This window comes from Mobula hypostoma, chromosome 20 (genome assembly GCF_963921235.1).
Source record: "Mobula hypostoma chromosome 20, sMobHyp1.1, whole genome shotgun sequence".
NCBI classification, from domain to species: Eukaryota; Metazoa; Chordata; class Chondrichthyes; order Myliobatiformes; family Myliobatidae; genus Mobula; species Mobula hypostoma.
In genome coordinates this window covers 716169-1002530 of record NC_086116.1, presented here as the reverse complement: position 1 = coordinate 1002530, position 286362 = coordinate 716169, and the positions used below count along the sequence as shown (strand labels likewise).

Genomic DNA, 286362 nt, shown 5'->3' with positions numbered 1-286362 from the left:
ATCCAGCGCTCAAGCCACGCTGCCCCAGCAAACCCACAACCCCGATTAACACGGAACAGTTTACAATGACCAATTAATCTACCTGGTACATCTTTGGACTGTGGGAGGAAACCAGAAATCGGAGCAGAATTAGAATTAGGCCATTCAGCCCAACAAGTCTGTTCCACTATTTCATCATGGCTGATGTATTTTCCCTCTCAGCCCCATTCTCCTGCCTTCCCCCACCCATAACCTTTCACTATTCAAGAACCTATCATACCTCCACCTTAAATACACCCATTGACCTGGACTCCTCAGTGGAATTCCACAGATTCACCATTGTCTGTCTGAAGAAATTCCTCATCTCCATTCTAAATGAACATCCCTCTATTCTGAGGCTGTGCCGTCTGGTCTCAGACTCCCCCACTATAGGAAACATCCTCTCCACATCCCCTCTAGGACTTTCAACGTTTAACAGATTGCAGTGAGATTCCCCCTTGTTCTAGTGATTCCCCCTCGCCCAGAGCCTTCAATCGCTACTCATGAGATAACCTTTTCATTCCTGGAATCATTTCTGTGAACCTCCTTTGAATCCTCTCCAATGTCGGCACATTCTTTCTTAGATATGGGGGCCAAAATACTCCATGAGGTCTCACCAAAGCGATATAAAGCCTCAGCATTCCATCCATGCTTTTATACTCTAGTCCTTTTAAAAGGTAGGCATCTGACATCCTCACCACCAGCTCAACCTGCAAGTTAACCTTTAGGGAGTCCAGATCCCTTTACACCTCTGATTGAATTTTCTGCCTGTTTGTTCCATCTACCAAAGTGCATGACAAAACACTTCCCAACACTCTATTCCATTTGTCACTTCTTTGTCCATTTTCCTAATCGGTCTAAGTCATTCTGCAGCCTCTCCAGTGCAATCACATTGTTTGGAAATGCACACAGTACTCCAGCTGTATTCTGATCAATCAACTCTCTGCTCTTATATTCCATCCCAAGCCAATGAAGACAAGTGTCTATATACCCTCTTCAACAAGTTATATAACCATGTTACTTCTTCTGGTTCTTTGCATTGTGCACCGAGGTCTCTACATTCCTCTAACCATTTATGGTGTATGTCCCACTCTTAATAAACCCCCAAAGTGCATCAACTCATATTCAATTCCATCTGTCATCCCCAACTTCTCACATGTTCTAAGCCTAGCTAACCACCTCGTTATCAACAATGGGATGTTTCTGGGTCATCTGAAGACTTACTAAATTTGTCTCCTGCACTGCACACCACATGAGTGGTATGCCTCATTAAGAGTTTGAGATTTTCCAAAGACTAACAAATTTCTGCTGATGTACTATAGAGGGCATCCTGTCTGGCTGCATCACCATCACCATCTGGTATGGAGGCTCCAATGAACAGGACTGAAAGAGGCTGCACGGGATTGTAGACTCAATGAACTCCACCTGTTATGAACCCATAGGTTTCGTTTACTGTGGACTGTCGCTTTAAGCACCTGAGTGAGGCGGGACGATGACGTCAGTCACAGGGCTGCTGTGAACTTAAATGCATATACAGAGAGTGACCTTCAGTTGAAAGAGACAGAGAGAGAGAGACTGGGTAAGCCTATAGCTGAGGCTTGGATCTCTCCTATGCCCACAAGGGTGGATTAAACATCGGCACACGGTGCACAACAAACGTCTGACTGTCACTTCGTACAATCCATAGGAGTGGAGTTTTTGGGGTATCTTGTGGGACCACTTTTGTAGCACTTGCCTGGGTATGTTGTGTGGTAACCACTGGAAGACGATATTCCCGTGACAGGTCATTTTCGGTGATAATTCGTATGTGCATTTGGAACGGCACGTCGGACAAGACCTACGGCGACTGTTACCTCATTTTGCCAGCGTGGAACCTGTGGAATACTTTGTACTTACCTTTTCTCTACGTTTCACCTTGGATTACAAATATCTCTCTCCCGTCATTTATTTCGTTTATTACTAATAAAGATAGCGGTTTTAACATTTAAACCAGACTCCATGTGTAATCTATTGCTGCTGGTTCTTTTCTAAAACGTTACATTTCATAACACACCATAAGCACTATCCTCAAGGACATCTTCAAAAGGCAGTACCTCAACATCATTAACACAAGAGATTCTGCATTTACTGGAAAACCGGAATACCGCACACAAAATGGTGGGGCGGAACTCAGCAGGTCAGGCAGCATCTATTGAAAGTTTTGGGCCAAGAACCTTCAGCATCCATTATTAAGGACCCTCACCATCAAGGACATCTCTTTTTCTCATTACTATTATCAAGGAGGAGGCACCCACACTTAACATTTTAGCAACAGCATTTTCCCCTCAGCCATCAGATTTCTGAACTGTCCATGAAGCCATGAACACCACCTCCCTATTCCTCTTTTGCAGCACTGTTTTGCACCTTACAGTATTTCTTTATGCCTGCAATCTGCTGCTGTCACAAAACAGCAAATTTTACAAGATATTATCAGTAATAATAACCCTAATTCTAAGTCTGACATCTAAATCATTAATGTATATAAGAAACAATGGGACATTGGACTCACAAGCTGTCCGTTCCTATCTTTATTCCTGCTGCCCTACCTGAAGGAAAACTAAACAACATTTGCCACCTTCCAGTGTAGATCCACCCACTTTCCAGTGTAGATCCACCCTCTTTCCAGTGTAGATCCACCCACTTTCCAGTGTAGATCCACCCTCCTTCCAGTGTAGATCCACCCACCTTCCAGTGTAGATCCACCCACTTTCCAGTGTAGATCCACCCTCCTTCCAGTGTAGATCCACCCACCTTCCAGTGTAGATCCACCCTTGCCTCCCTCCCACTGCATCTCATCAGGCCCTGGGGATTTCATCATCTTTATATCAATGAAGAAACCAAGAAAGCTAATACCTCCTCTATTCTTAATCTTAACCTGCTCTAGAATTTCACACTCCAAATTAATTCTCCAATGACAATGTGCTTGTGAGTGTATCTGAGAGGTGTTTATTTTCGATCACGTCCTCTGGCTCGACACATTGATTGTCTATTTGATCCTTTGTGCCCACTCTTTCCATAGTTAATCTCCTGATTTTAAAAAAGTGCTTTGGGATTTTCTTTAATCTTACCTGCCTTAATCTAATCATATTTGATGTTTCCCTTTCTGCCCCGCTAATTTTGTTTTATGTATCCCTTACCTCTATACTCCAGTGTTCCATTCCTTCTATATGTTTATTTCAATCCCATAATAATCCCATAATGTCCCATTATCCCGTGACCGTCTGTGCTTCACTGCACTTGTTGAGAGGGGTCTCCATGAATGTGCAACTAACCAAACGATGCTTTAAGCGGCAGGGTTACACCTTTAACAAATGTACTAATAGCAGCAACATTCGTCTAGTGTCTTTCTCTGTGTGGTTTCAATGGGACATAGTCAGAATGTCCCACACCCATTGATTGGTCTCACTAGCCATAACCTTTCATTTGGAAGTTAAATTGTGAACAGGTTTTTTTCATGAAGACTTGGTCTCATTTTAGTTAACCCATAATTATTTACTTAGAGATGCCTCATGAGCCACACCACAGGGTAATTTACAATGACTAATTAATATACATCTTTGGACTGTTGGAGGAAGCCAGAGCACTTGGGGGAAAACCTACAGGGTCACGGGAAGAACACACAAACTCTTCATGGACGTGTAGAATTGAACTCTGAACTGTTGATACCCTGCTAACCAGTACACTACCACAGCGCCCATAAATGATGTTATCTATAATGTCAAACCTCCAGACTAATCCCTTACACTTGCCCACTGATACTTCATCGACCTACCAGATCATTACCTAGAATTTGCTTTACTACTTTCCAGTCCCTGGTAGCACCATCTGTGTACTGGCATTAAAAGATAACTCTTCCGTATGCACCTCAAAACTTTCACCCATCTAAACTTTTCACACTAGTGCAATCACACTTAATCTTTGGAAAGTTGAAATTTCTACTATAACTTTCTTAGACATCTTTCTTCATTATTGTAGTGATAGTCTCCTTGATCAATATTGCAATGCCTGTTGGACCTGAAACCTCTATACCCTGAATTTCTGAGCTGCCCCTCACTCAGCCAGGAATCAGGATCATATTCCCACCTGCTAATAATTCATCCATTTTTACCGAGTATCAAAGTCAATGTAGTTTAGCCTCCTGTGAGCTTTATCATATCCCTGCTTTCTCTGTGACTCTCCTGCACTGTTAAAACAATAAATTTCACAACATATGTGAAAGAGAGTTGTAAAAGAGCACCTGAAGGCTTTGTGTGTCAATGCAAGGAGCATTCGTAACAAGGTGGATGAATTGAAAGTGCAGATTGTTATTAATGATTATGATATAGTTGGGATCACAGAGCCATGGCTCCAGGGTGACCAAGGATGGGAGCTCAACGTTCAGGGATATTCAATATTCAGGAGGGATAGACATGAAGGAAGGGGAGGTGGGGTGGCGTTGCTGGTTAAAGAGGAGATTAACGCAATAGAAAGGAAAGACATAAGCCGGGAAGATGTGGAATCGATATGGGTAGAGCTGCGTAACACTAAGGGGCAGAAAACGCTGGTAGGAGTTGTGTACAGGCCACCTAACAGTAGTAGTGAGGTCGGAGATGGTATTAAACAGGAAATTAGAAATGTGTGCAATAAAAGAACAGCAGTTATAATGGGTGACTTCAATCTACATGTAGATTGGGTGAACCAAATTGGTAAAGGTGCTGAGGAAGAGAGATTTCTTGGAACGTATGCGGGATGGTTTTTTGAACCAACATGTCGAGGAACCAACTAGAGAGCAGGCTATTCTGGACTGGGTTTTGAGCAATGAGGAAGGGTTAATTAGCAATCTTGTCGTGAGAGGCCCCTTAGGTAAGAGTGACCATAATATGGTGGAATTCTTCATTAAGATGGAGAGTGACATAGTTAATACAGAAACAAAGGTTCTGAACTTAAAGAGGGGTAACTTTGAAGGTATGAGACGTGAATTAGCTAAGATAGACTGGCAAATGACACTTAAAGGATTGACGGTGGATATGCAATGGCAAGCATTTAAAGATTGCATGGATGAACTACAACAATTGTTCATCCCAGCTTGGCAAAAGAATAAATCAGGGAAGGTAGTGCACCCATGGCTGACAAGAGAAATTAGGGATAGTATCAATTCCAAAGAAGAAGCATACAAATTAGCCAGAAAAAGTGGCTCACCTGAGGACTGGGAGAAATTCAGAGTTCAGCAGAGGAGGACAAAGGGCTTAATTAGGAAGGGGAAAAAAGATTATGAGAGAAAACTGGCAGGGAACATAAAAACTGACTGTAAAAGCTTTTATAGATATGTAAAAAGGAAAAGACTGGTAAAGACAAATGTAGGTCCCCTACAGACAGAAACAGGTGAATTCATTATGGGGAGCAAGGACATGGCAGACCAATTGAATAACTATTTTGGTTCTGTCTTCACTAAGGAGGACATAAATAATCTTCCAGAAATAGTAGGGGACAGAGGGTCCACTGAGATGGAGGAACTGAGCAAAATACATGTTAGTAGGGAAGTGGTGTTAGGTAAATTGAAGGGATTAAAGGCAGATAAATCCCCAGGGCCAGATGGTCTGCATCCCAGAGTGCTTAAGGAAGTAACCCAAGAAATAGTGGATGCATTAGTGATAATTTTTCAAAACTCGTTAGATTCTGGACTAGTTCCTGAGGATTGGAGGGTGGCTAATGTAACCCCACTTTTTAAAAAAGGAGGGAGAGAGAAACCGGGGAATTATAGACCAGTTAGCCTAACGTCGGTGGTGGGGAAACTGCTGGAGTCAGTTATCAAAGATATGATAACAGCACATTTGGAAAGCGGTGAAATCATCAGACAAAGTCAGCATGGATTTGTGAAAGGAAAATCATGTCTGACGAATCTCATAGAATTTTTTGAGGATGTAACTAGTAGAGTGGATAGGGGAGAACCAGTGGATGTGGTATATTTGGATTTTCAAAAGGATTTTGACAAGGTCCCACACAGGAGATTAGTGGGCAAACTTAAAGCACACGGTATTGGGGGTAAGGTATTGATGTGGATAGAGAATTGGTTAGCAGGCAGGAAGCAAAGAGTGGGAATAAACGGGACCTTTTCAGAATGGCAGACAGTGACTAGTGGGGTACCGCAAGGCTCAGTGCTGGGACCCCAGTTGTTTACAATATATATTAATGACTTGGATGAGGGAATTAAATGCAGCATCTCCAAGTTTGCGGATGACACGAAGCTGGGCGGCAGTGTTAGCTGTGAGGAGGATGCTGAGAGGATGCAGGGTGACTTGGATAGGTTGGGTGAGTGGGCAAATTCATGGCAGATGCAATTTAATGTGGATAAATGTGAAGTTATCCACCTTGGTGGCAAAAATAGGAAAACAGATTATTATCTGAATGGTGGCCGATTAGGAAAAGGGGAGGTACAATGAGACCTGGGTGTCATTATACACCAGTCATTGAAAGTGGGCATGAAGGTACAGCAGGCGGTGAAAAAGGCGAATGGTATGCTGGCATTTATAGCGAGAGGATTCGAGTACAGGAGCAGGGAGGTACTACTGCAGTTGTACAAGGCCTTGGTGAGACCACACCTGGAGTATTGTGTGCAGTTTTGGTCCCCTAATCTGAGGAAAGACATCCTTGCCATAGAGGGAGTACAAAGAAGATTCACCAGATTGATTCCTGGGATGGCAGGTCTTTCATATGAAGAAAGACTGGATGAACTGGGCTTGTACTCGTTGGAATTTAGAAGATTGAGGGGGGATCTGATTGAAACGTATAAAATCCTAAAGGGATTGGACAGGCTAGATACAGGAAGATCGTTCCCGATGTTGGGGAAGTCCAGAATGAGGGGTCACAGTTTGAGGATAAAGGGGAAGCCTTTTAGGACCGAGATTAGGAAAAACTTCTTCACACAGAGAGTGGTGAATCTGTGGAATTCTCTGCCACAGGAAACAGTTGAGGCCAGTTCATTGGCTATATTTAAGAGGGAGTTAGATATGGCCCTTGTGGCTACGGGGATCGGGGGTATGGCGGGAAGGCTGGGGCAGGGTTCTGAGTTGGATGATCAGCCATGATCATAATAAATGTCGGTGCAGGCTCGAAGGGCCGAATGGCCTACTCCTGCACCTTTTTCTATGTTTCTATGTTTCTATATGTCAGTAACAATAAACCTGGTGACCAGGTTTGCCCCTCTGAACTCCATTCGTACATCTGATCTCTGACCCATCCTTATGCATAATTTGATTCAAGCCCCCCAACAGCAAGAACAACCTCCCAGCAAAGATACTGGATGCATTCTGGTTCAGGTACAACCCATGCTGTTTGTACATATCCCTCCTATCCCAGAAGTACTCCCAGTAATCCAAAAATCTAAAGCCCTTTCACTTCACCATCCCTTCAGCCACATCACATCTAACCTATCTTCCCATTCCTACACTGAGGGTATATGGCACTGGAAGTACCATTTCTGTGCTGTAGAGTACATGGCACTGAGGGCATACAACACTGGAAGCACCATTCCTGCACTAGAAGGTACATGGCACTGGAAGTGCCATCTTACACTGGAGGGCACATGACACATTCCTGCACTAGAAGGTGCACAACACTGGAAGTAATCCAGAGATCACAACTCCAGAGGTTCTGTTCTTTAATCTGCCTGTTAACTCTCTAAACTTATGTAGCCGAACCTCACCCTCCATCCTCCCATATCATTGTACCACATCCTCTGGCTGTTCACACTCTCCTTTTAGAATGTAAAAGTAGATTGGAGCAATGTTTGCCAGTAAAGCAACGTCTCTACCTGCCTACCTGTTACACCACTTTCAGGGAAACATGCACTTGTACTCCAAGATACAAGACTCCCCAGGGCCCCACTGTGAAATTCCAAACTCAATTTATCTTTCCAAAATATAACACCCTATACTTAACCAAATTGTGTGTTAATTAATCTGATTTGCTATTCCTTGGCCCATTTACTCAGTTCATTGACATCCCCCTGTAATTTTTGATAATTAACTTCATTGTCCACTGTACCACCCTCTTTAGTGCCATCCAGAATCTCATTTCATTTCATTTTTAAATTTTTTTATTAATATAATCTTCTACATCTATAAAATACAGAGATTCAGCAAATTAGTATATATATAATTAATAAAGCTGAAGAAAAAACATATATATGCCAATGAAAAAATGTTATAAAAGAAAAAGAAGGAAAAAGGAGAACCCCAGCTAACTAAAAAAAAACCCACTAACTATAAAACAAAAAAAAGAGGAAAAAAAAACCATTAGGAACCAACTCCTGGAGCGATACATCTTACAATCATTTATATATAAAAAGAAAAAGAAAACAACAACCACCAAATCACATTTATATAATATAAAATTGGAAGGAAACCATGTAAATTGATTCAAATTAAATGATAATATTTAGCAAAAGAGCCCCACCTTCTCTCAAAATCAAATCGGGGGTCAAAAGTTCTACTTCTAATTTTTTCCAAACTAAGACATAACATTACTTGGGAAAACCATTGAGTTAGTGTAGGAGCAGAGGTATCTTTCCACTTCAATAAAATAGCCCTTCTTGCCAACAATGTAACAAATGCAATTACATGTTGGTTTGAAAATGAAATACCCTGAATATGATGCAGAACTATTCCAAATAGAACAGTCAATGTATTAGGTTGTAAATTAATTTTCAAAGCTTTAGAAATTGTAGAAAATAAAGATTTCCAAAAAGATTTCAATGAGGGACATGACCAGAACATATGTGACAAAGTAGCTACTTCATTTTTGCACGTATCACAGTAATTATCTATATTAGGAAATATTTTGGATTGCCTCTCCTTTGTTAAGTAATAGCGGAGAACAATTTTAAACTGAATTAAACAATGATTGGCACATATCGAAGAAGAATTAACCATTTTCAAAACTCACGACCAGTCTTCATTAACAAAAGTCCTATTAAGTTCTCTCTCCAAATCTTGTTTAATCTTTAGTGAGAGGTTATCTTTTTGTAGTAAAAATAAATTATAAATTCTACCAACGGAACCTCTCACTAAGGGATTCATATTCAAAATAGTGTCCAACAAATCAGATTCTTGCATATATGGAAACACAGAAACATATTTTTGTAAAAAATGTCTGACCTGTAAATATTGCAATAAATATGTGTGAGAGAGAGAATATTTACTAATTAACTCTTCAAAAGACATCAATCGACCATCAGTAAATAAATAAAAGAACAAATCCCCTTATTTCTCCCTAAAAGAAAAATGGAATCGGTAATTGAAGGTTTAAATAGCAAATTTCGAAATACAGGACTAGACAATTTAAATTGTTTGAAATTTTAAAAGTTGCGAAACTGAAACCAAATCCGTAAGGACTGTTTAATAAAAGGGTAGAAATTTAAGTTAGAGATTTTAGCAAGTTGTAAAGGTAGTGGAGCTCCTAATAGTGAAGTTAAATAAAATTGATTAATAGCTTTAAATTCTAAATCATTCCAAGCTGGTTTTTGGTTCTTATCGAGCCAATATAACCAAAAACATAATTGTCGAATATTAACAGCCCAATAATACAATCTTAAATTAGGTAGCGCAAGTCCACCCTCTTTTTTAGATTTTTGTAAATGAAATTTATTAACTCTTGGGTTTTTATTATTCCAAATAAAGGACAAAATAGTAGAATTAATTTGATCAAAAAAGTTTTTGGTTGGAAAAATAGGTATATTTTGAAAAATATATAAAAATCTAGGTAAAATCATCATTTTCATGGCATGAATACGACCTATTAAAGAAAGTGTAAGAGGATTCCATCTAGAAAATAATTGTTTCATAGAGTCCAATAAAGGAACTACATTAGCTTTATAAAGATCTTTATATTTTTTTGTAATGATAATACCCAAATATTTAAAAGAATTCACTATTCTAAATGGAATATCCTTATATATAAAAACAGGAACATTTAAAGGGAACAATTCACTTTTATTTAAATTAAGTTTATATCCTGAAAATTTTCCAAAATCATTCAATAATTCCAAAAGATTAGGAATAGATTCTTCAGGTTTTGAGATATAAACCAAAAGATCATCTGCATAAAAAGAAATCTTATGTATGGCCCCATTTATAGAAATACCATGAATATTTTTAGCTTTGCGAATTGTTATAGCCAAAGGCTCCAGTACAAGATTAAATAATAAAAGACTTAAAGGACACCCTTGTCGAGTACCTCATGAAAGTAAAAAAAAGGGAGACCTAAGATTATTAGTAATGACGGTAGCAATAGGATTCTTATAGATCATTTGAATCCACTTATTAAAATTATTACCAAAGCCAAATCTCTCTAATACATTAAACAAGTAAGTCCATTCAACTCTATCAAATGCCTTTTCTGCATCCAGAGAAATAACACACTGGGGGGGTTTTGGATAATGGTGAATATATAATGTTCATCAATCTCCGAACATTAGAAAAAGAATAACGGCCTCTAATAAAGCCTGTTTGATCTATAGAGATAATTTTAGGTAAAATGTTTTCCAAACGGTTAGCCATTATCTTAGAAAGAATTTTAGCATTCACATTTAATAACAAAATAGGTCTATAAGATGAGCATTCAGTAGGATCTTTATCTTTCTTAAGGATTAAAGAAACAGAAGCTTCATAAAAAGAAGGTAAATTACCTTTCTCAAAAGATTCATGAAATATTTCCAAAAGATATGGAGGAAGTAATTTTTCAAATTTTTTGTAAAATCCTACTGAATAACCATCGAGTCCAGGAGCTTTACCTGATTGCATTGACCATATAGTTTTCTGAATTTCATGCTCAACAATTGGAGCATCAAAGGTCGGTTGATCTTCAGCAGTAATTTGAGGAAACTTAATCTTATATTAAAAAAAAGCTTTCATTTTAGAGGGATCTGCTGGAGACTGAGATTTATAGAGATCGGAATAAAAATCCTGAAAGATATTATTAATATCATCATAATCATTTACTCTATCGCTATTATTTTTATGAATCTTTAAAATTTGTCTTTTAACTTTAGCAGCCCTTAATTGGGAAGCTAATAGCCTATTATTTTTATCCCCCAAAATTTAAAACTGACTTTTTAATTTAAGCAAATATTCTTCAATAGGATAAGTTAATAATAAATTCTATTGTGATTGTAGTTCTTTTAAACAATTCAACGTTTGGAAAGATGGCGTTGAGTTTATCTAATTCTTTAATTTGTTTAGCAAGTTTATCTAATTCTATTTTTGTCTGTTTCTTCAACTTAGCTAAACAAATAATTTGGCCACGTAAATAAGCTTTTAACGTATCCCAAGTTATTAACTTTGAGACGTTTCCTGTATTATTAAAGAGAAAAAACTCTTTTATCTGAGTTTCAATAAACTCAACAAAATCTGAACTTTGTAACAAATGTTCTGGAAAACGCCAAGGTGGTCTTGTAGAAACAACATCTTTCAAATTAAATATTAAGTTTAAAGGAGCATGATCAGAAATAACAATTGCATCATATCCACATTTCTGAACATTAAATAAAAGTCGAGGGTCAGCTATAAAATAGTCGATTCTCGAATATTTATTATGAACATGTGAAAAAAAGGAATATTCTCTATCAGCAGGATGCATATGTCTCCAGACTTTGATTAAACCATAATCAATTAAAAAGGAATTAATAAGTGATGCAGAATGATTAAGGAGTTGATGTCTAGATAATAATTTATCTAACAGGGGATTTAAGCAAATATTAAAATCTCCACCCATTAATAACATATATTCATTTAAATCAGGTAATAGAGCAAAAATATTTTTTAAAAATGAAGGATCATCAGTATTAGGTCCATATATATTAACCAAAACCATTTTCTTATTGTAAATGGTTCCTTTAACAATCAAAAATCTACCATTAATATCAGATATAATATCCTCCTGATTAAAGGGAATATTGGAATCAATAAAGATGGAAACACCCCTAAACTTACTTTGAGAGTTTGCGTGAATCTGAGGGTCCTTCCAAAATTTAAAAAATCGATTGTTGTCACATAACCTGATATGTCTCTTGTACAAAAATTATATCAGGTTGGAATCGATTAATAATTTTAAATATTTTCTTACGTTTAATAGGATGATTTTAACCACGGACATTCCAACTTAAAACATTTAACTGTTTAACTAACATCATGAAACTTTATATCTAAAGAAAACAGTTAAAGGCATGTCAGGATAAAAAAATTTTTAATGGTGGTAATAAACACAATAATAATAATTTGTATACGCTCCGGAATTCCATAATGGGAATAAAAAATAGAAATGAGAAAAAAGAAAAAAACCCACCCAACCTACAAAGCCCAGAAATAAGTCGATATTAATCGACGCAAGCCCCAAGAAATGCATAGAAGCCATTCTGAACTCCACCTGCCTAAGTAAAAGGTACAAATAAAAAAAAGTAATCTGTCTCCCTCTCCCGGATATATGACTCATTACAGTCGACATACAATTAAGTTTGAAAAAACAGTTAACAGAAACGACCTTCAATTTGGAAAGTAACTTTCATAACATTAGATAAGAAAAAAAGCACTTCCAAAATAAATTCTTGAAATATTTGCACAGAAAAGAAAACGTCGCCATCTTTAAATTTTTACATCTAACTATAAAAGGTAAAAAAAAACCCGAATAGGAGTTAAAAGTTCTTAACAAAACCATAGAAGGCAAAAAGAAACAATTAAATCGTATATATAGCAAACAGAAAGAAATTCTAAATGGTTTAAGATTTCTACAATCTTCCAATAGATCCCATAAAATATCTTCTAAAGTTAAAACCGTCCAAACCAGTCTATCTCAAAGGTAAAGGTTCTTTTTAATACCAAGACTTTCTGTACTTCTCAGTTCTTCCGATCTCATCATTTCTTATATCGCAAAACAATCGAATAATTGAAGTCTTTTAAACTTCAGGCTTCGGACTCATCCGAGAGAGAATTAATAAAACGCAGTGCATCGGCTGGATCTTCAAAGATACGAACCCCAGAGTCTTTAGCGAAAAGCCTTAATTTAGAGAAGGAAGGGACACTTCCGCTTTGGAAAGGCCACTCACATTACGGTCGCGAATCCAGATCGTTGTCAAACAACTTCGCGTGGAAAATCTTGAAAGAAATGAATCTCAGAGCCTTGAAATTTTGACAGTCTTTGTTTTCTTGCCAGTTTAATAATACGGTCTTTGTCTCGAATACGGTGGAAATGCACAATAACATGCCTGTCTTTACCTTCTTTTGGAGTTTCAACCCTATGAGCTACCTCAATTTCAGACAATTGTGAAAATGCCTCAGGAAATAGAGATTGAAACATTTAGCGGAATAGGCCAGTATGTCGGCAGATTCTGATTGCTCTTTCAATCCAATAATTCGAATGTTATAACGACGAGAACGAGAATTCCAAATCAACAATCCGACATTGTGCTTTTTCCAAACGAGAAGAAATGTCAGCCGCATTACGGGTTACTTCTTTAAGATCCGAGCTCAAAGAATTAATTTTTCCCTCCAAAGGAAGAAGATTTTCTTTTAGTTGAGTTAATTCAGCGACAATAGAGCTCATTTAACTCTCTAATCTGTAAACCCAGGCTGGCTGTTCAGGAGCTTCGTCAGTTTTTTAAGATTTACCATTACCAGCATCGGGAATTTTTTTAGTGCTTCTCAAGGTAGCCATAGTTATAATTAACACTTTGAAAGATTCGACTGAATAAAGTTAAAATTTCAAAGTTTAAATCGGGAAAGGAAGAAATTAAAGGCAGACAGAAAGACACTGTGTCTTACATGTCCTGACGAAGGGTCTCGGCCCGAAACGTCGACTGCACCTCTTCCTAGAGATGCTGCCTGGCCTGCTGCGTTCACCAGCAACTTTGATGTGTGTTGCTTGAATTTCCAGCATCTGCAGAATTCCTGTTGTTTGTGTCTTACATGTCCACAGGCAGAAGGCGGAGTCCATCCAGAATCTCACTAACCATGCCCTGTACATTCCTATCCAAATTGCTGATATAAATGGTAAACAAGATGGGCCTGGCACCCAATAGGTAGCTGAGGCCCACCGGTAGTCACAGGCCTCCAGTCCAAGAAACTAACTTCCACCATCACCCTCCACTTCCTACCATCAAGCCAATTGTTTTTCCAGTTAGCCTACTTGCTCTGTGACCTAGCCTACCAGGTGTCACCTTATCAAAGACCTTTCTGAAATCCATCATCAAAAGTCTCAATCAGTTCTGTAAGACATAATCTCCCATGCATGAAGCCATGCTGACTACCCCTAATCAATCCCCGTATTCTAGGCACACAATTATCTTATCCCTCAGAATACTCTCCAATAACTTACCAACTACAGATGTTAGAGTTAGGGTTCCATAGTTCTCAGGTTTTTCTTAAATAAAGGCACAACATTTGCTAAGCTTTGGTCTTTTGGCACCTCACCCATGGCTAGCAATGATCTCAGCCAGGACTCCTGCAATTTCTTCTCTGGGTTCCCATAGCATTTTTGGAGCACTACCTGGTCAAGTCTGGAAATTTATATACCTTCATACCTCTGGGATTATTTTTGAAAGGGAACTAGCAAGAGTTCAGGGCCAGTGTGTTCTAGTAAGGGTAAGAGGCGAAGGTGACAAGTTTAAGGAACCTTGGATAGCAAAGGTTATTGAAGATTTGATTAGACAAAAAAGGAAGGATATAGGCAACTACAGATAAGAACGTCCCTTGAGTATTTAGGTGGTGAAGGAGAATAATTCAAGTTAGAAAGGAACCCAGAGGCTATGAAATATATTCTTGGTAGGTAAAATTAAGGAGAATCTGAAGAGCATAGCCAGGGAAACTTGAGTCCCCTTAGCACAAGCATGCAATATATCTGTGGAGCCAGCAGATGTGCATGAGGTCTTCAACGAATGCTTCTTGTCTGTGTTCAACAAGGGGAAGGCATGCAGAACGGTGAGTTCACCATTAAGCTGATTGGCTGAAACAGGTAGGTGGCTACTATTCCCGGCAGCCCGGAACGTGCATTACCGCCCTGCTCAGGAGACGGACCAGCCCTGAGTAGATGTAAGCCAGAGTTTTTATGCTGCTGGTTTGGATGAAAATCAGGTGCCCTCATCAATGAACCATAAGACCATAAGACAAAGGAGCAGAAGTCCCTTTCAGTCCCATTCCCCCGCCTTCTCACCATAACCTTTGATGCCCTGGCTACTCAGATACCTATCAATCTCTGCCTTAAATACACCCAATGACTTGGCCTCCACTGCCGCACGTGGCAACAAATTCCATAGATTCACCACCCTCTGGCTAAAAAAATAACCATATAACCATATAACAATTACAGCACGGAAACAGGCCATCTTGGCCCTTCTAGTCCGTGCCGAACTCTTACTCTCATCTAGTCCCACCGAACTGCACTCAGCCCATAACGCTCCTTTCCTTTCCTGTCCATATATCTATCCAATTTAACTTTAAACGACAACATCGAACCTGCCTCAACCACTTCTGCTGGAAGCTTGTTCCACACAGCTACCACTCTCTGAGTAAAGAAGTTCCCCCTCATGTTACCCCTAAACTTTTGCCCTTTAACTCTCAACTCATGTCCTCTTGTTTGAACCTCCCCCATTCTCAATGGAAAAAGCCTATCCACGTCAACTCTATCTATCCCCCTCATAATTTTAAACACTTCTATCAAGTCCCCCCTCAACCTTCTATGCCCCAAAGAATAAAGGCCTAACTTGTTCAACCTTTCTCTGTAATTTAGGAGATGAAACCCAGGCAACATTTTAGTAAATCTCCTCTGTACCCGCTCAATTTTATTGACATCTTTCCTATAATTTGGTGACCAGAACTGTACACAATACTCCAAATTTGGCCTTACCAATGCCTTGTACAATTTCAACATTACATCCCAACTCCTATACTCAAAGCTCTGATTAATAAAGGCCAGCATACCAAAAGCTTTCTTCACTACCCTATCCATGTGAGATTCCACCTTCAGGGAACTATGCAACATTATTCCTAGATCCCTCTGTTCTACTGCATTCTTCAATGCCCTATCAGTTACCATGTATGTCCTATTTTGATTAGTCCTACCAAAATGTAGCACCTCACATTTTTCAACATTAAACTCCATCTGCCATCTTTCAGCCCACTCTTCTAACTGGCCTAAATCTCTCTGCAAGCTTTGAAAACCTACTTCATTATCCACAACGCCACTTATGTTAGAATCATCTCCCTACTTACTAATCCAACTTACCACCCCATCATCCACATCATTAATATATATGACAAACAACATTGGACCCAGTACAGATCCCTGAGGCACACCGCTACACACCGTCCTCCAATCTGACACACAGTTATCCACCTCTACTCTCTCGCGTCTCCCACCCAGCCACTGCTGAATACATTTTACTACTTCGATATTAATGCCTAACGATTGAACCTTCCTAACTAACCTTCTGTGTGGAACCTTGTCAAAGGCCTTACTGAAGCCCATATAGACAACATCCACTGCTTTACCCTCGTCAACTTTCCTGGTAACCTCATCAAAAAATTCAATAAGATTTGTCAAACATGACCTTCCATGCACAAATCCATGTTGACTGTTCCTAATCAGACCCTGTCTATCCAGATAATTATATATACCATCTCTAAGAATACTTTCCATCAACTTACCCACCACTGACGTCAAACTCACAGGCTGATAATTGCTAGGTTTACTTTTAGAACCCTTTTTAAACAATGGAACCACATGAGCAATACGCCAACCCTCCAGCACCATCCCCGTTTCTAATGACATTTGAAATATCTCTGTCAGAGCCCCTGCTATTTCCACACTATCTTCCTTCAAGGTCCTAGGGAATATCCTGTCAGGACCCGGAGACTTATCCACTTTTATATTCCTTAAAAGCGCCAGTACTTCCTCTTCTTTAATCGTCATACTTTCCATAACTACCCTACTTGTTTCCTTTACCTTACACAATTCAATATCCTTCTCCTTAGTGAATACTGAAGAAAAGAAATTGCTCAAAATCTCCCCCATCTCTTTTGGCTCCGTGACACAGTGTGGTGTGGGGGACAGTGACACAGTGTGGTGTGGGGGACAGTGACACAGTGTGGTGTGGACAGTGACACAGTGTGGTGTTGAGGACAGTGACACAGTGTGGTGTTGTGGACAGTGACACAGTGTGGTGTGGACAGTGACACAGTGTGGTGTGGGGGACAGTGACACAGTGTGGTGTGGAGGACAGTGACACGGTGTGGTGTGGGGGACAGTGACACAGTGTGGTGTGGGGGACAGTGACACAGTGTGGTGTGGACAGTGACACAGTGTGGTGTGGGGGACAGTGACACAGTGTGGTGTGGAGGACAGTGACACGGTGTGGTGTGGGGGACAGTGACACTGTGAGGTGTGGGGGACAGTGACACAGTGTGGTGTTGAGGACAGTGACACCGTGAGGTGTGGGGGACAGTGACACAGTGTGGTGTGGGGGACAGTGACACAGTGTGGTGTGGAGGACAGTGACACCGTGAGGTGTGGGGGACAGTGACACAGTGTGGTGTGGACAGTGACACAGTGTGGTGTGGGGGACAGTGACACAGTGTGGTGTGGAGGACAGTGACACGGTGTGGTGTGGGGGACAGTGACACAGTGTGGTGTGGGGGACAGTGACACAGTGTGGTGTGGACAGTGACACAGTGTGGTGTGGGGGACAGTGACACAGTGTGGTGTTGAGGACAGTGACACCGTGAGGTGTGGGGGACAGTGACACAGTGTGGTGTGGGGGACAGTGACACGGTGTGGTGTGGACAGTGACACAGTGTGGTGTGGGGGACAGTGACACAGTGTAGTGTGGGGGACAGTGACACAGTGTGGTGTGGAGGACAGTGACACGGTGTGGTGTGGGGGACAGTGACACAGTGTAGTGTGGGGGACAGTGACACAGTGTGGTGTTGAGGACAGTGACACCGTGAGGTGTGGGGGACAGTGACACAGTGTGGTGTGGGGGACAGTGACACGGTGTGGTGTGGGGGACAGTGACACAGTGTGGTGTTGAGGACAGTGACACAGTGTGGTGTTGTGGACAGTGACACAGTGTGGTGTGGGGGACAGTGACACAGTGTGGTGTGGGGGACAGTGACACAGTGTGGTGTGGACAGTGACACAGTGTGGTGTGGAGGACAGTGACACTGTCTGGTGTTGAAGACAGTGACACAGTGCGGTGTGGAGGACAGTGACACCGTGAGGTGTGGGGGACAGTGACACAGTGTGGTGTGGACAGTGACACAGTGTGGTGTGGGGGACAGTGACACGGTGTGGTGTGGAGGACAGTGACACGGTGTGGTGTGGGGGACAGTGACACAGTGTGGTGTGGGGGACAGTGACACAGTGTGGTGTGGACAGTGACACAGTGTGGTGTGGGGGACAGTGACACAGTGTGGTGTGGAGGACAGTGACACGGTGTGGTGTGGGGGACAGTGACACCGTGAGGTGTGGGGGACAGTGACACAGTGTGGTGTTGAGGACAGTGACACCGTGAGGTGTGGGGGACAGTGACACAGTGTGGTGTGGGGGACAGTGACACAGTGTGGTGTGGAGGACAGTGACACCGTGAGGTGTGGGGGACAGTGACACAGTGTGGTGTGGACAGTGACACAGTGTGGTGTGGGGGACAGTGACACAGTGTGGTGTGGAGGACAGTGACACGGTGTGGTGTGGGGGACAGTGACACAGTGTGGTGTGGACAGTGACACAGTGTGGTGTGGGGGACAGTGACACAGTGTGGTGTTGAGGACAGTGACACCGTGAGGTGTGGGGGACAGTGACACAGTGTGGTGTGGGGGACAGTGACACAGTGTGGTGTGGACAGTGACACAGTGTGGTGTGGGGGACAGTGACACAGTGTAGTGTGGGGGACAGTGACACAGTGTGGTGTGGAGGACAGTGACACGGTGTGGTGTGGGGGACAGTGACACAGTGTAGTGTGGGGGACAGTGACACAGTGTAGTGTGGGGGACAGTGACACAGTGTGGTGTTGAGGACAGTGACACCGTGAGGTGTGGGGGACAGTGACACAGTGTGGTGTGGGGGACAGTGACACGGTGTGGTGTGGGGGACAGTGACACAGTGTGGTGTGGAGGACAGTGACACGGTGTGGTGTGGGGGACAGTGACACAGTGTAGTGTGGGGGACAGTGACACAGTGTGGTGTTGAGGACAGTGACACCGTGAGGTGTGGGGGACAGTGACACAGTGTGGTGTTGAGGACAGTGACACAGTGTGGTGTGGGGGACAGTGACACAGTGTGGTGTGGGGGACAGTGACACAGTGTGGTGTTGAGGACAGTGACACAGTGTGGTGTTGGGGACAGTGACACAGTGTGGTGTTGAGGACAGTGACACCGTGTGGTGTGGGGGACAGTGACACAGTGTAGTGTTGAGGACAGTGACACAGTGTGGTGTGGGGGACAGTGACACAGTGAGGTGTGGGGGACAGTGACACAGTGTGGTGTTGAGGACAGTGACACAGTGTGGTGTGGAGGACAGTGACACAGTGTGGTGTGGGGGACAGTGACACAGTGTGGTGTTGAGGACAGTGACACAGTGTGGTGTTGGGGACAGTGACACAGTGTGGTGTTGAGGACAGTGACACAGTGTGCTGTGGACAGTGACACAGTGTAGTGTTGAGGACAGTGACACAGTGTGGTGTGGGGGACAGTGACACAGTGTGGTGTTGAGGACAGTGACACAGTGTAGTGTGGGGGACAGTGACACAGTGTAGTGTGGAGGACAGTGACACGGTGTGGTGTGGGGGACAGTGACACAGTGTAGTGTTGAGAACAGTGACACTGTGTGTGTGGAGGACAGTGACACAGTGTGGTGTGGAGGACAGTGACACAGTGTGGTGTGGGGGACAGTGACACAGTGTGGTGTGGAGGACAGTGACACAGTGTGGTGTGGGGGACAGTGACACAGTGTGGTGTCGACAGTGACACAGTGTGATGTGGAGGACAGTGACACAGTGTGGTGTGGACAGTGACACAGTGTGGTGTGGGGGACAGTGACACAGTGTGGTGTGGAGGACAGTGACACAGTGTGGTGTGGAGGACAGTGACACAGTGTGGTGTTGAGGACAGTGACACAGTGTGGTGTGGAGGACAGTGACACAGTGTGGTGTGGGGGACAGTGACACAGTGTGGTGTCGACAGTGACACAGTGTGATGTGGAGGACAGTGACACAGTGTGGTGTTGAGGACAGTGACACAGTGTGGTGTGGGGGACAGTGACACAGTGTGGTGTGGGGGACAGTGACACAGTCTGGTGTTGGGGACAGTGACACAGTGTGGTGTTGAGGACAGTGACACAGTGTGGTGTGGGGGACAGTGACACAGTGTGGTGTCGACAGTGACACAGTGTGGTGTGTGGAAAGTGACACAGTGTGATGTGGACAGTGACACAGTGTGGTGTGGGGGACAGTGACACAGTGTGGTGTGGGGGACAGTGACACAGTGTGGTGTGGGGGACAGTGACACAGTGCGGTGTCGACAGTGACACAGTGCGGTGTGGGGGACAGTGACACAGTGTGGTGTGGGGGACAGTGACACAGTGCGGTGTCGACAGTGACACAGTGCGGTGTGGGGGACAGTGACACAGTGTGGTGTGGGGGGACAGTGATCCAGTGTGGTGGGGACAGTGACACAGTGTGGTGTGGGGGACAGTGACACAGTGTAGTCTTGAGGACAGTGACACAGTGTGGTGTGGGAGACAGTGACACAGTGTGGTGTGGAGGACAGTGACACTGTGGTGTGGGGGACAGTGACACAGTGTGGTGTGGAGGACAGTGACACTGTGGTGTGGAGGACAGTGACACTGTGGTGTGGGGGACAGTGACACAGTGTGGTGTGGGGGACAGTGACACAGTGTGGTGTGGAGGACAGTGACACAGTGTGGTGTGTGGAAAGTGACACAGTGTGGTGTGGACAGTGACACAGTGAGGTGTGGGGGACAGTGACCCAGTGTGGTGTGGACAGTGACACAGTGAGGTGTGGGGGACAGTGACGCATTGTGGTGTGGGGGACAGTGAGACAGTGTGGTGTTGGGGACAGTGACACAGTGTGGTGTGGGGTCAGTGACACAGTGTGGTGTGGACAGTGATACAGTGAGGTGTGGGGGACAGTGACACAGTGTGGTGTGGGGGACAGTGACCCAGTGTGGTGTGGACAGTGAGACAGTGAGGTGTGGGGGACAGTGACACATTGTGGTGTTGGGGACAGTGACACAGTGAGGTGTGGAGGACAGTGACACAGTGTTTTGTGGACAGTGAGACTGTCTGGTGTGGACAGTGACACAGTGTGGTGTGGGGGACAGTGACAGAGTCAAATGGCCTTACTTATTTAAGGTGCTTGAAATGTTTAATTTCAACCCGAAATTTATATCCTGGATCAAACTGTTATATCATTCTCCTATGGCCTCAGTTCGTGCTAACTCTTTAAACTCACCTCTTTTCCCTCTTTTTCGAGGTACCAGACAAGGTTGTCCTCTTAGTACTATTTGATATTGCATTAGAACCTCTTGCAATTGCTATTCGAGAATCTCCAAATATTATTGGGATAACTCGGGGTTTAAAATCCCATAAAGTATCACTATGCTGATGACTTAGTTTTATATATTTCTAAACCTCAAAAATCTATCCCTGCTGCTTTAGATTTATTAACACAATTTAGTCTTTTTTCAGGTTATAAGTTAAATCTCAGTAAGAGTGAACTTTTCCCGATTAATAAGCAAGTTCCCTTATATCAGAACCTTCCGTTTAAATTGGTTAATAATCATTTTTCATATCTTGGGATTAAAATTACCTGTAAACATAAAGATTTATTTAAGACTAATTTCCTACCCTTAACTGATCACATTACTCAACTTTCATTTAAATGGTCTCCATTTTATTTAACTTTGATTGGTCGTATTAATGCTGTTAAGATGTTTATTCTTTCAAAATTTTTATATGTATTTCAGGCACTACCGATTTTTGTTCCCAAATCCTTTTTTGATAAAGTTGACTCTAAAATTTCTTCATTTATTTGGCAAAATAAAAACCCGAGATTGGGTAAAATACATCTACAGAAAGCTAAGAGAGAAGGAGGTTTGGCATTACCTAACTTTAGATTTTATTATTGGGCAATTAATATTCGACACATGAAATTTTGGTTACCTGATCAAGATACACTATCCATTCCTCAATGGGTAGTATTGGAATTACAATCTGCTCAAGGTTATGCACTGGCTTCATTTTAGGTTCTTCTCTTCCTTTTGATTTGAAACGCTGTAAACTGGTTTGTAACCCGATAGTTAAATATACCTTACGTATTTGGTTTCAATTCGGAAAATTTTTCGATCGTAATCAATTTGGGCTTGCGATTCCTATTTTAGGCAACATATTCTTTCCCCCCTCTTCCACGGACCATGCCTTTCAAATTTGGAAGACTAATGGTATTTCACGGTTTTTGGATTTATTTCTAGCTGGTTCCCTTATGTCTTTTGAACAATAATCTAACAAATATAACTTACCAAGAATACATTTTTTTAGTTTTCTTCAAGTTAGAAATATCCTAAGTACTATACTCTCTTCCTTTCCGATGTTACCTCCTACGTATATTTTAGATAGTGGTGTCCTACAAGGATCTGTTCTGGGACCTCTACTTTTTGTGGTTCTTATTAACGACCTGGATGTGGGGGTAGAAGGGTGGGTTGGCAAGTTTGCAGATGACACAAAGGTTGGTGGTGTTGTAGATAGTGTAGAGGATTGTCAAAGATTGCAGAGAGACATTGATTGGTTGCAGAAGTGGGCTGAGAAGTGGCAGATGGAGTTCAACCCGGAGAAGTGTGAGGTGCTACGCTTTGGAAGGACAAACTCCAAGGCAGAGTACAAAGTAAATGGCAGGATACTTGGTAGTGTGGAGGAGCAGAGGGATCTCGGGGTACATGTCCACAGATCCCTGAAAGTTGCCTCACAGGTGGATAGGGTAGTTAAGAAAGCTTATGGGGTGTTAGCTTTCATAAATCGAGGGATAGAGTTTAAGAGTCGCGAGGTAATGATGCAGCTCTATAAAACTCTAGTTAGGCCACACTTGGAGTACTGTGTCCAGTTCTGGTCACCTCACTATAGGAAGGATGTGGAAGCATTGGAAAGGTTACAGAGGAGATCTACCAGGATGCTGCCTGGTTTGGAGAGTATGCATTATGATCAGAGATTAAGGGAGCTAGGGCTTTACTCTTTGGAGAGAAGGAGGATGAGAGGAGACATGATAGAGGTGTACAAGATAATAAGAAGAATAGATAGAGTGGATAGCCAGCGCCTCTTCCGAAGGGCACCACTGCTCAATACAAGAGGATATGGCTTTAAGGTAAGGGGTGGGAAGTTCAAGGGGGATATTAGAGGAAGGTTTTTTACTCAGAGAGTGGTTGGTGCGTGGAATGCACTGCCTGAGTCAGTGGTGGAGGCAGATACACTAGTGAAGTTTAAGAGACTACTAGACAGGTATATGGAGGAATCCAAGGTGGGGGCTTATATGGGAGGTAGGGTTTGAGGGTCGGCACAACATTGTGGGCCGAAGGGCCTGTACTGTGCTGTACTATTCTATGTTCTATGTTCTATACTATAATTAACCTTAATCCATGTCAGAAAGGTGTAACGGCTATTATTTATAATATTATTATGAAACAGGAAAACTCCATTCGATAAGATTAGGTCAAATTGGGAAAAGGAATTGGGCTTTATTATTTCAGTGGATGACTGGGCACATATTTTACAACTAGTCAATACTTCCTCTATTTGTTCTAAACACTCCCTAATTCAATTTAAAGTCATCCATAGAGCACATATGTCTAAAGATAAATTAGCTCGTTTTTACTGTCATATTAACCCTCTTTGTGACAGATGTCATGGGGAGATACCTTCCTTAATTCATATGTTTTGGTCCTGTCCTACTTTGGAAACTTTTTGGAAAGACATTTTTAATATTATTTCAAAGGTATTGAATATAGATATTTCTCCCCATCCTATTACTGCTATCTTTGGATTACCTAAAATTCCCAGTAATCTTACCCCTTCAGCTTGTAGAATGATTGCATTTCTTACTTTTATGGCGAAAAAATGTATTTTACAACATTGGAAGGAGATTAATGCTCCAACTACGTTCTTCTGGTTTTCCCAGACGATACTATGTTTAAATTTGGAGAAAATTAGAAGTAATCTTTATGATTCCTCAGTTAAATTTGAACAGACCTGGAGATCATTTATTCAACATTTTCATTTAATGTAACTTTTTTTCTCTCTCTGTCCATATTTACATTCCCTTCTTGCTTTTTAACTGTTATTAATGGAGGTCAGGTTTGAGGACGTGATTGTTTTAAGTTGTTTAACTCTACTTGATACCTAGTTAGCCCATTGCTTTGCTTTGCTTTTTAGATTAGTTGCACAGTGGGTTTTTTTTTGGGGGGGGGGGTTCTTTTCCTTATTGATATGTATGAAAATTAGTATACCATTATTTTACCTTGTTATTTTATAGCTAAACTGCACTGTTTGTACCAACTTCTTTTTATGTATTAATATCTCTTGTAAAGTTATATTGTAACAGTGTATTAGTGCCTACATGGTTTACCTTTTGCGTACTAATTCAATAAAAAAATTTAAAAAGAAAAGAAAGACGGTGAGGTGTCGGGGACAGTGACACTGTGAGGTGTGGGGGACAGTGAGACAGTGTGGTGTGAGGGACACTGACACAGTGTGGTGTGGACAGTGACATAGTGTGGTGTGGGGACAGTGAGACAGTGTGGTGTTGGGGACAGTGACACAGTGTGGTGTTGGGGACAGTGACACAATGTGGTGTGGACAGTGACACTGTGTGGTGTGGACAGTGACATAGTGTGGTGTGGGGACAGTGAGACAGTGTGGTGTTGGGGACAGTGACACAGTGTGGTGTGGAGAGTGACACTGTGTGGTGTGGACAGTGACATAGTGTGGTGTGGGGACAGTGAGACAGTGTGGTGTTGGGGACAGTGACACAGTGTGGTGTGGAGGACAGTGACACAGTGTTTTGTGGACAGTGAGACAGTCTGGTGAGGACAGTGACACAGTGTGGTGTGGAGGACAGTGACACAGTGTTTTGTGGACAGTGAGACAGTCTGGTGAGGACAGTGACACAGTGTGGTGTGGGGGACAGTGACACAGTGTGGTGTTGAGGACAGTGACACAGTGTGGTGTGGAGGACAGTGACACAGTGTGGTGTGGGGGACAGTGACACAGTGTGGTGTTGAGGACAGTGACACAGTGTGGTGTGGGGGACAGTGACACAGTGTGGTGTTGAGGACAGTGACACAGTGTGGTGTGGGGGACAGTGACACAGTGTGGTGTTGAGGACAGTGACACAGTGTGGTGTGGGGGACAGTGACACAGTGTGGTGTGGGGGACTGTGACACAGTGTGGTGTGGGGGACAGTGACACAGTGTGGTGTGGAGGACAGTGACACAGTGTGGTGTGGGGGACAGTGACACAGTGTAGTGTTGAGGACAGTGACACAGTGTGGTGTGGGGGACAGTGACACAGTGTGGTGTTGAGGACAGTGACACAGTGTGGTGTGGGGGACAGTGACACAGTGTGGTGTTGAGGACAGTGACACAGTGGTGTGGGGACAGTGACACAGTCTGGTGTGGACAGTGACACTGTGTGGTGTGGACAGTGACACAGTGTGGTGTGGAGGACAGTGACACATGTGGTGTGGGGGACATTGACACAGTGTGGTCTGGACAGTGAAACAGTGTTGTGTGGACAGTGACACAGTGTGGTGTGGAGGACAGTGACACAGTGTGGTGTGGAGGACAGTGTCACAGTGTGGTGTGGGGGACATTGACACAGTGTGGTGTGGACAGTGAAACAGTGTGGTGTGGGGGACAGTGACACAGTGTGGTGTGGACAGTGAAACAGTGTGGAGGACAGTGACACAGTGTGGTGTTGAGGAAAGTGACACTGTGGTGTTGAGGACAGTGACACAGTCTAGTGTGCACAGTGACACAGTGTAGTGTTGAGGACAGTGACACAGTGTGGTGTGGAGGGCAGTGACACCGTGTGGTGTGGAGGACAGTGACAGTCTGGTGTGGGGGACAGTGAGACAGTGTGGTGTGGATTGTGACACAGTGTGGTGTGGAGGAAAGTGACACTGTGGAGTGGAGGACAGTGACACAGTCTAGTGTGCACAGTGACACAGTGTGGTGTGGAGGGCAGTGACACAGTGTGGTGTGGGGGACAGTGTCACAGTGTGGTGTGGAGGACAGTGACAGTCTGGTGTGGGGGACAGTGAGACAGTGTGGTGTGGACAGTACACAGTGTGGTGTGGACAGTGAGACAGTGTGGTGTGGACAGTGACACAGTGTGGTGTGGACAGTGAAACAGTGTGGAGGACAGTGACACAGTGCGGTGTGGACTGTGACACAGTGTGGTGTGGAGGAAAGTGACACTGTGGTGTTGAGGACAGTGACACAGTCTAGTGTGCACAGTGACACAGTGTAGTGTTGAGGACAGTGACACAGTGTGGTGTGGAGGGCAGTGACACAGTGTGGTGTGGAGGACAGTGACAGTCTGGTGTGGGGGACAGTGAGACAGTGTGGTGTGGACTGTGACACAGTGTGGTGTGGAGGAAAGTGACACTGTAGAGTGGAGGACAGTGACACAGTCTAGTGTGCACAGTGACACAGTGTGGTGTGGAGGACAGTGAGACAGTGTGGTGTGGACTGTGACACAGTGTGGTGTGGAGGAAAGTGACACTGTGGAGTGGAGGACAGTGACACAGTCTAGTGTGCACAGTGACACAGTGTGGTGTGGAGGACAGTGACACAGTGTGGTGTGGAGGGCAGTGACACAGTGTGGTGTGGAGGACAGTGACACAGTGTGGTGTGGGGGACAGTGACACAGTGTGGTGTGGAGGACAGTGACAGTCTGGTGTGGGGGACAGTGAGACAGTGTGGTGTGGACAGTACACAGTGTGGTGTGGACAGTGAGACAGTGTGGTGTGGACAGTGACACAGTGTGGTGTGGACAGTGAGACAGTGTGGTGTGGACAGTGACACAGTGTGGTGTTGAGGAGAGTGACACTGTGGTGTGGTGGACAATGACATAGTCTGGTGTGGAGGACAGTGACACAGTGTTGTGTCGAGGACAGTGAGACAGTGTGGTGTGGACAGTGACACAGTGTGGTGTTGAGGAGAGTGACACTGTGGTGTGGTGGACAGTGACATAGTCTGGTGTGGAGGACAGTGACACAGTGTTGTGTCGAGGACAGTGACACAGTGTGGTGTGGGGGACAGTGAAACAGTGTAGTGTGGGGTATAGTGACACAGTGAGGTTTGGAGGACAGTGACACAGTGTGGTGTGGAGGACAGTGACACAGTGTGGTGTGGACTGTGACACAGTGTGGTGTGGGGTACAGTGACACAGTGTGGTGTGGGGGACAGTGACACAATGTGGAGGACAGTGACACAGTGTGGAGTGGGGGACAGTGAGACAGTGTATTGTGGGGGACAGTGATACAGTATGGTGTGGGGGACAGTGACACAGTGACACAGTGTGGTGTGGGGGACAGTGACACAGTGTGGTGTGGGGGACAGTGAGACAGAGTGGTGTGGACAGTGACACAGTCTGGTGTGGACAGTGACACAGTGTGGTGTTGGGGACAGTGACACAGTGTGGTGTGGACTGTGACACAGTGTGGTGTGGGGTACAGTGACACAGTGTGGTGTGGGGTACAGTGACACAGTGTGGTGTGGGGGACAGTGACACAATGTGGAGGACAGTGACACAGTGTGGAGTGGGGGACAGTGAGACAGTGTATTGTGGGGGACAGTGATACAGTATGGTGTGGGGGACAGTGAGACAGTGTGGTGTGGGGGACAGTGACACAGTGTGGTGTTGGGGACAGTGACACAGTGTGGTGTGGACTGTGACACAGTGTGGTGTGGGGTACAGTGACACAGTGTGGTGTGGGGTACAGTGACACAGTGTGGTTTGGAGGACAGTGACACAGTGTGGTGTTGAGGAGAGTGACACAGTGTGGTGTGGGGGACAGTGAGACAGAGTGGTGTGGAGGGCAGTGACACAGTGTGGTGTTGAGGAGAGTGACACAGTGTGGTGTGGGGGACAGTGAGACAGAGTGGTGTGGACAGTGACACAGTCTGGTGTGGACAGTGACACAGTGTGGTGTTGGGGACAGTGACACAGTGTGGTGTGGACTGTGACACAGTGTGGTGTGGGGTACAGTGACACAGTGTGGTGTGGGGAACAGTGACACAATGTGGAGGACAGTGACACAGTGTGGAGTGGGGGACAGTGACACAGTGTGGTGTTGAGGACAGTGACACAGTGTAGTGTTGAGAACAGTGACACTGTGTGGTGTGGGGGACAGTGACACAGTGTAGTGTTGAGAACAGTGACACAGTGTGGTGTGTACAGTGACACAGTGTAGTGTTGAGAACAGTGACACTGTGTGGTGTGGGGGACAGTGACACTGTGTGGTGTGGAGGACAGTGACACAGTGTGGTGTGGGGGACAGTGACACAGTGTAGTGTTGAGAACAGTGACACAGTGTGGTGTGGAGGACAGTGACACTGTGTGGTGTTGAGAACAGTGACACTGTGTGGTGTGGAGGACAGTGACACAGTGTGGTGTGGGGGACAGTGACACAGTGTAGTGTTGAGGACAGTGACACCGTGAGGTGTGGGGGACAGTGACACAGTGTGGTGTGGGGGACAGTGACACAGTGTGGTGTGGAGGACAGTGACACAGTGTGGTATTGAGGACAGTGACACAGTGTGGTGTGGGGGACAGTGACACAGTGTGGTGTGGGGGACAGTGACACAGTGTGGTGTGGACAGTGACACAGTGTGGTGTGGGGGACAGTGACACAGTGTGGTGTGGAGGACAGTGACACAGTGTGGTGTGGACAGTGACACAGTGTGGTGTGGAGGACAGTGACACAGTGTGGTGTGGAGGACAGTGACACAGTGTGGTATTGAGGACAGTGACACAGTGTGGTGTGGACAGTGACACCATGTGGTGTGGTTGACTGTAACACAGTCTGGTGTGTACAGTGACACAGTGTGGTGTTGAGGACAGTGACACAGTGTAGTCTTGAGGACAGTGACACTGTCTGGGGGTGTGGGGGACAGTGAGACAGTGTGGTGTGGACAGTGACACAGTCTGGTGTGGGAGACAGTGACACAGTGTGCTGTGGACAGTGACACCGTGTAGTGTGGAGGACAGTGACACCGTGTAGTGTGGAGGACAGTGACACAGTGTGCTGTGGACAGTGACACAGTGTGGTGTGGAGGACAGTGACACAGTGTAGTGTGGGGGACAGTGACACAGTGTAGTGTTGAGGACAGTGACACAGTGTGGTGTTGAGGACAGTGACACAGTGTAGTGTTGAGGACAGTGACACAGTGTGGTGTGGGGGACAGTGACACTGTGTGGTGTGGGGGACAGTGACACAGTGTAGTGTTGAGGACAGTGACACAGTGTGGTGTTGAGGACAGTGACACAGTGTGGTGTGGACAGTGACACAGTGTAGTGTTGAGGACAGTGACACAGTGTAGTGTGGGGGACAGTGACACAGTGTGGTGTGGGGGACAGTGACACAGTGTAGTGTGGGGGACAGTGACACAGTGTGGTGTGGGGGACAGTGACACAGTGTGGTGTGGAGGACAGTGACACAGTGTGGTGTGGAGGACAGTGACACAGTGTGGTGTGGGGGACAGTGACACAGTGTGGTGTGGGGTACAGTGACACAGTGTGGTGTGGAGGACAGTGACACGGTGTGGTGTGGAGGACAGTGACACAGTGTGGTGTGTACAGTGACACAGTGTAGTGTTGAGGACAGTGACACAGTATGGTGTGGAGGACAGTGACACAGTGTAGTGTGGGGGACAGTGACACAGTGTGGTGTGGAGGACAGTGACACAGTGTGGTGTGGGGGACAGTGACACAGTGTGGTGTGGGGGACAGTGACACAGTGTGGTGTGGAGGACAGTGACACGGTGTGGTGTGGAGGACAGTGACACAGTGTGGTGTGTACAGTGACACAGTGTAGTGTTGAGGACAGTGACACAGTGTGGTGTGGGGGACAGTGACACAGTGTAGTGTTGAGGACAGTGACACAGTGTAGTGTTGAGGACAGTGACACAGTGTGGTGTGGAGGACAGTGACACAGTGTGGTGTGGAGGACAGTGACACAGTGTGGTGTGGGGGACAGTGACACAGTGTAGTGTTGAGGACAGTGACACAGTGTGGTGTTGAGGACAGTGACACAGTGTGGTGTTGAGGACAGTGACACAGTGTAGTGTGGGGGACAGTGACACAGTGTGGTGTGGGGGATAGTGACACAGTCTGGTGTGGAGGACACTGTCTAAGGCTACAGTGGGTATAAGTCAGGTGGGAAGCTGCGCAGAGCATTAGCAACTGGAATTGAATTCTGTTAAGTGGAAGTCAAATGGGAGTAGCACACGGACAGTGAATGTTGGGGTAGGGTAGAGATTGTGGAATGTTGATGAACAAAGGAACCAGTCCTTCGTTCCACAGATTTGGCAACACAGGTTGGTAGGATGGTGAAGAAGGCAAATGGTATGTTTGCCTTCCTAGGTCAGAACATAGACTATAAGAGTTGGCATATTAAATTAGGCCACACTTAGAGTACTGTGTGCATTTCTGGTCACCACACTAGGAGGAGGAGTGAGTGCAGAGATCTACTTGAATATTACCTGGTCTGGAGGAATTCAGTGATGGGGACCATTTGGATAGGTGGGGCTTGCTTTCCCTGGAGAAAAGGGGGAGGGGTGTGACCTGATGGAGGTGTACAAGGTTATGAAAAAGCTAGTTTAGATGTTCAAAATCATTTTCCTGTGGTAGGGGTATCGAAAACAAGGGGGCATAGACTTATGATGACAGGAACAAGTTTTAAAGGGGCTCTAAGGGAGAAGCTTTTTACACTGAGGTTATTTGACATCTGGAACGTTCTAGCAGAGGGGTAATGGAACCAGATACAACTATTATGATTAAGAGATATGTAGATGGACACTTAAGTAGGCAAGGCATAGAAGGGTACAATAGTGATGCAGGAAAACAGGATTAATGCAGATGGATAAAAGGGCTGTCATGGACCAGATGGGCTGAAGGTCCCGTTTTTGTACTATGCAAATCTGTGACTCTACACATAGTCCTACCTAGCTCATTACAGCCTGGTCAGTCTGCTGCCCATCGTCACGCCAGCAGTGGATGCCATCTGTGACAGCTGGGAACACCAGCGCCTGCAGGTTTCCTTCCGACTCACACAGCATCCTCGCCTAAAGAAGTGTCCCTTCACTGTTACAGGGTCGAAGCCCAGCAGCTTCCCTGGGACTGCAGCTCTTCGGCAAGGAAGCCCAATTGGTGTGGTGCTCCCACTGTCAATGGCGATTCAGGCTGATGGAGCCCTCAGCCATATTTCAGCCATTTCCCACATCTGCTCTCCCCACACCCCACTAAAATACAACAGATGATAGAGTTCACCAGCCCCCTCAGCAAGGTTACAAGGGTAAGTGCCAGGAGGCAGATGGGTGGAGAAGAATGAGCAGACAAAGGAGCTACTGAGGAATAGGTGAGGCTTTCCCTCCAGGAAGACCAGACATAGAACATTACAACACAGTACAGGCACTTTGGCCCACAATGTTTTGCCCACCTTTTAACTTGCTCTAAGATCAAACTAACCCTTCCCTCTTTCAAGGCCCTCCATTTTTCTATCATTCATCTGCCTATCAGTCCCTTAAATGCCCCTGCGGTATCTGCCTCTACCACCACCCCTGGCAGCTCATTCCAAGCACTCACTACTGAGTCCTTTTTTACCCCCAAAATACGAGTCCCTTTCCAATTGGTAGTAATTGCATTTTTCTTGTTCCTACACGTCTGTCCTCATCATATCATTGTCCCCACCTCCGGCATAACAGAACCTGGTCGAAATGTTTACAGCCCCTTGGATCCAAACCTGCTTGGTGATAGGAGGCGGAGGATGATACTGGGCTACTGTTTTTGACCAAGACTGGTGGTGCATCACAGGGTCACATACGTTAACAAACTAGGATGCACAAGACTGTGGATGCCTGTAGGTGGCAGCAGAGAAGATATGTGATGTTTGTAAGACCGTTCATTCACCCGGACACCTCTCTCTTGTTTCTTCATCTCTCTCTGCCTCCATTTCTGGAGACACATTATCTACCCATCTTTCATAAACCCACCGACTCCCACATCTCTTCCCACCTGTCACAGGTAAAAATGCTGTTCCCTTCTCTCAGTTCCTCCTCAGTTTCCACCTCATCTATTCGCAGGATGAGAGGGAGATGTCCTCTTTTTCAGAAGACAGGGCTTCCAATCTACTGCTCTCGATGGCCCACACCCGCATCTCCTCCAGCTCCCACACATTTGCTCTCACTCTGTCCCCCCACCAACATTACCCTTGTCATCACCTACCACCATATGACCCTCCCCCACCCTCCTTTCCCTATCCCTGTGGCCTCTTCACCCCTTTTTCCCCCTCACATCACCTTCACCTTCCTCCCTAAGATTCTCCACTTCCCTCCCTTTATTCTATTTTCTCCTATCATTTCCTTCTCCAGTCCTTTGCCTCATACCTTTCACTCTCCAGCTTCTTACACAATTCCCTTTCTCTCCACATGCTCACCTTCCTACCTTCCTCCCTCACCTGCACTCATCTGCCAGTTGGTGCTCCTCTTCCTACCTTCCCCCCCAACACCACTTTACTGGGTTTTGTCCCCTTTCTTTCCAGTCTTGATATAGTCCAAAATGTCAGTTGTTTTCCTCCACAGATGCTGCCTGACCTGCTGAGTTCCTCCAGCATTTTGTGTGTGTGTGGCTTTGTAGGTTGCTTGCCTTCATTTGGTGAAGCATAGAATAAAAGAGTAGGAAAGTTCTGGAACAGCATCATAAAATATTGGTTAGTTAGGTCATCGCTGCAAAATAGTGTGCAGCCCTGGTAACTGAGGGGCTGGCTGTGGACTTCTGGAGAACACATTGAGGGTCAGCAGTGGAGAGGGTGGTCAGTTTTAAAGTTCTGGGTACCAACATCTCTGTAGATCTGTCCTGGGCCCAACGTACCGTTGTCACATACTCCGTGACGGGTTAGAGAACCAGCAGAGATGGAAAACACTTTGGAGTCCGGTATTGCTATTAACTAATGATATTTATTAGTAACTATGTAAAACAGTAATATAAATATAGATAAATCAAACAGGTTAGCAAATGATTATATACAAGTAAGTGTGGAATATATATGAAAACCAAGCTTCTTCAAGTCTAGGGGTAAATAGATAGTCTTATGATAATGAGTAAAGTTCAATTCAGTTCGTGGTATTGAGTTGAGTGGTGATGGAGAGAGAGAAAGGGAGAGATTTGAGTCTTCAGGTGAGCTGACGCCGTTGATCTTCCCATTGTCCTCCGAAATCCTTTAAAAGTCACCAACTGTGACCACAACAAAGGGAATCGTTCTTCTGTGGTGGAGCTATCAACCCAGGCGAGGGTCGGACGCACAAGTAACTCCCCACCAGTCACACCTTCTCCACACTGCGAGAGCCACTGATCGATCCGCCTGATCGATCCTCCAAAAACCCACTTTTTCTGTGGCACAACAAAGCTCATTCAGTGTCCAAAATCATGTGTCTCAGGTCTATCATCTGACCTTCTATTTATCTCACCGCACTGAGTACAGTACCAACTGTCTCTCAAATAACTCCTTCCTTCTCTGTCTATATAAGAATGTACAAGCGGGCAATGTCCTTGGAGAAAGTATAAACAACCTGTGAGCAGTCTTCATCTCTCTCTCTCTTTTAAACAAGGTGTTTATGTTAAATAACTCTTTCTCTCTCTCTCTCTCTCTCTTTTCAAAAGCACAGTTCATAGGGGTAATCGAGCACAGTTTATAGGGGTAATTCAGGACCCCGTCACACTGTATTGATGCAATTATGAAGAAGGCGTGTCAGCAACTGCATTGCATTAGGAATTTGAGGAAAATTGGTCTCACAAAAGACTTGCAAATTTCTACTTTTATCATTCTTGTGACCGTCCCCAATGCCAGCACCTCTTTTCTTAGATAAGGGGTCCAAGACTGCTTATCATACTGCAAGTGCACACTTGATCAGAGCCTTATAAAGCCTCAGCATCACATCCCTGCTCTTGTATTCTAGTCCTCTTGAAATGAATGCTGACGTTGCACTTGCCTTTCTTACCTGCAAGTTAACCTGCACAAGGACTCCCAAGTCCATTTGTGCTTCTGATTTCTAAATTAGCTCCTCCTTTAGAAAACAGTCTGTGCCTTTATTCCTTGTACCAAAGTGCATGACCATACGTTCCCAATGCTGTATTCCATCTTCCATTTCTTTGCCCATTCTCCTAAACTGTCTAAATCCTTCTGCAGACTCCCTACTTCCTCAGCACTATCTGTCCCTCCACCTACCTTCGTACAGTCCACAAACTTGGCCGCAAAGCCATCAAGTCTCTCATCCAAATCACTGGCATATAATATGAAAAGAAGTAACCCCAACACTGAGTCCTGCAGAACATGACTAGTCACCAGCAGCCAAGCAGAAAAGGAGCATTAGCAAGACACTTAAAGGGAATGGGATGAGCAAAGGACAGAGCCATGACAATGGGAAAGGATGCGAGAACAATTCCTGAAGTTGGAAAACAATACAATAATTATTCTAGAGGGTTGCATAGTTCCTGGATAGAGATGTTGTACTTCCAGTTTATGTTGGAGCTCACTATGGCAGAGGAGGGATTGGTTAGAGTCATACAGCCCCTGAGGAGCATTTTTTTCATGGAATCAGCTGGCAGAGGAAGTGGTTCAGAAGCAGAATTAAATCTACTATCGGTGACTTAAACGACATGAAATTTGCTATTTTGTGGCAGTGGCAAATTCCAAAGACATATAAGTTACAGAATTAAATAATGCAATAGAGAAGAATAGTAAGGTAGAGGTCTTGGGTTCATGGACCCTTCAGAAATCAGATGGAGGATGGGAAGAAACTGTTTCTGAATCCTTGAGTGTGGGTCTTCAGGCTCTTGTACCTCCCCCGTGATGGTAGTAACATAAACAGGACATATCCCGGATGGTGAAGGCCCTTGATAATGGACGCTGCCTACATCCTGAAGATGTCCCCTGAAGAGGAAGGGAGGGGGAGGGAATTACCGGAAGTTGGAGAATTCTATGTTCATACCAAGGGGCTGGAGACTACGTAGACGGTATATGAGGTGTTGCTCCTCCAACCTGAGTTTAGCCTCATCATGGCAGTAGAGGAGGCCATGTATGGACATATCTGAATGGGAATGGGAAGCAGAGTTGAAGTGGCTTCCTCCCTTCCTCTATCCCTATTTCACTCTGCCCACACCCCCCCCAGCTTCCTCATGGTGCCGCCTCCTTCTTCTACCACCCATTGTTTTCAGGGCTATGACGTCAATGCTCCCCCTCCCCCACCCCTTTGTCTTTCAAATTACTGGTCTTTCAACTGAAGCTACAAGCATTCTTCAAATCCTTCCCCATCTTTCATTCTTCAGTCCTGACGAAGGGTTCCGGCCCGAAACGTCGACTCATCGTTTCTAACTGATGCTGCCCGACCTGCTGAGTTTATCCAGTGTACTGAAAGAATTGTATCATAAACCCTTGCCCCACTGTTATAGACAATAGACAATAGGTGCAGGAGTAGGCCATTCAGCCCTTCGAGCCAGTACCGCCATTCACTGTGATCATGGCTGATCGTCCACAATCAGTTCCTGGCTTCTCCCCTTATCCCTTGACTCTGCTATCTTTAAGAGCTCTATCTAACCCTTCCTTGAAAGAATCCAGAGAATTGGCCTCCACTGCCTTCTTAGGCAGAGCATTCCTCAGATCCACAGCCCTCTGTGTGAAAATGTTTTTCCTCAACTCCGTTCTAAATGGTCTACCCCTTATTCTTAAACTATGGCCTCTGGTTCTGGACTCCCCCAACATCGGGAACATGTTTCCTGCCTCCAGCGTGTCCACCAGCACTTTGTGTGTGTCCCTTAATAATCTTATATGTTTCAATAAGATCCCCTCTCATCCTTCTAAATTCCAGTGTATACAAGCCCAGTCACTCCAATCTTTCAACATATGACATTCCCACCATCCCTGGAATTAACCCAGTGAACCAACACAGCACTCCCTCCATAGCAAGAATGTCCTTCCTCAAATTTGGAGACCAAAACTGCACACAATACTACAGGTGGGGTCTCACCAGGGCCTTATACAACTGCAGAAGGACCTCTTTGCTCCTATATCAACTCCCCTTGTTAAGAAGGCCAACATGCCATTAGCTTTCTTCACTGTCTGCTGTACCTGTATGCTTACTTTCGGAGACTAATGAACAAGGACACCCAGATCTCATTGTACTTCTCCTTTTCCTAATTTGACACCATTCAGATAGTAATCTGCCTTCCTGTTCTTACCACCAAAGTGGATAACCTCACATTTATCCACATTAAACTGCATCTGCCCACTCACTCAACCTGTCCAAGTCACCCTGTATTCTCATAACATCCTCCTTACATTTCACACTGTCACCCAGCTTTGTATCATCTGCAAATTTGCTAATGTTACTTTTAATCCCTTCATCTAAATCATTAATGTATATTGTAAACAGCTGTGGTCCCAGCAAAAAAAAGTCTCAAAGTCCCGATTGCCTCATCATCTCACGCAGACGGTAGAAGGGAGAAACTCTCCCTGCCATGAACCTCCAAGCGCCGCAAGCTTGCCGATGCAGCACTATTGGAAGCACCCGACCGCAGCAGACTCTGAATCTGTCTGAAAACTTCGAGCCTCCGACCAGCCCTCCGACACCGAGCACCATCCTCTGCAGAGTGCTTTGACCCCACCCCGGCCGCCAAGCAACAAGCAAAGCCGAGGACTCGGGGCCTTCCCCTCCGGAGATTCTGGATCACACAGTAGCAGCAGCAGTGAAACAGGCATTTCAGAAATTTCACCAGATGTTCCTTCATGCTCTCACGTCTGTCTCCATCAAATCAGGATTGTGCACGGCACCCCACTTAACAGATAACAGACATCACCACAGGAGTGGTCACTGCGAGCTGTGTCACGCCGCCATCTTCTCCTCCCTATCTTTTTCTCCTATGTAACTTCATAGTTACATCCTCAAAAAATTCCAGAAGATCAGTCAAGCATAATTTCCCCTTCGTAAATCCATGCTGACTCGGACCTATCCTGCTACTGCTATCCAAATATGCCGCTATTTCATCTTTTATAATTGACTCCAGCATCTTCCCCACCACTGATGTCAGACTAACTGGTCTGTAATTGCCTGTTTTCTCTCTCCCTCTTTTCTTCAAAAGAGGGATAACATTAGCTACCCTCCAATCCACAGGAACTGATCCTGAATCTATAGAACATTGGAAAATGATTACCAATGCATGCACGATTTCTAGAGCCACCTCCTTAAGTACCCTGGGGATTTATCACCCTTCAGTCCCATCAGTTTACCCAACACCATTTCCTGCCTAATGTGAATTTCCTTCAGTTCCTCCGTTACGCTAGGTCCTCTGGCCACTATTACATCTGGGAGATTGTTTGTGTCTTCCCTAGTGAAGACAGATCCAAAGTATCTGTTCAGCTCGTCTGCCATTTCCTTGTTCCCCATAATAATTTCACCCGTTTCTGTCTTCAAGGGCCTAACTTTGGTCTCAACTAATTTTTTTCCTCTTCACATACCTAAAGAAGCTTTTACTACCCTCCTTTATATTCTTGGCTAGCTTACCTTTGCACCTCATCTTTCCCCCCGTATTGCCTTTTTAGTTACCTTCTGTTGCTCCTTAAAAGTCTCCCAATCCTCTGGCTTCCCACTCATCCTTGCTATGTTATACTTCCTCTCTTCTATTTTTATACTGTCCTTTACTTCCCTTGTCATCCACAGTCGCCCCTTACTCCCCTTAGAATCTTTATTCCTCTTTGGAATGAACTGATCCTGCACATTCTGTATTATTCCCAGAAATACCTGCCACTGTTGTTCCACTGTCATCCCTGCTGGGGTATCTTTCCAGTCAACTTTGGCCAGCTCCTCCCTCATGGGACCATAGTCCCCTTTGTTCAACTGTAATACTGACACTTCCGATTTTCCCTTCTCTCTCTCAGATTGTAGATCAAAACTTATCATGTTATGGTCACTACCACCTAATGGCTCCTTTACCTCGAGTTCCCTTATCAAATCTGGCTCACTACACAACACTAAATCTAGAATTGCCTTCTCCCTGGTAGGCTCTAATACAAACTGCTCTAAAAATCCATCTCTGAGGCATTCTACAAACTCCCTTTCTTGGGGTCCAGTACCAACCTGATTTTCACAGTCTACCTGCATATTGAAATCCCCCATAACAACTGTAGAATTACCTTTGCCGCATGCCAATTTTAACTCTTGATTTAACTTGCACCCTATATCCAGGCTACTGTTTGGGGGCCTATAGATAACTCCCATCAGGGTCTTCTTGCCCTTACAGTTTCTCAGTTCAATCCACACTGACTCTACATCTCCTGATTCTATGTCTTCCCCTTGCAAGTGACTGAATTTCATTCCTCACCAACAGAGCCACCCCACCCCCTCTGCCAACCTGTCTGTCCTTTCGATAGGACGTATATCCCTGAATATTCATTTCCCAGCCCTGGTCCTCTTGCAGCCATGTCCCACAATATCATACTTGCCAATTTCCAACTGAGCCTCAAGCTCATCCACTTTATTTCTTACACTTCGTGCATTCATATATAATACTTTTAATCCATTTAAAGTAATACTTTTACTCCCCTCACCTTTCACATTGATTCCTATTGCACTTGGCCATACTCTCCAATCCCTTCCTGAGCTTTCTGTCCCGTTAATTCTGTTGTCTTTCTTAACTTTTCTTATTCTCTCTTTCCCTTTCACTCCATCCTTATACTTCCAGTTTGTCTCCCCCCCAACTACTTAGTTTAAACACACCCGTGTACCAGTGGCAAACCTGCCTGCCAGAACGCTGGTCCCCCGTCTGTTAAGATGCAACCCGTCCCTTCTGTACAATTCATCCTTACCCCAAAACAGATCCCAGTGGTCCAAGAATCTAAATCCCTGCCTCCTGCACCAGCTCCTCAGCCACACATTCAGATCCCCTATCTCCCTGTTCCTGTCCTCTCCAGCACAAGGAACTGGAGAGTTCTCTGAAGTCACGCTGCAGAAATTTTTTCCTCTTCCTCCCAATGTCATTTGTGCCGACATACACCACCACTTCCGGCTGTTCACCTTCACCCTTGAGGATGCCCTGCAATCGGTCTGTGACGTCCTGGATCCTGGCACCAGGGAGGCACCACACCATCCTTAAATCCCGCCTGTTGCCGTAGAAACCCCTTTCTGTACTTCTCACTACGGAGTCCTCTACTACCACGGCTCTGCCTGACTTCTGTCTCCTCGGCTTTGTTTCAGCGCCAATTTTTGACTCGCAGACCTGTCCGCCTCTCAGACTGGCAGTGTCTTCTGTCCCGACAGCTTCCAAGACGGTGAACTTGTTTTCAAGCGGTACATCCCCCGGGGTCTCCTGTACTCCAAGCATCCATCCCTTCCTCATCATCATCCCCCTTCTCTCTTCCGGTATCTTCGGTGGAACAACGTTGCTATAGGTCCTGTTCAGAAAACTCTCGGTTTCCCAGAGGTCATCCAGTTGCTTCTCCAGTGCCTCAACACGGTCCTTCAGGAGCTGAACCTGGACACAATTTCCACATTTGTAGCAGCCAGAGGCACCATCTACGTCCCTGATCTCCCACATCGTGCAAGCATCACACTGAATGCTGCCTGTTTTAGAGAGTATGTATTATGATCAGAGATTAAGGGAGCTAGGGATTTCCTCTTTGGAGAGAAGGAGGATGAGAGGAGACATGATAGAGGTGTACAAGGTAATAAGAGGAATAGATAGAGTGGATAGCCAGCGCCTCTTCCCAGGCACCACTGCTCAATACAAGAGGACATGGCTTTGAGGTAAGGGGTAGGAAGTTCAAGGGGAACATTAGAGGAAGGTTTTTCACTCAGAGAGTGGTTGGTGTGTGGAATGGTGGAGGCAGATACACTAGTGAAGTTTAAGAGACTACTAGACAGGTATATGGAGGAATTTAAGGTGGGAGGGTTATATGGGAGGTAGGGTTTGAGGGTCGGCACAACATTGTGGGCCGAAGGGCCTGAACTGTGCTGTACTATTCTATGTTCTATGAATCAGTTGACCTGTCATTTCTTCACAACTTCTAGCCCGCTCCAACTGTGGCATAGTCTCCTCCCTTAGCCTCCTCGCCGAAGACTCTCGAGACAAAGACTCGCACTTTTCTCACAAGGCACTTCCCTCGACCAGGCTGCTCCCCGAGAGCAAACCTTGATTATATTGGCTGATATTTTGACAATTCGATTCACTTGTCACATCTCGGCCAACCTCGAACGTTTGTGTTGCTGGATGGTCCCGACCGGTTTTTAAATCAACCGCTCCTTCTCAGCCAATCCCCTCACTCACTCCTTCACTTGTTGCACCTCGGCCGACCTCGAACGTGGATGTGGACAGGAGAATTACATCATAGACCCCCCCCCCACTGTTGATGTGGACAGGAGCATTACATCATAGAAGACCCCCCACTGTTGATGTAGACAGGAGCATTACATCATAGACCCCCTCCCACTGTTGATGTGGACAGGAGCATTACATCATAGAACACCCCCCCCCCACTGTTGATGTAGACAGGAGCATTACATCATAAACCCTCGCCCCACTGTTGATGTGGACAGGAGCATTACATCATAGACCCCCCCCACTGTTAATGTGGACAGGAGCATTACATCATAACCCCCCCCTCACACTGTTGATGTGGACAGGAGCATTACATCATAGACCCCCCCCCACTGCTGATGTGGACAGGAGCATTACATCATAGACCCCTCCCCCCATTGTTGAGCATAACATCATAGACCCCCCCCCCCACCGTTGATGTGGACAGGAGCATTACATCATAGACCCCCCCCCCACTGTTGATGTAGACAGGAGCATTACATCATAAACCCCGCCCCCCCACTGTTGATGTGGACAGGAGCATTACATCATAACCCACCCCCACTGTTGATGTAGACAGGAGAATTACATCATAGACCCCCCCCCCACTGTTGATGAGGACAGGAGCATTACATCATAGTAGCCAGGAGCATTACATCATAGACCCCCCCACCACTGTTGATGTGGACAGGAGCATTACATCATAAACCCCCCCCCAACACTGTTGATGTAGACAGGAGCATTACATCATAAACCCTCCCCCTACTGTTCATGTGAACAGGAGCATTACATCATAGACCCCCCCCACTGTTGATGTAGACAGGAGAATTACATCATAGACCTCCCACCGTTGATGTAGCACTGTTGATGTGGACTGGAGCATTACATCATAACCCCCCCATTGTTCATGTGGACAGGAGCATTACATCGTAGACCCCCCCCCCACTGTTGAACCCTCCCCCCACTGTTGACGTAGACAGGAGAATTACATCATAGACCCCCTCCCACATTGTTGATGTAGACAGGAGCATTACATCATAAACCCTCCCCCCCCCCCCGCCACTGTTGAACCCTCCCCCCACTGTTGACTAGACAGGAGAATTACATCATAGACCCCCCCCCCACTGTTGATGTGGACAGGAGCATTACATCATAAACCCTCCCCCACTGTTGATGTAGACAGGAGCATTACATCATAGACCCCCCCACTGTTGATGTGGACAGGAGCATTACATCATAACCCTCCCCGCACTGTTGATGTGGACAAGAGCATTACATCATAAACCCTCCCCCCACTGTTGATGTGGACAGGAGCATTACATCATAACCCTCCCCCCACTGTTGATGTGGACAGGAGCATTACATCATAAACCATCCCCCACTGTTGATGTGGACAGGAGAATTACATCATAGACCCCCCCCCCACTGTTGATGTGGACAGGAGCATTACATCATAAACCACCCCCCCCCACTGTTGAATTGGACAGGAGCATTACATCATAAATCACTCCCCCAACACTGTTGATGTAGACAGGAGCATTACATCATAGACCCCCCCCCCGCACTATTGATGTGGACAGGAGCATTATATGACAGAGTCTCCCCCAAACTTCCTCAAGTTAAGTCTTCGTTTCCTGACATGAAGTGGGAAGATTGCTGCCTTACCAGTGGTCCCCAACCACCGGGCCGCAGAGCATGCGCTACTGGGCCGCGAGGAAGCGATATGATTTGGCGATATGAGTCAGCTGCACCTTTCCTCATTCCCTGTCACGCCCACCGTTGAGCATGCGAGTTCATTACCCGCGCGTCATCCGTTTCAGCGCAGGAAGGAGATCAACTCCTTGAGCTTGCAAATGACGGCGGGCTGAAAAGTATGTTTGACATAACATCCCTGCCAGCATTCTGGATCAAAGTCAAGGCTGAATATCCTGATATAGCCACGAAAGCACTGAAAACGTTGCTTCCGTTTCCAACATATCTCTGCAATGAATGCAACGAAAACTAATTTGCGGAATATACTGGACATAAGGAACCCCCTTCGAGTATCACTGTCTCCCATCAACCCTTGACGGGCCCATCTTGTTGCAGGAAAACAATCCCAGGGCTCCCACTGATTCAGCGATATTGGTGTGTTGCAATGATTTTATATATTCATACAGGGAAAATATGTGCTGTGTGTTTAATATCCAAACGATACTTAAAATGTTATGATGCTATTGACTTATATATCTATATAACAATTACAGCACGGAAACAGGCCATCTCTGCCCTTCTAGTCCGTGCTGAACGCTACTCTCACCTAGTCCCACTGACTTGCACTCAGCCCATAACCCTCCATTTCTTTCCTGTCTGTATACCTATCCAATTTTTCTTTAAAATTGCCTCTACCACTTCTACCGGATGTTCGTTCAACAGTTACTCACGCTCCCCTGTCCTCCCCTGGCACACATGTTTGTTGACAACATTTGAAAGGCACATGGGTAGTAAGGGCTTAAGCAAAAAAATAGGCAAATAGGTTTAAATGGGAATTTTATTCAGTATAGACTGGTTGGGCCAAAGGACCTGTTTCTGTGCTATAAAACACCAGTTTAGGGTGAGGTGTAGGAAAGAGATTCACAGGGAATGTGAGGAGGAATTTGTTTACATCAGAGGGTGGTTGGAGTCTAGAACACACTGTCTGAGGGAGTGGGGGGAGACAGGGCCACTCACTACACTGGAGGGATCCAAAGTTCAAAGTAAATTTACTATTAAGGTACACACATGTCAGCATATACAACCCTGAGATTCATTTTCCTGTGGGCATTCACAGTAAATACAAAGAAACACAACAGAATCCGTGAAAACAACACACAAAGGTGAGAAACAACCAATGTACAAAGCAAATAAAAACAACAGTAATAATACTAACTCATAAAAGGCACCATACCTTACTCTAAATACAAGCCTGACCAGTTTTAGAGTCAGACACCTACAAATTAAATTACAACATATCCATTATTACATACAGGATGATCTATAGTAACTGTCTGGATATAATAACACAGGATAAACAAGCAGGAACAACTTACTTGATAGATACTTTACTAAAATCAGTAAGTGAAAAGCAGAAATAAAAGAGGAAATTGGAAGACTATGGACCATGAACATTGTCCCGATAGTAATATCTGCAACTGGTATCACCCCAAAGTCACTACACAATAGCATTAAACAGTCAGGTCTACACAGTAGTATCTATGTAGATCTCCAGAAAGCCACACTTCTAAACACCACTAGTCTGAAAGCTCCTAACGATTGAGAAGGGAGTCTGCCCGTGCCTCAAGTTTTACCAGCTTGAACTGAGAAAAAATAAAAATACAATGAGAATAAGTATTCAGAACATGAGTTGTAGAGTTCCATTGGTTGTGGCATCAGTTCAGAGTTGAGCTGAGTGAAATATTCATGGCTTTAAACATTAAATTAATTCAAAGGAAGACTCCAGAGTCAAACTGTCTGTCTGTATCTTGTTTTACGGCGGTTGGCATCCAGCTTAATGGTGCATTACCGCCACCCTCTGCTCCAGAATGTGCACTAGACATACATTCTAAATCCCTTCACCCAATCACACACACACACACACAAACCTACACTTCACCCTCCCATCTTTGACCATCCTAGTATCCTATTCCTGTTTATTCGTCATATTCTATAAAAAACCCCTGTACCCCTTAAACACGCTAAAAATACCCGGACTTGTGCTCTCTCACCCATGCCCAGCAACCCTTTTAATGTGAACTCCTGCACCCCCAGAGTCAAACAGTCTGTCTGTATCTTGTTTTACGGCGGTTAGCATCCAGCTTAATGGTGCATCCCCACCACCCTCTGCTCCAGAATGTACATTAGACATAGAGTCAAACTGTAACCTGACCTTTACTTTAAGCGAGACGCCACGTATTTCGTGGCCGCGTGATGACGTAACGCATTCAATTCACGTGTTTATAAATATAACTCGTAATTAATTATTTAAATGGCCAAGAATGCTTAATCCACACAGAAATAAATATATACACACGCTGACAAATAGTAGACATGACGATCCTACTTTACGATTACGGTTGATTCGTGTCAGTGTTGGGGGATATCACGGACACGACGAGCCGAACGGCGTTCTGCCCGTGACTGTGGCGCAGACCGAAGGCAGGAGCGCGGAAGGCGGGAACGAGCGCCCATGTTTGGAGCGCGGGCACGAATCGCGGACACGCGCAGTGTTGGGAGCGGAGAAGATGCCGCCCGTAGACAGGCTGCTGCTGGAGGAGGCGCTGCTGGACAGTCCGCAGGTAGGAGCCGCCTCGGGACCCTGGGCCCGGGGCCGGGTCTGGACCCGCCGCAACCCCGAGCCCGCAACCGCAACACAGCCCAGGCCCGCACTCCGCCGTAGCACACGGACCTGAGCTCCCGGTTCTGGACAGGGGAGGCGGGCCCGGCCGGAGCTCGAACCTCGGCCACAGCGCTCACTCCCTTCCCCTAGTACCGCTCCTTCTTCCACACCCTCCTCTACCCCATCACCTCTCACCCCCCACCCCATCATATCATCATCCCCATCACCTCTCACCCTCACCCCTTAACCCCCCCACCCCATCACTTCTCACCCCTCACCCCATCAACCCCTAATCCATCATCTCCCTCACCTCTCACCCGTCTCACTCCTTAACCCCTCATCCCCATCATCCCCATCACCTCTCACCCTCACCCCTTAACTCCCCACCTCCGTCATCCCCATCACCTCTCACCCCTATCAACCCCTAACCCATCATCCCCTTCACCTCACCCATCTCACCCCTTAACCCCTCACCTGTCACCTCTCACCCCATTATCCCCGTCACCTCACAGCCCCCTCACCTGTCGCCTTTATCTCACCCTTAACCCCTCACCCCATCATAACCATCACCCCCATCAACCCCTCACCCATCACCCCCATCAGTCCTGTCACTTCTCACTCATCACCCTTATCTCACCCCATTATACCTATCAACCCCATCAGCCCTCGGCCCTCACCCCCCCAGCTCCTAACCCATCATCCCCCTCACCTCTCAACCATCACCCCTCATCTCACCCTTCAGCCCCCATCATCCCCATCTCACCCCTCACCCCATCAACCCCTAACCCAACATCTCCCTCACCTCTCACCCATCAGCCCCTCATCTCTCACCCCATTATTCCCCCTCACTGCCATCATTCCCTAACATCATCCCCTTCACCCCTCACCCATCACCCCCATCTCACCCCTTACCCCATCACACCTCATCATCCCCCTCACCCCGTCCTCCCATTGCCATACTCCTGTTATCTCAGCACACTAGCCCATGCTCCTTCACCTCTCTCACACTTTCACATTACTGTCACCCCAACTACCTTCAGCATCCCAGAACCAGCCCAGCCATTGCATTAGATCACTGCTACTGCCTGATTCACCCCTGACCACTAAATGTGTGTTGGGGCAGCAGCGTCCGAGGGGTTGAATAGCCTCTAACCCTCATGAGAAGCCCTTTGCCTATTGGGATTTGGTATCAGAATCCGGATCAGCAGGACTACTGGAGGGCACGCTTCCCCCTCTCCCTTCCGAAGTGAGTGGTCTGCTCCCGAACGGTTAATGGAGGGAGGGTGTGTGGACAGAAGGGAGACTGCGTGAGATGAAGACATGAGAGACTAACATATGCTGGAAACTGGAATGGTAAAGGCCAACCCTGACTCAAAATGTTGAGCTACACCATTTGTCTGCACCAGATGCTGCTTCAGCTGCTGAGGTCTTTGTGCTGGGGTGAAGTAATCTAGTGGGGGGAGAGGGCCAATGATGATGGAGGCAGGTGTAGTGTGTATGTGTGTCAAATATCTGTGTCAAGTGAAAGTTTGTGCTGTGTGTACCACCAACCCGGTTTCCAGCTGTCTTGTCTTGGAACTCCTTAGACCAAAACCTTGTAACAAAAATTGCATACTTTTGAGATTTGCAAATATGCCATACTAGACTCCCAAACCTATTTCATTCTTTCCTCATTCAAATCTACCTGCCCAAGTTCCTACTGTTCACCCACACACGAAGGGCGATTTATGGCAATCAGTTATGGCACCTGCGTGTCTGGATGACGGGAGTAAGGGTGCCCACGCAGTCACAGGAAGAATTTGTGTTGTGACCTTGCAGTCTCTCTGTAGCTGTTACACATGATCGTGCGTTGTTACTATTTTTACCTAGTTCTGCCTCAATGTTCTGTTCGTTATGAACAGTATGCAAGAGAAGCTTTTCACTGTATCTCAGTATGTGTGACAATAATAAACCTGTTCCAGTTCCAACCTTCTCATGGACAGTAGCCGAGCTCAGGATTGCTGGAGAGCTTGTCCACCACATAGGTGACTTAAATGTGGCCCCAGCAAGATTCTCCCAAGATATTAAAATTGAGTAGATTGCGTTCACAAAGTTGAATGTTTTTGACAGCAGTAGTTTTGACACCTTGAAAGCAAAACCATAACGTATTTTTATGCATTTGCAAAAAGTGGTATGCATTTTCTTGTTTCAGACACGTTCCCTGCTGAGTGTGTTTGAGGAGGATGCAGGCACTTTAACTGACTACACAAACAACCTGCTGCAAGCCATGCAGAGGGTCTACGGTGCTCAGGTTAGTTGATTTGCTCATGTCATCGGTTTGAGATAACTAGCTTTACAACCAACTGTGAGGTTAATTCTCTGACTGCCTGGCCTGATGGAAATTTGCTGCATTTCTTATTGCAGGTTTCCAGCAACGTCACAGTTCCATTACAGTCTATTCCTTCTCTCTGCCCTGCCCTCTTTCTTTTCTCAGCTGCCTTTTTATTTACACCTGTTCCAGACAGGTAATGAAGAGACCCCACCCTGCGTCAGGTGGCATCACTTCCTTCTGTTGTCCTTCAGCATTGCTTGGTCTCCACCCTATTGCACACATTCCCTTTGTCCTCTCTAACCCTCCCCTTTCTCTGCACAGATTTCTGTCCTATCACCTACCTGAATAGTTCCTTCTTCCCCATTTTTCTGTTTATATTCCTTGTTGAATTACGTTGTATATAATTAATGTTTGTAGTAACCTAGAAATCCATATCTCACATCTTGGATCTTTCATGACGCATACTTTATAAGTAATTACAGATAACACAAAGACTTTCTGCCCAAAAATAGATTAATGTGCAGTAAATACTTGAGTTTAAGCTTCAGTCAACCACTCCCTTTACCTGCCAAACCAGCCTGGGCCCACTGAGAAAACCGTGGAAGATATGCTTCACAACGCTCAATAATAAAAGAAGCTGGTGAAGAGCCCCTGACTGACTCAGTGCTCACTCAAGTTATCCATCATAAGGCAATGTGCATTTTGGAATTAGATGCTTAACTTGAAGGGAAAAGGGGAAAAATAAATCTTTTCAAACTCCTCCCTGAACCCCCAATTAATGTTGTAGCTTAATGGAAAGATGTTCCACGTTAGAGGGGCGGAGGTTGGCCCCAAAGGGTTGAGCAGATCTAGACAAGCTAGTGATAAACTGTGCCTACAGGAGACATGGTCTTTGTGAGGGGGTCATAGAGACTCTTCAGGCAGGGATTAGTAGAGAGGTCCCTGTGTGGATAGGCATGCCTTCACATCAGCAAGGTCCCTGTGCATGCTTTGCTTGCTCCTGTACATTGAAGGAAAAGTTACCTCTCCTTGAACATGGATTTTAGTTAAGAGATTGGCAGCAGCGATGGAAATGGTCCTGAGACTGGGACATTGAGCAGGTCCCCAACCTCGCTGAGAAAGCTGTGGGAGGCCTTGTCTGAGGTTACAGAAGATCTCATATGTCACTGAGGGGAAAGGATGCAAACTGACAGTTGTCACTTTAAACAGCATGTTTCAGGGGAAATGTTCAGTCAAGCCCACCAGTGAATAACAGGTTTTGTGTTTTAGACTAGCAAGGTTGACAATAGCACTGAAAATTTAATATTGTGCTACTATTGATGCTTTTCAGGGACTTTTGCACTGGGTAAAAAGTGTCAGGGAGAACAGAAATGAGGCATATAAATGAGGGCATGAGTGGCCCAGGAAAGTGCACAAACACTGTTGCAGAAACTTTATAAATCAGAGCATTGAGTATAGGAGTTGGGATGTAATGTTGAAATTGTACAAGGCATTGGTAAGGCCAAATTTGGAGTATTGTGTACAGTTTTGGTCACCAAATTATAGGAAAGATGTCAACAAAATAGAGAGAGTACAGAGAAAATTTACTAGAATGTTACCTGGGTTTCATCACCTAAGTTACAGAGAAAGGTTGAACAAGTTAGGTCTTTATTCTTTGGAGCATAGAAGGTTGAGGGGGGACTTGATAGAGGTATTTAAAATTGTGAGGGGGATAGATAGATTTGATGTGGATAGGCTTTTTCCATTGAGAATGGGGGAGATTCAAACAAGAGGACATGGGTTGAGAGTTAAAGGACAAAAGTTTAGGGGTAACATGAGGGGGAACTTCTTTACTCAGAGAGTGGTAGCTGTGTGGAACGAGCTTCCGGCAGAAGTGGTTGAGGCAGGTTCGATGTTGTCACTTGAAGTTAAATTGGATAGCTATATGGTGTTACGTATACGGCAACAATGAATATCAATCGAGACAGGTTATATAAAAACAACCAAACATTTATTAAACACAGATAAACGATAAAAAAAACAAATTAACCGTTATGCAGCCATTCAACAACTCGTCACTCGGCACTGGTTCTTAAAGCGTTAAATGCAAAGAGTTCTTAAAGTGATAAAGTCAGCTATGGTTCTTAAAATGGTAAATTCGAAAGTCCAACAGATTTATACGTTCAATTGGGAGGGACTTCTCTGGTGAAGGATTTCTTCACAGATGCGACTTTCCTGCTGGTTCTGTCCACAGGATTCACGTGGCAATAAATAAACAGTTTAAACCAAATGACCTTAAATTCTTTTAGAGAGAGCAAACCTTTGCATGAACTCTTTGCTCTTTTTGGCAAGAGTTATCTGGATGCAGGTCGCTATTCCTTCAACGAAGACTCAATAAGGTCGATCCTTTGTTAAACTGCCAAACGATGCCGACTTCCCTCAATCCTTCAATCCTGTACTTCAATAAAGTCTTCACTCTCGCTTCTACTACTGGAATTGAGTAAATCAGCACATCTAGCCAAAATTTTCCAGTCCAATAATATTGTATCTTGCAGTAGAATGCAACACTCTGTTTTAAAAATGAAACTGTGTCACAAAAACAAACACGCAACAGAAACGGAGACACAGCACGTTCTACCTGGAAATCTACAAACTAAAAACTAACTGTGTCATCTGGGGTCGACCCTTATATACCTATGGTGCACATGTCATCACATGACCTCACATCGGCAGGAAAATCACATCAGGTAACCTCCAAAAGACCATTACATCATTCTCACAAAAAAAACAGAGATCTCCTTGAGCATGTAACAATGGACAGGAAAGGAATGGAGGGTTATAGGCTGAGTGCAGGTCAGTGGGACTAGGTGAGAGTAAGAGTTCGGCACGGACTAGAACGGCCGAGATGGCCTGTTTTGTGCTGTAATTGTTATATATGGAAACAGCACTTGTGTTTGGATTTTTGTGAATGATCTTAGAAAGAACAATTGATGCAAATAACAAAGCTTGTCACAAAAATACCTGCAGAATTTAAGTTCTTCTGTAAAGGATTTTGAAAATTCTGGCTTGTATATGTATGTGAATTTGCATTCTGCATACTGATAGATAATGAAGACCATACATAAATGCAGTGTCGTAGAACATGGACATTTACAGCACATTACAGGCTCTTCGGCCCACAATGTTGTGCGGACCATATCACTTGTTATTGTAATGTAGTGACAAATTGTAGTTGCAGAAATAGTATCAAAAGGAATGGCAGATTGGTATTTCTGTTGTTAGCTGTTTTCATGGAGTTTGTTTCGAGCATTTGAAAGATTAAGGACTGCATATTTATTAACACTGAACACTGTTTGTAGAATTCCTGTCATTACATTGCTGCCTTTAGACATATATATCACACTTACCGAATCTGGATTTTTATGTTTTACAGAATGAGATGAGTATTGCCACACAACAGCTATCCAAGCAGCTCCTTGAATATGAGAAGCAGGTGAGAGTACGTCTGGGGTTTAATACCAACCTTTCTTTCCCATTCATTTTCCAAAGTAGTTCGTGTAGGTGATTGTTCATTCTAGACTAAGAAAATGGCCTTAAAGACCTGGTATTTCAAATAATGTAATTCAGTAACATGGCTGGATAATGCACTGAACTGCTGCTGTCTGTTTAACTGTAAATGATTGTGGCATTGACACTGAAGCTGATGATATAGAAATCTTTACTCAGCACAACAAGTGGGCATCATTCCGGAGACACTCTTGGTAGAGGCTCACAAACCCAAAGGTAAGATCAAAAGTAGCAGTAGGCGATTCAACACAATTTCAATAGTTACAATGACATTGTTTACTTCAATACTTTGAGATGCATAGTGGAAACCCATTGTAATTGATAAGGTACCTCTGAAGGTCCAAACACCTTTGGAAGAAACTAATTAACACAAATATTCTAAAACCTTTTGATAACAGAGAGCCATTCGCCCAAAATTAATGTTGTCAGGGCTGTCTCTGAGTACACAAATATGGTAAGTACACAAAAACTATTGATTGCCTTTACCTGTGACCATGTTTGATATGCTAAGTGACAACATCTGTCTGGTTTGCCAGCTTGCTGTCAAGTCACATTGATGCAAGTAACTTAGCAATGTTGCCTGGTTTAATGCAAGCCAATTTACATCCTCATTGTCTTAACATTTGTCTCGTACATTTGCAGTCTCCTAGTCTGTGGAGCAGCCAGTGCTTTTAACTTCAATTTACTGCTTGCAAGTTACAAAATTCAAGGCTAATTGCAAGCTTCTTGAACTTATTTATGTTTACAATAAGAACTGAAGCCTGGTTCTTGTTTGAATTAATATCTGCTATATTTACATATAGTCAAGTCTACCGTATTTCCAGTTGTAGTGTATGGCTGTGAGAGCTGGATTGTTAGTAAGGCAGAATACAAAAGAATCGACACCTTCGAACTTGGATGCTGGAGGGAAGTGTTAAGAGTTCGTTGGACAGCAAGAAGATCTAACAAGTCTATACTTGAAGAGATACAGCCAGACTGCTCACTAGGAGGCTTGATTATGAGACAAAAGCTCAAATATTTCACCACAGCATGAGAAGACAGGATTCCTTGGAGAAGACTCTCATGTTAGGTGAAACAGAAGCTAAAAGAAGGAGAGGACTACAGAGGCTATGATGGATAGATAATATTACTCAGACAATGCGTATCACCTTGGGGGATTTAGAGAGACAGTTTCCAACAAGAAGGCTTGGTGTGCAGGGGTCCATGAGGTCGCGAAGAGTTGGACTCAACTTAACGACTGAACAACAACATATGCACACAGCTCCAGTATACTCCCTAGCAGTGGTGCTTGATGACAGTGGCTCTGCCCCATTCACTACTCAGGCCACACCATTTACTACTGTCAGACTGATACAGAAACTGAAGTCGAAGTATTTAGGCTGCTGCTTAAAAGAATCAGACTGGAAAGCTGGCTGCCTTCCTCCTCCTGATGATAACATTACACCGTCATCACGAAATGGAAAGCAAGCCCACTAATCCAATCACAAACAAGAGAAAGACTCCAGTCCTGCCGAAGGGCTTCGGCCCAAAACTTCGACTGCACTTTCTTCCATAGATGCTGCCTGGCCTGCTGAGTTCCTCCAGCATTTTGTGTGTGTTACTCCGCTAATCCATTCTGAAATGTTTCTCTTGGGCAACAAATTGTCTTCATTCAACTACATTCATTGGCTTTCTGTTCTCCATTAGTCAAACCCAGATCTATCCTGAAAACGTGGGTGGCACAATAGCTCACACTGTTAAAGCACCAGCGGCCCTCTGCTGTCTGTGCGGCATTTGTAAGTTCTCTCAGTGACTGCTTAGCTTTTCTCCAGGTATCCAGTTTCCTTCCACATTCCAAAGACATAATCGGTCACGTGGGTATAATTGAGTGGCATGGGCTCGTTGGGGTGGATGGGCCTGATACTGTGCTGTATCTCTAAATAATTAAGTAAGATCAGTGTCACTATGTTCCAGAGCATTATTGTCAAAGGGTGTGGGCCACTGACATTTTGCAGTGTGCACTGGATCCAGCCTTCTGCTCTGGCAGTTAATTATGTGGTTAAACCTTCCCCAGTGAAGAACACAACTTATACTTTACATCTTATTATCGCCAAACAATTGATACTAGAACATACAATCATCACAGCGATATTTGATTCTGCGTTTTCCACTCCCTGGATTACAAATACTAAATAGTAAAAATTAGTAAATATTAAAAATTTAAATTATAAATCATAAGTAGAAAATAGAAAAATGGAAAGTAAGGTAGTGCAAAAAAACCGAGAGGCAGGTCCGGATATTTGGAGGGTACGGCCCAGATCTGGGTCAGGATCCGTTCAGCAGTCTTGTCACAGTTGGAAAGAAGCTGTTCCCAAATCTGGCCGTATGAGTCTTCAAGCTCCTGAGCCTTCTCCCGAAGGGAAGAGGGACAGAGAGTGTGTTGGCTGGGTGGGTCGTGTCCTTGATTATCCTAGCAACACTGCTGCGACGGCGTGCGGTGTAAAGTGAGTCCAAGGATGGAAGATTGTTTTGTGTGATGTGCTGTGCCTTGTTCACGATCTTCTGCAGCTTCTTTCGGTCTTGGACAGGACAACTTCCATACCAGGTTGTGATGCACCCTAGAAGAATGCTTTCCATGGTGGATCTATAAAAATTAGTGAGGGTTTTAGGGGACAGGCTAAATTTCTTTAGTTTTCTCAGGAAGTAAAGGCGCTGGTGGGCCGCCTTGGCAGTGAACTCTGCTTGGTTGGACGAAGTCAGGTCATTTGTGATATTGACCCCGAGGAACTTAAAGCTTTTGACCTGTTCCACTTGTGCACCACCGATATAAATTGGGTCGTGCGGTCCGCTGCTCCTTCTGAAGTCAACAACCAATTCCTTCGTCTTGCTGACGTTGAGGGATAGGTTATTGTCTTCGCACCATGCCACCAGGTTCTTAATTTCCTCTCTGTACTCAAACTCATCATTACCTGAGATACGGCCTACAATTGTTGTGTCATTAGCAAACTTGTATATCGAGTTTGATGGAAATTTGGCTACACAGTCATGGGTGTACAGTGAGTACAGCAGGGGGCTGAGTACACAACCTTGTGGGGCACTGGTGCTCAGAGTGATTGTAGAGGAGAGCTTGTCCCCTATTTTTACAGCCTGGGTCCTGTCTGTGAGGAAGTTGAAGATCCAGCTGCAGATCTGAGTGCTAAGGCCCAGGTTCCGGAGCTTAGGAATCAGTTTATTTGGAATGATGGTATTAAAGGCAGAGCGGTAGTCAATGCAAAGGAGCCTTACATATGCGTCTTTATTCTCCAGGTGTTCTAAGGAGGGATGTAGGGCCAGAGAGATGGCATCTGCTGTTGACCTGTTGCTCCGGTAGGCGAATTGCAAAGCGTCGAGGTTGACCGGTAGGCTGTGGTTGATGTGTGCCATAACCAATCGCTCGAAGCACTTCATAGCGATTGATGTCAGAGCCACAGGTCGATAGTCATTCAGGCATGCCACCTTGCTCTTCTTCGGCACTGGGATTATCGTTGCCTTCTTAAACACAAGGGGGTCTTAGACTGAAGCAAGGAGCAGTTGAAGATGTCAGCAAACACTCCAGCTAGCTCGCTTGCACAGGCCCGGAGAACCCGTCCTGGGACGCCATCTGGGCCCATCGCCTCCCTTGGATTTACCTTCAGGAAGACCCTTCTAACGTCCTCCTCGGTGACGATGAATCTCGATGCCACCAGATCCGGTTCATCCGGAGGGAGTGGGACGCTCCTCTTCTGTTCGAATCTTGCACAGAATACGTTAAGTTCGTCAGGAAGAGAAGCGCCACAGTTATTGATATTGCCAGCCTTTTCTTTGCGCCCAGTGATCTCATTTAGACCCTGCCATAGTCTACTGGCATCCCTTTGGTTAGCCTGGGCTTCCAACTTGGCTCGATATTGCCTCTTGGCGCCCTTAATGGCTTTCCGGAGTTCATGCCTGGATTCCGTGTAGCGACTAGTATCCCCGGACCTAAAAGCCGCAGCTCTAGCCTTTAAAAAGGACTTGACCTCATAGTTCATCCAAGGTTTCTGGTTAGGAAATACCCAGATCGTCTTGCGAGACACAGAGTCCTCCGTGCATTTCCAAATAAAGTCCGTGACAGCTGACACATACTCATTGAGGTTAGCTGCCGAGTCCTTGAATACTAACCGGTCCACTGATTCAAAGCAGTCACGGAGGATCTCATCCGTTTCCTCTGTCCAACGCGACACTACTTTTGACACTGTGACCTCTCGCTTCAGTTTCTGTTTGTAAGCTGGGAGGAGTATGGCCTGATGGTCCAATTTTCCAAAGTGAGGTCGTGGGACGGAACGGTAGGCATCCTTGACTGCTGTGTAGCAGTGGTCAAGTATATTCAGGCCTCTAATGGGGCAGGAGACATATTGGTATAACTTTGGCAGCGCCTTTCTGAGGTTGGCCTGGTTAAAGTCCCCGGCTGTAATGAGCAAAGCCTCCGGATACCTGGTCTCAAGTTCACTGATGTTGGCATACAGTATGTTCAGAGCACACTCCATGTCCGCCTGGGGGGGAATGTAGACCGCTGTCAGTATGACTGAGGTGAATTCCCTTGGCAGATAGTAGGGACGACACTTCACCGACAGGTGTTCCAGGTCCGGGCTGCAGGAGCTTGTCAGTGCCACTGTGTCCAAGCACCACGCAGTGTAGATCAGTAGGCAGACACCACCTCCCCTCGTCTTGTCCGAAGACGCCGTGTGGTCCGTCCGATGGATCAAAAATCCTCCGGTCGAATGGCACAGTCGGGGGTGGCGGGGAGAGCCAGGTCTCAGTGAAACAGAATACACAGCAGTTCTGCATCTCCCTGCAGTAGGTGAGTCTCCCTGTAAGGTCATCCACCTTGTTCTCTATGGCTTGCACATTAGCTAGTAGGATGGTGGGCATAGGGACCCTGAAGCCCCTCAGCTTCAATCTGACCAGCAGCCCAGTTCTTCTCCCATGCTTCCCTGCATCTTTTCAGGTTTCCATCGATGCAGTGTGTCGTTGTCAGCTCTTTGAGGTTGGTGGATGCGTCCCGCGGGAATCGATCGGCGGGTCATGTCGTCGTGCGCTCCGGGTCAGGCCGAGTAACGGGGGAGGCTCCGCTGCCACTTCCAGCTGCTGGGGGCCCGGGCTGTCGATTGGGTCAGGCCCCAAAGCCGACACTTAATCCTGGATGGCCGGGTCCCTGGCTGAAACAAGTCCTTCAACCGAGTCACGGTTGCGGAGGCCTCCGCTCCAGCTGAGCCTTGGGCTCGATTTCCGTGGTCGGCGGCGGAGGCCTCACTTCCGGCAGCTGTGGATGGCCACCAATGGGGCTTTACAGTGCGCTGTGGGGAAGCGTCTGAGGCACCTTGAAGTCTCCGCTGTCACTTCTGTGTGGTCGTCTGCTCCGGAGAGGTGCTGGTCGGAATGGGCCGTGTCTCCAGCACGGTAGCAGACCGCGGGTCTCCGGGAACGTGGTGGGCCTCGCTGGTCGGGTCCAGGTGCGGTCCGGAGTTTAAGAAGCAATTCTGGTGCGGTGGTCTCCAGCTGGGTCAGTAGCTTCGCCAGGGTGTTGTTGATCTTGATCTTTCTAGATTGGAGGTTTAGAAGGGTTTCTTGGGTATAGGATAGTGGAGGGGGCAGTTTGCTCAGGAGAGCACGCGCAAAGTCGCCAGTTACCAGCGCCATCTTTAAAAATTTTAACTTGGAGCTATTTTTAGTATGTGTTTACTGGATGGCAACTGGTGGCGCAGTGACATCAGCGCCAGACTCCAGAGCGAAGGTTCCCGGGTTCGAATCCAGTCAGGCCGCTCCCGGGCACGCTTTCCATCCGTGCCGGGTTGAGTGTCGAGCTCGCAACTCGGCCTCGTAAAAAAAAACTGTGCTGTGAGAAGGATGTGGGGGAATCCTTCCTCCAAGACAACCACTTGGGAGAAAAAAAGTGGTCGCCGAGGCTCTGGCAGACTATGGCACACACAAAAAAAAAAGTTTACTGGATAGAGTGTTGCTGGAAAGTCCACTCCTCATTGCCCTTTGAAATCAGTAGGCTGCTGTGATGAAGTTGTGCCCAAAGTGCTTCTGAGTGGAGAGTTCTGGAGTTTAGATGCAACAACAAGGAAAGAAGAAATATATTTCCATGTGACGATGATTGTCGGTTCTTGAAGGTTTTCCGTCCCACAGTAGTAGTAGAGGTTATGAGGTGGTGTCAAAATAGTCTCGGTAAGAAACTAGTGAATTCGTAGATAATAAACATTGTGGCCACAGAGCACAGGACAACATGCAAAATGCTGGAGGAACTCAGCAGGTCGGGCAACCTCTATGGAAATGAGTAGATAGGTGACATTTTGGGCCTCAGACCCTTCTTCAGAACTGAGGAGAAAGGAGGACGATGCCAGAATAAAAAGGTTGGGGAGGGAAAGGAGGATAGCTGGGAGATGAAAGGTGAAGCCAGGTGGGTGGGAACAGTAAGGTGCTGGAGAAGAAGGAATGTGATGGGAGAGGAGAGTGGACCATAGGAGGAAGGGACCGAGGGGAAGTAATAGGCAGGTGGGAAGAGGTAAAAGTCAGTGTATGGAATAGTGGAAGGGGGGAAATTTGTTTACCGGAAGGTGAAATCAATATTCATGCCAGCAGGTTGGAGGCTACCCAGATGGAATGTTGCTCCTCCTCCCTGAGGGTGGACTCATCTTGGCACGAGAGGAGACCATGGACCGACATGTCAGAACAGGAGTAGGAAATGGAATTAAAATGGGAAATTAAATGGAAATCCCACTTGTGGTGGATGGAGCGGAGGTGCACGATGAAGTGGTTCCCCCAATAACGACGGGTCTTACCGAGGTAGAGGAAGCTGCATTGGGAGCACCGGACACAATAGACAACCCCAGCAGATTTGCAGGTGAAGTGTTGCCTCACCTGGAAGGACTGAATGGAGGTGAGGGAGGAGGTGTATGGGCAGAACACAAAAAGACCAGAGCAGGAGTAGGAACACCTGCCATTCAATATGATCATGGCTGATCTATACCACCATCTCTTTTGTGCCACTTCCCATTGCCCTCAGTTCTCTGATCTCTCAATCATTCACATTTCCTCTTTGAACTTCTCCAATGATCCAGTCTCCGTGACCCTCCAGGGCTGCACATTGCAAAAATTCACCATCCCCTGAGAGACTAAATTCCAGCGTTTGTTCCTTAGCTCTATGTGACCATGCCCTGATCTTCTAATTATGTTTGAGGCTCTACCACCCTGCAAACAATGCAGCATCTGCTTTGCTATGCCCCCTTGGAATTCTGTATATTTCCATAAGATCACCCTTAAACTCCAAAGGAAACAATCCAACCTCTTTTGCCTGTATGGTAGGATAATTCTGTCATTCCCAGAATTAGCCTTTCAGCACATCTTTCTGATGGAAATATCTGTGAACATGAAGTCTCCCTTGGAGTTAATCTTAAAATCTTGGAAATGTTCAATACAAAATCAGGAAGCTTAGGCTGAACCCCTACATGCCAGTGTTTGGTCACAACTGAATGCCGCTTTTGATTTGGATGGCCACACAGGCTGTGAATGGTCTTTGAGGGACGTAGAGGGGATTTCCCAGAATGGCTGCAGGTTGAGGAGACTTTGGTTACAGATTGGGATTGGTTGCTGGAAAATTTGATAGAGAGAGATAGGGTTGTGATAAGTTTAGATTAGGTAGACACAGGAAAGCTGTATCTATTGGCCGATGTTACTGGGACTAGAAAGTATCGATTTAAGGTTCAGGATTACAGGTATAGGGGAAGGAGAGTCGCAGAATCATACAGCTCTTTGGTCCAATTAGTCATCTATTCAGGTGTTATATACCCATACCCTTGGGTTCCTATAATAACTCTCCCCTCTCACCTTAAACCTCTGCCCGTTAGTTCTTTCTTCCCCAACTTGGGGGGGGGGGGGACTGCTCAAAACACCCTATCTGTGCCCCTCATGATTTTATACACCTCTGTAAAGTCAACCCTTATTCTCCTACGGTGAAAAAACCTGACCAACCTCTCATCACAACTTAGTCCCTCGAGTCCCGACAGCACCCCCTGCACAGAGCATGGACTGAGAAAGGAGGATTTAATGCAGCAAGCGGCATTTCCCTGGCATTTGTAACCTACGCAGGGGCTGGTACTGGGATTGAGCGTAAAGGGAAGTTGGATCAGCAAGAGGGGAGGTAACCTCAGGTAAATGGAGGTATGTCAGGTTAGTGGACTGACTGCTCCACAAACACCTTTCTTCTAAAATAAAAGCAGAAGATACTGGAAGTACTCATCTGTGGGACAAGAGGCAAATCTAATGTTTCAGGTTGAAGACCCTTTGTTAGAACAGGTATGATACTGGATGGTCCAATTGCACCCTCAGATATGTATCTTTTTCCCAGGATTGACATGCCTAAAATTAGAGGGCATGAATTTTAGGTAAGAGGTGGTAGGTTCAAAGGAGATATATAGGGTTTTGCATAGACTGGTAGGTGTCTGGAATGCGCAACGAGGAGTGGTATTGGAGGCAAATACAATCGAGATGTTTAAAAGACTAGATAGGCACAGGAAAAGACAGAGAATGGGAATGGTGCTTAGTTCTAGTTTAATTAGGTTGGCATAACGTGATGGGCTGAAGGGACTGTTCCTGTGCTGTATTGTTCTGTGTTCTACTTGTACAGAACCAACAATATTTCAGAAGCTCGGCACCTTCCTGGACAAAGCAGCTGCATAATTGGCCCCTACCTACTTCTCCGAAACCTTTATTTCCTCCACTGTCAGTGCATTCTCAAAGTTCAAAGTAAATTTATTATCGATTGAACTGAATTGACTTTATTACTTCACATGCATGTGGAATAGGCTGGTCCTGGACTTATTTTCCATCTGGCATAGTTTGCATTTTGTTGCTTGATTGTTTGTGGTTTTTGTATTGCTATATTTATGCCCTATTCTTGGATGGTGTGGCTGTGACCAAACCCAATTTCCCTCGGGATTAATAAAGTATATCTATCTATCTATCTAAAAATCTTTACATTATGTCTCTGTCTAAATGTGCAATTTATAGTAATTTATAATAAACAGTATGTACAACGGGACAGTCAGTATAACATAGAAATATAATTGTATCAGTGTGAATTGATCAGTCTGATGAAGCTGTCCCAGAGCCTGTTGGTCCTGGCTTTTATGCTGCAGTACCATTTCCCGGATGGTAGCTGCTGGAACAGTTTGTGGTTGGGGTGACTTGGGTCCCTAATAATCCTTCAGGCCCTTTTTACACACCTGTTGCTGTAAATGTCCTGAATAGTGAGAAGTTCACATCTACAGATACACTGGGCTGTCTGCACCACTCTCTGCAGAGTCCTGCGATTACGGGAGGTACAGTTCCCATACCAAGCAGTGATGCAACCAGTCAGGATGCTTTCAATTGTGCCCCTGTAGAAAGTTCTTAGGATTTGGGGACCCATACCAAACTTCCTCAACTGTCTGAGGCGGAAGAGGCGCTGTTGTGCTTCTTTCACCACACAACCGGAACATTGAGGGAGAGGTTGTTTTCTTGACACTTCTGTGTCATGGTGATGACTTCCTCTCCGTAGGCTGCCTCATTATTATTAGAGATTAGGCCAATCAATGTAGTATCATCAGCAAATTTAATTAGCAGATTGGAGATGTGAGTGGCGACACAGTCATGGATATGCAGAATGTAAAGGAGGGGGCTTAGGACACAGCCCTGAGGGGCATATGTGTTGAGGGGCAGAGGCGAAGGAGCCCACTCTTACCACCTGCTGGCGATCTGACAGTCCAGGATCCAGCTGCACAAGGCAGGGTCAAGGCCGAGGTCTCTGAGCTTCTTGTCGAGCCCGGAGGGAATTATGGTGTTGAATGCTGAACTGTAGTCCAAGAACAGCATTCTCACGTAAGCATCCTTCTTCTCCAAACGTGTAAGGATGGTATGTAGAGCTGTGGCTATTGCATCACCTGTTGATCGGTTGTGTCAGTAGGCAAATTTTAAGGGGTCCAGTGTGGGTAGTGGCATGCTGTAGATGTAGTCCTTGACCAGCCTCTCAAAGCATTTACTTATTATTGATTACAGATAAGGGGGGTGCTGCTGTAGTCTGGCGTACTGACCTCTACCTTGCCAAGGCACAGCGACAACTCGCGGATACCTCCTTATTTACCCCTCGATCGTGACCCCACTAAGGAGCACCAGGCCATTGTCTCCCACACCATCACCGACTTTATCCGCTTAGGGGATCTCCCATCCACTGCTACCAACTTTATAGTTCCCACATCTCGCACTTCCCGTTTCTACCTCCTACCCAAGATCCACAAACCTGCCTGCCCTGGCCGACCTATTGTCTCAGCTTGCTCCTGCCCCACCGAACTCGTTTTTGCATACCTCGACACGGTTTTATCCCCACTTGTTCAATCCCTTCCTACCTATGTTTGTGACACTTCTCACACTCTGAAACTTTTCCATGATTTTAAGTTCCCTGGCCCCCACCGCTTTATTTTCACCATGGATGTCCAGTCCCTATATATTTCCATCCCCCATCAGGAAGGTCTCAAAGCTCTCCGCTTCTTTTTGGATTCCAGACCTAATCAGTTCCCCTCTACGACCACTCTGCTCCGTCTGGCGGAATTAGTCCTTACTCTTAATAATTTCTCCTTTGGCTCCTCCCACTTCCTCCAAACTAAAGGTGTAGCTATGGGCACCCGTATAGGTCCTAGCTATGCCTGCCTTTTTGTTGGCTTTGTGGAACAATCTATGTTCCATGCCTGTTCTGGTATCTGTCCCCCACTTTTCCTTCGCTACATCGACGACTGCATTGGCACTGCTTCCTGCACGCATGCTGAGCTCATTGATTTTATTAACTTTGCCTCCAACTTTCACCCTGCCTTCAAGTTTACCTGGTCCATTTCCGACACCTCCCTCCCCTTTCTAGATCTTTCTGTCTCTGTCTCTGGAGACAGCTTATCCACTGATGTCTACTATAAGCCTATGACTCTCACAGCTATCTGGACTATTCCTCTTCTCACCCTGTCTCTTGCAAAAATGCCATCCCCTTCTCGCAATTCCTCTGTCTCTGCCGCATCTGCTCTCAGGATGAGGCTTTTCATTCCAGGACAAGGGAGATGTCCTCCTTTTTTAAAGAAAGGGGCTTCCCTTCCTCCACTATCAACAACTCTGCTCTCAAACGCATCTCCCCCATTTCACTTACATCTGCTCTCACTCCATCCTCCCACCACCCCACTAGGAATAGGGTTCCCCTGGTCCTCACCTACCACCCCACCAGCCTCCGGGTCCAACATATTATTCTCCATAACTTCTGCCACCTCCAACGGGATCCCACCACTAAGCACATCTTTCCCTCCCCCCCCCCCCGCTTTCCGCAAGGATCGCTCCCTACGCGACTCCCTTGTCCATTCGTTTCCCCCCCCCCCCATCCCTCCTCACTGATCTCCCTCCTGGCACTTATCTTTGTAAGCGGAACAAGTGCTACACACGCCCTTACACTTCCTCCCTTACCACCATTCAGGGCCCCAAACAGTCCTTCCAGGTGAGGTGACACTTCACCTGTGAGTCAACTGGGGTGATATACTGCGTCCGGTGCTCCCAATGTGGCCTTCTATATATTGGCGAGACCCGACGCAGACTGGGAGACCGCTTTGCTGAACACCTACGCTCTGTCCACCAGAGAAAGCAGGATCTCCCAGTGGCCACACATTTTAATTCCACATCCCATTCCCATTCTGACATGTCTATCCACGGCCTCCTCTACTGTAAAGATGAAGCCGCACTCAGGTTGGAGGAACAACACCTTATATTCCGTCTGGGTAGCCTCCAACCTGATGGCATGAACATCGACTTCTCTAACTTCCGCTAATGCCCCACCTCCCCCTCGTACCCCATCTGTTACTTATTTTTATACACATTCTTTCTCTCACTCTCCTTTTTCTCCCTCTGTCCCTCTGACTATACCCCTTGCCCATCCTGTGCGTTCCTCCCAACCCCCCTGTCTTTCTCCCCGGACCTCCTGTCCCATGATCCTCTCATATCCCCTTTGCCAACCACCTGTCCAGCTCTTGGCTCCATCCCTCCCCCTGCTGTCTTCTCCTATCATTTTGTATCTCCCCCTCCCTCTCCCCCTCCCCCTTTCAAATCTCTTACTAACTCTTCCTTCAGTTAGTCCTGACGAAGGGTCGCGGCCTGAAACGTCGACTGTACCTCTTCCTAGAGATGCTGCCTGGCCTGCTGCGTTCACCAGCAACTTTGATGTGCGTTGCTTGAATTTCCAGCATCTGCAGAATTCCTGTTGTTTGCTTATTACTGAAGTGAGTCTGACAGGACTCCAGTCATTCAGGCATGTTACCTTTGTCTTTTTTGGGTACAGGGACAATGGTGGATGTTTTGAAGCAGGAGGGCACTCTACACTGGGAGAGGGAGAGATTAAAAATATCTGTAAACACACCTGCCAGTTGTGCTGTGCACATCCTGAGTACTCGCCCTGGGATGCCGTCCGGTCCCGCAGCCTTGCGACTTGTTGGAATCACCTGTGTATTCAGCCTCAGAGGGGGCTTAGTGTAGGTGACATCAAACCGAGTGTAAAAAAGATTTGGCTCATCTGGGAGAGAGGCAGCGATGTTGCCGGCACCACTGCGCTTAGGTTTGAAATCCGCGATGGTGTGCAGACCTTGCCATAAGTTGCGTGTATTGTTGGTGGAGAGTTGTGGCTGGATCTTGTCCCTGTATTGTTGTTTCACTGCCTTGATGACTGTGCGCAGATCATAACTGCATTTCTTGAGCTCCTGTTGATTACCGGCAACGTAATTTCTGTGTCGCACGAGAAGTGTTGATCCATGGTTTCTGGTTTAGATAGACCCTGACCAATTTCTGGGGGACAACATCCTCGATGCAGTTCCGGATGAAGTACATATATGTCACCATATACTACCCTGAGATTTGTTTTCTTGTGGGCATTTGCAGTAAATACAAAGAAATAATGGAATCAATAAAAATACATACACAAGACAGACACATAACCAATGTGTAAAAAACAAACTGCAAATATAAATACAGGGGAAAAAAACAATGAAAGTAGTAATAAAAGTTGCAAAAAAGTAATCAATAATTGAACAATAAATATCAAGAACATGAGATGAAAAGTCCTTAAAAGTGAGTTGATAGGTTGTGAGTTCATAGTCCTATGTTGGGGTGAGTGAAGTTGAGTGTTTATCCCCTCTGGTTTAGGTGCCTGATGACTATTGTGTTATAACCCTTCCTGAGACTCCTGTACCTCTCTCCTGATGGCAGTAGCAAGAAGAGAGCTTGGCCTGGACGGTAGGAGTCCAAGATGATGGTTGTTGCTTTTGTGCAACAGTGTCCTTACACATGTGCCTAATGGTGGGGTGGGCTTTACCCATGATGTATCCACTACTTCTTGTTGGCTTTTCCATTCCAGGGCTTTCGTATTTCCATATTGGACCATTAGTCAAATTTGAGATAACATGTTGAATCTTCACAAACTTTTACGAAAGTAGAGGTACTGCTGTGTCTTCTTTGTAATGGCACATACAGCACTGGCTTAGTGTGAACCAACTCAATGCAACATGATTATTTGTCAAGGATATTCTGACCGCAACACTGACACCCGTGGTCATTAAAATAACCACTTGCAGGGTGGCTCCCATGTCACACACCAAACAATTTCACTGGATCTGAATCCTCAGACTCCTTACCAACATTACCAGCAAGACTGCAGTGTTTTAACAAAGCATCTCACTAGTATCTATGCAAGGGCAGTCAGGGATGGGCAATAAATTAGAGAAAGCTAGACAGAATGAGGGCAGCAGATGCAGGGACTGCACTAGGAGTGAGCTCCTTCATTATCGCTGTGTCAGAATCCATAACCAGTAGCACCAGAAAACTGCAGGTCAGAAGGAGGTAGCCCACAATGCTGCCCACACCCCAAAGTGACATAAATAGATGTTTGCATCAGACGTAATAACAGAAAAGAATTATAAGCCTGTTGTATTTTTATTCCATGTACAACTTCACTGCCCTGATGTATAAGTTTTAGTGTTGTTTCATTTAGTCTCATGGTTCTGTGAAGAGAGAGATTTGTCTGTAGGTTTTCCCTGAGTCACTTGAGCTGCAGTTTCAATGCCACGATTATCTTAATGAGCACTGGACTAAGGAGAGGAAAGTTAGCTAATATTCAGAGTCCCACTGAGAATTCCTAACATCCACCTGGAGGAGGGTGGGGTTATACTGTTAAAGGCAGGAATTGTGCTCTGTGGATGAAAGATGTTGATGCTGTCAACAAAGCAGAAAACTCATTTAAAAATATTAAAAATCTGTGCAGATTTAAACCTAAAGCCTTTTGTCACATTCTAGAACTTCGCCTTGAGCAAAGGGGATGATGAAGTGATTTCTACTCTGCACCGCTTTGCCAGAGTTGTGGATGAGGTAATGCACTTAAAATTACATACGTGCCAAACGTTCCTGTACCCATGTGGTCCAAGAACTGGTCTAATAGCTAAAAGCTAAAGTGTTACATATTAAAGCTAAGATACAACTTCAGTTAATCTGCACCTCTTCCACTGTGGATTACAGGCGTGTGAAAGAGGAAACAGAATCAATCTTTGATAATCATAAAAGCAAAAGAGAGGGCATATAATATAGCAAAATTAGGAGGAAGTTATTGGATTGGGAAGCTTTTAAAAACCAGCAGAAGTACCTAAAAATAAAAGCAATAAGGAGAGAAAAGATGATGTATAAAGGTAAGCTAGCTAGTAATATAAAAGATTATATCAAAAGGTTTTTTTTCAGATATACAAGACCATAGACATAAGGGGCAGAATTAGGCCACTCGTCTGATTGAGTCTGTTGTATCATTCCATCATGGCTGATTTATTATCCCTCTCAACCCCATTCTCCTGCCTTCTTCTGATAACCCTGACTAACCAAGAACCTATCAATGTCTACTTTAAATATACTCAGTGACGTGTCCTCCACAGCTGTCCATGGCAGTGAATTCCACAATTTCACCATGCTCTGGCTCAAGAAATTCCTTCTCGTTTCTGTTCTAAATGGTGGTCCCTCTATTCTGGGTGTGCCCTTGTTACGGCGAGGCAGGGTCACGGGTTCAGTAAGTGGGACAGAAGACACTGATTAAGGGTAAGCACATTAGCCATTTATTTACAGACAAAAACTAAAACATGCAGCCAGACGTCTAAGTCAAGCAAGTGCTCATCTAAGCCACCCTAAGTTACAAAAACTATGACACTAAACATTCAAGCTTAACAATATGTAGTTAAGTCTCCCCAAGTTACACAACAGACTAAACCTGCAACAAATGGATATTTAGTGAAGAGTGCACATGGGCTCTCCTGTATCTGCAGCGTCCTTTGCCAATGGTTCCTCAGCACTAATCGTGACCACATGTCTTTCACACGTGCTGTTCTTGTACCACTGAGGCGCCTGGAACTGGAAACCTGGTGCCGTGGCATGCAAGGGAAAAAAAGCTGCGCATCCTTCAAATGGGTCAATCAGTGACTAGCACTGCAGAAGCAACTTTCCGATGGCGAGTAAATTAACCCTTCACATTACGGTCCTCTGGTCCTAGACTCACCCACTATAGGAAACATCCTCTTCACATACAGTTCTTTCAATATTTGAAGTAAATTGGTTATCAAAGTACATATACAGTGGCGTGCAAAAGTTTGGGCACCCCTGATCACTGTCACTGTGAATAGCTAAGCGACTAAAAGATGAACTGATTTACAAAAGGCATAAAGTTAAAGATGACACATTTCTTTAATATTTTAAGCAAGATTTTTTTTATTTCCACCTTTTACAGTTTCAAAATAACAAAAAAGGAAAAGGGCCTGAAGCAAAAGTTTGGGCACCCTGCATGGTCAGTACTTTGTAGCCAGCTAAGAGTCTTTCAATTCTTGTTTGGGGGATTTTCACCCATTCTTCCTTGCAAAAGACTTCTAGTTCTGTGAGATTCTTGAGCCATCTTGCATGCACTTCTCTTTTGAGGTCTATCAACAGATTCTCGATGATGTTTAGGTCGGGGGACTGTGAGGGCCATGGCAAAACCTTCAGCTTGCGCCTCTTGAGGTAGTCCATTGTGGATTTTGAGGTGTGTTTAGGTTCATTATCCTGTTGTAGAAGCCATCCTCTTTTCATCTTCAGCTTTTTTACAGACGGTGTGATGATTGCTTCCAGAATTTGCTGGTATTTAATTGAATTCATTCTTCCCTCTACCAGTAAATGTTCCCCGTGCCACTGGCTGCAACACAAACCCAAAGCATGATTGATCCACCCCCGTGCTTAACAGTTGGAGAGGTGTTCTTTTCATGAAATTCTGCACCCTTTTTTCTCCAAAGATACCTTTGTTCATTGCGGCCATAAAGTCCTATTTTAACTTCATCAGTCCACAGGACTTGTTTCCAAAACGCATCCGGCTTGTTTAGATGTTCCTTTGAACCTTTTGAATAGAACTTTTTGGCTATTCACAGTAAGAGAAATTTTGACCGGGGTGCCCAAACTTTTGCATGTCGCCATATACGACCCTGAGGTTCATTGCCTTGCAGGCATTCTCAATAAATCCATAATAGAATCATAACAGAATCAATGAAAGACCGCACCAACTTAGGCATTCAACCCGAGTGCAGCAGACTATGTGAATACAAAAAGAAAGGTATAATAATTTTAAAAAAGCAATAAATATCGAGAACATGAGATGAAGAGTCCTTGAAAGTGAGTCCGTAGGTTGTGAGAACATTTCAGTGATGGGGCAGGTGAATTTATCCCCTTAGTTCAAGAGCCTGATGGTTGAGGGATAATGACTGTTCCTGAACTTGGTGGTTTGAGTCCTGAGGCTTTTGTTCTTTCTTCCTGATGGCAGCAGCAAGAAGGGAGCATGTCCTGGGTGGTGGGTTCCCTGATGATGGATGCTGCTTTCCTGCGACAGTGCTTCGTGTAGATGTGCTCAATGGTGGGGGGGGGCTTTACCTGTGATGGACTGGGTCATATCCATGACTTTTTGTTCAAGGGCATTGATGTTCCCATACAAGACTGTGATGTAGCCAGTCAATATACACATCAAAAGAAATTTGTCAAAGTTTTAGATGTCATGCTGCATCTTTGCAACTCCTAAGGAAGTAGAGGTGCTGCCACACTTTCATTGTAATTGCACTTGTGTGCTGGACCCAGGACAGATCCTCCAAAATATTAACACTGAGGAATTTAAAGTTGCTGGCCCTCTCCACCTCTGGTCCTCCGCTGAGGACTGGCTCATGGACGCCAGTTTCCTCCTTCTGAAATCAATTATCAGCTCTTGGGTCTTGCTGATATCGTGTAAGAGGTTGTTATGGCACCACTCAGCCAGATTTTCAATCTCCCTCCTATATGCTGATTCGTTACCAACTTTGATTTGACCTACAACAGTGTTGTCGTCAGCAAATCTCAATATGGTATTAGAGCTGTGCTTAGCCTCACGGTCATAGGTGTAAAAAGTGAGTGGAGCAGGGGCTAAGCACACAACCTTATATTTGATAGGTTTCAATGCATTCCCTCCTTATTCTGCTAAACTCCGGCAAATACAGGCCCTGAGCAATCAAACACTTCTCATATACTATCCCTTTCATTCATGGAATCATTCTCATGAACCTCCTCTGGACTCTCTCCAATGCCAGCACACCTTTTCTTAGATAAGAGACCCAAAACTGCTCTCAGTACTCCCAAGTGAGTCCTCACCAATGCCTTGGAAAGCTTCAGTATCATATCCTTGCTCTAGTATACGAGTCCTCTCAAAATAGATGCTGACACCGCATTTGCCTTCCTTACCACTGACTTGCAAGTTAACCTTTAGAAAATTTTGCACGAGGATTCCCAAGTTCCTCTGCAACTCTGATTTTTGAATTTTCTCCATTCATAGAAAATAATCCACACCTTTATTCCTTCTATTAAAGTGCATGACCATAAACTTCCCTGCACTATATTTCATCTGCCACTTATAACCATATATATAAAACCATGTAACAATTACAGTCCGTGCCGAACTCTTACTCTGACCTAGTCCCACCGACCTGCACTCAGCCCATAACCCTCCATTCCTTTCCTGTCCATATAGTTGTCCAATTTAACTTTAAACGACAACATCGAACCTGCCTCAACCACTTCTGCTGGAACCTCATTCCACACAGCTACCTCTCTCTGAGTAAAGAAGTTCCCCCTCATGTTACCCCTAAACTTTTGCCCTTTAACTCTCAACTCATGTCCTCTTGTTTGAATCTCCCCTACTCTCAATGGAAAAAGCCTATCCATGTCAACTCTATCTATCCCCCTCATAATTTTAAATACCTCTTTCAAGTCCACCGCCTAAACCTACGTTCCAAACAATAAAGACCTAACTTGTTCAACCTTTCTCTGTAACTCAGGTGATGAAACCCAGTTAACATTCTAGTAAATCTTCTCTGTACTCTCTCTATTTTGTTGACATCCTTCCTATAATTTGGTGACCAAAACTGTACACAATACTCCAAATTCGGCCTCACCAATGCCTTGTACAATTTCAACATTACATCCCAACTCCTATACTCAATGCTCTGATTTATAAAGGCCAGCATACCAAAAGCTTTCTTCACCACCCTATCCACATGAGATTCCACCTTCAGGGAACTTTGCACCATTATTCCTATATCCCTCTGTTCTACTGCATTCTTCAATGCCCTACCATTTACCATGTATGTCCTATTTTGATTAGTCCTACCAAAATGTTGCACCTCATATTTTTCAGCATTAAACTCCATCTGTCATCTTTCAGAACCACTCTTCTAACCGGCCTAAATCTGTCTGCAAGCTTTGAAAACCTACTTCATTATCCACAACTCCACCTAGCTTAGTATCATCTGCATACTTACTCATCCAATTTACCACCCCATCATCCAGATCATTAATGTATATGACAAATGACATTGGACCCAGTACAGATCCCTGAGGCACACCACCAGTCACCGGCCTCCAATCCGACAAACAGTTATCCACCACCACTCTCTGGTGTCTCCCATCCAGCCACTGCTGAATCCATTTTACTACTTCAGTATTAATACCTAACGATTGAACCTTCCGTGTGGAACCTTGTCAAAAGCCTTACTGAAGTCCATATAGACAGCTTTACCCTCGTCAACTCTCCTAGTAACCTCTTCAAAAAATTCAATAAGATTTGTCAAACATGACCTTCCACGCACAAGTCCATGCTGACTGTTCCTAATCAGACCCTGTCTATCCAGATAATTATATATACCATCTCTAAGAATACTTTCCATCAATTTACCCACCACTGACGTCAAACTCACAGGCTGATAATTGCTAGGCTTACTCTTAGAACCCTTCCATTCTCTAAATCTGTCCAAGCCCTTCTGCAGATTCTCTGCTTCCTCAACACTGTTTCTCCAGCTACCTTTAGTCTGCAAACTTGACCACAAAGCCATCAATTCCACCATCCAAATCATTGTCATATAATATGAAAAGAAGCGGACCCGATACAGACCCCTGTGAAACACCACTAGTCACCGGTAGCCAACTAGAAATGATCCCGTTTATTCTGACACCTGGCCTCCTGGCAATCAGCTCATCTTTTATCCATGCTAGTATCTTTCCTGTAATTAGACCATAAGACAATGGAGCAGAAGTCGGCCACTCGGCCCATCGAGTCTGCTCCGCCATTTTATCATGAGCTGATTCATTCTCCCATTTAGTCTCACTCCCCCTGCCTTCTCACCATAACCTTTGATGCCCTGGCTACTCAGATACCTATCAATCTCTGCCTTAAATACACCCAATGACTTGGCCTCCACTGCCACCTGTGGCAACAAATTCCTTAGATTCCTCTGGCAAAAAAAATTTCTTCGCACCCCTGTTCTGAATGGGCGCCCTTCAATCCTTAAGTCATGCCCTCTCATACTAGTCTTCCCCATCATGGGAAACAACTTTGCCAGATAAACTCTGTCTATGCCTTTCAACATTCGAAATGTTTCTATGAAGTCCCCCCTCATTCTTCTAAACTCCAAGAAATACAGTCCCAAGAGCGGACAAATGTTCCTCATATGTTAACCCTCTCATTCCTGGAATCATTCTAGTGAATCTTCTTTGTACCCTCTCCAACATCGGCACATCCTTTCTTAAATAAGGAGACCAAAACTGCCCACAGTACTCCACAAGTGAGGTCTTACCAGCGCCTTATAGAGCCTCTCCATCACATCCCTGCTCCTATACTCTATTCCTCTAGAAATGAATGCCAACATTGCATTCGCCTTCTTCACTACTGACTCAACCTGGAGGTTAACTTTAAGGGTATCCTGCACGAGGACGCCCAAGTCCCGTTGCATCTCAGAACTTTGAATTCTCTCCCTATTTAAATAATAGTCTGCCCGTTTATTTCTTCTGCCAAAGTGCATAAGCATACACTTTCCAACATTGTATTTCATTTGCCACTTTCTTGCCCATTCTTTCAATCGATCCAAGTCTCTCTGCAGACTCTCTGTTTCCTCAGCACTACCGGCCCCTCCACCTATCTTTGTATCATCAGCAAACTTAGCCACAAAGCCATCTATTCCATAATCCAAATCATTGATATACAACGTAAAAAGAAGCGGCCCCAACGTGGACCCCTGTGGATCACCACTGGTAACTGGCAGCCAACCTGAATAGGATGCCTTTATTCCCACTCTGTTTCCTGCCAGTCAGCCATCGCCCTATCCACGTATGTAACTTTCCTGTAATTCCATGGGCTCTTACCTTGTTAAGCAGCCTCATGTGTGGAACCTTGTCAAAGGCCTTCTGAAAATCCAAATATACAACATCCACTGCATCTCCCTTGTCTAGCCTACTTGTAATTTCCTCAAAAAATTGTAATAGGTTTGTCAGGCAGGATTTTCCTGTAAGGTAACCATGCTGCGTTCTGCCTATCTTGTCATATGCCTCCAATACTCCGTAACCTCATCCTTGACAATCGACTCCAACAACTTCCCAACCACTGATGTCAAGCTAACAGGTCTATAATTTCCTTTTTGCTTCCTTGCCCCCTTCTTAAATAGCAGAGTGACATAATATCATAATATGATATTATTATCATGACATAATATCTTGTTAATCCGCTTCATGTGTGGCACCTTATCAAAGGCCTTCTGAAAATCCAAATAAACAACACCTACAGACTCTCATTTGTCTATCCTGCCTGTTATTTCCTCAAAGAATTCCAGCAGATTTGTCAAGCAAGCCTTCCCCTTAAGGAAACCATGCTGACCCTGGCTTACCTTATAATGCACCTCCAAGTACTCCAATTGCTCATCCTTAATGATGGACTACAACATCTTCCCAACCTTTGGAGTCTGGCTAACTAGCCTATAATTTCTTTTCTTTTGTCTCTCTCCCTTCTTAAAGATTGCAGTGACATTTGGAATTTTCCATTCGTCCAGAACCATTCCAGAATGAACTGGAAAACACCTGAAGTGTGTAACTTGGGTGGCTGATGGTTAAGTTGTTCTCTGATCCTGGCAATCCATTTGCAAATGTTTCATCACCAGGCAAAATTCTGACAGATTTGTTAGGCAAAGTTTTCCTTTAAGGAAATTCTACTGACTTTGTTACTGACTAGCTTACCTTCATATTTTATCTTTTCTCTCCTTATGTTTTTTTAGTTGCCTTCTATTTTTTTAAAAGCTTCGCAATCTTCTAACTTCCCAGTAATTTTTGCTATATTGTATGCCCTCTTGTTTGCTTTTATGCTGTTTTTGACTTCCCTTGTCAGCCGTGGTTGCCTCATCCTTCCTTTAGAATACAGGATTACAGGAATACAGGATTTAGAATACAGGATTCATCTTTGGAATCCTGCACCACCTTCTGAATTGTCCCTGGAAACTCCAGCCTTTGCTTTTCTACTATCATCCCTGATAGTGACCCCTTCCAATTAACTTTGGCCAGCATTATTTCTCATGTCTCTGCAGTTCCCTTTACTTTACTGTAATAATACATCAGAATTTATCGTCTCTTTCTCAAACTGCAGAGTTTATTCTGTCATATTATGATCACTATTTCCTAAGGGTTCCTTTATCAAATCTGGTTCATTACACAACACCCTGTCCAGAAGTGCCTTTCTTCTAATGAGCTCAACCACAAGCTGCTCTAAAAAGCCATCTCGTAGGCATCTACAAATTCCCTCCTTGAGATCCAGCTCCAACCTGATTTTCCCAATTTCCCTGCATATTGAAATCCTCCATGAAATCGTAACATTATGCTTATTACATGCCTTTTGTGTTTCACTTTGCAATTTATATCCCACATCCTGGCTGCTGTTTGTGAGCCTGTAAATAACTTCCAGCAGTGTCTTTTTACCCTTGCAGTTTCTTAACTCATCCCACAAGGATTTTACATCAACAGATTATGTATCCCATCTTTCTAAGGATTAATTTTCATTTTTTACCAACAGAGCCACCCATTCTGTCTGCCTACCTGCCTGTCCTTTCAATACAATGTGTATCCTTGGATGTTAAGCTTTTAACTATGATCTTGTTTCAGCCACAACTCGGTGATGCTCACAACATCATACCTGCCAATATGTCTGTGATACAGGATCATCTACCTTATTCCATATAGTGGTGCATTCAAATATCATCATCATCATCAGGTGCCGTGCCCAGTTTGAGCTTTGACTGCCATGGCCCACACACTCCTGTTTCGGGTCAAGTGAATCAATTCATTGGTATTCATTTCCAGTTCTCCGGCTGCTGTCCCCATCATCATTTGTCTTTGCTTTCCTCCCTTCAATCTTTCCCATAATTACCGTGCATTCTAACACTTCTTGTCCAATGAAGTTACGTTGCCTTTTCATGATCTCATACATTATTTCTCTTCCTGTGCTTGCTCTGCTCATGATATCCTCATGAGATATTCGTTTCGTCCATGATATTCTTTGCATCCTCCTCAAAAACCACATCTCTGCTGCTTTAATTCGTTTCCTCATGTTACTAGATATTGTCCAATATTCTGAGCCGTATAACATAACTGGATAAACATAACATTTCAGTACTCTGAGGCAGGTTGTCATGCCTAGTTTAGTGTTGGTCAGTATACTCTTCATTCTCGTAAAGGTGTCTTTCGCCATCCCTATTCTTCTTTTGATGTCCATGTCGCACCTGCCATCTGATGCCACCCAGCTTCCTAAACAGCAAAAGTTCTGTACTTGTTTTATGTCTTCCCCATTTATTCTCAGTCTGCAGATAGGATTCTCCTTCTTTCTGGATATCACCATACATTCTGTCTTTTTGCAATTGATAGATAGACCCATTTTTGCACTTTCTTCAACAACTATATCAATTAAGTTTTGTAGTTCTTCCTCCGTACTTGCAATTAACACAGTGTCATCCACGTATCTAAAGATATTGATACTTTCACCACCAACTTTGATTCCCAAGATGTCTCTTATTTTTTGTAATATTGTTTCACTGTACACATTAAACAAATCAGGGAAGAAAACACACCCTTGTATAATGCCTCCAAATGTAACACCTTCAGTCCTGTATTCGTCACCCTTTTTGATTTTGTCCCCATGTTACACTTCAACTCATCCCACTGACTGCAATTTTGTCGTATCATCTGCTTGCCCTTCCTCAGTCTCACTACATACTGCAGAATGGGGGGAGGGATCTCATTCTCAAATATTGAAAGGCCGAGATAGAGTGGATGTGGAGAAGATGTTTCCTATAGTAGGGGAGAGTCTAGAACCAGGAGGCACAGCTTCAGAATACATGGACGCCCCTTTTGGCTCAGCAAACTCGATGGGCCAGATGTTCTATTTCTGCCCTTTTGTCATGGTCTTGTAGTCTAATTATAATGTGTTTGTAAGGGCACAATTTTACCTCTGATAACTTTGAAAAATAGTTTTGGATCTCTGATAGAAATTCAAATGACGATATGAAAATATTGCAAAAAATGTACAAGGTTTGGGAAAAGGAAATTAGAGGTTGATGATGTTGTCACAGTCATCATGGATCGTGTTCTTACACTCTTGTTTTCTTGCTCACCTACTGCAACATCCTGATTTGGGAGGAATTTTCAAAGGTTTCTAACATTTCTGCATAGGGTGCACAATGCAACTCTGGTGCTGAGATAGTGAATGGGTGCAAGTTAGATTGGTTGCCAAGTTCTTTATGATAAAGGGAATATATTCCTCACCACTCTTGACCTACAGGTATGTAATGCAGACACTGGATATGACTCTGTGTTTAAAACTGAGCCATTTACTCACTGTCTAACCTACGTTTGTGTCACTGGTCCTTTTGCTTTTGCTCTGTGCTGATGATGGTAATGTCAGTGATTGTTTCTGGTGTCTCCAGTGCTAGGTATATACAGGCCCATAATCCCTTATCCAAAATCCTTGGGCCAGTTGCATTTCAGAATTCAAAATTTTTCAGATTTCAGGACCGCCCCCCCCCCCGCCCCGATACCAAAAAACACGTATGCTCAAGTCCCTTATTTAACCTGTCTCAGTGTGGTGGACTCTAGGACCCGGCAGCGCACCAAACCTACGCATATCCTCCCGTATACTTTAAATCATCTCTAGATTACTTATATGCTATGTAAATAGTTGTTATACTGTATTAGGGAATAATGACAATAAAAAATTTTATTTCCAACAAAAAGATTCAATAAAACATAAAAATATACAGCTTCAAATGAATCAAATCAAACTCATGGTAAATGACTTATTGGAATAAATGTAGGACGTCACTGTCACTATAAAAGTTCAGTATCAGTGTCTTTCTGTTTATTTAAATCATATACAGTGGTAGTTCCGACACTATTTTCTTCAGTAAGACGCCACACAGACACACCACGATCAAGCTTCTGCAATAACTCCACTTTCTGTGTTATTGATAATGATAGATGCTTCCTCCTCTTTTTCTCATTGTTACCCATAGGGGTATCTGCAACTCTTTTTGACATTTTCACAGTGAAATTAAACACAAAGTCAACAGTGAATGCAAAATATCAGTGAACAGCAAGTGCACGTGTAACCAGTACGAGCGCTAAGCCAAAACTGACGTCTGGCAGTCTCTGCTAGTGCTGCCACATCACACCTGAGTGACGTCAGCTGTTGGTGAAAAAAACTTTGGTTTTCGTAGCTTTTTGGATTTCAGAATTTCTGATATAGGAATGTGCACCTGTATAAGTAATAAGGTTATAATGAGCCCCAGAGCTGAGTGAGCATTTATGAACAGGTAGTATCACAAACGAGACTCCAGGAGGGTATGTTGCCTCCCTGGTGCAAGGGTCAAGGATGTCTTTGAGCGGCTGCAAGACATTCTGGAGTGGGAGGGTGAACAGCCAGTGGTTGTGGTGCACATAGGTACCAATGATATAGGTACAAAACAGGATGTGGTCCTACAAGGTGAATTTAGGGAGTTAGGAGATAAACTAAAAAGTAGGACCACAAAGGTAATAATCTCTGGATTACTACCAGTGTCACGTGCTAATCAGAGTAGAAATAGAAGGATATTTCAGATGAATACGTGGCTTGAAAAATGGTGGAAGGGGGAGGGATTCAAATTTCTGGGGCATTGGAACCAGTTCTGGAGGAGGTGGGACCAGTACAAACAGGACAGTCTGCACCTGGGCTGGACTGGAACCTATGTCCTAGGGGGAGCGTTTGCTACTGTTGTTCAGGAGGATTTAAACTAATGTAGCAGGGGGATGGGAACAAGTGCAGAGAGACAGAGGGGTGTAAAATGAGGGTAGAAGCAAAAAGTAGTAAGGTGAAAAGTAAAAGTGGCAGGCCGGCAAATCCAGGGCAAAAGTCAAAAAGGGCCACTTTTCAACATAATTGTATAAGGGCTAAGAGTGTTGTAAAAGCAAGCCTGGAAGGCTTTGTGTGTCAATGCAAGGAGCATTCGTGACAAGGTGGATGAATTGAATGTGAAGATAGTTATTAATGAATATGATATAGTTGGGATCACAGAGACATGGCTCCAGAGTGACCAAGGATGGGAGCTCAACATTCAGGGATATTCAATATTCAGGAGGGATAGACATGAAAGAAAAGGAGGTGGGGTGGCATTGCTGGTTAGAGAGGAGATTAACGCAATAGAAAGGAAGGACATTAGCCGGGAAGATGTGGAATCAATATGGGCAGAGCTGCATAACACTAAGGGGCAGAAAACGCTGGTGGGAGTTGTGTACAGGCCACCTAACAGTAGTAGTGAGATTGGGGATGGCATTAAACAGGAAATTAGAAATGCATGCAATAAAGGAACAGCAATTATAATGGGTGACTTCAATCTACATATAGATTGGGTGAACCAAATTGGTAAGGGTGCTGAGGAAGAGGATTTCTTGGAATGTATGCGGGATAGTTTTCTGAACCAACATGTCGAGGAACCAACTAGAGAGCAGGCCATTCTAGACGGGGTATTGAGCAATGAGGAAGGGTTAGTTAGCGATCTTGTCATGCGAGGCCCCTTAGAGTGACCATAATATGGTGGAATTCTTCATTAAGATGGAGAGTGATATAGTTAATTCAGAAACAAAGGTTCTGAACTTAAAGAAGGGTAACTTTGAAGGTATGAGACGTAAATTAGCTAAGATAGACTGACAAATGATACTTAAAGGGTTGACGGTGGATATGCAATGGCAAGCATTTAAAGATCACATGGATGAACTACAACAATTGTTCATCCCGGTTTGGCAAAAGAATAAACCAGGGAAGGTAGTGCACCCGTGGCTGACAAGGGAAATTAGGGATAGTATCAATTCCAAAGAAGAAACATACAAATTAGCCAGAAAAAGCGGCACACCTGAGGACTTGGAGAAACTCAAGAGTGTAGCAGAGCAGGACAAAGGGCTTAATTAGGAAAGGGAAAAAAGATTATGAGAGAAAGCTGGCAGGGAACATAAAAACTGACTGTAAAAGCTTTTATAGGTATTTGAAAAGAAAGATTGGTTAAGACAAATGTAGGTCCCCTGCAGACAGAAACAGGTGAACTGATTATGGGGAGCAAGGACATGGCAGACCAATTGAATAATACTTTGGTTCTGTCTTCACTAAGGAGGACATAAATAATCTTCCAGAAATAGTAGGGGACAGAGGGTCTAGTGAGATGGAGGAACTGAGGGAAATACATGTTAGGTAAATTTAAAAAATGAAGCCAGATAAATTCCCAGGGCCAGATGGTCTGCATCCCAGAGTGCTTCAGGAAGTGGCCCAAGAAATAGTGGATTCATTTTTCATAATTTTTCAAAATTTTAGATTCTGGACTAGTTCCTGAGGATTGGAGGGTGGCTAATGTCCCCCCGCTTTTTAAAGAAGGAGGGAGAGAGAAACCGGAGAATTATAGACCGGTTAGCCTAACATCGGTGGTGGGGAAAATGCTAGAGTCAGTTATCAAAGATGTGATAACAGCACATTTGGAGAGCGGTGAAATCATCGGACAAAGTCAGCATGGATTTGTGAAAGGAAAATCATGTCTGACGAATCTCATAGAATTTTTTGAGGATGTAACTAGTAGAGTGGATGGGGAGAACCAGTGGATGTGGTATATTTGGATTTTTAAAAGGCTTTTGACAAGGTCCCACGTGGGAGATTGGTGTGCAAACTTAAAGCACGCGGTATTGGGGGTATGGTATTGATGTGGATAGAGAATTGGTTGGCAGACAGAAAGCAAAGAGTGGGAATAAACGGGACCTTTTCAGAATGGCAGCCAGTGACTAGTGGGGTACTGCAAGGCTCAGTGCTGGGACCCCAGTTGTTTACAATATATATTAATGACTTAGACGAGGGAATTAAATGTAGCATCTCCAAGTTTATGGATGACATGAAGCTGGGTGGCAGTGTTAGCTGTGAGGAGGATGCTAAGAGGATGCAGGGTGACTTGGATAGGTTGGGTGAGTGGGCAAATTCATGGCAGATGCAATTTAATGTGGATAAATGTGAGGTTATCCACTTTGGTGGCAAGAACAGGAAAATAGATTATTATCTAAATGGTGGCCGATTAGGAAAAGGGGAGGTGCAACGAGACCTGGGTGTCATTGTACACCAGTCTTTGAAAGTGGGCATGCAGGTACAGCAGGCGGTGAAAAAGGCGAATGGTATGCTGGGATTCATAGCAAGAGGATTCGAGTACAGGAGCAGGGAGGTACTACTGCAGTTGTACAAGGCCTTGGTGAGACCACACCTGGAGTATTGTGTACAGTTCTGGTCCCCTAATCTGAGGAAAGACATTCTTGCCATAGAGGGAGTACAAAGAAGGTTCACCAGATTGATTCCTGGGATGGCAGGACTTTCATATGATGAAGGACTGGATCGACTAGGCTTATACCCTCTGGAATTTAGAAGATTGGGGGGGGGGGATCTGATTGAAACGTGTAAAATTCTAAAGGGATTGGACAGGCTAGATGCAGGAAGATTGTTCCCGATGTTGGGGAAGTCTAGAACGAGGGGTCACAGTTTGAGGATAAAGTTTCAGGCCTTTTAGGACTGAAATGAGGAAAAACTTCTTCACACAGAGAGTGGTGAATCTGTGGAATTCTCTGCCACAGGAAACATTTGAGGCCAGTTCATTGGCTATATTTAAGAGGGAGTTAGATATGGCCCTTAGGGATCAGGGGTATGGAGAGAAGGCAGGTACAGGGTTCTGAGTTGGATGATCAGCCATGATCGTACTGACTGGCGGTGCAGGATTGAAGGGCTGAATGGCCTACTCCTGCACCTATTTTCTACGTTTCTAAACATGAAAGAATCTTTGGAGGCTGGAAATTCAAAACCACGCACACAAAATGCTGGAGGAACCAGAACTGATAAAGGGTCTCGGCCCAAAATGTGGACTGTTTATTCTTTTCCATAGATGCTGCCTGGCCTGCTGAGTTCTTCCAACATTTTGTGTGTGTTACTTAATGAACATGTTATTGGTTAGTACTACCTGACAGGAAATAGAATCAGGATGGGCCATTAGCCCTACTTCCTTGCCCTGATTCAGCTATTAACCAATACTCTACCAGTCTAGAGATGGAACTAAGTGACAATTGTTTCTTCCATCAAGTACCCATCTGTACTAATCCCATTTACAAGTACTTGGTCAACATGCTCCTGGTGATTCAAGTGCATGACTAGATACTTTGTAAATGTTGCAATGTTAGCTACCTCTGACTCCCACTCGGTCAGTATGTTCCAGGTTCCAGCCAGTTTTTTAACTTGTGTCCCCTGTAGACCTCTCAATCCTTTTGTTAAACCTATGCCCTGTTCTAAATACTTCTGCTGCAGAGACATGTTTACTACTGACTACCCTATCTATGCCCCTCATAATTTTGTACACCTGTTTCTGGTCTTTCTCAGCTTACTCCACTGCAAGATAAACAAACCCTTCTCATAACATTTGGTGAACTCATATGCTCTCTCTCCAATACATTCATGTTCTTTCTGCACAATGGCAGTTAAAACAGTGCATAATTTTATAAAGTTGCACCGTAGCTTCCCTTCCGTTATGTCTATGCCCTGGCTAATGAAGGACAGTGTCAAGTCTGCCGCCCTATCTACTTAGTCTATTTTCTAACTTTGACCTCCCAAATGTATCGCTTAGAAAGATTAAATTCCATCTGCCATTGCTTTGCCCAATTCACCAATTGATCAGTGTCTTCCTGAGTGAAACTATCATTATCTACAAAATTACTGATCATACCTCTTACATTGATAACTAAGTTATATAGCAAACATTAAGGTGCTAGTACCTATCCCGGTGGTACACCACTGGTCACGGCATTCCTAATCCCAAAAATACCCATCCACTGTCATTCTTTATCTCTCATTACCAAACAAGTACCACAGTTGATTCTTTTCCACCCTTATTAGTAGCAAGCTACGACAGAGAACCCTCTTTCTGCACTCTTACAGAGTCAGCCATGGAGTTCTCTCTATTGAAGCACAGCGATACGGAGCTTTTATACCATCTTTGTCACGTATGCAGAAAACAATTTCTAGCTAACCCCCAAAGTCACACGTTCAGCAACAGTGATAGTCCGAGACAAAGACCACTTAATCACCTCAAAAAAAATAGATATTCCAGTCAAGTAAGTGGATTATTGATACAAAAGGACAATCAGTTTGATAGACACTCTAGCCACTTTAATTAAGAAAGGAATGCCCTACCTGGTTTGTTGGAGCCAAAACTTAATTACAAAGATAAGAGCATACACCAATTTTTATGATTGAATTAAAAAAGGAATGTCCTGTCTAATCTCCATCAGCAAACACCTTTTGTCAAAATCAGGAGACATCCTTTTGTGGGTTTTGTGAGCTTTTAGGCTATAAGACCATAAGACCATAAGAAAAAGGAGCAGAAGTAGGCCATTCGGCCCATCGAGGCTGCTCCGCCATTTTATCATGAGCTGATCCATTCTCCCATTTAGTCCCACTCCCCAACCTTCTCGCCATAACCTTTGATGCCCTGGCTACTCAGATACCTATCAATCTCTGCCTTAAATACACCCAATGACTTGGCCTCCACTGCCACCCGTGGCAACAAATTCCTTAGATTCACCACCCTCTGGCAAAAAAAATTTCTTTGCATCTCTGTTCTGAACGGGTGCCCTTCAATCCTTAAGTCATGCCCGCTGGTACTAGACTCGTCCATCATGGGAAACAACTTTGCCACATCCACTCTGTCCGTACCTTTCAACATTCGAAATGTTTCTATGAGGTCCCCCCTCATTCTTCTAAACTGCAAGGAATACAATCCCAAGAGCGGACAAATGTCCCTCATATGTTAACCCTTTCATTTCTGGAATCATTCTAGTGAATCTTCTCTGTACCCTCTCCAACGTCAGCACATCCTTTCTTAAATAAGGAGCCAAACTGCCCACGGTACTCCAAGTGAGGTCTTACCAGCACCTTATAGAGCTTAACATCACATCCCTGCTCCTATACTCTATTCCTCTAGAAATGAATGCCAACATTGCATTCGCCTTCTTCACCACCGACTCAACCTGGAGGTTAACATTAAGGGTATCCTGTACAAGGACTCCCAAGTCCCGTTGCATGTCAGAACTTTGAATTCTCTCCCTATTTAAATAATAGTCTGCCCGTTTATTTCTTCTGCCAAAGTGCATAAGCATACACTTTCCAACATTATATTTCATTTGCCACTTCCTTGCCCATTTTTCCAATCTATCCAAGTCTCTCTGAAACAGACTCTCTGTTTCCTCAGCACTACCGGCCCCTCCACCTATCTTTGTATCATCAGCAAACTTAGCCACAAAGCAATCTATTCCATAATCCAAATCGTTGATGTACAATGCAAAAAGAAGCGGCCCCAACACAGACCCCTGTGGAACACCACTGGTAATTGGTAGCCAACCAGAATAGGATCCCTTTATTCCCACTCTGTTTCCTGCCAATCAGCCAACACCCTATTCACATATGTAACTTTCCCGTAACTCCATGGGCTCTTATGTTGTTTAGCAGTCTCGTGTGGCACCTTGTCAAAGGCCTTCTGAAGATCCAAATATACAACATCCACTGCATCTCGCTTGTCCAGCCTACTTGTAATTTCCTCAAAAAATTGTAATAGGTTTGTCAGGCAGAATTTTCCTTTAAGGAAACTATGCTGAGTTCTGCCTATCTTGTCATATGCCTCCAGGTACTCCATAACCTCATCCTTGACAATCGACTTCAACAACTTCCCAACTACTGATGTCAAGCTAACAGGTCTATAATTTCCTTTTTGCTTCCTTGCCCCCGTCTTAAATAGCAGAGTGACATTTGCAATCTTCCAGTCCTCCAGCACCATGCCAGAATCTATCGACTTTTTTTTTAGATTATGAAGACACGCAGTCCTCTTTTATTGTCATTTAGTAATGCATGCATTAAGAAATGATACAATATTTCCTCCGGTGTGATATCACAAAACACAAGACAGACCAAGACTGAAAAAAACTAACAAAACCACATAATTATAACATATAGTTTCAACAGTGCAACAATACCATAACTTGATGAAGAAGTCCATGAGCACAGTAAAAAGTTCAAAGTCTCTCAAATGTCCCACATCTCACGCAGACGGGAGAAGGAAGAAAAACTTTCCCTGTTATGCCCGAACACAGTCCGACCCTGAGTCATCCGAAAATTTCGAGCCTCCGATCAGCTCTCTGACACCGAGTACTGAGCGCCATCTCTGTCTGAACGATTCGACCTCAATCTTGGTCGCCAACAGCAGGCAAAGCCGGGGATTTTGAGGCCTTCCCTCCGGAAGATTCCCGAAATTTGTCCAGATGTTCCCCTGTGCTTTCACGGCTGTCTCCATCAAATCAGAATTGTCCAGGGCCCCTACTTAACGAATACGATATCATTTTTCACAGGAGGGCTGCGCGCGCTGCTATCTGTCCTCATTGAAAGATCATTTTTAATGCCTCCAAAGTCTCCACAGCTACTTCCTTCAGAACAGAACGGTGCATTCCATCTGGTCTGGGAGATTTATCTACCCTTAGACTATTCAGCTTCCTGAGTACTTTCTCTGTCATAATTGTGACTGCGCACACTTCTCTTCCCTGCCACCCTTGAGTGTCTGGTATACTGCTGATGTCTTCCTCAGTGAAGACTGATGCAAAATACTCGTTCAGTTCCTCCACCATCTCCTTATCTCCCATTACAATTTCTCCAGCATCATTTTCTATCAGTCCTATATCTACTCTCACCTGTCTTTTACTCTTTATATACTTGAAAAAGCTTTTAGTATCCTCTTTGATATTATTTGCTAGCTTCCTTTCATAATTCATCTTTTCCCTCTTAATGACCTTCTTAGTTTCCTTTTGTAAGCTTTTAAAAACTACCCAATCCTCTTGTATCCTTTTTCCATTCGAAAATTTCTTCTTTTTTGGAATATATCTGTCTTGCACCTTCCTGCATAAACTCCAGCCACTGCTGCTCTGCCGTTTTTCCCACCAGTATCCCTTTCCAGTCAACTTTGGCCAGTTCCTCTCTCATGCCACTGTAATTTCCGTTACTCCACTGAAATACACAATACTCAATCTAGTACAGCCGATCCCCTAGTGGGCTCAACAACAAGCTGTTCTAAAAAGCCATCTCGCAGACATTCTACAAATTCTCTCTCTTGAGATCCAGTGCCAACCTGATTTTCCCAATGCACTCGCATGTTAAAATCGCCCACAATTATCATAACACTGCCCTTCTGACAAGCCTTTTCTGTTTCCAGTTGTAATTTGTAGTCCACATCCCTGCAGCTGTTTGGAGGCCTATAAATAACAGCCATCAGCGTCCTTTTACCCCTGCTATTTCTTAGCTCAACCCATAAAGATTCTGCACCTTCTGATCCAATGTCACCTCTTTCTAATGATTTAATATGATTTCTTACCAATAAAGCCACGCCTCCCCCTCTGCCTACCTTCCTATCCTTCCGATACACTGTGTATCCTTGGACGTTCAGCTCCCAGAGACATGCATCCTTTAGCCACGTCTCAGTGATGGTCACAATATCATACCTGCCAATCTATAGCTGTACAACAAGATCATCCACCTTATTCCTTATGCTGTGTACATTTAAGTATAACACCTTAAGTCCAGTATTTGGTACTTTTTTCTTTGATTGCACTGCAACTCATCCCAATGGCTGCAAATTTGCCCCATCACCTGCCTGTCTTTCCTGACATCTTTACTGCTCACTATCTTAGATTTATTTCTGTTTTCCCCTTCCTCCGCTCTATCATTCCGGTTCCCATCCCCCTGCTAAATCCTTATCTCACTCCAAAGAGCAGCTGCTCAAACATGCTGCAGCCATTCTCAGACCAGGATACACAGACTCAAGCTTAACCATTATTTACAGGAATCTGGGAATCCCCTTAAGACTTCATCACTAGGAACCTGAAGCTGCTCATGCTTTTCACCGCTGACCCCTCAAAATGAGTCTTGTCTGTCCAAATGCTTGTGAAGAATTTTGTGTAGGTCAGAAATGTAAATAGAGGTTGATGAGTACTTGAAGGAAAATGGAAAAGAAGATGTGTTTTATATTAAAAAGAACAAAAATGCTGGAAATACGTAGCATTTGGTGCACTCCTTGCACCACCATGTGGTTAAAGAGGTGTAGAGAATACTGGTCTTCATTAGTCAGCAAAAGACACAGGATATGCTTCAGTTTTATAAAACATTGCTTAAACCTCGCTGGAGAGTACCGTGTGCAGTTCTGGTCACCACACTATGGGAAAGTTGTGATTGTGCTGAAGATGGTGCAGAGGAGATGTTGTTGGGATGGAGCAGTTCATATCTGAGGAGAGATTGGAGAAGCTAGGTCCGTTCTCCCTGGAGCAGAGGAAGTAAAGAGAGGAGACGATTGGGCTATGTAAACATATCAGGAGAGTAGATAGGGCAGACTGCAGGAAATGTATCCCTGTTTTGTTGTTTATAATATAAATAAATGTAATATAAATAACTTGGCTGAGAGTGTAAGTGACCTGATTAAGTTCAGAATCAGGTTTAATATCGGAGGTGAGAAAACCTGAAGATGCTGAAAATCCGAGCAACACACACAAAATGCTGGAGGAACTCAGCAGACCAGGCAGCCTCTGTGGAAAAAAGTACAGTCGACGTTTTGGGCTTGATGAAGGATCTCAACCCGAAATGTTGACTGTTTACTCTTTTCCATAGAATCTGCCTGGCCCACTGCGTTCTTCCAGCATTTTGTGTAATATCACAGGCATATGTTGTGAAATTTGTTGTTTTGTGGCAATACATTGCAATACATAATAAAAACTATAAATTATAAACTATAAAATATTAAATAAGTAGTGCAGAAAGGGTAAAATACTGAGGTGATGTTCATGGGATCAATGTCCATTCAGAAATCTTATAGCAGAGGGGAAGAAGCTGTTCCTGAAACATTGAGTGTGCATTTTCAGGCTCCTTTACATTGTCTTTGATAGCAGATATGAGAAGAGGGCATGTCATAGAGACACAGAACACTACGGCACAGAAACAGGCCCTTCTGCCAAACCATTAATCTGGCTCGTCCCATCAACCTTCTCTCAGACCATAGCCCTCCATACCCCTCCCATCCACGTACCTATCCAAATTTCTCTTCAGTGTTGAAATTGACCCAGCATCCACCATTTGCATTGGCAGCTCATTCCACACCCTCACCACCCTCTGAGTGAAGAAGTTCGCCCTCAGGTCCCCTTTAAACATTTCACCTTTCACGCTTAACCCATGACCTCAAGTAGATTTGCCCAACAGTGTAGAAAGCCAGCTTGCATTTACCCTATTTATACCCTTCATAATATTGTATACCTCTATGTCAAATCTCCCTTCAGTCTTCTATGCTCTAGGGAATGAAGTCCGAACCTACTCAACCTTGCCCTATAATTCACGTCCTCAAGTCCTGGTAACATCCTTGTGAATTTTTACTGCACTCTTTCAATCCTGTTCACTTTTACCAAGAATGAATATGTGCATAATTGGATACAATTCTGTGCACTTGCCTCTCCATATCAGACAGTGATGCAGTCAGTTAGAATATTCTCCACTGTACACCTGTAGGAATTTGTGAGTGTCTTTGGTAACATTCCAATTCTTCTCAAACTCCTATTGAAGTATAGCAACAGTTGTGCTTTCTTTGTAACTGTATCAATATGTTAGACCCAGGACAGATCCTCAGAGATGTGGACACCACTTGTCATGGTGTAGTTTTATTCTCACCTTCAAAAGGTGCGTAAAAGGCATTTGGGCTCATCTGGGAGTGAAGCATTGCAGCCATTCATGATGTTAGGTTTTGCCATGGAGGAAGTAATGACATGCAAACCCTGCCAGAGCTAAAGTGCTTCTGATTCCATCTGCAATTTCAATCAGAATTGTTTGTTGGCTCGTAAAATAACCTTCCATAGGTTGTATGGTTCTGGATCACTGGTTGTAAATGCTCAGATCTAGCCCTTAGTAGACTACGAATCTCCTGATTCATCCATGGCTTTTGGTTTGGGTGACTTTATTCAGCAGGCCATGAGGATTTGGGCTAAGTGCCATTTTCTGTGCTGTAGGCTCTGTGATATGTACTGTATATATCGTTAGGATGTTCAGTTCATCATTGATTGGTAATGAGTGTAACTAATAAAATTCTTTCTCTTTGCAGCTCAATTCTCTCCATACGGAACTAGCTAAACAAGTTGCTGACACCATGATATTCCCAATGATACAGTTCAGGGAAAGAGATCTTACGGGTAATGTTGAACTCTAGCCATTTCTTACATTGTTGGATTTGCCCAATGAGTACTGGAATACAGGTTTCCCCCGCCATCTGAAGGTAGAGCGTTCCTATGAAACGGTTCGTAAGCCGAAATGTCGTAAAGCGAAGAAGCAATTACCATTTATTTATATGGGAAAATTTTGTGAGCGTTTTCAGACCCAAAAATAACCTACCAAATCATGCCAAATAACTCATAAAACCTAAAATAACAGTAACATATAGTAAAAGCAGGAATGATATGATAAATACACAACCCATATAAAGTAGAAATACTTTTTCACAATCATTGTCGGCACTGTTCTCCGTAGCGAAACTCTCACGCAAGCACTGTTGGCAAAAACACTCTCTCCAGTAACCTTTAAGCTATGAAACTGTCAAATCATACCAAATAACATGTAAAAATACACAGCCGATATAAAGTAGAAATAATGTATGTACAGTTTAGTATCACTTACCGGAATCGGGACAGCGCCGAGCACACTGATGATGGTGTGTTAGGCAGAGTCGTCGCAGGTTGGGGTGGTGAGTGGCCCCCACCGTCCGGGCCGCCGACTGATACTGATCCACGAAGCATGCAGGGGTACAGCAGTAGCCGGGAGGCATCCAGCAGATTTTTAAGAAAAAAGCCGAAATAAACATGCTAATTAATTAGGTGCCGCCCAACACGTAATTGTCAGCCCAGATCAGAGGTGATTGCCGATTGCATTGCCTCTGATCTGGGCTGACAATTACGAGTTGGGCGGCACCTAATTAATTAGCATCTTTATTTCGGCTTTTTTCTTAAAGACGTGCTGTGTGCCTCCCGGCTACCGCTGCATTCTCCGCGAATCGGTATCTGTCCGCGGCCTGCGGGTTGGGGTGGTGGGACACTGGGGTGTCATCTCATCGTCGTCTGTTTCCATTAGGGCAGGCAGCTCATCATCTCCTATGACTGCCCGCCTCGATGTCGAAGGTTGAGGTTCGTCGTCTGCTGTGGCTGATGTGGAAGGCTTGCTTGACTGCTGAGCCTCGCGCATTTTTCTGTCATACAGTTCTTTGTAAGCACTCAAACCATCCTGCAAATATCCCCTAAACCTACGTACCCTTTCAAAATTAAAGTCATATTTTATCATTGCAGCAAAAATCTCATGCAGTTGCTTCACGTTCATTTTGCTAATGATTCGGTTTCGATTATTATCCTTTCCTCTTCCAATTGCATCAGTTCTTCATCTATCAGTTCTTGGTCATGGGATGCCAAAACCTCTTCAACGTGATATTCATCAGCTTCCAAAAGCCAAACTCATGTTGTCCTTACTTTGTTCACCACGATCAAAACGCTTAATTATGTCTAGTTTTACGCTAAGTGTAACACCCTTACGAGCTCTTTCAGGCTTTTCCGACACCTTAGAACTCATCTTGCTAACGGCTGCTCAATGCAACGTGTTTAAGCAATGCCGTTCTGTATCCGGGGGAGAGCGGCTGCTCGGGCCGCGCGCTGATTTTTTTTGTAGCAGTGAAAACACCTTCTGTTAGCAAAAACAGGGAGGTCTTTCGTAACAGTGAGGTTTCGTAAAGCGAACGTTCGAAAAGCGGGGGACACCTGTATTTGCATTGCAGTTATTTTTTATTTATTTTGTGACAGCATGGTAACAGTGCTTGCACCAACCAATGCAGTCTTGTGACCAATTAACCCACAAACCTGTGCATCTTTGAGAAACCCATGCATTCACGGGGAAAATGTACAGCGGTGGAATCGAACCCCGATTGCTGGCCCTGCAACAGCATTACATTTTCAATTGCATACTGTGCTGCCCTAAGATTTGTTTGGCAGATGCTTTTATTTATCTGTACTGTGGCAAACACCGTATAACCATTTTAGACCATAAGACCATAAGACAAAGGAGCAGAAGTCGGCCATTTGGCCCATCGAGTCTGCTCCACCATTTTATCATGATCTGATCCATTCTCCTATTTAGTTCCACTCCCCCGCCTTCTCACCGTAACCTTTGATGCCCTGGCTACTCAGATACCTATCAATCTCTGCCTTAAATACACCCAATGACTTGACCTCCACTGCTGCTCGTGGCAACAAATTCCATAGATTCATCACCCTCTGACTGAAAAAATTTCTTCACATTTCTGTTCTGAATGGGTGCCCTTCAATCCTTATGTCATGCCCTCTTGTACTAGACTCCCCCATCATGGGAAACAACTTTGCTACATACACTCTGTCCATGCCTTTTAACATTCGAAATGTTTCTATGAGGTCTCCCCTCATTCTTCTAAACTCCAAGGAATACAGTCCAAGAGCGGACAAACGTTCCTCATGTGTTAACCCTCCCATTCCCGGAATCATTCTAGTGAATCTTCTCTGTACCCTCTCCAACGTCAGCACATCCTTTCTTAAATAAGGAGACCAAAACTGCCCACAGTACTCCAAGTGAGGTCTCACCAGCACCTTACAGAGCCTCAACATCACATCCCTGCTCCTATACTCTATTCCTCTAGAAATGAATGCCAACATTGCATTCGCCTTCTTCACTACTGACTTAACCTGGAGGTTAACTTTAAGGGTATCCTGTACGAGGACTCCCAAGTCCCATTGCATCTCAGAACTTCGAATTCTTTCCCCATTTAAATAATAGTCTGCCCGTTTATTTTTTCTGCTAAAGTGCGTACCATACACTTTCCAACATTGTACTTCATTTGCCACTTCTCTGCCCATTCTTCCAATCTATCCAAGTCTCTCTGCAGACTCTCCGTTTCCTCAGCACTACCGGCCCCTCCACCTATCTTCGTATCGTCAGCAAACTTCGCCACAAAGCCATCTATTCCATGATCCAAATCGTTGATGTACAATGTAAAAAGAAGTGGCCCCAACACTGATCCCTGTGGAACACCACTGGTAACTGGCAGCCCACCAGAATAGGATCCCTTTATTCCCACTCTGTTTCCTGCCAATCAGCCAACGCTCTATCCACGTATGTAACTTTCCCGTAATTCCATGGGCTCTTATCTTGTTAAGTAGCCTCATGTGTGGCACCTTGTCAAAGGCCTTCTGAAAATCCAAATATACAACATCCACTGCATCTCCCTTGTTTAGCCTACTTGTAATTTCCTCAAAAAATTGTAATAGGTTTGTCAGGTAGGATTTTCCTTTAAGGAATCCATGCTGAGTTCTGCCTATCTTGTCATATGCCTCCAGGTACTCTGTAACCTCATCCTTGACAATCGACTCCAACAACTTCCCAACCACCAATGTCAAGCTAACAGGTCTATAGTTTCCTTTTCGCTTCCTTGCCCCCTTCTTAAATAGTGGAATGACATTTGCAATCTTCCAGTCCTCTGGAACCATGCCAGAATCTTATCGACTAGCTCATTTGATTCTTCTCACTTTCTCCAAATCATATGGGCCCCAGTTATGCCTGCCGTTTTGTTGCCTGCATGGAGCAGATTTCAAAGTAAATTTATTATCGAAGAGTGTATAAATTATACAACCTTGAGATTTGTCTGCTTACAGGCAACCGCAAAGCAAGAAACCCAAAAGAATCCAAACCCACCAGGGCACAACTCCTCAACTCTTCCTTCGCTATGTCAGTGACTGCATTAAAGCCACTTTTTGCATACGTACTGAATTCAACTTTATTGACTTTGCTACCATCTTGCACCCTGCCCTCAAATTCAATTGGACAATCTCTGACACCTCATCATCTTTCTTCATGTGTGTTTCCAGCTCAGGAGCCACATTATTTCAAACCCACTGACTCCTACAGCTGCAGTGACTACACGCAGTCACTTGCAAGGACATCATTCACTTTTCTCAGTTCCATTATTTCCACTGCATCTGTTGCTGAGCTGAGGCCTTCCACTCCTGGACAACCAAGATGTCCTCTTTCAGGCACTGTTGTTCCCCTACCCCACTACTGTTATCGATGGAGCCCTCACCTGCATCTCCTCTATTTCCTGTACTTCAGCCCTTTCCCCCATCCCCTCTCCAGATAGGACAGGGATAGTGTTCCCCTGTCCTCACCAACTGCCCCACCAGCCTTTGCATTCAGCACAAAATCTTCGCAGCTAAAGTGTGATCCTACCGTTAGACACATCCTCCCCTCCCCACCCTTTTCTGCTCTGTGACTCCCTGTTTTACTCTGTACCTTTCCTGTCCATCCACAGATACTTTCCCCTCTACCCACAGGAGGTGTAACACACCTCCTCCTTCCCCACCATCCAGGGTCCTAAACATCCCTTCCAGGTGAGGCATTTTACACATGCAAATGCTCAGCCTTTTCAATGTATCTGGTGCTCTTGATTGTAGTCTTATCTAGATTGGTAAGATGAGATATCAGAATTAACCAGACAAATTGCTCCTCCAATTAAGAATGGCCATGAACCACCACCCACAGATTCAAGAAAGTTAATTGTTTTCGTGTTCGAACTGGGTGAGGTTTCCCGTGTTGAGTCAAATTAAGCTGCAGACTCCACTCCTGGCAGTGCCCTTCCATCAGTTCCTTTAAATTTCAGCTTTGCAATCATTCTCACCAGAACTCAAAGCCTTTGGTTTCCTCGGAGGTCCCGGTGGGTTATGAGAGTAATGGCACTGCGCCTTCCTTTAGCAATGAAGCTTGCAAATGTATTAGACCATTAGGCATAGGAGCAGAATTAGGCCATTTGTACCATCAAATCTGTTCTGCCATTCAACCATGGCTGATCCTTTCTTTTCCCCCTCCTCAGCCCCACTCCCAGGCTTTCTCCCCTTAACCTTTGATGGTGTGGCCAATCAAGAACCTTTCAATCTCTGCCTTAAGTATACCCAACAACCTGGCCTCCACAGCTGCCTTTGGTAACAATGTCCATAAATTCACCACCCACTGGCTAAAGAAATTTCTCCACATCTCTGTTTTAAATGGACACGTTCAATTCTGAGGCTGTGCCCTCTTGTCTTAGACTCCTCCACTATGGAAAACATCCTTTCCGCATCTACTCTGTCTAGACTTTTCAACATTCAAAAGGTTTCAATGAGATCCCCACTCATCCTTCTAAATTCTAGTGAGTACAGGCCCAGAGCCATCAAACATTCCTTGTATGATGGCCCTTTCCATACGACCATAAGACAAAGGAGCAGAAGTCGGCCATTTGGCCCATCGAGTCTGCTCTGCCATTTTATCATGAGCTGATCCATTCTCCCGTTTAGTCCCACTCCCCCGCCTTCTCACCATAACCTTTGATACCCTGGCTACTCAGATACCTATCAATCTCTGCCTTAAATACACCCAATGACTTGACCTCCACTGCCGCCCATGGCAACAAATTCCACAGATTCACCGCCCTCTGGCTAAAAAAATTTCTTCGCATCTCTGTTCTGAACGGGCGCCCTTCAATCCTTAAGTCATTCCCTCTCGTACTAGACTCCCCCATCATGGGAAACAACTTTGCCACATACACTCTGTCCATGCCCTTCAACATTCAAAATGTTTCTATGAGGTCCCCCCTCATTCTTCTAAACTCCAAGGAGTACAGTCCAAGAGTGGTCAAACGTTCCTCATAAGTTAACCCTCTCATTCCCAGAATCACTCTAGTGAATCTTCTCTGAACCCTCTCCAACATCAGCACATCCTTTCTTAAATAAGAAGCCCACAACTGAACACAGTACGCCCAGTGAAGTCTTACCAGTGCCTTATAGAGCCTCAATATCACATCCCTGCTCTTATACTTTGTTCCTCTAGAAATGAATGCCAACATTACCTTCGCCGCCTTCACCACCGACTCAACCTGGAGGTTAACCTTAAGGGTATCCTGCATGATGACTCTCAAGAATTGCATCTCAGAATTTTGAATTCTCTCCCCATTTAGATAATAGTCTGCCCGTTTATTCCTTCTGCCAAAGTGCATAACCATACACTTTCCAACATTGTATTTAATTTGCCACTTCTTTGCCCATTCTCCCAATCGATCCAAGTCTTTCTGTAGACTGTCTGTTTCCTCAGCACTACCGGCCCCTCCACCTATCTTTGTATCATCAGCAAACTTAGCCACAAAGCCATCTATTCCGTAATCCAAATCGTTGATGTACAACGTAAAAAGAAGCGACCTCAACACAGACCCTTGTGGAACACCACTGGCAGCCAACCAGAATAGGATCCCTTTATTCCCACTCTCTGTTTCCTGCCAATCAGCCAACGCTCTATCCACATATGTAACTTTCCCGTAATTCCATGGGCTCTTATCTTGTTTAGCAGCCTCATGTGTGGCACCTTGTCAAAGGCCTTCTGAAAATCCAAATATACAACATCCACTGGATCTCCTTCCCCTCCCTGCTTCCCCTCCCCTACCCCTTTGTCTTTCCCCTTATTGGTTTTTTCACCTGGAACCTACCAGCCTTCTCCATCCCACCCTCCCCCACCTTCTTTATAGGGCCTCTGCCCCTTCCTACAGTCCTGACGAAGAGTTCCGGCTGGAAACGTGGACTCATCGTTTCCACGGATGCTGCCCGACTTGCTGAGTTCCTCCAGCGGGTTGTGAGTGTTGCTTTGACTCCAGCATCTGCAGATTATTTTGTGTTATCTATCTTGCACCTTCCTCACTTCCTGCATAAACTCCAGCCACTGCTGCTCTGCAGTCCTTCCTGTCAGTGTCCCCTTCCAGTCAACTTTGGCCAGTTCCTCTCTCATGCCACTGTAATTTCCTTTACTCCACTGAAATACCGACACATTGGATTTCGGCTTCTCATTCTCAAATTTCACAGTGAACTCAATCATGTTATGATCACTGCTTCTTAAGGGTTCCTTCACTTCAATTTCTCTAATCACCTCCGGCTCATTACACAATACCCAATCCAGTACAGCCGATCCCCTAGTGAGCTCAACAACAAGTTGTTCTAAAAAGCCATCTCGCGGACATTCTACAAACTCTCTCTCTTGAGATCCAGTGCTGGCCTGATTTTCCCAATCCACTTGCATGTTAAAATTCCTCCACAATTATCATAACACTTCCCTTCACAAGCCTTTTCTATTTCCTGTTGTAATTTGTAGTCCACATCACTGCAGCTGTTGGGAGACCTGTATATAACTACCATCAGGGTCCTTTTACCCCTGCTATTTCTTAGCTCAACCCATAAAGATTCTGCACCTTCCGATCCTATGTCGCCTCTTTCTAATGATTTGATATTATTTCTTACCAATAAAGCCACGGCTCCCCCTCTGCCTACCTGCCTATCCTTCTGTCACACTGTTATCCTTGGATGTTCCCCTACCAGAGACATGCATCCTTTAGCCATGTTTCAGTGATGTCCACAATATCATACCTGCCAATCTGTAGCTGTACAACAAGATCACCCACCTTATTCCTTATGCTGCGTGCATTTAAGTATAACACCTTAAGTCCAGTATTTGGTACTTTTTGCTTTGATTGCACTGCAAGTCATCCCAACAGCTGCAAGTTTGCCCCATCACCTGCCTGTCCTTCCTGACATCTTTACTGCTCACTATCTTAGATTTATTTCTGTTTTCCCCATCCTCTGCTCCATCATTCCAGTTCCCATCATGATTCCAAGGTTCACCAGATTGATTCCTGGGATGGCAGGACTTTCATAAGATGAAAGACTGGATCAACTAGGCTTATACTTGCTGGAATTTAGAAGATTGAGGGGGGATCTGATTGAAATGTATAAAATTCTAAAGGGACTGGACAGGCTAGATGCAGGAAAATTGTTCCCAATGTTGGGGAAGTCCAGAACGAGGAGTCACAGTTTAAGGATAAAGGGGAAACCTTTTAGGACCGAGATGAGGAAAAACTTCTACACACAGAGAGTGGTGAATCTGTGGAATTCTCTGCCACAGGAAACAGTTGAGGCCAGTTCATTGGCTATATTTAAGAGGGAGTTAGATATGGCCCTTGTGGCTAAACGGATCAGAGGGTATGGAGAGAAGGCAGGTACAGGGTTCTGAGTTGGATGATCAGCCATGATCATACTGAATGGTGGTGCAGGCTCGAAGGGCCGAACGGCCTACTCCTGCACCTATTTTCTATGTTTCTATCTCCCTGCCAACTTAGTTTAAACCCTCCCTAACAGATCTATGAAACCTTCCCACCAGGATATTGGTCCCCTTCGGGTTCAGGTGTCCTTTTTGAACAGATCATACTTCCCCCAGAAGAGATTCCAATGATCCAAGAATCTGAAGCCCTGCCCCCTGCACTAGTCTCTCAGCCACACATTCATTTGCCTGATCCTACTATTCTTGCCCTCGCTAGCAGGTGGCACAGGTAACAATCCTGAGATTACTACCCTGGAGGTCCTGCTCCTTAGCTTCCTTCCTAATTCCCGGAAATCTCTCTTCAGGACCTCCTCCCTTTTCCTATCTGTCATTGGTACCAACATGTACCAAGACAGCTGGCTGCTTGCCCTCTCCCTTCAGAATATTCTGGACCCGATCCGAGACATCCCGTACCCTGGCACCTGGGAGGCAACACACCATGTGGGTATCTCTATCAGGCTCACAGAATCTCCTGTCTGTTCCCCTGACTGTGGAATCCCCTATGACTACCGCATTCCCCTTCTCCTTCCTTCCCTCCTGCACAACAGCGCCAGGGTCAGTGCCAGAGACCCGGTCACCATGGGCGTCCCCTGTCAGGTCATCCCCCTCAACAGCATCCAAAACGAAGTACTTGTTGCTGTGGGGGGGGGCAGCCACAGGTGTGCTCTCCACTATCCGGGCATTTCCCTTCCCTCTCCTGACAGTCACCCAGTTTTCTGACCCCTGTAGCCCAGGGATGACTTCCTGTCTATCACCTCTTCACTTTCCCTGATAAGCAGTAGGGCATCAAGATGCAGCTTCAGATCCCTAACACGGTCTCTGAGGAGCTGCATCTCGGTGCACCTGGCGCAGATGTGACCATCAGGGAGGCTAGAGGTCTCCCAGGATTCCCACATCTGACACCCTGAACAAAGCACTAACCCTGCAGGCATGCTACCTAATTCTACAGGAATGAAACAGGGAAAAATAAGTCTACTCATCCACTTACCTCGCCAAACACATGAACTTTTTAAACCATTAGCTCTGTGAGCCCTGCTGTTCCTGTGTCCAGGCCGATTCACCAAGGGGGGAAAAAAAGAGTTGGTGCCTCGCTGTCACCTCTTCCCGTTACCGCCTAAGCCTGTTGAGGCAAAGCCCTACACTTTGCTGCCACTCACTCCACTGCCTGCTGTATAGGGTGGTTTCCTTTTTAAACTCTCCGCACTGTCCTGGAATCATTCCGGGAATCATCCTTGTGAACCTTCTCTGAACCCTCTCCAATGCCAGCACATCTTTTCTTAGATGAGGAGCCCAAAACTGTTCACAATACTCAGGGTGAGGCCTCACCAGTGCCTTATAAAGCAATAAAGCCATCTATTCCATCATCAAAGTCATTTATATTCAGCATAAAATGAAATTGTCTCAGCACCGACCCCTGTGGAACACCACTATTCACTGGCAGCCAACCAGAAAAGGATCCTTTTATTCCCACTCATTGCCTCCTACCAATCAGCCAATGCTCTAACCATGTTAGTAACTTTCCTGTAATACCATGGCTGTTAACTTGGTAAGCAGCCTCATGTGTTGCACCTTGTCAAAGGTCTTCTGAAAATCCAAATATACAACATCCACTGTATCCTCTTTATCTATCCTATTTGTAATCTCCTTAAGACAAGGTTTTTCCTTCAGGAAACCATGCTGACTTTGTACTATCTTGTCCTGTGTAACCAAGTACTCCATAACCTCATCCTTAACGATTGACTCCAACATCTTCCCAACCACAGGCTAACTGGTCTATAATTTCCTCTCTGCTGCCTTCCTCCTTTCTTAAAGAGTGGAGTGACATTTGCAATTTTCTAGTCCTCTGGCACCATGCCAGAGTCCAATGACTTTTGAAAGATAATTTCTAATGCTGCCACAATCTCTGTCATAACCTCTTTCAGAACCCTAGGGTGCAGTTCATCTGGTCTGGGTGACGTGCTCCCTCAGATCTTTCAGCTTTTTGTGCATCTTCTTGCTTGTAATAGTAACTGTACTCATTTCTCTTCCCTCTCACCCTTAAACACCTAGCACACTGTTGGTGACTTCCACAGTGAAGACTGATGCAAAAAACTCATTTAGTTTATTTGCTCTCTCCTTGTCCTCCGTTATTATTTCTTCAGCTTCATTTTCTAGCACTGTCATCTCTCTTCTATTTCTTACATATTTGAAAAAGCTTTTACTATCTGCTTTGATATTATTTGCTAGCTTGCTTTCATATTTGTCAATGTTTTTAGTTGCTCCCTGTAGGTTTTTAAAAGCTTCCCAATTAGCTTCTTGCTAATTTTTGCTTTGTTATGTCCTCTCTTTTGCTTTTACATTAGCTTTGACTTCCCTTGTCAGCCACAGTTGTACTATTTTGCTATTCGAATATTTCTTTGTTTTTGGAGTACATCTATGCTCACTTTTCACAGAAACTCACATCATTGCTGCTCTGCTGACATCCCTGCCAGCATCTCCTTCCAATTTACTTTGGCCAACTCCTGTCTCATACCACTGTAATTTCCCTTGCTCCACTGAAATGCTGCTATATCAGACTTTATTTTCTCCCTATCAGATTTTAAACTGAACTCAATCATATTGTGATCACTGCTTCCTAAAGGTTCTTTTACTTTAAGCTCCCTAATCACCTCTGGTTCATTACATAACACCCAGTACAGTATAGCTGATCCCCTAGTAGGCTTAACGACAAACTGCTCTAAAAAGCCAACTCGCAGGTATTCAACAAACTCTCTCTCTCTCGAGATCCATTACCAACCTGATTTTCCCAATTGTCCTGCATGTTAAAATCTTCCATGACTATCATAACATTGCCCTTTTGACACACCTTTTCTATTCCCTTCAACATCATGGGAAAACAGCTGCTCTCTTGGGGCAGAGCAACCTCAATTTGTAATGACTAGCTATCCAAGACACCTGTAAGAAAATTAATCACAGGTGTATAGGAAATATTCCATTAATTGTGTACAAGCTCATTAAAGTTTAAAGCTCTTCTTGAAGCATTGCCGTTGAGTTTTTATTTTACTAAAGCACAGGCTTACTGACCCTGTGTAGACGATAACCTAATCTAGGTTTCCATTCACTTGAATTTAATTAAATAAAGTTGCTGGATAATTAAGAATTTGATTTTCTCGTCTTACATTTGTTAATTTGAATTATTGGACTTCTTGCACACACAAAATTGGGCTGAGATTGTACTCTATTTTGTGTGTTATATGTGTTACGCAGTTTGATCAATGCCTTGTACATTAGTAAGTGAGACAGGGCAATGTAAAATACAGCAGAAATATAATGGGGAGTCTTCCAGGTGTGGTTATGATTTGAAATGCATTTCTTTATCACCTCGATTCAATTTCAAATGCCATTTCCTCTATAGAGTATTCATAGTGAGTAGGATACAGGATTTTAATTTGCCATAATCTTCGATTAGTTCAGAAATAACAATGAAATAAGTGTGCCCTGACCCTTCTGCATTCTGAAATGATATGAAATATAAAGGCCTGGTTTGCAAATGGAGTGTGGAATGCCTCTTTGTTCAAGTGTGCACATTTCTCACTAAATTGAAGCTGATGTAGATAGGTATATAATCTGTGATAATCTTTGATGGTGCTTGCATGATCTATCATTTAATCCCAGGGCCTTGCTTTGTTATAGACAGTGCTCCGTTTAGCAGCACCTGCAGCTTTAGTACTGTTGTGCACGTTGAGCTGGTGTAGAACCCTCTAAGTACTGCATAGGGATGTTTTAGACTCACTCATGTGCTATCTGATCTGGAGGGAACTCTGAATTGCCAGCCCTGCACTATTTGGTTAATGTTCTAATTCATCTTTGTAGGTCTGTTCCCACACTTCAGTATGATGCATGGAGAAATCATCAGCTGTGCATTCTATGACAGTATGAAACCACATGCATTCCCAGTCTTTGATAAACCAAGCTAAATCACTCAGAGTAAATTTTTGGTTTAATAATTTAAAAGATACGATTGTCTCTTTTTGTGTGTCTGTGAGGAGGAGTTATAATGCATAATACATCATGAAAGCTATACTGACAGACTGAACTGAAGTAAGTAGATAATTAACCACCCTGGATTAATTATCCTCTCCTGGTGTAAACTCACTCCTTTCTATTGCTGAATTCCTTCATTTCTAATGCTGATTGATCTATGAATAGCATTGTACTGGTGGAAAGTGAAAAGGATTAAACAATTATTTGGCAGTTCATCCTCTCACTTAATTTGCACTTGTAATAATTAATTTCCATTAATTTGTTAAGAAAGTTGTGTAAACAAGCATTTTATAAATGGCATTAAATCAGATGGACTCGGGCAGAATGCATTTGGACCAGACTGTAATGCTGATTATGATTTTATTAAATCAGATGGAATCAGTCAGAATGCATTTGGACCAGACTGTAATGCTGATTATGATTTTATTAAATCAGATGGAATCAGTCAGAATGCATTTGGACCAGACTGTAATGCTGATTATGATTTTATTTGGTTTATCTGTTTCTGACTTTTATTTTGTACCCTACATTGAGCATTTCTGTTTTTATTATTTGCAGAAGTAAGCACTTTAAAAGATTTGTTTCTACTTGCTAGTAATGGTATGTATATATATTTTTTTTCATTTCCCGTTTTAATTGTTTACCCTATTTTTGGGAACTGGTTCATTGCTCTAGAACATGACTGCAGACTGCATGCCTTGCTTTAGTGACAAAGACTGTCATGTTGCCACGTATAGAGCTTTCCAGTCCTTAAGGAGATGATTCTCATTCCGTCAGTTTCAGGCAGATTCTAAGTGCCATCTGTTTTTTGCTATTTCCCGCATCCACGTTGTCAAAGTTAGTTGAGGACTGCAAATCATTATATTCCATAAAGCTATCCCTGCAAATCCAATCCTTTTCGTGTAATGTGGAACTACATCTCTTCATAGAGTTTTAAATCTAATCCCTACAAGAAAGTGTAGAGATTAGATTTTTAAGCGATAGCTAATATACCGTCTTCAATTTCTGACAGCACAAAATGAGACCATTCAGCCCATCAGGTGCATGCCACTCCCTGCAAAAGAATCCCATCCACCCTATCCCCATCTCTTTATTTCCCTATGCCCCTGCAACCCTGTCTTTTACATAGTCCATCAACTCATTTTTGCTATTAATCTATACCAAGGCGTGATTTACGGCAGTCAGTGAACTACTAGATAAACTTTTAGGATGTAGGAGGAAAGCAGAACACCAAAGTGGAACCTCCCACCGTAACAAGGAGAAAGTGCACGAGGTCCTGGAACTTTCGGATAGCAGCATTAACTGCTGTGCCATTGTGATGTTTTAAATCTGCCATCTTTTGTGTGGACATCAGTTACAGCATCTAGGAAATGTGTTTATTGATCTCTGTGCATTTTAATGTTGTGCTGGCTATGGTCAGGGAGAGGACACCTCTTTTATGCGCAAATACAGATTGTTTGTGTGGGTTTAAACTAATTTCTCAGGGGGATAGGAACCAGTGCTGAAGATGAGGTAGCTGGTTTACAGAGACGTGAGTCTGCTAGCAAGGAAAGGCTGGTGATCGGGCAAAATTGCATTCAATGGGATGAGTTGCAATGTAAGAAGCGGACAAAATAAAAAAGGATGATGAATATAGGACTGAAGGTATTATTATTATTTTTTTCTCTCTGCTAGATTATGTATCGCTTTGAACTGCTGGTGCTAAGTTAACAAATTTCACATCACATGCCAGTGATAATAAACCTGATTCTGATTCTGATATTTGAATGCACACAGTATGGAATAAGGTAGATGAACTTGTAGCACAGTTAAAGATTGGCATGTATGGTGTTGTAGGCATCACTGAATTGTGGCTGAAAGAAGATTATAGCTCAGAGCTTATTGTCCAAGGTTACATATTGTATCAAAAGGACAGGCAGGTAGGCAGAGGGGGTGGCGTGGCTCTAAAAGGATGTTGGTCAAAAATGATATCAATCATTAGAACGAGGTGACATAGGGTCGAAAGGTGTTGAATCGATATGGGTAGAGGTAAGGAACTGCAAGACCCTGATGTTACAGAAGGACAGACAGATTAGGAGAATGGACAAAGAAGTGGCAGATGGAATAAAGTGTCAGGAAGTGTTTGGTCATGCACTTTGGTAGAACAAATAAAAGAGTAGAATATTTTCTAAATGGAGAGAAAATTCAAAAATCTGAGCAGTTTTGAGCCCCTTATCTAAGAAAGGATGTGCTGACATTGTCGAGGGTTCAAAAGAGCTTCACAAAAATAATTCAGGGATTGAAGGGCTTGTTTGATGGCTCTGGGCCTCTACTCATTGGAATTTAGAAGAATGGGAGGGAGGGAGATCTCATTGAAACCTATTGAATGTTGAAAGGCCTCGAAAGAGTGGATGCGGAGAGGATGTTAACTATAGTGGGGGAGTCTAAAACTGGAAGTCACAACCTCAGAACAGAGAGACGTCCTTTTAGAACAAAGATGAGGAGGAATTTCTTTAACCAGAGGGTAGTCAATCTGTGGAATTCATTGCCACAGGTGGCTGTGCAGTCCAAGTCATTGGTAAAATTTATTAACAGGGTCACCACATGCAATCCTGAGGTTCTTTTTCTGCAGGCATACTTAGCAAATCTATAGGACAGTAATTTTAAACAGGATCAATGGACAACAAGCTGCAAATGCAAATAAGTAGCAATAAATAATGAGCACGAAATAACAAGATAAGGAGTCCTTAAAGTGAGACCATCAGTTGTGGGTACACCAGAAGTAGAAAAAGCGTAGTTAATCCCCCTTCTGTTTAAGAGCCTGATGATTGAAGGGTATTATCTGTTTTTGAACCTGATGGTGTGAGTCCTGAGGCTCCTGTACCTTCTACCTGATGGCAGCAGTGAGAAAAGAACTTGACCTGGGTGGTGAGGATCTTAGATGATAGATGCTGCTTTTCTACAGCAATGTTTCATGTAGATGTAATTAAGCTAGAGGTCGATAGATTCTTGATTGTCAGGACATGAAAGGTTACAGGACGAAGGCAGGAGATTGAGGCTGAGAGGGAAAATGGATCAGCCATGATGAAATGGCAGAGCATGGGCCAAATGGCCTAATTCTTCTCCTATATTTTGACTTACTGACATTCACTCAGTTCCTGCTGTTTACTATTCAGCAAGCTGGAAGATTATTCTAACACTTACACTTTTTCCATATTTCTCTAACTCTGGTAGCCACTCCCTTCTGTTTTCCTCTCCTGCTCTTTGTGTTCCCTTATTCCTGTCTCTCCCTCAGTCTTTCTCTTCCATCATGCTCATGACCTGTCCATCACCTTCCTCTAGTTCCCCATCTCCTTCCCTTTATACCATGGTGTGTTGGCCTTCCCCATGAGATTCCTTTCCCCAACAATCACCTCTAGGCTCTCACATAATACCCTTTTCTACCCTCCTGCCTCATCCCTCCCCCTTCTCCTGGTCTCACTGATCACTTGCTTGCTTCTGCGCCTCCCCTGCCCCTACCTTACTCTGGCCTTGGCCCCCTTCCTTTCCTGTCCTGAAACGTAGGCTCCTCAATGGATGCTGCCCTGGGGAGCTCCTCCAGCATTTTGTGTGTTGCTCAAGATTTCCAGTACCTGCAGAATCTCTTGTGTCTTCCACAAAGAAATCAAAAATAAACTTTTCTGCCCAGATAGGGCACGAAAAAGTTAAAACCAACCAATTCACAGCCTCCGATCAACGGAGATAATTAAAAAAAGGCAATTAAGATGTTGAAGATGAAAGTTGATCCAGATAACTCTGGGCATCCGATGGAGAATCAAAAAAACGAAGGGCTCCATCTGACATGCGAATCCTTAAACGTGCAGGGTACAGCAACGCTGGTCTTAAATCCATCTTATAGAATTCCGACATCACGGATCTGTAACGAACCCGTTGGTCCCAGATTGGTTTACTGAAATCTTCCACGAATCGGAACTTAAGATCCGAAAAATCAATGAAACCTTTAGATCGAGTGAATCGAAACAGTCTCTCCTTGTCTTGAAAATAATGAAAACGTAAAATAACATGCCTAGGTCTATCTGACCTAGACGAGTATGATGGGATTCTGTGAACACGATCCAGAAGCGGTGGTTGGTCAGGAAATACAGTAGGGAATGCATCTTTTAAAAGTTGAGAAAAATATTTCATGGGGTTGTTGGATTCAACAGCTTCCCTCACCCCGATCATTCGTAAATTCTGCCGTCGCATTCTAGATTCCAAGTCAGAGTTTTTAAAAGTCAAAAAGTCAAGTTTCTTCTTCATTACATTAATTGTTTCTTCGATTTTCCCCATCTTAAGCTCACTTTGTTGCGCGAATTTTTGAAGATCAGATATAGCCGACTGATGTTCCGCAATAAATGTTTGCATCTTATCCATTGAATCGGCAATTTTCTGGAAATTAGTTGAGATTTCCGTATGAATCAGGTCTTTAACAGAGCCTGCAATTTCTGTACGAATCATCTCCCTAACAGAGGTTGAAATTTCCCTCTGAATTAACTCCGATATCGCTTTCAAAGTCACCGGTGATTCAGTCGGGGGGAAATCCGTAGCTTTTGGTTTAACCGGAGGTTTACCATCCTTGCCGTTTTTCCCGTTCTTAGACATAGCAGATCTAAGTATCATCCAATTGTCGGAGAATTCAGTTTAATTCAAAGTATTGTAAGAATTGATGCCTTAATGGTTAATTAAAGTATAGCTGACCATAGAGAAAAAAAACTCAGAGGTAATGGAGCGAGTCAAGAACGCGACTTCACTCCATGAGCGCTACCGGAAGTCTCGTCTTCCACAAAGAAAACTAGGTAGCATAAAAGATGTGAGAAAATGTGCTAAGTGCTTGGCAGAGATAAAGAATGGTGGATAGAGGAGCAAAGGAGGTAGTGGGATGATTTATCAGACAACAGCACAAGCACAGATCCATTTTTGAAAGCCCTTCCTGTTAGGTCATTAGTAACTGGGTGCTGATTGAAGCAATGGGGCTCTGATCGCTGAAGACACAGTACCTACTGTGGAGATAGATGGTGTTATGAGTCCAATTTGAGAGAAGAGTTGAGCTTGGAAGGAGTGCACATGGATTTCAGAGAAGAGAAGATGTATGTAAGAATTAACTGAAATTTTATGTGTGAGACACTTAGGAGCAGTAACTAGAAACTCTACAGAATTTCTTGAGTTGTAGTGTTTATGTTCCGAGTAAACATTGTCGGAGATTTTAATTTTCCACACCTAGACTGGGAAACCCATTCTGTAAAAGGGCTGGATGGTTTGGAGTTTGTAAAATGTGTGCAAGATAGTTTTTTACAGCAATACATAGAGGAACCAACTAGAGAAGGGGCAGTGTTGGATCTCCCGTTAGGGAATGAAGTAGGTCAGGTGACGGAGGTATGTGTTGGGGAGCACTTCGGGTCCAGTGATCACAATGCCATTAGTTTCAGTATAATTATGGAGAAGGATAGGACTGGACCCAGGGTTGAGATTTTTGATTGGAGAAAGTCTAACTTTGAGGAGATGTGAAAGGATTTAGAAGAGTGGATTGGGACAATTTGTTTTATGGGAAGGATGTAATAGAGAAATGGAGGTCATTTAAAGGTGAAATTTTCAGGGTACAGAATCTATCTTCCTGTTAGGTTGAAAGGAAAGGTTAAAAGTTTGAGAGAGCCATGGTTTTCAAGGGATATTGGAAACTTGGTTCGGAAGAAGAGAGATATCTACAATAAATATAGGCAGCTTGGAGTAAATGAGGTGCTCGAGGAATATAAAGAATGTAAAAAGAATCTTAAGAAAGAAATTAGAAAAGCCAGAAGGTTGCTTTGGCAAGTAAGGTGAAAATAAATCCATAGGGTTTCTACAGTTATATTAATAGCAAAAGGATAGTGAGGGATAAAATTGGTCCCTTAGAGAATCAGCGTGGATGGCTGTGTGCGGAGCCAAAAGAGATGGGGGAGATTTTGAACAATTTCTTTTCTTCAGTATTCACTAAGGTGAAGGACATTGAATTGTTTAAGGTAAGGGATACAAGTAGGGTAGCTACGGAAACTATGACAATTAAAGAAGAGGAAGTACTGGCGCTTTTAAGGAATATGAAAGTGGATAAGTCTCCAGGTCCTGACAGGATATTCCCTAGGACCTTGAGGGAAGTTAGTGTGGAAATAACAAGGGCTCTGACAGAAATATTTCAAGTGTCTTTAGAAACGGGGATGCTGCCGGAGGATTGGCATATTGCTCATGTTGTTCCATTGTTTAAAAAGGGTTCTAAGAGTAAACCTAGCAATCATCAGCCTGTGAGTTTGATGTCAGTGGTGGGTAAATTGGTGGAAAGTATTCTTAGAGATGTTATATATAATTATCTGGATAGACAGGGTCTGATTAGGAACAGTCAACATGGATTTGTGCATGGAAAGTCATGTTTGACAAATCTTATTGAATTTTTTGAAGAGGTTACTAAGAAAGTTCACGAGGGTAAAGCGGTGGATATTGTCTATATGGACTTCAGTACAAGGTTCCACACAGAAGGTTAGTTAAGAAGGTTCAATCGTTAGGTATTAACATTGAAGTAGTAAAATGGATTCAGCAGTGGCTGGGTGGGAGACGCCAGAGAGTAGTGGTGGATAACTGTTTGTCAGATTGGAGGCTGGTGTCTAGTGGTGTGCCTCAGGGATCTGTACTGGGTCCAATGTTATTTGTCATATACATTAATGATCTGGATGATGGGGTGGTAAATTGGATTAGGAAGTATGCAGATGATACTAAGATAGGTGGAGTTGTGGCTAATGAAGTAGGTTTTCAAAGCTTGCAGAGAGATTTAGGCCAGTTAGAAGAGTGGGCTGAAAGATGGCAGATGGAGTTTAATGTTGATAAATGTGAGGTGCTACATTTGGCAGGACTAATCAAAATAGGACATACATGGTAAATGGTAGGGCACTGAAGAATGTGGATAGGGTGGTGAAGAAAGCTTTTGGTATGCTGGCCTTTATAAATCAGAGCATTGAGTATAGGAGTCACGATGTAATGTTGAAATTGTACGAGGCATTGGTAAGGCCAAATTTGGAGTATTGTGTACAGTTCTGGTCACCGAATTATAGGAAAGATGTCAACAAAATAGAGAGCGTACAGAGAAGATTTACTAGAATAAGGTAAAATGATAACAGGATGCAACAGCTACCGAAAAAGTGCAGTGCAGTCAGACAATAAGCTGCAAGATGATTAATGAAGTAGATTGTGAAGTAATAGCTCTACTTGCATTAAGGAGCTATTTACTTGTCTAAAATCAGTGGGGTAGAAGATGTCCTTGAGCTTGTTGGACGTGCTTTCAGGCTTTTGTATCTTCTGTTGAATGGGAGAGGGGAGAAAAGAGAATGTCTGTGATGCGTGGGCTCTTCGATTATGCTGGCTGCTGGTACTGAGGCAGGAAGAAATATAGACAGAATCCATAGAGAGGCGACTGGTTTCCACGATGTGCTGATCTGTGTCCACAACTCTGCAAGTTTCTTATGGTCATGTGCAGTGCAGTTGCCATACCAAGCTATTACGCATCAAAACATTGTCACTGATAAAAGATAAAATTGCACATGCACGAGAGTTAATAACACACAGGCCGAGAGTGCTTGAGAATGGAGCAGCTGAGTCTGTAGTTGCTGGGAGGACAGTCCAACAGCATTGAACATTTGACTACTAAAGATACAATCCTGAACTGTTGAATTCAGTGCATTCTGACTCTTAACATACAACTGCCTTGTATTTCTGGCTACTTTTAAGTTCTTAGCTGACTATTAATTTGAAGAATATTAAGTTTTCTATCTTCACATTATAATAACACACACAAAATGCTGGAGGAACTCAGCAGGCCAGGCAGCATCTATGGAAAAGAGTACAGTCAATGTTTCAGGCCAAAACCCTTCGGCAGGACATTGTATTAGTTGGTTTTAAATGATCCATACCCAAAATAACATGCTGGTATCTATTTTCTGTAGAACATGACATGGCAATGGCCAAGTACAGCAAGTTACCCAAGAGAAGAGAAAATGAAAAGGTAAAAGGGGAACTCGAATGGGTTAGATAAGACTTGGGCAGCTATGTCTTGACTGAGTACCTACTGGGGGCTGGAACTTGTAGTCCAAGTTGCGTTACTGTTTCTACCCCCTCATTTTTACATACTTTTTAAGAGTGTTAGGCATTTTCAAAGTTCAAGTAAATTTGAAATCAAAGTACATATGTCACCATGATTATTTTGGATCTGTGCCTGTCGGTTCTTTGCATTTTTCTAATTCTTCTTCACATTTCACTATTCCACCTGATTACTGCTAGACTCCTGGTGAGCTTTGACACTGAACCAGGGGTGCTTGCCGCGATGTTCCCTGCTGTCCTTGAAGTCAGCTCCCTGCGGGGTCTTGTAGGGGTGGATGTTTGTTTCAGAAGAGAGAGAGCACAGGTGATTCAGAGACTGCTTCCACCACCTTTGAGCAAGAGAGTTCCAGAAGATGTGACCTTGTGAGGGAAAAATTACCCACCTCTCTCTTATAAATGGATAATCCCTTGTTTATAACAGTGACTTAGTTTGAGATTCTCTTACAAGAGAAAACAACTAAAACATCCTGAAAAGTCCCCTGAGAATTTTGTTTGCTTCAATCAAGTCGCCTCTATCTTAGCCTGCAGCAGGTGGGAGACTGGCCTCTCCTCGGAACACAGCCTGCTCTTTCCAGGTGTCATTCTGGTGTGGAGTGGAGCTCAGTCTCCTGGCTCTGCAGTTTCTAATTACCCCCACTTACCACATAACATTTGGCCTGACAAGGTGCCAACAATCCCACACTTTATCTCTGCTAGCCTGATGATGAAGGCATCTGGATTGTAGTCCTTATCAGAGACCCCTGGGTCAGTACGTATACTCCTTTCTAGAGAAGCCTCCCACCAGATTCTTACCCGTGGTGCCAGAGTGCAGCCTAATGTGTCTCCCTCTGACAAATGTCCCTCCGGCCTGTTTTGTTCATCACTCATGGTACCCACATCTGGGCTGTTGTGGGAGTCAGCGGTAATGACAGCCTGGGATCCTCTGTCCTCCCCTTCCCTCCTGTCCCTCTGTCTGGTCCTTTTCCTAAATTCTCCTGCTCTGCTGCAGTGTGTGAGAAAACTGCAGGAAGCAGTAGATAGAAGACTCCCCCAGCTGTAGGGATGAAGCACTCCTCATGGTGAACACAGAGCAGGGCAGCTCAGGAGCAGGTCCTCTGGCCCACCATACCTGTATTGACATTGATGCGGTTTACACTAATCCCACCTGCCTGTATCCCTCCCTCTACTCTCTTCTTGTTTAGGTATCTGTCTAAGTACTTCAACATTGCTGTTGTGACTGCTTCCACCAGCTCTTCTGGCAACATGTTCCAGGCACTCACCACTCTGCAAAATCTCCTGTGAACTTTCCCACTCAGATCCATGCTCTCTACCTGCAAAAAAACGATTATTATCTGCTGTATCTGTATCTGTACTTCTCATAATTTTATAAGCTATCAGGTTGTCTCTCCACCTTTACTGCTCCAGAGCAAGCTATCTAAGTTGTCCAACTTCTCCTTGTAGCTTGTATTTTTTAATCCAGGCAATGTCTGAGTGAACCTCTTTTGCACCCTCCATGAAGTCTCCAGTCTTTTTTTTTATAATTTTTTATACAGCCGGGTAACAGGCCCTTCCAGCCCAATTAGCCTGCTCTGCCCAGTTACACACCTGCTAACCTGCTGGTCTTTGGAATGTCACGAGGAGAACATACAAACTCCTTACAGGACAGCAGCGGGGATTGAACCTGGGTTGCTAGCTCTGTAGTAGTATTATGCTAACCACGATGCTCCTGTGCTGCCCCTTTGCGTAATACAGGGAACAAAACTGCACAGAATACTCAATGCAGCCTAATCAAATTTTTCTGCAGTTGTGAATTGACTTACAGACTTTCACACTCAGTGCCCCAACCTTTGAAGACAAGTGTGGCGTACTCCTCCTTTCCCACTTGTGTTGCTGCTTTCAAGGAGCAATAGACTTGAACCCCAAGATCCCTCTGTACATTGTTCAGAAGGGTCCTGTCCTTTATTTTTTTTTACATTTGACCTCCCAAAGTGTAACGTATTAAACTCCACTTGTCGTTTCTCTGCTCGCATTTCCACCTGATTTCTATCCTACTGAGTCCTTTGACAACCTATCTATAACCTTGCTATCTAAAACTCCATCCTTGTGACATTTGCAAACTTACTAATCAGTCTATTTACATTTTCATCTGACTCATGTACATAAATTACAAAGCCAGGCCTCAGCACTAATCCCTGCAGAACAGCCCTGGTCACAGACCTCTAGTCAGTATATCACCCTTACGTAACTACCTTTTGCCCTCTGCAGCCACACCAGTTTTGAATCCAATTTATCAAGTTTCCTTGAATGGATCCCTTGTGTGTTGATCATCTGGACCAGCCTACCACGAAGAACCTTGTCAACTGGTTTAACTAAAGCCCCTCAACACAATATTCACTGCCCTACCCTCATGCACTGCCCATTTTAGTCAACTCCTCAAGTTTGTAAGACATGCCCTCCCCCGCACAAAACCTTGCTGACCATTACTAATGAGTTCATGCTTTTCCAGCTATGAGTAACTCCTGTCCATAAGAATATTCTCCAATAATTTCTCTACTGTTGACTTATTTGTTCTTTTTGCTCTTCTTAAAAAGAGGAACAACATTGGCCAATGTAACCTTGCTCATTGCCAGAGGATACAATTATCTCTGTCAAGGTGCAACCATCTCCTCTCTTGCTTCTCTTAATAACCTGGACAGGTTCCATCAGGCTCTGGGGACTTCGCTGTTTTAGTGGTCTTCAAAAGACCCAATACTACCACCACCTTGATATCAACATGCCCTTGAATATCAAAAATATTCCTTCTGATCTTACTGTCTTTCTGCACTCGTTTAGAACCTTGCCCACTTCCTCTGGCTCCTGATATAAGTTCCCTCCTTTATCTTTGAGTAGTACTGCCCTCTCCCTAGCTACCTTCTTGTTTTTAATCTATGTATAAATTGCCTTTAATCCTGCTCATCATGGACATTTCAAGGCCTCCTTTTGTCTTCCTGATGTCTTAAGGTCTTTCCTGCCACCTTTTTATTTCCCCAAAGTCCCTATCTGATTTCAGTTTCCCAGATCTTACAAATGTTTCTGTTTTACTTTTGACTAAATTTATAACACAAGACAATAAGACCACTAGGCATAGGAACAGAACTAGGCCACTTGGCCCATCAAGTCTGCTCCACCATTCCATCCTACCCCCATGAAACACCTTTGGTCACCAGCAGCCAACCAGAAAAGAGCCCCTTTATTCCGACTCTTTGCTTCCTGCCAGTCAGCCAATCTTTTATCCATGCTAGATTCTTTCCTGTAATACCACGGGCTCTTATCTTGTTAAGCAGCCTCATGTGTGACACCTTGTCAAAGGTCTTCGGAAAATTCAAGTACACAACACCCTCTGTCTATTCTGCCTGTTATTTCTCGAAGAATTCCAACAGATTTGTCAGGCAAGTTTTCTTCTTAAGGAAACCATGCTGATCATGACCTACTTTATCATGTGCTTCCAAGTACCTTGAAACCTCATCCTTAATAATGGACTTCAACATCTTCCTAACCACTGAAGTCAGGCTAGTTGGCCTATAATTTCCTTTATCCCTTCTTAAAAAGTGGAATGACATCTGCAATTTTCTAGTGCTCCAGAAGGATTTCAGAATCTAGTGACTCTTGAAAGATCATTACTAATGCCTCCACAATCTCTTCAACTACTTCTTTCAGACCCTGGGGTGAAATCCATCTGGTCCAGGTGACTTGTCTACCCTCAGACCTTTCAGCTTCCCAAGCACCTTCTTAGTAAAAGCAACTGCACTCACTTCTGTCGCCTGACACTCTTGAATTTCTGGCATACTGCTAGTGTCTTTTTCGCAGTGAAAACTGACGCAACATACTTATTTGGCCGCCATGTCTTTGTTCCCCGTTACTTTCTCTCCAGCGTTACTTCAGGGGTCCAATATTCACTGTTGGCTTTCTTTTTACTCTTTATATCTCTGAAAAAACTTTTAGTATTCTCTGATGTTATTGGCCACCTTACCTTAATATTTCATTGTTTCTCTCCTTTTGGGTTTTTTAGTTGCCTTCTGTTGGATTTTAAAAGCTTCCCAATCCTCTGATTTCCTACTAACTTTTGCTACATTATGTGCTCTCTCTTTTGCTTTTATGCTGTCATTCACTTTCCTTGTCAGCCACAATTGCCACAGCCTCCTTTTAGAATTCTTCTTCATCTTTGGAATGTATTTGGACATCAAAGGATATGTCAAGAAGGAAGCTGTATGGGGTTGAGTGGGATCCGGGATCAGCCATGATTGAATGCCGGAGCAGACTCGATGGGCTGAATAGCCTAATTCTGCTCCTGTGTCTTATGGTCTTACCTATCCTGCACTTACTGAATTGCCCCCAGAAACTCCAGCCATCCTAATCGTGTCCCCTTCGGTGAACTTTGTCCAGCTGCTCTCTCAAGCCTCTGAGATTCCCTTTAGTGAAACCCCACTGTAATACTAATACATCTCACTTTATCTTCTTCACCCCAAACTACAGGGTGAATTCTGTCATATCATGATCACTGGTTCCAAAGGTTTTCTTTACCTTAATCAAATCCAGTTCATTACTTAACATCCAATCCAGATTTGCCTTTACCCTAGTGGGAACCACAGGCTGCTCTAAGCCATTTCATAAGCATTCTACAAATTCTCTTCTCTTGGGAGCAAGCACCAACCTGATTTTCCCAAACTACCTGCATACCTCCATGATAATTGTAACTTTGCCCTTTTTACATGCCTTTTCTCTTTCCTGTTGAACTTTATATCCCACATCCTGACTGCTGTCGGGCCCTGTATATAACCTTCATTAGGGTCTTTTTACCCTACCCACAAGGAAGCTACATAATCTGATCCTATCTCATCTCCTTTCTAAAGATTTGATATTATTTTTTACCCCATCCCCTCTGCCTACCTGCCTGTCCTTTCGATACATCTTTGGATGTTTAGCTCCCAAATGTGATCTTCTTTCAGCCACTACTCAGCGATGCCCATAATGTCATACCTGCCAATTTCTAACTGTGCTACAAGACCATCTACCTTATTCAGTATACTAGTGCATTCAAATAAAACACCTTCAGACTTGTATTCATCACCGTTTGTTACACATCAACTCATCCCACTGACTGCAATGTTGCCCTATCATCTGCCTGTCCTTCTTCATAGTCTTATTACACACTGCATTAACTGATACACCAATTGCCCTGTCATGTCAGTTCCCACCCACCTGCCAAATTAGTTTAAACCCTCCCAACACCTCTATCAAACCTGCCCTCAAGGATATTGGTCGTCCTCGGCTTCAGGTAACCCTTTCTTTTTTTACAGGTCATACCTTCCCAAGAAGAGATCCCAATGATCCAGAAATCTGAACCCTGCTCTCTGCATCCAGTTCCTCAGCCACTCATTCATCCTATTCCTCTCCTGACTAACACATGGCACTGAGAGTGATAGAGGTTGCTACCTTGGAGGTCCTGCTCTTCAGCCCCTTCTGTCTACCTATGTCATTGGTGTCAATATGCACATGACTTCTGGATGCTCACCTTCTCTTTCGCAGCCACAGAACCTGCTGTCTGCTCCCCTAACTATTAAGTTTCCTATCACTATTGCTCTGCCTGACGTTACCCTTCTCTGCTGAGCCTCAGAGCTGGTAACAGTGCCACTGGCTTCTGATGTTGTACCCTGATAGCTCTCATCATCCCAGATTCCCAGTCCTCGTCATCCTTGTCTTTTTTTTCATGGGAATGTGTTGGTGCTGGAATTTGATCAGCTGGGTTTTAAACTACTCCCACATGTCAGACGTGTACCTGCCCAATAGCAGCCGCTCCCAGTCTACTCTGTCTTGTTTCCTGCCTAATGCTGATGTAATTAACCTTGCCCCAATTAAGCACTTTCCCCCAAGGTCCAGTCTTATTCTTCTCTATTAACTATCTGTTAACTATTACATGGTAATGATGTAAAATATTGTATACTAAACCAGTGGCTGCTGCTGGTGACCCCCATGGATTTGCTATATTTGTATGATGTGCCCTCAGCTCCAATAATGGTTGTTCCAAAGTCGAAGATATGTGTTCAATCCTTTATCAGCAATTAGCAAACATACAATCTTGAAGTGATAAAACTTAAGCATACAAAGTTAAGCGAAATTGAGTGATCAACAAAAGGTGCGACCTCTGTCGATCCCTAGCTGCAAATTGGCCTGAGCAAAGCACGAATATGTAATTTAATTCTGTTTGGTTTTTGCTGCCCTCTCTTGTAACTAATTACCATAATAGACATCATAAACAGGCAACACAGAATACAGTGCAAATAGAGGACAGATGCATGGCTCCTACAAATTCAATACAAAGAGGATGTTGTGGGTACTGTGACACATCTTTCACGAGCTTTCACAAGTCATCATGTACTTTCACAAATACCCTGCTGGTGTGCAGTTTCCTTTGACAACCTTCCTCACACAGAAAGGGAGCTCAGCTTGACACGGACTATAGTGCTATACTGTGTAGCATTATAAGTGGCAAAGACAGGCGTGCACTCTCTTTTTCCCCAGGGTTCAGGAACCAAGGTGTTCACGGTGTTGAGGCAAATTAAGGTGAACAAATCCTCAGGTCTCGATGAAGTGTTCCCTTGGACCCTGTGGGAGGCAAGTGCAGAAGTTGCAGGGGTCTGAGCAGAGATACTTAAATCGTCCTTAGTGACAGGTGAGGTACTGCAGGATTGGAGGATAGCCAATGTTGTTGCGCTGTTTAAGAAAGGCCCTCAGGATGGAGATCCTGACATCAGTAGTGGGAAAATCATTGGAAGGTATATATGAGTGTTTGGATGGACAGGGGCTCATTAGGGATGGTCAGGATAGCTTCGTGCATGGTAGATCATGTCTAACCAATCTTCTAGAATTTTCCAAGGAAGTTACCAGGAAAGTTGATGAAGGCAAGGCATTGGATGTGTCTATGTGTACTTCAGTGAAACATTTGACAAGGATGGGAAGTTGGTCGAGAAAGTTCAGTCGCTTGGCATTCAAATTTGCCAATGACACCGAGATTGTGAGGTTGTGAGAGACTACAACTAGAGGTCACTGGTAAGGGTGAAAGGTGAAATTTTATGGAGAACAGAAGGGGGGCGGGACTTCTTCACCCAGAGGATGCTGAGAGTGTGGAATGAGCTGGCAGTGCAAATGGTAGATGTGATTTCAATTTCGGACCCCAGGTTTGGATAGATACATGGATTGGAGGGATATGGAGGGCCATGGTCCAGGTGCAGGTCAGTGGGACTTGGCGGTTTAAATGGTTCGGTACAGACTAGATGGGCTGAAGGGTCTTTTTCTGTGCTGCGACTCTTAGGACTAGAGGATACAGATATAAGGTGAGGGGAGAGATTTAATAGGAACCTGAGGGGTAACGCTTTCACCCAATGGGTGCTGAGTGTATGAAGTGAACTGTCAGAGGAAATGGTTAAGACAGATGTCAGTAAAGCTGGGCCAAATATGGACAAATGGGACGGGCTTAGACAGCAACCTTGGACCATTTGGGATGAAGGGCTTGTTTCTGTGCTGTATGACTCAGTCAGTCTAACCCATTAGATAATAGTAATGATGAGAAGTTCCATTAAAGTTAATAAAAACATAAACTCTGTATTAGATAGTAAAGTAAACAGAACTAACCCTTAACAACAAACAAGAGAAAATCTGCAGATGTTGGAAATCAGAGCAACACACACACGATGCTGGAGGAACTCAGCAGACCAGGCAGCATCTATTGAAAAAAGTACAGACAACATTGACTGTTTTACTCTTTTCCATAGATGCTGCCTGGCCTGCTGAGTTCCTCCAGCATTTTGTGTGTAAAACCCTTAGCTGTTGATTACTATAGATAATGCATTATTGTCTCTTAAGTATGTGTATGTCAAATTTTAAAAAAGTGTCTATAAATATTGTTAGTTGGTTTAAATGACGTATCTTCTCATATTTTCTTGCAACTTTATGTTGTTTTAAGTTTAAAAGGCAATTTCTGCAGTACAGGAAGGGCACAAGGGGGCAGTCATACCCTTCTCACACACAGGAAGCATCCATATGTACTCTGTAGGTTAGCCTTGCAGTTGTTGTGCCGTGTTTTACCTGTGTCTAGTTGCAGAGGATGTAACTCCTGCTCCGGCTGTTCTTCAGTTGAAGGCGGAGGTGGTAACTGAAGTAGTTGCGGCAAGGCGAAAACAGCACCATTATTCCCTGCAGTATTACTGTGCCTTAAACGCACTGCAACACAGGAAACGCGTGGCCATGCTGGATCCATTACTGGGCTTCACTCAGAGTCAGGTGAGCCAGCTGCTTTCCTATATTGTGGTCTCGGCAGATCACAGTACATATTCCTACCAGATTCTGATTAAGTCTTCTGAATTTAATGTGAAATCGTTTTTCAAATATTAGATGCAAGAGATTCTGCAGGTATTAGAAATCTGGAGCAACGTGCACAAAATGCTGGAGGAACTCAGCAGGTTATTCAGCATCAGCGGAGGGGAATAAACAATCGACATTTCACGCCAAAATTCCGATGAAGGGTGTCAGCACCCACCACCCCCCCCCCGCCCTCTGCAGCTCTCTGCAGCTCTCTGCTGCACTCTGATTTTCAAATAAGAACAATGACAGAATTTGACAAGTCCATTCTTAGTTGTGGAGGTCTGGGGGCAGTGAACAGTGTCAGCTCTGACTCTTCACACAAATCAAGTGTGTGAAAATTCATTTCAGTCTTCTGTGTTTTTCAGATCAACTTTTTCAAGATGGGAGTGGAGATGTTTTCGAAGAAGTTGGATGAATTTTTGTCTTCGGTTGCAAACATGGTTCAAAGGTTAACATTTTTTTCTAGTCTGTGTGTTTAATTGATTTTACACTCCATGTCTCTGTGTTTTATTTGTTTGTAGTGGTTTTACAGTTTTGAAGGCAGAGATACTCAGCAAATAGAATCTTAGAAGGAGGCCTGTACTATTCCCTTCGTTCTGTCCCTCACCCCACAATTTCCTCTTTCTTCCTCAGAGCCAGGTTTTATCACTGACATATGTCATGAAATTTGTTGTTTCGGAGCAGCATTTGTGGTGGGAGTTTGTTATTCTACAAGTTAGTCTCTTCAAATACATGTCAAATTGCATTTTGAGAATTTCTCTGTAACCTGATCTCTGTTTCTTCAGATAACATCACCCATATCGGAATGTAGGACCTTCAGGCCTTTCAATTGTATTGAAACAATGACACCCCTAATTCGTCTAATCCTCTTCCTCGTGCATTGATCGTATCCCTCTATCTCTGCACATTCATGTACTAAGAGTCTCTTAAATGCTGCTCTGCTATCTGCCTCCACGTCATCCCTAGCAACACATTCCACCACATGGGCGGGGTGGGGGGGGGTGCCACGGTAACGTTGCAGTTAGTGTGAAACTGTTACTGCTCAAAGCGTCAAAGTTTGGAGTTCAATTCCAAAACCGTCTGGAAGAAGTTTGTACATCCTTCCTGTGAGTGTGTATTTCCTCTGAGTGTTCTGGTTTCCTCCCACATTCCAAAAGACCTACTGGATAAATGGTCATTGTAAATTGTCCTGTGATTAGGCTAGGGTTAAATCACCAGGTTGCTGGGCTGGAGAGGCTTATCCCCAGATAAAAATAAAAATAAAATTCCAACCAGCCACCATTCTCTGCCCTGTAAATCTTCTCTCAACCTCTGCCACTCTAGGGAAACCTGCCCCGGCTTGTCCAGCATCTCCTTGTAGCGCACAGCACTTTGTTTTCTGCCCTGATACTATTTTCACAGACCTCTGCACTCTTTCCATAACCTGATACTCTTCTTAAGTATCATGTACTGTTCTAACTGGGACAAGCCAGTGGTTAATTGATAGGCGAGTTTATCACAATCCATAAGATATAGGAGCAGAATTAGGCCATTTGGCTCATTGAGTCTGCTCCACCATTTCATTGTGGCTGATTCATTTTCCCTCTCAGCCCCAGTCCTGTTTTCTCCCTGTATCCCTTCATGCCCTAACCAATTTATCAACCTCTGCCATAAATACACATAAAGATTTGGCTTCCACAGCTGCTTTTGGCAATGAATCCACAGATTCACCACTCTCTGGCTAAAGAGATTCCTCCCATTTCTGTTCTAAAAGGACAGCCTTCTATTCTGAGGCTGTGTCCTTGTCACATACAGTTTACCAAGGTACAGTGAAAATCATACCATTCATACAGATCATTTCATTTCAGCAGTGCATTGAAGTAGAGCAAGGTAAAACAAATACAGAATGAAGTGTAACAGTAACAGTGCTGGTGGTGAGGCCAAGTGTCCAACACCCTCGGGAATAGGATAGAAGCTGTCCTTGAGCTAGGTGGTATGTGCTTTTCTGTCTTCTGCTTTGGGGACGAGAAAAATGTCAGGTAGGGAGAATGTTAGTTATGCTGTGAATCTGTTCAATATGAGAGAACGATAGTTCATTTACTGATATGAAATCAATCGTCACAGTCAGATACTTCAAGGGGTGTTTTACTAAATGGCATGTTTTCCGTTCCCATCACAGTATCCAAGGGCAACTGGACACGGAGGCTGAAGCTATGCGATTGACCCAGCAGGAACTGCTGCTGGCTAGTGAGAACACCTACATGCCTGACAACACCACTACATCCAATAAAGCCAACAGGAATCTTCTTCAAAAGGCTGGATATCTGAATATCCGAAAGTACAGCCATCGCATTTTTATTGTGCAAAATTGATTGATTTGCTCAGATGATTGTGTTTGTCTCTGTGGTCAGCTCAGCTGCCTGATGGTTTATGATTTTCCTTTAGGAGGAGGAAGTCTGAGATACTGAAAAGCAGGGAGAGATGGGTGGAACTATCCCGGAACTGATCCATTCTCGCTAACAATAAACAAACCATTCCATGGGAGCTGAAGACAACCTGATCGATCTTGTCTCTGAATGACAGGCGTTTCTTCTTGTTGCTATGGTTACTGGGTACACTGGTGCCATGTTAGACAGCTGGAAGTAGAGCTGAACAGTGAGCTGAGGCTAATCTGTGAGTTTGGATGTGCAAAGGGATGTTAAAAACCAGTGCCAGTGTACTACAGAGAGAAGTGAGGGAGGGGCTGTATGGCAGCTACAAGTTGAGCTTCTCTGTCAGAGTTCCTCTAAGTCCAATTTTTATGGAGCAGTGTTAAGTGTGAGACCTGAATGTTGCAATATACAAGAATATGCCTTTATATGTCGTGATGAAAGGACTTGTCCAGAAATGTTGACTCTTCATTCCCCTCCATAGATACTGCCTGACTCCTCCATCATTTTGTGTGTGTTGCTCCGGGTGACATGAGGGTCCAATTCTTCTTCGAACAGAGTCCCCAACAATGCCTCCTCTATCAAAATCCAACTTAAGCTGGCTCAACAATGTCACATTGAACAACAACCACTCCCCACAAGGCTCACTCATTTCTTCCAAATCAGAGGGTGTTTATGGAAAACCTCCAGTCCAAACTGTGTCTGCCTCTTGTGGAAACCCTCCAGTCCAGACTGTGTCTGCCTCTTGTGGGGACCCTCCAGTCCAGACTGTGTCTGCCTCTTGTGGGGACACTCCAGTCCAGACTGTGCCTGCCTGTTGTGGGGACCCTCCAGTCCAGACTGTGTTTGCCTCTTCTGGGGACCCTCCAGTCCAGACTGTGTCTGCCTGTTGTGGGGACCCTCCAGTCCAGACTGTGTCTGCCTCTAGTGGGGACCCTCCAGTCCAGACTGTGCCTGCCTGTTGTGGGGACCCTCCAGTCCAGACTGTGTCTGCCTCTTGTGGGGACACTCCAGTCGAGACTGTGTCTGCCTCTTCTGGGGACCCTCCAGTCCAGACTGTGTCTGCCTCTTCTGGGGACCCTCCAGTCCAGACTGTGCCTGCCTCTTGTGGGGACCCTCCAGTCCAGACTGTGTCTGCCTCTTGTGGGGACCCTCCAGTCCAGACTGTGTCTGCCTCTTGTGGGGATCCTCCAGTCCAGACTGTGTCTGCCTCTTGTGGGGACCCTGCAGTCCAGACTGTTTCAGCCTCTTGTCTGCCTCTTATGGGGAACCTCCAGTCCAGACTGTTTCAGCCTCTTGTGGGGACCCTCCAGTCCAGCCTGTGTCTGCCTCTTGTGGGGACCCTTCAGTCCAGACTTTGTCTGCCTCTTGTGGAGACTCTCCAGTCCAGACTGTACGTGCCTCTTGTGGAGACCCCCCAGTCCAGTCTGTGTCTGCCTCTTGTAGGGATCCTTCAGTCTAGACTGTGTCTGCCTTTTGTGGGGATCCTCCAGTCCAGACTGTGTCTGCCTCTTGTGGGGACCCTGCAGTCCAGACTGTTTCAGCCTCTTGGTTGGAGACCCTCCAGTCCAGACTGTGTCTGCCTCTTGTGGAGACCCCCCAGTCCAGACTGTGTCTGCCTCTTGTGAAATATGTTGAATAGTTTTCTTTTCGTCTCCTTCCTCACCTGTCTTTGTGACTGTACTAGAAACAAAAACAAGATGATGGAAACACTCAGCAGCAGAGATGCGTTGTCTGCTCTTATATTCTACCTCCTGTAAAATAAAAGCTGTGTACCCATAACGTTGCCTTCACCCCCTAGCTACCACCTTCGGGGAGCCTTGCTGTGGCTAATGGTCCATTCAGCAGTTTCGTGCTGTAGCCCAAGGTAGTCCGTCTCCACTATCATCAATTTTCATGTCATCAGCAAACCTCCTAGTGCCCAGTAAAGGTGCCAGCATTGATTCCATTGGCTACATGCTGGTTACAGGCTTCCAATCATAATAACAATCCTCCACCATCACCCTCTCTTCCCCCTGCATCCCATGGATTGTACTCTTTCGGAACAGCCTTTCATGTGAGATGTTGTCAAAGGCTACACTGAGGTCTGTGTACTGCCTTTTGCTTTGCACCAGCTGTCGAGTCTGCCGTGCCATTCAACATGGCTAATCTGCTCCACCTATTCACCTTCCCCCCCCCATAACAAAAAATCTACCTAACTGTTAAAAATATATTTAATGAGGTAGCCTGAGTGCCGGCTAGTGGCGCAACGACATCAGCTCCGGACCCCGGAGCAGAGGTTCCCGGGTTTGAAACTAGTCAGGTCCGCCCCTGAGTACGCTTTCCATCCGTGCCGGGTTGAATGTCGAGATCGCAGCTCGACCTTGTAAAATAAAGGGAAAATACTGCGAAATGTCTGTGTGAGGAGTGGCGAGCCTTGTAAAAGGCCATGAAAAAGACATCATCACGGACACGCAGACACATACACACAGACGTGTACGCACGCACACAGGCACACGCCAAAAAAAAGAGGTAACCTGTTCTACTTCCCTGTGTAGCCTTTGACAATGTTTCATGTGGAAGGCTGGTCTGAAAGGTTACAGCCCGAGGGATGCAGGGCAAGTTGGCGATTTCAGAGATTCACTACTCTTTGAGAAAAGCAGTTCCCCCTCACCTGCTCCACTGAACTTTGAGGCCACTCTGTGTCCTGGTTCTAGGTGAGACCACCTACCAACGGGAACAGCTTTCCTGCCTCTATCTTACCTGTCCCTTTCATATTTTCACTTTTCTATTAGATCCTCTCTTAGTCTTCTGAATTCCAGTGAAAATCGTCCCAGGCAACTGAGTCTGTTGTCATGGAGTGAGCCCACCCCAATCCCCCTCAACTACAGGATTAACCTGCTGAAAGCTCTGCTGCACTATCTACTTGGCCAGTGTCAGGAGACCAGAACCTGGTGCAGCCTCCCTGCTTTTCAATTCAATCCCTCTAGCATTGAGGACCAACACTCCATTTGCCTTGATAACCTGTTTGTGATTCATGCACAAGCCCTTCTACACAGCAGCAGGCTGCAATCTTTCACCGTTAAATAATAACCTGCTCTTCTGTTTTTCCTTCCAAAGCAGATGACCTTGCATTTACCAACATTGTACTCCATCTGCCAAACTGTTACCCATATCTCTATCTCTCTGACACTCTGCACAATTTGCTTTTCCACTCCATTTAGTATCATCAGCAACCTTGGATATGCTACACTTGGTCGCTTCCTCCAAATCATTAACATGTTGTGAACAGTTGTGGGTCCAACACTGATTCCTGTGACATTCTGCTCACACCCATTTATCCCAGCTCTCTGCTTTCCATTGGTTAACCAGTCTTCTATCCATGCTATTATCTTCAAATCCATGCATCCTTATGGCTAATTTAATTATCCATAATTTTCTTATAATTTTCCAATATACTGGCTCTAGTGTTTCACTCTTTGCAGACCCAGCTGCTCTTTCCTCTTAGTCTCCTCTCCTTAGAGTTATGGAGCAGTGGGTCGTGCTACCGCCTGATGGCACCAGAAACCCGGTTTCAGTCCTGACCTTCGCCACTGCCAGTGTGGAGGCTGCAGGTTCTTTCTTTGACTAAGTGAGTTTCCTTTGGGTACTCTGGTATCCTCCCTCCCTCATCCCAAGACATGCAGGTTGATGGGTTAATTGGCCAGTAAAGTTGTCCCCGTTTGTAGGTGAGTGGTAAAATCTGTGGAGAATTGATGGGAATATGGGGAGAATGGAATAGGATTAGTGTAAATGGGTAGGATATTGATGGTCAGCACAGAGTCTCTTTGACTCTCAGCTCAGAATCCACCTTCAGCTCTCCCTGTCTGTGTTTGCTGAAAAATTGTTGTATTAGAAACACCTTCCTGTTCTGATGGAGGACATTGACTTGAAATGTCAATGTTCCCTGTGTTCTTTCCTGACGAAGGGTCTTGGCCCGAAATGTCAACTGTACCTCTTCCTATAGATGCTGCCTGACCTGCTGTGTTCACCAGCAACTTTTATGTGTGTTGCTGTGTTCTTTCTGTTTTCTTTATGTGGAACATTAATTGGTTATGATAACTTAAGACTTATCTCATCTCCTTGTCACTTTTTTTTTGCTAGTAAAACTGGTCTTGTGTCTACATCCTGGGAAAGGCTGTACTTTTTTACCCAAGGAGGTAACCTGATGTGTCAGCCGCGAGGAGCAGTGGCTGGTGGCCTCATCATGGATCTGGATAACTGCTCAGTCATGGCAGTGGACTGTGAAGACAGAAGATACTGTTTTCAGATCGTATCACCTTCAGGAAAAATGTATGTCCCTCCACAATCTATCAATTCGGCACCTTACTACTGTTTGATTGTGTATCCATCTGTTCTGATCTCTGAATGTTTATACTTTGATATAAATTGCAGCTCTTCATTCATATCACTGGGTTCAAACCTTGCCATCTCATGGCAGGAAGTGAGTGTGGTGGTTAGCTATTGATTAAATAGTCACCGTAGTTTTAGATGGGAAAATCCAGGGAATTTTAATGCTGAATTGTGGACAATTCCAATGCAGTTGAAACTGTTTGCAAATTTGGGAATTTTAAATTGACAGTCATATTTTTTTTTCTCCATTGGTGATCAAGTTCAGTAAATGCTACTGTGGTTACAAATCTGAATTCTTGACTTGCTTTTGCACCTAGGTTTCTAATTAAAAAGTGCAGAAGTTGATTAAGTTTCATTTCAAAACTTAAACAACGGCATGCACAGAATTTCGCAGAGAGCTGTCACCATTCAGACAATAGGGACCATAACAGTTTCTTGTTCTGTAATGTAGTCATTACCCTGCTTGGTTGTATTTCCTGTGTCGTCATCACCTTGTTTGGTTGTATTTCCTGTGTAGCCGTCTCGTCATTTGGTTGCATTTCCTGTGTAGGCGTCTCATTGTTTGATTGCATTTCCTGTGTCGCCATCACCTTGTTTGATTGTGTTGTGTATGTGGCCGTTTACACAACAATATCATTAATAAAAATGCTAGAGACTGGAGTTAAGTTAACTGGGGCTTTTACTTACAGAACCCGAACTGAACACATATATACAGATCAATACGCACCTAATAGCGCATACTCAATAATGTGTTACTACGACATAAAATAGTCCCATATTATACAGTAGGCTATATAGTACACTCCTCCCCTTTTATTTTAAAAGTGTATCAACTTTTTTTTTAGGGGCACTATGCTAAACAAATACTGTATGTGTACCCTTAATATACAAACGCCCACCAGCTGTTTAATTAGTAACTTAATAATATGAAATTATAACAAAGTAACATAATAATAACTATAACTGAAGTCTCTGGGGGGGGGCTTCTCTGCCTCTCCGGGTAACGTCCGCCCTGCAATGTTTGATTTGGGGAATGAGTCTCCACAGGTACATCAGGTGGGTCCTCAGCACTGATGACAGGCTTATCTGTGGACGAGGCTGATGTGGTCACATCAGGAGTGTTTGCTTCTATGTCCGGGGAGTCAGGGCAAGATGTTGTTGTGTTTCCCACCTGAGCATTCAGGATTTGATCCACATAACGTCTCCATACATTCTCTCCCACCTGTATGCTATACATCAGTGGCCCATCTGTGGCTGAAATTATACCCGGCTGCCACTTTTCAGTCAGGTAATCCCGTGCAAGAACTGACTGTCCAACATCGAAGCTCCGTGCTGACTTAGCATTCAAGTGTTTGAACTGTCTGTTCTCTACATCACGCATTTGATTTGAGAAGATCCATGCAGGGCCTCAGGTTCCTATTCAGAAACATCATCACTGGAGTCTGGTTAGTGGTTGCATGTACTGCATTACAATAGGCAAGGAGGAAGCTGTCTATCTTGTGTTGTGGTCGATTTTCGCTGTCCCTTGCCTTGAGGGCTTTCTTGAATGTCTGTACAAATCTTTCTGCCAAGCCATTTGTGGATGGATGGTAAGGAGCCAATGTAAAGTGCTCGATTCCATTGTTCTTCACAAAACTTTGGAATTCTTCAGAGACAAATTGTCGTTCATTGTTTATGCAGATTTGTTCTGGTATGCCATTCCTGGCGAACATGGTCCTCAGCACTGTAATGGTCTTTTCCGATGTGGTTGTCTTAATTTTGATGACCTTTGGCCATTTGGAATGTGCATCAACGGTGATTAAAAAGCTAGAGTCCGGGAATGGTCCAGCAAAGTTGATGTACACTTGCTGCCACTCCCACGGATGGAGCGGGGCTTATGGTGGTGTGAGCTGGATCTTTTGACATCCAGAACAGTTCTTGGTCACATCCTCAATCTGTTTATCGATTCCTGGCCGCCACATATAGGCACAGGCAAGACCTTTCATCTTCACGGTGCCCAGGTGCCCCTTGTGCAGTTCCTCCAGCATTCTGGTGCGTGGCTTGGGAGGAATCACAACTCGGGAGCCACTTATCTCCCCAACACGCTGACAACTGCTCCTTCCTCGCTGAGAAGGCTGGAAACAGTGTATTACCCTGCGCTGGCCATCCCTTTACCGTGATGTCATAAACTTTTGACAATGTTGGGTTTCCCTTTCAGTGAGGCTGCTTGTTACTGGTAATTGCTCAACTATTGTGTGAAAGATCTCTGCTGAATCCATTTGCGGAGTTACCTTGGAAGTGGGCAGTGGTAAACGTGACAAACCATCTGTGTTGCCATGTTGCTTGGTCCCCTTGTGTTCGATGTCGTACCTGTGACCTCTGAAGAAAAGGGACCATCGCTGCAGCCTTTGTGCTGTCATCACTGGAACGCCTTTTCTTGGATTGAAGTTTGACACGAGAGGCTGATGGTCAGTCAACAGAGTAAACTTTTGGCCATACAGATATTGACTAAATTTCTTAAGTCCCTACACGAGGCTTAGGGCCTCTCTGTCAATCTGTGCGTAGTTGCGTTCAGCTGAAGTTAGCGTTCTTGAGGCAAAGGCTATTGGTCTTTCGGAGCCATCAGGAAACTTGTGCGATAACACAGCTCCTATCCCATGCATCACAAGCTAGTCAGATTGGTAAGGAGGGGTCAAAGTGCACAAGCACCCCGTCTGAAGATATGAGTCTTTTAGTTTCTTGAAACGCTTTCTCACAGCTCTCAGTCCACTTCCATTGAGTCCCTGTCTGTAATAATGCATTTAGTGGGTGTAGGACTGTGGATAGGTTAGGCAAGAACTTGTGGTAGTAGTTCACTAGACCAAGATATGCTCTCAGCTGAGACACATTTTCAGGTGGTGGTGCCTTAAACACTGCTTCTATCTTGTCTTGAGACATGTGTAAGCCATCCTTGTTGATCACATGCCCATAGTATGAAATTTCCTTTTTGAAAAACTCAGATTTCTGTCGATTAGCTCTGAGCCCATATTCTTGTAACCTGGTGAACACTTGTTTTAAGTTAGAAAGATGTACGTCGTCATCTTTGCCGGTGACAATGATATCATCCAGGTTAACACTGAGTCTCTGGAATCCCCTGTAGGACCTGGTCCATTGCCCTTTGCAGATTGCAGGAGCTGATGCTATCCCAAACACCAACCTGTTGTACTGATAAAAGTCCTTCGTGTGTATTTATTGTCAGGTATTTCTTGGATGCTTCCTCCATTTCCATTTGAAGGTAAGCCTGGGTCAAATCAATTTTTGTGAAATGTTCCCCTCCTGACAGGGAAGCAAACATGTCCTCAATACGAGGTAGAGGATACTGTACTGTGCAGAGAACTGGGTTAACAGTCACTTTAAAGTCTCCACATATGTGCACCTTGCTTGGTTTTCCTGGTTTTGTGCTGGAGGTTTTCTTCATCACTGGAACAATCGGCGTGGCCCATTAACTCCAATCCACCTTTGACAGGACCCCAGTCTGCTCCAGATTTTTCAGCTCTGCCTCTACTGTAGGACAGATTACATATGGACTGGCCTGGCTTTGTGAAATTTTGGACGTGCATTTTCCTCAATCTCAATCTTTGCTTTCATGCCCCGAAGTGTTCCTATTCCTTTCATGAACACTTCCTCAGAGTCAGCAAGTATTTGCGACGGTCTCTTAGATGTAGCCTTGCTGCCCTCCTTTGCTGAAACATTTAGTGCCCTGAGGGTGTGCCAATCCAACTGAATTTTCCTGAGTCGTTCAGGTCCCAGCAACGGTGGTCCTCCAATTTTCAGTACATAGAGTTATGCATACGGTCGCTGTGTTTTACCTCCGTGGGTCACTGTCACTTTAATTTTGCCTTCCGGACGCACTTTCTGTCCTGTGTAAGTCTCTAGCAGTAGTTTAGTTTGTTTCAGAGGTATGTGTGAAAACAGTCGTTTGTAGTCGCGTACAAAGATCACTGTTAAGGCTGAGCCTGTGTCCAACTCCATTTTCAGTCTCACTCCGGCCACTTTTGGAGTGATCCATATTACTCTTCGATCATCTGTCTCTTCCATGCTGTGAAGTGGCAACCAAGACAATTCACTTTTGTCTGAGTCATTTTCATCAGAATTGCTTTCTTTCATTTTGTGCACATTGTTGTATTTTCCTTTCTGGGGTTTCTTGTTTCTCTGTATTTTGCCCTTTTCCTGCTATTTACTAGCTTTGCATACTCTGCCATGCCAGTGTGGCCCTGTTTGCCACAGTTTTGGCATTCTTTTTCTTTAAACCAACAACCATCTGGGTCATGTGACCTGTTCCCACAATGGTAACATTTCTTTCCTTCATTTCTGCGCAGTGACATTTTATTTGTAGCATATTCGAGAGATTTTTGTTGTATCTCTGAAGCACCTCGTGCGGCTGTTTCTAATGATATTGAGATGTTCAGCGCTTTCTCAAATGTAAAGTCTTTTTCACACAGGATCTTCTTCTGTGTGGTTTCCCAGTGCATGCTACACACTAACTTATCCCTCAATGCATCTGATAGACCAGCTCCAAATTGACAGTGTTCTGATAATTTGCGCAATTCAGTACAATATTTAGAAAAGTTTTCCTTTTTGCTCTTATTCTGTTTATGGAATTTAAATCTTTCAGCAATGACCAGTGGTTTGGGGTTCAGATGCTATGGGAGAGTGTCTACTATTTGCTTGAAAGTTTTGTCAGCTGGCTTTTCGGGGGTTATCAAGCTCTGTAGTGGGCCATATGTTTTCGTGCCCATTGCACTAAGTAAGACGCAAACAACAGGAATTCTGCAGATGCTGGAAATTCAAGCAACACACATCAAAGTTGCTGGTGAACGCAGCAGGCCAGGCAGCATCTATAGGAAGAGGCGCAGTCGACGTTTCAGGCCGAGACCCTTCGTCAGGACTAACTGAAGGAAGAGTGAGTAGGGGATTTGAAAGCTGGAGGGGGAGGGGGAGATGCAAAATGATAGGAGAAGACAGGAGGGGGAGGGATAGAGCCGAGAGCTGGACAGGTGATGGGCAAAAGGGGATACAAGAGGATCATGGGACAGGAGGTCCGGGAAGAAAGACGGTGGGGGGTGACCCAGAGGATGGGCAAGAGGTATATTCAGAGGGACAGAGGGAGAAAAAGGAGAGTGAGAGAAAGAATGTGTGCATAAAAATGAGTAACAGATGGGGTACGAGGGGGAGGTGGGGCCTAGCGGAAGTTAGAGAAGTCAATGTTCATGCCATCAGGTTGGAGGCTACCCAGACGGAATATAAGGTGTTGTTCCTCCAACCTGAGTGTGGCTTCATCTTTACAGTAGAGGAGGCCGTGGATAGACATGTCAGAATGGGAATGGGATGTGGAATTAAAATGTGTGGCCACTGGGAGATCCTGCTTTCTCTGGCGGACAGAGCGTAGATGTTCAGCAAAGCGGTCTCCCAGTCTGCGTCGGGTCTCACCAATATATAAAAGGCCACATCGGGAGCACCGGACGCAGTATATCACCCCAGTCGACTCACAGGTGAAGTGATGCCTCACCTGGAAGGACTGTTTGGGGCCCTGAATGGTGGTAAGGGAGGAAGTGTAAGGGCATGTGTAGCACTTGTTCCGCTTACACGGATAAGTGCCAGGAGGGAGATCAGTGGGGAGGGATGGGGGGGACGAATGGACAAGGGAGTTGTGTAGGGAGCGATCTCCTCCCATTTCCTCCAAACTAAAGGTGTAGCTATGGGCACCCGTATGGGTCCTAGCTATGCCTGCCTTTTTGTTGGGTTTGTGGAACAATTTATGTTCCGTGCCTATTCTGGTATCTGTCCCCCACTTTTCCTTCGCTACATCGACGACTGCATTGGCGCTGCTTCCTGCACACATGCAGAACTCGTTGACTTTATTAACTTTGCCTCCAACTTTCACCCTGCCCTCAAGTTTACCTGGTCCATTTCCAACACCTCCCTCCCCTTTCTAGATCTTTCTGTCTCTGTCTCTGGAGACAGCTTATCCACTGATGTCTACTATAAGCCTACTGACTCTCACAGCTATCTGGACTATTCCTCTTCTCACCCTGTCTCTTGCAAAAACGCCATCCCCTTCTCGCAATTCCTCCGTCTCCGCCGCATCTGCTCTCAGGATGAGGCTTTTCATTCTAGGACGAGGGAGATGTCTTCATTTTTTAAAGAAAGGGGCTTCCCTTCCTCCACTATCAACTCTGCTCTTAAACGCATCTCCCCCATTTCACGTACATCTGCTCTCACTCCATCCTCCCACCACCCCACTAGGAATAGGGTTCCCCTGGTCCTCACCTACCACCCCACCAGCCTCCGGGTCCAACATATTATTCTCCGTAACTTCCGCCACCTCCAACGGGATCCCACCACTAAGCACATCTTTCCCTCCTCCCCCTCTGCATTCCGCAGGGATCGCTCCCTACACAACTCCCTTGTCCATTCGTCCCCCCCATCCCTCCCCACTGATCTCCCTCCTGGCACTTATCCGTGTAAGCGGAACAAGTGCTACACATGCCCTTACACTTCCTCCCTTACCACCATTCAGGGCCCCAAACAGTCCTTCCAGGTGAGGCATCACTTCACCTGTGAGTCGACTGGGGTGATATACTGCGTCCGGTGCTCCCGATGTGGCCTTTTATATATTGGTGAGACCTGACGCAGACTGGGAGACCGCTTTGCTGAACATCTACGCTCTGTCCGCCAGAGAAAGCAGGATCTCCCAGTGGCCACACATTTTAATTCCACATCCCATTCCCATTCTGACATGTCTATCCACGGCCTCCTCTACTGTAAAGATGAAGCCACACTCAGGTTGGAGGAACAACACCTTATATTCCGTCTGGGTAGCCTCCAACCTGATGGCATGAACATTGACTTCTCTAACTTCCGCTAGGCCCCACCTCCCCCTCGTACCCCATCTGTTACTCATTTTTATGCACACATTCTTTCTCTCACTCTCCTTTTTTTCTCCCTCTGTCCCTCTGAATATACCTCTTGCCCATCCTCTGGGTCACCCCCCCCCCCCGTCTTTCTTCCCGGACCTCCTGTCCCATGATCCTCTCGTATCCCCTTTTGCCTATCACCTGTCCAGCTCTCGGCTCTATCCCTCCCCCTCCTGTCTTCTCCTATCATTTTGCATCTCCCCCTCCCCCTCCAGCTTTCAAATCCCTTACTCACTCTTCCTTCAGTTAGTCCTGACGAAGGGTCTCGGCCTGAAACGTCGACTGCGCCTCTTCCTATAGATGCTGCCTGGCCTGCTGCGTTCACCAGCAACTTTGATGTGTGTTGCACTAAGTAAGACGCTGACTTTCTTTTCTGCATTAACATCGTTAGCATCACAATATAACTCTTCTTTCAATATAGTTATGGAAAGTATGACAATTAAAGAAGAGGAAGTACTGTCGCTTTTAAGGAATATAAAAGTGGATAAGTCTCCGGGTCCGGACAAGATATTCCCTAGGACCTTGAAGGAAGTTAGTGTGGAAATAGCAGGGGCTCTGATGGAAATATTTCAAATGTCATTAGAAACAGGAAAGGTGCCGGAGGATCGGCGTATTGCTCATGTTGTTCATTGTTTAAAAAGGGTTCTTTTTTTTAAAATTTTTTTTTATTTTATTTTTATTTGGATAAGGAGTTCACAATTATCATGTACTTTTTTCACACATATAACCTTTTCCATTTTTTTATATGTATAAAACTACAATTATTTATACATTCTTAAGTACACATTGAGATGATATAAAAGCAAAATAAACATTTAAATAGATAATTATGTACTGCGGTAAATCTAACCTATTAGGCTAAGTAATGAAATTAGTTGTTAAGAAAAATGGTAATAATAGTTTCCATACAACCCTTCTGGACCATTTCCACTGGTCCAAAATGTTGCATACAAGCCTATATACCAACCATTGTAGGTGTTTATATCCCAATTTGTTCATGCTTGTTCCTGCCAGCAGACAAAATTATCCAATCCCTATGTACTTATTTACTTAATTTTTTTCATTTTTTTTTAATCCCTTTCCCAAATCTTTCCCTTTACTTGTGTTAATTCTCTATTTTCCAAAAAAAAACAACAAACATTTAGACTAGGGGTGCTTACGTTAGCAATATTACTGTGTTGATGAGAAGAGCAATATAAATTATTAGGAGAGTCATCTAAAGTCTGCTCATATTGGGGTTATATATTCAATCCATTTATTCCAAATTTGATAAAATGTTTCTTTTTGAGTTCTCAGGGAGTAGGTCAACTTTTCCATTTTAAATATTTCCAAGATAATTTCGTACCAATCTTCTAATGTAGGTGGTATTGGATTTAGCCATTTTCTAGTGATTGATTTCTTACTTGCCGCTGAGAGGGCCTGCAGCAACTTTATATCTTCCTTCTGTTCAAGGAACAATACATGCCCCAAATAGAGCGTCTCAAAGTTCAGAGGTATCTGGGACCTAAGTACCTTAACTAATGTTCTATGAATACCTTCCCAAAATAGACTTAATTTAGGGCAATCCCAGAAAATATGAAAATAATTTGCCTCCTTGGAGCCGCACCTTCTCCAACACATCACATTTGTATCTTTATATTTTTCCTGATATGGGGTCTTGAAGTATCTTATAATGTTTTTCCAACAATGTTCTCTCCAAGTCAAAGAATTAGTCGAGGACCATTGAAAGTTGCAGATTTTCCCCCAAGCCCCCTCTGAAAGTACCAACCCCGCTTCTTTCTCCCACTTCTCTTTAATATACAGTGTATTTACATTTTTAGCATGGGAGAGTGCATTATATAGGCGAGAAACTGATTTACTAGGTATTGAACTGCAAGCCGAATTCAGAATCTTGAAAAATTCTAATTCTACTGTTGATAGGTCTGTATATCTACAACTCTGGTTAACATAGTTTCGTATTTGAAGATACCTAAAAAAGTCATTATGTTCTAGGCCATGTTTGTCCTGCAGGATTTGGAAACTTTGTAATACTCTTTTATCTATAAATGAGAGGTAGGTTGTAAGACCTTTCTTTATCCATAGCTCAAATCTTTTATCTCCTCTGTTGGGAAGGAATTCGGTATCATATGCACACCATCTAAAGAGTTTTAGCATGTTATTAATTCCACATGAATTAACCACCTTCTGCCATACTTTTAATGTAAGATTTATCCAAGCATTATTAAATTTTTCCAACTGGGCCATCAATCCTTTGTCAGCTATTGAGGCCTGAAGAGGAAAACTGTCAACTAATCCAAATTCTATTTCCTTCCATCTAGCCTTATATTCCCTATTACACCAATATAACAGAGGGGTTATCTGTGAGGCATAAAAATAATTTCTCAGGCAAGGAAGAACCATACCTCCTCTTTCCTTCCCTAACTGTAAGGTGTTATATGGAATTCTAGGTTTCCTTCCTTGCCAAATGAAGCGGGAAATCCATTTGTCCCATTCCCTGAATTGATTATCATCCACCTCCACTGGTAAAGTACGGAAAAGATATAATAACCGAGGAAGAATATTCATTTTTATAGTATTTATTCTTGAATTTAAACTTAAAAAGGGGGTAAGATTCCATCTATGCATATCTGCTTTTATCTCTGAGATTAATGGCCCATAATTTGCCTGTGACAGTGTTGAAAGATCCTTCGGCAGGGTTATTCCTAAATATTTTAATGATTTAGCTTCCCACTTAAGATGGGAAGTAAACCTGGCAATTATCGGCCTGTGGGTTTGACGTCAGTGGTGGGTAAATTGATGGAAAGTATTCTTAGAGATGGTATATATAATTATCTGGATAGACAGGGTCTGATTAGGAACAGTCAACATGGATTTGTGCGTGGAAGGTCATGTTTGACAAATCTTATTGAATTTTTTGATGAGGTTACTAAGAAAGTTGATGAGGGTAAAGCAGTGGATGTTGTCTATATGGACTTCAGTAAGGCCTTTGACAAGGTTCCACACAGAAGGTTAGTTAGGAAGGTTCAATCGTTAGGCATTAATATGGAAGAAGTAAAATGGATTCAGCAGTGGCTGGATGGGAGACGCCAGAGAGTAGTGGTGGATAACTGTGTGTCAGATTGGAGGACAGTGTCTAGTGGCGTGCCTCAGGGATCTGTACTGAGTCCAATGTTGTTTGCCATATATATTAATGATCTGGATGATGGGGTGGTAAATTGGATTAGTAAGTATGCAGGTGATACTAAGATAGGTGGCGTTGTGGATAATGAAGTAGGTCTTCAAAGCTTGCAGAGAGATTTAGGCCAGTTAGAAGAGTGGGCTGAAAGATGGCAGATGGAGTTTAATGCTGAAGAATGTGAGGTGCTACATTTTGGTAGGACTAATCAAAATAGGACATACATGGTAAATGGTAGGGCATTGAAGAATGCATTAGAACAGAGGGATCTAGGAATAATGGTGCATATTTCCCTGAAGGTGGAATTTCACGTGGGTAGGGTGGTGAAGAAAGCTGGTGAAGTATGTTGGCCTTTATTAATCAGAGCATTGAGTATAGGAATTGGGATGTAGTGTTGAAATTGAATAAGGCATTGGTAAGGCCAAATTTGGAGTATTATGTACAGTTCTGGTCACCGAATTATAGGAAAGATGTGAATAAAATTGAGAGAGTACAGAGGAGGTTTACTAAAATGTTGCCTGGGTTTCATCTCCTAAGTTACAGAGAAAGGTTGAACAAGTTAGGTCTTTATTCTTTGGAGCGTAGAAGGTTGAGGGGAGACTTGATAGAGATGTTTAAAATTATGAGGGGGATAGATAGAGTTGACGTGGATAGGCTTTTTCCATTGAGAATGGAGGAGATTCAAACAAGGACATGAGTTGAGAGTTAAAGGGCAAAAGTTTAGAGGTAACATGAGGGGGAACTTCTTTACTCAGAGAGTGGTAGCTGTGTGGAACAAGCTTCCAGCAGAAGTGGTTGAGGCAGGTTCGATGTTGTCGTTTAAAGTTAAATTGTATAACTATATGGACAGGAAAGGAATCGAGGGTTATGGGCTGAGTGCAGGTCAGTGGGACTAGGTGAGAGTAAGAGTTCGGCACAGACTAGAAGGGCCGAGATGGCCTGTTTCTGTGCTGTAATTGTTATATGGTTATAAGTTGCCCAGTCTTCAATGCCACTATCAAATGCTGTAATGGTTCCAATTAATGCCATCCTTGTGTTAATTTTACTTGTTATATTAACTTAGCCCAAGTCCCTTGTTAATTTAACCCCGGTCCCTGGTTTCTTTTTGACTCACGTGGCCTTTTTTTTGCTAGCATCGCAAGTGTACTCTGGTTAGATGCGAGTGTAGCTCCTTTTTTTTTATCTCCCTTCTGAGGCAGCCTTGGGGTGCAGCGCCGGCTGTGGTCTCGCCTGGACGCGCTGCGGCTCCAACTGTGTCTTTCGGTCTCCCGACGTTCCCGACTCCGGCTGAACTCCCACTTCTTTTCAGATTCGCGGCCTCACTCGACCTCTTCTAAGTGGCGTTATCAATTAAAACACGGCGTTCCGTTACGATGCAGGTTCATTAACCTCGTTGCCAATTTGTTGTGTATGTGGCCGTTTACACAACAGTATCATTATTAAAAACGCTAGAGACCGGAGCTAAGTTAACTGGGGCTTTTACTTATGGAACCCAAACTGAACACATGTATACAGATCAATACGCGCCTAATAGTGCATGCTCAATAACGTGTTACTACGACATAAATAGTCCCAATGGTACAGGTTGCATTTCCTGTGTCACCTTTACCCTATTAGGTTGGGTTTCCAGTTTAAACAGAGGATTTTAATACTCTTTCTTCAATTGTGTTCACATTCTTACCAACACTGTGACGCTGATAGCCTAAGCCAGGAGAATAAGGAATAAATATTGGCTCAATACTCCCTGGATGTAGCAGGATCAGATACCTGACATTCCTAACTGGGATTGGAGAGGTTTTGTTCGCTCGTGGGTATAGTCAGCATTTTTCCCACTTACTTTGCCTTGAGAAAGAGATATTTCACCACCTTTGTGGACCACTGTAGTCCTTGCAGTGAGGGTACTCTCAGGGTGGTTCGTGGATTTTGATCAAGTATGGGTTAATGTCCATGTGCAACTGTGTGGCAGCTGGGAGCTGCTTATTTCAAACAGGAATCAGTGAACGTTAGTGAACAATTATTGTGAGACTGTGTGGCGGCTGGGAGCTGTTTGTATTAACAGGAATCAGTAAACATCCTAAAGTCATCATCTCTGACTTGGGATCTCTCACTACTGTAGTGGAGTGTCAAGGTTTGGAGCAAACACAAGTGAAGTCATTGAGTATTTTGCTTTGGCGAAGTGGGATTTGCTGTGCTTTTTGATTTCATTAATCTTTTCAGAGCTTTTAATACTGGTTTTATCCGGTAGTTTGCTCATCCAGTTTTTTTTTTACACACAAAACAATTTGAATGTATTTCAAAGCAAAAAAATAACTGCAGATAGAGTTATCGAGTCATAAAGCAGCACAGCACGGAAACAGTGCCTTTGGGCCATCTAGTCTGTGCTGAACTGTTATTCTGCCGAATCTTATCGACCTGTACCTGGACCCTCCATACCCTCCAAACCCCTCCCATCAATGTATTTATCCAAATGTTGTAATCAAACCCATCACTTCCACTGGCAGTTTGTCCACACTCACCACCCCCCAAATGAAGAAATTTCCTCTCTGGTTCCTCTTAAACATTTCACCTTTCACCCTTAACCTCTGACCCCTAGTTCTCATTCTTGTTGACATCTGAAATAAAAGTGCTAAGATTCTCAGCAGAACACGCAGAGAGAAACCGTGTTAATGCTGTTTCAGCAGAACGACGAGAAGTTGGAAGTTGCAGAGAAAAGAGGTAAAGAAAAGAGCAGGATGGAGTGTAAAGCAGGGTGGAAACTGAAAGAGACTGGAGAAGGGTAGTGAGTTCTGGATGGGATGTATCTTGCTTTGGTGAGGCTAGCCAATTCAGACTTTACATTTACCAGACTGATAGGCAGTCTGCATGCTCCTCAGAAAGTCTTTGTCCTTGTACTCCTCAGACACCCAACCCGTTCCACGTATATTACTAAGCTTTGGCCAAGGTCTAGACTTGCTTTCCAGTTTAGCATCTTCCAACAGGGCAAAAGCACAGACCCATTTGTCTCTGGGCCAGGAGAGCTGCAGTTTATAACCAAAGGAAAACAGGAGAATAGGTTCAAATGAAATCAACATGTTTAAAATTGAACTGTTCCGTATCAAAGCTACTGTACAGCTGGTTACATGTGAATGGTTGCATTGTAGGAACATTATTCTGCAAGCAGAAGGCAAGCTGGAATATGAAGAGGTATCAAATTAAATCATATTCTCAGATTTTTCTTTCAGCTGATTTCCTTAAAGATTGACATAACAGTTTTGTTTTTTTATTTACAGTGGATTTGCACAATCAATAATATATCCAGACAGATCTACCTCACTGACAACCCAGAGGTAACCTGCTTTGTTACATTAATGTTCCCTGTATTTTGTAAAAGGTTCACGGTTAGTGGATTAACAAATCCCTTTGCGTTCTAGGCAACTGCAATCAGGCTGAACCAAACAGCCGTGCAGGCAGTGACCCCAATGTCCACGTTTCAGAAGAAACATGAAAGTTTTCGCCCTAAGCGGTAAGGCTCAGGATCAGGGATCAACTTTATTCACCATATACATTTACGTGAATAAGAATTATATAACATTATTAAAATGGTTAATAGTGTCCACAGTGCAGTGTAGGGACGGGTAATGGATGGCAGTAGGTGGGGATTAATTGCCTGAGGGAAGAAATTTTTCAGGTGTGAAATTTGTTTTAAGGGAGCTTTTGGAAAAACCAGGTTGCTGAGTGGGTAGTGTCCACAGTGATTTTTGCTGCCTGCTTCTTCATCATGAACACACACCAGTACTGCAGTACTGCAGCCAATGGCCTTTTCTGCTGACCTAAAAGTTCACTGTAGTTTTCATATATTCTGAGAGGATGCTGCACCAAACCAGTCGCAAGAGGTACATCTTCTGCTGGACCTTCCTGTTAATGAAGGAAATGTGGTTCTCCCACATAAGCTCCTGCAAAATCATGACACCCAGGAGTCTGAACGTAGCTAACTGTAGAGTTGTTGGTGAAGAGTGGAAAGGAGGCAATTTCTCCTGAAGTCCATATGCACTAAAGGTGTATTTAAATGTATGTAGCATTCGGAATAAGGTGGACAAACTCATGACGCAATTAGAGATTGGTCGATATGATGTGGGCATCACTGAGTTGTGGCAGAAAATAGGCCATTACTTTGTATCGAAAGGACAGGCAAAAAGGCATAGGTGGTGGTGTGGCTCTGATGGCATTACATCTTCAGAAAGAGGGTCAGAGAATGTTAAATCTTTGTGACTGGGGTTAAAATGCAAAGGTATTTGATCTGATACATGTGACTTATGCTTTTCCCTTTGCAGATTCAACTCAATCATATTATGATCACCGCCTCCTAAGGGTATAAATAGTAGACAGGAAAAATAGTAGACAGGATGTGGGGTTGAGATTGCAAAGGGAGCTGGAAAAGGCACGTACAAGGGTAATGTCACAGTTGTAATGGGAGACTCCAATATGATTGGGAAAATCAGTTTGCTGTCGCAACAGAGAAAATTTGTTGATTGCCTATGAGATGGCTTTTTAGAGCAGCTTGTGCTTGAGCCTTCTCAGGGAAAGGTTAGCTTAGATTTCAATAACCCAGATCTTATAAGGGAGCTTAATGTAACACAAGAGATGCAACACAGAGCGTCATAGGAAGTCATTCCTGCCTGTGGCCATCAAACTTTACAACTCCTCCCTTGGAGGGTCAGACACCCTGAGCCAATAGGCTGGTCCTGGACTTATTTCCTGGTATAATTTACATATTACTATTTAACTATTTATGGTTTTATTACTATTTAATTATTTATGGTGCAACTGTAATGAAAACCAATTCCCTCCAGGATCAATAAAGTATGACTATGTGAAGGAACCCTTAGGAAGCGGTGATCATAATATGATTGAGTTGAATCTGCAAAGGGAAAAGCATAAGTCACATGTATCAGTATTCCAATGGAATAAAGGGAATTACTGAGGCATGAGACAGGAGCTTGTCCAGGTGGATTGGAGGAGGAGACTGGTGGGGACATCGGCAGAGCAGAGATGGCTGAAGTTCTGGGAATAGTTCACAATGCACAGGATAGATACGTCCCACAGAAGAAGTTGTTCTCAAATGCAGGGGTAGGTAACCGTGGCAGACAAGAGAAGTTAAGGACTGCATAAAAGCCAAGGAAAGGGCATATAAAGTTACAAAAGTGATTGAGAAGCTCTGAAATTCCAACAAAAGGCGAGTAAAAAAAGCTCTCAGAAGTTTCTATGTTTCTATGAAAACGATGAAATATGAGGGCAAGCTAACCAGTAATATAAAGCAGGCTATCAAAGGTTTTTTTCAGTTATATAAAGAGTAAAAGGGAGGTGAGAGTTGATATTGGGCCACTGGAAAATGATGCTGGTGAGGTAGTAATGGAGGACCAAGAAATGGCAGATGAACTTTATGCAAACATGAGGAAATCTGCAGATGCTGGAATTTCAAGCAACACACATAGAAGTTGCTGGTGAACCCAGCAGGCCAGGCGCATCTATAGGAAGAGGTACAGCCGACGTTTCAGGCCGAGACCCTTCGTCAGGACTAACTGAAAGGAGAGCTAGTGAGAGATAGAAACATGGAAAATAGGTGCAGGGGTAGGCCATTGGGCTGATCATCCAACTCAGAACCCTGTACCTGCCTTCTCTGCATACCCCCTGATCCCTTTAGCCACAAGGGCCATATCTGACTCCCTCTTAAGTATAACCAATGAACTGGCCTCAACTGTTTCCTGTGGCAGAGAATTCCACAGATTCACCACTCTCTGTGTGAAGAAGTTTTTCCTCATCTCGGTCCTAAAAGGCTTCCCCTTTATCTTCAAATTGTGACCCCTCGTTCTGGACTTCCCCAACATCAGGAACAATCTTCCTGCCACAAGCCTGTCCAATCCCTTTAGAATTTTATACGTTTCAGTAAGATCACCCCTTAATCTTCGAAATTACAGCGAGGATAAGCCTATTCGATCCAGTCTTCCATCATATGAAAGTCCTGCCATCCCAGGAATCAATCTGATGAACCTTCTTTGTACTCCCTCTATGGCAAGAATGCCTTTCCTCAGATTAGGGGACCAAAACTGCACACAATACTCCAGGTGTGGTCTCACCAAGGCCTTGTACAACTGCAGTAGTACCTCCCTGCTCCTGTACTCGAATCCTCTCGCTGTAAATGCCAGCATACCATTCGTCTTTTTCACCGCCTGCTGTACCTGCATGCCCACTTTCAATGACTGGTGTACAATGACACCCAGGTCTCATTGCACCTCCCCTTTTCCTAATCTGCCACCATTCAGATAATAATCTGTTTTCCTGTTCTTGCCACCAAAGTGGATAACCTCACATTTATCCACATTAAATTGCATCTGCCATAAATTTGCCCACTCACCTAACCTATCCAAGTCACCCTGCATCGTCTTAGCATCCTCCTCACAGCTAACACTGCCGCCCAGCTTCGTGTCATCCGCAAACTTGGAGATGCTGCATTTAATTCCCTCGTCTAAGTCATTAATATATATTGTAAGCAACTGGGGTCCCAGCACTGAGCCTTGCAGTACCCCACTAGTCACTGCCTGCCATTCTGAAAAGGTCCCGTTTATTCCCACTCTTTGCTTCCTGTCTGCCAACCAATTCTCTATTCACATCAATACCTTACCCCCAATACCGTGTGCTTTAAGTTTGCACACTAATCTCCTGTGTGGGACCTTGTCAAAAGCCTTTTGAAAATCCAAATATACCACATCCACTGGTTCTCCCCTATCCACTCTGCTAGTTACATCCTCAATTTGAAAGTTGGAGGGGGAGATCCAAAATGATAGGAGAAGACAGGAGGGGGAGGGATGGAGCCAAGAGCTGGACAGTTGATTGGCAAAAGGGATATGAGAGGATCATGGGACAGGAGGCCTAGGGAGAAAGAAAGGGAGAGGGGGGAAGCGCAGAGGATGGGCAGGGAGTATAGGAGTAACAGCAGTCAACAATAACATAAGGCGCTCAGGATGATATCCTCAGAGTGCCCAGGAAATTATAGGCCAGTGAGTCTTACTTCAGTGGTTGGTAAGTTGATGGAAAAGATCCTGAGAGGCAGGATTTATGAACATTTGGAGAGGCATAATATGATTAGGAATACTCAGCATGGCTTTGTCAAAGGCAAGTTGTGCCTTACGAGCCTGATAGAATTTTTTGAGGATGTGACTAAACACATTGATGAAGGTAGAGCAGTATATGGATTTCAGCCAGGCATTTGATAAGGTACTCCATGCAAGGCTTATTGAGAGAGTAAGGTGGCATGGGATCCAAGGGGACATTGTGGATTCAGAATTGGCTTGCCCACAGAAAGCAAAGAGTGGTTGTAGATGGGTTGGTGACCAGTGGTGTGCCTCAGGGATCTGTTCTGGGACCCCTACTCTTTGTGATTTTTATAATTGACCTGCAGGAGGAAGTAGAGGGCTGTGTTAGTAAATTTGCTGATGACACAAAGGTTTGTGGATAGTGTGGAGGGTTGTCAGAGGTTACAGCAGAAGATCAATGGGATGCAAAACTGGGCTGAGAAGTGGCAGATGCAGTTCAACCCAGATAAGTGTGAGGTGGTTCATTTTGGTAGGTCAAATATGATGACAGAATATAGTATTAATGGTAAAACTCTTGGCAGTGTGAAGGATCAGAGGGATCTTGGGGTCCGAGTCCAAAGGACACTCAAAGCTGCTGTGCAGGTTGACTCTGTGGTTAAGAAGGCATATGGTGCATTGGCCTTCATCAATCGTGGGTTTGAGTTTAGGAGCCGAGAGGTAACGTTGCAGCTATATAGAACCCTGGTCAAACCTTACTTGGAGTACTGTGCTCAGTTCTGGTCACCTCACTACAGGAAGGATATGGAAACTATAGAAAGGGTGCAGAGGAGATTTACAAGGATGTTGCCTGGTTTGGGGAGCATGCCTTATGAGAATAGGTTGAGTGAACTCGGCCTTTACTCCTTGGAGCAACGGAGGATGAGAGGTGACCTGATAGAGGTGTATAAGCTGATGAGAGGCATTGATCGTGTGGATAGTCAGAGGCTTTTTCCTGGGGCTGAAATGGCTAGCACAAGAGGTCACAATTTTAAGGTGCTTGGAAGTAGGTACAGAGGAAATGTCAGGGATAAGTTTTTTATGCAGAGTGTGGTGAATGTGTGGAATGGGCTGCCGGTGACTGGTGGAGGCGGAAACAATAGGGTCTTTTCAGAGAGTCCTGGACAGGTACATGGAGCTTAGAAAAATAGAGGGCAATGGGTAACACTAGGTAATTTCTATGGTAAGGACATGTTCAGCATAGCGTTGTGGGCCAAAGGGCCTGTATTGTGTTGTAGGTTTTCTATGTTTCTTTGTCACTTTCAATGCAATGTACCTTTTGAACCATGTTGTCCTCGGCAGTCCTGTCACTGGGCTCTTCTTGGAGCTCCTTGGTTCTTCTAGTCAGAGAGTCCACTAAATGACTGTTAGGCAAGTCGTTCTTCAGTGTACCCACCCCCCATTTGTCCCTCTGCACCGATCTTCACCGTACTCCTACCGAGCCTCGTTTACCTACCCTGACCTTTCATTGCTTTTGGATTTTTGATTGCTTGCCTGATGTGCTGGACTGGATGAACAGAAATCTCTTCCAGGTAACCACTGAGGAGGCGAAAGCCATTTTTGTCAGTCACAAAATGCTGGTGGATCGCAGCAGGCCAGGCAGCACCTATAGGAAGAGGTACAGTTGATGTTGCGGGCCGAGACCCTTTGTCAGGACCAACTGAAAGAAGAGATAGTAAGAAATTTGAAAGTGGGAGGGGGAGATCCGAAATGATAGGAGAAGACAGGAGGGGGAGGGATGGAGCCAAGAGCTGAAAAGTTGATTGGCAAAAGGGATACAAGGCTGGAGAAGGGAGAGGATCATGGGATGGGAGGAGAGGAGCACCAGAGCAAGATGGAGAGCAGGCAAGGAGTTATAGTGAGAGGGACAGAGGGAGAAAAAAGAGAGAGAGAAAGAAAGGGGGGGAATAAATAAAATAAGGGATGGGGTAAGAAGGGGAGGAGGGGCATTAACGGAAGTTAGAGAAGTCAATGTTCATGCCATCAGGTTGGAGGCTACCCAGACGGAATATAAGGTGGTGTTCCTCCAACCTGACTGTGGCTTCATCTTTACAGTAGAGGAGGCCATGAATAGACATATCAGAATGGGAATGGGACATGGAATTAAAATGTGTGGCCACTGAGAGATCCTGCTTTCTCTGGCGGACAGATCGTAGGTGTTCAGCAAAACGGTCTCCCAGTCTGCATCGGGTCTTGCCAATATATAGAAGGCTGCATGAGAGGGTACAGTTTTTTTTATACTTTATTTTCAAAATTTTCAAACAAAAACAATGAAATCAACAAGAACATACCAGCTCAGACATGTGTAAAAATGAAATAAGCAAAAAAAAAGGGACATGACATTAGAGGGATGCCTCTTGTACGAAATGCTCAAAAATACTAAACATTAAATCTCAAATGAGGGCCATGGGAAATCAGCTGGGGGGAAATTGCTCATCCGCCCCCGGCCTCGTCAGGTAGGCAAGAAGTGGATCCCAGATAGCCAAAATTTTTTAAATTGAATTGGTTCTCAAGAACCTCAGTTTCTCCATCTGTATAACTATATAACCATATAACAATTACAGCACGGAAACAGGCCATCTCGGCCCTTCTAGTCCGTGCTGAACTCTTACTCTCATCTAGTCCCACCAACCTGCACTCAGCCCATAACCCTCCATTCCTTTCCTGTCCATATAGCTATCCAATTTAACTTTAAATGACAACATCGAACCTGCCTCAACCACTTCTGCTGGAAGCTTGTTCCACACAGCTACCACTCTCTGAGTAAAGAAGTTCCCCCTCATGTTACCCCTAAACTTTTACCCTTTAACTCTCATCTCATGTCCTCTTGTTTGAATCTCCCCCACTCTCAATGGAAAAAGCCTATCCACATCAACTCTATCCCCCTCAGAATTTTAAATACCTCTATCAAGTCCCCCCTCAACCTTCTACGCTCCAAAGACTGAAGACCAAACTTGTTCAACCTTTCTCTGTAACTTAGGAGATAAAACCCAGGTAACATTCTAGTAAATCTTCTCTGTACTCTCTCAATTTTGTTGACATCTTTCCTATAATTCGGTGACCAGAACTGTACATAATACTCCAAATTTGTCCTTACCAATGCCTTGTACAATTTCAGTATTACATCCCAACTCCTATACTCAATGCTCTGATTAATAAAGGCCAGCATACCAAAAGCTTTCTTCACCACCCTATCCACATGAGATTCCACCTTCAAGGAACTATGCGCCATTATTCCTAGATCCCTCTGTTCTACTGCATTCTCCAATGCCCTACCATTTACCATGTATGTCCTATTTTGATTAGTCCTACCAAAATGTAGCACCTCACATTTTTCAGCATTAAACTCCATCTGTCATCTTTCAGCCCACTCTTCTAACTGTCCTAGATCTCTCTGCAAGCTTTGAAAACCTACTTCATTATCCACAACGCCACCTTTCTTAGTATCATCTGCATACTTACTAATCCAATTTACCACCCCATCATCCAGATCATTAATATATATGACAAACAACATTGGACCCAGTACAGATCCCTGAGGCACACCACTAGTCACCGACCTCCAATCTGACACACAGTTATCCACCACTACTCTCTGGCGTTTCCCATCCAGCCACTGCTGAATCCATTTTACTACTTCAATATTAATACCTAACGATTGAACCTTCCTAACTAACCTTCCGTGTGGAACCTTGTCAAAGGCCTTACTGAAGTCCATATAGACAACATCCACCGCTTTACTCTGGTCAACTTTCCTAGTCTCTTCAAAAATTCAGTAAGATTTGTCAAACATGACCTTCCATGCACAAATCCATGTTGACTGTTCCTAATCAGACCCTGTCTATTCAGATAATTATATATACCATCTCTAAAAATACTTTCCATCAATTTACCCACCACTGACGTCAAACTCACAGGCCGATAATTGCTAGATTTACTCTTAGAACCCTTTTTAAACAATGGAACAACATGAGCAATATGCCAATCTCTGGCACCATCCCCAGTTCTAATGACATTTGAAATATTTCTGTCAGAGCCCCTATATTTCCACACTAATTTCCCTCAAGGTCCTAAAAGCGCAAGTACTTCCTCTTCTTTAATCGTCGTAGTTTCCACAACTACCCTACTTGTTTCCCTTACCTTACACAATTCAATATCCTTCTCCTTAGTGTGGAAAGTCCTTCTCCAAAGAAATAGTCCTTCTCCAAAGAAAAGAAATTGTTCAAAATCTCCCCCATCTCGTTTGGCTCCGCACACAGCCATCCACTCTGATTCTCTAAGGGACCAATTTTATCCCTCACTATCCTTTTGCTATTAATATAATTGTAGAAACCCTTTGCATTTATTTTCACCTTACTTGCCAGAGCAACCTGATATCTTAGCTTTTCTAATTTTTTTCTTAAGATTCTTTTTACATTCTTCATATTCCTCAAGCACCTCTTTTGCTCCAAGCTGCCTATATTTATTTAGATCTCTCTCTTTCTCCGAACCAAGTTTCCAATATCCCTTGAAAACCATGGCTCTCTCAAACTTTTAACCTTTCCATAGAAACTACAGCACAGAAACAGGCCTTTTTGGCCCTTCTTGGCTGTGCCGAACCATTTTCTGCCTAGTCCCACTGACCTGCACACGGACCATATCCCTCCATACACCTCCCATCCATGTATCTGTCCAATTTATTCTTAAATGTTAAAAAAGAACCCGCATTTACCACCTCGTCTGGCAGCTCATTCCATACTCCCACCACTCTCTGTGTGAAGAAGCCTCCCCTAATGTTCCCTTTAAACTTTTCCCCCCTCACCCTTAACCCATATCCTCTGGTTTTTTTCTCCCCTTGCCTCAGTGGAAAAAGCCTGCTTGCATTCACTCTATCTATACCCATCATAATTTTATATACCTCTATCAGATCTCCCCTCATTCTTCTACGCTCCAGGGAATAAAGTCCTAACCTATTCAACCTTTCTCTGTAACTGAGTTTCTCAAGTCCCGGCAAAATCCTTGTAAACCTTCTCTGCACTCTTTCAACCTTATTTATATCCTTCCTGTAATTTGGTGACCAAAACTGAACACAGTACTCCAGATTCGGCCTCACCAATGCCTTATACAACCTCATCATAACATTCCAGCTCTTATACTCAATACTTTGATTAATAAAGGCCAATGTACCAAAAGCTCTCTTTACGACCCTATCTACCCGTGACGCCACTTTTAGGGAATTTTGTATCTGTATTCCCAGATTCCTGTGTTCCACTGCACTCCTCAGTGCCTTATCATTAACCCTGCATGTGCTACCTTTCAACCTTACAGGAACATAAAGATTCTGTACCCTCAAAATTTCACCTTTAAATGACCTCCATCTCTCTATTACATCCTTCCCATAAAACAAATTGTCCCAATCCACTCCTTCTAAATCCTTTCACATCTCCTCAAAGTTAGCCTTTCTCTAATCAAAAATCTCAACCCTGGTTCCAGTTCTATCTTTCTCCATAATTATATTGAAACTAATGGCATTGTGATCACTGGACCCGAAGTGCTCTCCAACACATATGTCCGTCACCTGACCTATCTCATTCCCGAACAGGAGATCCAACACTGCCCCTTCTCTAGTTGGTACCTCTATGTATTGCTGCAAAAAACTATCTTGCACACATTTTACAAACTCCAAACCATCCAGCCCTTTTACAGAATGGGTTTCCCAGTCTATGTGTGGAAAATTAAAATCTCCCACAATCCCACTACCTTGTGCTTACTACAAATATCTGCTATCTCCTTACAAATTTGCTCCTCCAATTCTCGCTCCCCATTAGGTGGTCTATAATACACCCCTATAAGCATTACTACATCTTTCCCATTCCTCAGTTCCACCCAAATAGCCTCCCTAGACGAGTCCTCTAATCTATCCTGCCAAAGCACCGCTGTAATATTTTCTGTGACAAGCAATGCAACGCCTCCCCCTCTTGATCCTCCGATTCTATCACACCTGAAGCAACGAAATCCAGGAATATTTAGTTGCCAATCACACCCGTCCCGCAACCATGTTTTACTAATAGCTACAACATCATATTTCCAGGTATCAATCCATGCTCTAAGCTCATCCACCTTTCTTACAATGTTCCTAGCATTAAAATAGATGCATTTAAGAAACTCTGCACCTCTTACTCTCTGTTTATCCCTAATGGTGCAAACAACTTTGTTATCTTTTTCTTCCTTCTCCCTTACATCTTCATTCTGAGAGCTCCCGTTCTCTTCCCCTGCCTATCCTCCCTCACACACTGTCTACTAGCTTCCTCTATTTGTGAACTAACCTCCTCTCTCCTAGTCTCTTTAGTTTGATTCCCAACCCCCCACAACCATTCTAGTTTAAAGTCTCCCCAGTAGCCTTTGCAGATCTCCCTGCCAGGATATTAGACCCCTAGGATTCAAGTGCAACCCGTCCTTTTTGTACAGGTCACACCTGCGCTAACAGAGGTCCCAATGATCTAGAAACTTGAATCTCTGCCCCCTGCTCCAGTCCCTCAGCCACGCATTTATCCTCCACCTCATTCTATTCCTATACTCACTGTCGCGTGGCACAGGCAGTAATCCCGAGATTACTACCTTCGCAGTTCTTCTTCTCAACTCCCTTCCTAACCCCCTATATTCTCCTTTCAGGATCTCTTCCCTTTTCCTGTCTATGTCATTGGTACCTATATGTACCACGACCTCTGGCTCTGCACCCTCCCACTTCAGGATATCTTGGATGCAATCAGAAACATCCCAGACCCTGGCACCAGGGAGGCAAACTACCATCCGGGTCTTCTGACTGCGCCCACAGAATCACCTATCTGACCCCCTAACTATCAAGTCCTGTAGAAAAATCACATCTGCAGATAGAGATTTAAGATGTCTAAAAACTTTATCGTTCTTAACAACATAACCAAGGCCCTTAACGTTCCACGAGACTATTGTAATATCTTTACCCCCCCCAGTTGTGTTCTATCGCAAGGCCTTTGCATATGAGAATAAAAAAGAGATTATTAGAGTTGAGCACAAACATAATAAACAATGCAAAATAGCTGGCAGCCTCATAGAGCACAACATACACAAAAAAAACATGTCTGAGCCATAAACAAGAACATCACACACTCTAACCCACCCCTGTTCGTGTCTCCCTAAACCAGACACATGGTTCTCCATTTCCATCCCAAAAGGAACAGTTGGGCAGGTAACTAACATTACACAGTTATCACAAACCCCCTCTCCGAGAAAATTTATAACACAAACTATATAATACCGTTAAAAAAATGCTATTAGGGCAGGGGAGAGTTATCCAATGTCAGCACCTGAAGCTGAACATTCATGACACCAACTCAAATTTTACCCTTATAATAACAGAAATATTTAGAACATTCTCTGCAATTAAATCCCAGTGCAGCATACAGCATTGTAAAACTACATATAACGAGCAGGTTTCCCCTTATCCCAACATGGAAACCGGCACAAATATAAGCTGAATAAACAGTGTCAATATATCTACTCCCTTTTGCATGCGTTATTCCTTTCCAAGAATCGTGCTGCTTCCATCGGGTCGTCGTATACTTTAGGCGCTCTTCCATCTTGATGATAAATATAGAGCCTAGCCAGATACTTGCAGGGAGTACTTGATTCCTCCATCACGCAGAGTTTGCAGTACATTTCGAAAGGCACAACATTGAGTCATCAGCTCATTAGTATAGTCCGGGAAGATGAAGACCTTGTTTCCCTCATACTCCATGGGTCGTAGTCTGCTGCAGCGCAGGATCAGCTCTTTCACTTGAAAGTGATGGATACGTGCCAAGATGGTGCGCAGCTTAGCGCCAGCAGCTGGCTTTGGCTGGAGAGAGGGATGTGCGCTATCGACTTTAACCTGGTACGGGAAATGCTCTTCCCCGAGCAACTTGGGAATCAGTCTGGAAACAAATTCAGTAGGTTTACCATCCTCCTCGCCCTCCTGTATCCCTACAATCTTAATGTTATGTCTCCGGGAATGAGCCTCTAAGTCATGCACTTTAGCTTCAAGCTGGCTGTTTTGTCTCATTAGCTCTGAATACTTAGCTTCAAGCTCTTGCACACGTGCTTCGAGGTCGCAAGCGGTTAGTTCTTGATTAGCCACACGGGCTTGTAAGTCAGCCTGTGAGGCCACAAGCGTCTGAAACTTGGTCTCAAAAACATCAAAGCGGCCGTTAATGCCACGCAGAACTGACTCAGAAATCTCCTGACCTATTTCCTTACACACGGCGTAAGTTTTATCTGACGGTATCTCAGACGTGGAGAAGTTCTTTACAGACCCGTTGTTAGCACTAACTTCGGTAGTTTGGCAGTCGGCGGTCTTGGCTTTATTTGCCTTCGGCATTGTCAAGCTTTTCCAGACACTGAGTTTAGACATGCACTGTTGGCCTATGCATGAATAAAACAGGGTATAATAGTAATTTTATCGAGGCCTCGGAGAGGAGCACTGACCAAACATGTCTAATCCATACGCATGTGCACTGGCGCCCCCCGAGAGGGCACAGTTTTAAGGTGCTTGGAAGTAGGTACAGAGGAGATGTCAGGGGTAAGTATTTTATGCAGAGAATGGTGAGTGCGTGGAATGGGCTGCCGGCAACGGTGGTGGAGGCGGATATGATAGGGTCTTTTAAAAGACTCCTGGACAGGTATATGGAGCTCAGCAAAATAGAAGGCTATGGGTAACCCTGGGTAATTTCTAAGGTTAAGGTGAGCCAAAGGGCCTGTATTGTGTTGTAGGTTTTCTTTCTTTTTCAATATTTTTATTAATTGCTTGCATAGACGAATACAAAATAAATTATGATATTATGGAAACAGAAACAAGGTTGAAATGCCCCATATCTATGTATAGTAAATTAACCATAATATTGAAAAGGTATGTTTTATTCTAATCTAAAGCAAAATCAAAACCTCATAACAAAAAAAAAGGAAAAAAAAACAGCTGTTTGGTTATAAGAAAAAGAATCTCTGACATATAGTCGCAAATTCAAACATATATTAGCCATCATCATTGCTGAACAAGTCAAAAATTGTGAAAGTAGTTCCAAAAAGGTCCCCATAGTGTGGAAAAAACTTGTCTAGGTATAGAAATAGAGCAGCTAATCTTCTCCAGATTTAAACATGACATAACATCAATCAACCAATGGGCATGAGTAGGCAGAGCAGCATCTTTCCATTTAAGCAACAAAACTCTTCTGGCTAAAAGAGAAATAAAAGCCAAAATATGCAAATCATTCAGTTTAAGAGTAAAATCATTTCCTCCAACAATGCCAAATAAGGCAGTTAGAGGGTTGGGTTTAAAGTTTACTTTAAAAAGCTCCGAGAAAGTTTGAAATACTTCTTTCCCAAATTTATCAAGCCACAGGCAGGATCAAAACATATGAATTAGAGAGGCCTCTTTGACATTACACCTATTACAGTATGGAGAAAAATCTGAGTAAAAACAAGAGAGCTTATCTTTAGTCATATAGGCTGTATGAACCACTTTAAATTGTAAAACAGAGTGACGTGCACATAATGAAGAGGTGTGAACAAGTTTTAAAAATTTAATTCCAAGTATCCTCATCAGTTGAAATCTGTAGGCCTTGTTCCCAGAGGTTTTTAATTTTGTCTAACAAAATGTTTCTCACTGCCAACAGCATACTATAAATATTAGAAATAGATCCATTATGAAAAGGTTTTAGAGTAAAAGTTGTATCAATTAAATTCCTATCTGGACATTTAGGAAATGTATGAAGTTTAGAACGCAAGAAGTCTCTAATTTGTAAATATCTAAAAAAGTGAGCTTTACAAAGATTATATTTAATAGATAATTGATCAAATGAGGAAAGACCATCTCCAACAAACAGATCCTGAAAACATTTAATACCTAGTCTCGCAACACACATAAAAGTTGCTGGTGAACGCAGCAGGCCAGGCAGCATCTCTAGGAAGAGGTGCAGTCGACATTTCAGGCCGAGACCCTGAGTCCTGACGAAGGGTCTCGGCCTGAAACGTCGACTGCACCTCTTCCTAGAGATGCTGCCTGGCCTGCTGCGTTCACCAGCAACTTTTATGTGTGTTGCTTGAATTTCCAGCATCTGCAGAATTCCTGTTGTTTGCGTAATACCTAGTCTATTTCACTCTTTAAAACTAAATCAGTCAAAGAAGGTTTAAAAAAAATTAGAGAAAATGGGACTAGAGAGTGAAAAACCAAATAACCCAAAGAATTTTCTAAATTGTAACCAAATCCTCAAAGAATGTTTAACTACATAATTATCAGTTAAATAACTTAAGGATAAAGGAACTGAAGAACCAAGAAGAAAAATTATAGAAAATTTATGAACAGAATTAACTTCTGAAGAAACCCAAACCGGACAGTCTTCACGATTAATATAGTATAACCAAAACTTAAGGTAGAGTGTGTTGACTGTCCAGTAGTTAAACCTAAAATTGGGTAGGGCTAATCCCCCATTTTTTTTAGTTTTCTGAAGATGAACTTTGTTTAATCAGAGGGGGGGTTTATTCTTCCATAAGTAAGAAGATATAATCGAGTCTAAAGAGTCAAAAAAAGGATTTAGAAATAAAAACAGGTAGGGCTTGAAATAGATATAAAAATATAGTCAAAATATTCATTTTAATAGAATTGATACATCCAATCAGTGATAAAGAAAGGGGAGACCAATTTGATAGTACCTTCTTAACATACTCCAAAAGAGTGATAAAGTTTTCTTTAAAAAGAAATTTATATTTCCTAGTAATTGTTATACCTAAATAAGTAAATTGATTTCTTACAATTTTAAAAGGAAGATCAGAGTAGACTGATACCAAATTATTCAAAGGAAAAAGTTCACTCTTATGAAGATTAAGTTTATATCCTAAGAACTGACTAAATTCAGAAAGTAAGGGAAGTAATGAGGGTAGAGAGGACTCCGCATTAGAGATGTAGAGCAAAAGGTCATCAGCATAAAGCGACAACTTATGAGTGATACCCCTCCTTAAAATACCCGAGATGTCAACGGATTCACGAAACACGGTGGCTAAAGGCTCTAAAGCCAAATCAAAAAGCGAAGGACTCAAAGGACATCCTTGTCTGGTTCCACGTTGGAGATTAAATGGTTTAGAACTCTGAGAGTTAGTAAGAACCTGTGCAGTGGGAGATGAATAAAGTTATTTAATCCATTGAATAAAATTGGACCCAAAGTTAAATCTACTCATTCAATCGTTTCGAAGATGAACAGTCTAAAACAGGGTCAAGACAGCAATTAAAATCACCTCCCAAGATTAAAGAGTACAAATTTAAGTCTGGTAAAAAAGGAAAAAAAAGTTCAAAAAAGCTGGGATCATCTCTATTTGGAACATAGAGTTTAGTTTGTTATCTAATTTCCCTGAGACTATAACGAACCACCCATTGGGGTCAGACATTACATCATGTTGAACAAAAGCAACTGAATTGTCAATCAAAATCGAAGTACCTCTGGCCTTGGCTTGAAAGGAAGAATGAAAAGCTAGACTGTTCCAACGCCCACAGTCAGATCTGCGAACATGTGTCGCTTGTAAAAAAAAATTGAGGCCTTCAATTTCTTAATATAGGTAAAAATCTAATTGCATTTCACAGGGTGGTTTAAACCAGCGGTCCCCAACCACCAGGCTGCGGACCGGTACCAGGCTGCAAAGCATGTGCTACCGGGCCGAGAGGAAACGATATGAGTCAGCTGCACCTTTCCTCATTCCCTGTCACACCCACTGTTGAACTTTAATGCACGCAAGGTCATCAGTGACTCTGACGTGCAAAGGAATGGGGCCATGACCCATTTGTGAATGTTTCCAGTGAACCTTCCATGTCAGCGCGGGAAGAAGATCAACTCCTCGAGCTTGCAAATGACGGTGGGCTGAAAAGTATGTTTGACATAACATCTCTGCCGGCATTCTAGATCAAAGTCAAGGCTGAATATCCTGAGATAGCCACAAAAACACTGAAAACGTTGCTTCCATTTCCAACATCACTGCGAAGCGGATTTTTCTGCAATGAATGCAATGAAAACTAAATTGTGGAATAGACTGGACATAAGGAACCCCCTTCGAGTATCGCTGTCTCCCATCACCCCTCAACGGGACTGTCTTGTTGCAGGAAAACAAGCCCAGGGCTCTCACTGATTCAGCGATATTGGTGTGTTGCGATGAATTTATATGTTCATATGAGGAAAATATGCGCTGTATGTTTAATATCCAAACGTTACTTAAAATGTTATGATGTTATTGACTTATAAGTGACTTATAATTCAGTGGTCCCCAACCTCCGGGTCGCGAAGAATACAGCGATAGCTGGGACACACCCAGCACATCTTTAAGAAAAAAACCGAAATAAACAAGCTAATCGATTAGGTGCTACCTGTCATGTAAATGTCGGCCCAGATCAGAGGCGATTGCCAATTGCGTCGCCTCTGATCTGGGCCGACATTTACGTGCCGGGTGGCACCTAATCAATTAGCTTGCTTATTTCGGCTTTTTTATTAAAGATGTGCTGGGTGCCTCTGGGCTTCACCCCTCCCCCTTTCTTTCTCCCTAGGCCTCCTGTCCCATGATCATCTCGTATCCCTTTTGCCAATCAACTTTCCAGCTCTTAGCTCCATCCTCCTCCTGTCTTCTCCTATCATTTTGGATCTCCACCTCCCTCTCCCACTTTCAAATCTCTTACTAGCTCTTCTTTCAGTTAGTCCTGGTGAAGGGTATCGTCCCGAAACGTCGACTGTACCTTTTCCTAGAGATGCTGCCTGGCCTGCTGTGTTCACCAGCAACCTTGATGTGTGTTGCTTGAAATTCCAGCATCTGCAGATTTCCTTGTGTTTGCATTCCGACTACCGCTGTACCACTGCATTCTTCGCAGCAATGTATCGGTCCGCGGCCCGGAGGTTTGGGACCACTGTTACAATTGATTTATCACTATATTCATGCGAGGAAAATATGCGCTGTGTGTTGAATATTAAATTTGTTAGATAAAACCCTTTAGAAACGAAATTGAGTGTATTAGCCACTTGTAAGTGACTTATAGTTGACTTATCACCTATATTCTGGTCGCGTTTAACACCCCCCCCCCCCAGTGGGCCGGTCCACAAGAATATTGTCAATAATAAACCGGTCCGCGGTGCAAAAAAGGTTGAGGACCCCCGGTTTAAACCTTTCACATTTAAAGTAAGAAAATTAATACAGGTTTCCCCCGCCATCCGAAGGTAGAGCGTTCCTGTGAAACAGTTCGTAAACCAAAATGTCGTAGAGTGAAGAAGCAATTACCATTTATTTATATGGGAAAATTTTGTGAGCGTTCGCAGACCCAAGAATAACCTGTCAATCATGCCAAATAACACATAAAACCTAAAATAACTAGCATATAGGAAAAGCAGGAATGATATGATAAATACACAGCCCATATAAAGTAGAAATACTTTTCCACAATCATTGCCGGCACTGTTCTCCGAAGCGAAAATCTCATGCAAGCGCTCTTGGCAGAAAATCTCACGCAAGCGCTCTCGTCAAAACACTCTCTCCAGTAACCTTTAAGCTATGAAGCTGCCAAATCATACCAAATAACATGTAAAAATACACAGCCTATGTAATGTAGAAATAATGTATGTACAGTGTAGTATCACTTACTGGAATCAGGAAGACAGCGCCAAGCACACTGATGATGGTGCGTTAGACTGAGTCATCACAAGCAGTGGCCCCCACCCTCCAAGCTGCCGACCCGATACATTGCCGCGAAGCATGCATTGGTAGCCGGAAGGCACACAGCACATCTTGTTTAAAAAAAAAGCCGAAATAAACATGCTAATTAATTAGGTGCCGCCCGACACGTAATTGTCGGCCCAGATCATTGCCGATTGCATCGCCTCTGATCTGGGCCGACATTTACGTGTTGGGTGGCACCTAATTTAATTAGCATATTTATTTCGACTTCTTTCTTAAAGATGTGCTGTGTGCATCCCAGCTACCGCTGCATTCTCCGAGAATCGGTATCTGTCCGCGGCTTGGGGGCTGGGTTGGTGGGACACTGGGGTGTCATCTCGTCATCTGTTTCCATTAGAGCAGGTTCATCTTCTCCTATGACTGCCTGCCTCGATGTCGAAGGTCGAGGTTCGTCGTCTGCTGTGGCCGATGTGGAAGGCTTGCTTGACTGCTGAGCCTCACGTATTTTTCTATCATACAGTTCTTTGTAAGGACTCAAACTATCTTGCAAATATTCCCTAAACCTATGTACCCTTTCAAAATTAAAGTCGTACTTTATCATTACTCATTCGGTTTTGATTGTTGTCCTTTCCTCTTCCAATTGCATTAGCTCTTCATCTATCAGTTCTTGGTTATGGGATGCCAAAACCTCTCAACATCATCTTCGTCACCTTCCACAAGCCAAACTCACGTTGTCCTTACTTCGTTCACCACGATCAAAACGCTTAAATATGTCTAGTTTTACGCTAAGTGTAACACCCTTACGAGCTCTTTCAGGTTTTTCCAATACCTCAGGACTCACCTTGCAAACGGCTGCTCACAGGCACGTGTTAAAGCAATGCCGTTCCGAAACCGGGGGAGAGCGGCTGTTCGGGGCACGCGCTGATTTGTTTTCGTAATAGTGAAAACACCTTCTGTTAGTGAAAACGGTACTAATGTAGGTCTTTCGTAACAGTGAGGTTTCGTAAAGCGAACGTTTGAAAAGCGGAGGACACCTGTATTGTATATCATTTAAATACGTTTAAAACAGAGGTTAAACATATAAACCGCTGGAATATACCAAAAATCCAAACTTAACCAAGCAATGGTTGAGGAGGGGATAACCAAACAGCTGATAAAAAGGAAAAAGGAAAAAAACAGCCCGCCCACCCCCCTCCCAAAGGAAAAAAATCACCCTGATCTACTGATAAATCCCACCCCCGACATCTTACTGGCAGAGCTCCAAGAGAAGAAAAGATTAGTACAGAATGAATTCCAACCTAGACTAAATAACCTTCAGAAGAACTAAAAACAATTCAAAATATAATGTTTGCAAAAAATAATTACAAAGAAAACTTACTGAAGTTAAGTCTATTAATTTTCTAAACAAAAAATTATAAAAAGGAAAGGAAGGATTATTTATGAAAATATATCGAAAAAAGAATTGTTCAAAGAAAGAAGTAATAAACTGCACAATTGCAAGTGAAGCAAGTTTTCTCCAGTTCCCACACTGGCTATGATTGTTAGACCATCAAAGCAAATTCATTTTGTTGGTTATCTCTTTCTTGTCACTTATTGGGTGATCAGTTAGCAAGTGTAGTTAATCAGGCTGGTGATGGAGAGAGGGTTGTGCTTGGGGTGGTGTGGGCACTGCTGGATGAGGAATGGTAGTGAGAGGAGAATGAGTGTTGTTTGAGGCAGCACAGTAACATATTGGTAAGTGTAATACTATTACAGCACCAGCAACCCAGCTTCACTTCCCCCGCTGATCACCTGGTAACCGTGTGGGTTTCCTCCAGATACTCCAGTTTCCTCTCTCATTCCAAAGATGCAGGGTTCATCGATTTCTCGAACTTCCGGTTATGTTCCCCACCTCACCTCACCATACCCCATCTCCTTTTCCCCCTCTCACCTTATCTCCTTGCCTGCCAATTGCTGCCTCCAGTGCTCCTCCCCCTTTTTCTTTCTTCCATGGCTTCTGTTCTCTCCTATCAGATTCCCCTTTCCAGCCCTGTATCTCTTTCACCTGTCAACTTCCCAGCTCTTTATTTCACCCCTCCCCCTCCAATTTTCACCAGCCTGTTGTTTCTCTCTCCCCTCCCCCACCTTTTAAATCTACTCCTCAGCTTTTTTTCTGCAGTCCTGCCAAAGGGCTTGAAACATCGACTGTACTCTTTTTCTGCAGATGCTGCCTGGCCTGCTGAGTTCCTCCAGCATTTTGTGTGTGGTGCTTGGTTTTCCAACATCTGCAGATTTCTCTGGTTTGTGCAGGGTTAACTGGTCACTTGTGTGTGGTTGGGCAGCGTGGGTCACTGGGCCTGTTACTGTGCTGAATCTTTAAATAGAATAAGAAACTTTGAAAGGTGACTGTGCATTGGCTGGTCATGTTCAGCTGACATGACATAGGATGTAGGATGGAGCTTTTAAATGTTAAGATCAGGTCCTCGCCATCCTGTCCTAGTGATGTCAGTGTTCCACCTGCAGCCTCCTGCAACCACTGCTTTATGTGATCGGGGACAAGAAGAATCTCGAGTTATTTCCCCTGCAGAAGTGTACCAGTTCATTGTTTTTCATGGGTTACAGAGTTGAGAATGAAGGTGCTGAGGCTGCCAGTAATGAGAAAGTTTTGACAGAGCTGCCGGAATCAGCAGAGCCTCTCATCGTCCCTGGAACACCGATTCGATTTGACCTGTGTCCAGCAAGTGAAGAAAACCAGTCTGTCAGCAGGTGTGTGAAAGCAGAACAGACCAGTCAGAGAGCTTCTTCATCTAAGGAAATGTGTCCGTCTTCTTTAACTGGTTAAATGTCTTTCAGAGGCACAGTCCCATTGGGAAAATCAGACCCTGACGCAGATACTGCTCCAGAAGGTAAGAATGAATGGCTTATTGGTGTTTGCAAGGGAAAATAACTGTTCTAAAGGCAGCAGCTGAGTGCTGATAATTAGAGGGTTTTGTGTAGGCTGCAGTTATGTAGTTGGCACTCCCACACATTCTGTTTTGAGATATGAAAAGCGAACATCACAAAACCCAAGCTTTTTCACAATGTCCCCATCTACTCTGAAAGACCCGGACTGTACTGCAGTGTTCTACATTCTACACCCTGGGCAGACCTAAGATCTTGGATCTGGCCCTTTCCCCAGATGCTCCCCGACCTGCTGATTACTTCCTATGTCTTTTGTTTCTAGTTGAAAGGACAAGGGCAAAGGGCATATCAGACTTAAACAGAACTCTTCCTGGTATGGTCCAATCAACTGAGCAACATTAATTAGCCCCAAGATCCATATCGAACCTTTATGCTACAACATCACCTTAACTAGTCCATGTCTTCAATCCATTTCACAAGCATAGGAGCAGGCAAAGGTGAGACTTTTGGTTCTAATTTTAAGTTGAAGTTTAAATCAAGACATATTTCCCACCTTTATTCATTCTTAATCTATCAGTTTCTCTTTTCAGTCCACTTAATGTGTGTTCCTTGACAACAGAATGTACAATAGACGGCTCTGAATCCCTCAGATGCCGTCTGACCTGCTGAGTGTTTCCAGGAGGCTCTATTTCAATTTCAGGATTCTGGAAGCTGCAGTGCTTTGGTTTCCACACACAGGAGGAGTTTATGGAGTGGTATGTCAGGGGCTCTATTCTGAAGATGGCAGCATGTTCCCACTATTGCGTTACACAGTACCACTTCAGTCACAGGTCTGTGCTCATCTGCACCTTCAGGACGTTGGTGCTGGATAAGCAGATTTTCTGGACTGTTGGGTATTATTCATGTAAATTCCACCAGATTTCAATTAGTTCTTTTTGGATAGTTTTATAATTAATCCCAGGTTGAGCTCAATTTCAGAACACAGGAACTGGGATCCCGGGGTACCTGGGGAGTCTCGGAAGACTGGTAAGCCTGACAGTAAACGGTCAGAATTTACTCCACTGTAGATACTTGAAATCTAAATAAAATATAATCCAGAGAGCAAAATATGGTGAATATTCTCCGGCACATTAGGTTAGAACTGGTGAAAAGTCACAGATCTGAAACACTTCTCTCCACTGAGACTGTCCAGTATTTCCAACTTTGGGAGCTGGGTTATGGAACTTGACTCTTTCTACTCTTTCCTCAGATTTGCTCCTGCACCAAGTGTTTACTGTGAGGTTTTTGGGCTCCATAGAAATAACAACAGACCAGGACAGTGAAGTGATCTATGAAACGATGAGACAGGTTCTGGCTGCTCGGGCAATTCATAACATCTTCCGTATGACTGAATTTCAAATGGTGGTCAGCTCCAGGACGCTGAGGCAAGTATGCATTTGGCATGTCAGATGTTTGGCTTTTAATTACTGACTTTCTCCCTGGCCAGGAAAAGTAGAACACTTGCTAACTTTTATTTTAGTTTTATCATATACCTATGCACTGTGTACGAGGTATCATAATGTCTGGAGTTGGTTTTGCTTCTGTAGATGAAATAAAAGATGCCTTAATTTTTAATACTTAAGGTATCAGCGGCATATGAACTGTTAAGGAAGTACTCACTGGAGACAGACGTGATGAACTGATTAGTTCGGGTACCCATCTTGCTGCTGGTGTTTTGTTCCATACTTGATCAAAATGATACAATCCACAGCATGGAAACAGGTCCTTCGGCCCATGGCAGCCATCACAACCAATCCCATCAGAGTGTATCCTGGAGATATTGAGTAGATTTAATACCTTGCAATTGATACTGGTTTAGCAAACAATCAAAGCCGCAGTCACACGGTTGCTTGTATTTTCAGTTAGTTTGCACATAGTCATTCCATAGAAAATTCCACAAGAGTCCCCCCTCCCCCCCAACACCTGCCTGTGAGCACTGCCGAATATATTGGGAGTAATCAGTGGGATGTTTGGGGATCGTGGCTTACCCAGATTTTAGACTTGCGTCAAGGAGACAGACTATGAGAATTTTTCAAGGGGGGTGGGGAGAGAGAGACCTTCCCATGTAATTCAGCTTTAGTTATCACATGTAGATCGAAATATACACTTAATCTGATCTCTAACCTTCCTAAACTCCCCTCTCTGTCCCCTAAACCATTCCTTAGAGCTTAAAAAATAGCTGAACTTAAAAACCACAATCTCGACACTGACTGCAGCTTGGCATCATCTTAAAAAAAATCCCTCACCTTTTGAAAATACTAGGAGTGGAGTGAAGATTCACCAGTCTGGTCCTGGGATGGTGGGTTTACTGTGTGAGGAAAGGGCAGGTTAGGTTTGGCTGTGGTCTCTGCAGTCCAGAGGAATGAGAAAAGAGCTCACAGAAACTCAGAAAATAAATTAAGGAACTCAGCAGGCTGGATGTGGGAGGAGTTTCCAGACTGAGGAGTGTAGGGCTTGGGAATGGGGTGAGAAAAATGGTGAGTTGGTTTATTATTGTCACATGGACTGAGGTGCAGTGAAAATCTGGGGTTTATGTGCCATTCATAAAGATTTATTGCATCATAGTGAGGGCAATGACAAAATGCAGAATGATGTGTTGCAGTTACTCAGACAGTTCAGTGTAGGCAGACAGTAAGGTGCAAGGTCTTAATTAGGTAGATGGTGAGTGAGGTATATAGTATATAGCAGTGGTCCCCAACCACCGGGCCGCGGACCGGTACCTGGCCGCAAAGCATGTGCTACCGGGCCACGAGGAAACGATATGTTTTAGCAATAGGAGTCAGCTGGACCTTTCCTCATTTCCAGTCAGGGTCACTTTTGAGCCATTACGCATGCGAGGTCATTACCCGCGCGTCATCCATGTCAGCGCGGGAAGGAGATCAACTCGAGCTTGCAAATTACGGCGGGCTGAAAAGTATGTTTGACATAACACCTCTGTTGGCATTCTGGATCAAAGTCAAGGCTGAATATCCTGAGATAGCCACGAAAGCACTGAAAACATTCCTTCCATTTCCAACATTTTTCTGCGAAGCGGGGTTTTCTGCAATGAATGCAACAAAAACTAAATTGCAGAATAGACTGGACATAAGGAACCCCCTTCGAGTATCGCTGTCTCCCGTCACCCCTCGATAGGACCGTCTTGTTGCAGGGTAACAAGTCCAGGGCTCCCACTGATTCAGCGATACTGGTGTGTTGCAATGATTTTATATGTTTATATGGGGAAAATATGTGCTGTGTGTTTAATATCCAAACGTTACTTAAAATGTTATGATGCTATTGACTTACTTATATAACCATATAACAATTACAGCACGGAAACAGGCCATCTCTGCCTTTCTAGTCCGTGCTGAACGCCACTCTCACCTAGTCCCGCCGACCTGCACTCAGCCCATAACCCTCCATTCCTTTCCTGTCCATATACCTATCCAATTTTTCTTTAAATGATAATAATCGAACCTGCCTCTACCACTTCTACTGGAAGTTCGTTCAACACTTACTTCAAGCTCCCCTGATGATTGTCTTATCACTATATTCATGCAAGGAAAATATTTGTGTGTTTAATATTAAATTTGTTAGATAAAACCCTTTTAGAAACAAAATTGAGTGTATTAACCACTTATCAACTATATTCCGGTCGTGATTAACACCACCCCCCCCCCGAACAGAATCGCCAAAAAGGATTTGCAGGTCACGACTCACATGCGCACTGGTGCCTGTGCAAGGCTTCATGGTCATTGTAGTCTTTTTTGGGGGTAAACGCAATGTATTTGACTGCTACTCTTGTCCGTTGGCAACCCTACCTGCCCCCACCCCCACTGCGGGTCGGCCGGTCCGCAAGAATATTGTCGATACTAAACTGGTCCGCAGTGCAAAAAAGGTTGGGGATCCCTGATAAAGTGAGGTTCTGAGTCCATCATATTGTAATAGGGACCCTTGTAACAGTGTGACGGAAGCAGTCGTTGAGCCTGGTTGCAGGTGCCTTCAAGCTGTTTTTAATCTTCTGCCCGATGGGATGGGGAAGAAAAGAGAATGTTTGGGGGGGGGTGTTGGAGGAGTCTTTGATTATGTTGCTATTTTACTAAGTTGATGAGAAATGTAGATAGACTTTATGAAGGGGAGGCTGGTTTTGATCTAACCTTGAGGTCATGGGCAGAGAAGTGGTGATGCATCCAGATAGATAGGATGTGGTTTATGGTGTATCTAGATAGGATGTGGTTTATGGTGATCCGGATAGGATGTGGTTTATGGTGATCCGGATAGGATGTGGTTTATGGTGATCCGGATAGGATCTGGTTTATGGTGATCTGGATAGGATCTGGTTTATGGTGATCTGGATTGGATGTGGATGTGGTTTATGGTGATCTGGATAGGATCTGGTTTATGGTGATCTGGATTGGATGTGGATGTGGTTTATGGTGATCTGGATAGGATCTGGTTTATGGTGATCTGGATTGGATGTGGATGTGGTTTATGGTAATCCAGATAGGATGTGGTTTATGGTAATCTGGATAGGATCTGGTTTATGGTGATGTGGATGTGGCTTATGGTGATCTCGATAGGATGTGGATGTTGTTTATGGTAATCCGGATAGGATATGGTTTATGGTGATCCGGATAGGATATGGTTTATGGTGATCCGGATAGGATCTGGTTTACAATGCATTTATAGTGTAGGCACGTGGCCAAGTGGTTAAGGCATTGGACTAGCGACCTGAAGGTCGTGAGTTCGAGCCCCAGCCGAGGTAGCGTGTTGTGTCCTTGAGCAAGGCACTTAATCACACATTGCTCTGCGACGACACTGGTGCCAAGCTGTATGGGTCCTAATGCCCTTCCCTTGGATAACATTGGTGTTGTGGAGAGGGGAGACTTGCAGCATGGGCAACTGCTGGTCTTCCATACAACCTTGCCCAGGCCTGCGCCCTGAAGAGTGAAGACTTTCCAGGCGCAGATCCATGGTCTCGCAAGACTAACGGATGCCTTTAATTTAATGAAAAATTAGTGAGAGTCAGTGGGAAAGTGACTAATTTCTTTTGCCTTTGAAAAAGGAGAGATGCTGTTTTGCATTCTTGACCACAATGTCAGTGGTTGGACCAGAACAGACAAATTTCTCTGCTGAGAGAATGTTCAACATTGTCTATTCAGTGTGTTCATTTGAAACACAAAATAGATCTGTGTATCAGCTGTAGCCTTGTTGGAAAATGGCACCAGGTAGATAGAGGTCTGGTTAAATGAACAGTGGATTCCCCATTCCCCCTCTTGTGGTTCTGTTCTAAAATTAATATATTCAAAAGACAGACACAACACATTTGTTTAATTCCTCTACCATTTCCTTATTGCTCAGTATAGTTTCACCTGAAGAAGTGTCTCGGCCCGAGATGCCAAATGTTCATTCATTCCATAGATGTCTGAGCTGCTGAGTTCCTCCAGCATTCTGTGTGTGGATTTCCAGCGTCTGCAGAATTGCTTGTGTTATAGTTTCACCTGTGTCACGCTCTAAGGGGCCCACGTTATCTTTACAGCAGCCACCCCATACTGTACTTTCTATCCCCTCGTGGATGCTGAGATTTTCATTTAGTGGTTTCAGAAATGTACCTGCTGTGCAGGTTTACTGCTTTTACAACACATTAAACCTGTCAAAATATAATCTAGTGCATGATGAATTGATTCTTCATGTAAACCATTGCTTGCTGCTTTCCTTTTAACCCTTTCATTGATGTTCCCACTCACTGACACCTCTGGGTGTTTGAGCAGTTTTCATTTATCCTCATTTTGAAAAAACAACTTTTGGGATTAATTTAGAATTCTGTCATAGTTCAATAGTTTCTCGAGAAGCTCCTGAACAACCAGAACATCTATTAGATTATGAAGATACGCAGTCCTCTTTTATTGTCATTTAGTAATGCATGCATTAAGAAATGATACAATATTTCCTCCGGTGTGATATCACAAAACACAGGATAGACCAAGACAGAAAAAAACTAACAAAACCACATAATTATAACATATAGTTACAACAGTGCAACAATACCATAACTTGATGAAGAAATTCACGAGCACAGTAAAAGTTCAAAGTCTCTCAAATGTCCCACATCTCACGCAGACCGGAGAAGGAAGAAAAACTCTCCCTGCCATATCTGACCACGGTCCGACTCTGAGTCACCCGAAAACTTCGAGCTCCGATCAGCTCTCCGACACCGAGTACTGAGCGCCATCTCTGTCTGAACGATTCGACCTCAATCTTGGTCGCCAACAGCAGGCAAAGCCGGAGATTTTGAGGCCTTCCCTTCGGAAGATTCCCAACCACGCAGCAACAACAGCAGCGAACGAGCGTTTCAGAAATTTTTCTAGATGTTCCTCTGTGCTTTCACGTCCATCTCCATCAAATCAGAATTGTCCACGGCCCCTATTTAACGGATATGATATCATTTTTCACTGGAGGGCTGCGCATCTTCTTGGTACGATGCCAGATGCAGAATATCTTCATCATACTAACATATAGAACTGTGCTGTATTCCACAAAGCATTTGTACTCTTTGGTACCTCACCCCCACCAGTACTGTACCCCAGTTATACAGTGGCAGACTCATCCCAACTGGTACTGTACCCCAGTGTTATACAGTGGCAGACCTGTTCCCACTGATACTGTACCCCAGTTATACAGCGACAGACCCGTCCCCACTGGTACTGTACCCGTGTTATGCAGTGACACACCCATCCCACCGGTACTGTACCCCAGTGTTATACAGTAATGCACCCATCCCCACTGGTACTGTACCCCAGTGTTATGCAGTGACACACCCATCCCCACCGGTACTGTACCCCAGTGTTATACAGTAACAGACCCGTCCCCACTGGTACTGTACCCATGTTATGCAGTGACACACCCATCCCCACCGGTACTGTACCCCAGTGTTATACAGTGACAGACCTGTCCCCACTGGTATGCTGGTGTTATACAGTGACAGATCTGTCCCCACTGGTACTGTACCCCAGTGTTATACAGTAACAGACCCGTCCCCACTGGTACTGTACCCCAGTGTTATACAGTGACAGACCTGTCCCCACTGGTATGCTGGTGTTATACAGTGACAGATCTGTCCCCACTGGTACTGTACCCCAGTGTTATACAGTGACAGACCTGTCCCCACTGGTACGCTGGTGTTATACAGTGACACACCCATCCCCACCGGTACTGTACCCCAGTGTTATACAGTAACCCATCCGCACTAGTACTGTACCCTGGTGTTATACAGTGACACACCCATCACCACTGGTACTGTACCCAGTGTTATACAGTGACAGACCTGTCCCCACTGGTATGCTGGTGTTATACAGTGACAGATCTGTCCCCACCGGTACTGTACCCCAGTGTTATACAGTGACAAACCCACCCCACTGGTACAGTGACAGATCTGTCCCCACCAGTGCTGTACCCCAGAGTTATAAAGTGACACACCCATCTGCACTGATACTGTTCCCCAGTGTTATACAGTGACAGGTCTGTCCCCAGCAGTACTGTAGCCCAGTGTTACACAGTGACAGACGCGTCCCCAGTAGTGCTATACCCCAGTGTTATAGTGTGGAGGGTTGATTTTAGTTGCAAAGGGACTTGACAGCATGCGGGGTTATGCTGAGAAATGGCAGATTGAGTTCAACCCACAAAATTGTAAAGTGATTCACTGTGAATAGGTTGAATTTGCAGGCTGAATACAGAGTTAACAGCAGGATTCTTTGCATGTCATAAATTCCTCAAGAGTTGCCATGCAAATTGATAGGGTTGTTTAGGAGGAGTGTAGCGAGTTGGCCTTCAATATCAGGGGATTCAGTTCCAGAACTGCGAGATAATGGTACAGCTCTCTAAAACTCTGGTTGCCTCATTATAGGGAGGATGTGGAAGCTACTGAGAGTATGAAGTGGCGATTTACCAGGATGTTGCCTCATTATGGGGAGGATGTATGAAGTGGCGATTTACCAGGATATTGCCTCATTATGGGGAGGATGTATGAAGTGAAGATTTACCAGGGTGTTGCCTCATTATAGGGAGGATGTATGAAGTGAAGATTTACCAGGGTGTTGCCTCATTATAGGGAGGATGTATGAAGTGGCGATTTACCAGGATGTTGCCTCATTATGGGGAGGATGTATGAAGTGAAGATTTACCAGGGTGCTGCCTGGACTCGACGGCATGTCTTGCGAGGGTTGGTAGAGCAAGCTAGAGCTTTCTCTTTGGAGCGAAGGAGGCTGAGAGGTGACTTGTCAGAGGTGTACAAGATGATAAGGAGCAAGAAGCCAGAGACTTTTTCTCAGGGTGGAAACAGCAAATATGAAGCTGTATAATTTTAAGGTGATTGGAGGCAAGTGTAGGATGTCAGAGGGAAGTTTCTTTTACACAGAGAGTGGTGGGTACATGGCATGCACTGCCAGGTGTAGTGGTAGAGGCAGATACAATGGGGCATTTAATGAACTCTTAGGTGGGCTCATGAATGATAGAAAAATGAAGTTATGTAGGAGGGAAGGGTCAGATGGATCTTAGAATAGGTTCTAAGGTTGGCACAACATCATGAGCCCTAGGACCTGTACTGTGCTGGAGCAGCATAAACCAGGGCTTCGATAGACATTCTGTATGGCAAGGCTCACTGTGTCCGTCCGAATTTCAAAAATCCTGCCTCCTTATCCAGCGGCTGGTTGGCAGCCTTCTGAAGAGATGGTGGTTGGTGTGCTTTTATCTTCAGACAGGGGCACCATTTGTAACTATTTCACTGAAGGCTTCCCTGCCCATGGAGCGTTGAGCCCTGCCAGTAACACTGGAGTGAATGCAGCAGATGAACTGAATTTCTGACAAACATCCACAAAAAGTGCATGTCTGTGTCAGATTTGTTCATTCATGAACTACCGGGTGAAGTGTTTACAAACAACTTTTTTAAATGAATATTGCCATGGTTATTGGAAAGGACTTGTGCACAATGCATGCTGGATTCAACACTTTCATGTGATCTTGTTTTTTTTAATCTAAATGAATGATGTGTGTGGTAGAAAATAAGTAAAAGCTTGGTGCTTTGTGCAAATTTTAATGTTAATTTTAGTGAAAAAGTTTGAATTGTAGAGAAAAACAATAAGGAATATCAAGTACAATTTACTGTCAGTAGATGAATTATTCTATTTCTTTACAGGTTCATTGATCCGTACACTCAGAATACAAAGATAAGTGTAAGTAACAATTCTGTTGTAATAATGAGCTTTAACCATTCAGTCTCCAGTTCAAAATGGTTGATGAAGCCTGGGGTTTACGCCTTTGCAATGTAAGAAAACGACGGCTGTGACCTGGTGAGATGATCCAAGGCTGATGTGTAATATTGATATTTCATGATTACATCTGTATTCCAGTTCCCTCTCAGCGAGCTGTCCCTGTCTGCAACCCATCAGGATAACAAGAGGTTAATTGGCTTTGTGGCACGATCTCCTGAAACAGAGAGCAAGGCAATGCTGAACTGCTGCATCTTTGAAACAAATAACGATGGAAATGAGGTAACGACTCCGAGAAGCATGCCACGCTGTGCTGGCTCCGTGCCTTTCTCACCCTTCTTCACGTCCTTCTCATTCTCTTCCTGCCCAAAGGCTTATGACTTCAGATTTGACAGTATTCAGTGACAAGGTATCCATCTCCAAAAGTTCAAAGTACTTAAGAGACCATAAAACATAGCAGCAGAATTAGGCCATTTGGCTCATCACATCTGCTCTGCCATTTCATCATGGCTGATGCATTTATCAAGCCCAAGCTCCTGCCTTCTCCCCATATCCTTTCACACCCTGACTTATCATCAACCTCCACCTTGACCTGGCCTCCACAGATTCAGCAACCTCTGGCTAAATTAAATTCCTCCCCCTCTCCATTCTCAATGGACATCCATCTGTTCTGAGGCTGTGCCCTCTGGTCCTAGACTCACCCGATACAGGAAGCATCCTCTCCACATCCACTCTATCCAGACCTTTCAATATTTGATAGGTTTCAATGGGATTCCCCCCTCATTCTTCTAAACTCCAGAAGTTCAGGCTCAGAGTCATCAAATGCTCCTCATGACAAACCTTTCATTCCCAGAATTATTTTCACGAACTTCCTTTGAACCCTCTCCAACGTCAGCACATCCTTTCTTAGATAAAGGGCACAAAGCTGCTCACAGTACTCCAAGTGAGGCCTCACCAGTTCCTTATAAAGCCTCAGCATTACATCCTTGCTTTTATATCCTAGTCCTCTTGAAATGAATCATAATATTGCATTTTCCTTCCTCACCACCAACTTGACCTGCAAGTTCACCTTTTAGAAAGTAGTCTATGCCTTTATTTTTTCCCCACCAAAGTGCACGACCATACACTTTCCATTTGCCACTTAGTCCGTTCCCCTGAAATTCTCAAACTTCCAACATACTGCTGTTGTCTTCTGCAGTTAAGACTGATGCGAAATACTTAATCAGTTTGTCCCCCATTTCATTGTCCCCACTTACTACCTCTCATCCATCATTTTCCAGCAGTCCAATATCTACTCTGATCTCTCCTATTCTTTATATTATCTGAAAATACATTTGGTATCCTCTTCAATATTATTGGCTAGCTTAACTTCATGTTAGGCTGTCTTTAAAGAGAGTGAACCCTTGCAAGGTGGAAGTACCTGGTAAGGCTCTGAAAACCTGTGCCAGCCAACTAGCGGGAGTTTTCAGACAATTCAGCTGCTCACTGCTATGGGCAGAAGTTCCCACTTGCTTCAAAAAGGCAACAATTATACCAGTGCCTCAGAAGAATAGCTGCCTTGATGACTATCGCCCGGTAGCACTCACATCTACAGTGATGAAATGCTTTGGGAAGTTTGTCATGACTAGACTGAACTCCTGCATCAGCAAAGACCTGGACCCATTGCAATTTGCCTATCGCCACAATAGGTCAATGGCAGGTGCAATTTTAATGGCTCTTCACATGGCTTTAGACCACCTGGACAACACAAACACCTATGTCAGAATGCTGTTCATCGACTATAGCTCAGCATTTAATACCATCATTCCCACAATCCTGATTGAGAAGTTACAGAAACTGGGCCTCTGTACCTCCTTCTGCAATTGGATTCTCGACTTCCTAAACAGAAGACCACGATCTGTGTGGATTGCTGATAACGTATCTCCTCGCTGACGATCAACACTGGTGCACTTCAGGGGCATGCTGATCCCACTGCTCTGCTCTCTATATACACATGACTGTGTGGCTAGGCGTAGCTCAAATACCATCTATAAATTTGCTGATGATAGAACCATTGTTGACAGAATCTCAGATAGTGACGAGAAGGCATACAGGAACGAGATATGCCAACTAGTGGAGTGGTGTCACAGCATCAACCTTGCACTTAACGTCAGTAAGACGAAAGAGCCGATTGTAGACTTCAGGAAGGGTGAGACGCAGGAACACATACCAATCCTCATAGTGGATTGAGCAGTTTCAAGTTCCTGGGTATCAAGATTTCTGAGGACCTAACCTGGTCCCAACATATCAATGCAGTTATAAAGAAGGCAAGGCAGACTTCATTAGGAGTTTGTAGAGATTTGGTTTGGCGACAAATACGCTCAAAAACTTATATAGTTGTACAGTAGAGAGCATTCTGACAGGCTGCATCACTGTCTGGTATAGAGGGGCTACTGCACAGGACCGAAAGAAGCTATAAATCTAGTCAGCTCCATCTTGGGTACTAACCTACAAAGTACCCAGGACACCTTCAAGGAGCGGTATGTCAGGAAAGCAGCACCCAGGGCATGCCCTTTTCTCACTGTTACCATTGGCTAGGAGATACAGAAGCCTGAAGACACACACTCAGCAACTCAGGAACAGCTTCTTCCCCTCTGTCATCCAATTCCTAAATGACATTGAACCCATGAACACTACCTCGCTTTTTTAATATATATTATTTCTGTTTTTGCACGATTTTTAATCTATTCAAAAAAATATGTACTGTAATTGATTCACTTATTTATTATAACCATTTTATTATTTTATATATTATGTATTGCATTGAACTGCTGCTGCTAAGGTAACAAATTTCACGACACATGATGGTCATAATAAATCTGATTCTGATATTTCACCTTTTCCCTCCTAATGGCTTTTTGGTTGTCTTCTTTTGGTTTTTAAAAGCTTTCCAATCCTCTAACTTCCTACTAATATTTGTGCTATTACGTGCCCTCTTGGTTTTGCCTCCTGCCTTTAGAATACCACTACCTCTTTGAGATGTCTCTGTCTAGCACCATGAGACCTAGTAGTCTCCCCTTCCAGTCAACTTTGGCCAGCTGCTCTCTAATGCTGCTGTAATTCTCTTTACTCCACTGTAATACCAAATCATCTGACTTTAGTTTGTCACTCTCAAATTGAAGGATGAATTCTATCATATTATGATCACTGCCTCCTCAGGATTGCTTTGCTTTAAGCTGCCGTATCGAATACATTTAATTGCACAACACCCAGTCCAGAATGGCTGATCCCCTGGTGGCCCAACCACAAGCTGCTCTAAAATGCCATCTCATAGGCATTCTACAAATTCTCTCTTGGCATCCAAAATCAGCACCAACCTGATTTTCCCAATCTACCAGCACATTGGATCCCCCATGACTGCTGTTACATTGCCCTTTGAACATGCATTTTCTGTCTCCCATTCTAATGTGTATCCCACATCCTGGTTACTGTTGAGAGGCCTGTATACAACTCCCATCAGAGTCTTTTTACCCCTGCAGTTCCTTAACTCTACCCACAATGATCATATATTTTCTGATTCTATGTCATCTTTTTCTAAGGATTTGATTTCCTATATATCGCCACATACGACCCTGAGGTTCATTTTCTTGCGGGCATTTATGAGAAACACAACAGAATCAATGAAAAGCTGCACTCAAGAGCAACAAACAATTCTCCCTCTGACAATTCCCAGTTCTATAGTCCTGCATATAATATGCCAGCTCTGTGTGCCAAACCTATCCTCTGAATGACAGAATAACCTCTTATTCTACTGAGCTCTGCTGACTATAGATGAATCCACCTCATGTCTCCTCAGAGGCCCAGCACTTCAACTCAGGAATCCATCTGACTTCAAGACCGGTCTACGGTGCAGTGAAATCTCGTCACGGCTGGTAGAGTCTCAGCAAGCTCTCACCGTGTTGCACTTCACTGATGGTGACAACCATCATTTCTCAGTCCTCGTACCAGCACACTTACTGTGTAGTCACAGGAGCAAGTTGATTGGAACTTGTGTTAATGTTAAACCATGTTCCTCTGCACACGTTCACTGCCTCTGTCTCTATTGCAGTGGCGAGGTAGTGAGAATAGATGTGGATCAGGAGACCCAGCTGTGATGAGTCTTGAGAGTGATTGTCAAAACACAATGATCACATTGATCTCCAGAATCAGTTGAACCCCCTTTTCAAATGGGCTGTCCAGCTTGACACTGTGTACAGATATCTGATCTGATCACCAGAGTCTGGGCAATGGGCTGTCCAGCTTGACACTGTGTACAGATATCTGATCTGATGTGATCTGATCACCAGAGTCCGGGCATGGAGCCAGGCTCTTTAGCTCCATCAACACACAAAAAATGCTGGTGGAACGCAGCAGGCCAGACAGCATCCATAGGAAGAAGCACAGTCGACGTTTCGGGCTGAGATCCTCTAGGCACGTTTCTTCTTTTTGCTCTGATTGAACCTACCCACACTCCAGTCATTCTCCTGTTCTTCACATATGCATGGAATGCCTTGGGGTTTTCCTTAATTCCTATTCAGCAAGACTTTCTCATGTCCCCTTCTACCTCACCTAAATCCATTCTTCAGCTCCTTGTAACTCTCTAGAGCCCTCTCTGATCCTTGGTTCCTCAAATTTAAGCTTCTTTCTTCCTCTGGACTAGATGCTCCATATCTCTTGTCAACTATGGTTCCTTCCCCCTACTATTCTTTCCCTTTCTCAGTGGGATAGAACTATCCAGAACCACATGCAAGAACTCCCTAATCTACCACCACGTTTCCATTGTGCATTCCCTGGATTACATTTGTTCAAAATTTATGCTCTCAAGTTCCTGCCTTCCACCCAGTTAAATACTCTTCCATACTGTCTGATTCTAATCCTGTCCAAGGTCATGATAAAGGTTAGGGAATTATGCTTACTTTCTCCAAGATGCTCACCCACTGAGATCTGCCAACTGACCAGGTACATTGCCTAGTACCAGATCCAGTATGGCCTCTCCTCTAGTCAGCTTGTCTACATATGCACCAGGAATCCTTCCTGGACCCACCTGACAAATCCTGCCCTATCTAAACCTTTTGCGCTAAGGATGTACCAGTCAGTATTAGGGAACTTAAAATCAACCATGTTAACCACCTTTACAAAATCCTCAGCATTTCTGTTGCTATTGGTGGAATAGCCCCTTTTGAGTGATTGTTCCTTCCTGTTTTTCCTTTCACTCACAGTGACTCAGTAGATAATCCTCCACAATCTCCTCCATTTCTGTGTTGTGATAATGCCATCCTCTCCTTTTACCTCCCTCCCTGTCCCTTTTGAAACATATAATCCCTGGAACATCTGTCAGCCTTGTGCAAGGCAAGCCTCCATGATGGCCACGATGTTGTAGTTCAAAATTCATGTGTCACAATGAAGATTCATCTTCATGTGGGTATTCGTAGTAAATACAAAGAAACACAATAGAATTAATGAAGATCACACACAACAAATTCGGACCTCCTTCCTGATGGTAGCAGTGAGAAGAGAGGCTGGAATTCTTTGATGATGAATGTTGCTTTCCTGCAACAGCACTTCGTATAGATGTGCTCAGTGGTGGGGATAGCTTGCAGTGGGCTGAATCCACTTTTTGTTGGTTTTTCTGTTCAAGGACATTGGTTTTACCACACCAGGCCATGATGCAACCATTCAGTGTACTCTCCACCATGCATCTGTTGTTTTTCAGAGTTTTAGATAGCATGCCAAATCTTTGCAAAGTTCTAAGAAAGAGGTGCTGCCACTTCTTTGTACTGCCAGTTACATGCTGGATCCAGGACAGATCGTCTGAACTAATGATACAGAGGAATTTAAAGCTGCTACCACTCTCCACTTCAAATCCCCTGATGAGGACTGACACATGGACCTTCAGTTTCTTCCTCCTGAAGTCAAAAATTAGCTCCTTGGTTTTGCTGACACAGAGGGAGGTTGTTGTTGTGGCACCACTCAGTCAGATTTTCAATCTCCCTCCTCTATACTGATCCATAACCAAATTTAATTCGGCCAACAACAGTAGTAAATATGGCATTGGTGCTGTACTTGGCCTCAAAGTTCCATGTATTGACCCATGCTCTTGTCCTTGATACTCTTGCATTACAACACACACTTCAACCCATCCAACTGACTACAATTGTGTCCTTTCCACTACTTACCCTTCTCACAGTCTCTACACATTGCATCTACCTGTACACCAAATGTACCATTCCCTTTCCTGAGTCACCTCCCTGTAGCTCCTATGAATTTTTCGTTTCACAAATGAGCCAGTAGTCAACCAGCTCCAGTTCCCTAACCTAGTTTGTAAGAAGCTGCACATCACAGATATAGTAATCAGGAGGACAAGCGGTCTCCCAGATCTCTCACATCTTGCGTAACCTAGATCCATTCTCAGTACTCTAGCTGGGCACTAATAAAGAAATGGAAACTTGGCAGAAACCTGAACTTAGACTCTACCTGTCTTGTTGTAGGCTCTTGAGCCAAAGCTTCAGTTCCCCACTCTCTGTTCACTCACAATATGGCACTTCCCATAATGGCCAATCTGCTTAAACTAACTTTTTATTACCCTTACACGAGGAAATCTGCAGATGCTGGAGTTTCAAGAAACACCCATAAAAGTTGCTGGTGAACGCAGCAGGCCAGGCAGCATCTCTAGGAAGAGGTACAGTCGACGTTTGGGGCCGAGATCCTTCGTCAGGACTAACTGAAATAAGAGCTAGTAAGAGATTTGAAAGTGGGGGGTGGGGGGGGGAAGAGATCCAAAATGATAGAAGACAGGAGGGCAGATCCCTCCCCCTCCTGTCTTCTCCTATCATTTTGGATCTCCCCCTTCCCCCTCCACTTTCAAATCTCTTACTAGCTCTTCTTTCAGTTAGTCCTGACAAAGGGTCTTGGCCCCAAACGTCGACTGTACCTCTTCCTAGAGATGCTCACAACATGCTTGAGGAATTCAACAGGTCGGGCAGCATCCGTGGAGATGATGAGTTGATGTTTCAGGCCGGAACCCTTTGTCAGGACAGTAGAGGGAAGGGGCAGAGGCCCTATAAAGAAGGTGGGGGGAGGGTGGGAAGGAGAAGGCTGGTAGGTTCCAGGTGAAAAACCAATAAGGGGAAAGATAAAGGGGTGGAGGAGAGGAAGCAGGGAGGTGATAGGTAGGAAAGGTGAAGGAGGAATAGGGGAAAACACAATGGGTAGTAGAAGGAGGTGGAACCATGAGGGAGGTGATAGGCAGCTGGGGGAAGGGGCAGAGTGAAATAGGGATAGAGGAAGGGAGGGGGAGGGAATTACCGGAAGTTGGAGAATTCTATGTTCATACCAAGGGGCTGGAGACTACCTAGACGGTATATGAGGTGTTGCTCCTCAAACCTGAGTTTGGCCTCATCATGGCAGTAGAGGAGGCCATGTATGGATATATCTGAATGGGAGTGGGAAGCAGAGTTGAAGTGGGTGGCTACTGGGAGATCCTGTCTGTTGTGGCGGACGAAGCGGAGGTGCTCGACGAAGCGGTCCCCCAATCTGCGTCGGGTTTCACCGATGTAGAGGAGGCCGCACTGGATGCAATAGATGATCCCGTGTTGCCTCACCTGGAAGGACTGTTTGGGGCCCTGAATGGTAGCAAGAGAGGAGGTGGAGGGACAGGTGTAGCACTTACGCTTACAGAGATAAGTGCCGCATGTGAGATCCGTGGGGAGGGACCGATCCCTGCGGAAAGCGGAGAGGGGTGGGGTCTGTTGGGGTCATCTATTGCATCCGGTGCTCCCGGTGCGGCCTCCGGCATTGGTGAAACCCGACGCAGATTGGGGGACCGCTTCGTCGAGCACCTCTGCTCCGCCCGCCACAACAGACAGGATCTCCCAGTAGCCACCCACTTCAACTCTGCTTCCCACTCCCATTCAGATATGTCCATACATGGCCTCCTCTACTGCCATGATGAAGCTAAACTCAGGTTGGAGGAGCAACACCTCATATACTGTCTGGGTAGTCTCCAGCCCCTTGGTATGAACATAGAATTCTCCAACTTACGGTAATTCCCTCCCCCTCCCTTCCCCTATCCCTATTTCACTCTGCCCCTTCCCCCAGCTGCCCATCACCTCCCTCATGGTTCTACCTCCTTCTACTACCCATTGTGTTTTCCCCTATTCCTCCTTCACCATTCCTACCTATCACCTCCCTGCTTCCTCTCCTCCACCCCTTTATCTTTCCCCTTATTGGTTTTTCACCTGGAACCTACCAGCCTTCTCCTTCCCACCCTCCCCCCACCTTCTTTATAGGGCCTCTGCCCCTTCCCTCTACAGTCCTGACAAAGGGTTCCCACCCGAAATGTCGACTCGTTTCCACAGATGCTGCCCGAGCTGCTGAGTTCCTCCAGCATGTTGTGAGTGTTGCTTTGACCCCAGCATCTGCAGAGTATTTTGTGCTTACTCTTCCTAGAGATGCTGCCTGACCTGCTGCATTCACGAGCAACTTTTATGTGTGTTGCTTTTTATTACCCTTGCCAAGTGCCCAAAAGCCTAAACAATTTCAAACTCTGCAGAAAGTCCCGTACTCTACTCTACTCACCATAAGTAAATCACCGTGATTTCAAGCTCTGCAGTTCCTTACTTTCTCTCCATGGTAACTGTGTCATCTGTCTCTTGTCTGGCAGATATGTTCTGTTATCGATCTTGGAAGGAGACTTACTCAGGCAGAGAAGGTGAGTGTTAAACTAACTTTAATAAATGAAGCAGGATTTTAAACTATATCTTGAGAGTGTTTTAAAAAGCTGCCAATATCACAGTGTATCCTCAATCAATTCAGTATGAGTTATAAATGTCCCTGAAGGTGCATTGTTACTCCCTGAAAGTGGCTGCACTAGGTAATAGAGCAGTAATGTAGACATATGGCATGCTTGCTTTAATTGAGGTACAGTACTAAGGTTCAAGAGTTAGGAGTTACGTCACAGCTTTATAAAACTTGAGTTAGGCTACAGTTGGAGTATTGCATTATTCATTTCTGGTCGCTCCATTATAGGAAGGATATTGAGGTTTTGGAGAGGGTACAGAAGATGGTATCTGGATTAGAGGCCATGTGCTATGAGGAGGGATTGGACAAAGTTAGGTTGTTTTGTCTGGAGTGGCAGAGGGTAAGGGGAGAACTGATAGTGGTTGTCTAGTCTATCTGTGAGGCACAGATCTTTTTCCCAGAGTCAAAATCTGTAAAACTAGGGGATGCACATTCAAGGTGAGAGGCAGTAAGTTCAAGGGAGGCAAGTATTTTTACCTAGAATGGTGTGTGCCTGGAATGGGCTGTAGGGGTGGTGGTGGAGGCAGATACGATAGAGACATTTCAGATGCACTTAGATAGGCATGTGGATGTATGGAGACATTGTATTGGCAGAAGGGATTTAATTAGGCATTTAATGATAGTATTTCAGCACAACATCATGGGTCAAACTGCCAGTTCTTGTGCTGTTACAAAGCATTCCACATATATCAATAACATGAAGAACTTTAAAAACTATCACCTCGAAGGCAGGTGGACTTCATTTGGCAGGTAAATATTGTTTTCAGGAAGGTTTATGAGCTTTGTAGTTTGGTGTGTCTCAGTCTTGCCCCCAAGACGTCCTGTGTCCCTCAAACAGGTGCTGAACTACCTGGCGTGCTGATCAGCAATCTGTTAACTACACTCCAGTGTAGGAGTCCGTCCAGTGGTGTTAGTGTCAGTGTTCCTGCAATTTCCCAGTGAGGAGGGGTCAGTCATAGTCAAACAGAATGGAACAAGCCCTTTGGCCCAGGAGGCTAGTCCCATATGTTCACATTTGGCCCATAGCCCAAAAAACCCTCCCCTATCCATGTATTTATCTAGAAGGCTTTTACACCTTGCCATTGTGCCTGCCCCAGCCACCATTTCTGGCAGCTCATTCCAAATACAAACCACACTTTGTATGAAGAAGCTGCCCTTGATGTCCGTTTTAAACCACTCACATCTGACCTTAAACATGTGCCCTTGCTCTTAGCGCCCCACCCTGGGGGAAAAAGACAATTTGTTTCAGATTCAGGTTTAAGTTTGTTAACTTAGCAGCAGCAGGTCAATGCAATACATAATCCAGTAGAGAGAGAAAAAAATAAATAAATAAAACAATAATAAATAGTCAATCAATTACGTATATTTAATAGATCTTTAAAAATGTGCAGAAACACAAATACTGTATATTAAAAAATGTGAGGTAGTGTCCAACCTTCAATGTCCATTTTGGAATCGGATGGCAGAGGGGAAGAAGCTGTTCCTGAATCGCTAAGTGTGCGCCTTCAGGCTTCTGTATCGCCTACCTGATGGTAACAGTGAGAACAGGGCATACCCTGGGTGCTGGAGGTCCTTAATAATGGACGCTGCCTTTCTGAGACACCACTCCCTAAAGATGTCCTTTGTAGGCTAGTGCCCAAGATGGAGCTGACTAGATTTCTGCAGCTTCTTTCGCTGCTGTGCCCCTTTGTCAGGTCACCCCTCAGTCTCCGACATTTCAGGGAATAAGGCAGTTTCTTGGTGGGCTGGGGTTAGTATATTTGCTGATGACACAAAGGTTGGGGGTGTTGTGGATAGTGTGGAGGGCTGTCGGAGGTTACAGCAGAAGATCAATAGGATGCAAAACTGGGCTGAGAAGTGGCAGATGGAGTTCAACCCAGATAAGTGTGAGGTGGGTTCATTTTGGTAGGTCAAATACGATGACAGAATATAGTAATAATGGTAAGACTTTTGGCAGTGTGGAGGATCAGAGGGACCTTGGGGTCGGAGTCTGAGTCCATATGACACTCAAAGCTGTTGCGCAAGTTGACACTGTGGTTAAAAAGGCATACGTGCATTGGCCTTTATCAATCGTAGGATTGAGTTTAGGAGCCAAGAGGTAATGTTGCAGCTATATAGGACTCTGCTCAGACCCCACTTGGAGTACTGTGCTCAGTTCTGGTTACCTCACTACAGGAAAGATGTGGAAACTATAGAAAGGGTGCAGAGGAGATTTACAAGGATGTTGCCTGGATTGGGGAGCATGCCTTATGAGAATAGGTTGAGTGAACTCGACTTTTTCTCCTTGGAGGATGAGAGGTGACCTGATAGAGGTGTACATGATGATGACAGGCATTGATCATGTGGATAGTCAGAGGCTTTTTCCCAGGGCTGAAATGGCTAACACGAGAGTGCGCAGTTTTAAGGTGCTTGGAAGTAGGTACAGGGAAGATGTCAGGGGTAAGTTTTTGCAGAGAGAGGGGTGAGTGCGTGGAATGGGCTGCCGGTGACAGTAGTGGAGGCGGATACGATAGGGTCTTTTAAGAGGCTCCATGGAGCTCAGAAAAATAAGAGGGCTATGGGTAAGCCTAAGTAATTTCTATAGTAAGTACATGTTCAGCATAGTTTTGTGGGCCGAAGGGCCTGTATTGTGCTGTAGGTTTTCTATGTTTATCAGTGGGACTGGAGTGAGGTTTTCAGTTCCTCAGTGGGCCAGTAGGTCTAACATCAGAGATTGTGAGGCTGTAGAGAAGAGTTGTTGTTTCCAGTGGCTGTAGGGGGCAAGGTGAAAGAGGAACTCAGCAGAATCGCTGGTGTTTAAGATTAGAGAGGCATAGGTTCGGGACGGAGAGGAAAGCCATTTGTGGGAAATGTCTGTCTCTGTCAGAACTGATTGTCCCTTCAGTGTACCTCTACATAGTTGTTACTCCCCCCACTACTTGGACAAAATTTAGCTGCAGAAAAATGGCATTCAGTTGTCTAATATAGAAACAATTCTTATTCAGGATCCAGAAGCTTTGGCTGCACTTATGAAGTCAACAGAACTCAGTGCTGATGGGAGATTCTTTCTACTCAGTCAGATGGATAAAGATGAAACAGACGCTTGTTTGGAATCGGAAGCCTAGCCTAACGTTTATACCACATCATCTGCACTCCCTAACTGTATCTTTTCTCTTCTGCTTTGTTCCGATTTACTTCCACCTTCACACTGGTGAAGCTCTGGGCAAACTGCAACTCAACTTTGTTTATTATTGTACTTGTAATTTGGGGAATTAGGGCTAATTTACAGTCAAATTTACAAGCAAGAATGACTTCTGTCAGGAACTCTCAAACTCTAAATAATGTTTTAAAACAGTCTTTCATCAGGCAGGAGACAAAACTTTGAGTAATCCCAGCATTTTATAACAAAGGTTGAAGAACAGTTTGTATTTGTGTCTTTCAAAACCTCAGACATTCCCAAAGTGTTTACTGCTTATTTGCATTTAACTAAATATGTAATAGACTTTTGTGATAACTTGGCCAATTTAACTACAGCAAGTGCAATATTTACAGTACATGTAGCCAAGTATTTCACCTTAGTGTGGATTTTGTAGGATAGCAGTTTACAGTAAAGCTGGAATACTGACCTGGGGTGAGCAGTTGAATACATGAGTGTCTTGTATTAGGTGTATCCCTGTATTTTAAACTTCGGCAAACCCCGTCACAGGAAAAACGTTTTCATAGCAGTTCTCATTTCATATCACTGTTCTCATTTAATCACTTGTGGGCTAACAAGATTTCCGTCAAATAAAGTCGTACAAAGATAAGGGGGTTGGAGGGACAGTGTAATAAAGGGCTGTATATTACTGGTCTTTATGACACTAAAATGGTTCATCAGGTATCATTGGAAGGAAAGTTTGGGTGGGCTGGATTTGTAATGCTGCACTCAAGAAAGGTGAGGAGAATTAAAATTCTGAGGGTTTTAAGGTGGATGCGGTGACAATATTTCTGCTTGTGGGAATATCTAAAACCAGGAGTTTAATAAAAATTGGGTTGTCAGCAGATGGGGTTTTTTTTTGACTACAGCTAGTTTTCTAATGATTAGTTTAAGTGGGAGTTGGGAACAGCCCTTCTGAATGTTTTGAAGGCAGATAATCAAAAAGCGGACAGATGAGAATGTGCTACGTTGACTGGTGGAAAGTTACAGATTTGCTCAGTCCTAATGTCCCACTGCCATTTGCTGCATGCAGTGCTTTCCTTACACCACTTGGTGCCTCATTCCTTCCAAACATAACAGGCAAGGAGTAGGTTGCTTGTATATAGGTAGCCTCTTTAATGGAACTATAGGATGAACAAAACTGTCCCGGATGTACACACTCTCCATAGTGTCAGAACCTTACTTTCAAAGGACAAGCACACAATCAGTCCTTCCACACAAGTGACAAATTCCCACAGCCTCTTCAGTTCCCCCCAGGCTGCATGTTCTTATTGTTGCTGGTCCAAATCCCAGAGGCCTCACAACACTGGGGAGAAGTGCCACAAGAATGACTGCAACAAACACACTGCTATCTTCAGGTAAATCCTGGCTGGCCTTGCCAGCAGCATCTCCAAAATGAATTACAAAAAAAACCCCTTGATTTTTACTCATTCAAACTGGTTCACGTACCCAGAAGAGAGACACTGTGCAAACTTAACCTCCAACTGACATTAAAACCCACCATCATTTGCTTTAAGTATGTTATAAATTTAGCTTTGTCAATTTAAACACTATTCCCTTTGAAGCCAATGATGAGGGACAAGTGAGGAGTACAGAACTGTGGGCAGCCTGGAGAGTAAATAGAAAGCCCCAGGTAGATTTACTGCCATAAACACAAGATATTCTGCAGCTGCACATACAATCTGCCATGGCTGGTAGTGAGATGAAGGATTCTTTCACCCAGAACATGGAGGGAGGTGGGTGCAGAAACCCCTTGCCACGTGGAGAGCCGGGTAATATTGTGCAGGCAGTGGTGGACCTTTCTCAAGCAGCTGTCATCGGTTCCTCTGGGCTGGGCTTTTGATGAACACTGGAGCTGTCTTCAGATGTGACATCATATTACAGCTGTAAACTGATAGTGATGTGTGGTTTTACTCCAATGAAATCGACCCAAGGAATCCTCAAGTTGCTGCTAATGTAATCTGACCAATGTTTGACATTCTGGTTGTTTTGCTTTTTGAGGACAATAAATATTAAATGCAGTCTGTAATTAAATAGTGGCATCAAGTTATTACTCTTGACATCAGTATTTTCAGTGGCACAAAGTTATTAATCCACACGGTGGTCTAATGAAATAAACCAGAACTATTTACTGTACTCCAACAGTATCATGTTTACTTAGGGATCAAGTTCAAGGACACAGTAACATCCAATCTAAAGTACAAGTGAAAATACACTTGACCAAACACAACCCTTTATTTCCATTGGTGCTCTGGAATTGAGCAACCCAGTTCAGTACTGAAACGGCCTCTGGCCTATCATTGCTATCCAGTGAGTACCACAGCCCACCAGCTAGAGATACAGTGCAGAACAGGTTGAACCCTAATCACTACATAATTTACAATGACAGATTAACCAGTAAATCTTTGGACTGAGAAAGCGGAGCATCCCGAGGAAACCCACACAGTCACAGGAAATACTTGGGTGATGCGGCTCATCCCTCTGTCAGAGAATGGCTGTGTTCTCTGGAGTGCAGAGTCAATCCAGATTACTGCAACAGCCCACAACTTCATTTGCAACCACTGTGTGGAGTTCATACATTCCTCCTTTAACTACATGATGCTCCGATTTCCTCCCACTGCCTAAAGCTGTACTAATTGACAGGTTAATCACTGCCATGTAGTTGAGGAGAATGAGGGCAGAATAAAATGGGATGTGCATTGAAGGGCCAGTATATCGACAGGTTAATCACTGCCATGAGGGCAGAATAAAATGGGATGTACATTGTATATTGACAGGTTGAAACTCTCCAGTCCAGCATCCTGTGGTCCAGAATATTTGAAATCCAGTTCAGATCTGTACTAATTAGTTCATTCTAGCTGTTCTATCTAATTAAGCCCACAAATTAACTAAGATTGTTCCAATTTGTACCTACTTCACCTATCAGTGAAAGTTTTGCAATCTCAGCTAACACTCTTTCTGACTTACTGAAACTTCAGGTTACCAAAGGTTCAGGGATCGGAACCCTCACATAACCATGGAGTGTCCTGTACTTATATAAAACACAGTTATCCTGCAGAGGGGAGGACAATCGGGCAGTTTCCTTGGTCAAGCTCCAGCCAGGTCATGGGGGTGCTAGAGCACAGTTTCCACCTGTGTAAATAACAAGATTTCATATGATCATGAGTATCATCATGAAGTAGAGTGGATTCCAGTTAATTGGGCCATCAGTTAACCAGGGCAGCCACTATTCGGGACAACTCTTAAAGAACAAAAACTAATCAAGAAAAGAGCCGACATTCCCCTCATTTATTTGGGACACTATGCTGTTTAATTGAGATAGGAGACTGCTGCTGAACAATTTCTAACTAGCTTCAGTCATGTGCACTTGCGTGACACTACACCTTGCTCAGAATGAGTTTTTAAAATAGGATCATTTGCATGCACTTGTGTTAAAAAAGCAGTGATTTTTGTAACTGACAGTTGGCAAGCAATAAACAGCAAAACCATTGAGAATGGTTTAGCTGACTGCGGTTTCAAGCAATCAGGCATGGAGATGTCAGAAAAGGCTGGGACTGAAATTGAAATGATTTCACAACAAGTTGGGAAGTACGAAGAATTTGAAGGTATTGGCAATCATTTTGAAAATGAAGATTTGGAGGATGTAATCATTGAAAACACTGTTTGAAGATAGCCTATTATCTGCACTAGGTGACTGCATTGATTTTGTTCATTTACAGCCGATCAAAGGAACACAGCATACACTGGATAAATTCCACCATCGATAACAATTAGAAACTAATACACAATTTTATTGTACTGTAATAATATTGGTACTGATCTAATTTGTTCTGCATTTTATTTAAATACATATTTTTTACTCAGTTAAACAGTAATTTGTCATTTTTTGATACCTTTTTAACCACTTCCTTTTATGGAAGTTTTATCTTCAGTTAGTTAGGGCAGCTGCTTAATTGGGCCAAAATGTACTGGTACTGATGAGCCCCAAATAACCAGAACCTACTGTACTCTCAAAACATTTTGAATCATTCACAAGGGTAAAGGAATAGCTGCACATTAAAGCTTTACTTTGAAAAAAGCAAAGCCTGTTTGAAATGATCAAACTGTTTTGTTTGGTCCAATATTCCTGAGAGTTACGAACTTGCTGCTCCCTGACTAGCAGGAATCAGAGCCACATTCTGTGACAGCCTGCACACACACTGTTTCTTCAAACATAAAAGAGACAAGTGTCAAATAGTTCAAAATTATTTCAATAGGAATTTAAAGCATCTAATTTTGTTTAGCATCGTAATTTGGATGTTTGGGTACTGCTCAGGAAAATTCCATCTGTCAGTATTTCACATGTGTCAGTGAGCAGCAGATCATACAGAGTGAAGCAGCACCAGTGAAGTCTGATCTGAAACTGCAAATTACCTCAAGGTTTGAAACAAAACAGTGTGTGCTAGAATGTGATCACACAGTGCTGACCAGCGAGTTCCCATGTTGTACCTAACACTGACAGAATAACAAATGATAACAATTCATTAAAGAGTCTGCTCTAAGATGATGTAGTCAATGCATCGACATCTTCAATACATCAATACAGTGGTACTCAGCTTAACTCTAACCCTGGTGTTCTACGAGACCACGGTCAAGGGTGATCAAACAAACTACATATGGCAAAACAGAATCCATTAGGGAAATGAATGATGGATTTTGTGAGTGAAACAGTAAATACCGGTTTCTCTACCCCACCCTGAATGGAACTCTTTACACAATGGAAATGAGAGACAGTCAGACAGTGGTGAGCAGAGCGAACTCTGACCAAGTTCCAGAGATGGCAATAACCCAGGCAAAGCTTCAAGGACAAAAAAAACCATGTGAACGTGCCAGCAGCCAAAGTAAACACAGTGTGAGGCACAAAGATCTGAGGGGAATACAGGAAGGTGCAGTGGGAAGAACAGTGAGGGGAGGGTAGGCTCACTTTGTACATGGTGCCCCACTTCATTTTGCACGGGACTCCGAAGGCAAATCGCTCACATTATCGTTGCCCAATTTGGCATTTTCATCTGAAGAAAACAAACAACAAAATATTGGTGAGCATTTGCAAATCATTTTCATCCAATACTTCTCTCCAATACCCGAGTGTGCTCCACAACCTCTATCACATTAATAGTTATAGCATGAGATGCAGTAAGTAACAGCTGTCCACTTCCCCAAGCACAAAGGGGTATCAGTGTAAACCTCCCCATTGGTTTATTACTATTGTGGCATGTACTGAGACACAGTGAAAAACTTGCCTTGCACTGTAGACATCCTGAGGCACAGATATTAGGGCAGTTGTCCAAAGGTGGAATACATTGGAGGAGGATACTTGTACAGATGGCTGAAGTTTCTGGGAATAGTTCACCAGGCGCAGAATAGATATGTCCCATAGAAGAAGTTGTTTGCAAATGGCAGGGATAGGCAACCATGGCTGACAAGGGAAGTTAAGGACTGCAGAAAAGCCAAGGAAAGAGCATATCCCTGCCAATTAAAGCAATTAATCTGCTAATTAAATATGCAGACATTACTACATTGCTTGGCCTTATCTCAAATAATAACGAGGCAGCCTACAGAGAAGTCATCACCCTGATACAGTGGTATCAAGAAAACAACCTCTTCCTCAACATTGCAATAACAAAGAAGCTGGTTGTGGATTACAGGAGGAATAGAGACGAGCTAAAGGGGCAAAATTGAGAGCATCCTGACTGGCCATATCACTGCCTGGTATGGGAACTGTACATCCCTCAATTGCAGGACTCTGCAGAGAGTGGTGCAGACAGCCCAGCACATCAGTAGATTGTGAACTTTCCATTACTCGGGCCATTTTTACACACTTGTCATTGTAAGTGTCCTCAAGGATCATTGGGGACTCAAGTCACCCCAACCACAAACTGTTCCAGCTACTACCATCCGGGAATCAGTACTACTTTCAAGCCAGGACCAGCAGGCTCTGGGACAGCTTCTTCCACCTGGCCATCAGATTGAGTAATTGACGCTGACACAATTGTATTTCTATGCTATATTGACTGTCCTGTTGTAAGTCTTACTGTACATACTATTTATTACAAATTACTATAAAAAGCACATAGCACATTCTGAGAGAGACATAACATAAAGATTTTTACTCCTCATGTATGAGAAGGATGTAAGAAATAAAGTCAATTCAATTCAATAATGTTTGGGAAACTTTTAACATCCAAAAGGCAACAAAAAAAACTATAAGGGAAAAGATGAAATATGAGGGAAAACTAGCCAATGATATAAAGCAGGATACTAGAAGTTTTTTTCAGTTATATAAATAGTAAAAGCAGGGTGAAAGTTGATATTGGACCACTGGAAAATGACGTGGGTGGGGTAGTAATGGGGGACAAAGAAATGGCAGATGAATTTAATGGGTACTTTGCATCTGTCTTCACCGTGCAGTGTGCCAGAGGTTCGTGAGTGTCCATTACAAAGTAAAAAGTGCAAGGGAAACTGAAAAGTTTAAAGGTAGATGAGTTCAAAGGTACAATTTAATGTCAGAGAAATGTCTACAATATACATCCTAAAATGCTTTTTCTTCGCAACTATCCATGAAAATGGAGGAGTGCCCCAAAGAATGAACAACAGTTAAATGTTAGAACCCCGAAGTCCCCCCTCCCACGCGAAAGTGGCAGCAAGCAACAACCCTCCCCTCCTCCCCACCCGTCTCTATTCTTCCTGTAGTCCACAGGACCGGATGCACCACATCCCAGAGTCCTGAGAGAGGTTGCTGAAGAGATAACAGATGCACTGGTCAAGATCTTTGAAGAAACACTCGATTCTGGCATGGTTCCAGAGGACTGGAAGATTGCAAATGTCACTCCACTTTTTAAGAAGGGAGGAAGGGAAAAGAAAAGGAATTACAGCCAAGTTAGCATAACCTCAGTGGTTGGGAAAGTGTTGGAGTCTATTATTAAGGATGAGGTTTCAGTACACTTGGAAACTAATGATAAACTAAGTCAAAGTCAGCATGGTTTCTGTGAAGGGAAATCTTGCCTGGCAAATCTGATAAGAGTTCTTTGAGAAAGTAACAAGCAGTGACCAATATCCTGGCAGGGAGATTAGCGGGGGCTACTGAGGTGACTTTAAACTAGAATGGTTGGGGGGTGGGAATCAAATTAAAGAGGCTAGGCGTGAGGAGGTTAGTTCACAACAGGGGGATGGGAACCAGTGCAGAGAGACAGAGGGGTGTAAAGTGAGGGTAGAAGCAAAAAGTACTAAGGAGAAAAGTAAAAGTGGCAGGCCGACAAATCCAGGGCAAGCATTAAAAAGGGCCATTTTTCAACATAATTGTATAAGGTCCAAGAGAGTTGTAAAAGAGCGCCTGAAGGCTTTGTGTGTCAATGCAAGGAGCATTCGTAATAAGGTGGATGAATTGAAAGTGCAGATTGTTATTAATGATTATGATATAGTTGGGATCACAGAGACTTGGCTCCAGGGTGACCAGGGATGGGAGCTCAACGTTCAGGGATATTCAATATTCAGGAGGGATAGACATGAAGGAAGGGGAGGTGGGGTGGCGTTGCTGGTTAAAGAAGAGATTAACGCAATAGAAAGGAAGGACCTAAACCAGGAAGATGTGGAATCGATATGGGTAGAGCAGCGTAACACTAAGGGGCAGAAGACGCTGGTGGGAGTTGTGTACAGGCCACCTAACAGTAGTAGTGAGGTCGGAGATGGTATTAAACAGGAAATTAGAAATGTGTGCAATAAAGGAACAGCAGTTATAATGGGTGACTTCAATCTACATGAAATACATGTTAGTAGGGAAGTGGTGTTAGGTAAATTGAAGGGATTGAAGGCAGATAAATCCCCAGGGTCAGATGGTCTGCATCCTAGAGTGCTTAAGGAAGTAGCCCAAGAAATAGTGGATGCATTAGTGATAATTTTTCAAAATTCGTTAGATTCTGGACTAGTTCCTGAGGATTGGAGGGTGGCTAATGTAACCCCACTTTTTAAAAAAGGAGGGAGAGAGAAACCGGGGAATTATAGACCAGTTAGCCTAACGTCGGTGGTGGGGAAACTGCTGGAGTCAGTTATCAAAGATGTGATAACAGCACATTTGGAAAGCGGTGAAATCATCGGACAAAGTCAGCATGGATTTGTGAAAGGAAAATCATGTCTGACGAATCTCATAGAATTTTTTGAGGATGTAACTAGTAGAGTGGATAGGGGAAAACCAGTGGATGTGGTATATTTGGATTTTCAAAAGGCTTTTGACAAGGTCCCACACAGGAGATTAGTGTGCAAACTTAAAGCACACGGTATTGGGGGTAAGGTATTGATGTGGATGGAGAATTGGTTGGCAGACAGGAAGCAAAGAGTGGGAATAAACGGGACCTTTTCAGAATGGCAGGCGGTGACTAGTGGGGTACCGCAAGGCTCAGTGCTGGGACCCCAGTTGTTTACAATATATATTAATGACTTGGATGAGGGAATTAAATGCAGCATCTCCAAGTTTGCGGATGACATGAAGCTGGGTGGCAGTGTTAGCTGTGAGGAGGATGCTAAGAGGACGCAGGGTGACTTGGATAGGTTGGGTGAGTGGGCAAATTCATGGCAGATGCAATTTAATGTGGATAAATGTGAAGTTATCCACTTTGGTGGCAAAAATAGGAAAACAGATTATTATCTGAATGGTGGCCGATTAGGAAAAGGGGAGGTGAACGAGACCTGGGTGTCATTATACACCAGTCATTGAAAGTGGGCATGCAGGTACAGCAGGCGGTGAAAAAGGCGAATGGTATGCTGGCATTTATAGCGAGAGGATTCGAGTACAGGAGCAGGGAGGTACTACTGCAGTTGTACAAGGCCTTGGTGAGACCACACCTGGAGTATTGTGTGCAGTTTTGGTCCCCTAATCTGAGGAAGGACATCCTTGCCATAGAGGGAGTACAAAGAAGGTTCACCAGATTGATTCCTGGGATGGCAGGACTTTCATATGAAGAAAGACTGGATGAACTGGGCTTGTACTCGTTGGAATTTAGAAGATTGAGGGGGCATCTGATTGAAACGTATAAAATTCTAAAGGGATTGGACAGGCTAGATGCAGGAAGATTGTTCCCGATGTTGGGGAAGGCCAGAACGAGGGGTCACAGTTTGAGGATAGAGGGGAAGCCTTTTAGGACCGAGATTAGGAAAAACTTCTTCACACAGAGAGTGGTGAATCTGTGGAATTCTCTGCCACAGGAAACAGTTGAGGCCAGTTCATTGGCTATATTTAAGAGGGAGTTAGATATGGCCCTTGTGGCTAAAGGGATCAGGGGGTATGGAGGGAAGGCTGGGGCGGGGTTCTGAGTTGGATGATCAGCCATGATCATAATAAATGGCGGTGCAGGCTCGAAGGGCCGAATGGCCTACTCCTGCACCTATTTTCTATGTTTCTATGTTTCTATGTGTGGACAAAGGAGAGGCAGTCGAAGTCATTTACTTGGATTTTCAGAAGGCTGCTCAAGATAAAATCCAATGGCGTTACAGGAAAGGTACTAGAATGGCTGACAGGCAGGAGGCAGCGGGTGGAAATCAAAGTGGCCTTCTCTGATTGGCTGCCAGTGACTAGTGGTATTCCTCGGGGGTCAGTATTGGGAAAGCAGCTTTTCACATTGTTTGTCAATAATTTGGATAATGGAATTGATGGCTTTGTGGGCTAATACAAAGATAGGTGGAATGCTCTGCCACAGACTGCGGTGAAGGCCAAGTCCGTGGGTATATTTAAGGCGGAAGTGCATCATTTCCTGATCAGTCAGGGCGCCAAAGGATATGGTGAGAAGGCAGGTGTATGGGGTTGAGTGGGATCAGGGAGCAGCCATGATGGAATGGAGGAGCAGACTCGATGGGCTGAATGGCCTGATTATAATCCTATGTCTTATGGTCCAATCTAAAAGACTCAAAGGCAAGAGTTTAGGGGTAGAATTTCAGAGACTGGACACAAAGCAGCTGAAAGCATGCCTCTAAACACTTGAGAAATTAAATTTAGTGCTGGAGGAGCAGTGATCAGAGCCTGGAGCAGCTCGATCTTGAGCTCCAGCACTCTCTACGAGGAGCTTGCTTGAAGCTGGCCAGGAATGCAATGGAGTGGTAATAAGGAAGGAGTGGGGTCGAGCTCAGGAAATGGGGGAGACAGAGGGGTCTAATGTTCTCGAGGGGAGAGGGTCCGAGTGACAGCACAGGTGTGTTCAGAAACTTCTTTGGTCAAGTACAAAACCTGATTCTGCATCAAGCCTGGGAGAAGGTATTGAGGGGACAGGGATCAATCATTCACTGCTAACAATTCAGGAAAAGGGCAGGACTGGTGGAGCTGCACAATGTGTTACTGGTTGCTGTTATCATGGGAGAGTGTGTGTGGAAGGCTTGTAAAGTTATTATCTCAGTTCCAGTGATCTAGTTCAATCCTGACTTGTCTGGAGTTTGCACGTCCTCTCTGTGTGATGCGTGGGTTTTCTTCCCACCACCGAGTGCTCTGCTTTCCACCCTCTCCTCGAAGACATGCAGTTTGGTAGGTCCACTGGTCCAAGTGTGTAGATAGTTGGTAAGAGATTGGGGGAAGTTGATGGGATTGAGAATGAGAATCAGAATCAGGTTTATTATCACCGGCATGTGACATGAAATTTGTTAGCTTAGCAGCAGCAGTTCAATGCAGTACATAATCATGACACTGCCATGGGCCACCTATCACTAACACCTCACTGTAGGTGAATCTGTCCAATAGGCAGAGAGCTGTGATGGGCATTATGATTAATGTTGAACACTTGCCTTCCTTGTCCTTTTGCTCCTGACTTTCCTCAGCAGCTGTCTGATCACCTCGGAAGAAAATTCTGGCGCTGCTCAGTGAGAAATACAGTAGCTCAAACTCCTGGAGACAGAAGCCAATGGAATCAACATCAGCAAGAGGTGAAGCAACATGGCTTTACCCTAATCCAACAGTTCACTATCTGATCAAAGTCAGTGCTCTCCCACTTTACACAAATTTAACTGTTTCACAATGGCAACAAACACAGAAGGTCAGGCAATCCCTGAGGAGAGAAAAACAGATTACACTTCTGGTTAAAGATCTGTCAGAACTGGAGGCATTGCAGAAAATGATCAGGAACATCAACTCCATTCCTCTTTCTACAGATGCTGTGAGCTTCCGCACAATTTCACCTTTCACCGCATCTCCAGCTGGATCTATGAATGGAATTTCTTTTGACCACAGTTAGTTATAAAACTTCTGTACACTCCTCGTTCTGATTCAGCCAGGTTGGCTCAGCTCTCTGCAATTCAGCCCGAGTCAAAGACGAAGCTCGCTCCTGACGCCATGAGAATACTTGCATGCACAATGAAAGTGGGTGCTATCCTTAGGATGAGGTTAGATTGCCTGACCAGGTGAATCCCAAAGGGCCACTGGTCAAGTGGGCTCACGCTCAACCTTCTCTTCGCAACTAAAAGACTTGAGTTTGCTGCCTTCATATCTTGTGAGGGAGTCTAGCTTTCTAATATATCCAATGATTATAACACTTTCTAAAACATTCCATCTGGGTGCCCAAAGGACACAAGGACTGCAGCAAAAGTTCTCAATTTAATAATGGAGCCTTCAAAAGCAACGACGGATCATTTAAATGTAATGTTTCATGCTTCCCCTTTATGCCAATTCTGACAGCTCTGGGCTGTAATATATCTGGATTTCTTTGCAAATTCTTTGTTCAGCAAATGGAATCAAACGATTTTACTTTCCCCTCAGGCGTGCATCCAAGCTGCACAATTTCTTGATACCAAACATCGTGATTTAAAACTACAAATTGTCATGTGTGGACCACTCCCCACACCAGGACTAAAGCTGGCACTAACTCATGTGCACCAACAGGAGTATGGCTCCAAACACCAACACTGGCACCAGCCTAGTAGGCAGAGGCTGCCTATCACTGTGTTCCTTCAGAAGTCCAACATTGCAGTAGATGCCAGATTAAAACTGCAGCGAGCACAGCAGTCCTGATTCAAAGAAGCTCTCTCCTGGGAAAAGTCAAGAATGCTCATTATTTGAGTGAGTTTCACTTCCTACTCTAATTAATTTTGAATGTAAAAATAATGTTCAACACTTTAAGCAATATTTTTAATACATCCAAAGTGCTACCAAATGCTTGTGACTGTCACATTGTGTCCCACTGACAATTCAGGAGCCTCCACACTGGCAAGGGGCAGCAGCAGTCATGGCCTGGAGTGTGGATGAGGTCTGGGAGTCGAGATGGGTTTAAGTGGTCCTGATCCACCTGATCCCATCCTGAGGGAGGCAGTGGCCACACTGCAACACACAGCAGGGTCCAGGCCAGTGATGCTGGGTTACAGACGTTCACTGACTACATTCATATTATTTGCCTGAGTAGCTGTAAATAGATGTCTAGCCGTTTCTGGGTTAGATTCATTGTTTTGAGTACCTGTAAATAGATGTCTAGCCGTTTCTGGGTTAGATTCATCGTTTGCAGCAGCTTTTCGTCCTGATTGGTTGACTGGAAGTTTTGCTGTTTAACAACTGCATTCTTCTCTTTGATATATTTCTCTCTCACGGACTGAAACCAGTGTAATGAGTCGAACTCCTGGTACTGATCCAGCAGTTTAAGGATGTAAGCAACTCCTATAATGAATGAGCAAGGAGACAGTAGACTGATGAAAGATTGCAGTGGTGTGTACACCTCTGTGTGATCTGAACCTAGCAGTGAAAGGACAGAATAACTGATGGAGGTGCAGCTCAGCCAGAGCAACAAAGCAGATGGAACCCTCTCCACTCCCTCTGGAAGTTTCTGTTTGGCATGTCTCTCCCAATAAGCATTGATAAGAGAGAGGAGAATGGTGTGTTTGTCTTGGGAGTGGGGATTGGGGGTTGGGGAATGAGGTAGGTTTAAGAAGGATAACTAACTCCATATAATAGCTTAAAGTGAAAGGTGATAGATTCTTCATTCATAAGGGCATCAGAGTTACAGGGAGAAGCCAGGAATATGGGGTTGAGAGGGAAAATAAATCAGCCATAAACAAAGAACGGAACAGACCTGATGGGCCGAACAGCCTAATTCTATTCCTATGTTTATGGTCCAAGTTGCAGGACCTTTAAAGAATTTGCACATGTTGCAAATTCATTAAAAACTACTAATAACAGCTAGGTTGTTCTGACTGAAGGACAGCTCCAGTCTCAGATGAGCCCCATTCCAATCTCTAATGACAACCCATGTAGAAGTACTCATTGCCATTTTCGTCACCCCAGCAGCACTGGGAACAGCTGAGCAAAGTTTTGAATAAAGCTGAAACACATCTTATTTAGAGAGCGCAAAATGCCTAAGACAGGAAACTCCCTGGAATCATTTCTCACAAGCTAAGTGCTTTCTGCTCCCAAGCTCGAAACTGGTGTTCATTTGTATTAATCACAGGCAACATTTTAGTCTCAGTATAGCCAAGTCTCAAGGCAATGTCACAGGTAAATAGCTGAATTCATACATGGGAAAGTCAGGTGGGTATATGCTGACCTACCCATTGCAAACCCATCATCTGTGAAAGCAGCTCCAGATTTATTTTTCTTGTTCAACTTCTCCTTGCAGCTTATTGAGTGATCGACAAAATTCAATGTCTGAAATGACCAAGGATGATCGTCAATGAAATGCAGGGTGTAAAACAAAATTAATGACTACTACTGAACAATATCTACAATAGCTTGTATTTTCTATTGTCAAGAAGGATGTTGCAAACTCACGATATTAAACTTGTCACTGTATACACTTTTAGAAAATTCTCTGCACTTGAAGAGCAGCAATGTCCTTTTTACCAGACTGATGTAATTCAAACACAGCAGTTCAAGAGCTGGCCAATTTAAATTCAATTAACATAATAATCTGTGTTAAAAAGCATTCAGGTCTAGTAAAGGTGACCATGACACCAGCAGAAACTGCTGGCAAGGACAGAATCTCTTGACCAGTTCAAGAACCCTTCAACGTGTCACCCTTCTGAACACAGTCCCACAGAGAGTTCCAGGCTTTGAATGCGGTGATGACGGAGGGCCAGTGGGATAGGTCCAAGCCCAGACGGTGTGCGACTGGAGTGACCCTGCTGGTTTCTCTGTGCCCAAGTAGGTCCTGGATTTCAGACTGATCTAGGGAGAAGTGCAGTGCATTTTGCACATGGTATAACACTGTGTGCCTGTGGGGGAGTGGGGGAATTGGATATTCCCAATGTGGTATGATAAAGCAGACTGCTTTGTTCTGGATGGAGTTGGAGCTGAGCTCATACAGGCAAGTGGAGAGTTCCTGCAGGGACAGCTGCACTGCTGTCGGGGGTGATCTTCCCCTGTATTCACAATCCTAAACATTCATTCCAATGTAAGAGCACCTTGGCCACAAGTGTGTTGTTCGATAAAATGCACCAGACTGATTTGCCTCAACCATCCCAACAGCATCTCCAGGCCTGTAGTCTCTGCACCTGTTTTCACTCCAAATCACCTGAGTAACTTGGAAATGCATCAGTAGTTCTCCACTATAGGCTGGTTCCAGCTCCAGGAGATCCTTCCCCAACAGCACTGTAGAAGTACTTCCAGTGGAGAGGAGACAGAAGAAAGGAAATTACAGGTCAGTTAGTGGTAGTGAAGATGTTGGGAGTCGATTGTTAAGGTGGTGGTTTCGGGGACCATGGAGGCACATGGTTTTCAAGTCAGCATAGTTTTCAGGAAAAAATCTTGCCTGACAAATCTGTTGGAATTTTTTGAAGAAATAACATGGAGGATAGAGAAAGGAAAATCAGTTGATGTTTGATGTTGTGTACTTGGATTTTCAGGCAGCCTTTCACAAGTTGCTACACTTCTGTGAAACAAGTTAAGAACCCATGGTAGTACAGGAAAGATTCTAGCATAGATAAAGCAGTGGCTGACTGGCAGGAGACAAAGAGTGGGAATAAAGGGAGCCTTTTCTGACTGGCTGCCAGTGACTAGTGGTGTTCCACAGGGGTCTGGGTTGAGACAACTTTGTTTTACGTTACATGTCAATGACTTGAATGATGTAATTGATAGCTTTGTTGCAAAGTTTGTGGATGATATTAAGATAGGTGGAGGAGCAGGTAGCATTGATGAAGTAGAGAAGGACTTTTAGATTAAGTGAATGGGCAAAGAAGTGGCAGATGGAATATAACCTGAAAGTGTATGGTCACGCACTCTGGTAGAAGAGATAAAAAGGTAGACTTTCCTGAATGTGTGGTGCATGGCCAAGTGGTTAGGGCATTGGGCTCACGATCTGAAGGTTGTGGGTTTGAGTCTCAGCCAAGGCAGCATGTTGCGTCTTTGAGCAAGGCACTTAACCACACACTGCTCCAGTCCACCCAGCTGAAAATAGGTACCCGCAAGTGCTGGGGGTTAACCTCGCGATAGACTGGCATCCTATCTGGCAGGTGGGGGGGGGGTCGCTTCACACCACAGGATGCCTGATGGGCCACAAGGCTCGGGACAGATCTTAACTTTCTCTAAATGAAGAGAAAATTTAAAAATCTGAAGTTTAAAGGGACTTGGGAGTCCTTGTGCAGGATTCCCTAAAGGTTAATTTGCAGGTTGAGTTTGTGGTGAGGAAGGCAAATGCAATGTTAGCAATGACTAGAATACAAAAGCAAGGATGTAATGTTGAGGCTTTGTAAAGCACTGGTGAGGCCTCACTTGAAGCATTGTGAGCAGGTTTGGGTCCCTTATCTTAGAAAGGATCTACTGACACTGGAGAGGGTTCAAAAGAGGTTCACAAAAATGATTCCAGGACTGAACAGCTTGATATATGAAGAGTGTCTGATAGCTGTGGGCCTGTATTGACTTGAATTCAGAAGAATGAGGGGTAAGCCAATGAAACCTATCAAATATTGAAAAGCCTTGATAGAGTGGGTGTGGAGAGGATGTTTCCTATGGTTGTATAGTCCAGGACCAGAGGATACTGCCTCAAAATAGAAGGGTGTGCTTTTAATACAGAGATGAGGAGGAATTTCTTTAGTCAGAGAGTGGCAAATCTGTGGAATTTGTTGACACAGGTGGCTGTGGTGGCCAAGTTTTTACATGTGTTTATGGCAGTAGTTGATAAATTCTTGATTGGTTAGGGCATGAAGGGAAGCAGAGATAAGGCAGAAGATTGGGGGCTGAGAGGAAAAATAGACCAGCCATGATGAAATGGCAGAGCAGACTTGATGGGCCAAATGGGCTAATTTTGCTCCTGTATCTTATGATCTATATTATTGTTATTTCTCTCTGAGGATTGTAAATTCCTTGGAATCCCCTACCCAGAGCTGTAGAGACAGGGTCTAGTCACGATGGCAAGCGCCTCGATTCTCTCTAATTCATCTTTGACTTTATCAGTGGAACTGGTACACGCCTCGCTGTGGTCAGAGAGTAGCACTTCAGTTGGATAAGGTTTTCCTCTTTTAGTGCTCCCAGGCCTGTGAACAACTCTGGGTACTTCACCTCACTACAGGAAGGATGTGAAAGGGTGCAGAGGAGATTTACAAGGATGTTGTCTGGATTGGGGAGCATGCCTTATGAGAATAGGTTGAGTGAACTCGGCCTTTTCTCCTTGGAGCGACGGAGGATGAGAGGTGACCTGACAGAGGTGTATAAGATGATGAGAGGCATTGATCGTGTGGATAGTCAGAGGCTTTCTCCCAGGGCTGAAATGGCTAGCATGAGGGGGCACAGTCTTAAGGTGTTTGGAAGTAGGTACAGAGGGGATGTCAAGGTTAAGTTTTTTTTAATGCAGAGAATGGGCTGCCAGTGACAGTGGTGGAGGTGGATACGATAGGGTCTTTTAAGAAACTCCTGGATAGATATATGAAGCTTAGAAAAATAGAGGGCTATGGGTAACCCTATGTAGTTCTAAGTACATGTTCGGCACAGCATTGTGGGCCGAAGGACCTGTATTGTGCTGTAGGTTTTCTGTGTTTCTATAAAACACAATCATCTTTTAACTTGTGTTTACTGACATGCCTTTATGTAATGGAAAATCACAATATAGCCAGTTTTCAAAGAACACAGTCCCCTGCAGCCGACAAACACTGTGTTATGATTATAGATTTTTCTCAGCTGTGGCAATGAACCACTTTGGTTTCACGATTTCCAGTGTTCTGCGGCTGTAGAGAAACCCCTTACTGCGTTTCTGCCACTGAACTGTATACGTATCAATTGCCCTGCTGAAGGGTGGGCAGAATGCATCAAGACTGGACATCCTGTTGTGATGATTCTTCAGCTTCCTGCTCAGCGCACAGCAGGAAGTGCAAAACCAGCTGGACGCGCAGACTTACCAATGGCGGCACGATGATGTAGAAGTTACGCAGATGCATATTTTTAGAGCTACGAAATTCAGGAGAAAACACATCTACCAGCATCTTGAAGTATTCAGTGCCTTCGGCAGAGTTCCGGGTGAGATCCGTGAGGACAGAGTCCAGCTGTCTAATATTTAAAACAAACACACAGCAAAATGTAAACCCTGAGAAAATATTTAATTATGAGCCATAAGAAAATAATGTGTTTCTCAGGCCTATAAATGTACACAAATGGGAAAACAAAGATGGAGAAGAGCTAGTCCATATCAGCTATAACATACAACCAGAGCAAAGAAAGGGAACACGTGATGCTCAATTCAGTAGTTGTCGTGGTGTCTAGTTCTGTCACACGAGGTAGGGAAGTTAAATCCACCCACAGCTGTTGACATTACCTGGCAGCTGTTTGAGTTTCCTCAGAGAGTTTCTCTTCTTTCACAAGCTCTTCAAAGTTCACAATATCCTCCAAATCTGGAACAAACCTAAAATAAAAAGAGTCACCACAAGGTCCATGCAGTAAATTTTGAAGAGTTATATGTAGCTTTGTAATTAAAGTTCACCTTATAGCATTACTGCAGCAATGCAGTCCACCAGATCGTATCATCCGAACATAGCCCATTGCATTCCCTGCAAGGAAGGTCATTTCAATAGGTAAGCACAAGTGAACATTCGACAGCCGTCAGGAGCTTTTCACAACCAGAGGGCAATGCACCAGCTGAACACATTTCCCATGCATGGAGGTTGCTTCCACTACAGGGAGCTAGTCACCTCAAGGCAACAGAAGACAGATAAATAGGTGACTGTCAGAAGAGGGAAGGGACAGCACCCCTGTGGTTGTGCCCCTCAACAACAAGTACTCCATTTTGAGTACTATTGGAGGGAGGGGGAGCTACCTGGGGGAAGCAACAGCAGCCGTGCCTCTGGCACTGAGTCTGGCCTTGTGGCTCAGAAGGGTAGGGATCTGAAGAGGATGGCAGCAGTCACAAACAAGAGAAAATCTGCAGATGCTGGAAATCCAAGTAACACACAGGAACTCAGTAGGCCAGGCAGCATCTATGGACAAGAGACACAGTCGACGTTTTGGACCGAGACCCTTCAGCAAGACTGAAGCAAGAAGGACAGCAGCAGTAATAGGGGATTCTACAGTTAGGGGGACAGACAGGTGATACTGTGGACGCGAAAAGGAAACACGTATGCTAGTTTGCCTCCCAAGTGCCAGGGTCTGCGATGTTTCTGAATCACAATATCCTGAAATGGGAGGGTGAGCATCCAGAAGTTGTGGTATATATTGGTACCAATGACATAGGTAGAAAAAGGAAGGAGGTCCTGAAAAATGAATGCAGGGAGTTAGGAAGGAAGCTGAGTAGCAGGACCTCAAAGTAATCTCGGGCTTGCTGCCTGTGCCATGCAACAGTGAGGATATAGGAATAGAATGAGGTGGCCAATAAATGTGTGGCTGAAGATCTGGAGCGGGGGCAGGGATTCAGATTTCTGGATCATTGGGACCTCTTCTGGGGCAGGTATGACCTGTACAAAAGGGATGGGTTGCACTTGAATCCGAGGGAAACCAATATTTTTGTGGGCAGGTTGACCAAAGCTGTTGGGAGTGGTTTATACTGGGGGATGGGAACCAGGATGATCAAGCTGAGGATGAGCCAGCAGGTTGACAAGTAGATATGTAGATATGGAAGTAAGGAAGGGCAAGCCAATGATTCGATACAAATGCAGACAGTGCAAAGAATTAAGTTGTACCACAGAGGCAAAATTCAAAAGGGCAAAGAATGCAGGTGATGTACTTAAATGCGTGTAGCATTCAGAGTAAGGTAGACGAACTTGTGCCGTAATTACAGATTGGTCGGTATGCCATTGTGGGCATCATTGAGTCGCAGCTAAAAGAAGGTCATAGTTGGGAGCTTAACATCAAAGGATATTCATTGCATCGACAGGACAGGCAGGAAGGCACAGGCAGTGGTGAGGCTCTGTTGGTAAGAGACGGAATTACATCTTTAGAGAGAATGTCACAATTGTAATGGGGGACTTCAGTATGCAAGGGGATTGGAAAAATCAGGTTGGTGTCAGATAACAAGAGAGGGAATTTGTTGAATGCCTACGAGATGACTTTTTAGAGCAGCCTGTACTTGAGCCTACTTGGGGAAAGACCATCTTAGATTGGGTGTTGTGTAATAATCTAGATCTTATTAGCGAGTTTAATTCAAAGGAACTCTTAGGAAGCAGTGATCATAATATGATTGAATTCATACTATAATTTGAGAAGGAGAAGCACAAGTCACATGTATCAGTATTGCAATGGAATTAAGGAAATTACAGAGGCATGAAAGACGAGCTAGCGCAGGTGGATTGGAGGAAGATACTGCCAGTATGGCGGCAGAGCAGAGACGTCTGAAGTTTCTGGGAATAGTTTACAAGGTGCAGGATAGAAATGTCCCAGAAGTAGTAGTTCTCAAATGGCAGGGCTAGGCAATCGTGGCTGACAAGGGAAGTTAAAGACTGCATAAAAGCCAAGGAAAGGGCATATAAGGTAGCAAATGTGAGTGGGAAGCTGAATGATTGGGAAGCTTTAAAATCCAACAAAAGGCGACTAAAAAAAAGCAATAAGGGAAAAGATGAAATATGAGGGCAAACTATAGTAAAAGTTTTTTTTCCAGTTATATAAATAGTAAAAGGGAAGCAAGAGTTGATATTGGACCACTGGAAAATCATGCTGGCAATGTAGTAATAGGGGAGAAAAAAATTGCAAATGAGTTTAATGGGTACTTTGCATCAGCCTTCACTGTGGAAGGCATCAGCAGTGGTCTGGGCGAGTGTCAGGGAGCAGGGGTGAATGGCCTTGCTATTACAAAGGAAAAAGTGCCAGGTAAACTGAATGGTCTTAAGGTGGATAAGTCACCTGGACCAGATGGACTACACCACAGAGTCCTGAGCGAGGTTGTTGAGGAGATAATGGATGCATTGGTCATGATCTTTCACAAATCACTTGATTCTAACATGGTCCCAGAGGACTGGAAGATTGCAAATGTCACTCCACTCTAAGAAGGGAGGCAGGCAAAAGAAATTATAGGCCACACACATCAAAGTTGCTGGTGAACGCAGCAGGCCAGGCAGCATCTCTAGGAAGAGGTACAGTCGACGTTTCAGGCCGAGACCCTTCGTCAGGACTAACTGAAGGAAGAGTTAGTAAGAGATTTGAAAGTGGGAGGGGGAGGGGGAGGGGGAGATCCAAAATGATAGGAGAAGACAGGAGGGGGAGGGATGGAGCCAAGAGCTGGACAGGTGATTGGCAAAGGGGATATGAGAGGATCATGGGACAGGAGGCCCAGGGAGAAGGAAGGGGGGGAGCCCAGAGGATGGGCAAGTGGTATAGTCAGAGGGACAGAGGGAGAAAAAGGAGAGTGAGAGAGGCCTGCTGCGTTCACCAGCAACTTTGATGTGTGTTGCTTGAATTTCCAGCATCTGCAGAACTCCTCTTGGTTGCGAAATTATAGGCCAGTTAGCCTAACCTCAATGATTGGGAAAGTGTTGGAATCTATTGTTAAGGATGAGGTTTCAGGGTACTTGGGGAGACTAATGATGACACAAGTCAAAGTCAGAAATGTAAAGGGAAATCTTGCCCTGACAGATCCGTTAGAGTTCTTCGAGGAAGTTACAAGCAGGGTGGGCAAAAGAGAAGCAGTGGATGTCATTTTCTTGGATTCTCAGAAGGCATTTGATAAGGCGCCACACATAAGGCTGCTTAACAAAATAAATTTCTATGGTGTTACAGGAAATATACTGGCATGGATAAAGGAATGGCTGACAGGCAGGAGGCAGTGAATGGGAACAAAGGGGGCCTTTTCTGGTTGACTGTTAGTGACTACTGGTGTTCATCAAGGGTCAGTATTGGGACCACTGCTTTTCACATTGTTTGTCAATGATTTGGATAATGGAATTGATGACTTTGTGGCAAAGTTGCCGATGATATGAAGATAAACAAATGCCAGATGGAATACAGTGTTGGGAAATGTATGATAATGCATTTTGGTAAAAGGAACAATAGTGTGGACGATTACCTAAATGGGGAGAAGGTTCAAACATCAGAGGTGCAAAGGGACTTAGGAATCCTCGTGCACGACTCTCAGAAGGTTAAGTTACAGGTTGATTCTGCGGTAAAGGCGGCAAATGCGATGTCTACAACACACACAAAATGCCAGAGGTTTCTCCCTCCAGCATTTGTGTATGTTGCTCAGATATCCAGCATCTGCAGATTGTCCTGTTTGTGAAGAAAATGCAATGTTTACATTTATTTCAAGGGGAATAGAATTTAAAATTAAGGAGATAATGCTGAGCCTTTATAAGACACTAGTCAGGCAGCACTTGGAGTATTGTCAACAGTTTTGGGCCCCATGTCTCAGAAAGGATGTGTTGTCATTGGAGAGAGTCCGGAGCAAGTTCACAAGGATGATTCTGGGAATGAAGGGGTTAATATATGAGGAGTATTTGGCAGCTTTGGGCCTGTACTCACTGGAATTTAGAAGAATGCATGGGGATCTCATTGAAACCTACCGAATGTTGAAAGGACCAGATGGGGTGGATGTGGAGAGGACGTTTCCAACGGTGGGGGTATCCAGAGCAAGAGGGCACAAAATTGAGGGGCGACCTCTTAGAACAGAGGTAAGGAGGAGCTTTTCCAGCCAGAGAGTAGGAATCTGTGGAATGCTCTGCCAGAGACTGCGGTGGAGGCCAAGTCAGTGGGTATATTTAAGGATCGTTTCCTGATCAGTCAGGGCATCAAAGGATATGGCGAGGAGGCAGGTATACAGGATTGAGTGGGATCCGGGATCAGCCATGATGGAGTGGTGCAGCAGACTCCATGGGATAAGTGGCCTAATTCTGCTCCTATGTCTTATGAACTATACTAAAAGATCACATCAGCCCTCCGCCAAGCAAGTGGCATGAAATGGCTCAAGTGATGTCTGTCAGGTTTACACTGCACACAAACCCACTCTCCCCCCTTATAATAGGCATCCGTTAGTCTCGCAAGACCATGGATTTGCGCCTTGGAAGGTTTCCAGGCCTGGGCAAGGTTGTATGGAAGACCGGCAGTTGGCCATGCTTCAAGTCTCCCCTCTCCACACAACCAATGTTGTCCAAGGGAAGGGCACTAGGGCCTATACAGCTTGGCATTAATGTGTGGTTAAGTGCCTTGCTCTCTCCTTATCCTCATTCCTTCCTCATCCACCCACACCGTTTTCCCTGAAATGCACCCACTCACCTCAAACATACTAGAATGACATGCATCACGGATTGGTCTGGCAATCACTCTGCCCAGGACCACCAGAAACTCCAGAGAGTTGTGGACATGGCTCAGCACACCACAGAATTCAGACCTCACCCATGGACTATCTAAACTTCTTGCTGCCTCGATAAAGTTGCCAACATAATCATCTCAACCACCCTGGACTTTCTCTCTTCTCCCCCTTCTCAACATGCCCAAGATCTAACAGCCTGAAAACCTGCAGCACCAGGCTCAAGGACAGCTTTAAATAACTGTGTAGACTAGTTTCTAAATGGGGAGAAAATCTAAAAATCTGAAAATCTGAGATGCAGAGGGACTTTGGAGTCCTCATGCAGAACACCCTGAAGGTTAAGACCATAAGACCATAACACAAAGGAGCAGAAGTCAGCCATTCGGCCCATCGAGTCTGCTCCGCCATTTTATCACGAGCTGATCCATTCTCCCATTTAGTCCCACTCCCCCACCTTCCCACCATAACCTTTGATGCCCTGGCTACTCAGATACCTATCAATCTCTGCCTTAAATACACCCAATGACTTGGCCTCCACTGCTGCCCGTGGCAACAAATTCCATAGATTCACCACCCTCTGACTAAAAAAATTTCATCGCATCTCTGTTCTGAATGGTCGCCCTTCAATCCTTAAGTCATGCCCTCTCGTACTAGACTCCCCCATCTTGGGAAACAACTTTGCCACATCCACTCTGTCCATGCCTTTCAACATTCGAAATGTTTCTATGAGGTCTCCCCTCATTCTTCTAAACTCCAAGGAATACAGTCCAAGAGCGGACAAACGTTCCCCATATGTTAACTCTCTCATTCCCGGAATCATTCTAGTGAATCTTCTCTGTACCCTCTCCAATGTCAGAACATCCTTTCTTAAATAAGGACACTAAAACTGCCCACAGTACTGCAAGTGAGGTCTCATCAGCGCCTTATAGAGCCTCAACATCACATCCCTGCTCCTATACTCTATTCCTCTAGAAATGAATGCCAACATTGCATTCGCCTTCTTCACTACCGACTCAACCTGGAAGTTAACCTTAAGGGTATCCTATACGAGGATTCCCAAGTCCCGTTGCATCTCAGAACTTTGAATTCTTTCCCCATTTAAATAATAGTCTGCCTGTTTATTTCTTCTGCCAAAGTGCATAACCATACACTTTCCAACATTGTATTTCATTTGCCACTTCTTTGCCCATTCTTCCAATCTATCCAAGTCTCTCTGCAGACTCTCTGTTTCCTCAGCACTACCGGCCCCTCCACCTATCTTCATATCATCAGCAAACTTAGCCACAAAGCCATCTATTCCATAATCCAAATCGTTGATGTACAATGTAAAAAGAAGCGGCCCCAACACGGACCACTGTGGAACACCACTGGTAACCGGCAGCCAACCAGAATAGGATCCCTTTATTCCCACTCTCTGTTTCCTGCCAATCAGCCAACGCTCTATCCATGTATGTAACTTTCCCGTAATTCCATGGGCTCTTGTTAAGTAGCCTCATGTGTGGCACCTTGGTAAAGGCCTTCTGAAAATCCAAATATACAACATCCACTGCATCTCCCTTGTCTAGCCTACTGGTAATTTCCTCAAAAAATTGTAATAGGTTTGTCAGGCAGGATTTTCCTTTAAGGAATCCATGCTGAGTTCTGCCTATCTTGTCATATGCCTCCAGGTACTCTGTAACCTCATCCTTGACAATCGACTCCAACAACTTCCCAACCACCGATGTCAAGCTAACAGGTCTATAATTTCCTTTTTGCTTCCTTGTCCCCTTCTTAAATAGCGGAGTGATGTTTGCAATCTTTCAGTCCTCCGGAACCATGCCAGAGTCTATCGACTTTTCAATCATCGCTAATGCCTCCACAATCTTCACAGCTACTTCCTTCAGAACACAAGGGTGCCATCCATCTGGTCCAGGAGATTTATCTACCTTTAGACTATTCAACTTCCTGAGTACTTTCTCTGTCGTAATTGTGACTGCGCACACTTCTCTTCCCTGCCACCCTTGAGTGTCCGGTATACTGCTGATGTCTTCCTCAGTGAAGACTGATGCAAAATACTCGTTCAGTTCCTCTGCCATCTCCTTATCTCCCATTACAATTTCTCCAGCAACATTTTCTATCAGTCCTATATCTACTCTCACCTGTCTTTTACTCTTTATAGAAACATAGAAAATAGGTGCAGGAGTAGGCCATTCGGCCCTTCGAGCCTGCACCGCCATTTATTATGATCATGGCTGATCATCCAACTCAGAACCCCGCCCCAGCCTTCCCTCCATACCCCCTGACCCCTGTAGCCACAAGGGCCGTATCTAACTCCCTCTTAAACATAGCCAATGAACTGGCCTCAACAGTTTCCTGTGGCAGAGAATTCCACAGATTCACCACTCTCTGTGTGAAGAAGTTTTTCCTAATCTCGGTCCTAAAAGGCTTCTCCTCTATCCTCAAACTGTGACCCCTCGTTCTGGACTTCCCCAACATCGGGAACAATCTTCCTGCATCTAGCCTGTCCAATCCCTTTAGGATCTTATACGTTTCAATCAGATCCCCCCTCAATCTTCTAAATTCCAACGAGTACAAGCCCAGTTCATCCATCCTCTTTGATATTATTTGCTAGCTTCCTTTCATAGTTAATCTTTTCCCGCTTAATGACCTTCTTAGTTTCCTTTTGTAAGCTTTTAAAAACTTCCCAATCCTCTGTCTTCCCACTAATTTTTACTTCCTTGTATGCCCTCTCCTTTGCTTTAACTTTGGCTTTGACTTCTCTTGTCAACCACGTTGCATCCTTTTTCCATTCGAAAATTTCTTCTTTTTTGGAATATACCTGTCTTGCATCTTCCTCACTTCTCGCATAAACTCTAGCCACTGCTGCTCTGCCGTCTTTCCCGCCAGTGTCCCTTTCCAGTCAGCTATGGCCAGTTCCTCTCTCATGCCACTGTAATTTCCTTTACTCCACTGAAATACTGACACATCAGATCTCGGCTTCTCTTTTTCAAATTTCAGTGAACTCAATCACTGCCTCCTGAGGATTCCTTCACCTCAATCTCTCTAATCACCTCCGGTTCATTACACAATACCCAATCCAGTACAGCCGATCCCCTAGTGGGCTCAACAATAAGCTGTTCTAAAAAGCCATCTCGCAGACATTCTACAAGTTCTCTCTCTTGAGATCCAGTGCCCACCTGATTTTCCCAATCCACTCGCATGTTAAAATCCCTCACAATTATCATAACACTGCCCTTCTGACAAGCCTTTTCTACTTCCTGTTGTAATTTGTAGTCCACATCACTGCAGCTGTTTGGAGGCCTATAAATAACTGCCATCCTTTTACCCCTGCGATTCTTAGCTCAATCCATAAAGATTCTGCACCTTCTGATCCTATATCACCTCTTTCTAATGATTTAATATCATTTCTTACCAATAAAACCACGCCTCCCCCTCCGCCTACCTTCCTATCCTTCCGATGCACCTGTTCAGCTCCCAGAGACATGCATCCTTTAGCCAGGTCTCAGTGATGGCCACAATATCATACCTACCAATCTGTAGCTGTACAACAAGATCATCCACCTTATTCCTTATGCTGCGTGCATTTAAGTATAACACCTTAAGACCAGTATTTGGTACTTTTCGCTTTGATTTCACTGCAACATTATTGCACTGCAATTCATCCCAATGGCTACAAATTTGCCCCATCACCTGCTTGTCTTTCCTGACATCTTTACTGCTCACTATCTTAGATTTATTTCTGTTTTCCCCCTCCTCCGCTCTATCATTCCGGTTCCCATCCCCCTGCACTATTAAACTTCCCCGCCAGGATATTGGCCCCCTTCGGGTTCAGATGTAACCTGTCCTTTTTGAGTAGGTCATACTTCCCCCAGAAGAGATCCCAATTATCCAAGAATCTGAAGCCCTGCCCCCTGCACCAGTTGCAGGTTGCAGGTGGTGAGGAAGGCAAATGCATTTTTAGCATTCGTTTCAAGAGGTCTAGGATACAAGAGTCGGGATGTGATGCTGAGGCTTTATAAGACACTGGTGAGGCCTCACCTGGAATATTGTGAACAGTTTTGGGCTCATCTAAGAAAAGATGTGCTGGCATTGGAAAGGGTTCAGAGGAGGTTCATAAGGATGATTCTGGGAATGAAAAGGTTATCATATGAGGAACATTTGCTGATTTGCTGGCTCTGGGCCTGTACTTGCTGGAATTTAGAAGGATGGGGGGTGATCTCATTGAAACTTTTTGAATTTTGAACTAGGCAGAGTAGATGTGGAAAGGACATTTGCCATGGTGGGGAAGTCTCGGTCAAGAGAGCACAGCCTTAAGATAGGGAGGGATCCATTTAAAACAGAGATGCTAAGAAATCTCTTTAGTCAGAGGGTGTTGAATTTGTAAAATTTATTACTACAGGCAGCTGTGGAGGCCAGGACATTGGATCTACTTAAGATGAAGATTGATAGCTTCTTGATTGGCCATGGCATCAAAGGTTACGGGGTGAAGGCTGGGGAGTGGGGCAAAGGAGGGGGATAAAAAAGGATCAGCCATCATTGAATGATGGAGCAGACTCAATGGGCCAAATGGCTCAATTCTGCTCCTGTGCCATTATTATGAGACAACAGACTAAGGGAAGATGAACTCATCTTCACAACCTACCTAGTTATGGCTGTGCACCATGTTGTCTACCTGCACTGCTTTTTCTCTGTAACTTTATTTGGCATTCTGATGTTTTCCCTTCTACTACCTCAATGTACTGATGTGATGAAATGGTCTGTACGAATGGCATGCAAAACAAGATTTTCTTGCTTATATGTGGCAATAGTAAACCATCTCCAATCAAGGCCAAAAGCAAAACACGGACCCCAACGCACTTCTTATCACACCATTCTTCTTGTGAAACCAAACAATCGGAATGCTGATCGCGAAACACTGTAGGAAGCTTGAAGGAACTAAAAACGTATCATCAGTTCACTAACAGTCACTTACCTATCTGGCTGATAAGCTGCCTGAACTGATCGAGGTAGCTCTGTCCCTCTGGAGTCAGGCCAAGTTTCCGAATGCCTCGATTGAATTTGTCTGCACGATCAAAAGGGTACTGTGAATAAGAGGAGGTTTTAGTGTGGCAGAATTGAGAACTCAACAACAAAATGAATCACACTGATACCTGCATGTAGTGTTCTGTGCAATCCCACCACCGCCCCCCCCCCCCGCAACCTGTGTTTTGGTGGAAACCACAAAATCAGAGATGTGGCCACACTGACTGATTAGCTTTTATTGTTCCAACTTCTTCTCCATGAAAATTGCTAAGAGGTCATCAGAAGCATGCTGTCATTTGACAACAGACCTTTGCTCACAGTGCTCCCCAAATGCGATGGCGGAGAGATGCTGAAGGTCTGAGGGGCACACAGCAAATGGCAGAGATGTAGGTGTGAGGGGCACACAGCAAATGGCGGTGAGATGAAGATGCGAGGGGCACACAGCAAATGGCGGTGAGACGAAGATGTGAGGGGCACACAGCAAATGGCGGTGAGATGAAGATGTGAGGGGCACACAGCAAATGGCAGAGATGTAGGTGTGAGGGGCACACAGCAAATGGCGGTGAGATGAAGATGCGAGGGACACACAGCAAATGGCGGTGAGATGAAGATGCGAGGGGCACACAGCAAATGGCGGTGAGATGAAGATGCGAGGGGCACACAGCAAATGGCAAAGATGTAGGTGTGAGGGGCACACAGCAAGTGGCAGAGAGATGAAGATGTGAGGGGCACACAGCAAATGGCGGTGAGATGAAGATGCGAGGGGCACACAGCAAATGGCAGAGATGTAGGTGTGAGGGGCACACAGCAAGTGGCGGTGAGATGAAGATGCGAGGGGCACACAGCAAATGGCGGCGATGAAGGTGTGAGGGGCACACAGCAAGTGGCAGAGATGTAGGTGTGAGGGGCACACAGCAAGTGGCAGAGAGATGAAGATGCGAGGGGCACACAGCAAATGGCGGCGATGAAGGTGTGAGGGGCACACAGCAAATGGCAGAGAGATGAAGATGTGAGGGGCACACAGCAAGTGGCGGTGAGATGAAGATGCGAGGGGCACACAGCAAATGGCGGCGATGAAGGTGTGAGGGGCACACAGCAAATGGCAGAGAGATGAAGATGTGAGGGGCACACAGCAAATGGCAGAGAGATGAAGGTGTGAGGGGCACACAGCAAATGGCGGAGATGAAGGTGTGAGGGGCACACAGCAAGTGGCAGAGAGATGCTGAAGGTGTGAGGGGCACACAGCAAATGGCAGAGAGATGAAGGTGTGAAGGGCACAATGCCAGGGATCGGATGACATGAACTGTGAATGTCACAAAGGTGCTGACAGCAAGGGCATCTTCCAGGCCAGTGATAGATATCGCTGCTTGTCTGAGCTGACACATCAACATTTATTCTTGGTAGCACTGGAGAGTCAGCCTCACACATTTCCAGACAGTTTAAGAGCAGCCCATCTGAAGTACTAGCCTACAAAGTACCCAGGACATCTTTAGGGAGTGGTGTTTCAGAAAGGCAGCGTCCATTATTAAGGACCTCCAGCTCCCAGGACATGCCCTTTTCTCGCTGTTGCCATTGGGTAGGAGGTACAGAAGCCTGAAGACACACACTCAGCGATTCTTCCCCTCTGCCATCCAATTCCTAAATGGACACTGAACCCTTGGACACTACCTCACTTTTTAAAATATACAAACCCCATTTCCAGAAAAGTTGGGATATTTTCCAAAATGCAATAAAAACAAAGATCTGTGATATGTTAATTCACGTGAACTTTTATTTAACTGACTACAAAGAAAAGATTTTCAATAGTTTTACTGACCAACTTAATTGTATTTTGTAAACATACACAAATTTAGAATTTGATGGCTGCAACACACTCAACAAAAGTTGGGACAGGGGCATGTTTACCATTGTGTTACATCACTTTTCCTTTCAATAACACTTTTTAATCGTTTTGGAACTGAGGATACTAATTGTAGTAGATTTGCAATTGGAAATTTTCTCCATTCTTGCTTGATATAAGACTTCAGCTGCTCAACAGTCCGTGGTCGCCGTTGTCTGATTCTCTCTTCATGATGCGCCATACATTTTCAATAGGAGATAGATCTGGACTGGCAGCAGGCCAATCAAGCACACGCACTCTGTGTCTACAAAGCCACGCTGTTGTAGCCCGTGCAGAATGTGGTCTGGCATTGTCCTGCTGAAATAAGCACGGACGTCCTGGGAAGAGACGTCACCTTGATGGCAACATATGTCTCTCTAAAATCCTAATATACGCCTCAGAGTCAATGGTACCTTCCCATACATGCAACTCACCCATGCCGTGGGCACTGATGCACCCCCATACCATCACAGATGCTGGCTTTTTCTCCTCTCGCTGATAACAATCTGGATGGTCCTTTTCATCTTTGGCACGGAGAACTCGACACCCGTTTTTTCCGAAAACTAGCTGAAATGTGGACTCATCTGACCACAGCACACAGTTCCACAGTCTTTCGGTCCATCTGAGATGAGCTCGGGCCCAGAGAACTCGCCGGTGTTTCTACATAGAGTTGATGCATAATACAGTTTCAAGTTGCATTTCTGGATGCAGCGATGGACTGTGTTGAGTGACAATGGTTTTCCGAAGTACTCACGAGCCCAAGTGGCTATAATTTCCACAGTAGGATGACGGTTTCTTAGGCAGTGCCGCCTGAGGGCTCGAAGATCACGCGCATTCAACAGTGGTTTCCGACCTTGCCCTTTACGCACTGAGATGTCTCTGAATTCTCTGAATCTTTTCACAATATTATGTACTGTAGATGTTGAAAGACCTAAATTCTCTGCAATCTTGCGTTGAGAAATGTTCTTTTTGAACTAACAATTCTCTCACAAATTTTGGCACAAAGGGGTGAGCCACGACCCATCCTTGCTTGCAAAGACTGAGCCTTTGATGGACACTACTTTTGTACCCAGTCATGATACTTCACCTGCTACCAATTAGCCTGCTTATTGTGGAGTCTTCCAAACCGGTGTTACTTGAATATTCTGTGCACTTTTCAATCTTATTTTAACTCTGTCCCAACTTTTGTTGAGTGTGTTGCAGCCATCAATTCTAAATTTGTGTATGTTTACAAAATACAATTAAGTTGGTCAGTAAAACTATTGAAAATCTTTTCTTTGTACTTTTGTCAGTTAAATAAAGGTTCACGTGAATTAACATATCACAGATTTTTGTTTTTATTGCATTTTGGAAAATATCCCAACTTTTCTGGAAATGGGGTTTGTATATTATTTCTGGTTTTTGTACGATTTTTAATCTAGTCAATATATGTATACAGTAATTTATTTATTTATTATGTTTTTTTTCTTCTATATTATGTATTGCATTGAACTGCTGCTGCTAAGTTAACAAATTTCACAACACATTCCGGTAATAATAAATCCGATTCTGATTCTGAGTTACAGGAAGTACCAGTATGAGGAGTAGAAGCTTGCGTCGGGAATGCAGTCTACTCCCCTCAGTTCCAACGTACTGCGGGTAGCATATTGCCAGACATCAGGTTTTGTGGGGTTTCTGTCTTGTGTGTGAACCAGAGTTCCATATCTTGGGCAATGAGATCTATGGCTCGTTAACAGCCTGAACTTGGACTAGAGACAGAGTCTATCTTGGAACATAGTCTCATCATTGTACCTGTGTTCAAACAGCCAATTAGATCACAATAGTACTGAAATTCCACTGATACCTTCTGATCATTTTCGTCCTTGGTCTCTTTAAAGAATCGAATGTCTTTGATTAGACGAGACTTGATGTGTTCATCGTACATGAACTGACTGAAGATATAAAATTTCTTCCGCAGAAACTGGTAGGTGAAATTGACCTGGAGGTAAAATTTAAACATGGGAGTTGAAGTAACCACCACTGAAAACTGTAAAAAATCAAGCGACAGAAAGGTGCTGTTCAGATCCACAGACCAACAAATTGAATATATTGGAGAAGTGAAAAACATTAAATATTTTCAGATGATGGAAATCTGAAATAAAGAGGAATAATGTCAGAAACATTAAGCTGGTCAGGCTGCATCCGTGGGAGGAGAAATAGTTAATGGTTGAAGACCCTTTGTTTGGACTGGGAAAGATTAAGCAAGTTGGTGTTAAAGTTCCAGATACAATGGGAGAGAAATAGGGTAAAGAGAATGTTCTTCAACTCAGAACATTCTCTTTTCACATCTTGCTTGGCCTGTAAACTCATCCAAACACTTTGCTTTTATTACGATTTTGACACTGAAACAGATTCTTAAGGAGCTTTGAAGTAATTGCACAGCCACTTTCACGGACTCTCCAACTCCTGTTTGTTTATTTACTTACTTGTATTTGCACATTAGTTGTTTGTCAGTGTATAGTTTTTCATAAATTCTATTGTATTTCTTTATTTTCCTGTTAATGCCCACAAGAAAATGTATCTCAACATGGTATATGGTGACATACAGGTAAGCTGATAATAATTTTACTTTGACGTTGATGCAAGGGAAACTGTTTCCACAGGCCAAGGTATACAGGGTTAGCTATTGAGGACAAAGATTTACACTTACACACACAGACATGTTCTTAAGTCATTGCTGAACATAATCAATAGATACTGAAACTTTCTAAGATTATTTTTTTAGGATTGGGGGCCCAATATCAAGGCCAGCATTTATGAGCCATCTCTAATTGCCCTTGCACTGCTACATTCCTTCTGGTAAAGGGCAAATGGAGGCCAGTCATTGGGTACAGTATATTTAAAGCAGAGATTGACAGGTTCTTGATTAGTAAAGGTGTAAAAGATTATGGGGAGAAACCAGGAGAATGGGGTTGAGAGGGATAATAAATCAACCATGTTGGAATGGTGCAGCAGACTCGATGGGTTGATTGGCCTAAATCTTTTCCTATATCTTGTGGTCTAACAGTGACAGAGGTCCCTCATTCTCCAAGAAGGTGACAACTTGGGAGACAGTGAAATGCAAACAAAATGTTTTCAAAAAGACACATTGGCTGGCTGGGTTAGATTAGTATCGGTGCAAAAGAGCATACCCAAATATCATTTCAGTCTTATTTGGCCAAGGGGCACATTTTCGTGCTGTGTTACTCCATAATTCTATGGGTCAAAGTCAACTTCATTGTCAGATGCACAAGTTCATGTACGCACAGGTACAATTAAAAAAAACACTTGCAGCAGCTTCAAAGATACAAAACGTCAGATAAGCAGTATTCACAAGAAATAGATAAAATGAATTACACACAAATTGACTGTCAATAAGAGGGCTGAAATGGATGACAAATCCCCAAGGCCTGATGAGATGTCAACCTGCTACAAGAAGCAATGAAGGAGATTACTGGAGCTCATGCAGAGGTAGTTAAACCTTCACTGGCCATAGGCTAGGTATCAGATGACTAGACATGCAGCAGAGACAGCCACATCTTTATAGTCATGAAAATTTAATGTCAGCAGCAAAGGGCAGGATAGGATTTGTTCAGGTTTATATAGTCTGGTATGGTCTACATGGGCTTCAGTGTGACCTTCGAAAAGATGCCACATTTAATAATCCCACTGGTTTAATCATTTAGAACCTTTGGTTGCAAATTAAATCCAAAATTGGCTTGGTGATTAGTAGAGGGTTGGAAGCCCATGACCAGTGGACCATCAGTATTGCTTATTATATACATTGACAGAGGTAAGATTAGTAAGGTGGCATGAGAGCTGATAGCGTAGCTGTTAGGATGCTGATCACTGGCAATCTGGACAGTACATTGAGAAATGGAACGTAATCCTGATTAGTTTGAGATGATGCACTTTGTTAGGACTAACAGAGTGAAAGAGGGGGTTCCAGGGACTCTTGTGTACAAGTCCAAGCAGGTAAGGGGGTAAAGGCAGCACATGGGATACTTCCTTTCATTAGGTGGGGCACAGAATCCATGAGCAGGAAGGTTATGCTACCACTTTATGAAACTATGGTTGATCCACAGTTGGATACTGTGCCCACACTACAGGAAGTAACAGGGCCATCTAAGACCACAGGTTAAAGGGCTAAGATGACAAGCAAGAGGTCAATAGGGAACACAAAAAAAGGATTTTCATTTGAAGGTCAGCTGAAATATGGAATGCACTACCTCGGAGGGCAGTGAGGGCAGAGACTCACAACATTCAAATAGTATCCAGACAATCACTCAAATTGGCAAAGCAAAAACCAACAAGCAGAACTAAAACTTGTAGATACAAATTAGATAGATCAGAATCTATTAGAGCAAACGCAGTGTCTGAGATAAACTTGGCGACAAGTGGTATTTCTTTGAAGCTCTTTGGCTCAGTGAACTGGAAGGTCCATTGCAAGTTGCCTTGTGTTTTCTTTAGGGGATGCATAGACAGAATGGGATCAGAGAAACTTGTTGTATAGTGTGAGAACACAAGCAAAAGTCTGCAAGGAACTGATCCTACCCAAAGTGCTCAATTGATCTGGGCTTGTTTCTCCTGCATACAATGAGTAACAAATACAACCTACTAAACTGGAGATACAAGTAACTCACTGCTTCACTTCCGAGTGGCAAGGGAGAAGAGGAAATAAAAGGGGGCAAGTGTGGGATCTTCTGAAGTCACAACAGGTGCTGTGGGAACAGCAAATTGTACTGACAGTTGTGCAAGAAACAAGCAGAGCATGCAGGAGAGAATAGTTTGCTCAGACTACTGATGGGTAAAAGAGGGGAAATAAGTCAGAGATAAAAGCCAAACACAGGCAAGCTGGATTAAGTTAGATGGGCATCTCAGTTGACAAGGACTGGTTGGGTCGAAGAGCCTATTTCTGCATAGTATTACTGAGTTGGGTTGAAGCTGGCAGAAATTGGAATTTTAAGAAGTTCAAATTTGTTAGAGAAAGTGATGAAAAGAAATCCTGTCTTCATGCTCGGTCAGAGCTGAAATAGTGAGGCACTATCACCTGTGGTAATAGCAAATACATGGTAACAGAAATTACATAGGATGCATTTGTAAGGATAGAATCAGATACAGAGAAACTAGGAGAATGAAATGGAGTTCTTGTAAACAGCAGGGTGAAGCAGGAAAGCAGCATCCATCGTCAAAGACTCCCATCATCCAGGCTATGCTCTGTTCTCACTGCTATGGGGGAGGTCATACAGGAACCCCAGGACCCACACCACTAGGTTCAGGAACAGTTATTATCCAACCATCAAGCTCTTGAACCAGAGGGGTTTAACTTCACTTACCCTAGCACTGAACTGATCCCACCACCCATGGACTCACTTTAAGGACTCTTCAAATCATGTTCTTGATATTTATTGCTTGTTTATTTATTGTTTTGTTTGTTTTTCTTTTTTGTATTTACAGTTTGTTGTCTTTTACACATTGGCTGTTTGTCCAATTTTATTGGGTGTGTTTTTTCATTGATTCTATTGTGTTTCTTTGTATTTACTGTGAATGCCCACAAAAATGAATCTCCTGTTAGTATATGGTTACATATATGCACTTTGATAATAAATTTACTTTGAACATAGCTGTAAGGAAATCGTGATTGCTAGCCACTCTTGAAATGGACATTTATGAGAAGGAATGGGAGGCCATGGAGCTGAGAACAGCACCACCAATTCAATGGAAATGTCAACTTAAATATTTAAAGGATACAGTTTCTTGAACTCTCAGTATTCAGACTTTCCAGCCATTTATTAGCCACCTCCTCAAAACAGGCTACAAAATGTGGTGCAAATTACAGGAAAACCATGAAGGTCCACAGGATGGGTAGCACCCAGGACAATGAGGTTATTCATGCACGTGAACTGCACACAAGTTGCCTGCAGCACATGTGAAACCATTCTGACCACCCCTTATCTGAGTAAGAGTTGGGAGCTCTTGCTCAAACAGTGAGCTCCGCATGTGCAGAAAATACTGAAATAGAATTCAATCCTTGAGAGACGAATGAAATATTGCTGAGGTGAGGAAATGCTCAACAAGTGGCAAGCAGTATCCTTGGTATCATCTTAAGTAAACAGTCCCTGCAGTAGTCGTCGAATGAGTGGACAGTACATGAAAACAGAGTTAATATGGGGCTATTTACTCACATGGAGTAAAAACACCACTTACTGGTTCGGCCAAACAGTCATTTTGAAATTTCCACCTCATTCCCCATCTCCACACAGATTTAAAACCAGGTTACCAATGGAAGATTATCAACCCGAAACATTAAGTTTCTCCCTCACAGATGGTGCCAGGCCCATATATTTCTTTCCGAAGTTCCTTTCTTATTTCTGATGTTAAGTATCTGGAATTTCTTCATATTTGATGCATGTGTTAGATCAGGATCTTGCAATTCCTCGCAATCAGCCAGCTAAAGGTATCCAAAACACAAAATACTGTGCAGATGCTGGGGTCAAAGCAACACTCACAACACGCTGGAGGAACTCAGCGGGTCGGGCAGCATCCGTGGAAATGATCAGTCAACGTTTCAGGCCAGAACCCTTAGTCAGGACTGAAGAGGGAAGGGGCAGAGGCCCTATAAGGAAGGTGGGGGGAGGGTGGGAAGGAGAAGGCTGGTAGGTTCCAGGTGAAAACCCAGTAAGGGGAAAGATAAAGGGGTGGGGAGGGGAAGCAGGGAGGTGATAGGCAGGAAAGGTGAAGGAGGAATAGGGGAAAACACAAAGGTATCCAACATTTCTGCTAAATCAAACTTACAGTGGTGTTCATGATGCCTGTTCCATGTGTACGGATTGAGTTTGCAACATGCCTAATGTTGATTGTATTCAGATGTTTATTGTGGCTTGTACGCTCAATGAAGATCTGTAAAATGTAATGAAATCAAGTTTCAAACTCAGAAGTAGTTCAAGAAAATTAAATGTCACAACACGTTCTAAAAATAAATGGTACCTGGTTGTTGAGATTGTACAGATACTTTGAAACAAATATGTGGATATTTCGCATGATCTCCAGAACATCTAATCCCTGCAAGCAATTTGACATTACATCAGTAAAGAGCGTTAACAATTCACTTGTGCCAACTTTGCCCCTATAAGTAAAAATGTAAGAAATAGGAAGAATCGGACACCACAACTCCTCAGGCCTGTTCATTGTGAATTTGAAAGTTACAGACCAATTCCCATAACCCTTACTTTAGAAATCCATCTTTAGTCATGTCTCTTTTATCCTTTCCAAGTCCATGATCTACAGCTGCACTAAAACTACAGTTCTCCATGTTCCCGCTCCCGCAGCTTGTCGACCAGCTGCTTTCAATATTTCCAGGAGAAGCCTGAAGATGTGCACCTTTGGGATGGGGGCTCGGGTAGCCTCTGTGGACCACTTGATTACTGCCGGTGTTGCCAACTGTAATGTTGCATCAGGATAGTTGAGAGCAGCTGTTGGAGGCCTCTGCACTCGGGCGATCGCTCTCTCTCTGTAAGAAGATTCTGCTGGTCCTCGAGTCAAGTGAGCTCAAATAAGCATTGGCTTAGACTTTAGCATTGAAACAGCGACCCGTTGGTCTCCCTCACACTGTGGAAAGGGCAACACCTCTCTGTCCCTTGTTCGTGAAAGGGAGAGTGTAGCATGTCGAATTGTTGGGTGAACCACAGTTTTTGTTGGACTGCAGATCATGGTCTCCCTTTGGGGCTTGCTGTTGTTTGCTTGGTGAGTGTTGATGCTTTTGCTGCTGCTTGTGCATGGGGGGAGGGGAGGGGGCTTGGGGTTCTAAGTTTTTCTGTCATTCATCGGGTTTTTTCCTGCTTCATGGATGCCTGTCAAGAGTAAGAATTTCAGGCTGTATACTGTATACATTCTCTGATACTGAATAGAACAATTAACCATCCAAATATTGATCATACAATAATCATCTCTCCTGGATGTTTAGGATAAAAAAAACTGCAAAGCCTTAGAAGTCTAAAGAAATACTGTTTATTAGGGTTACATTGATTTGCATGTATTCTGAGAATGAGCTACCCAGTCCTAGATAAGTTGTTCAACTGTTGTAGAAACTCTAGTTAGCAATTTAAACGATGATCTCAAGAAAATCTTCAAATCAAGATGATCTTGGGCACCATGGTAGCATAGTGGTTAGCACGACGCTATTACAGCTTGGGCCATTGGAATTTGGAGTTCAGTCCTGGTGTCCTCTTTAAGGAGTCTCTGTCTCTGTGGAATGCGTGTGTTTTCTCCGGGTCCTCCAGTTTCGGCCCATAGTCCAAGTACATACTGGGTAGGTTAGTTAGTCATTGTAAACTGTCCGCAGATTAGGTTAGGGTCAACTTGGGGTTGTTGGGCGATGCTGGGTGGTGCAGCTTAAGGAGCTGGAAGGGCCTATTCCGCACCACATCTCTAAATCAGTTTCATTCTACACCAGACTCCAGCTATGGATTTCCCACTTATCATTGCAAAATAATAATGGTATACACCACACTTAAAAAAGAACCCCTCAGCACTTACCTGTTCCAAGGTCTGGCTTGGAAGGTGTGCTTCAGTCATCGAGAGACTGTAACGCTGTGTTGCTAAGTTTCTCATTTCACTATAGGTGGCCCAGTCATGGAGAGCCACTGTGGTCAGGTTATAAAAGGTCTTGTCCAGATAGTGAGTCACATATGCTGTTAAACATTGGTGAAATAATTGTATTGATAAACTGTACACATAAAAAAAACAGTACTCAATAAAGCATAATGCAAAAAGGACCAAACCTTTGACATCAATGAATCGGTTCAAGAAACGTATTGGTTTGATTGAAAAGAAATCTGTCAAATCCTTGATGCCAACTCTGTATGGATTTCGATCATCTAATTTTAAATGAGTGTGCACAGAGAGTCTCAAGTCTTTTTCAATCTCCTTACACAGCTTATCCAAAAGGTGCTGTTAGAAAATGAGTGATTCAGGGAAGATTTGCAATAAGAAAAAAAACATCATTAGTTTACAAATAGAAATTTTAATCTTTGAAACTTTTGTGAATAATTTTTAATCAGAAAAACATCAAGAAACATAAATTTACTCCTGTCATCCAAATTATAAAACATCGCAGAACCAGGAATTACCTCCAGCAACCACCCTCAAAAAACCTCAAGAATTTCATTGCAATGACAGACGTGGCTCAAGCCCAGAGGCTCCACATTACCAAACTCTGCACGGAACTGGGTGGAAATGGAGACATAGGTCTTCGATGCATGTTCAGCAGTAGATACCCTCCCCCGAAAAAGAAAATGCCAATTGCAACACCATCATGGGTGGAGATTACCAGGTAAGTTCCTTGCAATGCAATATCCCAAGTAAATCCTTGAAACCTCAGATCCAAAGTGGAAAAAGATTTGGAATGAGAACCTTGAGATCATGTACTGAGGGCACAGAAGCCTTCATAAACAGAAGGAGTTCACAAGTCATTGACATTGGAGCATGAAGGATCCCACAGTGGTCTTGTCAGTCACCTCAAAATCCACAAACCAGAATGAAAGCAAGGCACTTTCAATGCAAAGTCCCTCTTGTCTATCCACAAGAAACAAGCAGCATGCTAGTTCTATACATTAATAACAAGCACCTACATAATACAATCAAAAGGTACATTAATATTTTACCATCTGCACATTTCTACCTTACGATTTGTACCCAGACATGGAGCTCCAGAAGAGTTGCTTTGAGCATACAACCCATTTTAGTCATGTCAGTTTTAAAGCCTTGTTGTTTAGAAAAACTTGGCAAGCTTTTCAATTTCCAAGTTTCAGGACTAAAACTGAGGTAGTGTCTCAAGTTCTGAGTTAGAACAAGGTCAGTCAAAATCTATCCTCATAACAATTAAAATAGCATTCGCAATTTTTGCATTACCTCATTCAGCACATCCATGATTTCTTTATCAAAACACTCCAGCAACATGTGTGTGGATTCCAGATGTCTGGCATACATCATGGGTGGGACACAATCTCGCAAAGCACTGAACATGTACTGTTAAGAGAAATATCACAGAAGACAAAATAAATACGGACATTTCATAGGGAATAACTTTCAGTTACCTGAAACAAATAATGTTACAAATTACATGAGAATTATGATAAATAATTCACTCTATTCAAAATTAAATCATTACTTTGTTCTTTATTCCACCTTGAACAAGATTCAAGCCACGACCAGTCCATGCTGACCAGGATTTGCATCTGAGCTAGACCTATTTGCCCATCTTTGACCCATATCGCTCTAAACCATTCCAATCCAAGTATCTTCAAAAATTGTTAATGTATGTGCCCCAGCCACTTCCTCCAGCAGCTCACTTCACACACAGATCTTCCTCTGAGTGAAAACGTTACTCCTCAGGTTCCTTTTACACCATAAACCTAAGTCCTCTAGTTCTTGATTCCCAAATCCTGGAGAAAAGACTGTGTGCATTCAAGATTTTACACACCCGGAAACAAGGCCAGACATTCTCCACTTCCTATACATTAAATTAGGCTCTTGACTACTTATCAGCTGCCTTTCTGAGTTTAAGGCTAATGCAGGACAGGAGAAACTACTTTACTTCAAAAAGAATATTTCAGCATAACTATGTTAAAATATATGGGTTTAATATTCAGGAGCTATAAAGTATTGAGTTAATGTAAAGTCTCCAAACTAGGCAGAGTGAGTTGGAGGGAGTTCCTTGTGGACTTTATTTACCAGTTTAAAAAGCAACCACGATCTGTCTGGACTCATCTGCCAAATGGGAGATTGTAGAGTAAATTGGAAACAGTTTCTTACTGACTTCATGTGCCAGGTTTACAAAAGTGATAAGGGCCTGTTGGGGAACATCTGCTGAGCGGGAATTCACAGAGTGAGTTGGAGGCAGTTCCTTGTCTATTTTACCCGCCAGGTGTAAAAAGCGAGTAGTGCTTGTCAGGACTTGTCGGTCGAGTGAGAGATTGCTTGGGTTATTAGTAACTTAGCTAGGGCCAATAAAAAGAAGTGACATGTAAGCAGAGTGGGCCAATGTTAGTGGTCAGGCTTTGGCTCAAAAGGCTTCGGTGAGAACAGGCAGAGACTCAGGGTGCTGAGTCATTTGGAATCATTTAGTTGATTGTAAAACTTAAGTTTAAGAAGTTAAGAGTCAAAGTTAACTGTATGGCAGGATGGTAGTTAATGCAGTGGAATGCTCCTCCTGAGGTATGTACATCTGTAGGAAGTGCACTCAGCTTCAGCTCCTGACTGAGCTGGAGCTGGATGAACTCAGGACCCTCTGGGAGGCTGGAAGCCTCATGATAGATGAGACTTTAACTGAGGTGGTCATGCTCAGCGCGCAGGCTTCAGGCAGTAGATGAGTGACCACAAGAAGCAGTCAGTGCAGGGTTCCTCTGTGGCCATTCCCCTCAACAAGTGTACCCCTTTGGATACTGCTGGGCTGGCGAATGGCCTATGTATCAGAGCACAGCAGTAGCAGCCAGGCCAGTGGCACTGTGGTCGGCTCTGAGGCTCAAGAGTGATAGTGACAGGAGTCTTGGCAGTTACGGGGCTGGACAGGAGATTCTGTGGCCGTGAAACAGGTGCCAGGTTGCCTCCCAGGTGTGAGGTTGAAGGAAGTTTCAGAGTGGCTGCAGAATATTCCCAAGAGAGGGTACACATTAGGATCAGTGTCATAGGTAGCAAGGGGAAAAACGTACTGTGCAATGAGCATAGGGAGTTGGGGAAGGTGCTGAACAGCAGGGCCTCTAAGGTAGTAATCTCTATCACTCTCAGTACCATGTGTTAGTCATAGCAGGAATAGGATGATAGTACAAATGAATGAAAGGCAGAGGACAAGGTTTCAGATTTCTAGATCATTGAGATCTCTTCTGGGGAAGGCAATGACCTGTACAAAAAGCTTGGGTTACACCTGAACCCAAGGGGGACAATTTTCCTTGCAGGCGCGTTTGCTATAACTGTTCGGGAGGTTTTAAACAAATTTGGTAAAGGGAAGGGAACGGGAATGATAGGGCAGAGGATCATAGTTGAGAACTTCACATCTAATGATACATATTGTATCGAAAGGACAGGCAGGTAGGCAGAGGGGGTGGAGTGGCTCTGTTCATACAAAAAATCCTTAGAAAGAGGTGAGAAAGGATGAGGTGTTGGTGGATCCTTGTGGGTAGAGTTAACTTATTGACATACAGCACAGCTTAAGCCCTTCGAGAAGTGCCACCCAGCAATTCCCTGATTTAACCCTAGCCTAGTCACAGGACAATTTACAATGACCAATTAACCAACCAATGGGCACATCTTAGGAATGTGGGAGGAAACCGGAGCACCCAGAGGAAGCCCACGTGGTCACGGAGAGAACGTACAAACTCCTTACAGGCAACGACAGGAATTAAATCCAGGTTGCTGGTACTATAAAGCGTTGTGCTAACCACTATGTTACCATGCCACCCCAGTTAGTAAATTAAGAAACTGCAAGGATAAAAAGACCCTTGTACACAGGCTGCTGAACAGTAGCCATGATGTGGGATATAAATTACAACGGGAAATAGAAAAGGCATGTAAAAAGGGCAACGTTACAATAGTCATGAAGGATTTCAAGATGCAGGTAGAATTAAGGAATTATATGCAGAATTAAAAGGGCTAGAACCTAACTGACTTATTGGCAGCTTGACAAGTCGTTCTGTGAGAATAATGTATGAACTAAGAAGTCTTTTTTACATGGGAAAGCTTCTCGATCTACCTTTATCTGTATGTGATAACAATGTATAACAGCAGCTCCATGCAGTATTCTGGGCTCACTTGGTTGCAGATTTTCTCAAGCTCAGTGAGCCGAGACTCAGTGTTGCCAACTGGCAAAGCAAGCTTGCTAATAAAGAGCATGTACTTTCAAGTAAACTGTGTTTGACAGTTATTCCCTGGGTGTGAACCTAAAGGCCTCTGGTAGAGAGACAGATCGACAGTGCTGGATCCCAAAGGATGGTTTTTTAGAGCAACCTGTGCTTGAATCCAGTAAGGGAAAGGCAATCCTGGATTGGGTGTAGTGTAATGAACCATATTTCATTAGGGAGCTTAATGTAAAGGAACCCTTAGGAGACAGTGATCATATGATAGAATTCACCCTGCAGTTTGAGAGGGAGAAGATGAAGCCAGATGCATCAGAATTACAGTGAAATAAATGGAGCAAAGGCATGAGAGAAGAGCTGGGCAAAGTCGACTGAAAGGGAACACTAGCAGGAATGACAGCAGAACAGTAATGGTTTCATTCTGAAGGTGCAGGATACATACATCCCAAAGATAAAGAAAGGGGGCTACGATGGTGTAGTGATTTGTACAATATTATTACAGCTCAGGGTGCCAGAGTTCAAAGTTTCTTGTGTCAACTGCAAGGAGAGGACATCCTTCCCATGAACGTATGGGTTTCCTCCAGGTGGCTCCGGTTTCCTCCCACACTCCAAAGGCATATTGGTTAGTAGATCATCGTAAATTGTCCTGTGATTAGGCTAAGATTAAATCAGTGGGTAGCTGGCGGAGTGCCTCAAAGGCCGTAAGGACCTATTGTGCACTGCATCTCTAAGTAAATAGATAAATGGTTCTGCATTCTATTTAAGTACAATACCATAAAGTGGTTCATTACAGAAACTGATATGATAATGTTTATTGATTATCAAATTTATTTTCTTATAAAACAATTAAACTTGCTTCATACTTGCCTGGGTTTTAGAAATATAACACCTGTATATCTACATGAGAACTGAAATTGCCAAGGCATGGAAGACTTCGTGGTAAATGCTAGTAACTGAGGTTAGTACTGATTAATACCTGATGATCAGCATGGACTGCATCTTTAAAAGATGCCTTTGTTTAATTGTATTCATCACACTGGAAAAAAGGTAGCATACATCTCTTATCGTTGCCACTAATCCAAAATACCTCGTTATAAATAAATCTGCAGTTCTTACGTGTATTCTTGCAGAATCGACAGCGCTGTCATAAATATCATCCAAGTAGATGGGGAATATGGCACGATGCCAGTACAGGAAGTTGCAATTGCACAAAAGTTGAATCCTGCAAAATGCAATAGTGAGGTAAAGTCTGCTGCTTGGTCCGACACAGACTATAGGCAAATGTCAACTAAACTCTACTCACCGTTCCCTCAGCTCACTGATCAAGTCCAATTTCTTCAGCACCACGTGCAAGACCAGCAGCTCCTCATCACGGAACGTTTTCTTCACAGCACAGAACAACATGCATCAATAAAGTTGATCAAACAGCTACACACAGCAAAAATTCTAAGGCTACAAAACCCAGAATTTTAAATATAATCCAGCAACTGTCACATTAAACCCACAGATTTTGCAGCTCAATTTAACTGTAATATTTAACGTACTGATTATGACTTGAATTACAAAATTATTATTGATGTCAAGAATAAAGACACCGTTCTTACCATTTGAGTACCTACACTCAATGATAGGGCGACGACAAGTCTACGCTCTTTAGTACTGGGTCCATTGAGAGCATTTTCAGCCAAAACAAGGGCCGACAGCACATCCAGACGTCGCTCACTGTACTTCTTGTCAGATATCACTCTTTTCTGAAGCAAAATACCCAAATTATTATTTAAAGAATTGTTTCTTGGTCTAAATCTGCAGCACTACATTGACTGATAAAAATTATAGATGACCTCTTCAATTTCTGATTTTGCACTTTAAAGTCCAAACACAATTATTTTTAAAGCCATTACCAGTCACTTAGTATTATTTTGGCAATAATTGGAGTGAAAAAAAAGACTCAAGGCAACCCACTATTGAAGCCACTTATTTTAATTAAAATTTACATTGTTTTAATACAAAATGCAGGAACTCAGCAGGTCAAGCAGCATCCATGAAAAGGAATAAATAATCGATGTTTTGGACTGAGACACTTCATGAAGACTCTACTGATGCAGTTTCACCCCAAAACATTGACTCTATTTCTTTCCATAGATGCTGCCTGACCCACTGAGCTCCTCCAGCATTTTGTATGTTACTCTGGATTTCCAGAATCTGCAAAATCTCTTATACAAGTTTATATGATCTTAATTTTTGTCGGAAATTTCTTTGAAGATGCTCCATCATTTCCTTTCATAAAGTGGAAAGCAGGTGATGACCTTTGCTTTGACTACCTCAGGTCAGAAGCGACCAACTCACCAAGACCAAATAACCAATATAAAGTACATTATAATTCAAAATTCAAGACATGTCACTGGGAAATGCAAATACAGCAGGGCCTACACAGCGTTTTCTGTTTAAATGAAAACACACACAAGCACACACAGAGTAACTACACATACAAACCTTTGCAACAGCTATAGAATTGAGGGCCTGATGCTGAAGATACTGAGCAATGTGACAGACAGAATCAGCTATAACCATGGTCCTCCTGTGCACAGTATGCTCAATTGCCTAGGGAAAAATATGTTCAGAATTATTTACTGCAACAAGCACAAATCAAATGAGTAGCTAAAAATTGTTAAAAATACAGGAATTGTGGAACAGTGTTTAAGTAACTGAGACTAACAATCCAGAGATCACTGTAGTTTGTAGAGGTTAAATTCAGCTAAATAAACCAGAGTTTGTTACAGTAATGGTAATAACAGGCCCATCAGATTATTGCAAATACCTACTTAGTTCACCAATCTCCTTCGCGAAAGGAACCCTAATCTGACAAAGCAGCTTGGTTGATTCTGAACTGGGCTCTGAAAGCTCAAACTAGGCTGTTGTGCAAAATCTGCGATGCTAAACAAGGACAGATCACCTGGTATAGATCCAGGCACTGAATTCAGATCCAGCAGAGTCATTCTCAGTCAATCTCACTAATATCTAGGGTAAATATCTTGATAGAGTGGATGTGGAGAGGATGTTTACTATAGTGGGAGAGTTCATGACCAGAGGAGCCTCAGAATAGATGGGTGTCCTCTTAGAAAGGAGATGAGGAGGAATTTTTTAAGCTAGAGAGTGGTGAATCTGTGGAATTCATTGCCACAGGCAGCTGTGGAGGCCAAGTTATTGCGTATATTCAAGACAGAGGTTGACAAATTCTTGATTAGTCAAGGCATGAAGGGATATGGGGAGAAGGCAGCGGACTGGGTCTGAGAGAAAAAATGGATCAGCCATGATGAAATGGCAGAGCAGACTTGATGTGCCAATTGGCCTAATTCTGCTGTCTTACAGTCTTATTGTTTCTTTATTGGAATAGTATTCCACAGCCAAACCCCTCTATCACAATCTCTGGGTACATACCATTCCAGCAGAAGGGGCAGTAGTGGCATACAAGCTCAGAATCATATGTCACAGAAACCAGCCCTGACATCCCACCTACACTAATCTCATTTGTCTGCATCAGACCTGTATCCCTCCACACTATTCCTTTTCAAATACCTTTCAAACATTATTGCACTTGTATCTACCACCTCCTCAGAATCAGAATTTTTATTACTGTCTTGTATGGCGTGAAATATAGCAGGCAGCACCTCATTTCAGACATCCACCAACCTCTGTGTGTAAAAAATATACCCCTTGTATGTTTAACTGTCTCCTCTCTCACCTCGGAATTGGTATTAGTTTATTACTGTCACATGCACTGAGACAGTGAAACTGTCTGCGTGTCATCACAACAGATCTTACTGCTTGCAAGTACTTGGAGGTAGTAAAGATGAAAGCAGAATGTAGAATATAGTGCTACAGTTACAGAGGAAGTGCAGTGCCGAAATATAAATAAAGTCCAAGTGGGAGATTTTAGTTCTAGACCCCTCAGCTCTGGGGGAGAAAGACCAACTATCTATTCCATTGACAAACAAGAGAAAATCTGCAGGTAAACAACAGGAATTCTGCAGATGCTGGAAATTCAAGCAACACACATGCTTGGCCTGCTGCGTTCACCAGCAACTTTGATGTATGTTGCGAAAATCTGCAGGTGCTGGAAATCAGAGCCACACACACAAAATACTGGAGGAACTCAGCAGGCCAGGCAGAGTCTATAGAAAAAAGTACAGACGACGTTTCGGGTCGAAACCCTTTGGCAGACTGGAGGAAAAAAAGCTGAGGAGTAGATTTAAAAGGTGAGGGGGAGGGGAGAGGGAAATGCCAGGCGATAGGTGAAAACTGGAGGGAAAAGGATGAAGTAAAGAACTGGGAAGTTGATTAGTGAAAAAGACAGAAGGCCATGGAAGAAAGAAAAAGGGGGGAGGAGCACCAGAGGGAGGCAATGGATGGGCAAGGAGTGGGGGGGGGAGAGGGGATGGGGAGTGGTGAAGGAGGGGAGGTGAGGGGCATTACTGGAAGTTTCATGCCATCAGGCTAGAGGCTACCTAATGGAATACAAGGTGTTGCTCCTCCAACCTGAGTGTGGCCTCATTACAACAGTAGAGGAGGCCATGGATGGACATATCCAAATGGGAATGGGAAGTGGAGTTAAAATGGGTGGCCACTGGGACATTCTGCTTTTTCTGGCGGATGGAGTGTTGATGCTCGGTGAAGCGTTCTCCCAATCTACATCGGATCTCACCAATAAACAGGAGGTCACACCGAGAGCACCAAACACAGTAAATAATCCCAACAGACTCACAGGTGAAGTGTCGCCTCACCTGGAAGGACTGTTTGGGGCCCTGAATGGTGGTGAGGGAGGAGGTGTAGGGGCAGGTGTTGCACTTGTTCCGCTTGAAAGGATAAATGCCAGGAGGGAGATCAGTGGGAGGGACGAACGGACAAGGGAGTCGCATAGATCCCTGCGGAAAGCAGAAAGTGGGGATGGGGGTAGGGAAAGAGGTGCTTGGTGGTGGGATCCTGTTGGAAGTGGCGGAAGTTTTGAGGAATTGTGTGCAGGACGCGGAGGCTGGTGGGGTGGTAGGTGAGGACAAGAGGAACCCTATCCCTGGTAGGGCAGTGGGAGGATGGGGTAAAAGCAGATGCGCATGAAATGGAAGAGATGGGGTTGAGGGCAGCATTGATGGTGGAATAAGGGAAGTCCCTTTCTTTGAAAAAGGAGGACATCTCCTTCGTTCTAGAATGAAAAGCCTCATCCTGAGAGCAGATGCAGAGGAGACGGAGCAATTGAGAGAAGGGGATCGTATTTTTACAAGTAACAGGGAGGGATAAGGTATAGTCCAGATAGCTGTGGGAGTCCGAGGGTTTATAATAGACATCGGTGGATAAGCTGTCTCCAAAGATAGAAACAGTGAGATTGAGAAAGGAAATGGACCAGGTGAATTTGAGGGCAGGGTGGAAGTTGGAGACAAAGTGGATGAAATCAACAAGTTCAGCACGGGTGCATGAAGCAGCACCAATGCAGTCGTCGATGTAGCGTGGGAAAAGTGCAGGACAGTCACTAGTGTAGGCTTGGAACACAGACTGTTCCACGTAGCTGACAAACAGGCAGGCATAGCTGGGAACCATGGCAACACCATTTGTTTGAAGGAAGTGGGATGAGCCAAAGGAGAAATTATTTAGAGTGAGGACATTCCGCTAGGTGGAGGAGAGTGGTGATGGAGGGGAACTGGTGTCCAGAAAAAAAACCAAGAGTTTTGAGGCCTTCCTGATGGGGGACTGGACATCCGTAGTGAAAATAAGATGATGGGGGCCAGGGAACCTGAAATCATAGAAAAGATCCAGAACGTGTGACATGTCACGGATGTAGGTGGGAAGGCTGAACCTGGGGGATAAAACAGAGTCAAGGCATGCCGATGTGAGTTCAGAGGGGCATGAACAAGCTGAAACAATAGGTCTACCTGGGCAAGCGGGTTTGTGGATCTTGGGTAGGAGGTAGAAATGGGAGGTTTGGGGTGTGGGAACTATGAGGTTGGTGGTAGTGAATGGGAGATCCCCAGAGTATCTATTCTATTTATGCTCTTTATAATTTTATAAACCTCTACAAGGTTATACTTCTATCTCCTCTGACCCAGTGAGAACAAACCCAGTCTATCCAATCTATCCCGATTTATGGATAATTCTCACCAACAGGTGAAGAACCCGAGGATGTATTTTTAAAGCCTGACCTTTAGAAGTTCCACAAGTCTGCACAGTGCTTTCACTGACGTTTTGGTTAAGGGTTTCTGCATTGACATGTGCAAGTTCATTGTTGTTCGGACAATGTTACTGAGACTGTTTGCATACAGAATACCCTAAAGACAAAAGGAGTTCAGTTACATTTAGTTATCCACAAGATAATAGTCAGCTGCAAACAACATCAATGCAAAGATATTAATATAGTAGCCCACAATCTTAGTTAGACTTGTCCTGCATCTAATCAAAAAATTTTGCTCAAGATGACTGAATATCAAGAGAGCTGAGGACAGAAAGGGGACATTCTTTAACAATTTAAGAATTACAGAATCAAGGATTGAGTGCAAGTTAATTCAGCTACATAAAAGGATAAGGCTAAAGGAGAGGCAGAAAGGACAATGGTAAATAAAACAAAAAAAAGGCAATTTTAAACAACTAATAACAAACTGGCTAAAAGCAAATGATCCAAGATTTTACAAGCTCTTTAATTTTGGCTCAATATAAGTCTGATTAACCAAAGGGGTATTTACAACAAATATTATTCTTCAAGCTCAACATTAATAGTTTAATGCACAGTTACACCAACTGCACAGACAGACAAGGAAATTAAAGAATGAAATTAAATGATCCAGCAGCACGAGGCTATTGTAGTTACGGGGTACCGCTTCCTTGCCACAGATTGCTGGACAATTTGCATACTATCAACAGGCACTCTTCATTTTCGCTGTCAAAAATTGGAATATTACATGATTTAAGAAATCCAAACTCTTGATAAAAATCTGTTATTTTTTCTGCACCAACCACATCCATGATCTTGACTTTGAGCAGTCAAGACATTAGCAGGTTTTAAAGTATCACCTGTATAAAAATGTTACATCTGCTGGACAGATCTTCTGCAAAGTTGTCCGCGTTCTGCACTTTGGACAGGATGGATTCCATTTTCATCATCCATGAACTTATAAACAAGTAATATGACTGCACATCTCTACAAAATAATAATATTATTTGATTAAAAATTACAAAAGATTAAACCAGCAGAAGTAGTACCTATAATTCTACTGTCCTCTGTACACATAAACTATTCTCTTCAGTTATCCAGTGTGTGCAAGCTGTTTGGCTGTGTGCAGTATCTCAAGGACACTTAAGCCCACAAAACCTTTTCCTTTGTGCAGTTAGATCATAGCTGATCGACTCACATTCATTAACATCTGAAGCTAACTACAATGAATCTGCTTTGACAAGAGCCTTTCTTGAACAAAGTTGCTTAACTCTACAGGCAGTCCTTTGTACCCTCTTGAACCTTTGTGAACTTTTCTCCACTTTCCTGCGAATAGGCATGTCCAGCCCAATGTGCTTAATTGCTACTTTATCTTCAATCTAGATCAAAGTAGGAGGAGGAGGAGGAGAAGATGGCGGCGCGACACAGCGCGCGCGGCCTCTCTGGTGAATGATATCTGTAACCTGTCAAGTAGGGTACCGTGCACAATTTTGATTTGATGGAGACAGACATGAGAGTACAGAGGAACATCTGGAAAAACTTCTGAAATGCCCGCTTCGCTACCGCTGTTACTGTGGAATCTCTGGAGCAGAAGGCCCCGAATCCTCAGCTTTGCTTGTTTCGGTGGCTGGGGCGAGGTCGAAGGTGCTCGGCAGAGGATGACGCTCGGGAGGCTGTATCAGAGGGGCTGGTCGGAGGCTCGAAGTTTTCAGATGGACAGACTCAGCGTCGGGTGTGGTCGGCTGCTTCCAATGCATCGGCAGTTGTCGGTGCCTGGAGGTTTATGGCAGGGAGTTTCTCCCTTTTGCCGCCTGCTATTGGGGACTCGGGAATCGATCGGGCCTTGAGACTTTTTTTAATGTGCCCATGGTCTGATCTTTATCAAATTATGATATTGCTTTGCACTGCTGTAACTATATGTTATAATTATGAGGTTTTGTCAGTGTCAATCTTTGGTTTGTCCTGTTTTCTGTGATATCACTCTGGAGGAACACTGTATCATTTCTTAATGCATGCATGCATTTCTAAATGACAATAAACGAGGACTGTGTGTTTTCATAATCTAATCTTCACTTTATCCAAATTTAAAACTTGGGTTTACTTCTTTCAAATGTTTTAGCAAATTCAATCATTTTCTCCTCAACCAGATATGTCTCTCTTGTTGGATATTCTAATTTAACCGAGGGTACTGATACTCCATAAGACAGAGGAACAGAATCAAGTCATTTGGCTCATCGAATATGGTCTGCCATTTAATCATGGTCGATTTTTTTCTACCTGCTTCTCCTGCATTGTCATCAAATGTCCACTCCCTTACCAATCAAGAACCTATCAATCTCTTTCTTAAATACACCAATGACTTGGTCTTCACCACCCTGTGGCAATATTTTCCACAGATTCACCATCCTCTTGCTGAACAAATTCCTCCTCATCTCAGTTTTGAAGGGATGCCCTCGGATCCTAAATTCTCCTATTATGGGAAGATCATCTCAATGTATACTCTACCCAGTCCTTTCTGTATTCAGTAGGTTTCAAGGAGGTATCCTCTCATCCTTCTGAATTCCATCGAGTAAAGGTGCAGAGACATCACACACCCTTCATACATTTAAGCTTTTCATTCCTGTGATCATTCTGTGAGCCTGCTCTGGACTCTTTACCCAGAGCTGTACATTGTTCCTTAAATACGGGGCCTAAAATTCCTCATCATTATTTCAAATGTGGTCTGATCAACATCTTATAAAATTGCAGCAGTATATCATTGCTTTTATATTCAAGCCCTTTAAAATCAATGCCAACATTGCAATGCCTTTTTTACTATCGACTCAATCTGCAAGTTAACTTTGAAGGAATCCTGAACAATAACTCCAATTTCCAATTTCTGAATTCCACCCCCATAAAGGAAAAAAGTCTACAACTCTTTTTCTTCCTATCAAAGTGCATAACCTCACACTTCTCTACACTGTATTCCGTCTGTCATTTTTTGCGCACTCTCTCACTCAGCCCATCCAAATCTTCTAGACTCTCTGCCTACGCAACACCACAAGTCCCTCCACCCATCTTTGTACTGCCTGCAAACCTGGCCACAATGCCATCTGTTCCTTCATGAGATCATTCTTGTGGAAAGTGGTACACATGCTTCTTAGGAACAGCCAGTATGGCTTTGTGCAGGGCAGGTCATGTCTTACAAACTTGAGCTTTTTTGAGGTGAAAAAGTTGCCAGAAAAGTGTACAGAAGTGGATATTATCTACTTGGACGTTAAGGCATTTGACAAAGGGTCTCAAGGCAGGTTGATTCAGAAGGTAAAGATGCATGGATCCAGGATGAAGTTCAAGCTTCGATTGGAACTGGCTTGCCAATAGAAGCATGTTTTTAGGCAACACAACTGGAAGCTTGCTGGCTGTGAAATCCCCATGTTACCCTTGCTTATATATAGACACAGTGGACTTAGACCTACTTGGACAGAGTCTGGGTCTTCTGCTGTAGGAAGGTTTCTCTCTGGACTTTAATAGATTGCAGATTTTTTTTCTCAGTACCCTTTGCCGCTGATGCCATTTTATCCATCAAGAACTGGTCAGCATACCAGATAATATTGGCTGCAAGTGTGATGGCAGGTACCTGGAATGAGCCAAGCAGGAAGGTCAACAGTCCAATAACAACATCTGATATATCTGACAACATTCTAATAATAGTACATACTTACTGCTTACCTTTTTGCAAACATCTAGCAATGATTTGTACAATTTTTTATCTAATGTCCGGAAAATCTGGAAGTGTAACACAAACAGTGCACAAATGCTAGTATATTTTTCCCGCTGATCAATCTCTGAAGGCTCTCCTGATGCAAATACAAGAAGAAAATTTACAATAGTTAAAGATTCAATCACAGATTAAATCAGCACAGAACACAGAATCAAACATGACAAATATGTAGAATCTGAGCAATGCAGCCCAGAAACAGGCTCTCCCCATGGCTCGGCCATGGTGCTCATCAAGACGCATTTATACTAACCCCAATTTTCCTCCTGCATTCACCACTACTCCTTCCCTGATTCTACTGCCCCCGCTCCCCCAATTACACCAGGGCTATTTTGCTTTGGCCAATTAACCTCCCAACCAACAGATCTTTGGGACTGAGAGGAAACTGGAATGCCAAAGATAGATCCTTTAGTTGTGGGGAAAATGTATACCCAAGGTCACTGTTTAATATGTGTTCTGAATCACAAATTCTACATTTGGGATTGCCTACCTGATCGAAAATTAAGGCCAATATCTAAAGGACTATGGACTAGGAACAATGAAGAAACATCCAATTGTATAAGCAGTTAACGTAGTAAAACACTGCATTTCAATATATTACATAGGACCATTGATAGAACAAAATCTTGCACAAAAGGAGATACCAGAGCAGGTCAATAAAAGGGGTGTGAAAAAGGAATTTTTAAGATACTTTTTAAATAGGTAGGTTAAAGGGACTGAGGTTTGAAAGTCAACTCAAGCCTTACACAGCTACAGGCATGGCTGGCAATGGTATAACAATTTAACTGGGCACAGCTAATAGACCAGAATTTTACACACACGGTTGGGTTAAGGGAGATTACAAGCCAGAGTATATCCACAGAACAATCTGAAGAGGATGGTGAGAACTTTAAATATGGTTGGGGAAATCTAATTCAGCATGCGCAACATTGATATGTATTTTTATATGGAGAAAATAGGATTGAGCGGGAAATAAGCTAGTATCAGATGACAGAGCAGACTTGATGGGCCAAATGGCCTAATTCTGTTCCTATATGCTATGATCTTATTAATCAGAAGTAGGATATAGGCTGTTTTAGAGACCTCAGGTTTGATGAAAAAAAATAGCAGGCCAACCAGCATTGAATTAGAATAGTCAAACCCAGAGGTAATGCATGGATAGATGAGTATATATAAAATATATTTCCTGCAGATGGATAGCAGATAAACCATGGGAGAAATTACAGGGGTGAAGATCAGTGCTCAAATGCTGGAGGATATGGGGTTGGAACACGATCATCAGGAATAAATAAAATATAACATCAGAATAATCAAATTTGGCTTCAGACCACAGCATTCAGTAACCAGTTACACATTCAAAGAGACTAACATGTACAATGAAGCATAACCATCTTACCGAGCTTTGATTCCACATTGCTGAAAATAGTGCGAATATTGTGGGCAAACTCTTCTGCAAATGTGCTATTTTTTGAGACAGAGGTTGGTTCATTTATTTTGTCAAACTGTTGTTCAACACAGGCCTGCACAATAAATGAAATTAACAGAATGTTGTACTCTAAGACATTACTCCATTTGAATGAACTGCATAAAATATATAAAACTGTCATTGAAAAAAGATGTGGAAGATAATTTGTTTCACTGCAGATCAAATATCAGAAGTGCAAGGGCTTCTGGAGGCACGGCAGAACAATAAACTTGAGGTAAAAGATCGACTCCATGTTACAAGTAGAAACAATTCAGTAAAGTGATTATAGAACATTTTATAGTGAAATATTTCAATTCTCTACACAGCAGTATGTCAAACATCACCTTGTCATCAGTGGCAGAATGCTCTATTGCTAGTTCTTACATTACCATGCTCACAATAAAATAGATTTCCTGCAGTTTAGAGGTTTGCTGTGGTATACAAATACACTAACCTGAAAAATCCTCCTACTTAGCAACTGCTGCTCCAGTTTTAACAGTAACTTTTCAAATGGTTTCAGTTTTTCCTCAGCCATTCCAAATTTCGATGGATTGTGATAGACTGATTTCAGTAACCTACATATCAGAAACACACTTATAAATGCTTTTAAATACAGTGCATCATATTTAACAGTGCAACCTACTTTAAATACCGGCAATAAGTGAGGATGACTTTCTTAAAATGATTACATCTTTAAAGAAATTTCAAAAATGCAAATAAAAACCTAGCAACATAGCCTGTGCACTCCTTTCTGGGAATGCACTGAGGAACCAGAGCTACACTTGCAACTATCTAGCAGTAGTAAAACCAATATTCAACTACCAAAACAGAGTCGTCAAAAAATTCAAAATATATAATTAACTGAATGGCCACAAAATTAAGAAGCCAATTGCAATGACTATTTTCCCAGTTTTGTTTTCTTTGTTTATAATGTTTTTTTAAAGTTGTTGGTAATGATATGTAGCAAGTGCATGGTCCTGTTTCAGACAGCTCACACATAGCAGTCTCTTGACTCATAGGTTGACTCAGATTATGATTCTGCTACTTCATTTACCTACCCCATTGCCATTGCTTTTTCCATTTGAATATTTCACCCTTCTGTCCTCTTAAAGACTTACCTTCTGGCTCTTCTTTTACCCCTGTTTCTGCTCTCCCCCCCCCCCACAATTCAAAAATGTTATCATGATACCATAAGACGTTGGAGCAAAATTAAGCCGCTCAGCTCATTCTACTATGGCTGATTTATTATCCCTCTCAATTCTATTCCCCTCCCTTCTTCCTGTAACTTTTGACACCCTTACTAACCAAGAACCTATCAATCTCTGCTTTAAATACAGTGGATTCTGGTCAAGGGTGCCACGGTAGCGTAGCGGTTAGCAACTATTACAGCTCTGAGCGTTCCAGAGTTGTTTGTCAATAAGGAGTCTGTACATCCTCCCCATGGAATGTGTGTGTTTCCTCCCACAGCCCAAAGACATACTTCCATAATACTATAAAACTGAATTATTGTCTAATAGTTATTGATGGAGGAATTAATCTGCCGTGATTGACTGTAAACTAACCAAATCAACACAGATACCTATAGTGCAGATAAAGGCCTGCCTTCATACAATGCTTTAGATGACTGCATCCTCCAAATCTTGATTTTTATTGTAACATTCAGTCTAACTGTGATACCTTTGTAATTCCAAAGTTGAAGTAGTGAAATCATTTAACTTTCACTCCCAGCTGTTTCTGGCATCTCCAAAGCTGAATGCAAGAAACAGCAGTGACCAAAACAAGTCCCGAATTATCCTATCAACACACACAAAATGCTGGAGAAATTCAGCAGGCCAGGCAACATTTTGTGTGCGTTGTTCGGATTTCCAGCATCTGCAGATTTTCTCTTGTTTCCGAATTGTCCTATTGCTTATTTCTTGCCAACTATCAGTGACAAAAATAACTGCATTTGAACACAAATACATACAATTGTTACTATTTTTTAAAAATGATTGCTCTAAGCACAGTGTACTGTCTAATGGCCATGCAAGTGCACACAACTGATGCTACTTAGAAATTGTTGGGCAACAGTCTTCTGCCCCAATTAAGTGGTATCCTGTCATCCTGTTCTGAAGGACATCTTTCTATTCTGAGGCTCCGCTCTCTGGTCCTCGACTCCCCCACTGAAGGAAACATCTCCACAATTCAAATTCTTATCAGCTCAAGTTAAAATTCTTAAATGTTATGTTTCCCCTGCTTCATTAACCTCTGAAATGAACATTTCACAGTGATGTTGTTCCATGTTTTTAAATTTAGCAGTTGCAAAGTTGTGTTCCTCTTTGATCCTCCCACACACTTACCAGCTCAGGCAAAGCTCAGCACCATGAACCAAACGGTCGTCATGCATGACACTAACCTGCCTGACTTGTTCTTGCACCTTCTAGGAAATACACATACTTCTTCAATAGCCACTTCAGGTGAGAATTGTACCATGCAACAGACAAAACCATGCCTGCAACACTAAATTAGTTAGTAAACTAATGTAATTTTCAAGTGAATCATACACCAGCGAAACCTTTTGCATTTAGTACATTCTAACCTTTTGTATGTGATCCAGTGGTCCTTCAGAGTGACGTGATTCTCAATTATTTCATCCAAAGTGAGGAGGACAGTCAGCAATTCCCCTAGGTGTTCATACACAGTCTGCAACAATATTTGTACAGTTGGCAGCATTACTTCATCAACAGACCAACTGCCTATTTAAGCACATCTCCTAACAATGCTTTGACACAGATTATAGTGATGTACTTTAAAATAACATAGACCAAGTTACTAAGTCTTTTAAACATAATTTGAAAAAGAACGATGGCTTGCCTGGAAGTGAACCCCTGTTGTTTCTATGATTTTTGGAGCAGCCCTAAGGGAAAGACAACAGTAATACAAGTTTATTTATAATGGATATGACTTTATTTCTACAATAAAAAGCGGGGATAAAGAATTAAAATAATTCACAATGAACAGAAACTTGGCCTAAACTCTGGTCAAAAACCCAGAGCTAAACGGTCCACACCTCACTACTTGTGTGAGGATCACACAACATTCAGGATGCAGAATTCAATGCAGAAGTTGAGAAAGAAAGATAAACATTAATTACAAGGAGGATCTCCTTTCTGTTGAAGCATAATCTACATTTTTTTTGTGATTGTATACTTTTAGATTATCTTGATTTTAAGAAAATTTCATTTCTCTCACTCCCAGATAATTGTTAAGTCACCTCTCATTTCGTATGGTACAGTTCTGCTTGTGGATCTCAGAATGACTGATTTGGGAAATTGATGGGAATTATAATAATTTATAGGCAAAGTCCAATTGTTATAGCATGAGGGTATTATTTAATTCCCCCATACCCAATATTCCTCAGCACAGAGTAAAAGTAGGGTTGTTTCTAAATTCTTCTCTCATCAGTTCCTCCAACGGTTTACGATACAATGGAAATTTACTTACTTACTGCTGGTGTAGAGTGAAGCCAGCTGTTGAACAATATTCATTATCACCTCATAACACCTTGTAGTAAAACAGGACAACTCCTAAAAGTGAGAACAATTTATTTTAGTTACTTCTTCAAACTCTTCTATTTACTAACTCAATGGTCACAAACCATATACCCTAACACATTTCTTAACACGCCAACCTCACTTTCCAAAATCCCATTATAACAAGTTAGATTCCTACTATACTAGAGAAAAAATGTTCATAATCTACATCACTGACCTGTTCTGGAAAATAAAGCCTTCCTCATCACCACTTTTTAAGGTTGAGTATGGCAGTCTTCTCTGTTTGAGCAGAAGAAATTCCAGCTATATCCATTTTCCCTGTTCCAACCTTCCCTTGACCTATCTCATCTTTCCTGTAATGTGGCAAAGAGGGCCTGACACCTTGGAAAAGATGTGGGCAAACAAGTGATTCTGCTTTGTTCGTACAGGTTGTAATTTCTTCAATGCCTATCAGTGTCTAGCTTTCAGCTTTATGTTCTGGTTGACGATAAAGTGTATACAAGTGAGCAGTGCCTAGCTTCAATTTCCTCTGCTGTTCCCTTTCTATTTGTTATTTCCCTACCTTCCACATGCAAATCTCCCTCCCTGCATTCCGAAATCACTGAGTTTCATTCTCATACCCATCTAACAAACCTTTACCAATTGACCAATTGCAGTGCAATCAGTTGCAGTGATTAAAGTTGAACCTTGCACAGTACCAGTCTTGATAGCCCAGGAATATACAGCCCCTACAACCCCTCCATCCACACTTCTGTTCAAATCCACTACCCACCATCTTATGCCCTGTGTATTTGGAAACCAAAATGTAAGCCATCAGAAGTGCTCCAGTAAAACCATAATAATCCAAATAACAATAATGACATTACAGCAGCAGCGACACGGGTCCAATTCCAAAGACGTATGGTATGGGTCGCTAGGTTATTTGGTCACATGGGCTCACTGGGACAGAAGAAACTGTTACTGTGCTGTATTGCCAAATAAATGAATAAGTCTAGCAAACTCAGGACTTCATTGATGCCAGACTGGCAGATTTTCTGGACTATTAGATGTCATGCACTTCTTTCCAGATGTAACTCTACAGGACAATATATTTTCAGTGAACCATGCAAGTAAAAAAGGAGCATAGAAAAGATTTCACGAGCCACATGCCAAACAGTCAGACAGTGGATTACTGGAGTTTTACAGCAGTGTGCTTTAAATTCCCACAGCTTACCTGCAGGACCACACACACCCTTCTGCCCTTTTCATTGTAATCAACAAGGTCCATCAATGTTATCCTCAACACCAGCCCACACTTCCCCCTCCCCACCCTGGGACACCTGGAGAAACTTAGTTATGTTCTTTTTTTGGTACCAGACAGCAAACATACTATCCTGGTATTACATTTGTTGCTGCAAAGTGTCCATCTGTCCAACGTCACTCTCTTCCCCCACACAAGCCATGACAACCCATCATAAATGCTCATGATCTTCTGAAACAACTGAATGGACAAAGGCATACCTGCAAGAAAGAAATAAATCTGCCCATCTGGACCTGCGACTCCCCTTCAGCCATACTTGAATCTGTGACTAAAACAGAAAGCAACATTGTTGGATCCCTCTGGATTGCTGATTTAGGGGAACAAGGAAACAGAGATCGGATGCTTACAGAATCATACACTGTACCTTCTCCCAAGCTGCTTTTGTGCATTCTAACAAGTTACTGACCAGAAAAAAAAAATCAATGTAGCAGAATTAATAAACATAACAGCTACTGATAGACCTCTGGTCTAAAAATTCAAGACACTGCTTTGATATTGGCAAAATACAATATAGCTGCACACAGAACCAGCAAAATGGTTATCAGATTGTTGTGCAGCAGCATAATAGCGTTGGTTTTAAAGCAAGTAAAGTGAAGAGTCCTAATTACTGGTGGATAAAGTCAATTCCAACAGAGAGCAGAGATGAAGCTCCAAGAAGATGGAATGAAGTTGACGCTGCTGCCTCACAGCTTCCCAGCAGTCAGGTTTGATCCTGACCTCAGTCCCTGTCTGTGTGGTGTCTGCACATAGAAACATAGAAAATAGGTGCAGGAGTAGGCCATTCGGCCCTTCGAGCCTGCACCGCCATTTATTATGATCATGGCTGATCATCCAACTCAGAACCCCGCCCCAGCCTTCCCTCCATACCCCCTGACCCCCGTAGCCACAAGGGCCATATCTAACTCCCTCTTAAATATAGCCAATGAACTGGCCTCAACTGTTTCCTGTGGCAGAGAATTCCACAGATTCACCACTCTCTGTGTGAAGAAGTTTTTCTTAATCTCGGTCCTAAAAGGCTTCCCCTCTATCCTCAAACTGTGGCCCCTCGTTCTGGACTTCCCCAACATCGGGAACAATCTTCCTGCATCTAGCCTGTCCAATCCCTTTAGGATCTTATACGTTTCAATCAGATCCCCCCTCAATCTTCTAAATTCCAACGAGTACAAGCCCAGTTTATCCAGTCTTTCTTCATATGAAAGTCCTGCCATCCCAGGAATCAATCTGGTGAACCTTCTTTGTACTCCCTCTATGGCAAGGATGTCTTTCCTCAGATTAGGGGACCAAAACTGCACACAATACTCCAGGTGTGGTCTCACCAAGGCCTTGTACAACTGCAGTAGTACCTCCCTGCTCCTGTACTCGAATCCTCTTGCTATAAATGCCAGCATACCATTCGCCTTTTTCACCGCCTGCTGTACCTGCATGCCCACTTTCAATGACTGGTGTATAATGACACCCAGGTCTCATTGCACCTCCCCTTTTCCTAATCGGCCACTATTCAGATAATAATCTGTTTTCCTATTTTTGCTACCAAAGTGGATAACTTCACATATATCCACATTAAATTGCATCTGCCATGAATTTGCCCACTCACCCAACCTATCCAAGTCACCCTGCATCCTCTTAGCATCCTCCTCACAGCTAACACTGCCACCCAGCTTCGTGTCATCCGCAAACTTGGAGATGCTGCATTTAATTCCCTCATCCAAGTCATTAATATATATTGTAAACAACTGGGGTCCCAGCACTGAGCCTTGCGGTACCCCACTAGTCACTGCCTGCCATTCTGAAAAGGTCCCGTTTATTCCCACTCTTTGCTTCCTGTCTGCTAACCAATTCTCCACCCACACCAATACCTTACCCCCAATACCATGTGCTTTAAGTTTGCACACTAATCTCCTGTGTGGGACCTTGTCAAAAGCCTTCTGAAAATCCAAATATACCACATCTACTGGTTCTCCCCTATCCACTTTACCAGTTACATCCTCAAAAAATTCTATGAGATTCGTCAGACTTGATTTTCCTTTCACAAATCCATGCTGACTTTGTCCGATCATTTCACCGCTTTCCAAATGTGCTGTTATCACATCCTTGATAACTGACTCCAGCAGTTTCCCCACCACCGACGTTAGGCTAACCGGTCTATAATTCCCTGGTTTCTCTCTCCCTCCTTTTTTAAAAAGTGGAGTTACATTAGCCACCCTCCAATCCTCAGGAACTAGTCCAGAATCTAACGAGTTTTGAAAAATTATCACTAATGCATCCACTATTTCTTGGGCTACTTCCTTAAGCACTCTAGGATGCAGACCATCTGGCCCTGGGGATTTATCGGCCTTCAATCTCCTCCATCTCACTGGACCTTCTGTCCCCTACTATTTCTGGAAGATTATTTATGTCCTCCTTAGTGAAGACAGAACCAAAGTAATTATTCAATTGGTCTGCCATGTCCTTGCTCCCCATAATCAATTCACCTGTTTCTGTCTGCAGGGGACCTACATTTGTCTTTACCAGTCTTTTCCTTTTTACATATCTATAGAAGTTTTTACAGTCTGTTTTTATGTTCCCTGCCAGTTTTCTCTCATAATCTTTTTTCCCCTTCCTAATTAAGCCCTTTGTCCTCCTCTGCTGAACTCTGAATTTCTCCCAGTCCTCAGGTGAGCCACTTTCTCTGGCTAATTTGTATGCTTCTTCTTTGGAATTGATACTATTCCTAATTTCTCTTGTCAGCCACGGGTGCACTACCTTCCTTGATTTATTCTTTTGCCAAACTGGGTTGAACAATTGTTGTAGTTCATCCATGCAACCTTTAAATGCTTGCCATTGCATATCCACCGTCAATCCTTTAAGTGTCATTTGCTAGTCTATCTTAGCTAATTCACGTCTCATACCTTCAAAGTTACCCGTCTTTAAGTTCAGAACCTTTGTTTCTGAATTAACTATGTCACTCTCCATTTTAATGAAGAATTCCACCATATTATGGTCACTCTCACCCAAGGGGCCTCTCATGACAAGATCGCTAATTAACCCTTCCTCATTGCTCAAAACCCAGTCCAGAATAGCCTGCTCTCTAGTTGGTTCCTCGACATGTTGGTTCAAAAAACCATCCCGCATACATTCCAAGAAATCCTCTTCCTCAGCACCTTTACCAATTTGGTTCACCCAATCTACATGTAGATTGAAGTCGCCCATTATAACTGCTGTTCCTTTATTGCACACATTTCTAATTTCCTGTTTAATACCATCTCCGACCTCACTACTACTGTTAGGTGGCCTGTACACAACTCCCACCAGCGTCTTCTGCCCCTTAGTGTTACGCAGCTCTACCCATATCGATTCCACATCTTCCCGGCTTATGTCCTTCCTTTCTATTGCGTTAATCTCTTCTTTAACCAGCAACGCCACCCCACCTCCCCTTCCTTCATGTCTATCCCTCCTGAATATTGAATATCTCTGAACATTGAGCTCCCATCCCTGGTCACCCTGGAGCCATGTCTCTGTGATCCCAACTATGTCATAATCATTAATAACAATCTGCACTTTCAATTCATTCACCTTATTACGAATGCTCCTTGCATTGACACACAAAGCCTTCAGGCGCTCTTTTACAACTCCCTTAGCCCTTATACAATTATGTTGAAAAGTGGCCCTTTTTAATGCTTGCCCTGGATTTTTCGGCCTGCCACTTTTACTTTTCTCCTTAGTACTTTTTGCTTCTACCCTCACTTTACACCCCTCTGTCTCTCTGCACTGGTTCCCATCCCTCTGTTGTGAACTAACCTCCTCTCGCCTAGCCTCTTTAATTTGATTCCCACCCCCCAACCATTCTAGTTTAAAGTCACCTCAGTAGCCCCTGCTAATCTCCCTGCCAGGATATTGGTCCCGCTAGGATTCAAGTGTAACCCGTCCTTTTTGTACAGGTCACGCCTGCGCCAAAAGAGGTCCCAATGATCCAAAAACTTGAATCCCTGCCCCCTGCTCCAATCCCTCAGCCACGCATTTATCCTCCACCTCATCGCATTCCTACTCTCACTGTCGCGTGGCACAGGCAGTAATCCCGAGATTACTACCTTTGCGGTCCTTTTTCTCAACTCCCTTACTAACTCCCTATATTCTCCTTTCAGGACCTCATCCCTTTTCCTGCCTATGTCATTGGTACCTATATGTACCACGACCTCTGGCTCCTCACCCTCCCACTTCAGGATATCTTGGACACGATCAGAAATATCCCAGACCCTGGCACCAGGGAGGCAAACTACCATCCGGGTCTCTGGACTGCGTCCACAGAATCGCCTATCTGACCCCCTTACTATTGAGTCCCCTATCACAACTGCCCTCCTCTTCCTTGCCCTACCCTTCTGAGCTACAGGGCCAGACTCTGTGCCGGAGGCACGGCCACTGTCGCTTCCCCCGGGTAAGCTGTCCCCCCCAGCAGTACTCAAACAGGAGTACCTGTTGTTAAGGGGCACAGCCACCGGGGTACTCCCTATTACCTGACTTTTCCCCTTCCCCCTCCTAACCGTGACCCACTTGTCTGCCTCCCGTGGCCCCGGCGTGACCACCTGCCTGCAACTCCTCTCTATCACCTCCTCACTCTCCCTGACCAGACGAAGGTCATCGAGCTGCAGCTCCAGTTCCGTAACGCGGTCCCTTAGGAGCTGCATCTCGATGCACTTGGCGCAGATGTAGACGTCCGGGAGGCTTGGAGACTCCAGGGCCTCCCACATCCGACACCGAGAACAGCAAACTGCCCTCACACTCATCCTGCCCCTCTCCTCAAATAACAACAGAAAATGAATGCCAAACCTTCCTCGCCTCGCCCGTTTCCGCCTAAGCCCATTGAGCCGAAGCCCTTAAGTCTTCACTCTGCTCCCGGCTCACTCCGCAGCCCGCAAACTACGCTGCCCGCTCTATGAGGCTTTGTTCCTTTTAAATCTGCCGCACTGCACAGCCCGACGTCACACGCCTGCGCAGTCCCACCTCTCAGAACGCTGTTGGAGAAAATAAATAACGAAAATTTCAACATGTTCCCTGTGGACACTTGGGTTTCCCCTAGGTGCACCAGTACCTACAAATTCCCAAAGATGTGTTGGTTGGTAGCCTAACTGGCTTCTGTAGTTGGCCCTTAGTGCGGAGGAGTGGTGGGAGAATGCTGGGGGCAGGCAAATCCTTTGGACGGATTGACAGGCTGCATGACCTCTAACCTAGTGAGAAATCAGGCTGTTAATTTTTTTTTCTAAATGTATTCAACATCACATGGACCCAAGTCAACTTTTGCCAACAGGTAGTAAATGTGTCAGACAAAATATCCCACTAGTACAGAAAGATCACAGCATATGCTGCCTGAGCCACCGAGTTTCTCCAGCACTTTGTGTATTTCTCCAATTCTGGCATTTGTAGTCACACTTTATACTTTATTGTCGCCAAACAATTAGTACTAGAACGTACAATCATTACAGCGATATTTGAATCTGCGCTTCACACTCCATGTAACTTCAGAGCATAATAACCCAGGTTTAGATTGTGAATATACAGATATAAAAGCATTTGCTACTAATAAATTGCATTAGAAGTAAATCCAACTAACCTCCTTCTCCATAAAACAGAAGGCCATTATAAAATTTTGTTTCAGCCTAGAAGACAAAACAATTCAGATACTTGAAAAGCACAAATAGGCCAGTTACTGTTTTCGAAAACAGATGAAAATCAAAAATGATACTTCCCATACCTCGTATTTCAATTTTTTTACTTCACAGCAAAGAGCAGCATAAACTGTTATTACTTTATTCAGCACCTACAAAACAATTTCACACAATTAACAAATATTCGGGTCAAGAACACAATTTCCAAGCAGCACTAAACTCCACCATTTACTACTAAGTTACCTGCTTTGACACCTTAATACCTAAATGTTAAGACTGGCTCAAGTACAAGACACTTCTACAAGGATTTTGAACTAATTTACTAAAACAGATTAAATAAGGAACCCAGACTTGGTTAATTAAAGCAGAGTAAACTAAGACCACTGAAACTCCAATCCTAGTACAGAGCATATTGGAAATATCTGCAACAAGTACTATCCAACGTACCACAACACAAAACTTTATAATAAAGATAATTACTAATTTCATAAGCATACACAACCTTAACATATTGATATTGCAACTGATTAAATATTAATGAGAAGACTGACTATTGTTTACAGCCTAATATGAACTTACTTTGTTTTCAGTCTTAATAAGTTCCAGTAGTGAGGATTGTTCATACGGCAGAAGCTAAACAAAACAAAGAGAGTTAAGTAGCACAGTAGTTAAATTATCATTCTTGTAAGCCAGATTCCAATCCCACCATGGCAGCTACACAGTTTCAATTCCATTACTGATCTAGAATATACTGGAAAGAAACAGTTGGCATATGATGACAGGTTGACCATAAGACCATAAGACATAGGAGCAGAATTAGGCCATCTAGCCCATCGAGTCTGCTCCACCATTCAATCATGGCTGATCCTTTTTTCACTCCTCCTCAATCCCAGAATCCGAATCCTTTTTTCACTCGTCCTCATTATTTTTATGTTTTCATTCACCAGAGTTTACAGACTGAGAGGTAATTGTATTGAAACACACAAGGTTCAGGAGGGGATTTACAAGATGAATGTGGAGAGGACACAGTAATGGAGTTAAACAGCATGGAAACAGGCCCTTCGACTCAACTGGTCTACACCGACCAAAATGCCTGATGATCAAAGGGTAATAACTGTCCCTGAACCTGGTGGGGTAGGATGCAAGGCTCCTGTACCTCCTTCTCAATGGCAGCAGTGAGAGGAGAGCATAGCCTGGATGGTAGGGGTCTTTGACGATGGATGTTGCTTTCTTGTGGCAGTGCTCCTTGCAGATTGTTCAGTGGTGAGGAGGGTTTCGCATGTGATGAACTGAGCTGCATCCACCACTTTTTGTAGGCTTTTCTGTTCACGGGTATTGGCATTTCCATTCCAGGCCGTCATTGCAACCTGTCAGGATATTCTCCACCATGCATCCACAGAAGTTTGTCAAAGTTTTAGATGATGTGCCAAATCTGCACAAACCTCTAAGGCAACAGAGGTTCTGTGTGTTGGCCCTTACACGCTAGTCCCATGGCACATGGACATCCGGATTCTTCCTCCTGTAGTCAATAATCAGCTGATCATTAATTATCAATAATAATCTTACCCCTTCTCTTCTCCTCACCTGCCTATCACCTCTCTAGTGCTCCTCCTACTTCCCTTCCCATTCTCCCATAGTCCACACTCCCCTCCTATCAGAGTCCTTCTTCTTCAGTCCTTTACTTTTTCCACCTATCACCTTTCAGCTTTTCACTTCATTCCCTCCTGCTCTACCTACACATCTTTCCCCTCACCTGGTTTCATCTATAATCTTCAGCTTGTACGTCTTCCCTCCCCCTATTACCTTATTCTGGCTTCTCCCCGCCCCCTTCCTCGCCAGTCCTGATGAAGGGTCTTGGCCCAAAAATATAGACTCTTCATTACTTTTCATAGATGCTGCCCGACCTGCAGAGTTCCTAGTGCATTTTGTGTGTGTTAATTTAGATTTCAAGCATCTGCAGAATCTTGTGTCAATAATCAACTCTTTGGCTTTGCTGACATTGAGTAAGAGATTGTTGTTGTGGCAGCATTCAACCAGATTTTCATTCTCCCTCCTATTTTCATTCATCACCACCTTTGATTTGGCCAACAGTGGCATCATCAGCATTGATTTGGCATTGGAGCAAAACTTGGCCACAAGTATAAAGCAAAGAGATCAGCGGGCTGGGCACACAGTCTTGTGGTGCACTTGTGCTGATGGTTAATGTGGAGGAGAAGTCGTTACCAATCTGTACTGACTTGGGTCTACAAATGAGGAAACCAAGGATCCAGTTGCACAGGGAGATATCGAGGCCTAGGTCTTCAGAATCAGAATCAGATTTAATATCACCTGCATAAGTCGTGACATATGTTAACTTTGCAGCAGCAGTACAATGCAATAGATAATATAAAAATCTGAATTACAGTATGTACACACACACACAAACAATATCAAGTTGCATGCCAGAAATTAAAGAGACATTGAATCACTAATCTGCCTGATAAGGGTGTATAGCAGAGACATTGGGATGTCATTTGGACTGGAAAAGTACAACTGGATGGTAGTGAAAAGAGGCAAACTCATCAAGACTGAAGGAGTCGAGTTATCCAAAGGCCACATACCAGACATACAGGGGAGCTACAAATACCTGGGGATCCTACAAGCACGTGGAAGCCACGATGAGGACACAAGAAAGGCTGCAGCATTCAAGTACCTCCAAAGAGTGAGACAAGTCCTAAAAAGACAGCAGAATCAGAGCCATCAACACATTCACCCTATCAGCCATCAGGTACCCAGCCACAATTGTGTACTGGCCAAAGAACGAACTGGAAGCCACCGACATCAAGACCTGGAAACTACTAACAATACACCCAAAGTCCAACATCAAGCGAATGTACACCCGCCAAAATAAAAGAGAACAGGATTGGAAGTGTCAAGGCCACACAGTCCTGGAAGAAATGCAAAACATTCACGAGTTTGTCAGGACGACCTGCTAGGAGAATACCTCAGACAGTAGGCAGGGGACATGAAAATGGAAGAGGGTGAAGCACAGCCCAAGGACTAGAGGCCATGGCAGAACAAGCAACTGCATGAGATGTACCACTGCCAGATATCAGAGGTGGCTGACATAAGAAAGCCCTACCAATGGCTAGAAATGCAGGGCTAAGGGAGAGCACAGAGGCACTGCTCATGGTTGCACAAAAACATTAGAAGCAGGGGTCCATCACACTAGACAAGACCCAAGATGCAGACTATGCAAGGAGTCTAGTGAAACCATCCAGCACATAGTAGCAGGGTGCAAGATGCAGGCAGAGACAGCATACACTGAACGGCACAATCAAGTTGCAAGAATTGTGTACAGGAACATCTGCACTGAGCATAGACTGGACACTCCCAAGTCCAAATGGGAAACTCCCAAGAAGGTAGTGGAGAATGGCAGAGCCAAGATCCTGTGGGACTTCCAAATACAGACTAATAAACACACATCCAAGGTGCACCAGTGTTGTCTGTCAGCGAGGTGGAAATGTTATTTCCAATGCCACTGATTATGGTCTTCCAGTTAGGAAGTCGAGGATTCAGTTGCAGAGGGAGGTACAGAAGCCCAGGTTATGAGGTTTTTCAATCAAAACTGTAGAAATGATGGCATTAAAAGTTGAGTTGTAGTCTGTAAACAGCATTTGACAGATGATCCAATGCTGCGTGAAGAGCCTATGAAATCGCGTTCACCGTAGACAAATTGCAGTGGGTCCAGTTGATTCTAGCCATAACCAACTTCTCAAAGCAATTCGTCACCGCAGATGTGAGTGCTACTGGATGAGTCATAAAGGCAGATCATCCTGCTCTTCTCTGGCAATGGTATAATTGCTGCCCTTTGGAAGTAGGTGGGAACTTCTGACTGTAGCAATGAGAGACTGAAAATGTCTTTGGATACCCCTGCCAATTGGTTGGCACAGGTTTTCAGAGGCTCACCAGGTACTCCATCAGAGGCTGTCACCTTGCGAGCATTTACCCTCCAGAAGGACAGCATGATGCTGGCCTCCAAGACAGAGATCACAGGGTTACTGGGTGCTGGGATTCTCATAGCTGCAGATTTATTCTCCCTTTCAAAGCAAGTATATGAGACCTTGAGCTCGTTCTGGAGTGAAGCATCACTGCCATTCATGATACTGGGTTTCGTTTTGTAGGAAGTAAAAGCCTGCAAACCCTGCCAGAGTTGACGTGCATCCAATGTCGCCTCCAACCTCGCTTGGAACTGCTCCTTAGCTCTTGAAATAGACCTCCGCAAGATATACCTGGTTTTCTCATACAGACCTGGGTCAGCAGACTTAAATGCCACAGATCTATCCCTCAGCAGACGACGAAACTCCTTGCTCATCCATGGCTTTTCACTCATCAAGTTCTCATAGGAACACACACGTCCACACAGTTTTTAAATGAAGTCAGCGGCAGCTGTGGTGTACTCATTCAGAGTCAAAGATGAATCCCTGAATACAGTCCAGTCCTGCACCTCCCTTGTTTGCAGCAGAGCGTTCCATACATTCATTACTCTCTACTTTATAAGACCCTAGCGGAGGCCTGACTAGTGTCTTGTAAAGCCTCAGCATTGTCACCTTGCTTTTACATTCTATTCTCCTTGAAATGAATGCCAACATTGTATTTGCCTTCTTTACCACAGACTCAATATGTAAAGTAACTTTCTGGGAATCTTGCATGAGGACACCCAAGTCCCTTTTGTACCTTTGAATTTTCTCCCAACTTAAATAATAGTCTGCACTTCTGTGCTTTTTACCAATATGTATCATACATTTCCTAACACTGTATTCCATCTGCCACTTTGCCCATTCTTCTAATTTGACTAAGCTCTCCTGCAATCACATTGCCTCCTCAGCACTACCTACTCCTTCACCTACAAGACCACAAGACATAGGAGCAAAATTAAACCATTCAGCCCATTGAGTCCATTCCACCATTTCATCATGGCTGATCGCGGATCCCACTCAACCCCATACACCTGCCTTCTCATGATAATCCCTTGATAAATTCCTGATTGGTTGGGGCATCAACTTCCGCTTAACTATACCCACAGATTTGGCCTCCACTGCAGCCTGTGGCAGCACATTCCACAGATTCACCACTCTTTGGCTAAAAAATCTCCTTACTTCTGTACTAAAAGGCCAATCACCTACCTTCATATTATCCACAAACTGCCACAAAGCCATCAATTCCATTATTCAAATCATTGACAAAACAATGTGAAACGTATCGGTCCCAATACTGACCCCTGAAGAACACCACCAGTCACTGGCAGCCAACCAGAAAAGGCACCCATTTGCTGCATCCTGTCTGTCAGCCATTCCTCTATCCATGCCAGTATCTCTGCTGTAATACCATGGGATTTTATCTTGTTAAGCAGCCGCACGTGTGGCGCTTTATCAAATATCTTCTGACATCTACTGCCTCTCCTTTGTCCACCCTGCTTGTTACTTCCTTGAAGAAATTTAACAGATTTGTCAGGCAAGATATCCCTTTACAGAAACTATGCTGACTTTGACTTACTTTATTATTAGTCTCCAAGTACCCCGAAACCTCATCCGTAATAATGGATTCCAACACTTTCCCAACCACTTTATTCACTAGCGTTTGAATCTTCCTGACGTGGCTGAGTTTGAGTCTGTGTTGTTTATTTTGTGCTTATAAGCTGTGTGCCTTGTTGTTTACATCTGTGTTTCTTGTATTTGTGATTTTAGCTACCTGTTATGGTTTGTACAGCACTTTGGTCAACATGGGTTGTTTTTAAATGTGCTTTATAAATAAATTTGACTTGACTTGACACTGAGGTTAGGCTAACTGGCCTATAATCTCCTTTCTTTTGCCTTCCGCCCTTGTTAAACAGTGGAGACACATTTGCAATTTTCTAGTCCTCCGGAACATAGCCGATCCACCAATTCGAGGCAATCCTTTAGTCGCTCCTCTACCTCCCATGACCATTTTTTTTTGCTATCCTTCCTTCTGGTGTCTTGCTTTTCAACCCCCGCCTGCCTGTATGCAGGCAGGAGGAGGACAACTAAATGATCAGATTTCCCACAATGTGGTCTAGGAATGGAATGGTTGGCATTCTTGAAGGTAGTCTAGCAGTAGTTGAGTGTGTTGGGTCCTCTGGTGCTGCTGGTGATGGTAAATGGGGAAAGATTTCAAGCTAGCTTGACTGACCTCCCCAGCAAGGATGTGAAAGGCAGCAGAGACGGTTATTTCTTGTTTGTTAATCATGGCACTCAATACATTGAGTGCTTGCTGCCTTTGGCAGTATGCAAACTGTGGTCAAGATTGTGGTAAATAATTCTCTTGGTAGGTAGAATGGTCAGCACTTACGTGTCATCAGCAAACTTACTAAGCATGCCTCATACATTCTCATCCAAATCGTTAACAAACAATGGGCCCACCACCATGAGACACACCGACAGACAGAGGCCTCTGGACCTCCAATCCTTCAGTTTCTTCTTTCTACCAACAAGTCAATCGTGCACCCAAGCAGCCAACTCTCCCTAGATTCCATTCGATCTAATCTTCCAGGTCAGTCCACTACGCAGAACTTTATCAAAGGTCTTACTGGTCATATAAACCACATCTACCACCCTAACCTAATCAACTTTCTTGATTACATCACCAAAAAAGTTCAATGTTGTTCATAAAATCTGATTTTCCATGCACAAAGCCACGATAACTGCCCCTAACCTTACCCCTCAGAATCCTCTCCATTAACTTACCTACAACAGATGTTAGAGTTACTGGTCTCCCGTTCTGAAGTTTATCTTTGTTGACTTTCTTAAATAAAGGCACAACATTCACTACCCTCCAATCTACAGGCACCTCCACTGCAATACGGACTATCCCCAAGACCACAAGCTATCAGAGAAGATATCAGTCTCAGAAGACCTCTCCATAGTTCCTAGTTCCCATGTCTTCACGCCTTTTTCTATGGTAAAAACAGAGGGGGAATATTTATTAAGAACATTGCCTAAACAAGATGTCCCCTTTGCCCTATGAGAACATAAGCACGTAAGAAATAGGAGCAGGAGTCGGCCGTCTGACCCATCAAGCCTGCTCCACCATTCAATAACATCATGGCTGATCCGACTAAGGACTCATCGCCACCTACCTGACTTTTCCCCATAGCCCTCAATTCCCCTACAATGCAAAAATCTATCTAATCTTGTTTTAAACATATTTACTGAGGTAGCCTCCACTGCTTCATTGGGCAGAGAATTCCACAGATTTACCACTCTTTGGAAAAGCAGTTCCTCCTCATCTCCATTCTAAATTTACCCCCCTGAACCTTGAGGCTATGTTCCCTAATTCTAGTCTCACCTACTAGTGGAAGCAACTTTCCTGCCTCTATCTTATCTACCCCTCTCATAATTTTCTATGTTTCTATAAGCCTTTCTCTCATTCTTCTGAATTGCAATGAGTACAGTCCCAGGTGACTCAATCTCTCCTCATAGTCTAATCCCCTCATCTCTGGAATCCACTTGGTTAACCTCCTCTGCATTGCCTCCAAAGCCAGTATATCCTTCCTCAAGTAAGGAGACCAGATCTGCACTCAGTACTCCCAAGTTTGGCTTCACCGGTACCCTGTACAGTTGCAGCACAACTTCCCTGCTTTTAAATTTAATCCCTCTAGCAATGAAGACCAACATCCTATTTGCCTTCTTGATAGCCTGCACCTGCAAACTAACCTCTTGTGATTCATGCACAAGCACTCCCAAGTCCCTCTGCATAGCAGCATACTGCAATCTTTTATCATTTAAATAATAACCTGCTCTTCCATTTTTACTTTCAAAGTGGCTGACCTCGCATTTACCAACATTGTATTCCATTTGCCAGACCCTTGCTCACTCACTTAACCCATCTATATCTCTCTGCAGACTCTCCGTATCCTCTGCACAATTTGCTTTTCCACTCAATTTGTGTCATTAGCAAACTTAGATACACTACACATGGTCCCCTCTTCCAGATCATTAACGTATATCTTGAACATTTGCGGGCCCAGCACTGAACCCTGCAGCACACCACTCACCACTGATTGCCAAGCAGAGTAACAGCCAACTCTCTGCTTTCTGTTAGTTAACCAATCCTCTGTCCATGCTAATACATCGCACCCATCTCTATGCATCCTTATCTTATGGATAAGTCTTTCATGGCACCTTATTGAATGCCTTATGGAAATCCAAGTAAATAACGTCCATCTGTTCTCCTCCATCCACTGCGCTCATTAGATCCTCAAAGAACTCCAGTAAGTTTGTCAAACAGGACCTGGCTTTGCTGAATCCATGTTGCGTCCGCATGATGGATCCATTTCCAGATGCCTCGCTATTCCTTCTTTAATGATAGCTTGAAGCATTTTCCTAACTACTGATGTTAAACTAACTGGCCTATAGTTAACTGCCTTTTGCCTACATGCTTTTCTGAACAGGTGTGACATTCACCTCTTTTCAATCAGTTGGGACCTGCCCAGAGTCCAGAGAATTTTGGTAAATCATCACCAAAGCCTCTACTATAACTTCTGCCATTTCCTTCAGTACTCTGGGATACATTCCATCAGGACCAAGGGACTTGTCTATCTTCAGGTCCACAAGTTTGCTCAGCACTACCTCTTCAGGGATCACTATTACAATGAGGTCCTCACCTCCCATCGCATCCATAACATCTTTCTTTGGCATGTTAGATGTGTCCTCACCGTGAAGACTGACACAAAATAGTCATTCAAAGCCTCTGCCAATTCCTCATTACCCAATATCAATTCCCCCTTCTCATCCTCCAAGGGACCTACATTCACTTTGGCCACCCTTTTCTGCTTAATATAATCAGAAAAACTTTTATTATGTTTTTATATTCTATGCTAGTTTATTTTCATAATCCATCTTCCCTTTCTTTATTGCTCACTTTGTGGTTCTTTGTTGTTTTTTTATAAAATCTTCCCAATCTTCCAGTTTCCCACTACTTTGTATGCACAAGCTTATTATTTGATGCCTTCTTTTATTACCATAGTTACCCCTAGCTGGCTCTCCCCACTCTTACTGTCCTTGCTTTTGACTGGAATATGCTTTTGTTGAGCCCATGAATAATCTCTTTGAAAGTCTTCCACTGTTCCTTAACTGTCCCACCATATAGCTGTGATCCTAGTTGACCCTATCCAACTTCTCCCTCACTCTGCTATAGTCTCCATTGTTTAGATATAATACACTGGTTTTAGATTGAATTACTGCACCCTTCAGTTGTATGAGAAGCTCAATCATACTGTGATCACTCTTTCCAAGAGGATCTCCAACTTGCCTTGCCTTGCACCCTAAACTCCTGGTGGAGTCGTCGGGGTGCCATCATGTCAAGCTTTGCACCAGTCTGTTCCATCTGTCGCGGATGTGTGCCAGAGCCTGGGTCACCTCAAATGTTTTCCCTGTCTGTTCTTTAATGTTGTCCATCCATCTTTTCCTCTGTCTACCTCTCCTTCTTTTCCCCTCCACAGTTCCTTGTAGAATAGTCTTTGCAAGGCCACTGAATCTTGCTACGTGGCTGTACCATCTCAGCTTTCTTTTCTTCACCGCTGTGAGAAGGTCTACATGGGGGCCAATGTGATGCTGGATGGTCTTGCAGACCTGCTCGTTTGGAACATGGTCCAAGTTTGAGATGCCCAATATGTTGCGATAGCATCTCATTTCCAATGCCTGTATCTTCCTCTGTAGCTCTGCTGTGAGGGTCCATGTCTCACATGCGTACAGGAAGATGGAGAATACCAATGCACGCAGGAGTCTGATCTCATACTTCATGGTGATGTTGCTGTCCCTCTATATTGTCTTGCGTGTTGATAGTGCAGTCATTGTCTGTGCAGTTCTTGCCAGGACTTCTGGTCTTCATCTTCATCACTGATGATTGCCCCCAGGTATTTGAATTGCTGCACTGTCTCAAGTTTCTGACCATGGACTGAGATGTCTGTTGTGATGGCACTGTTGGTATTTGCCCCAACTACAAGATCACTAATTTTACCTGTCTCATTACACAGGACCAGATCCAAGATAGCACATTCCCTTGTAGGTTCAGTAAATGCTGTTCAAGAAAGCCATCACGGACTTTCTATGAAATCCTCCTCAAGACTTCCTCGAACAACTTGATTCACCCAATCACTGTGCAAGTTAAAGTCCTCCATGATTACTGCTGTTCTGCTCTTACATGCCTCAGATATTTCTGTGTTTATTGCCTGTGTCACTGTAATGTTATTATTTGGTGGCCGATAGACAATTCCCACCGGTGATTTTTTTCCTTTACTATTCCTAACCTCTACCCAAATGTATGTTTTCAGAGATTTTAAGTATATAAAGGGGGAAAGAATAACTAGAGAGAATAGGGCCCTCACACTAATAGAGTTAAATGCTTGGCTCAAGGATTGGTGTGGGAGAAGTGGGTTTGAATTGGTGGGAAACTGGCACAGTATTGGGGAAGGAGGGAGCTGTTGCATTGGGATTGGCTCCACTTGAACCGTAATAGGACCTGGATCCTGGCGAATCGCATAACGAGGGCTGTGGATAGGGCTTTAAACTAAATAGCAGGGGGCTGGGTTCAACAGATTGGAGAAGTATGGATAAAGTAAAAGAGAAATGTGTGGATAAAGAAAAAGTAAAAGATAAAGTTTAAAAAAGGAGAAGGGTGGAGAGCAGAAACATCAAGTGCATAAGGGACAAAGATAACTAGATTTTAAAGCTCAATGAGTTTAAGGGTACTTTACCCGAATACCCGTAGTATTTGTAACAAAGTCAGTGAACTTGCCACAGATCAGTATAAAGGAATATGATTTAGTGGCCATTACAGAAACGTGGTTGCAGGGTGACGAAGATTGGGAATTAACTATCCAAGGATATTGGGTAGTACAGAAGGATAAGCAGGAAGTAAGGAAGGTGTGGTAGCGCTCTTAATTAAAGATGATAGGTGAGAGATAGTGAGAGATGATATAAGATCTAAGGAGCAGAAAGTTGAATCCGGCAGCAGGTTAGTGGCAGTAACCTATTACATTTTGGGGCTGGTGGCAGCAACCCGGTAATTTGATAAGGGGGTAACCGACCTGGTCACGGGTGTGCTTAAACTAAGTAGTGGGGGGGAGGGGACAAACTGGAAATATAAGGATGGAGTTAAAGGGAAAGTGAGAATAAGAAAAGTTAAGAAAGACAACAGAATCAACAGACCAGAAAGCTCAAGAAGGTACAGTATGGCCAAATGAAATAAGAATTGGTGAGGGAAGTAATGAATTAAAAGTATTGTATATGAATGCATGAAGTATAAGAAATAAAGTAGATGAGCTTGAGGCTCAGTTGGAAATTGGCAAGTACGATGTTGTGGGAATAACAGAGACATGGCTCCCAGTGGACAGGGCCTAGGAAATGAACATTCAAGGGTATACGTCCTATCGAAAGGACAGACTGATGGGCAGAGGGGGTGGGCTGGCTCTATTGGTGAGGAATGATATTCAGTCCCTTGCGAGGAGACGTAGAGTCAGTATGGATAGAACTGAGAAATTCTAAGGGTAGAAAGACCCTAATGGGAGTTATCTACAGGCCCCCAAACAGTACTCTGGATGTAGGGTGTCAGTTGAATCAAGAGTTAAAATTGGCATGTCGCAAAGGTAATGCTACAGTTGTTATGGGGGATTTCAACATGCAGGTAGACTGGAAGAATCAGGTTGGTACTGGACCCCATTAAAGGGAGTTTGTGGAGTGCCTCCGAGATGGATTCTTAGAACAGCTTATACTGGAGCCTACCAGAGAGAAGGCATTTCTAGATTTAGTGTTCTGCAATGAACTGGATTTGATCAGGGACCTCGAGGTAAAGGAGCCATTAGGAGGTAGTGACCATAATATGATAAGTTTTAATCTACAAATTGAGAGGGAGAAGGGAAAATCGGAAGTGTCAGTATTACAGTTGAACAAAGGGAACTATGGTGCTATGAGGGAGGAGCTGGCCAAAGTTCAATGGAACAATACCCTAGCAGGGATGACAGTGGAACAACAATGGCAGGTACTTCTGGGAATAATGCAGAAGGTGCAGGATCAGTTCATTCCAAAGAGGAAGAAAGATCCTAAGGGGAGTAAGGGGAGGCCGTGGCTGACAAGGGAAGTAAAGGACAGTATAAAAGTAAAGAAGTATAACATAGCAAAGATGAGTGGGAAGCCGGATGACTGGAAAACTAATAAAGAGCAGCAGAAGATAACTAAAAAGGTAATACGCGGAGAAAAATTGAGGTACCGAGGTAAACTAGCCAAGAATATAAAGGAGGACAGTAAAAGCTTCTTTAGGTATGTGAAAAGGAAAAAAATAGTTAAGAACAAAATTGGGCCCTTAAAGACAGAAACAGGTGAATTTATTATGGGGAACAAGGAAATGGCAGACGAGTTGAACAGGTACTTTGGATCTGTCTTCACTAGGGAAGACACAAACAATCTACCAGATATAATATTGGCCAAAGGATCTAGGGTAATGGATGAATTGAAGGCAATTTATATTAGGCAGGAAATGGTGTTGGATAGACTGTTGGGTCTGAAGGCTGATAAGTCCCATCCCAGGGTACTTAAGGAAGTGGCTTTAGAAATCGTGGACGCATTGGTAATCATTTTCCAATGTTCTATTGATTCAGGATCAGTTCCTGTGGATTGGAGGGTGGCTAATGTTGTCCCACTTTTCAAGAAAGGAGGGAGAGAGAAATCAGGGAATTATAGACCGGTTAGCCTGTCACCAGTGGTGGGAAAGATGCTGGAGTCAATTATAAAAGATGAAATTACGACACATTTGTATACCAGTAACAGGATAGGTCCGAGTCAGCATGGATTTACGAAGGGGAAATCCTGCTTGACTAATCTTCCGGAATTTTTTCAAGATTTAACTATGAAAATGGACAAGGGAGAGCCAGTGGATGTAGTGTACCTGGACTTTCAGAAAGCCTTTAATAAAGTCCCACATAGGAGATTAGTGGGCAAAATTAGGACACATGGAATTGGGGGAAGAGTGCTGACATGGACTGAAAATTGGCTGGCTGACAGGAAACAAAGTGTAGTGATTAACGGGTCCCTTTCGGAATGGCAGGCAGTGACCAGTGGGGTACCGCAGGGTTCAGTGCTAGGACCGCAGCTGTTTACAATATACATTAATGATTTAGATGAAGGGATTAAAAGTAACATTAGCAAATTTGCAGATGACACAAAGCTGGGTGGCAGTGTGAAATGTGAGGAGGATGTTATGAGAATGCAGGGTGACTTGGACAGGCTGGGTGAGTGGGCGGATGCACGGCAGATGCAGTTTAATGTGGATAAATGTGAGATTATCCAATATGGTGGTAAAAACAGGAAGGCAGATTATTATCTAAATGGAGTCAAGTTAGGAAAAGGGGAAGTACAACAAGATCTAGAGGTTCTTGTACATCAGTCACTGAAAGCAAGCATGCAGGTACAGCAGGCAGTGAAGAAAGCTAATGGCATGGTGGCATAATGGCAAGGGGAATTGAGTATAGGAGCAAAGAGGTCCTTCTGCAGCTGTACAGGGCCCTAGTGAGACCACACCAGGAGTATTGTGTGCAGTTTTGGTCTCCAAATTTGAGGAAGGACATTCTTGATATTGAGGGAGTGCAGCGTAGGTTTACAAGGTTAATTCCCGGGATGGCGGGACTGTCATATGTTAAAAGATTGGAGTTTGTATACACTGGAATTTAGAAGGATGAGAGGAGATCTGATTGAAACATATAAGATTATTAAGGGATTGGACACGCTGGAGGCAGGAAGCATGTTCCCGCTGACGGGTGAGTCCAGAACCAGAGGCCATAGTTTAAGAATAAGGGGTAGGCCATTTAGAACAGAGTTGAGGAAAAACTTTTTCACCCAGAGAGTGGTGGATATGTGGAATGCTCTGCCCCAGAAGGCAGTGGAGGCCAAGTCTCTGGATAGAGCTCTTAAAGATAGCGGAATCAAAGGGTTGTGGGGATAAGGCAGGAACTGGATACTGATTGTGGATGATCAGCCAAATGGCCTACTCCTGGACCTATTTATGCACTGACTTGCTGCCACATGATTGGCTGATTTGGTATTTGCCTTAATGAACAATACCAAATAAAGTGGCCACTGAGTGTATATTACTGCAACATATTATGCCTACTCCTAAACTCAATGCCCTGACTGTTGAAAGCCAGCGTGCTATGTGTTGTCTTTGCTACTCCATCTATTGGGTGGCTGCTTTCACTTCCAGGTCCTTCTGTTCTACAACATTTATCAATGCCCTGCCATTCATCATTTAAGTGATAACCTGGCTTACCTGTCAAAACTGCATACATCATAGATCAATGTTCTTCACCACATTTCCCCTTAACAAACTTTGTTAAAAAAGCATTATTAGCTAGTCCTTTACTGCATTGGAATGTTCAGAATCCAGTTGGCTCTTACCTTTGTCAATATAACACTCGAATGAGAAATCATAGGTTCATGGTGAAAGGTGAAATATTTAAAGGCAACCTGAGGGTGGTGCAAGTCTGGAATGAGTGGCCATCAGAAGTGGTGGAATCAAGTTTGATTGAAACATTTAAAAGAAGTTTGGGTAATGTGACGAAAGAGGGTTACAAAGAGTACACATAGATTAAGATGTTAACTGTCCTGTGCTGGCACCAGTGGGATCAACAGTTGATCTACCACCTGTCTTCAGGAGAAAGAGAGATAAGGATGACAATGGAGCAGCATTTGGAAATGTTAATGAAGAGACGGGAGAGTTTAACGGAAGGAGACACCGGTCTGAGAACTGTCAAGATCGGCTCCCTTTTTGAACCCTGAACTGTTTGAAGTGTGATGGACAGGCGATACCCCAGCAGGGGGATAAAAAGGGACAGGTTCGCTAAGGCAGGACACACACGACACCACGAGGTAACGAGACCCTGGAAGCTGTGCGCTTCCCACAAGTCGGTGGGAGTTGTTGGAGGTCTGGCCGTGGGACCAGCCAGAGATGCACAGGGTAGAAAGGTACGGATCGGCGGGAACCTGGTGTGTGTGTCCACCCTTGCCTGGGTGCTGGGTTCACCGCGGAAGAACGATCGTATCTGAAACGGAGGGGTCACAGTTGGTGACCTCAGAAGACATTACAAAGGGCTCGCCCGAAAGCTGACTGCAAGGAATATCGAAGGTCTGTGTGGAAGCCGTTTTGAATATGCATTCGCTTTCGCCCTCTCTCTCCTTCCCCCCCCCGTCCACCGGCACGGCAGTGATTACTGTGAACTGAACTGAACTCAACTGAACTTTGCGTCACTTTGAAACTGGTCATTTACCCCTAGATGACGATAGAGCTTGATTGATCCTATTATCCTAGTTCTGTGTACATGTGTGTTTATCATTGCTGAACTGTTGTATTTATTATCCTTTTGATTAGAGTACTGTGTTGCTTATTTCTTTAATAAAACTTTCTTAGTTCCAGTAATCCAGACTCCAACTGAGTGATCCATTTCTGCTGGTTTGGCAACCCAGTTACGGGGTACGTAACATAAGTGGGGTTCTCGTCCGGGATTTTGAATGCTAAATTTGGGACGGAGTAAATTGATTGGGTTAAAATTCCCAAAAGAAAGAAAAGGCAAACAGCAGAAATGGAGATTGAGGAATTTCTAAAGACGCTGACCTTGGAGGCATTAGAGGATGCCAGGAAAGCGGAATTGGCAGCTGTGGCCAAACGGTTGAATCTTGTTAAGGGGAAGTCGACAATGAGGAGAGAGGAGATGCACAGAGCTATCGTAGAGCACTATGTATCTAAAGGTGTGTTTCCCCAAGGGGAGCTGGAGGTGGTGTCTATTGAAAAACCTGATGAAGACACAGTACAGGTGCAGATTGAAAAATTGAGACTCGAGCACGAGTTCCGGGTGCGGCAGCTAGAACACGAAGAGAAACAGTTAGAACAGCAAGAGAGAGAGAGAGAGAGGCAGTTGGAGCGAGAAGAGAGGGATGAACAGTTGGAGCGAGAAGAAAGGCAGTTGGAGCGAGAGGAGAAACAGAGGGAAAGGGAATTTGAGCTGGAGAAGTTAAAGATGACGGCAGAGCAGGGGCCCGTGCCGAACCAAGGTGGAGGGTTCAGGGCGACCCAGGAGGTTAGGCTGGATCCCCCATTTGACGATACCGATGTGAATCGGTACTTTCTCCATTTCGAAAAAGTTGCTACAAGTCAGGACTGGCCGAGGGATAAGTGGGCTGTTTTGCTTCAGAGTGTACTTAAAGGAAAAGCCCAACAAGCTTACTCGGCTTTGTCCACGGAAGATGCCCAGAAGTATGAGGTGGTGAAAGAGGCCATCCTCAGGATTTATGAGTTGGTCCCGGAGGCATACCAGCAGAGGTTCCGGAATGCGAGGAAGCAGTGGGACCGCACGTATTTGGAGTTTGCCCGAGAGATGCAGACATATTGTGAGCGTTGGTGCGCCTCGAAGGGGGTTGAGGGGGTTTATGACAGACTGCTACAACTGATCCTGATTGAGCAGTTTAAAGGTTGTGTCCCTGATGGTATGAGACCCTACCTTGATGAGAAAGAGGCAGCCACGTTAGCCGCAACTGCTAAGTTAGCGGATGAGTACGCGTTGACGCATAAAGTGAAGTTTGCCCCAAGTAAAGGCTACCAGAAGGGTAGTCAGGACGGCGGGAAGAGTCCACCAGAAAAGTCAGAAAATAAGCCAGGGACTAGTGAGAAGGATAAGGTAGACCGGGAGCAGTCTGGTAGGAAGTCTCCTGGGGTCGTCTGTTATAATTGTGGGAAAGTCGGACACTTTGCGTCCAGGTGCTTTGCCCCAAAGAAGGAGACGGGGAAAGGAAAAACGGCGATTTTGACTGGCTGTATCGAGCTGGTAAACGAACCGCTAGGAGAGGAAAGGTCTGCCAAAGTTCGGGAAGGGCGCGAGAGGTTTATCTCGGCCGGATTGGTGTCGGTGAAGGAGGGGTTAAACCCAGTTCCAGTGCGGATCTGGAGAGACACGGGAGCGTGTCAGTCACTGATATTGAAGAGTGTATTAGTGTTTAGTTCAGAGACCCAAGGTCAAAGGTATTGGGGAAGGGACAGAGGCAGTCCCTTTGCACCAGATACACCTACAAAGCAACTTGGTCTCTGGACTAGTCACGATCGGGGTGAGGTCCGAATTACCGATGAAAGGCGTGGAAGTCCTACTCGGTAATGACCTCGCGGGTGGAATTGTGTTCCCAGCCGTGAGATTGACAAGTCAGCCTGCCAGCATTGAGGCCCCCGCCCATGGACTTGCAGGTTTATCCCGTTTGCACAGTAACTCGGCGGATGTCGAGGAAGGCTGCAGAGGCTGATATAAAGTTAGCTGAGACGTTTCTGCCAGCCTTGTACGAGGAGGGGGTAGAAAGTGAAGAGAAGGAACGTAATGAAACAGGAGGAAGTGGGGAAATTAAGGTAGATTTATCATTAGAAAAGAAGGACTTTATACAGGCACAGGAGTGAGACGAGGAAACAGCTCGCTGTGAAACAGAGTTAGGAAGAGAGCCAGTAGGCTATGGTGTGAAGGGGGAGGTGCTAAGGAAGGAAGAGAGACCAAGTACCGCAGATGAGGAATGGGGGATGGTGCCAAAAATCTCTGGGAGTGAGATATTTAACCTGGCCCACAAGGTACCCCTCGGTGGACATTTTGAGGTGCTGAAGGAAACAGTCGGCGGAATCATGAAAGAGGTTTACTGGCTGCACAGGAGGAAGGATGTTACTGATTATGACAGACGCGAACTGAGACGGTCACAGGTTTTTGATATGCTAACAAACCTAGTCGGTGTTAGCGCAGAAATCAATGAAGCTAGGGTCCCCCTAATAAGGAAAAAAAACCATTTTGAAAAGATGAGTATGGTATTGACCAGATGGGAGAAGGCTATTGTTTTGGCCAGCTCTGCTGATAAGGTCTCTCCCTTAATCCCCGAACAAAGCCACTCTTTAGGAGAATTAATTAAACGGCTCGCACACGCGTGTTTGATTGTCCCGAGGCGATGCAAAGAACTGGGACGTTGGGTGGTGTTTGTCACGCTAGGTCAGCCTAGTGAACAACACCCCTATAGAATGAGTAATTCAGTGACGAAAGGGCTAACGAACACAGAAGTGTATATTGGCGATGTAATACGGCTGCCTGAAGCCAGCTTGATAGTGAACCTTGAAAAAAATGAGTTCGGCCACACGAAGGTCACTTATCTGGGAATTGTGGTAACACAGGGGCAGCTGGCAGCGATGCAAGCTAAGATGCGGGCTATCTCTGACATCCCAACCCCGACCGACAAGAGGGCCCTCAGAAGGCTCTTGGAGATGGTGGGGTACTGTAGGAAGTTTTGCAATAACTCTGTGGTTACTACCCCTCCCCCTCCTACTAAGCCCTTGCGAAGGAAAACTAAGTCGGGATGGGACGACCCTTGTTATCGTGGTCCGGGACAAAACCCAGTGAGAGGTTACACTGATCACAATTCATCAGTGTTTTCGGCCACTATGAAGTTGCTAAGTTGGAGCCTGGTTTAGGGGATTATTAAAAATTACACATATAAAAGGAACGGAAAATGTGATTGCTGACTGTCTGTCAAGGTGTTGACAACTTAAAATTCTCTGTATTAGCCAAATAGCTGATGAAGATGTATATTTGTGTGTATCTAATAATGTATTCATGTTTGTAATTTTTACCCTGGTAAAAATCCTTAAAGGTGAGGGGTGTGACGAAAGAGGGTTACAAAGTGTACACATAGATTAAGATGTTAACTGTCCTGTGCTGGCACCAGTGGGATCAACAGTTGATCTGCCACCTGTCTTCAGGAGAAAGAGAGATAAGGATGACAATGGAGCAGCATTTGGAAATGTTAATGAAGAGACGGGAGAGTTTAACGGAAGGAGACACCGGTCTGAGAACTGTCAAGATCGGCTCCCTTTTTGAACCCTGAACTGTTTGAAGTGTGATGGACAGGCGATACCCCAGCAGGGGGATAAAAAGGGACAGGTTCGCTAAGGCAGGACACACACGACACCACAAGGTAACAAGACCCTGGAAGCAGTGTGCCTCCCACAAGTCAGTGGGAGTTGTTGGAGGTCTGGCCGCGGGACCAGCCAGAGACGCACAGGGTAGAAAGGTACGGATCGGCGGGAACCTGGTGTGTGTGTCCACCCTTGCCTGGGTGCTGGGTTCACCGCAGAAGAACGTTCACATCTGGAACGGAGGGGTCACAGTCGGTGACCTCAGAAGACATTACAAAGGGCTCGCCCGAAACGGACTGCGAGGAATATCAAAGGTCTATGTGGAAGCCGTTTTGAATATTCATTCGCTTTTGCCCTCTCTCTCCTTCCCTTCCCCCCCCCCCCGTCCACCGGCACGGCAGTGATTACTGTGAACTGAACTGAACTCAATTGAACTGAACTTTGCGTCACTTTGAAAATGGTCATTTACCCCTAGACGACGATAGAGCTTGATTGATCCTATTATCCCAGTTCTGTGTACATGTGTGTTTATCATTGCTGAACTGTTGTATCCTTTTGATTAGAGTACTGTGTTGCTTATTTCTTTAATAAAACTTTCTTAGTTCCAGTAATCCAGACTCCAACTGGATTGATCCATTTCTGCTGGTTTGGCAACCCAGTTACGGGGTACGTAACAGTAAGTACATGAATGGAAGCAGTATGGAGGGCGAGTCAATGGGACTAGGTAGTTTAACAGTTCAGTATGGACTAGATGGGCCAAAAGGGCCTGTTTCTGTGCTGTAGTGCTCTATGACTATGACTATTGTCTATTGTCTATTCTAACTGACCCGGTGGGCCGGTGCTAGTGGCCTGGTAAATTGAAGTAACTAATTGGGCGACAGGCGGTTGACCCGGTAAATTAACCTGCATAGGAAGGGACAGACATTTGGCCAAACAGTGGAGAAAGGGACTCCCCTGCAGTCTATCAGGATGTTAAGTGCAGCGCTAACAAAGAAACTGAGAAACAGTGTGTTGCACTAGGTGGAACTTAGGATATAACCTCTTGTGAACAACCAGTAAATTTAATTTGGAAAAAGAATTGCGGTAAAAAGTGGAAATCATTGATTAAAGAATGATACCAAATGGAATAGTACTTTACTGGCCAGTTGGAGGAACAATGCATGTGATAAAGGGGTAGAGGTACGTACGTCAGAAGGAAATCCCAAGACTTGGGAAACATTAAAGGCAGAGTGCGAATGGGTAGATGGGGGAAGGAAAAAGAGAACAAGAGAAGCAAAAAAAAGCAGTCAAAGGCAGAGATGGACAGACAGGAAGGTTTAAATCGGCAGTGCTGCGCGCAAGATCTAGGGCCAATACAGGATCCCTGGCATACCGACCCTGTTTGAGGAAAGTGACTGCGATGAGGATTGGGCACCTAGCTTACCAGGGGCCAAGTGCACCCAGTGCTTCCAAACCCCAATCTTCCCAGTACTTAGGTACGGTGGTTGCTCGGGTAAAACAGCGGCGGCAGGGAAGGGGAGGCTTTCTATACCCTGAGATCCAGGAAGACAATACCGAGGATTATTCCGACACAGGGAGGGAAGAATCCAATAAAACCCTAGAGTTAATGGCTCCACAGAGAAAATTGCCCACCCGAAGGCTGCCCAGTCCACAAGCAGCCCAGGAATGACAACCCTCAGTAATTCTTGTGTATGCACCCTAGAAGCCTCAAGAAATGATAGTGATCATCAGTCAGGCCCTTGATAGAAAAGAAAAACCAGCACAGTTTCCTTAGTATGTTTGCAGTACTATACATATGTATAATGCGACCCCGCAAGATTCATTTGGTCTATGCTGCATGATTCTCTCAGCTGATGAGGGGCGGAAATGGAAGGCAGAATTAAGATACCAAACCTATCAAGAGTTACAGGCGGGAATCCATAATGAGAATGAACAGACAAACCAGATTATTCAAGCCTTGGAGTGGGCTCTCCAACAACCTGTAAATATCACTAAAGTACTTGAATGCAAACTGAAGCCTGGGAAATCGGGACCAGACTATTGGGAGCAAGTTGTGGCCTACTATGGCACTTTCGCAGGAGACCAAGCCTCTAATAATGGGAATCTGTCCCCCGCCCCCCCCCCCAGTTTAATGCCTTACTGCTCCAATGCTTACCAATTAAGTTAGCCAACATGATTAAAACTAATAATATGGATTGGCCTGACAATGACCGAAATCAAATGCGACAAGCTTTGACATATTACTGGAACCCAGCTTTCGAATCCCGATCAACCCCAAAGGTGAATATGTTCAGCGGGGGATGCTAGAAGACTTTATCTGGGGATCAGAAATGGGAACAAAAACCTACCAAGGGACAGATGGGGACAACAACCTGTTAAGAAATTGACGAGCAAGGATGCTTCCTACTGTGAGTACCACCCCTCAGGTAGAGCCCAATGTAATATTGCAAGTTGCTGCAATTCTAATTCCATTTATGATTGATACTGGGGCAACCACATCCACTCTCGATCAGGAAATAATATCGGAAAGGGGATTCCAACTATCAGACGTTACAATCACTATCAGGGTTCGAAGGCACGGAACACACATATTCACATACCCAGCCACTACAGGTGAAATTCCAGAGGGACCCAGTGTGAGGTTTCATTTACAGCTACCACCAGTCTGGGGTGTAATCTAGCAGGGAGAGACTTGCTCTGTCCGTTGGAAGTTGAGATTCTATGCACAGACAAGGGTGTCACCCTGGGACTAGTAAACAACCGACAGCTTCCCCAGTTACCGACGACCCTTTCCCCCCCCCCAGTGGTGGGCATTTAACCTGAACTCCACCTCGTTTGAACCCCTTCTACCAGAGGCAGACCCTCATGTGACTCTGTGCTATGATCCTCCGCGGTGCTCAACTGAGGAAAGCCAATATTATGCACCCTTCGAGGGACAGAAGTTCCCAGTCACGGTGATTGAAGAGGTTAAAGGAAGAGAGGGCAGTGCATTACTGGCCGAAGTTCCAGATTTCCTTTGGCGACAGACAGGACTGGTGGTTCCCCATACCACCATTAGGGTTTGCCCTACACTCTGACGAAACAAGCCTCCAGCACTAAGGGAAAATGGCAAGACTTGGCCCCGGGCCAACTCCAATACGAGAAGGACTCAGAGGTGAAGACAGGACATCTGGTAAGACCACATCTCTGGGCAATTTCAGGCCATGAAGTCAGCCGCACCAACTGCCCCCCCCCCCCGGATCACCGTGAAAGGAGGACAGACTCTTGCATCCATTCCGCAATATCCCCTCAAGCCCGGGGCAATGTTTTATGAGGCTGGAAGCTCTTTTGTGGATCCAGCGAGAAAACGATGTTCTGGCTATGCGATAGTGACGGACAGTGAAGTGATTGAGCAAGCCTCTTTTGAAGCAGCTGTCTTTGCCCAGAAAGCTGAAGCTGCTTGTTGTCTCATGCCTGTATCCTAGCAACAGACTAAAGTATGAACCTTTACACAGACTCCCATTAGGCACTGACTACAAAACTTTGGAGATTTCCGACTTCCTCTGGCCACCCCATTAGTAATGCTACCTTTGTAAACAACTTACTCACTGTTCTACAGCTACCTCAAGTTTTGGCTATTATTAAATGTGCAGCCCATACTGGGGAATCTGATGAGATACTTAAGGGTAATGCCAGGGCTGATGCAGCAGCTAAACAGACAGCCTTGAATCCCACAGTTTTAGTCCCCTCAGGAACCCAGCAAGTTCCTATTAGACAAAATCTAAGGATGGGCATGCCAGATATGGGGGAAATACGCAAGTTTCAAGGGGAGAGTGCAAACTATGGTCCCAACTGGGTTGCCACCTTGAACCTCAAGACCAATTTATCCTGTGGGACAAGTCTGTGTTCCCTCTGTGTTCTTACCTATTTTGATAGATTATGTAAATAATTGTACACACCTGGGCAAGGAGGGAATGGTTAATACCTTATTAGAATCTTGGTGGCGCACTGATTTCCAGCAAGCAGCTGAAAAGTGAGCCACAGCACGTTTAAAAAAAAACGAATGTTGGAAAGGGAATGCCTTGTGTTTCTGGAACTACCCCCTTGCCTGGTGGACCTTTTTCTTGTTTGCAACTTGATTTTATAGAATTACCTAGAGTACATTGTTATAATAGAGCTTAGTGATAGTAAATGTATTTAGCAGATGGATTGAAGCTGTTCCTACAACTGATAATACCACTATGACTGTTGTGAAAATATTGCTAAAAGAAATAATTCCTCGGCGTAGTGGAACGAGCCAATGGTACCTTGCAAGATAAGTTGGCCAAACTTACACAAGAAACTGGATTGACCTGGTTGAAGGTTTTACCCTTAGCCCTATTCCATATGAGTATCATGCCATCAAGTAAAACGGGGTTATCACCTGCAGAAATTATCTATGGGAAGCCTTTGAGAACCCCATAGGGACCCCGACCTTGTTTACCGCTCCTCCCTGAGAGCTTACCTGCAAAATTAGATATGCATACCTTGGGGGAGGAGATGGAAAAATATTTATGCAAATTAACTAAAACTCTCCAAAGCCTACATTCACAGGTACAACAGGCCTATCGAGAAGACGAAACCCAGCCTAAAAGTGACTACCCCATGACTAAACCTGGAGATTTTGTCCTGATCAAGAACTGGGACCAAGGGAAACTCTGACCTCGTTGGAGAGGACCACACTCACCATAACTGATTCTAAATATTTCACAACAACCAAGAAAGGAGAAATCTTTGAACTCAAAGCAGAACTCAACAGTGACAGGAAGGAGAAAAAGAAAAAGACAGTGAAGAAAGTGATTGCATCAATGACTGTTGGCAAAGATATCAGTACCCTCTTTCCTGATGTCCTGGTGGTGGAGGAGGGAGGAGAAGATGGTGGCACGATGCAGCGTGTGCGGCCGTTCCGAATGATATCGTATGTGTAACTAGGGACCGTGCACAATCCTGATTTGATGGAGACAGCCGTGAGAAGCACGGAGGAACACCTGGAGAAACTTCTGAAATGCCCGCTTCGCTGCCGCTGCTACTGTGCGATCGAGAATCTCCGGAGGGGAAGGCCCCAGATCCTCGGCTTTGTCTATTGCCTGTTGCCAGGGCCGAGGTCGAAGCGCTCGGCAGAGATGATGCTCGGTGTCGGAGAGCTGGTCGGAGGCTCGGAGTTTTCGGACGGACTTGGGAGTCGGACTGTGGTTGGATGCTTCCAGGATGCTGCATCGGCAAGTTTACGGCGCTGGAGGTTCACCGTCTGCGTGAGATGACGGGACTTTCAAGAGACCTTGAGACTTTTTAACATGGTCTGTTCTTTATCAAATTATGGTATTGCTTTGCACTGTTGTAACTATATGTTATAATTAAAACAACAGGAATTCTGCAGATGCTGGAAATTCAAGCAACATACATCAAAGTTGCTGGTGAACGCAGTAGGCCAGGCAGCATCTGTAGGAAGAGGTGCAGTCGACGTTTCAGGCTGAGACCCTTCGTCAGGACTAACTGAATGAAGAATGAGTAAGGGATTTGAAAGTTGGAGGGGGAGATCCAAAATGATCGGAGAAGACAGGAGGGGGAAGGATAGAGCCAAGAGCTGGACAAGTGATAGGCAAAAGGGGATACGAGAGGATCATGGGACAGGAGGTCTGGGAAGAAAGACAAGGGTGGGGGGGGACCCAGAGGATGGGGAAGTGGTATATTCAGAGGGACAGAGGGCCCTGGGCCCTCGGAGGCTCCATCTTCCTCTCACCCCAACCCTCCCCCCTCCATTGACACACCCAGCCTCCCCCCTCCCCCCTCTGATCCCAGCTCTCATCCGTGCCGGGTCTTTACCATCCCCTCCGACCTTCAACTGTCGGAGGCAGAACGCTCTGTCCTCAGTAAAGGCCTCACCTTTGTCCCCCTTCGCCCACACCTCAGCGAGTTCCGTGTTCGCCATGATGCGGAACTTTTCTTCCGCCGTCTCCGTCTCCGAGACTACTTCTTCGGCAAGGACTCTTCCACCCCCACCGATGACCCCTTATCCCGTCTTCAACCCTCCTCTTCTTCATGGACACCCCGCTCTGGTCTTCTGCCTGCTCTGGATCTCTTTATCGCTAACTGCCGACAGGACATCAACCGTCTCGACTTCACCGCACCTTGTCCCCATTCCAACCTCACTCCTTCGGAACACTCTGCTCTCCACTCCCTCCGCACTAATCCTAACCTTATTATTAAACCCGCCGATAAGGGGGGCTGCTGTTGCAGTCTGGCGTACTGACCTCTACCTTGCCGAGGCACAGCCACAACTCGCGGATACCTCCTCTTATTTACCCCTCAATCGTGACCCCACTAAGGAGCACCAGGCCATTGTCTCCCACACCATCACCGACTTTATCCGCTCAGGGGATCTCCCATCCACTGCTACCAACCTTATAGTTCCCACACCCCGCACTTCCCATTTCTACCTCCTACCCAAGATCCACAAACCTGCCTGTCCTGGCCGACCTATTGTCTCAGCTTGCTCCTGCCCCACCGAACTCATTTCTGCATACCTCGACACGGCTTTATCACCCCTTGTTCAATCCCTTCCGACCTATGTTCGTGACACTTCTCACGCTCTTAAACTTTTCGATGATTTTAAGTTCCCTGGCCCCCACCGCTTTATTTTCACCATGGAAGTCCAGTCCTTATATACTTCCATCCCCCATCAGGAAGGTCTCAAAGCTCTACGCTTCTTTTTGGATTCCAGACCTAATCAGTTCCCCTCTACCACCACTCTGCTCCGTCTAGCGGAATTAGTCCTTACTCTTAATAATTTCTCCTTTGGCTCCTCCCACTTCCTCCAAACTAAAGGTGTAGCTATGGGCACCCGTATGGGTCCTAGCTATGCCTGCCTTTTTGTTGGGTTTGTGGAACAATCTATGTTCCTTGCCTATTCTGGTATCTGTCCCCCACTTTTCCTTCGCTACATCGACGACTGCATTGGCGCTGCTTCCTGCACGCATGCAGAACTCGTTGACTTTATTAACTTTGCCTCCAACTTTCACCCTGCCTTCAAGTTTACCTGGTCCATTTCCGACACCTCCCTCCCCTTTCTAGATCTTTCTGTCTCTATCTCTGGAGACAGCTTATCCACTGATGTCTACTATAAGCCTACTGACTCTCACAGCTATCTGGACTATTCCTCTTCTCACCCTGTCTCTTGCAAAAACGCCATCCCCTTCTCGCAATTCCTCTGTCTCCACCGCATCTGCTCTCAGGATGAGGCTTTTCATTCCAGGACGAGGGAGATGTCTTCCTTTTTTAAAGAAAGGGGCTACCCATCCTCCACTATCAACTCTGCTCTTAAACGCATCTCCCCCATTTCACGTACATCTGCTCTCACTCCATCCTCCCACCACCCCACTAGGAATAGGGTTCCCCTGGTCCTCACCTACCACCCCACCAGCCTCCGGGTCCAACATATTATTCTCCGTAACTTCCGCCACCTCCAATGGAATCCCACCACTAAGCACATCTTTCCCTCCCCCCCTCTCTCTGCATTCCGCAGTGATCGCTCCCTACGCAACTCCCTTGTCCATTCGTCCCCCCCATCCCTCCCCACTGATCTCCCTCCTGGCACTTATCCGTGTAAGCGGAACAAGTGCTACACATGCCCTTACACTTCCTCCCTTACCACCATTCAGGGCCCCAAACAGTCCTTCCAGGTGAGGCAACACTTCACCTGTGAGTCGGCTGGAGTGATATACTGCGTCCGGTGCTCCCGATGTGGCCTTCTATAGATTGGCGAGACCCGACGCAGACTGGGAGACCGCTTTGCTGAACACCTACGCTCTGTCCGCCAGAGAAAGCAGGATCTCCCAGTGGCCACACATTTTAATTCCACATCCCATTCCCATTCTGACATGTCTATCCACGGCCTCCTCTACTGTAAAGATGAAACCACACTCAGGTTGGAGGAACAACACCTTATATTCCGTCTGGGTAGCCTCCAACCTGATGGCATGAACATCGACTTCTCTAACTTACGCTAAGGCCCCACCTCCCCCTCGTACTCCATCTGTTACTTATTTTTATGCACACATTCTTTCTCTCACTCTCCTTTTTCTCCCTCTGTCCCTCTGAATATACCTCTTGCCCATCCTCTGGGTCCCCCCCCCTTCCTTCTTCCCGGACCTCCAGTCCCATGATCCTCTCGTATCCCTTTTGCCTATCACCTGTCCAGCTCTTGGCTCCCCTCCCCCTCCTGTCTTCTCCTATCATTTTGGATCTCCCCCTCCCCCTCCAACCTTCAAATCCCTTACTCACTCTTCCTTCAGTTAGTCCTGACAAAGGGTCTCAGCCTGAAACGTCGACTGCGCCTCTTCCTATAGATGCTGCCTGGCCTGCTGCGTTCACCAGCAACTTTGATGTGTGTTGTTATAATTATGTGTTTTTTGTCAGTTTTTCAGTCGGTTTGTCATGTGAAGAAGCTGGTGTACCTCTATCTAATGAACTATGCAAAGAGCCAACCAGATATGGCAATTATGGCTGTCAACAATTTTGTTAATGACTGTGAAGATCCCAATCCACTTATCAGAGCACTGGCTGTGAGAACAATAGGCTGCATCCGTGTGGATAAAATTACTAAGTCCGTGTGAGCCCATGCAAAAATGTCTGAAGGATGAAGACCCTTATGTACAAAAAACTGCTTCTGTCTGTGTAGCCAAGCTACATGAAATCAATGCACAGCTGGTAGAAGATCAGGGATTTCTGGACACTCTAAAGGATCTGATATCTCACTCTAATCCAACAGCCGTTGCAAATGCTGTGGCTGCTCTGTCGGAAATTGCAGAAACTCATCCAAACAGCAACTTGTTAGACCTCAATTTTCAGACAATTAAGTTTTTAAAAGCCTTAAGTGAATGTACTGAATGGGGCCAAATATTTATCCTTGATTATTTGGTCAATTATAGCCCAAGGATGACCGAGAAACTCAAAGCATCTGTGAGCGTGTGACGTCACGTTTATCTCACGCTAACTCAGCTGTTGTCCTGTCGGCTGTAAAGGTTCTGATGAAATTCATGGAAATGTTTTCAAAGGACTTGGATTACTATGGCACTTTGTTGAAGAAATTGGCTCCCCCACTGGTAACGCTGTTGTCTGCAGAACCAGAATTCCAAAATACGTTGCCCTCCAGAATATCAACCTCATTATACAGAAAAGGTCTGAGATTTTTAAGCATGAAACGAAGGTTTTCTTCGTAAAATACAATGATCCAGTATAAGTGAAACTGGAAAAACTGGATATTATGATTTTCAAGCTAATATTGAAGGAGTATGCCACTGAAGTAGATGTTGACTTTGTACAAAAAGCTGTGCGTGCAATTAAAACTGAGCAATCAGCAGAACGCTGCGTGAGTACTCTACTTGACCTCATCAAGACAAAAGTAAACTACGTCGTCCTAGAAGCTACTGTAGTAATAAAGAACATTTTCCGTAAATACCCAAACAGGCATGAAAGGGTTATTGCAACACTTTGGGAAAATCTGGACTCTCTGGATGAACCAGAAGAGCAGCGATGTTATGGATAGTTGAGAAGTATGCAGAAAGAATTGACAATGCTGATTAGAGTGTTTCCTGGAAGGATTCCATGATGAGAGCACATGGGTTCAACTACAACTTCTGACTGCTATTGTGAAACTATTCTTAAAAAAATCCCCGACTGAGACACAAGAGCTGGTGCAGCAAGTTCTAAGCTTGGCGACACAGGACTCTGACAACCCTGTCTTGAAAGACAGTGGCTACATATACACTGGCATCCACTTTCTACAGATCCAGTGGCAGCAAAGGAAGTTGTATTGGCAGAAAAACCTCTGATTTCAGAAGAAACTGATTTTATTGAGCCAATACTCCTTGATGAATTAATCTGCCATATTGGAACACTGGCCCCTGTGTACCATAAGCCACCCAGTGTATTTGCGGAGTGGCAATCGAACAGACTGCAAACGTAATATTGAAGGAATTAAGTAAGAAGACTCTCTTGGACTAAAGGAAAATGTATTGGTTGATAACTGACATGTGGCTGTTGTGTTTTACTATTTATTGTTATGTTTATTATTTAGTGTTGCATTTGTTATGTTATGATTGCACTGCCCCCGAGAAACGCTGCCTCGTTCTACCCTGCAGAGCTGATGTATGGTTAGAATGACAATAAAGTTTTTTGAATCTTTGAATCTTTGGTGTTTTGCATTTCGGAAGTCTGATTATATTAATTTTGATCGTTGTCTGCATTTTAAGATGCCTTTGGCCATGTTTTGTATCTTGTTGTAGAAGTGACCACCTATTGTGAAAGTTTATCATGTAATGATAAAAAGGAGGGAATGATGAAGTTTTAAGGATATTGGAGGACGTAAGAAATTATTCTTGGCCTCTTGTAAATAACGGGTTAAAATTAAGTGCCAGCTTGTGTGTGCTCTGTTCTGTGAAAGTGTGCAAAGTCTGCCCTTGGCTAAGGAATCTGCCTTTAGTTTGCTTAGATTAACGACTCACAGCTGTCCCTTTGGGAGCGATATAAGGGCTAAAGCCTGATTTATACTTCTGCATCAACTTGACGCCATAAGTACTGTGTTGCCGCAAACCCTACGCAGAGCCCACACGGATCCCTATGCCAGAGCCTGACACGCACCTCTCCCAAAATGTAACTGCACGTCGCGGCAACACAGAATGCAACAACAGTGATTGTTCCGCCTGGGAGCATCGTATTTCCTCCTACGCTGCAATAGCTTCCCATTGGCCGACTGAAGGGCAGGGAAGGAACTCTGGCTGCAATGCTTTCCATAAAGCTTTACAGACCTCTGAAATTATGGAGGACACATTTCGCTTTTACGGAAAACGACGCTTGCTTTAAACTTGTTTACTCCGAGAAAGACTACCATGACCATGAAGCCTTGCAGGTGTGTGCACATGCACGACGTACCCGAATTGCAGAGCGATGCAGACACACCAACGCACAAGTATAAATGCTCACAACTCACGTAGGCCACTTGCGTAGGTTACGTCATCGAGATGACGCAGAAGTATAAATCAGGCTTAAGTTCACACACACTATGTCTCACGGTTTCACATCACTGATCTAGGTTCCCTCCTTTGCCTATTCAAGCCCTACTGATAAGGCAAGAATCTGTCTGTAATTAAAACCTTGATTTAGTGTACTCTCTTATCTAAGTAATTAAATTTTGCTCTAGCTGACTTGGCAGGAAGATCTGTTCAACTAGGTGATTCTTTGTTTCACCAGTCATATAAATTGTCATGTTTCTGAGTGTTAGACAGAAAGCTTGTTATGAGCCGCCTGTCTTCCTGATGATCGGCTCCAAGTTTTTCTCACCAGCTGAGTTAAAACAAATAAACTGGTGAAAGATTAAAGTAAAGACAGAAAGAACTTTTGGTGTGGTTATTTGGTCCGGTAAATTTAAGTTTACAGAACATTTCAAGCTTCTCATGCTAACTATGGATGGGAATTCAATCTTATGAATTCAATCGAATGTAAACCCAGAAACAGACTAGAATTGGAACATTTGGATGATCTAATGAGGATTTCATCTGGGTGCAAAATTAATCTGGACAATTTTATAGACAATGGATTTGTAATAATGACATGAAAAAAATTTTATGAAACATGAAAGATATTTTTTGTACTGTATTTCATTACACCCTTCAATAAGTAAAATCAATAGTATGTCGCTTTTCAATTTTCATTCTAAATATTCGTAGTATGCATATAACAAAAAAACTCTTAAAGTGCCGCAAAGTTTTCAGGCCGTGTAAAAAATTCTTACTTGGAGCAATGGTTGGTCTGCGCAGCTGTAAAAAAAAATAGAGGGAACGTTGCCACAGGCATCCTGGTTTTTGATGAGATAGGGCAAGATGTAAAAGAGATGGAAGAGTTGCACTACTATTCAGAGAAAGTCTCACATTCTCCACTCGGAGGGCACACTAGAAGGTTCATTCACTGAGGTATTATGGGTAGAGTTTAAAAAAAATAACAAATGCACCATCACTCTAACGTCGTTGTACTATAATCATCCCAATAGTCACTGGACATAAGGACAGATATGCAGATGGATGTAAAATCAACAGGGTTACTGGGTGAATTTACCTTCCCCAATACTGACTCTGATGGAGCAGAATTTCTACAGTGCATCCCAAAGAGTTGATTGAAAGCTTACCAACTAGAGGAGGTACTACACTGGACAGCTGACTGGCCTTTTGGTGAGAGCTTTTTATGAAGACCGATTACAGCTCCAAAAGTTTTAAGATAGTCATGAATAAGGACAAGCCTGGACCTTACAGAAAAATAGTAAATTGGGGGAGGGCAAATTAGAACAAATTAGGCAGAGCCGGGGGGGGGGAGGGGGTGGAATTAACAAGTAAGCATATGTGGGAATTGGTTAGATAACAGCTGATCAGAGCTGAGTTCTAGTGCGGAGGAAGGACAAAGATGGCATGGTAAGGGAACCTTGGATGATGAGTGGAGTTATGAGCTTAGTCAAAAAGAGAAAGGAAGCATGTTTGCTTTAGGAAGCCAAAAACAGGCAGGGCCCTTTAGGAATATAGATAGCAGCAAAGAACCCATACAGACGATTAGGAAGGCCAAAAGGGACCACGAGATGTTTGGAGTCATATGATGAGGTACTAAATGAGTACACTGCACCTGTATTCACAGAGCACACAGTAGACAGCAAAGCAATGTGGGACACACTGTAATAGAGGATTGACGAAGGTTTGTTATCCTTACTAGCAACAGGCAAGTTCCCAGAAGATTGGAGAGCAATCAAAGTTATTCCTTTGTTCAAGGGAAATAGGAATAATCCAAGAAATTATTGGCCAGTGGGCCTTACAGTAGAAGCTTCTGCAGAGGATTCTTAGATTTAGGCATTTTGGGCAGATTAGAGACAGTCAGCATAGTTTCATGCAGGACATATGATGTCTTCATGACTCATGGGCGCACCGGTCCAGAAGACTAAGGTGTCAGCACAAGAACAGACCTTCCGGCTCACGGCCCACCCACATGACCAAGTAACTTAATAACTCATACGTCTTTGGATTGCGGGAGGAAATTGGATCACCTGGAGGAAACCCACACAGTCAGAGGGAGAACACACAAACTCCTTAAAGACAGCAATGGGAATTGAACAGTTATTGTAAGAGTGTTACATGCTAGTTCGGATTCAGAACCGGCTTGCTCATAGAGACAGAGCAGTGGTGCAGGCGTGTTGTTCTGGTTGGAGGTCTGTCACCAGTGGTGTTTCACGGGAATCTCCATTGTTTGTGATGTATATAAATACATATCAACTGACAGATGAAAATGTAGATAGATGGATTAGTAAGTTTGTAGATGACACAAAGTTTGGTGGAATTGTACACAATGTAGAAGCTTTTCAAAGGATTTAACAGAATAGAGATCAGTTATAGATACTGCATGGGTGGGAAAATGACTGATGAATTTTAATCCAGGCAAGTGTGAAATGGGAGGTCAAATGTAAAGTAAACTATCAGTGGCAGAATCCTTATCAGCATTAACATACAGAAGGGTCTAGGAGTCAAAGTCCAAAGCTCACTGAAAGTGGCCACACAAGTAGACAGGCAGGTAAAGAAGGGATACGGCATACTTGCTTTTATCACTAAGAATGCAGAGTGCAAGAATCAAGAAGGCATGTTGCAGCAATATGAAATTTTGGTTAGCGTGCACTTGGAGTAGTTTGCAGTTCCGGTCACCTCATGACAGGGAGGATGTGGAGAGGGTGCAGAAGAGTTTTACCAGGATGTTGTCTGGGTTAGAGGTTATGAGCTATCAGGAGGGTTGGACAAACTTGGGTTGTTTTCTTTGGACCAACAAAAACTGGAGAAACCTGAGGGAAGTTTAAATGATAATGAGAAGCATAGATAGCGAGATAGTCAGAATTTTTCCCAGCAGAGAAATGCTAAGTACCAGGGGTCATGCATTTAAGGTGAGTGGGAAAAGCTTAGAGGAGATGTTTTTTTGGCAGAGTGTGATAGATGCCTGGAACAGGCTAGCAGGAGATATGGTGGAAGCAGTGATGATAGGGGTGCTTATGAGGCTGTTAGACACATGAATATGCAGGGACACCTAGGGATATTTGTCCTGTACAGGGAGAAGAGAATCAAGTTTAATTCAGCATCTTGTTCAATGTAGATATTGTGGCTGAAGGGCCTGTTTCTGTGCTATACTGTCCTATGTTCAAAATCCAATCAAACTTCGAAAACTAAACTGTTCTGGATTACCAATTGGCCAACTGGTCTTGGATTCCATGGGCTCTAATCTTTTGGATTTCCCCGCATATCAGACCTTATCAAAAGCCTTTCCACTTTCACATAAATCATTAATATTTGTAATGAAAACACCATTTAAGAAAATAATGAGCCTGTAAATGATATATCCTGAATCCCCTATGACCCAGAGAATTTACATACAAGTGGGTAGATTGTGGCTCTGGTTATCATTTTCCAAAATTCTATTGATTCTATGATTCCTATGAAATGGGCAACAATATTTTTTAGGAGGAAGAGCATCACACCTTACTACCAGCTGTGGGTCAGCATGCCCAACGAGGGCCACCAGTTGGGATAAAAAAAACAGATGGCGAGCCCCAACAGCAGTTAGTGCGAGGAGTTTTATTTAGTGCGAGGAGTTTTATTTAGTGCCAAGTGAAAAAAAATGCAAAAGCTGCTCTGAAGCTGTGAAGGCAAAAAGTATTTACAAATAGACAAACACAAACACAGCTGTACAAAAACTTAAAAACAGAGGCTTTCCCCACAACACACTGTCTTTAACTTTCCAACACAACTATTCAGCATCAAATCCAACCTCCACACCTCTCTAGCAAAGCCAGAGTGAGGGTTTAAATCCACTTTTGCCTGGCCTAGGAGGACAGGAAATTCTACTGTTGGTCTGGGGCAGGGGAGATAATCATAGTTATTAATTATTTCAGATGCAGAATTGGAATATTTTAAACAAGGATTCTAACATCCTACAGTTTTATTCCACAACACATGCCTTAGTTAAACACATAGATCATGCTCAGATGAATATAAAATAATATCTTCCCACCCCACCAGTGGTGTTGCCTGCGTAGGGTGCAGTGCACCTGCTTCCACTAACCCAGGCATAATTTTAGGACACCCAAGACTGTCCCTCGGGTTTTTGGGGTCACTCTGCTGTCTACAAACCAATGTAACAGTGTGAGTGAAAATAACCGAAATGTTTCGAATCCTTATGTTTATGAATTATAAACCGGTAGAGCACGTTAACCGAAGGGATTGTTTGAATTAGCTAGGCTAGTGATTGTTTTACTGTTGGGGTGTGTAAATGGTGAACTGCAGAATGGGAGGGCAAAGTGTGTGAATGACTGGGGAAACAAGACCAGGGACAGAACAAGGAGGAGTGACTAACTGGGCAAAGGGGCAAGGTTAGCAAGAGAATTAGCATTGCCAACCTGTTCTGTCACAGAGGGAAAACAAGGAACAACAGATCTATTAAATTGACATTGAAAGCAGGGAAAATCTGTGGTCAATATTCGGATTAAATCAAAACATTGAAGAACTGATTGCAAACAGCATGGTCAATATGGACTTGGGGGGGAAAAAAACACATTTCACTAATCAGTTGCTTTGAGGATTATCCTGCAGAGAAGATGAACTCCAAACCACTTCACATTGCTGATTTGGAATCTCTCAAGGCTTTGTACAATGGTTTGCCAACTAAAGACAAAGTATACACTGAATTATGGCAACAGACACAGAATGCTAGGGAGTCTAAAACTGGGGATAACAATCTTAAATGAGGACTATTTAGTAGTGAAATACAGAGAAATGTCTTCATACAAGTTCTTTGGAGAGCTGTGGAAACTCATTCATTGCATTCAAAAGAGATCAATAAATACTGAAATATTAAAGGCCCCATGGAGATTGCAGGAAGACAGCATTCAAAGTAGATCAACCATGAAAACTGACTGATAGACAAAACTTGAGAAGTTATTCCTATTCTTAATGCTCATGTTCTTACAAACATAGCAGACTCCCCTTTGAGAACATAATACCAATTCTGATACTGAATGACAATAGGTCTATGTGCCAAAACTTCACTGTATTGGTATTTGCCCAAAACAAAAATACGCAATTTAAGATTTTTAAGATGTACCTTAAGTGCTATGGGGTCAAGTGTAAAATCCCAGACGTCCCCAATAGAGTCATCCAATGCATCTTCAATGCCTTTCAGCTGATGCGTGTACTCCTCAAGAAATTTCCCATAACTCTTCAATTGCACCTCAACGTGGATTCCTAAGCACATAGGAAGAAATGAAATACTTTGTGCTTCATCTCTTCTTCTTAATCAGACACTGGCTACCCTAACCGTCGTCAAACCTTAGCAAAGAGCTCTAGTGCAGGAAATGTTCACTATCATGACTCTTCAAGAATGTAAATTTTTATTCCAGGTGAACCTATTCTTCTCAACATTTCCGAGCAGTGATCATTTTAGGTGAAGTGTAAAAGTGCCGCTCATCATTGTGCAGCAAAACGGGAACTATTTGTCACCAGTTACTCTCCGGCCGTTTGGAGGCTGCACTCTGCTAGGTCGCGTCCGAAGCCATCGACCCATTTGCAACAACTGCCCCAACGCACAGCAATCCTGATATCGTGCCCTCCCCACACCCCTCAGTCTCACACACCCCCATTACCCACTCTGAGAGCCATCATCCAGAGCATCCAACCTCCAATCGGGGGACAACGCCTCCAGCGCCATCTTTAGCACGGGATCGATCACATGACCATCGCCCAGTGCGCATGCGCTGTGGTGTGTGTGTGTGTGTGTGTGTGTGTGTGTGTGTGTGTGTGTGTGTGTGTGTGTGTGTGTGTGTGTGTGTGTGTGTCTCTCTCTCTCTCTCTCGTTCCTTTTGATTGGACAAGAGGGAGAGCGGGTCTGAGAAAGGGGTGGATGAGGGAAGTTGGAGTGGGGGGAGGTGACTGGGGATGCTATAATGTAAAATAACCGGATGTGACAAATGTTTCCTTAATCATTATGTAGAGGACCCGTCTAGGGAAAACAAGATATTGGAACGAGATGGAGCAGGTGAGAGAAGTGTGAACATAATTCCATTCGTCTCAAACTAATAAAGGAGAAGCGTTGGGCTGGCCCCTGATTAGGATTATAAACTGGAGTAAAACCATTTATGATGGCACCAGAAGGAATATGTCTGGTGTGGATTGAGATAGACTGCTTTGAGAGCTGAAGCACAAACTGGTAGGCTTTCAAAATTGAAATATTGAGAGTCCATAATCTTTATGTTCTTGTTAGAATAAAAGGCAAGGCTAGCAGATTTAAAGATACTGCAGAAATGTGGAGCAACACACCATACGCTGGAGGAATTTAACAGGTCAGGCACCATCTGTGGAGTGGAATAAGCAGTCAACATTTCAACAGGACCTTGGTTAGAAACATAGAAAACCTCTTCGGTTGTCCGTTGAAATCCGATGACGACGTCCACTCCTTTAACGGTGAGAACTTTGACTATACAGTCCTATCCTGAACCCACAAGCTCTCTTGCAGGTGGGACATGTATATGTGGTAGTAGTGGTGGCAACCATGGCTGCATTTCTCTTGGCTCTCTTCTGCTGCCTTCCGGTTGTTCTTTCCATCTCCAGGATACAAGCCCTGTCCCTACACAGCTGTCCTCAAGTGGTACGGTCAGCAGCAACATCCTCCAGGTCCTCGGGTCTGATCTTGCACTTCCTTAAAGCATTCTTCATCTGATCCTTACAGCGCTTCTTCGGCCCTCCCCTGAGCGTCGACCATGATGTAGCTGGCCGTATAACACTCTGCGGGGTAGCCGACATGGGGGCATCCTTATCACGTGCCCCAGCCACTGCAGCTAACACTGGGTGATCATGGCCTCAATACTTCTGCAGTTGGTCTTTACAAGTATTTCAGTGTGAGGCACCCGCTCACACCAGGTAATTCCCAGGATGCGCTGGAGGCAGCTTATGTGGAAGCGCACCAAGGACTTGATGTGACGGCTGTAGGTTACCCAAGCTTCACAGCTATAAAGGAGGGTGGTGACACAGACCGCTTGGTATACGGCGACCTTTGTGGAGGGACAAAGGCTCCTATTCTGAAAGACTTTACGCCAAAGTCTCCCAAAGGCAGCTGATGCCTGTTTAATGCGGCTCTGGACGTTGTTGTCAATGCCGCTATCCTCAGCAAGAATGCTCCCCAGATATTTGAAAGATGGCACTACTGACAGCTTTTCATCACCAACAGTGAAGGCAGGTAGAGTGGGTGGGACACTGGGACTCCATTGGCAAACCACTTCTGTCTTGGTGGTATTGACTGTCAGCCCCATCCTACTGTACGCTCTCACCGCCACAGCAAGGACAGCCTGAAGATATGGGCTACAAGAGCACAGTCATCTGCATACTGGAGCTCCAGGACCCGCTCTCTACAGAGTTTGGTGGTTGCGTGGAGCCTCCTGATGTCAAAGACGTTGCCATCTAATCTGACGTCCACTGCCACACCACTGCTGTCTTCAATCTCATTGTGGAGAAGCTTGGTAACACACAAGAGGAAGATGTTAAAGAGCACTGGCGCTAGTACACACCCCTGCCTCACCCCTGTGCGTACAAGGAAGGGCTCGGACTCTTGTCCTCCTATGGTCACCTGAGCAGTCATTCCATTGTGGAACTGGCGAAGGATGTTATCAAATTTATTGGGACAGCCAAACCTAAAGAGGACATCCCATAAGAGCTCTCTTTGCACAGTGTCGAATGCTTTGGAGAGGTCGACAAAGGCCATAAACTGGTCCTGATGTTGCTCCCGGCACTTTTCTTGAAGCTGCCGGGCTGTGATGATCATGTCGATCATGCTCCTGTTCTTCCTACATCCACACTGCGATTCAGGCAGCATTGACTCGCTGATGTTACTGATGAGCCTCTGAAGCATCACCTTAGCCAGGACCTTTCCAGCAAAGAAAGGAGTGATATGCCCCTACTATTGCCGCAGATGGATTGGGCTGCTGCCTCATAGAACACAGAGCTGATATAGGTCCACTGTTGTTCCATGGTATTTTCTGAGCTCAGACAAGGTTCCAGCTCCCTTAGATTCTCAGCTAGGATGCATCGAAACTCACTTCTTGTTTCTGTGTTTCTCAGGCGGTTGCAATTTAGCTGCTTTTTATTGGGTTTTTGCAGCTGCAAGGGGGGACACACTTTCATATGGAGCTTGACCACAATCATACGGTGGTCAGTCCAGCACTCTGCACCTCTCATAGCATCTCACAATGATGAAGTCGATCATGTGTCAATGTTTAGAGCGAGGGTGCATCCATGAGGTCTTACATTTTGCCTTCTGCTGGAAGATGGTGTTGGTTATGGTAAGGTTATTCTCAGAGCAAAGAGGAAGTAGCCTCATGCCATTTGCATTCACCTTGCCAATACCATGCCTACCTAGCACTCCACTCCATTTCCTGTTGCTCTGTCCCACCCTAGCATTGAAGTCCCCAAGCAAAAGGATCTTATCATTCTTAGGGATCTGGTAAAGAGCTTCATCCAATGTCTGATAAAAGCCTTCCTTGGCCTCATTCTCAGATGGCAAAGTTGGTGCATAGGCACTGAGAAATGTGGCATAACGTTTCTTTGCCGGGGGATACGGAGGGTCATTAATCTTTCACTAATGCCAACAGGTGTTTCTGTGAGACTTGGTAGAAAGGTGTTCTTGATGGCCAAGCCTACTCCGTGGAGATGTTGTCCACCTGGGGGAAATCTTTCCAGAAAAGGTGTAACCCATCCCTTCCTCTGTTAAAGAGCCTTCATCCAGGAGCCTGGTCTCACTCAGGGCAGCAATGTCGATGTTGTAGCACCTCAGCTCAGCAGCGATCAAGACTGTTCTCCGGTGAGGTCTGTCAGAGATGCCACACGAGTCCAGGAGAGTCCTTACATTCCATGTTGCCAGTTTTAGGTTGTATTGTTTCTTATTTCAACCGCAGTAGTGGAATAACCCGATAGGCGCTGTAACCTATCCAGGTGAGTGATTGAATGGGCAATTTTTAGGCCACCTTTTCTAGGCCCTTCCCCAATTGGGGTGAGCAGTGCAGTCCCTAAATAGGGCTGCTCAGTCGCACAAGGGTCTGCCGGAAACAGCTGCCACTCAGTCCCAGCTGCTACCCTGTGCCGCTGCCATGCAGGGTTCTGACTAGGAGCTCCCAGTCCATTCGTACCTGCTCCCATTGCCAAACGCCACATCGCCGTGAGATTTCAACCATATGTAGGGTCCAGATGTTGTTCACTGTGGTGCAGGTGCGCAAGGAAGATTTTAAAGTGCCACAGGGGGTGCGTCATCCCCAGTAGCACTATCTTCACCATGATGAGGTAAATCCCGGTGGCAAGGCTGATCCCAGGACAACCGGTCCCACATCTTGGTTGCAGGAGGCTGCCAGGTCCTTCGTCTGTTAAGGCCCACCAGCACATTGCTTTTCTGTCAGGATGTGCTCCCTTAGCTTGGCTCAACAGACTTACCACAAGGCAGTGGGGCTATTTGCCCGTAGCTGGGACAGTGGTTGACGGGCGCCAGGGCGTGTCCACACAGTGGTGGGCCTCCACGTCTCTGGGGCCCACTGCTGCTCCGAGATCCCCTGTAGTTTAGCCTGGGACCGTAAGATACCCAGTTTCCGTGTGTGGCCCCGAGGAGGCACTGCAGGAGTTTTGGTGGTGGAGAGGCTCTGTACTGGCAGGAAGAGGCTTACACACTTGGCTCCTTCTAATAAGAAGGCTAGCCAGCGGTACAGAGAGCACTGTGCGGGATACAGCATGCACTAACTACAAGCCCTACTGCACTAGACGCTTCACACACACCCTGTCAGCAAATATTCCCACCCACACACATCGAAAACCTACAGCACAATACAAGCCCTTCGGCCCACAATGCTGTGCCGAACATGTACTTACTTTAGAAATTACCTATGGTTACCCATAGCCCTCTACTTTTCTAAGCTCCATGTACCTATCCAGGAGTCTCTTAAAAGACCCTATCGTATCCGCCTCCACCAACATCGCCGGCAGCCCATTCCACTCACTCACAATTCTCTGCGTAAAAAGCTTACCCCTGACATCTCCTCTGTACCTTCTTCCAAGCACCTCAAAACTGTGCCCTCTCATGTTTGCCATTTCAGCCCTGGGAAAAAGCCTCTGACTATCCACATGATCAATGCCTCTCATCATCTTATACACCTCTATCAGGTCACCTCTCATCCTCCGTCGCTCCAAGAAGAAAAGGCCGAGTTCACTCAACCTATTCTCATGAGGCATGCTCCCCAATCCAGGCAACATCTTTGTAAATCTCCTCTGCAACCTTTCTATAGTTTCCACATCCTCCCTGTAGTGAGGCAACCAGAAATGAGCACAGTATTCCAAGTAGGGTCTGACTAGGTTACTGTATAGCTGTAACGTGACCTCTTGGCTTTTGACCTCAAGGAATATTGAGGCTCTGGTAAAGTAAAAAAGGAGGTGCTTATCGATATCATTCCTTAGCAGCAAATGAGGCGCTTGAAATGCAAGGGAGAAATCAGGAAGGCCAAAAGAAATTTCCCTGGCAGACAAAGTGAAAGAGAATCTCAAAGGTTTCTATAGCTATATTAAGAGCAAAAAGGATAGCAGGGGACAAGGATGGCCCTCTTAAAGATCAGCATGGTCATCTATGCATGGTGCCAAAAGTGATGGGGGAGATCTTACATAAACCTTATGCATCTATATTTACTCAAGAGACACCTGGAGTATTGTGTGCAGTTTTGGTCCCCTAATCTGAGGAAAGATATCCTTGCCATAGAGGGAGTACAAAGAAGGTTCACCAGATTGATTCCTGGGATGGCAGGACTTTCATTTGATGAAAGACTGAATCGACTCGGCTTATACTCGCTGGAATTTAGAAGATTGAGGGGGGATCTTATTGAAATGTATAAAATCCTAAAGGGATTGGACAGGCTAGATGCAGGAAGATTGTTCCCGATGTTGGGGAAGCGCAGAATGAGGGGTTACAGTTTAAGGATAAAGGGGAAGCCTTTTAGGCCGAGATGAGGAAAAACTTCTTCACTCAGAGAATGGTGAATCTGTGGAATTCTCTGCCACAGGAAACAGTTGAGGCCAGTTCATTGGCTATATTTAAGAGGGAGTTAGATATGGCCCTTGTGGCTAAAGGGATCAGAGGGTATGGAGAGAAGGCAGGTACAGGGTTCTGAGTTGGATGATCAGCCATGATCGTACTGAATGGCGGTGCAGGCTCAAAGGGCCAATTGGCCTACTCTTGCACCTACATTCTATGTTTCTATGCCTGATACAGAGCATATAGAAATGAGGCAAAAGAGGAGTGAATCACAAACAAGAGATTCTGGAAATCAAAGTAACATGCACAAAATGCTAGAGGAACTCAGCAGGCCAGGCAGCATCTATGGAAAAGAGTAAACAGTTGACATTTTGGGCCAAGATCCTTCATCAGGACTGTTTACACTTCTCCATAGATGTTACCTGGCCTGTTGAGTTCCTCCAGTATTTTGTGTGTTGCAAAAGAGCTGTGAGGTCGTTAACTGCAACTGGACTACAGAAGAGGAAGAAATCGCCATCCTGAGGTGAATTCCCCCGCTCCTAATAAGGTGTTCCCTTGGACCTTGTGGAAGGCTGGCACAGAAATTCCAGAAACCTTGGCAGAGATATTTAAAACGTTCTTAGCTATGGGACAGGTGCTAGAGGACTAATGCTGTAATAACTCTGAGTAAACCTGGAAATTAAAGGCCAGTGAGTCTGACGTTAATAGTGAGTAAATTATTAGAAAGTGTTCTGAGTGACAAGATATATAAATATTTGGATTGACAGGGCCTGATTAGAGACAGAACATGGCTTAGGTCATGTCTAACTAATCTTATAGAGGGTTTTTTGGAGATTACCAAGATGACCATGAAGGAAAGACATTTGAAGTTGTCTATGTCGACTTCAGCAAGACACGGACAAAGTCTAGCATGGGAAGCTGGTCACATGGCATTAGGGATGAAGTTGCCAATTGGAATTGGTCTATTATTGTCACATGTACCAGTGAAAAGTTTGTCTTGCATAATGTCCATGGAGATCAAATCATTACACAATACATTGAAGTGGAACAAGGTAAACCAATAACAATGCAGAATAAGGAGTAAAAAACACTGAAAAATGCAGTGCAGATAAATGGTAAAGTGCAAGATAGATCGTGAGGCAAAAAATCAATCTTCTCATAAAAGGGATCTGTTCAAGAGTCTTATAACAGTGGATAAATGCTGTCTGTGAGGCTGGTGGTCTATGCTTTCAGGCTTTTGTATTTTCCACCCATTCGAAGAGGGGAGATCCAGAGTGGGTGGGATCTTTAATTATGCTGCCTGCTTTACTGAGGCATGGAGAAATATAGACAAAGACCACAGAGGGGAAGCCGAGATGCATCCACTGCTCTCTGCAGCTTCTTGCAGTCATGTGCCGAGCAGTTGCTATTATGCATCCAGACAGAATGTTTTCTATGGTTCCTAGATTAAAAATTGGTAAGAGTTGACAGGGACATGCCAAATTTCCTTAGCCTTCTGAGAAAGTAGAGGTGTTGGTGATCTTTCATGGCCATGATATCAATGTGGTTGGACCAGGCAGGCTGTTCACACACATAGGAACTTGAAGCCATCGACCTCAACGCCATTTATGTAGATGGGAGCTTGTGCACCACCTCCTTTTCTGAAGTCATTGACCAGCTCTTTTGTTGACGTTGAGGAAAAATTTGTCATGACACCATGTCACTAAGCTGCTTATCTCCTTCCTGTATTCCAACCTGTGTTACGAGATGTGGCCCACTACATTGGTAGCATCTGCAAACTCGTAGATGTAGTTAGAGCAGTATCTGGCAATGCAGTCGTGAGTTTACATAGAGGTGTTCCTCAGGGGTCAGTATTGGGACCACTACTTTTCACATTATTTGTCAATTATTTGCATAATGGAATTGATGGCTTTGTGGCAAAGTTTGCGGATGATACAAAGATAGGTGGAGGGCTAGGTAGTGCTGAGGAAGCAATGCGATTGCAGCAGGACTTGGAAGAATGGGCAAAAAAAGTGGCAGATGGAATACAGTGTTGGGAAATGTATGATAATACATTTTGGTAAAAGGAACAATAGTGTGGACTATTATCTAAATGGGGAGAAGTTTCAAACATCAGAGGTGCAGAGGGACTTAGGAGTCCTCATGCAAGACTCCCAGAAGGTTAACTCACAGGCTGTAGTAAAGAAGGAAAATGTAATGTTGACATTTTGTTCAAGGGGAATAGAATATAAAAGCAAGAAGATAATGCTGAACTTTTATAAGACACTAGTCAGGCAGCATTTGGAGTATTTTCAACGGTTTTGGGCCCCATATCTCAGAAAGGATGTGTTGTCATTGGAGAGAGTCCAGAGGAGGTTCACAAGGATGATTCTGGGAATGAAGGGGTTAATATATGAGGAGTGTTTGGCAGCTTTGGACCTGTACTCACTGGAATTTAGAAGAATGCAGGAGGATCTCATCGAAACCTACTGAATGTTGAAAGGACTAGATAGAGTGGTTGTGGAGAGGATGTTTCCTGTGATAGGGGTATCTAGAACTAGAGGGCACAGCCTCAAAATTGAGGGGCAGCCTTTTAGAACAGAGGTAAGGAGGAATTTTTTTAGCCAGAGAGTAGTGAATCTGTGGAATGCTCTGCCACAGACTGCGGTGAGGCCAAGTCCGTGGGTATATTTAAGGCAGAGGTCGATAGTTTACTGATCAGTCAGGGCATCAAAGGATATGGTGAGAAGGCAGGTGTATGGGGTTGAGTGGGATCTGGGATCAGCCGCAATGGAAAGACGGAGCAGACTGAATGGGGTGAATGGCCTAATTCTGCTGCTACGTCTTTTGGTTTTATAGAGTAGGGAGTTAAGGATGCAACCTTGTGGAGCACAAGTTACTCAGAATAATCATGGCCAAGGTGTTGCTGTCTATCCTTAGTGATTGAGGTCTGTTAGTCAGAAAGTTCAGCATACCCTTGCAGATGGAGCCATTACCTCCCAGGGTTCAGAGTTTGACAATGAGTTTGCTTGGAATAACAGCATCTAAGGCAGAACTGTAGTCAATAAACAATATTATAACGTAGGTGTCTTTACTGTCCAGATGCTCAGAGATGAGTGTAAGCCAGGAGATGACATCCGCAGTGGAGCAGTTTTGGTGGTAGTCAAATTGTAATGGGTCTATCTAGGTTGTCTAGAAAGCTGGAGTTGATGCATGCGAAAGCATTTCATGATCATAGATATTAGAGCCACTGTTTCTTGTTTTTCTTAGTTAGTTAGATGATTGTGGTCTTCTTAAAGCAGGAAAGAACCGCAGCCTGAAGCATGGAGAGGTGAAAAATGTCCACAAATACCCTTGTCAGCTGATCAACACAGGATCTTTGGACATGATCAGGGACAGCACATGAAGAGCAA

The 286362-nt window shown here is 44.0% G+C and overlaps 3 protein-coding genes and 1 pseudogene across 6 annotated transcripts; 2 read left to right on the top strand and 2 right to left on the bottom strand.

Moving 5' to 3' along the window:
• The first annotated feature begins 44842 nt into the window (after positions 1–44842).
• Positions 44843–180680, top strand: appl2 (adaptor protein, phosphotyrosine interaction, PH domain and leucine zipper containing 2). Of its 2 annotated transcripts, XM_063072234.1 has the most exons (21): positions 44843–45022; positions 47255–47353; positions 50787–50846; positions 65297–65368; positions 87088–87175; positions 99792–99833; positions 107213–107271; positions 115515–115661; positions 116108–116190; positions 117901–118059; positions 122273–122461; positions 135772–135814; positions 135901–135957; positions 136042–136133; positions 156025–156168; positions 156256–156308; positions 157553–157727; positions 165512–165548; positions 165726–165866; positions 174265–174312; positions 177386–180680. In XM_063072234.1, exons 1-21 carry the CDS (start codon positions 44969–44971, stop codon positions 177503–177505), a joined length of 1962 nt encoding a protein of 653 aa, XP_062928304.1. In that variant the 5' UTR covers positions 44843–44968; the 3' UTR covers positions 177506–180680. The 2 variants fall into 2 exon arrangements, with proteins under 2 accessions (XP_062928304.1, XP_062928303.1); XM_063072233.1 differs by lacking the exon at positions 65297–65368 and having other exon boundaries at positions 44864–45022; positions 177386–177762.
• LOC134359271 (uncharacterized) lies at positions 144813–162022 on the bottom strand. Its single transcript, XM_063072235.1, has 2 exons — positions 157963–162022; positions 144813–148152 (listed from the first exon to the last, which is right to left on the bottom strand). The coding sequence occupies exons 1-2, from the start codon at positions 158024–158026 to the stop codon at positions 147353–147355; spliced, it is 864 nt and encodes a 287-aa protein (XP_062928305.1). The 5' UTR covers positions 158027–162022; the 3' UTR covers positions 144813–147352.
• Positions 165557–277667, bottom strand: washc4 (WASH complex subunit 4). Of its 3 annotated transcripts, none has more exons than XM_063072231.1 (34): positions 277567–277667; positions 277025–277164; positions 242447–242500; positions 241954–242019; positions 241813–241858; positions 236429–236496; positions 234879–234961; positions 234249–234291; positions 233974–234077; positions 231850–231970; positions 231327–231450; positions 229882–230009; positions 229629–229789; positions 227034–227160; positions 226169–226294; positions 222474–222581; positions 221585–221731; positions 221284–221363; positions 221097–221202; positions 217042–217158; positions 215913–216081; positions 215668–215822; positions 214120–214194; positions 213928–214032; positions 208958–209092; positions 205186–205294; positions 195471–195537; positions 195306–195392; positions 194893–195040; positions 191116–191212; positions 190032–190228; positions 188374–188473; positions 182540–182624; positions 165557–165801 (listed from the first exon to the last, which is right to left on the bottom strand). In XM_063072231.1, exons 1-33 carry the CDS (start codon positions 277625–277627, stop codon positions 182560–182562), a joined length of 3519 nt encoding a protein of 1172 aa, XP_062928301.1. In that variant the 5' UTR covers positions 277628–277667; the 3' UTR covers positions 165557–165801; positions 182540–182559. The 3 variants fall into 3 exon arrangements, with proteins under 3 accessions (XP_062928301.1, XP_062928302.1, XP_062928300.1); XM_063072232.1 differs by having other exon boundaries at positions 165557–165750; XM_063072230.1 differs by lacking the exon at positions 165557–165801 and adding an exon at positions 177910–180708.
• Positions 269248–270967, top strand: LOC134359152 (AP-1 complex subunit beta-1-like; annotated as a pseudogene).
• Positions 277668–286362: the final 8695 nt, after the last annotated feature.

Excerpts from the sequence above, each read along its gene's own strand:
- appl2 (XM_063072234.1), top strand. The coding sequence starts at position 44,969 with ATGCCGCCCGTAGACAGGCTGCTGCTGGAGGAGGCGCTGCTGGACAGT. Across the intron at positions 115,662-116,107 it reads TGGGCTTCACTCAGAGTCAG|ATCAACTTTTTCAAGATGGG; the intron begins GTGAGCCAGCTG and ends TGTGTTTTTCAG. Across the intron at positions 118,060-122,272 it reads GGATATCTGAATATCCGAAA|TAAAACTGGTCTTGTGTCTA; the intron begins GTACAGCCATCG and ends TTTTTTTGCTAG.
- LOC134359271 (XM_063072235.1), bottom strand. The coding sequence starts at position 158,026 with ATGGAACAAAACACCAGCAGCAAGATGGGTACCCGAACTAATCAGTTC. Across the intron at positions 148,153-157,962 it reads GTTCATCACGTCTGTCTCCA|GCCAACAGTGCATGTCTAAA; the intron begins GTGAGTACTTCC and ends ATTCATGCATAG.
- washc4 (XM_063072231.1), bottom strand. The coding sequence starts at position 277,627 with ATGGCGCTGGAGGCGTTGTCCCCCGATTGGAGGTTGGATGCTCTGGAT. Across the intron at positions 227,161-229,628 it reads AAGACCCAGACTCTGTCCAA|AGATGTGCAGTCATATTACT; the intron begins GTAGGTCTAAGT and ends ATTATTTTGTAG. Across the intron at positions 205,295-208,957 it reads AGGACGAAAATGATCAGAAG|TACCCTTTTGATCGTGCAGA; the intron begins GTATCAGTGGAA and ends TCTTATTCACAG.